Below are 288358 nucleotides of genomic sequence, written 5' to 3' on the forward strand. Positions count from 1 at the left end.
GAGCCGCTTGCCCCTAGATTTGTTTGTTTGCTTTAACAGAACTCTTTTAAAAACAGGTTATGAGAGAAGGAGAATGTTTTCGGCTTGCTAGACATCTGTGGCTCACACCTGTTATCCTAGATACTCAGGAAGCTGATATTTGAGGATTGTGGTTCAAAAACCAGCCCAGGCAGGCAAGTCTATGGTATTCTCCAGTTAACCAACAAAAAGCCAGAACTGCCAGCCTTGAGCACAGAAAGCTCAGGGACAGTGCCCAGGCTGAGCTCAAGCCCCAATTCTGGCATATAGAAATACATACACAAGCACACACACTAATGTTGACCCAACCATGTCAGATGCTTTATTATACTTTAATTTCCCCGGCTGCTGTGTCACACTTGAGGTCCTCCAGTCTCAGCCTCTCTAATGCTGGCTTGGTGGCATATGTCTGATGTCCAGCTAATTAGATTCTTTCACCTGTCAGCAACGGGGCTGTCCAAATTGGAAGAAAATTAGATTGAGGTTGGGAGGAAAAATAAAGATACTTTTTTTTAGAGTCTTTTGCTGTTTAGGGATGGGGGCGGAGTCAGGGTGGGGAGATAATCAACTAAAAAAAAATCAGAGGAATAACTGCATGGCAGAAAATACAGGTGTTGTGGGGTAAGTGTGGAGTGGGGGTTTTCCAGCCACAGTACGGTCATCTTGCTGGCTCAGGATTTCCCAGCATACCCTGGGACACAGGTGATCTTCCAGGTGATGGAGAGACCACTAGCTGTCACTTGGAAATAACTCAAAATCCCAGATTACTGTGTTCCACAGATTTATTGCATGCTCTGGTGCTCTTGTGCGCACAAGATAAATGCAGGTCCGCAGTCCTATCTGGTGAAGCAGATAAAACTAACATCTCCACACACACGATGAGAATAGTAGCCACATGTGTTGTGAAATGTTTTGCAACAGCTGGGGTTCTTTTCATCGAGTATATTCCAGGTGCCTTATTATAAGATTATAAAAATCACCATTTTGATTTGGGAGTAGGAAAAGCTGGCAGTTGTAATGCAGTAGAGTTATATCTCATCTGGTGATATGTAGAATAAAAATTTAGGGCCTAGGAGTTCGGCATAGTGGTAAAGTGCTTGCCTAGCGTGCACGAAGACCTGGATTTGATTCCAGTTTCATGTCCCACATACACAGAAAAAGTGGAAGTGGTGTTGTGGCTCAAGTGGTAGAGCTCGAGCCTTGAAAAAGCCCAAGTATAGTGCTCAGGCCCTGAGTTCAAGCTCAGGACTGCACCCTTCCTCCCAACCTAAAAATATCCAGGACTCCATGAAGTAATCGGTGCTCTAGGACAAGTCTGTTTACATGAACTTGATGTTTTCTGGAACTGAGCCATATCTACATTGCTTTGTGGGGATCACGGAGGAGCCGTTGGAGAACTTGATTGAAATCGTGTTTCCCTCAGAATTATTTTGAAACAAGCACAAGTGCCTTTTCTCCTTGGTTTTCCTTCCACATTCAGGTTTTGCCCCTGGTTTAGATGAGGAGTTACTTTCATTCTTTGCTTCTTCACTAAGATCTCCACTAAGAACTTTCTCAGTATGTTTTTGTTGTTTTTGCTCTACCATTTGAACCATGGCTCCGCCTTCAGCTTTCTTTTACTAATGGTTAATTGGCAATAAGAGCCTCGTGATTTTCCTACCCAGGCCAGCTTGAAACTTTGATTCTCAGATCTCAGTCTGCTGAGTAGCTGGGTATGAGCCACCAACGAGAGTGTTATTTTGCTGAAAATACCTTGTTCTCAGTTCCTGCCTTAGGCATTTCTTTAGAGACTTACATCAAATCTGACCTCTTTCATATACGTTAGATTTCTCTCTGTTATCTTAACCTTGTATTTATTTCAACTAATCCTGTCTTTAGCCTAACCCTTTCTTTATCTAGACTGTTCTGTTTCTAATTTCATTTACTTCTCATTTCTGAAGTTGGCTGTGGCTCTTTTTCAGATTTTCCTGTGCTTTTTTTTTTTTTTAAAGAAAAGTTCCTATTATTTTTAAAAACCAATTTATGGTGGTATGCTATTTTAATCCAGCCAGAGGCATTGTTAAGGCCAGCCCTGAGAAAAGTAGTGGCAGAACCCTGTCTCAGAACACAAATGAAAGGCTTAAGTGGTAGGTTGCTTGCTTGGCATGTGCACTGGCACACATGCACGCGCGTGCGCACACGCGCATACACACACACACACACACACACACAGCCATGTCCAGTCTTCAACATCATGAAGCAGAACCCTTCAATCACTGATTTTATAGTCCTAATATTTGTGTTCATGGGTGATTCCTCTTTGGGCTCTTAGGATTGTGAGCACATCTTTGGCAAGGGTTGTCTGGAGAGAGATTTACACCAGGGGCTTTGGTGGTCTACTCTAGAGTGGGTGTAGTGTCCCCTTCACCATCTTGGTGATGGTGGTGTATTGTTTCCTTGGCTGATGGTATAAGCCTTAAGTATTCTGATTTTCTCGTAAGTGCCAGGCTACCTCAAACCCAGACACTTGGCTTTTGCTCTGGGTTGGAGGCCATATGTGGCGATAGAGGGTTGTGAGAACTCTGGGCTCTTGGGTTTTATCACACTCAGTTCTAGATCTGTCCTCCCTTCCTCGGTCCCAAAGCCATGTTCCTATCCTATCACAGCTTCTGGTGTGAGAGTTCAGTTTTGTTGTTTTTTTTCTTGGGGCTTGAACAAAGGCTCCCGGGAGTTGTCTCAGGTTATTTGCACTCAGCCTTCAGAGCCACAGTCCCACTTCTCTCCTTTTGACCATTAATTGAAAATAAGAGTGTCACTTTGTTTCTGGGGCTGGCTTTGAACCACGATGTTCAGATTTCAGCCTTGCGAGTAGTTAGGATTACAGGCGTGAGCCACTGGCACCTGGCCAGATTTCACATTTTGAGGTTTTTGTGGTGTCTGGAAATTTCTAGGTGTTTCATGTGTGGCTCTATAGTAAAACAAAAGTTATTCTATTAGCATAGTAGAATGAAGGAGATTGTGTGTGTGTGTGTGTGTGTGTGTGTGTGTGTGTTACCCTAAGTCATTTTTCTCTTATTTTCTGTGGCTTCTGCTTGCCTATTCACATCTACCATTATAGAGAAATTTATTTGAAGGCCCTTTTCTTTTTCCCTGACCGAAATACATTTTAAAATGAGAGAGGTTAAAAAAAAAACCAAAAACACCTAGTTTATTCCTTCTGGTTCATTGGCTTGACTTGAAGTAGCAGGATGAGTGAATTTCAAGAAGGGTACGGGATGTGTTGCTAGAGGCCCAACTTTTGAGTCTGAGAGGCCCTGATATCTATGCTTCCATTGCCCAAACCCCACTTTCTGAAGTTAAAATGCCTCCTCTCTAAAACAAACATGCCTTTAGATAGGCTTTAGAATTCAGTTTCTTTCTGTATGCCTTCCTTAAAGGGACAGTCAGAGCTAAATTGATGATAATGAGGGAAATGTTTAGGACAAGTATAAGAAAAATACACAGAGGCGTATTCGAAGTGGTTGAGAAGAGGAATGTGTGGGTCATGTGTTGAGCTGGAATATTAGTGAGTGGAGAACGGCTGGAAAGAAGCACGGCTGCTTGGCTGCTTGTTTAGCGGCTCACCACGAGGGGGAGATAGAGTCGCAGCCATTTGCCTCACTTTCTGCCTCTAGAATGCTTTTTCCTTCATAGCACCGCAAATTTGTTCTCTGCTGACTTTCTCCAGAGACAAAGCACACCTCTCGATTTACGGAGACAGCCCATTCCGTAGCCTAATTACTTGATAACAATAAAACACATATTCACCCAGATTTATTGTGTGACAGCTTCCTCCAGCAACCTGAGTTGGAATTATTGGTTTACATGGCAGCCAAGTCTACTCGTAGAGATGCTCTCCATTTCCGTTTTTCTTTTTAAACACATTACTGCATTACTCTGCCTGAGCGGCAGCCTCATACCTCATGGATTCTGTTTTGTTTACTGTGCTTGACATCTTTGATTTCAAGTAAATCCTCACCCACTTTTATTGAAGCTGCCATCGTTGTGTCTGACCTCTGTCTTTCTCCATGGTCTGCCCTGGGCAGATGGTGTGTGCACCTGTGCCAGGCCAAAGATCTCTTGATAGGCTTCTATTGGCCTCACTTCTTTTGGCCCGTCTGAATGGGCATTCTCTTCTATCTATTCAAATACACACGCACATCATATTCCTTGGCCTTCTTACAGTCTTAAGTCCCCTGACAAGTTTGGCCACAGTGATAGCCCAGTGTCCAGCAGGAACTCACCGGGAGGCCCAGATGTCTCATTGGGTGGTGACTGGGAACGGGCTTTCCAGCGTCACGGCTGAGCATGGCCTTCTGGCTGACTGCTCATTATCAGCTTTCCCAAGCTGAGAGTGCCAGCTCCCCCTTTTCTTCCTTTCCCCGCAGTCTCCGCAATTGAGTCAAGGAGCCTCTGAGCCGTGGCTGCCTTGTAAAGAACATTACTTTTTGACTTAGACCTTGGCATTCATTCCTTGTCTTTGAGAGGCTGGGGTCAGGCCTTGCCTTCTCTGGCTGCCAACTTCCTGCTCCTTTGTTCTGCTGGGGCCAAGCTTTTCCCAGCGGTCTCATCAGACTGTTGCTCTTTTTTAAGTTTGAGTCCTGTTAAAGAGAGAAATTATTAGGAAATTTGAACCTTGGGGAAAAAAAGGATACAAGAGCTGAAAAACAGTCATTCTTCATAAAAGAAGTATTGGCTGGACTCCACCCCCCCTGGAGAAGCTGCCAGGGCCCACAAAGGAGGGAAGTGGCCATGAGTACAGTCCTGGCAGGAAGAAGGTTTTGGGTGAGGGCTCTGTGTGACTCAAGGTGACCTAATACCATAAATTCCGAAGGAAGATGGAAGCAGGGCCTTGAGTCCTTTGATACAGCTGGGGGAAGCTGAGAACTCAACCAAGAATGAACAGGAGTGGGTTCTGGAAATAGAGCATTGCTCTGATGGAAGTACACACACACACACACACACACACACACACACCAGTTCCCAAGTCTTACACGGAACCCTTATTCTCACAAAGGAAAAATGCAACCATTCATTGTTCACAGTCCAGCTTGCAACATCCAATCTGCTATACGTTAGCTCTCTACACCCCATGAGCGGAGTGCTGGTGGTGTTCATTTGCAGTTGAGAGAAGGGCAGGGCACCACCCATTTAGCAGCCTTGCACTGCAGAATTTCGTTTCGCCAGGCACTGCCCAGCAAGGATGGGAGCATCAAGATGAGAGCAGATCCTTAGCTTGTGGAGCTCTGGCTTCTCACAGTTCCAAGCATGAGGGGCCGCTCTGCCTTTTCCACTGTCCCCAGCATTCATCAGAAAATAATCTTGCCAGTTCACGGATGCAAACAGGGCAGGTTTTGGTGGGAACAATTCCAAACTTTCAGATAATCCCCAAATCCTCATTTGAAATCTGTTGTCGCTAATTTCATCAGACGACTGGCAAACTAACAAGCAAACAATAGCTACGAGAGTCACACAGCAGAGATGTGTGAACTTATCAGCCCGGCAGATGGACCTGGAAATCTGGGAACCGGTTGTGTTTTCCACAGCCTAAGTTTTTCAACATTCATTCATTTTCTGCCATGCAGAAAACAATCCAATGGACACATGTAATCACAACTTGGGTAACTGACCCTAGCCAACCTGGCTGGGTCTCAAGGTAAACAGTTCCTGACACTGGGAGGTAGTTGCTATACGATAAGCTCAGTAGAGGCGTTGGGGTGCCAGCTGGAAGTTGCAAGCCGTTCAGGCCTCAGTGGTGGTTCTAAGTGTGTATCTGGGTTTGTGCAAGAATATCCCAGTTGCCTTTGTGGGCGGAGGGGGTGGAGGGGAAAGGCCATGAATAACAGGAATTATTGGAACTGGTGAGTCAGCTCTGATTAAAAAGGAGGTAAAAATTTTAAATCAAAATTGACCAGTCTTTAAAGCATTCCATAGCCATGCATTATGTACAAAATCTGTACTTTTCCAGGCAGAGCCAACCCCCACAAACTGGATTCAAATAGAATAAGTAGCAGCTTTACCTTTGAACCAGCTCTAAATGGAAACTCACTGTTAGAATAGCAGCTAATGGCACGAAGTTGCTATTGCCTGAAAAAACAACAGCATTATGTGTCTCAAGTTCCCTATGTAAAGTCAGACTGAAAATCCTCTTATAAAGAGCTGACGGGAGAAATCAGATTGCTAGCTCTTGTAAACATATCATACCAATACAATAGGTTGCATGTAAATAGGAATGTGTATGTGTGTGCTGTTACTGGGGCTTGAACTCAGGCCTTGCCTGGCGTTTTTGCTCACAGTTGATACTGTACCATTTGAGCTACAGCACCTCTTCAACTTTTTGCTAGCCCATTGGAGCTAAGAGTCTCAGGGACTGTTCTGTCTGGACTGACTTCACACCTCAATACTCAGATCTCAGCCACCTTTGTAGCTAGGATTATAGGCACGAACCACTGGTGCCCTTTGTAAATAGGAATTTAAGGCTGATTAATTTCAACAGTAGTCAGGGGAGCTACCTTGGGAAGTGGGCTAAGCCTCGTTCATTGCTGCTGGTTTAAAGAAGCAAAGATGCACTTTTGAGTTGGTTCTAGAACATTTCTCCTTTTCTCCTTGAATTAGTCGATTTGAGAGGCTCAACAAGGCAAGACACTGAGACTACTGGATGCACCACATTTTAGTCATTTCCTCAATAAGGAACGAAAGGATTTCATAATCATTCAGTGCCTTGTTGTATTCAAGGCTGCATGGAAATGGCCCTTGGGAGGGATTTGTCCAGCTTGCTGCTCAGGTTTCAAAGCCAGGATTCGGGTGGCCACTCCTTGTCCTTCAGTCCCCAGGCCTGTTTCCCTGGGATGTCATGGCAGTGACAAGTGACTAAACTGCTGGGGTCAAGATTGGTCTGGAAAGCTTCATGGAAGTGGAGCCTGCTCATGTCTGCCAGCTTTGTGGCGTTCAGAACTCTTGGGAAATTGATTCTTCCTGCTCTAGCTGGAAGGTTTTAGGCTAGAACATGGAAGCTGCCCAAAGGTAGGTAATTTTTGCTGGGTGTTGGTGGCTCACACCTGTATAAGTCTAGGAGGCTGAGATTGGAGGACAGAGGTTCAAAACCAGTCTGGGCAGGAAAATCTGTGAGCCTTTTATCTCCAACTAACCATTACTACCAAAGGGGAGAAAAAAATAAAGCTGGAAGTAAGGTGTGGTTCAAGTGGTAAATCACCCACCTTGAGCAGAAAAAACTAAGAGATAGTGCTTAGACCCTGAGTTCAAGCCCCAATACTGACAAAAAAAAAAAAAAAGGATGATCATGTCTGTGATTCACAAAGACAGGGCCTTCCTTACCTCAACAGGAAAATGACCATACTTAACCTAACATCCAAGACGAAAGAGGAAAGCTGTAGTGGTTGTAGAGTAGAGGCTTGGCTTGGCTTGCTGTTGTGCTTTGGCGAGTCCCTGAGAGACTGGCTTTCTTTCCCACTTAGATGCTTTGGAAAGCCCTTTTGGAGTTTGTCATTTTCCAGTCTTCACTCTCCTGAGCTTCAATCACGTTCTAGTGTTGTGAGTTCACTTCTGTGGCTATCGACTTTGGTCATGTGTTTATCTTTATCATTCAGTGTTCCTGTTGGGTTCTTCTGAGTTTCTGGCAGAAGGAGCCATTCTGTACCACTGTCAGTACTTGGGACGGGTCAGTTATACTGATACGTTTACCCCTGTTGGTTCAGGCTGAAGGTGACTGTCTCCAGACCTGTTCCATGTGTGCAGGCTCAAGTGAGAGATGGAGAGTGTCTGGCAGTCACTTCTAGGCTTTCCAGTGAGATGAACACTAAGAAAAATCTAGCTTGGACCATTTGACCATTCTCCTCTTCCCAAGCACTCCAGGCCAAGGCTAGAGTTCTACCACTTAAGCTACAGTGCTACTGCCAGTTGTTTGGGCAGTTAATTGGAGATAAGAGTCTCATGAATTATCCTTCCTATCTGGCTTCCAACCCAGATTCACAGATCTCAGCCTCTTGAGTAGCTAGGATTAGAGTAGCTGGGATTACAGGCATGAGCCACAAACCCAGCTGAGAGCTGGAGTTGAGTTCAGATTTTCACTTGACAGTGGAATCTCTCAGCTGGGACAGGCTTGAACTGTCTCCCGGCACAGCTCTGCAATGACCACATCTGACCCACGAGGGCCTTTCTTGGTACCTCTCATTATTCCCAGGCTGCCAAGGAGAAATGATTGTCTTGGGCAACTGTTTCTCCAAATGTGTAATGGAAGTTGGGAAACACTGAATTATGAAATAAAGAAGGCAACTGCTTTTGTCATCCATGGTACCTGACAGCTCCTTTACGGGCTACCACGAGTCCCTGTGCTTATTTCATCCATAAACCCTGTAGGGAATGCTAGTGGGGGTAAAAAGGCTTTGGATGGATATAATTGGGAGCAAGTGTGGGCTCATAGGTTCTGTCTCAGAAGAGAGGAACTCCTGGGATTCCACAAGGTTGCTGCAGAGAATGGCTCCATGAGCTCTAAGAAGAGAGGAGAAGGTAGGTGCTTCATACCTGTCATTCTCAGTGCTCAGGAAGCTGAGCTCTGAGGATTATAGTTTGAAGCCACCCAAAGTGGAGATCCAGAAGACTCTTCATCTCCAGTTAACCATGGGAAAAGCCAGAAGTGGAGCTGTGGCTCTACTAATGGAATACCATACCAACTTTGAGCAAGAAAGCTAAGGGACAATGCCCAGACCTGCAGTTTAAGCCCTAACGTGAGTATGTGTGTGTTAAAGAACACAGTGTCTGTGTGTGTTGAAGAGCACAGATTACCTGTTCAGTGACTTGTACCACAGTAGATGGTTCCTATCTTGGCCTATGCTCCCTCTGAGGGCTCCAAAGAGCTATCAGGAGGTTGACACACCAATCCTTTCCGCTGCCATCCCTAACTCTTCTCTGGCATGACCGTGGCTGGCTTACTCCAGCAGCCCCCAGCATGCCCCACGTGAGCACATGGGGTGGTTGCGGGGAGGAGGAAGTGGTTTCTGAGGACCTCACATTGAGGCTAACCCATACAGCACATAGGGCTGGCCTGTGCGCTTCTCTGATGTTGTGGGTGTGTCACAGAGGGTCTCAATTTGCATGTGTGTTGGGGGTTGAAGGATCATTTTTCTGTCAGAATATCCTGTTCATAAGTCTTTCCCTAGGAGAGAAGCTCTATTCTCTGTCCTCTGTCTAGATGGTTTTATTTGCTTGGGCCCCAGATGGCTTAGATTCACAAAGCTTTCTCTTTATCCCACGGATGGCAGAGGATGGCTCTGTGCTGAGGCCCACGTGGCACCCCCTTCTCACATCACCCCTCATCCAGGTGCCAGGCTGAGATGAGCACTCGGCTGCTGGCATCAAGCATGAGCCTGGTTATGGGTTTTGGTTTGTAACCAGATGCAGAGAGCTGTGGTCTGGGTTCGGGAGGCTTTGCTTTGTCTCAGCACCTCTCCTACTTCAGTATGAGACCTGTAACACGCTCGTGTGGATCACCCGTGCACGGAGCCCAGTGCACTCTTTCCAGAGTGTGCTGTGGAGACATGCAGGGGGCTTCCCTCAGAAGATGCTCCTGCCTTGTGTCTGGAGAGGGTGGGATAGCTCATCTTACACCCTCTAATCTCAGCAGGACATGCTGGGGGGGGGAGGTGTTGTTGCTGTTTTTGTTTATTTGTTTTGCTGGTACCAGGATTGGAACTCAGGGTCTCGAAGTGTGGCTTGAAGGCTCATGGATGGCCCTCTACGGATGGCGCTCTACTTCTTGAATCACACCTTCAGGCTGCTTTTTGGTTGGTTAGTTGCAGTTCGAGTCTTATAGATTTTCTGTCCTAGCTGGCTTCGAACTGAGATCCTGTAGCTCTTAGCCTCATGAATAGCTTGGACTACAGATGTGAGTGTGGTTCTAGTTTTTCGTTGTTGTTTTGTTTTGTTTTTGCCAATCTTGGGGCTTGTACTCAGGGCCTGAGCACTGCCCTTGTGCTTTTTCTTCAAGGCTAGCACTCTACCACTTGAACTTTTCTATGTATGTGCTACCAAGGAATTGAACCCGGGTCTTCATGCATGCCAGGCAAGCACTCTACCACTAGGCCAATCTCCCAGCCCCAGGTTTTGGTTTTTAACCAGATGCTCTGAGGACTTGTTGGCCTGTCTGTCCATGATCAAAATGCATGACTGGTCTTGGCCAGATACCTGACACTATGATGTCCATGTGCCTTCTCTCAATAATTACCATGAGTGGAGTTTAATGTTGCCTGAACCTCAGTCATGGCCAATGTCAAAAACCAACCCTGGTGCAAACAATATCTAGATGAAATGACCAAGCTTGAGCTTCAGCCCATTCAATCCACCCTTGGTTTCATGTTTTTATAGGAAACTTCTTTGCCTCATTATCCTAGCTACAGACCCCCTCCCCGCCTTCTCAGCTCTGTGGAGTGAAGATGGGGTCGGGGGATGGAACTCAAGGCCTGATGTATGCTAGGCAGGTGGCCTGCCATTGAGCTCCATCCACGATGCCAGTGAGTTCTTCTGGAGAGACCTTATATCTGGCAGCTATGTCGTTTTTATTTGTTTAGTGATGTCATAATGGCAAAGTTGTAACTATATAAAGTAGACCCACTACCCACCTAGCCTCAGCCATTATCTGCACGTGCCCAACCTTGCCTCACCTATTCTGCTGCCCCACTCCTGCTATCACCAAATTGTCTTGAAAGGGAATCTCAAATAGTTCATCACCCCATTACTAGCATTTATGATGCAGTTTTACTCTCTTCACAGCATGCTACCTACAATATACATGGGCCACATGTCAACCTTTTTCTTCCCAGCTTAAAAGAGGTATACTTGATAAAAATAATATATATGTATTTGAGATGTAAAATATATATGTCTATGAGTACATATAGACACACATATGCATTGTGAAATGATTCAATCAAGCTAATTAACACATCCGCTGACATACCCATTGTGAGAAAACGTTTAAGATCTACTTTCAGCAGTTCTCAAGTCCACAGTACATCACACGAACTAGTCTCAGAGCTGTCCATGTGTCCCCAGAAATTCTTCCCATGTAACCCAAACTTTGTACTCTTTGATATATGTCTTCCTATCACTACCTATAGCCTCAAAAATCATTCACAATGCACCTCATAGAGACAAACACCTTTGTTTTTGGAGAGGCTGGGGTTGGAACTCAGGACCTCATTCATATGAATAAGGATCTAATAAGAGTACAGGCTCATGCCTGTAATCCTAGCTACTTAGGGGGCTGAGATCTGAAGATCAAAGTTCAAAGTTAGTCTGGGCACAAAAAGACCTGAGACTCTTATCTCCAATTAGGTTCTAGAAAACAGCAAGTGAGGCTTGGCTCAAGGGTAGGGCAGAAGACTTGAGCTGAAGAGCACAGGGACAGCACCTAGACCAAGCTCAAGTCCCATGACCCTCAGCCCCCACTCCAAAAAAAGAGTACAACCCCAACTGAGATAAGAACTTGAAAAATAATAGGCATCATTCTCTTACACCTAAATAAGATAGCATTCTCTTGCTATTTTCAAATAGCCTATTCAAACTTCCCTGGCAGTTTCATGCTGGGAATACAGCCCTGATCTCTCCTCTTTCAGGAAGTGTGGTGCCAGAGGAGCTGGCTATGGTGGCTCAAGACGGTCATCCTCGTGCTTGGGAGGCCAGCCTGGGCATAAAAGTTTTCCAGGGTCTCTCTCACTCCATCATGACTGGGCACAGTGTGGCATGAGCCTGTCATCTTCATGTATCCTGGGAATCAGAGTAGCAAGGTCACAGCAGAGGCCATAAAACAATCTGGAAAATAGCCAATATTAAAAGGTGCTAGGGCTGTGTGTGGCTCAAGTGTGTAACTCTATGTCTTGAAAGCTCAAGGTCCTCAGATCAATCCCTAGTACCACACATACACACACACACACACACACACACACACACACACACACACACACAGAGTTATAGAAATATTTAATACTATTATCAGATAAAAGAAAACATCAAAAATGACAAAATGAATATTAGATTTTGGTAGGAGGAACAATATATTAAGAAGATAGAATGAGGACCGGGGAGTTTGGCCTAGTGGTAGAGTGCTTGCCTAGCATGCACAAAGACTTGGGTTCGATTCCTCAGTACCACATACATAGAAAAAAGCCAGAAGTGGTGCTGAGGCTCAAGTGGTAGATCTCTAGCCTTGAGAAAGTCCAAGGACAGTGCTCAGACCCTGAGCTCAAGCCCAGGACTGGCAAAATAAATAAATAAATAAGATACAATGATAAAGATAAATTTCTCAATATAGTTCTAAATGTGTACAGCAGTTACTCAAAGGACAAAAAAGAAACAAACAAGTATAATCAGAAATAAACAACCAAAATCAGAACAATTTAAATTTCCCAGACATGAAAAAGCAAGGCAGGAAAGTGTGAACTATAGAATGAATTGTACCTTTGTATAGTCACACTCTTTGCATAGATATGTAACAGAGAGGCATGTATAATAGCAACAACTGACCACTTACGAAGCCACAAACTGTCATAATTTTAAACACTATCATAGAGATCACACGTTGACTATAATGTCATATAATCATAACTGAAACACCAAACCAAAGGGTAATGATTTCTAATCCTACTGACTCCATATATTGGACAAATACTAAAAGCTTCCTATATCAGGGTTCTCAGGTTAAAAAAGAAAAAAAGAGAAATTTCAAAGTGCTTAGAGTTAAATTTAAACAATAAAAAAATTTAAAGAATTGTGGTAGATAAAATAGTACTTAGAAAAAAATTCTACAGCTGTAAACAATTGGTTCTAAAATAAAAAAGACCCCAAGTAAGTGTGAATTGAAATAAGCTCACTGCCACTAGCTTCTGCCTGTAATACTATCTACTCAATAGATTGTGATTCAAAGGATCTGGCAAAAATTCCATGAGACTGTCTCCAATTAACCAGAGAGGGGGCAAAAAGGAATCATGGCTTAAATGGTGCACAGTCAATTCAAGAAGCTGAGTTCAAATGGTGGTACTGGTGAAAAACAAAATCAATGTAAAAGAAAAGAAGAAATTATGAAGATAAGGCCAAAATAAATGAACTAGAGAATGGTGAGATAAAGTTCTAAAGTTGGGGGCCAGTGGCTCATGCTGTAATCCGAGCTATTCAGGAGGCTGAGGTCTGAGGATTGAAGATTGAAGTTAGCTCAAGCAAGAAAGTCTGGAAGACTTATCTCTAAGTAGCCACTAAGAAGAAGTAGAAGAGTAGCTCGAGCAATAAAACTCCAGCCCTGAGGAAAGAAGCTAAGGAATGATACCCATTCCCTGAGTTCAAGCCCCAATACACACACACACACACACACACACACACACACACACACACACACACACTCCCAGCTAAGTAAATGGTGACATGCTCTGATCATTATATGATCATCATAGATTCTTTATATCTGATATCCACAAATACACATTTGCTAGGGGGAAATAGATGGACCTAGAATAAATCATGTTAAGTGAAGTAAGCCAAACACAGAAAGACAAATGGCACGTTTTCTCTTATATGCAAAAATGAGATCTAAAATACAGCAGGATAAGATAAATTTATATAATTTATCCTGTATGTATCCTGTGTGGACTCTAGGCATTCACACACAGTAGAACCAAAGGAGGCTACTTTTAGGAGAGGAACACAATGGCACAATGCCTATGTGCTTCTGATTATATAAAATAATATTTATCAAAATGCACTCCAGCAAATGGCAACAAGAGGTTTTTCCTTTGTTGTTAAAAATGCTAAAAATGCAAAAAAAATCTCTGTTTGGGCCTATTTATTTCTGTGATGGGAAAACTATGACCTCAGTAGGTGAACTATGTGTTCCAAAAAGGAGAGTGTCTCAAAATAAAGCAGGCCTTCTAAATCACCTCCTCCTGTTGCCTTTATGCATAGAAATGGAGCCTCCAAAAATCCCTAGATATATGATTTCCGTGACTGACAATTGCCTCATTGCTAGGAATGCAGACAACGGATGGATTGTGTTTGTTTTTCTCTGTAGTTTAAATCCAGACCTAGCAAATTCATTATCAGCAATGAAGTCTCAATTACTCATAAGCATTTGTGGGAAATGCTAGGGAAAACAAAAATCTACACATAATTCATCATGTCAGTATTTTCAATGTTCAGAATGGTCTCATGCAGTCTCTCCCTCTCCCACCATCCAGTGCTCAATAAACATCTGTTGATTGTTTAAAATTAGCCCCTTTTCAAAAAATATTTAAAGCCATTTATGATTCTTCAGATGGATAATCAAAATTGTTCATTGAGAGTCAGGCTATGCCAAAAACAACCCAGATGGTGACCACAGTGAATGGAAAGGGGACAAGAACACTGCTCTGTCCTTCCTGGAGTACTGGGAGCTAAGCTTCTCAAGTCTTACCAGGACAGTGTGAGGTAGACAGTATCCCCATTTTACAGAGGCTCAGCTGCTTGTCCTACAATGAGCAGCTGGGACGGTGCAGGGTCAAGATTTGAACTCAGGCTGTCTGACCACAGCTGCTTCTGTTTTTCACTCAATTGCATTGAGCAACAGGCAAAATCCCCCAGAACAACCAGAAGAGCGAAGGCGAAGGTTGAACGCCCTCACGCTCACTCCTGGTCACTAAGGCTCTCTCGATGGGCCACTGGCAAGCCAGCAGATCTGCTACAGCCAGCACCAAGGCCCATTCTGGTCTCCACCTTCTCCTCCTCCCTTGTCTGGACTCTTATGCCGTCAGGCAGCCCACAGTCCCATAAATGGGCCATAAATGGGAGACTTCCTGCAAGCTGTGGAGGTGATCTCTAGGCAGCTTCAAGAACATTCTGGGCTGAGGTTGGATTTCATTTGCCAGCTCTATTTCTTCATTCCCCTGTGTGGGCAGCTGGGGACGTTGTGTAGCTGTGGAGAAAGAAGGCTGGTGGCTGGGATCATAGGGCAGGGGTGGTAGCACAGGCACAGATTCACCTTCCTCTTTTTTTTTTCTTCCATTCCTGGGGCTTGAACTCAGGGCCTGAGCACTATCGTTAGGCTTTCTTAAGGCAAGAGCTCTATCACTTCTGGCTTTTTCTACATATGTGATACCAAGGAATGGAACCCCGGTCTTTGTGCATGATAGGCAAGCACTCTACCTCTAGGCCATGCTCCCAGCCTCTCACCTTCCTCTTTTCCTTTGACTCCCATGCCAATAACTACCTGTCCCCAAAGACAGAACTGTGGCTATGGCCCAGCCAGAAAATGGGAGACAAAATAACTGTCAAAGGATTGCTTTTTCATTAATTGGGAAGTGGCCCAGCAGCCTATGGGTTAATTTCCCTTTTTGGCTTCACTGTGTGTCTGGTTACTCATTACTGAAATCATTCCCAAGAAAAATGGAATCCAATCAAAGCAACAAATATCTAGAAACAAGAACCTTGTAAGAAAATCTATGGAAGAGGTCCGAGCCCCAGGATGCTTTAGCTGCCCATGAGCTCGCGCCACCACTTGAGCCACACTTCAATTCTTTTGCTTTCTAGTTTCTCAGATAGAATCTGGTGCTTATGCTCGGCTGGCCTCCGGTCTCAAGCTTCCTACCTCCACTTCCTGAATAGCTGAGATTAAAGATGTGCACTATTACACCATGCTCTTTTTTTTTTTTTTCTTTTGTGGGTCATGGGGCTTGGATTTGGCCTGGGTGCTGTCCCTGAGCTCTTCAGCTCAAGGCTAGCACCGTACCCCTGGAGATACAGCCTCACTTCCCATTTTCTAGTGATTAATTGGGGATAAGAGTCTCACAGACTTTAGTGCCTGGGCTGGTTTTGAACCTTGATCCTCAGGTCTCAGCCTCCTGAGTAGCTAGGATTACAAGCATGAGCCACCGTGTCCGGCCCCCTCTTCATGCTCTTGTTTCACTTTTCCATTCAAGTCTGGCACTCTACCACTTCTACCACTTAAGCCACACTTCTGCTTCCTGCATTGTTGTTGGTTAATTGGAGAAAGTTACTTGGATTTGTCTGTCTGGGTTGGCTTCTGAACGTCTGCCCTCATATCTCAACCTCCTGAGTGGCTGAGATTTCAAGCCTGTGCTGTCTGCCACATTCAACTTCCTTATTCATGACCTTTGAAAAAGAAAGAGCCCAGGTTAGCAAGGCAGGCCATGTGACTGGCATTTCGGTGCCAGTTGGGAATCCCTGCCCTCCATACCTCTCACCTCCTGGGTGTAGCTTTCACAGTGCCAGGTATGGAGCCAGGTGCAGAGTCTAGAGTCGGCTTTTGACTGTCCTATGCTCTCCTGTCTGGACACCCCTGTGCTATGTTACTGTTCCTTACACTGCCCTATCCTGGATAACCTTGGGATCTAGAGCAGATGGCATCACCTCCAAAAGTTTCACGGATCTCAGGTGGACCCCAGTGCTAACTGACACTAGTGCGTTCCACATTCTGGTAGCTTCAGTGCTAGTTGTGGCTGTGGGGAGGGACGTCTTGTCACCCACTCCACCGGGGTGAGGTACAAATCTTAATTGAAGAGGCCTGATGTACACAGTGCTAATGTGCTGTCCATCTCAGCCCAGGAGCTCCAGAGAACTGCTTGGGACTTGCCTGGGGTGTGTGTGTGTGTGTGTGTGTGTGTGTGTGTGTGTGTGTGTGCGTGTGTGTGTGTGTGTTTGCATGTGTGTGTGCATAGGTGATGGTATTTGGGTTTAACTCAGAGCCTTCTGCTTGCCAGGCAGGTGTTTTACCATCTCAACCATGCTTCTTGTCCTTTTTCCTTTTTCCATCAGTTTCTCATCTATGTCCTGGCAAGCTGGGCTCACAGCAGCTGGGAATGACAGATGTACATCACTATTCTTAGGTATTTCATTGGTTGAGATGAATGAAGTCTTGACAACTTTTTGGCACTGATGGGCTTCGGACTCTAATCCTCCTGTTTTCAAAATCTAGAGCAGACAGGAGCCTCCTTTTCTGGCCTTTCACCTACTTTTAATGTTTTAAAAATTAAACTGAAACAAAAGCCATATAATGAATGATTGTTGTCCTTAATGTACTATGTTATCCCTCATCTCCTTTGCTGTCCCTTGTGTTATCTCATATTGGTATAGTATCTCACTTTGTTATCTGATATATTGAATTTATTTGTATTTGGTTATTTGAAATTTGATAGGGAAGGGGGGAAAACCAAGATGGGGGTGGGGGGGGAGGGTGATGGGTACCAAGACATGTGAAAGGGTATCAATGTATGTGAATTAATGCACCTTCTATCTGGCAAATATCATGTAACCGTTTTATTAATTACAATAAAATTATAAATTAAAAAAAATAAAAATTAATCTTTCCTTTTTTTTTGTCAGTCCTGGGGCTTGAACTTAGGGCCTGGGAACTGTTCCTGAGCCTCTCTGTGCTCAAAGCTAGTGCTCTACCACTTGAGCTACAGTACCATTTCTGGCTTTTTCAGTGTATGAGGTATGGAGGAATCAAACCCAGGCTTCATGCATGCTAGGTAAGCACTCTACCACGAGGCCATGCTGCCATATTTCACCTATTTTTTTTTTTTAATAGTATCATTGTATCTCAGCTCACGACCAAGGTTGGAGGAATTTTCTGCACCCAGATTCAGTGGAGATAGATGCTGAAAATGTTTTGTTTCCTCAATTTGTGGAAGAGGTGCAGGGTCTTCTCATAAAGGTCCTGCCATTCTGTTGAGAGGTGTTACCTGACACAGCTCAGGGGCCTAGGCTGGGTGGAGTCATTTATCAAGAATATGACTTCAATTCATAAGCTAGCAAGCTGGGCTCTTGGCTCTGGTTATAGAAAGTGTGAAGCTGCATACAGCTAGTGGCGTGGAGCATTTTCAGAAGGTCAATTAAGAAATGTTAATGGTGGTGTGGTTAATGACAGCCCAGAGGGACAGGGAGGGGGGCAGATGCCTATTACTGGAATTGAAGTGTCTGAGGGAAGAGTGGTGGGAGGAAATCTATTATCACAAGCCATAAAGCCCATGGGAGCTGTGCAGCCCCGTGCAGCTGTTTCCCTTTGTGGCCACGCTGTGAATGGACGGCTGGGCTGACTCCAGACCACCTGCATCCGCTCCACGCATCTGCAGATGAGATGCTAGGTCCTCCTGGAGCCGACCCATCTTCTGTCCTTTGCTCACTCTCCATGTGGCGATCCGGAGCTGTAGGGATCACATGCTACCAATCTGAATTTCCAGCTTCCAGAGCTGAGCCTGCCCTATCTCCACCACATGGGGACAACAGCGGGGCAGCCAAGTTCCTGTTGGTGTTCCCTGCCTGGCTTCAAGAGCCCACGTCAGGCATCACGGCTGCCACGGCTGCCAGGAGGCTCCCAACTCTGACAGACTTGGCTAAAGGTAGAAAAAAGGCCCTGTGGTGATTTCAGACAAAGGGGTCTGACACTAAGCATGGCTATCAGAACAGGGTTTTGTATTGCCTTGTTTTGTTTTGTGTTGGTACTGGAGCCTGAACTCAGAACCTTGTGCTCATACTTGGCTTTTTTATACTGAAGGCTAGCACTCTACCACTTGAGCCACACCTCCAGGGTGACATTTTGCTGGCTAATTGGAGGTGGAGTTTCACACTTTTTTTGCCTGGGTTGGCTTCGAACCTTGATCATCAGATCTCAGTCTTCTATGAGTAGCTATGTTTACAGATATGAGTTTTATTTAATTATGTTTTAGCTACAACCCACTTGTCAAACCAGAAATTTAACAAAGCAATGGGGATGCTAATTGATATGCAAAACCAGTCTAGGGTTCCTAGAAAAGTCTAATGATTCTCCAGTTCATTAGAAATGCAGAATCAAGACAGGCATGAGATGGGTGTGAATACCACCAGCCTTTTTTTTTTTCTTTTAAAACCCTACATTGGGAAACTTCACAGGTTTTATGATTAAGAAAAGAAAATACTGCAATCAGTAAGGTTTGTCTTTCACACACTGGATATTTATTATTAGAAAATAGCTTCTATCAGCTGTCAGTACCAAACAAATTTCAAGGAGTTTGCTTCTCAACATATTGTTTTTCTTTCCTTAATGATTTTTAAATAAACAGCTCACAGGCGCACGGAAAGCTGCCACACCCCCTTTCCCTTTAAAAACTGAATAACTGTATGAAGTTTCATATAAAACATCCTCCCAATATGTCTTGTTCTGTAGTCATTTTGATCTCTTCTTGAGTAAGGGACATGAAAAAGACCACTCAGGCTATCAAATAACCCAAAAGAAGCCACAGTAGAAACGAGAAACAGAAAACTCACCCAAATAAAACCCCATCCAAACCAAGAAACCAGTTTTTACATTGGTTTTTTGATTTTGATTATCTTCTAAGTTTAATATATATATAGTTATATATATTTGAAATAGTAATAAAAAAAGGAAGAATTTAATTGCATCTTTTGAGCGAGACAACCTTTCTTATAGGTTAAAGAGGTGTTCAGAAAATTCCATACAGTATCTGCTAAATAAACACGTTTGGCAGCTTAGCAAATATCATAACAGTGCAGCATCCATGATTTGAAGTCAAAAGCATTTGCTTTCTTCGGACAGACGAGGTTGTTGCTTGGGCAATGTGTTAACATGGCTCCGGTGTTCTTAGACCCTTAGGTTAAGGACGAGCTTCAGGGTGGCTCAGTGCATGGCCCCAATGCAGACTCTTCCAATCTCCAACCAATGAATCAACCCGGCAGTCACACCAAACGTCAAACAATGGTCTCCTTTGAGTTCCTCTTGACTGAGTGGAGGCCCAGCAAGGACTGTTGGTTGGAGGGTATGTTGACAGACTTTGGAATGAGGAGAATCACCCTCTGATTGGTCCGACGCCATTCATTATAGAGTCGACAGTGGTACCTAAATGACACCTGGGGGAGGGAAAGGTAAGAGAAGGTATGTAGGTAGAAGGTAGGTAAAGGTTTAACCAATCCAAGAAATAAGTGCATCATTTTGAACAGCACCATGGCCCAGATGCTGGAAAGCTGCTCCAGCACCAGGCAAGGGAGGCCCAGGTCAAACACGGCAGGGTGAGCCTGCTGGCTTCCTCTGCTCCTCCACATACCGAGAATACTGAGCTTACATTGAATTTCGTGCTGGTGGGGCTCTGGCTTCAGTGGTAGAGCACCAGTTAAGCAAGCGTGAGGTCCTGAGTTCGAACCCAAGCACAAAATCAGTTGTGAAGAAGCATTGCTGGGACAGGGCAGAGGAGATCCATGGGCAGTTCTTGTCCAGCTGTATGACCTGGACAAATGGCTGGCCTGCTCTCCAAGTTCCTCTCAGTAAATGAGACAGATGCTAGGGCTTTGTGTACTTCTCGCAGGCCACCTGCTGCACTACACCATGAGGCATGTCTTTGTGCTGTGTGGAACGAATGTGGTAGCTCCACGTGTGGCACCTGTACAGCACTGTACTTGTTTTTCTCTCTTTAAGCCCTGGAAGCTTCTCAGGAGCAGGGTCGATGCTCCTTGTGTTTATCTTTGTACACCCGTCACCTGGCTCAGCATCAGGCACTAATCGAGCTGCTTTCTTACTGTGTGAATGAATGAAAAAAACTAAAGAACAGGGCGCAAGTGGCTCATACCTATAATTTTAGCTACTGAGGAAGCTGAAATCTGAGTTGAGGGCTGAAGCCAGCCCAGAGAAACAAATCTGGGAGACTTTTATCTCCAATTAACTGCAAAAGCTGTAAGTAGAGGGTGTGGTTCAAGTGGTAGAGCAGCAGCCATGAACGACAAAACTGAACAAGAGCTCGAGGCCCTGAGTTCAGGGCCCCATAAGTCATATGGTTTTCTCATTGCATCACTGTGTCAGACACTTGAAGGCTGGTATAAACGGATGGCTTGCCCAGAAATTTCAGTGTCCAGTTTGGAAGATGAATTGTAAAGGACGGGGGTAGGGCTCACATCTGGAATCCTAGCTACTCAGGATGCTGAGACCTGGAGGATCATTGTCCAAGACGAGCCTAGGTAGAAAAGTCTATTAGACTCTACCTCCAGAATAATGAGCAAATAGCTGGGCTGGAGCCATGGTTTCAGTGACAGAATACCAGCTGAGCGATTGTGAGGCCCTGGATTTGAATCCTAGTACAACCCCTCCTCAAAAAAAAAAAAAAAGAGAAATATGTGTGACTGTTTCTAATTGGAGTGCATCTATCTGGTCAGTGCTAGGAAGTAAGAATGTGAGCTCAAGGTGACAACCCTGCTCTGGGCTGTTTAATTGTCTTGGGGAAGGTGGGTTGTCTAGACTCGAGGAAGAAATCATGGGCTGGCCCCATGTGTTGAACTCAGTGTTTCTGGAAGTAAAGGAAAGTTGGTTGGGCCTTAATCAGAAAGGGATTATTAGCCTCCCTGGCTGGAAGACGAAATTCAAGGCTACTCACTCAAATTTCAGAAGCAAGGGAACAGATGCCACAGGCCAAGTGCCAGAGACATTTGGGTGAAAGTATAAGCTTTTAAACCCCACACAGATGTGCTATCTCTGAAAGGCCCTGACCATGCCAAAATGGATCTGTTTGTTTGGTTTTTGCTTTTTTTTTCCCCAAAGCCTAATTCTCTCCTATCTATTCTGTCCCATGGCTGCTTGATGATGCTGATGAATGTGTGAAAGGCCTGTGGAAGGTCTGTGGTTCAGGCCAGTAGCTGGGAAGAGTTAAACATGGGAGAGTAATGAAGACCTGGCCATGTAAGAAGTCTGCAGTTTCATTCTGCTACAAGAAAGCTGGACTGTAAATCAAGTTTCTTCCACACAGAGCTGAGAAGCTGTGCACATTGAGCTTCAGTAATTCCAGAAGAGGAGGTACCTAAAGGCAGTGGCCTACAGGCTTCAAAGCCAGGTGCTCTGGGCCCGAATCTTCCTCATCCTCCATCTAGTGGCGGCCTGCTTGGAAGGGTCAAAGATACACAGTGATCGTGCAGATTACAACACTATAAAGAACTTAGCCTGGCACCTTGCCTAAGTCAGTATGTCCGGCCAGTTACCTTTTCATATGTTAAATATGAAAAGGAAGAAGAAAAAGAAGATACTTCTGTGACATTCCTGATAAAGAGGAAAATGAGGGGGAGGGGAGCAGTGCTGGGAGAGGGAGCAAGAAATTGCCTTGCTCCAGTACCTCAAAAGACTGAACATAGAGCTCCCCTATGATTCAGCAGTTCACTAACTTAGCATTTACCCAATCATCTAGAAACAAGGACATACTAAACCCACTAGCACAACGATGTTCATTGCAACACTATTTACCATAACAAAGATATGGAACCAACCCAGACGCCCCTCAGCAGATGATTGGATCAAGAAGATGTGGTATTTGTACACAATGGAATTCTATGCTGCCATCAGAAAGAACGACATCGCCCCATTTGTAAGGAAATGAAAAGACTTGGAAAAAATCATATTAAGTGAAGTAAACCAGACCCAAAGGAACATCAGCTCAATGGTTTCCCTCATTTGTCATAATCAGTAGAAACCTTGGACTCTCCTAGAGGAGGATTACAATAGGGCAAAACCTAGATACATAAGGCCATATAGGATGAGGTTAAATGAAGGTACCTCCAGGATATGGAAATAAGAGCGATATAATGTGTGATTGTTGTTCTTAATGTACTGTTATTTCTCATCTCTTTTGTTGTCCCTTGATTATTCTCATATTGTTACAGTATCTTACCTTGTTATCTGGTATATTGTATATATGTTTGTTTGTTTATTTGAAATAGCAAAGGGAAGGGGGGAAACATGTTGAGGGGAGGGGGTGGAGGGAGGGAAATGGGGACAAAAAATGAGAAGGGGTATCAATGTATGTGAAGTAATGCACCTTCTATCTGGCAAATATAACTGTAACCTCTCTCTTTAATTACAATAAAAATATATGAAGAAAAAAAAGAAATTGCCTTGCTCTCAGTGTGGTCGTGAACTGGCTGCACATAGAGTCTCCTGGGAGCTTGTTAGAATATCAAAAATGTTGGGTCCTACCCAGACGTTAGGAATCAGAACACTTTCATAACAAGATCCCCAGGTGCTAGCTAAGAGCGTTCAAGCTGAAGAAGTGCCACTTTCTGGAACATTGGTGTCAAAAGACTTAGCAGCTCTCCCTGTTCCTTGGCCAGGAAATTAAAAATTAAAAAGGAAAAAAAAGGAAAAATAAAGAAAAGACAAACAGATGACATGGCACTAAGCCCTTTCAATTGCTGTTAACCATGACTATCTGCAGACATTCGAAGAAAGCACCTTGTGGAGAGGACTCCTTCACAGGGAAAATAGATGAAAATATAAGAAATGGAGCCACAAGCAGAGACCACAGGTCAGAAGCAGCCCCAGGTCAATGCCTGCCTTGTCTCTAAATGTTCCAAGACAACCCTTCCCTGCAGTCTGTTATCATAGTAAAAAGGAGACTTATTTTAGGGACATAAAGAGAGAGTGCAGAAAAGACAACATAAACCAAAATTATACTGTAGCAATAATGTTAGGAGCCTCGTAACATCAGGACTATTCTTAAATTTTGAAACTTTAATAAAGGCGAGAGGCGAATATAACTGTAACCCCTGTATACATTAAAATAAAATAAAAAATACAGGAGAAGACTGGAAGAAAGGATATCTGCTGGCCATTATTAAAAAAAAGAAATACCTCCCCTCAGTCTGCTCAGTCTGCAATCCCAGCAACTCGGAAAGTGGGTGTCGGGAGTATCATTGTTCAAAGCCAGGTGTGGGGATGGCATGTGTCTGTAATCCCAGCTATGCATGAAACATAGGTAGGGGGGTCATGGCAAAAACCAAAGCAAAAAAGGTCAGGAAGCATGGCTCAACTGGTTGAGTACCATAAACAGCTGTGAAGCCCTGAGTTCCAATTCTAGTATTACAAAGAAACAAAAGCAAAAATACCCTAACCCTTATGGAGTGGATTTTCTGAAGTATATTCATTTATTCACTTAAAGAACATTAACCAACTTTCTATCCTGGGTAAGGTTTGTTTATAATGGATTGTAATCATGCGAACAGGGGAGAGAGGGAGGGGGAGAAGGGGATGAAAGTGTTAGCACCACATCTCCCAATCAGGGAGGTGACCCAGGCTGTGGTGAATAGAATTTTGCTGAGAGTTGAGGCAGACAACTTTCTCTTTGGAAGCCACGGGATGACTTAAGCTCAGAGATGCAGTCTGGACTTGGTTTGCTTAGTCATCTTCCCACCACGAGTCCAGCTCACTCGTCTCTTGTGTAACCCAGAGAAGAGGGCTGTGAAAGGGAAAATGGCTGTGGAGAAATTCTGTCCAACCTCCAGCCTGGCTGGGATAGCATTCTACTGCAGGCTTCTCCTTTACAATAAAGCACTTATTATGACAATTATTATGATTATTATTAGCGCCAATACTGGAGTATGAACTTTGGGTTCTCATCCTCTTGCTTAGCTTTTTCACTCAAGGCTGGCATTCTACCACTTGAGCCAGATTCTACTTGTGGAATTTTGTTGGTTAATTGGAATGAAGAGTCTTGTGGACTTTTCTGCTCAGGTTAGTTTTTTTTTTTGGCCAGTCTTGGGCTTGGGCTCAGGGCCTGAGCACTGTCCTTGGACTTTCTCAAGGCGAGAGCTCTACCACTTAAGCTTCAGCACCACTTCCAGCTTTTTTTTCTATGTATGTGGTATCGAGGAATTGAACCCGGGTATTCATGCATGCTAGGCAAACACTCTACCACTAGGCCAAACTCCCGGCCCCTCAGGTTAGCTTTGAACTGTGATCTTCAGAACTCAGCCTCTTCAGTAGTTAGCATTACAAGTATAAGCCATCAGCACCTGATTTATACCAGAAATCTGTGTGTGTGTGTGCGTGTGTGTGTGTGTATGTGTGTGCGCGCGTGCGTGCGCGCCAGACACTGTCATTGAGCTTTTTTTCCCCCTCAAGGTTAGTGCTCTACTATCGGAGCAACTGCACCACTTCTGGATTTATTTATTTACTTTTGCTAATTGTGGGGCTTGAACTCTGGGCCTGGGCACTATCACAGCTAACACTTAACCTCTTAAGCCACAGCACCACTTCTGACTTTTTTCCTGTGATTCTCTGGGGATAAAGAATCTCATGGACTTTCCTGTCTGGCCTGGCTTCGAGCTGTGCTCCTCAGATCTCGTCTTCTGGTAGCTAGGATTACAGGCATGAGCCATTGGTGATTAGCCCTGTCTGGATTTTTGGTGGCTAATTGCAGATAAGGGTTTCATGGGCTTTCCTGCCTAGGCTGGCTTTGAGCTGCAATTTTCAGATCTCAAATTTCTGAGTAGCTAGGATTATAGGTGTGAGCCAGTGGGACCCAGCTACAACCAGAATTTAAAGGATCAATCCATGTGCCTGGGTGTCCTCTTTCATTGTTACAGTTCTTGGGGAGCACTCGCTATCGCTACAGTGTGCTGACACGGAGCCATGCCAAGTCCACTGTGTACCTTCAGCTAGTGTGATTCACCTCTCAGCCAGCTCTGTCTGCTCCAGATGAGAACTAAGAAGTTTCTGGTATACTTTCCTGTGGGTGACAGCCTGATGTCCTGGATCCCAGGCGTACTTTTGAACATGGCAGGTTAGGGAGCAAGGGGCCCCCAAGTTTGGCCAGGATGGGCCCCGGTGGCCATGTGAACTGGGAGAAGGCTTAAAGGCACTGAGGCCACAGCTTGAGTGCTTGCCTGCCCTCTTCACAGCATGGCTTTGAGGCCTTTCCAGGAAGCTTCTTCTGAGGAGCTGGGCTCAGAGTGAAACAGTATTTGTTTATCTGAGACATTTTCACAGCAAATTCTCCTTAAGTTTGACAGCTTGTTTACAATGGGTTCCTGCCTTAGGGCAGTTTCCAACAGCTGTCAGTCCTGACTTACGGCTCTTGCCATGGCTGCTCAGTGCAGCATTTATCTGAGAAGGAATTATTTTCTGTATTCAATAACCTGTTCCTGAGTGGATGCCACAGCACGTTTCTCAATCAGTTAGAGGGGAGAGATGTCTTTCTTTCCCTCCTGCTACTTTGCATTTTGTGAGGATTGGGGGACCTGATGAGGCTAGAGAGGAGTTGGGAAGCCACAGGGAGACAAATCTGAGCCCACACTGTGCCAGGTTCTGGGATGTATATTCTTCCCGGTAACCACTGACCCAGAATTATCCATGATTTCCTCCAAGTACAAGAGAGAGGTAAAGAATCCCACTGAAGTGAGCCATTGGTAGTAGCTCATGCCTGGAATCCTAGCTAGTCAGGAGGCAGAGATCTAAGGATCACGATTGGTGCTAGCCCAGTCAGATAAAGGCAGGAGGCTCTTATCTCCAATTATTCACCAAAAAGCTAGAAGTGGAACCATGGCTCAAGTGGAAGACTATGAGCCCTGAGCAGAAAAGGCAAGCAAGAGCACAAATATTTGAGTTCAGGCCTTACTACTGGAACAAAGCAAGAAAGAAAGAAAGAAAGAAAGGAAGAAAGAAGAGAGAAAGTAGGAAAGAAAGGAATGAATGATGTGATTGTTCGATGCCAGAGTTTTGGAACACATGTTGCCTTTGGGTTTTCAGTGCTTGCAGTGGCTCCTGCAGTCACGTCAGGAGTAAACAATACTGGCCTGTTACAGCCAAGGCTGGTCTGCTTCCCACCGCAAATTTTCTTTCACCTGAGATGACCATGCAATAGGGGAATCCATTTTACTTTATTTTTCTTTTTTTCGCCAGTCCTGGAACTTGAACTCAGGGCTTGAGCACTGTCCTTGGACATTCTCAAGGCTAGAGCTCTACTACTTGAGCCTCAGCACCACTTCTGGCTTTTTTCTATGTGTGTGGTACTGAGGAATTGAACCTGGGTCTTCCTGCATGCTAGGCAAGCACTCTACCATTAGGCCAAACTCCTGGCTTGAACCCATTTTTCTAATAGTGGCTTTTCTATTTCTGTTCCTTCTCCTCATTACTTATTAGGTAAGTTTATACTTTGTTAAACAGGTTTGCATGAAGACCTTACATTGCATCTGAAAGCCCAATTGTGGGTTTCATCCCAAATCATCCTTCATTGTAAGGACTCTTCGAAGGAAAATAGCAGACTAGAAAATACCTACACATGGTACACAATGATGCTTACTGATAAGTTTCCAAGTGCTTTTCTGTACTTTCTCCACAGTCTCACTGTCCTGGGGGAAATGGACTATGACAGCCATTGCCACTTGGCTTCACCAATAAACCCACTGCGGTCAGAGAGGCCAAATGACTTTCTTCTCTCTCTCTCCTCTCCCTCTCCCCCCCTCTCTCTTTCTTTCTCTCTCTCTCTCTGTCTCTCTGTCTCTGTCTCTGTCTCTGTCTCTCTGTCTCTCTCTCTCTCTCTGTGTCTCTGTCTCTGTCTCTCTCTGTCTCTCTCTGTCTCTCTCTCTCTCTCTGTGTCTCTGACTCTGTCTCTCTCTGTCTCTCTCTCTCTCTCTCTTTCTGCCTGTACTGGAGTTTGAACCCAGTTCCTCAAGCTCTTTCCTTAGTGTTCTTACTGACAGCTTGTTTTCTACCATTTGAGTCATGCCTTTAGTCTAGCATTTTGCTGATAAATTGGAGATGGAATCTTGTGAACTTTTCTGCCCAGTTTGGCTTTGAACTTTGACTTTCTAAGTCTCAGCATCCTGAGTAGCTAGGTGTGATTCACCAGTGCCCAGATAGAATATTTAATTTCTTATTTCTAACCCTCTCATCACAATAGAAACTTGTCAATCAACTTCATTGCTTATTTAACAACGGCAAAGGACACATCGGAAGTACAGACAGTTTTGAAAGGAACCCATGACAGTTGTGTTTGTCTGGGAGCAGAACATCTAAACTGATCACCACATCAGGCAATGCTCTAGCATCAGAACACAGGTTTCTAAAGCTCAAGTCAGGTTCCGTTCCTGAGACCAAAATTTTTGTGCTTCACTATTTGAGCTCTCTCACAAGAGGGAAGGGACAGAGCTGGCAGACTCACATGATGTGTTGTGGGAAAGTAATAGGGAGGGGAGGAAGTGAGACTATCAGAGCAGCTTTTGCATGCTGACACTTGTGCTGTGGGGATGGGAATGGAGACATTTCAGACAGGAAAAACCTACTGCTTAACAACATAACATGCTCAGAGTAGAAATGAGCATGTTAGAAGAATACTGCCAGGAAACAAGGGGCCTGGCTTCTGAATGTATTCTAGAAGACAGTGATGGCTTTCCTTATGGCTCCCACAGGGAAGCATACAGCCAGAGCAGTTTTTTGTACTTTGTGGCTGCTGCCACTAGTGCCACAATAATCATTTTGTTGTATGAAGTTAAAAGGATGAAAAAGAAAAAAAAGGGAGAAATGTTGAGAAAAATCTTCCTGATACAGAAATGGGAAATGTCTTTTCTTTGGTGGCAGCTTCTCTGTTGGATAAATTAGTGCTTTTATGGGCAACCCACTCAATATTCCAACACACTGAATAATCATCAGGCAAAGTGCAGATCCATGTCCACTGAAGACTGTGTGAGATGGAAGTCGAAAATAACCAGCCAAAAGGGTTCTTGATACTTGTTGGCAGTGGCAACAGAGACCAAGTGCGTCATTCACAATATTCTACAGTCCCAGCAAAAGTGAAGAGTGCACACAAGAGATCTTTATGCTTTAGAACAGATGAGCTCTAGTCTAGCAAGGAGAAATGTTGAAGATGTGTGTCTTTGGTGGTGCTTCTTGATCTGTTTTGCCTTACAGTTCAGACAGACAGATACATAGACACATAGACAGACAGACAGACAGACACACACACACACACACACACACACACACACACACACATGCACACCACTCTCCTACTTCCACACCAGCATGTGAAGATCTGTTTCCCGTGGACAGGAGAGAGAGTTGCAGGTAAGAGGGAAGGCCATGTCATGTCATCCTGAGGCCACCACCTGCCGCAGGCCCGAACCCCAGGCCTCAGGCCATACTTACTAGTGTCCAAAAGAGGTAAATGGTGAAGAGTGCGACAGTGAGTGCAATCAGTCCCACGGCTTCGAGCCGACTACTAAAGTGCAGGTGGTCCACGGCGCCCCGCAGGCACAGCCAGCCTGAGATGGTGGCCAGAGGGGTGATAAACAAGAAGCACACCATGTCTCCAAACAGAGTCCGCTTCTCATGCTGGGGGCCAGGATTTCTGAGCCACTGCCAGAAAAGAGACAAAGAAAAGTAAGGGAGAAGGTTCAACACCAATGTGGGGCAGACACTGCTCTAAGGGTGTCTTGGACGTCCGAATCAGCAGAATGGCACATATTCCTGCCTTGATGTGCCACAGTCATTAGAGTCCAGTGGAGCTACTGACTTTGGCCTTGAACTTTCAGAATTGTAAACCTACAGGAAACTTTTCTCTATACGTTCATTGCCTCAGGTACTTTGTTGCTGTCACATGACACTGATTAACTATATGAAAAATATAGTCATGTGACCTTAGGAATGTGTGCAGAGTTTTTTAGCCCGGCAGTTTTGGTTCTCAGATCTGGCATATTCTTGGCTAAGGTCTGTTATTAGGACTGGCTCTGGACTGGCTCTGGTGAAAAGAGGCCTGGGACACTTTCTGAAAAACAAACTAAAATAAAGAAGACTGAGAGGTAGACAAAAATGATCCTAGCAGCTGGGCATGGTGGTTCACGCCTATAATTCTAGCTACTTAGGTGGCTGAGATCTGGGGATTGCGGTTCAAAGCCAGCCCAGGCACTAAAGACTGTGAGACTCTTGACCACCAGAAAACAGGAAGTGGCACTGTGGCTCAAACGGTAGAGTGGTATCCTTGAGCTGAAGACTCAGGGACAATGCTCAGGCCTAGAGTTCAAATCCCACAGCAGACAGGAAAAAAAGAAAATGATCCTAGCAATTGCCATGCTCAGAGTTTAATCCCCACTATCATTTGTCTGTCTGTCTGTCTGTCTGTCTAGCCTGGATACCAAGAAAATGTTTGGTGCGTGTTTCCACAAACTGTTGCCATATCTATGAGGCTGCATTGGGCAAGGATACTGAGAGTCAAAGCAGAGTTAGCTCTGCACCTTTTCCTTTTGCTTTATAGACACAATCACAGTGTAACAGGGCTCCCAAGTCTCTGTGAATCCTTCTCAGGACTCACAAAGCCTGTGGATGGTCTTGGGCACTGTCAACATAGAGTGAGATTCCCGACTTCATAGATTCAGGAGCTCCCTTTTGTTGGCCTTGAAGACCCTGATCTCCTTTACTTAGGGCCACTTGTGAAATTGCAGTGATGCTACCATCTTGACCAAACCCTGAGAGGACCAGGAAAATCCAGGCTTCCTGAAAGATGGAGAATTTATGGTTAAAAGATGAGGATTGGACACAGAGATATTATCCTCCCACTCAATAGCTGCTGAAATATTTCATTTAGGGTATTCTATGAGGGATCCCAATGTGATTCCATGCTTATACACCAGTGCCAGTGTTCACTGTTAAGGGGGCTAGGTGGCTTTTCTTGGCTTAACATTAAAACAGGAGCCCAAGCAAATGACATTCCATCTCGTGGCCCCAAGTAAAAATGGTGGAGGTGAAGTTCCAAGCAAGAGAGAGGCCAAACCTGAATGATGGGATACGGTGGGGTGACCTTGGTAGACTCTGCTATTGTGTGTGTATGCTGATCCTAGGGCTTGAACTCAGGCCCTGAGGACAGGAACTGTCTCTGAACTTCTTTTTGCTCAAGGTTAGTGCTCTGCCACTTGAGCCATAGCTCCCATTCCAGGTCTTTTTTAGTAGCTTGGTGGAAATATGAGTCTCAGCATTTCTTGCTTGGACTAGGTTTGAACCATGATTCATGGATCTTAGCCTCCTGAGTAGCTAGGATTCCAGGTGTGAGCCACTGGCACCTGGCTAGACTCTGCTTTTGTCTTGCCCACCCAACAAGAGTGAAGCATATGCCTTGAAGTGCTGTTCGCTAGTCAGGAGCACGGCGAATGAGGAAGATGACACAGAGGTTCCGAGCAGCATATCTGAGAAGCCACTGGGGGGAAGAAGAGGCCCACGATGGGATGACAAGAATGAGTGAGGATGACCAAACATAGAAGGGAAGAAAGTGTCATGCTTGAGAGTATAGAGAGAAACAGAGGAAGTAGAACAGGTAAGCTAGTTGAACATGTGCCAGAGGCTGAAGATGTGAGCAGAAGAGTTTGTGGAAGGTTTTCTTGGGTGTTGGCCTGCATCCCTAATGCACCAGCTTCTGGGATAAAGACCTTAATGGGCTGAAACAGCCTCTTCAATAATTGGTGTTGAGTAAATGGACATCCATATATAGAAGACTAAAATTGGATTCTTGTCAAAATCAACTCAAAATGGATCAAAGAACACAACATCAGGTCTGAAACTCTGAAACTATTCTACCTCTTTGAGCCACAGCACCTGGTGGTTAATTAGAGATAAGAGTCTCATGTAGACATAATCTATGATTCACTGATATCACTCTTGGGTGTAATACCTGGAGTATTATAAGTCAGGGTACCATAAAGAAAGTTTCACATCCATGGATGTAAAAAACAGAACTTATTGGCATTGGTAGGACTTAATTCCTTCCTTCTTTCCTTCCCTCCTCCCTCCCTCCCTCCCTCCCTGTCTCTCTCTCTCTCTTTCTGTCTCTGTCTTTCTCTGTCTCTGTCTCTCTGTCTCTGTCTCTGTCTCTGTCTCTCTCTTTCTTTGGCTTGAACTCAGGGCCTGAACACTATCCTTGGGCTTTCTCAAGACTAGAGCTCTACCACTTGAGCCACAGCACCACTTCCAGCTTTTTCTATGATGTATGTGGTACCAAGGAATCAAACCCAGGTCTTCGAGCATGCTAGGTAAGCATTCTATAGGTAGGACTTTCTAAAGAGATCCCAGAGGCACAGCAAACATGAGAGAGACTTTGACACTTGAGATTACATCAAACTAAGATATTTCTGCCCAGAAAAGGACACAGTTACTAAACCAAATGGAGAAGATCTTTACCAGAATACATCTGACAAGGGCCTAGTATCTAAAATATACAAGGAACTCAAGAAGCTAAATATCTCCTCTCAAATTAATAACCCAATCCAATGGCAAAAGAGCTAAACAGAGACTTCTTAGAAATAAAAGAATCAGGGGCTGGGAGTTTGGCCTAGTGGTTAAAGTGCTTGCCTAGCATGCACGAAGACCCGGGTTCGATTCCTTGGTAACACATACATAGACAAAAGCCGGAAATGGTGCTGAGGCTCAAGTGGTAGAGTGCTAGCCTTGAGAAAGTCCAAGGACAGGGCTCAGGCCCTGAGCTCAAGCCCAGGACTGGCAAAAAAAAAAAAAAAAAAAGAAATAAAAGAATGAGCAATAAACACATAAGGAAATGCTCAACATCCTTGGCCATAAAGGGAATGCAAATCAAAACAACACTGAGATTCCATCTTACCCAAGTAAGATTGGCCAGCCAGCATTGAGAATTCAAATAACAAATGCTGTCAGGGATGCAGGGAAAAAGCAACTCTATTGCACTGTTGGTTATGTAAACTAGTAAATCACTCTGGAAGGTGGTTTAGAGATTTTCCCCCCAAACAAAACAAAAACAAAACCAAAAAAACAAAAAACACACGCTGGGTGCCGGTGGCTCATGCCTGTAATCCTAGCTACTCAGGAGGCTGAGATCTGAGGATTGAGGTTGGAAGCCAGCCCTGGCAGAAAAGGCAGTGAGACTCTTTTTTCCAATTCGTCACCAGGTGCTGTGGCTCAAAGAGGTAGCGCATTAGTCTTGAGCAAAAAACGCAGGGATAGCCCAGGTCTTGACTTTAAGCCCCATGTCTGACAAAAACAACAACAACAAAACAAAAAAACCCACAAAACACACACACACACACACACACACACACACACACAAACAAAAAAAACAACAACAACAAAAAAAACAAAAAAAACCCCAAAACCCTCTTAACATAGAAGTAAGCTAAGACCTACTGATTCTGCTCTTGGGCATCTACAAGTCAGGATACCATAGAGAAAGTTTCATATCCATGTACATTTTCTGTACTATTCATAATAGCCAAGTTATGGAAACAGCGCCCTATGATCAAGAAAATGTGATACTTATACTCAATGTAATTTCACTCATCCATTCAAAAGAATAACATTTTGTCATGTGCAGGGAAATGGATAGATCTTGAACAAAACTCGGTAAGTGAAGTAAGCTAGGCTAAGAGTGATAAACAGTGCATGTTTTCTCTCTTATGTGGAAGCCAGATCTAAAATACAAATATGCATGACAATATGTATAGGGCTCAATGCACTTACACACAAACAAACAGACTAAAGGATGGTATATAAGGGGAGTGTAACTCCTCTGAACAACTAATATACTGTTTTCCAGAATGAGCATCAGAAGTGGAAGCATGTTTTTGGGGAGGGCAGAGTGGGTGGGGAGCACCAGAATGGAGAGAGGAAGGGTGAGCAAAGGCAGTCATTACATTCTGTATGTAATCTGAGGGTAGAGACAAGAGGAGGTAAATAGGGAACGAATGAAGGAAGCAGTGATATTAACGAAGAACCATTATACTCACAACCTGGCTTACGGAACTGTAACTCTTTTGTTCAAGTACTTAAGATTAATTTTAAAAAATGAGCTGAAGTCAACCTCAGCTCAAAAGTGGATATAAATAAACATTAAGACTCAGGAAAAGGAGAGCTGATTTATTTGTGAATATAAATGCACCATTATAAAACATTTAATATTAATAGCAAAATGATCAAGTACAGCTATATTAGCCTGGCCATTTTAGACCTCTCGACAACCTCAAAGAAGCTCAAAGCATTGTGATTAACATTTTCTTGCCTAAATATTGGGAAGATTACTATGAAATGGAGAACAGAAATAAGTGATTATTATCCCAATTTTGTAGACACCCAGCAAGGTTAAATGCTTCAGGTGATTCAGAGGTTGAACAGAGAAGAGGATCAAGATCTGTGTGTGTGTGTGTGTGTGTGTGTGTGTGTGTGTGTGTGTGTGTGTGTGCAAGCACTTATGTGTGCACCACTACTGGGACTTGAATTTAGGGACAGCAGGGCACTGTACCTCAGCTTTTTTACTTAAAGCTATTACTCTACCATTTTAGTCACACCTCTACTTCTGGCTCTTTGGAGGTTAATAGTAAATAAGAGTCTCATGAAGTGGTGCTGTGGCTCAAGGGATAGGACAGTAGCCTTGAGCCGAAGAGCTCAGGGACAGTGCCCAATCCCAGAGGTCAAGCCCCTGACCAAAAATAAAAACAAACAAACAAACAAAAACCACATTAGTTTTTGGGCAGGGAGTTTAGTAGAGTGCTTGTCTAGCATGCACGAAGACCCGGGTTCAATTCCTCGGTACCACATGCACAGAAAAAAGCCAGAAGTGGTGCTGTGGCTTAAGTGGTAGAGTTCTAGCCTTGAGAAAGTCCAAGGACAGTGCTCAGGCTCTGAGCTCAAGGCCCAGGACTGGCAAAAAAAAAAAAAAAAAGAGTCTCATGGACTTTGTTGCTCAAGCTGGCTTTACCTCTCCTTCCTAAAATCTTGGTCTCCTGAGTCGCTAGGATTACAGGTCTGAAACACTGACACCCTCCAGGATCTCTCTGCTCTTATTTTCATGTGTTCTTAGTAAAATATTTAAAAATTAAAATTATAAGACAACATAATTTGTCTATATAGTTCTATGTGCACAGTTAACTCCTAGACTATAATTTTCCTTTCCTTTGCTTACAAATTCTATACATTTTATTGAAACTAATTTATTACTTTACTTTTCTCTGTAGTTATTGATATTGCCTAATGCAATAATTCAGAGTAGGAAGGAGGTAATTACAAACCAGTATTTACTCTGACGTAAAGCAAATGCACAGGGCGTAGCTCAGTAGTAGACTGCATGCTTTCCATGCATGAGTTCCTGGGTTCAACCCCCAGCATTCCCACTAAAACAAACACGCAAAAGACAAAGTTGAAATTACTTACTTGCTTTCAGTTTCATCTTTTTTTTCCCCCTTATCCTGGGCTTGAACTCAGGGCCTAGGCTCTGAGTTCAAGCCCCAGAACAGGAAAAAAAAAAAAAAGAAAAAGAAAAACAGAGAAAAAAAAGAGTCTCAGACTCTCCTGCCTAGGCTGGCTTTGAACCTCAGGCTTCAGATTTCTGCCTCCTGAGTAGCTAGGATTATAGGCATGAGCCACCAAAATCTGGCCAGTTTTATCTTTTTAAATTCATTATTTGATTTTCTATATTTCTGAAAAATTTCCAGGCTGCGCTATATATCTAAAGTCACCCTCTGCTTATTCTACTTTGTTAACAATATTTTGGGGAGGCTCAGTCACCTGGTATTGTCTGTCTTTAGGTAGGGCTCCCTCTGTACTATTTTTTGACAGTCCTTGGGCTTGAGCTCAGGGCCTGAGCACTGTCCTTGGACTTTCTCAAGGCTAGAGCTCTACCACTTGAGCCTCAGCACCACTTGCAGCTTTTTTTCTATGTATATGGTACCAAGGAATTGAACCCAGGTCTTTGCGAGTGCTAGGCAAGCACTCTACCACTAGGCCAAACTCCCGGCCCCTTCCTTCAGTACTATTATGTAAAGTCTCTCTTCTTTCAAGCCCCAAGGGTTGCTTATCTCTCACACAAACACAGGACTTGAAGTAAGAACATCCCTGGTCATCTACCATGGAAAGACGAACAGTGCCCTGAGTCAATGAAGGTCCACTGCCTAACACATTCAGAAAGGGTGTTTACATAAGTAGAGAAAATGTGATTACAGTTCAAATTTTCTACAATATGGAGCAGTCTAAATTATGCCATTGATTAAAAATAGAATACCATATAGTAATTTCAGATAATCCCGTACATTTTCTATTTATTAACACGATGTATTACTGAACAGCAAAAAGAAATTCTGGACAGAATGTATACTATGGTTTCTGTATAGGTAATCTATATGTACACAGAGAAACTGAAATTTATAAACATTAGCGTATTTACATACACAAAGACTAGATGGATACCTGGCAAAACACTGGCTTGTTTTGGTAGGAAAATTACAAGCGGTTCTTAAAGTATTATTATTTTTTCTAATTCTTTTATTTCAATGTATAGAGGGGTTACAGTTATATTTGCCAGATAGAGGGTGCATTACTTCTCACACATTGATATCCCTTCTTATGTTTTTGTCCCCATTTCCCTCCCGGCACCCCCTTTTAAAAGTATTTTTGTGTGGATCTTTTTGCCTTTCTCAAGTGGGCATGGATCCCTTGTATAAATAAGTGAATAAATACCCTGTGCATACACAGCTTGGAGTTTATTTCACTGAACAATCTCTCTTGGATTCCTTTCAACAATCCTGTGACATGTGATTTCAGCATCCTCATTCCATAGGTTCAGAGACTGGGAAGCAAAGCTTGCTAAAGTAAGGCAGGATAGCGAGTGGGAGCAGTCAGAGGTGAGACTCAATCCACTCATGCTTGCTGTGCCTTTCCTTCCATACTAACCTTTCCCTTTTGCATCAAATGGTGATTGTGAGTGCATGCCCGTGTGTGTGCTGGCTTTCTGCAGTTTCTCATAGCTGCTCTCTTCTTCATCGTAACATCAGGTTGCTGAATGTTTTGTCAGAGGGCTGGGATATTTTCATGGTAATTGCATGACATGTTGCTAGCCTGCTGCTCTACACATGTTAATTCTTTTAACTAAAAACAAGCTCCAATTTCTGGGCATTTAATCTTAGCTACACTATCAAGCATTTTACCCCATAACAGACCAATGTTTACCTCCTCAGTCACTGTTCTATAACATTTCGGACTCATGTATCCTCTGGCTCTGTCATCAGTTACATGCATAACACACTGAGTACTGTATGGATTTGGTGGTGTGCCTCATTCACGTGACCAGTGAAGGTGAGGGGCTAAAGGCTGCCTTGTGTGTGTGTGTGTGTGTGTGTGTGTGTGTGTGTGTGCATTTTCCTGTTGCCTCTCACCTGTAGAGCAGTACTAGTACAGGGCCTGTCATGTATGACAATAGCTGGTCTTTCTCAACTCTTCCTATCTGCCAAGCATTGTCTTTGGTGTGTGTGAAAGAGAGGAGGGACAGTGAGGGGGAGAAAGGGGGGGGAACTGAAAGGAAAAGAGAGAGAGAGAGAGAGAGAGAGAGAGAGAGAGAGAGAGAGAGAGAGAGAGAGAGAGAGAGAGAGAGAGAGAGGGAGAGAGAGGGAGAGAGAGAGAGAGGAGGAAGAAGAAGAAGAAGAAGAAGAAGAAGAAGAGGAGGAGGAGGAGGAGGAAGAGGAGGAGGAGGAGGAGGAGGAGGGGGACTTGAACTCAGGGCCTGGGCACTGTCCCTGAACTTTTTGGATCAAGGCTCATGCTCTACCATTTGAAGCACAGCTCCACTTTCCACTTTTTTGCTGGTTAAGTGGAGTTAAGAGCATGGATTTTCCAGGTTATCTTGAAACTGCAATCCTCAGATCTCAGCCACCTGAGTAGTAGGGTGACAGGTGTGAGCCTCCCGCACCTGGCTCCAAGCATTATCTTGTAGCATGTCAGTATGTCACAATTTATTCATGCTTCCTTTAAAAACGTATGGCTATTATAGAGGTGGTAAAAAAGAGGGGTTACATTTACATGCATCAGATAATAAGTATATTTCCTTTTGTACAGTGTCATCTGTTTCCTCATTCTCTTCCATTCCCTCCCTTCTTTCTCCACCTACGAGTTGTATAGTTCATATCTGTCGATGTATTCATGCTTTCTTAATAGTCACTGAAAGAGCTATCATTATTAGTAATATGATTTTATAGATTGGGAAAAGGCGGCACAGGGAAGGTAAAAGACTGCTCTTGGCTTCAGTCTAGTTAGTATGGCTCTAAAACTTGTATTGCTAACCAATGTTCTTTTTGTCCCCTTCTTCTTTCCTTCCCTTTGTGCCAGTCTTGGAGCTGAAATTCAGGACCTGAGCACACTGTCCCTTAGCTTTTTCACTCCAGACTTGATGCTCTACCACTTGAATCACAGCTCTGTTTCCTACTTTTTGCTATTTAATTGGAGATTAAATAGCGAACCCAGGTCTTTGCACATACTAGGCAAGCATTCTACCATTAGGCCACACTCCTGGCCCCATGGCTGGCTTTATCTTAAAAGCCAAGGCCAGTGCTTGAAAATCACCCCCAGGAAGGCTTCCCGGGTGACTGCCAGGAGTTTAGTGGCAGTTGGAGTACTCTTCCTGCTTTTTGTTCTCTGATTCCATCAAAAAACATGAAGCAGACAAAGAGCATGCTGTTGAAATTTCCAGTAATGGCCTGCCTATGCTTCTGTGACTTGTTCCTAACTATCAGGTTGATCTATTCTTGGAAAAAGGTTCTACCAACAACATGTAATTAGCAGTGTGGGGTGAGACAGAGGAGGGAATGAAGCAGCACTCTACCACCAGTGATACCACATTTACTGGCTGGCTATAAACAGTCAGGGTGAGTATCACTGGTAGCTCCATCTGTGGGTTTGACTGAATAAGAGCATCAATACGTTAAATCCCTAGCTAGAAGTTTAGAAACACCTTCTAGGTGTGGTGCTGCAGGACATTAGATTCTGCCTTCCTGACTCTGAGGCAATGGGCCTAAGTCCAAGTCCAAGGTAGATGGGACACCACCCAGGCCACTGTCCAGATTATACACTTGAGACCTAATCATTCTCCTTGCGTACATTCTTCCCCTCTTCCCCATGAATCTCCTTATTGAGAAACCATTACAAGAATAAAAGAAATGGAAATTACGACAAATTTATGGAACTGGCATTTAAGTTAGGGAAGGCAAGTTCTCACAATATTGACTCCATTGGCTTTCTCTTAGCACCTCTGGTTACACTGACAGCTGGCAGAGTTATTAACCAAGTGTTTACCTTACTTGAGGTGAGTCTTATTCTGGAAGCCTAGACTATTTGACACTGAATTGCGTTACTTGGCCGTGGAGCTGGAATGTGAACAGGGAAGGGCAATGATCAGGGGGTGACAGATCCTTCGTGTAGTGTGTGTGTGTGTGTGTGTGTGTGTGTGTGTGTGTGTGTGTGTGTGTGTGTGTGTACGCAGGCTTGAATCATGGCATGAGTGCTGTCCCTGAGCTTTTTTGGTCAAAGGCAGTACTCTATCACTTGAGTCAAAGCTCCACATTTGGCTTATTAGTGGTTAATTGGAAATAAAGAGTCCCATGATCTTTCCAACCCTGATTTCAGCCTCATGAATAGCTAGGACCTTTGCATGGTTTAAAACTAAAGCGAAACCCATGCTTCTCAGAGAACAAAACCAAAGACACACCTTCCTGCTTTAAAGTGTCTACATTCTGTCAGTGAGTCTGAGTCAGCTGGAGTTGCACGGGAGAGGCTGACTCCAGGGAATGTAAGGGATCATGTTCCAGATGTCTATCCATCCATGCTAGAGGTGAAGCACCTCATATGAAAACTTACCAGAGGTCTGAATCATGTCTTGATGTCTCCCCAAATTTACAGATGTACTATTCACTATCACTACTTAGATGAGAAATAGAAAATTCCAACTTCCTTTGTCTAACACATAACCCCTCCCAATCCTTATTTTCCAATTCTTCTCCAATTCAGTAAATGACAGCATCTCTCTTTCCTTGCTGCTGGGCATCTTGTTTCCTTTCAGTGTTCTCAGCCTTTCAGAAAGCCCTTCTGGTACTGCCTTAACTACACACTTCAGCCCATTTCCACAGACCCTGGTCTGGGTCACCGTCTCTGTTCCCCTGTTCCCACTCTAGTCCTCCTTTAGTCTAGTCTCCAAACAACTGACAGAGTCAACTTGTAGAAATGAAAATCAGATCTTGTTGCTTCTTTGCTCTAAACTCTCCAGTGTACAGAATGAAGCCTGATGCTTTTGGAAAGAAAGGGCCTGACTTCATCCCTTCCATCCTCTGACTGAATCTCCTAATAACTGCCCCTTTGTTTTTAGTTTTTAGGGTTTTTTTTTTGCCAGTCATGGGGCTTGACCTCTAGGCCTGGACACTGTCCCTGAGCTCTTCAGCTCAAGACTATCACTCTACCACTTGAGCTACAGAGCCACTTCCGGTTTTCTGGTGGTTCATTGGAGGTAAGAGGCTCACAGACTTGTGCCAGGGCTAGTTTTGAACTGTGATCTCAGCCTCTTGAGTAGCTAGGATTACAGGTGTCAGCCACTAGCGCCCAGCTATTTTCAGTGTTTATCTGAGGTTGTTCCCATATTGGCACTGCTGTCTCCTTACCATATAAATCTCAGCTCAAAGGCTCCTTTTCCCTGGAAATGTCCCTTACATCTGTGGGCATTCCCCAGCTTCGTTTTCTGCAGAGCATACACTACTCTCGGAAAGGATATCACTTCTGTCTGTTTTTGTGTCCCTGCATTGCTACCCACTTCAGTGAAAGCTGCCTGATGGGAAGGACTTTGTTCTTCATTCTTTTGTGCCTTGACCTAAGCATAAAGCTGGAACACAGTGGATGCTCGATGAAAATAAACACACAACTGAATTGTCAGTAGCCTTGACCACGAACGGTCTTACGGTATTAGTTAGACTAATTAAATTGACTAGGCAGCAGAAATTGTGTAGATGAATGAATACTAGGTTATCAAGTTCATTGTTTTTAGCCTAGACTTAGAGCTAGCACTATGTTTTCCAAGAACTAGATTTACACATGTTTGAAAAAACTACAGCATCTATTTAAGTTTTTTTTCTAAGATAAAAAATGACCATGGAATACTATCTATTCTTCTGTAGGTCATGAAATAACATGAGACAACTAACAGATTATTCAAGGACTTTTGTACTAGTTTAGCTACAATTACTTTTGTTCCTAGAAGAAAACTACCTTGAAATATTTGCAAAGTATACAATCCCATTTTAAAAATCATACAAGTCTGGTTTAATAAAAATTATATATTGAATGCTTATCATGTGCCAGAGAGTTTCACTAAATTGAATAATGCCAGGTCTTGGTTTCTTTACTAGTTTGAAACAGGATGTTAAGGCTCAATGAGGTTAAGTTACTAATTCATGATTATGTGGTGGAGGAGCCAGTATTTGAAATTTTCTGGCTAGTCCTTCTCTCCTCCTTCTTCTCTTCTTTTTTTTTTTTTTTTTTTTAAAAATTAAACTATGTTAAATATTTAAAGGAGTTTCGTCATGGTATCTCACACATGCATATACCAAACTTTTCGTCAGTTTGATCAGAGCTATAAGCATACATACATGTGTATATACACACAACACCATATGTACATATTTTGCATATACAAACATTCACACACACATGCAGTCTAATTTCCATATCAGACTAATATTTCATTTAGCATGCTTTTGCACTAACAGATCCAAAAATATGTGTGCTGATACTAAGGCTTGAATTTAGGGCCTGGCACTGTCCCTTCATTTTTTTCACTTAAATCTGACATTCTACTATTTGAGTCACAACTCCACTTCCAGTTTTTTGCTGTCTAAGTGGCCACAAGAGTCTCATGTGCTTTCTGTTCCAAGCTGGCTTTTTCAGATTTCAGTCTCTTGAGTAGCTAGGATGGATTTAGAGGCACGAACCACTAGTTCTTGGCCATGATCCTGATTTTTAATCTACTCCCATGGTGGATAAAGTTGGAGAAGCAGCACTGAGCAGGGGAAAAGCTCAGGTTTGGAAGCCAGGGATGGGGCACATCCTGTAGTTCTCCCAATCGTAGTATGACTTTCATTTCACTTGGTGAGAGTGATACTGGGAGTCCCCCTCAATGGAGAAAGGAAGGTATAACATTGAACTGAGTGGTGAAGGACTCTAATTGTCAGAGCTGCACTACAGAACCATTAGGTCTCAGCTTTAGTTCAGAACGTCAGCCTCAACTAAAAGTATGAGACCATCCATCAGGCTACCCTGTTCTAAGCTCCAGGCTGTGTGTCTCCAGAGGCTTACGTGATGTCTCTCATGTGGACATCAAACAGCTCAAACTTTACAAGGCCCAAATGGAACACTGCATTCACCATCTGCTACCCCAACTCTTAAATAACCCTAGCCCTCAGCCAGATTGAGACACATAGGCAGGTAGCAATATCAGTATTTTTTTTTCCCTCCAGTCCTTGGGTTTAAACATAGGACCTAGACACCATGCCTGAGCTTCTTTTGCTCAAGGCTAGTGCTCTACCACTTGAGCTACAACACTACTTCTGACCTTTTCAGTTTATGTGGTACTGAGGAAGCAAACCCAGGGTTTCATGCATGCTAGGCAAGCACTTTACCACTAAATCACATTCCAAGCCATATCTGGTTCTTTAAATAAGTGTAGTACCATCTTCATTTCTGTTTCTCTATTTCCCTGTCCTCATATTTAATCTATCAGTAAGTCCTGTCATATTCCAAGATCGCCCCCCTCCTTTCTCTTTCTCTCTCTCCCTCCCTCCTTCCCTCCCTCCCTCTCTCTGACCTAGTCTTACTAAGTAGCTCAGGCTGGTCTGGAACTCTATAGCTCAGGATGGCCTCAGACACACATACTGATATCCCTGGTTGTCTCAGCCTCCCCCCTCCCCCAACCAAGGGCTCAGATTACAGGTGTTTGCCTTATCACTCCCCACTTTTCTTACCATCACTGTTTTCCAAGTCACACACATCTTTCATCTGAGCCATGTAACAGGCTCTTCACTTTTTACTCTTTCATTACTATTATACTAAAAGCCAGTTTCTATAAAGCAGCATGATCACACCACTTTTCTTTCCTAAAACTTCACATTGTCTACAAAGCTCTGCATGATGTAGCCTTGAGTATTTGTACCTTAAAGTTCAGAGATCTAATGGACCCATGGGAAAATTCATAGGATATGTGACTTTGGATGGGGAGATTTTTTTTTTTGCCAGTCCTGGACTTGAGCTCAGGGCATGAACCCTGTCCTTGGACTTTCTCAAGGCTAGAGCTCTACCACTTGAGCCTCAGCACCACTTCCAGCTTTTTTCTATGTATGTGGTACCGAGGAATTGAACCCGTGTCTTCGTGCATGCTAGGCAAGCACTATACCACTAGGCCAAACTCCCAGCCCCGAGTGGAGAGATTTTTTAAAAAATATTTTGAACTGAAGTTATCAGTCCTTTATGATATGTAGGCAATGTAGCTGGCATTAACAGCATCTGTGACGGTCACGAACAGAAAAATAACAGATACTTTATAACATAGTGCAACTGCATATTGCTACTTCAGTGGTACTTCTTAGATCTGCTATAGAATGATGGGCTAGTTACATTTTATATTGCAGTGATGCTTTTTAATTTAATTAATTTCCTTTGTATTCTGATTTTTTTCATAAAATACAATAAAAAACAAGAGGTTTCATGATGGAAAAGTTTAGGCATCTTAAGTCTAGCACCTGGATTCTTAGGCCTTCTGGGCAGTGTTTCTTCCTGTTTCATTAATACCAAACCAGTCCTTGCCTGGGGACTGAGGTGTGACTGACCCTTTGCCCAGATGCATTCGTGCAAGCCTGACTCCTTCTCATGGTTTATACCTCCCCTTACCACCACTCTTCAGTCATCCGGTACCACAAGAGCTTGAAAGCAGCTGTTTTACTTAGTTGTTTACTCTATCCTTCCTCTGAGCAGGTAAGCTCTTTTACAACATGACATTCATCTGGCTTGTCCACAGCTACATCCCATTTCCTAAAATATCTATGCTTTGTAAATATTAGCTGAAGAAGTAAACAAATACTTTCAGACCACAGAATTGCTTTGGGCAGAAATCAGATAAATATAATGGAAATATAGCCATACAGAATATGATGCACCCAGAATCTTCTCATCTAGCTCACTGCAGTATATTTTGCTCTGTGCACATTTGTAGGAGTTGCTCTGCATTCACAGCTGGGATTTGGCTGAAGTCATACTCAAGGACATTTGGGAGATTTGTGATACTCCCCAGAGAATGTAGGCCAATAAGCTAATTAATGGGCTATAAGGTGCCATAAATTTTATATTTGTGTCTGGGACATTATAATTTGGCTCTTTTATTATTTAAATACATGCCACAGTCTCCTTCTACTTTTTTTTTTGATATAGAGCTTTGCTACTTAAGCCAGGCTGGCCTGCAACTTGTGATCCTCTTAACTCTTCCTTCCTCTGGCCTGTATAGGTGAGATCTATTACAACCAGCTGCTACACACATTTATCTTATTGGTTCCAAAATTTCCAAAGATCTGACTGGTAGCACAGCAAGATCAGATGGCAAAAAATTTTTGTGTTCTCTTGAAACTTCAGATATAAGCAAAATAGTAATCATCTCAAATTATTTTAGATCATCTGAAATATAAGAATATACTGTAGAATTACATGGCATACGTGACCAATGTAATGTCAGAAACATAAGAGGAAATAAGCAATCACACAATCAAGAGGAGATGGAGAACAAGAAAATACTTCCAGAAGAAATAGCTAATAAAATATACAGTACTAAAAATTGAAATTATTTACTTTGGAAACAATTGGTTTATACTATGTAAACTTTTTTTTCCTAAAGTTAATAACACAGAGTCTTCCTACGTAGTCCAGGCTAGCCTTGAATTTGTGATCCTCCTTTCTCAGCATCCTGAATGTTAGAATCACAGGTATGATTCATATTAATTCTAACTTGTGTAGTATTTTATTTCTGGCTGACTGAGATTTGAACTCTGGGCCTCATGCTTACCAGGCAGGCACTTGGGCACTGTACTACTTTAGAAACTCAGCCCCTATTTCTCTGCTTTCCCAGTGTCTCCCTGGCCCAATAGATTAGAAGGTTCACAGTACAAATGCCCTCTCTGATTGCCTGTTGTTAGATTCCAGCTGTCCATGCTTTTCTTTTTTGTCAGTCATGGGGCTTGAACTCTGGGCCTTGGCATTGTCTCTGAGCTCTTCAGCTCAAGGCTACTGCCCTACCCCTTGAGCCACAGAGCCTTCCAATTTTCTGGTGGTTAATTGGAGGTAAGAGTCTCATGGACTTTAGTGCCTGGGCTGGCTTTGAACCCTGATCCTCAGATCTCAGCCTCCTGAGTAGCTAGGATTACAGGTGTGAGCTCCCAGCACCTGGCTAACCATGCTTTTGAATAATTACTTCCAACAGAAGCACATATAAAAGGGTGAAGGTATCAGGACAGTATAGCCTAAACTAAATAAGAGTCTAAACTGGAATACAGGAGAAACAGGAGAATGTGAAAACAACACAAATAGTGTATACTTTGAAAGAAATAGGGAGGGAGAAATAAAATTTAAAGGTAGTTCCTTAAGGTGGAGGAACATTAAAAAATATGTGTATCTTATGTATACTGAGATAGAAAACTAAGCAGTGTATGGTAGAGAACCTTTTCTATCATAGAAAAATATGCGAGGTAGAGGATACAACAGAGTTCTCATCCAACATCCCAAAGTAAGTGTGCAATTTGTGCAAGATAGAACAAACATAAGAATAGAGGAAATGTGAGTTTCATGATTTCTACAGTTCAATGCTTTGCTGTCCAAAAATGACACAGATATTTAGGAGGAACTGGCTAGCCTTGTTGGCATCAGAGACATCCTAGCCTACAGTGGAACAGAAATCTCTGGATGGTCCACTTGAGGAGGACAGGGGAGGGGAAGGAGAGGGGAAGGAAAAAGGAAAGAGAAAGAAGCTCATGAATTGCAAGGGTGATGGCACCTCATTTTGTCCTTGAATTTCAAAGAAAGCCTGCCATCATACAAGACATTTGGGATGCGTATGCATTTCATGTTCACATTGTCTAAGTTGCTCATTATTTTTTTTGCCAGTCCAGGGCTTGAGCTCAGGGCCTGAGCACTGTCCTTGGGCTTTCTCAAGGCTAGAGCTCTACCACTTGAGCCACAGCACCACTTCTGGCTTTTTTCTATGTATGTGGTACCAAGGAATCGAACCCAAGTCTTTATGCATGCAAGGCAAGCACTCTACCACTAGGCCAAACTCCTGGCCCCAGTTGCTCATTATTTTTTTTTTTTATTGTAATTAGTAAAAGGGTTACATGATATTTGCCAGATAGAAGGTGTATTAATTCACATACATTGATACCCTTTCACATGTCTTGGTACCCGTTTCCCTCCCCCCCACACCCCCCACCCGTCTTGGTTTTCCCCCCTTCCCTATCAAATTTCAAATATCCAAATACAAATAAATTCAATATATCAGATAACAAAGTGAGATACTATACCAATATGAGATAACCAAGGGACAGCAAAGGAGATGAGAGACAACATAGTACATTAAGGACAACAATCATTCGTTATATGGCTTTTGTTTCACTATCCTGGAGGTCCTTTCAATTAGTTGCTCATTATTTTTAAGATCGCAGGTATACTTTTCATTAGCAGATCTAGATTAAAGAAATTTTCCCTTTGTGTCCTTTACTGCTTCCCTGGACTTCTTAACATCCTTCACAGGTGTGTAAGACTCAGAAAAAGGCAAAAGCATTGTTCAGGAATATTTTCCTACAGTGTCTTAGGATCCTCATTGATGCAGTCTACCTTTCCAAGATTTGATGAAGTTGAGAAGATGTACTTGCCTTCTGAGAACCATCATTTCTCCTTAGTCCTTAATCACCCCCCCCAAATTAAAAAGAATGAATGTAGGGCACAAGATGTGAGCTTTAAGAAATGAAATCCAGGATGAAGTATTGTAGAGTAAGAAAATTACTGAATTACTGGGCTTAAAGGGGGAAAAGGGACTCTTTCTGAGCAAGAATGGCAAGGATTCAGAAAAATATAAAAAAATCAATAAAATCTATAAAAAATCTATAAAATACCAAAGTAAACAGGCTTCTATCACCTGAACTGCAACAGGGAGAAAGCCAAGTTCAGAGAGGGGAGGGAATCGCTGATCTCCAGCACGTTTCCTACTTTTTAAAATGCCTTTTTTTTTTTTAATGAATAGAAAGATACTAAAGTGTTCAGAGCAGTGATACAGCTAAGGCCTCAGGAAATGACAGCCAATAGGAACAGGAAAGGAGGTGGGGTATGTGAAGGCTAATAGAAGGAATCATAAATAAAAACAGCAAGGAAGGCTAAGATAAATATTCTATAAAATCTAGACCTGATCTTGCAAATGTTATGCTCAAAGAACCCAACTGCAAAAAGCCAAGTGTCATAGGATTCCATTTATAGGAAATGCCCTGAAAAAGTAAAATGATAGAGATTGAAAATGGATTAGTACATGCTCAGGCTGAGTGCAGGGCATGGAAGATTACACAATGGAGGTGAGATGTGTGAAGTTTCTTTCTGAGGCGATAAAAATGTTCTAAAGTGGATTTTGGTGATGGTTGTAGAACTCTGTGAATAAACTAAGTGCCAATAAATCAGTTTATACTAAACAGGCAAACCTCACAATCCTTTCAATGCTCACAAACAAAGGAATAAAAATTAGACCAGAAAATTCTTTGGTAAAAATAATAGAAGGGGCCAGGAGTGTCGCCTAGTGGTAGAGTGCTTGCCTAGCATACATGAAGACCAGGGTTCCATTCTTCTGTAACACAAACACAGAAAAAGCTGAAAGTGGTGCTGTAGCTCAGGACAGTACCCAGGTCCTAAGTTCAAGCCTAGAACTGGCAAAAACAAAACAAAACAAAACATCTGAAGTACCTACTACAGATTTCCCTAAAGAAATCTTTCATTTTGTATCAATTCCATTATAGGGGTTAGGGGGATTTTTTTTTTCAGATATAGAACAGGTATATCTGTGTACTTATGTACATTCTGACAAGTGAATGACTTCTGGGATTTGACATTAAAGTCATAAATGTCAAACACAGGAGTTAGTGTTGGGAAGGTACAGGAGTTCTTTCTCTCTTTCCTTCCTTCCTTCCTTCCTTCCTTCCTTCCTTCCTTCCTTCCTTCCTTCCTTCCTTCCTTCCTTCCTTCCTTCCTTCCTTCCTTTCTTTCTTTCTTTCGTCAGTCATGGAGTTTGAACTCTGGGCATCGCTGTCCTTGAGTTCTTCAGCGCAAGTCTAGCGCTCTACCACTTGAGCCACAGCTCCACTTCTGGTTTTCTGGTGGTTAATTGGAGATAAGAGTCTCAGGGACTTTAGTGCTTGGGCTGGGTTTGAACCGTGATCCTCATATCTCAGCCCTCTGAATAGCTAGGATTATAGGTTCGAGCCACGAGCGCCTGACCAGGAGCCATTTCTTATCCCACCCTCAAGGTATGTAATGTACACAGTGAGTGGAAGTGGGCAGACAGTACAGAGGAGCTACATGATTTTTCTAGCACAATTTTTCCTTCATCTCCCAATTTCTGCTTTCCTTGATGGAAGCCTTCCATTTTACAACATTCCTGCTGTGCCTACTAGCCAGCGTTTCATATAAACTCCATTAGTCATTTTCCCTCAGAACCTAAAGAGATTTTGAACCCCACTACTTGTTTCAACTTTCTATTTCTAATAGCATTGCTGGAGATGAAGTCATGACAGAACAGAGGGGAAAATGTTTTTTTTTTCTCTTGATCTGACTTTACTCTTCACAAACAGGTTCTTTTACAAGTTCATAAGTGACATATATAAGAATTAAATTATTTTTTTCAAATTATTTCAAAAGCTTAAAATCCTTTTCCCTCTCTTTTATGATATTCACACAATTCACATTTCTCCTTTAACATATTCATTATAGTTCAAATATATCCTTCTAAAGGTGTGGTAAAGGATAATGAGGAAATTTTTTTTTGTACTGATATTGGGGCTTGAACTCAGGCCTCTCACTCTTGCTTAGCTTTTTAATTCAAAGCTGGTACTCTATCATTTGAGCTATACCTCCCCTTCCAGATTTTTGCTGGTTAAATGGCAGTAAGAGTCTTGTAGACTTGTTTGCCCAGGCTGGCTTTGAACTTTCAGCCTCAGATTTCTGCCTTAAGTGGCCAGGATTAGAGGCCTGAGCCACTTGCACTCAGTAACAGTTTTATCCCTCAATCTCATAGGGACCCATCTCTTCAACAGTACAGGCAGGCAACTGAAGCATGCGTGGAAATACATTTGTAGTGAAAAACAAAAGACAGAGTAGGGTATTGGTGGTTCATGTTCGTAATCCTAGTTACTTAGCAGACTGAGATCTGAGGATCATGGTTCAAAGTCAGCTCCAGCAAAAAAGGTCCTGAGACTCTTACTTCCAATTAACCTCTCAAAAAAACTAGAAGTGGGTGAGAAGAGCAAGGCAGAAATCAGGAAAGCAACTCCTTTTGCAATAGCCTCAAAGACAATTAAATACTTAAGAATTAACTTATAAGGATATAAAGGACCTTTATGAGGAAAACTTTAAAAACCTGAAAAAGGAAATTAAACAGAACTGAGGAAGTGCGAAAACCTCCCGTGTTCCTGGATTGAAAGAATTAACATTGTGAAAATGGCAATCCTGCCAAGGGCTATCTACAAATTCAATGTAATACCCATCAATATTTCAATGTCATTCTTCAAGGAAATAGAGGAAGCAATCCAAAAATTCATATGGAATAATAAAAGACCCAGATAGCAAAAATAATCCTTAGCAGAAAGAACACTGCTGGAGGAATATCAATACCAAACTGTAGACTCTATTACAAAGCTATAGTAATCAAAACAGCTGGGTATGGCACAAGAACAAGCCTGAGGACCAGTGGAATAGAACTGAAGACCCAGAAATCAACCCACAGACCTATGTCTACGTAATCTTTGATAAAGGAGCAATAGGATGGAAGAAAGACAGCCTCTTCAACAAGTGGTGCTGGCAGAAATGGTTAAGCACCTGCAAAAAACTAAAGTTGGATTCTTCTATGTCATCCTGCACCAGGATTTATTCAAAATGGATCAAAGACCCTGAGGTCAAGGAAGATACCCTGAAACCTACAAGAAGGAATAGGAGATGTACTAGGACTCCTTGGCACAGGTAAAAACTTTCTTAATAAAGACCCAGAAACACAACAAATTAAAGAAAGTTTAGACAAATGGGATTGCATTAAACTGCAGAACATCTGTATGGCAAAGGACATAGCTAGCAAGTTAAATAGAAAGCCCACAGAGTGGGAGAAGATCTTTACTAACCATACAACAGACAAAGACCTCATATCTAAAATATACCTACAGCTCAAAAAAATTGAATCTCTCAAAAACAAATCCTCAAAGAAACAACCATCTCATTAAAAGGTGGGCTAAAGACTTAAAGAGAGACTTCTCTGAAGAGGAACTAAAAATGGCCTATAGACATATGAAGAAATGCTCAACATCTTTTTCTGGCCATAAAAGAAATGCAAATCAAAACAACTTTGAGATTCCACCTCACTCCAATTAGAATGGCCATGATCAGGAAATCTAATAAGAACAGATGCTGGCGAGGATGCCTCCAGAGGGGAATGCTACTACACTGTTAGTGGGAGTGTAAACTTGGTCAACCACTATGGAAAGAAGTATGATGATTTCTCAGAAGAATAAACATAGAGCTCTTCTATGACCCAGCAATCCCACTACTTGGCATTTACCAAATCATCCAGAAACCAGGGCATACTAAAGCTACGAGCACAACGATGTTCATTGCAGCATTATTTATCATAGCTAAGATATGGAACCAACTCAGATCCCCCTCAGTGGATGAATGGATCAAGAAGATGTGGTACTTATAAACAAGGGAAGTCTATGCTGCCATCAGAAAAAATGACATCACTCCATTCGTAAAGAAATGGAAAGACTTGGAAAAAAAACCATATTAAATGAAGTAAGCCAGACCCAAAGGAGCATAAGCTCAATGGTTTCCCTCATTTGTAATAATTAGTACATATCTAGGACTCTCATAGAAGAGGATCACAATAGCTATGTACATATGATCATATAGGATGAGAAAAATGAACGCTAATATCTTTGTGATTGTTTTTCTTAATGTACCATGTATAGTTATTTCTTTTGTCTTTTTTCCCTAATGTCAAATCTCATGTGGTTACTGTATCTGACTTTGTTATCTAGTATATTGTATATACATTTATTTGTTTATTTGAAATAGGGAAGGGGGAAAAACAAGATGATTGGGAGGGGGTTGGGGGAAGGAAAGGGGAACAAAAAGATGAGAAGGGATATCAATGTTCTAGAAATAATGCCCCCACTACCTGACAAATGAAACTGTAACTGCTCTATACATTACCCAGACAATTTAAGAAAAAAAAACTGTATGTGGTGCTATGGCACAAGTAGTAGCACTAGCTTTGAGCAAAGAGCTCAGGGACAGAGCACAGGCCAAAAAAGAAACAAAAATAAAATAACAAAGAAATAAGGCCAAGCCTAAAGACCAAAGATCTGATGGGGTGATTTTTTTTTTACCTTGTCTCAATTTGCTGTCAGTATAACTGTAGCAACAAATGGAGACAATTAGAAAAACAATTCAAGGAAAAAAGCCTATCTGAATAATCTCAATGAGTGCTTTTAAAGAAATATACCTCACACGTGTGTTTTTGGAATGACCTACCTACATTCATGAGTAGAGGGACAAGACTCTTAATACTTTTGCATTCACTACACTTGCTAGTGATGTTCTCCTCTGAAAGAAGCCTCAGAAGAAATTGGTCGCACAAGGACTTAGCAAGATGAAGAATCAAATACACAGAACAAAACCAGATGAGTGGACAAAAACTTATGCAAAGTTTCTTTAGAATTAGGAACAATATTTCTGAATTTTCACAGGGTGAGCAGCCTGAAGTTTTGTTTCTAGATTAGTATAGAGTATAAAGAGGCAGAGAAGAAAGGCCACTCTGCTATTGCAATACTCAGTCTGGCATACTGGCATAAAAAATAATAGATCTGTCCGGGAGTTTGGCCTAGTGGTAGAGTGCTTGCCTAGCATGCACGAAGACCCAGGTTCAATTCCTCGGCATCACATACATAGAAAAAAGCCGGAAGTGGTTTTGTGGTTCAACTGGTAGAGTTCTACCAAGGGCAGTGCTTAGAGCTCAAGGCCCAGGACTGGCAAAAAAAAAATAGAAATATATCTTATAGTGAGATATTGATAGCATACGCCTGTAAATCCTAGCTACTCCAGCAGCTGAGAGCTGAGGATCACAGTTTGAAGCCAGTCTGAGCAGGAAAGTCTACAAGACTTAATCACCAAATTAATCACCAAAATTGAAATTGTGGCTCAAGTGGTACAATGCCAATGAGAGCCAGAGCCCTAAATTCAAGTCCCAGTACTTGCTTTCTCTGTTGCTGTTTCTCTCTCCCTCTCTGTCTTTCTCTCTAATGCACAGACACATAATAGTCTCTCTCACATAAATAGACTTTATACTTTGCTGTTTCACAGCAAAATGGAATAAAGAGTAGAGAAGCCCACCTTCAATATCAGTCACCATCAACAGCCTTCACCAGAACGGCACATGTGTTGTAATTGGTGAACCTACACTGACATGTGATGGTTACTTAAGGTCCACAGCTTACACTAGAGTTCAAGCTCAGTGCTTTACATTCTATATCCTTGGACAAATAGATAATGATGTGCCCACCATTACACTATCATAGCAAGTTAGTTTCACTGCTCTAGAAATTGTCCCTGCTCCATCTGTTTATCTTTCTGCATCCCTAACAACTCTGGATTTAACAAATTCAATGTCAAGAGGAAATAAGAGCATCTATCATATTTTATCATGTTCTTCTCTATTTTATTTTGCCAGTCCTGGGCTTGAGCTCAGGGCCTGAGCACTGTCCTTGGGCTTTCTCAAGGCTAGAGCTCTACCACTTGAGCCACAGCACCACTTCCAGCTTTTTTTCTATGTATGTGGTACTGAGGAATCGAATCCGGGTCTTCATGCATGCTAGGCAAGCACTCTACCACTAGGCCAAACTCCTGACCCTCTTTATTTTTATCTTGCCCTTTGCTTTACTAGGATTGAACCTGGGCCTCACACATGCCAGGCAAGCACTCTACTGCTGAGTTACATACTCAGTCCTCACTCTACTCTTTCTGAAGCCTATCTCTTCCTATGGACAGGCTGGTTATTGGAAAGAAGTCCTTACCGCTGAGTGTATACACAACTGCATGTTGATAGGCTAAGGAAGAGTAATGTGGAATGGATAAATCCCGAAGTCCATAGTTTGAAATCCTAAGACTCTTGTTATTTCTTTTTTCCTCTCGTTGGTTTATTCTCTTTTGTCACTGTTTTTGATTTGCATAAGTGCATAAGTTTATCTGACTGGAGAGGGGAGGGGGAAATAACAGAAATGGTGGGATAAAAGTTGACCCAATTCAGCAGTGATTACACGATGTTGTAAATGAACTTTGTAACTTGGAGGGCTAGGGAGGGAAAGCAGGAGAAAACCGTGTGTGCGTGTGTGGGGTAAACACTGTTCAAAAACAAATGTACTCATTATCTGACTTAAGCAACTGCAACCCCTCTGCACATCACCTTTACAATAAAATTAATAAATTAAAACAGAGAGTATTTGGAGCTTGAGTCTTTCAAAATGTGATTAAGTCACCAGAGCGAAGCCCACATGCTTGGGCTTAATGTCCTTATCATGTCCTGTCATGCGAGCACATGGGAAGAAGTTTCAGGTCTGAACTTGGATGAGATCCTTCACCTGAATCTGACCATCGTGACTCCCTGCTCTTGGACTGCCTGGAGAACTGAGAGTTTCTCACAGTTTATCAGCCACTCTGTTCAGAGTATTTCGTTTTGCAGCCCCTTTAAGCAATGAGGACTTTGGAGCCCGAGAGCCTGGATTCTTCTTCTGTCTTCACTGTGGCCCTGAGACTAAGACCCTAGAAGCATGGCCCAATGCCTCTGAGTCATAGCTCTCTAATTTTTAAAATGAGATAATGTCTTGGTTATTGTGATGCTGAAATAAGCTGACTATATAAAGTGCATCATTTTCCTTCTGTGTAGGAATTGGGTAAGCACAATTTAAGAAAAACAAAACAAAGTAGAACTGTAGTTTTGGGACTGACGGTATGGCTCAAGAGGTAGAGTGTCTGTCAAACAAGCACGAGGCCTTGATTTCAAACCCCACTCCCAGAAAGAAAAGAAAAATGCTCTCATGGTTTTGTGTTCTAAAGATAAAAACAGATGGATTGCAAATTAATTGTAAATTAATTAAGGCCACCAGATTGGAGTCAAGATGAGACCTACTCTGGAAAATGAAGCTCTAAGTACTAAAGTGAATAGTGTTTCATTGACATAAGGACCCCACAGACTTCCCATTGCCTGGAAGATATTCTCTACCTTGATCATTGATAGGCTATACAAGTCACCATATTCCTATTGGCAATACTTGTTGCCAATAACAACCATCCTCTAGTCAGCATTTAACTAACCATAATCATGTACCATTCACTATAGTTCCAGGCCTATTTCTTCAAAACTGTGTATTCCTCCTTGGGAGTTAAAAGTCAGTTGTTGACACTTCACACTGAGCAAGCACATGGAGGGCTGGCGGGGCGCACACTGCATATTCTGTATCTCTCTGCCTCAGAAATTGGCCTAATCCTTTTGCAATTTGTGTCTTCTTTTGATTCCACCTGGCACCTTGTACCTTGTACAAAGCAATTCCTGAGAGTTAATTGTGGCTTGTTATTTCAGCAGGATTCAGGAGAATGATGATAATCAGCTGGAGCCATTCAGTGACCTTTCACTGTCCTTGCTTCAGACTTTCCTTTATAAAACTCTTCTCCCAATGGTCCAGGGACCCCTTCACCTCCAGCACCCCGACTCCCATAGAGTGTCTTCTTTCCTTGGCAGCCAATGATTGCTGTGCTACTTGCTCTCTTACATTTGCACATAGTTAAGAGTCCATAATCTTTCGAGATGGTGTCTAATGCTCAGATATGCTAAGCGTTTTCTCCTATCCAAGAATACGTAAGGATGAATTAGTAAAGACAAAGACATTTCCCTTCTGTCATAAAAAGACTGTTCTAGAATAGGTGTGCTGCTCACAAAATGTTAACATTTGTTAATTCTGGGTAATTCCATTCATGTTATTCTTCATCCTCCCATTTCTTGAAACATAGAATAACACAAATGAAGCCACGCACAACAATTCTTTGTAGTTTGTGTCTTTGAGCTTCTGTTTGTAGAAGCGGTCAGATGGGTTCACAAAGGGAGCAGCTACTCATACTGAAACAGGTCCTCTTGAGAATATGGCTTCTAGCAAGAATTTCAGGCCAAGTTCATCACAAGTATCAGTTCAATTTAAATAACAGCATATCTTCCTGTGTCATTCTTTTTAATGCAGGGAATTGGATTTTTCCCTCCAAATTAATCCTTTACCAGCAGTGGATGGGTTGAAAGCACAGGCACTGAGCAGTTAGCTCACTTCCATCTGGCACAGCCATGTGAACACTTCGGTTGGTTTGCTTTTTTAATGAAGTGATTTTTAATGAAGCAAGCTGTGAATTTAATAGATACCTTAAAACAGCTTCTTTGTAGCTAAGCTTTAAGTAACGAAGCAACTGCCAAATTAGCCAGGAAAGCCGAGAGAAACTCAAGGCTGAGCAACTTCAGGATGAGGATTTCTGGGGTTCGAGCATCAGAAATGTCATGTCAACTGTGGAGCAGGTGGTTGGAAGGAAGGTCAAGGAAATACTTAGTGGGCATCAAAGAGTATTCAAGTATAAGGTAGAATAACCTTCGTTTTCTCAACCATTGCCTATGCAGGTACAATGTCTCTTAGAAGTTCACTTCATTTGTGATTTTGTATTAGCCCTTTCAGCTTACTTGCAATGTAGGGACAAGAAGAATGACTAGGTTTAGTCTAGAACACCGTGAAAGAAGGATGTTAGTAAAGAAATTCACAGAGAACTCTTCAGGGCCAGTGAAAGGAATGGGTGAATGTGGTCAAAAAGCAATGTCAGGGGACTGGTAAGTGTGTTTATCCCTGGAAGTCCAGCACTCTAGAATGCTTAGTATTAAAAAAAAGTATCCATCCAGAGAAAAGTATCAATCCAGAGAAAGGAGTTCAATCCAATCAGTACAGAGATTCCCTTCTTGAATACTTATTTGTTAAACATGACATTTGAAATATGATGTAAAAATCAATGTTAATAAATTCTTTAATAAAAAAGTATCAATCCAATAGAACTCAGCAATCACATACTATGTTTAGATACCTTGATCACTGGCTGGAAGGACTAGCTGACTTCCTTTGAGAGATGGTGGCAAGTCAGTTTATGCCCTGCATGTTACACTTCCTACCTACCCCACTGCTATAAGTGTTTGCTGATGAAAGTGAATGCTCTGAAACAAAATACTCATGCTTTTTACTCGAAGGAATGTTAAGAAACCAAATAAAGCCAAAACATACCATACTAAGGGTCCATTATTGTCCCCATCTACTGTATGAGATACATACAGTATATGTCAGAGACAATTTTGGAGCTAAATTCATCTATCAAAGAGCAAGTGCTGAAGTGCTGAGGTACAAAGTGGTTTCTCTGTGTGTGGCTCTCCCTGCTCCGTGTTGTTTCTCCCTGCTGTGTGGATGGAGATTACCTTGAATCCAAGGCACACTTTCAAACCCCTTTCCTTTAATGATTTAAAAGAAAAGGATTTATAGATTAAAAAAAAAGTTTGAAAAAAATCCCTAATCCTCATCTCCCTAGTTTTACATCCTATTATTCTGGGTAACTGATATGTGTGAAAACACTTCTCAGTTTCAGTTTAACTAAACCTCTGCCTCACAGGGAACAGCTTTAAATTGTTCATACGATTCTTAGCAATCAGTTGTGTCTGGGTAAAGGAAATAGGAATACAGAAACCTAATTGCTTCTTCTGTGAAAAATCACCATGTCTCTCTGATCAGAGAGGAGCAGGCCTTAGAAAGTTTTATTCTTGCCACATCCTTACTGTTTCATTTTAATCACAGTGTTGTTGAGCAATCTCTAACTTCATCATGAACTCTTTGGACATGGCAGAGATGTATGTGTGCTAGGGAAGCCTCACCACTAGAAGCCAATGTGTTGGGCTCTCTGCACATAGCGAGGTGGGCTTCACTGGCACATTGATCAATTGGAGCAGCAATCACGGCATATACTGGAGTCCACATACACATTCTGGGCAACCAATCATAGTCCTTTTATTAGCTTGCTGTATTTTACCCTTTGTTATAAAACTATAGTATCAGAGTTCACCTTATAGAGAGAAATGAGGAAAACTAAAAATGAGCAGGAAGGAGACCATAAAACCACCCAGGCCAGTCATTCAGTGAATCCTTTTATGGCTAGTGGATATCTATTTACTATGTGCTAGTGGGTCATTATTCTTGGGAGTAATCCATCTTACAAATTGCCTCTGGGCACATTTTCCATGCAGGCCTCATAAGGGAAGTGCTAGCTATGGAGGTATGCAGTGCTTGTGTGTGAGGATTGTTCCTTTTGCTCTGTACATTGGAATGCTTCACTTTCAAGCTTTGCATGGTTGGTCATGGACCTTATGAGATTTACATCAGCTCCACGATGGCAGGAATTCAGCCACATTTGACTAAACTAGATGACTGTGATGTAGTTCTCTTGGGTTGCAACTGGCCCTGGTGTTGCTGATTCATTTTGCAGCAAGAACATATTTAAGGCATGAAATTTGCAATGCATCCAGGAAGCAAGATTAAAAAGTCTTAAGTCTGACCATGTTCCTAAGTAGGTGAGGCAGATAAATAGGTAGATAGATAGCAGACAAACAGAAACAAATATGCACACAATAAAATTAACTTAATTGAGATATAAGTTACAGACAAATATAATAAACCAATTTTAAGTGTGGAATGAATTTTTTTGGCAGTGCTAGAGACTGAACTAAAAATAAATCTCTCTATTACTGAGCTACTTCTCCAGCCCGTGTGTGTGTGTGTGTGTGTGTGTGTGTGTGTGTGTGTGTGTATGTTGCTTGTACCAGTATCAGAACTCAGGACCTAGTGCTTGTTCAGCTTGCTTGCTCATGGTTGGTACCCTACCACTTATATTAGAACTCCATCCTGCTTTTTGTTGGTGATTTTGAAGGTGGCATCTCATTGTTTTTTTCTGCCTGGTTTGATCTCAGCCTCTGAGTACCTATGATTATAGTAAGAAACTGGTGGCTGGCTAGAGTGAGTATGTGTGTTTTTTACTTTTTTTTTTGTTGGTCATGGGGTTTGAGCTCTGGCCAGGATGCTGTCCCTAAGCTCTTCAGCTCAAGACTAGGGCTCTACCACTTGAGTCTCGGCACCACTTCCGGTTTTCTGGTGGTTAATTGGAGATAAGAGTGTCACAGACTTTAGTGCCCAGGCTGGCTTTGAACTTTGACTCTCAGATCTCAATCTCCTGAGTAGTTAGGATTATAGGTGTGAGCCTCTGGCACCCAGCTGTATGTGTTTTTTAAACGTAAGAACTTTTAGCTTTATAGAGATGGAAAGATGTCATGCAAAACAAAGCTTCTTGCTCACCTTCTTCTGAAGTGAAGTTTAGAAAAACTGAGCCAAGTGACACAGATGGCCACACAGATGGCCAGCGGCAAAGTGGGGAGGTGATTTCCAGTTAGGAGGTCCTTGTAAAAATCAGTGTCTTGCTTTGGCCATTATGAGTAGCTGAAAATCACCCGTGTGGTGAGAGGGAGGGGAGAAAGCCTTCCTATGGCAGCTTGAGCACATGAAACAGCCCTGGATTCTGAACTGGTTGAAACACTGCAGACTGCAGAGGGAGGGAAGGGATGAAGTGCTCTGGGGACACGGAGTACAGGCAGATTGGAGAGTGTGTGGAAGGGAGGACTGAGAGGGGTTACTGAAAAGTGCAAGTCTGAGGTATTGAAGTAATTCCTACCAATGTGAGCTTCTAGATGCTGACAAATAACATTTACAGATGACGTTTGAAACTGCTTCTTCCAGCAATGAGAGCTGTTATTGTCATATTGATTTTAAAATTAAATGCTATGGAATTTTTTTTTTGCTTTAATGAGAAGGCTGAGCCAACTAGTAAATAAAAGTAATGATTAAAGCAATTAAAAGAGTAGAAATGAGAAATAAAGTAGCAAAGTTCCTTAACTCAAACAGGCTGATAGACAAATAAAAAAATGCTTGTTTATCCTAAGGCAATACTATTGAGGAGTATTGCTCACGATGAAAAAGTCAGTCCTTTGCTAAGAGACAAAAAGTCAATTAGTAACGTCATTTGTTAAAAAAAAAAAATCTGCCCACACCTGGTTCTCATTTGTCCTCCAGCTGAGAAACCAAAGACAACTTTTTATTGCTTGTGGTCAAACAGCAAGTTCATTTCGCCCCAGGATGATCAAACAACCAGCCTCTCTCCGCCTGAGAAGAGTTGCCTTTCACTTTCAACTTGTTCAATCATCATTAACTTTGAAAACTGTCACATTCCATTTGTGCAATGAAAATTTCACCAGCGGTGGCTGTTTGGGTGAAGTTTGTGTCACCGAGGCCCTAAATCTTGTACAGCATCTCACACATTCTCAAGGTCATTTGCCCTGTTTCCTGGTTTAATGACAATTGCCCGAGACTCTGGACAGTCTGTGACCGGACATCGGCAACTTTGAAGAAGCCTCTGTGTGTGTAGAAATGTGTTACTGTCTGTATAATCAGAAAGGTTTACCCTGCAATTTGACACATACATGCTATTAGAAAAACCAAGGTGTCTGTACACATGTGTGTATAAGCACTGACATGAACTGTCCTATCCTTTTTGTTACCTATTATGTGTACGTAAAGGGATTTTTACCTAGCTCATATGAAACTTTTCTTGATTCAGAAGATAGCAGTAAAGAAGACTGCTGGATAGAATCTATTCAAGAATTTTCTCACTCTGGGAAGCCAGCTCCCTAAGGGAAGTGGCAATATCAACTTGGAGAGATTCCAAGATGTTTCTGGAAAGAAGTAGGGCTTTTACTTTTGCTATTGAGCTTGAAATTTATCTCTTTTGTTTGTTAGTTCATTATATTTCCCCTTCTCTAGTGGGGTTCTGAAATGTTAAATCCCAGTGACTCTGGCCCAGGGCCACATTCCTGACAGGCACTCTACAAATATGAATTTTTAAAAGTAGATGTCAGTGGCAAGATGGCTAAATTAAGATCACTTGATCCAGAGTCTTAAGGAAAGTGTAGAGTCTGCTGGGATAAGTCAAATAAATTTTGTGTCATTTGGCAAGTAAGGCATAGCTAAAACAAGCCCCAAATTGAAGTCCCAATCAAATCTTCAAGGTCAAAAACCAAAAAAATACACAGAGTGCTCCAGAGCTGTCAACGCCTTGACACAAATACATTTATGAATTGGTCTCCAAGAAGGTTTTTGATTTCCACTTCCAGTTCTAACTGTAGGTGTTCCTGGAGTAGCTGCTGGAATATGGATATAATTTATGAGTCTGGATTGCAGGTACAATGTCTTAGTCCCTTTATAATAGCTCTACTTCATAAAATGTTTAGATATTTATTTGTGTTTATTTTTAAATCAATATCCAGTTTTGAATTGACAAGTAGAATTTGAAGGTAGGAGAAAAGGAAGAGTTTGATATCTCACCCCCATCCCAATTCTTTTGATTAACACCATACCACAGTAGCTTTTTTTTTTTTTTTGCCAGTCCTGGAGTTTGAACTCAGGGCCTGGGCATTGTATCCTCGAGCTTTCTCAAGGCTAATGCTCTATCACTTGAGCCACAGCACCACTTCCAGCTTTTCTGTCTATGTGGTACCAAAGAATGGAATCCAGACCTTCATGCATGCTAGGCAAACACTCTATCATTAGACCATACTCCAATTCTGTGTTGCTTGAAACACAAAAGATGTCTTTACATCTGTCTGTGTGTGTATGCGAGCATACACGTGTGTGTACACACAGGGCTACTGACAGAATGCCTTTCAAGAAAGGAAATTTCAGCCAGATGCCAGTGGCTCACACTTGTAATCCTAGCTACTCAGGAGGCTGAGATCTGAGGACTGAGATTCAAAGACAGCCTGGGCAAGACAGTCCATAAGATTGTTATCTTCAATTAACCATCAGAAAACTGGAAGTGGCTCTGTGGTTCAAAGTGGTAGAATGCTAGCCTTGAGAGAAAAAGCTCAGGGGTAGGGTCCAGGATTTGTGTCCAAGCTCCACAACTGACAAAAAAGAAAAGAAAAAAAAATAGAAAAGAGATTCCTGCCATTTGTCAGTGGCTCATATATAATCCTAGTGGCTCAGATCTGATGATCACAGTTTGAAGCCAGCCTGGGCACAAAATCTATGAGAGTTTCACCTCCAAAATCACCAAAAAGCTAGAAGTGGAGCTGTGGCTCAAGCAGTAGAGTGCTAGCCATGAGCAAAAAGGCTCAGAGATATCCCCCAGGCCCTGTGTTCAAGTCCCAGGACTAGCACCACACACACACACACACACACACACACACACACACACACACACACACACACGCAGATTCTTGAAAAAGGAATTTGAATTTAGAGATTAGCTGGAAAGGGATTGTGAATAATTTCCCAGGAAAGATAGTTTTTATTCAAACACTTGTATATGTGCCCTGAATTATTCTGTTTTATATACAGTAATTTAAAAAGGTAGGTAAGTCACCCATGGTTACGGAACCCAAAAAGTCTGGGTCAAAATTCTATTGTACTATGTAGCTAAATTTTCTTATGGAAACTTCTCTGGAAATGCAACCCATGTATGTCCATTTATCTATTGCTCCAAGTTGGGCAAACAGTGTGCAGAGGGACAATATCTCTAATCTCCAAACTTCCTTGAGCTGGTTTCTTGTCTTAAGTTACCCTCTGCTTCTTTATTCCAAGTGAGCTAGTTGGTGATCTTCCCCCTCCTCTCTCTCTCTCTCTCTCTCTCTCTCTCTCTCTCTCTCTCTCTCTCTCTCTCTCTCTCTCTCACACACACACACACACACACACACACTCACTCACTCACACTATACAGAGCCATTACTGTGCCTCAGTGACACCAAGCAGGGTTTTCAGGGTGTGTGTGACCCAAACACAAAAGCAGACATTATTTGCTTATTACAGCTAAGTTTGCAGAGCATTCCCCATTTACTAACCTCCACTAATGGCCTGGGTTTGCGCTCGACTGCAAACCTGAAGTGGCAGAGTTCACAGTAGCTGGTGTTTGAGGAGGACAACCAATGCTCCAGGCAGCTCCGATGAATTGTCCCCAAGGTCCCAGTACATTCGCATGGAGAAAGCAAGTCCTCTTGGCTGCTGCCCTCATGGCAGATCCTGCACATCGGCCGGTCATTGAAGGGGCTGCAAGAGAAGGAGGGGCATCCTCTTGTCACTGGACTGTGACTCACGACCATGTGAAAGGCCTCTGGCTCTGTGGCCTTTGGGCCCACCCAATGCTGGCTGTTCAGAATAGATACTTGCTTTAAGACTCCTAACATGTTTACACTGGACTTTGGCCATGATACTAGTAGACCCTGGAAATCATCTTGGGCCATTTACTTTATCTGTATAAAGAGATAAGGGGTATCCAGATGTAGCCCAGGGCCAAAAAGGTAAGTAAGAATGAGTGATTTTTATTTTTTGTATTGGTCCTGGGTTTTAAACTCTGTTCTCGAGTGCTGTTGCTGGCTATTATGCTCAAGAGTAACACTGTACTGTTTGAGCCATAGCTCTACTTGGGCTTTTTTTTGTGATTAATTAGAGATAAAAGTCTCACAGATTTTCCTAGCTGGATTGCCTTTGAACCGTGATCTTCAGATCTCAGCCTCCTGAGTAGTTAGGATTATAGGGTCAACAGTGCCTGAAGCAGTGTGTGTATATGTGTGTGTGTGTGTGTGTGTGTGTGTGTGTGTGTGTGTGTGTGTGTGTGTGTGTGTAGATAATCTACAAATAAAAAAGTACTTCTTTACCATTAAGAATAGAAGTTCTAGTTGGTTGCTGGTGACTCATGCCTGTAACTCATGTCTGTAATCCTAGCTACTCAGGAGTCTGGGATCTGAAGATCATGGTTTGAAGCCAGCTGGAGCAGAAAATTTGTGAGACAAATCTCCAATATACTATCCATAAAAGATTGGAAGTGGTACTATGGCTCAAGTGGTAAAGCGCTAGCCTCGAGCCCAAAGAAGCTGAGGGATAGTGCCCAGGCCCTGAGTTCAAAACCTGGACTAGCAAAAAGAAAAACAAAAAAAAAAAGGATACAAGTTCTTTTGAAAGGACACTAATTGTAGTTTCCAGACAAATTGTATCTCTTGAACTAGGCCAGGGCACATAAAGGTTCCTTTCAATACTGTGGAGAACTTGAACTTACCCCTGAAGCCACCATACAGAATTGCAGACTGAGCCAAGGCACAAAGCTGAGACCTTTGGGCTTTTGGAAGTGCTTTCTGTTATACTAAAGAGACTATACTGAAAATGAGAAGTGAGTATGTACTACTCTAGTGTTACTTTATTTAGAGTTCTGATTTTGAAACAAACAAACAAACAATTCCTGTACCTTTCATAAAGGCAGGTAGCATGACTAACAGTGTCTACTGCAGGTTCTGCCACCCACTGCCTGAGCTCACCTCGACACTCTGAAGCTTATCTGCCAGCTAACTTCAGGTAAGCAGCTTACCTCCCTGTACTTTCTGTCTCCTCATCTCTAAAATGAGCACAAGAATGAAGCCTTCACTATTGTGATTGTGAGGATAGGAACAGATAGTTCAGCTCAGAAGTTTAGAGATCATCACATAGCAAACATTTTGTTAATGCTAGCTAGTATCACCTGTGGAAAAACTCAGATCAGGAAAGGTCAAATAACATGACAGTCAGTACAGAAAGCCCACGGCTCATGGAAAGATCAAACTGAGATGATCTCACTTCTCAATGACTGCTGTGTCCTTTTAGAAGACTGTCTTCCTCTTGACTGACATCTTTCTATGTTGCTTGTATTGTCCTTTGCTGAACGTGTGTGTGTGTGTGTGTGTGTGTGTGTTTGTGTACGCGCGCGCGAGCTGATGCTTGGGCCTGGGTATTCTCACTGAGCTTCTTTTGCTGAAGGCTAGCACTCTATCACTTGAACCACAGCTCCACTCTGACTTTATTGGCAGTTTATTGGACATAACAGTCTCATAGTTATTCCTGCCAGGGCTGGCTTCCAACCACAATCCTTGGATCTCCGCCTTCTAAGTCACTAGAAATATGGGCAGGAGCCACTGGTGACCAGCAGAACAATAGATTTTAAAGTATGATCATGACAATCCTAAGACCAGCCTTTTTACACAGCTACCCCCTTTTCTCCTCATCTCCCTTGACCCATCACTTTCTTTAACACTGTCTTTGATCAACATGGAAACACCCATGGAAACACTTATGTTTCCCTCAGGCTATCTAGAATGATCCTGAGATTGAGTGAAAGTTAGAATGGAATTAATATAAAGAATTTCCCTCCCACTTGTCCCCAAAGGGTGGGGGGGGGAGGAGAAATGTGACAGAGTTGACTTTTTTCTTCTGGGCCTTGTTCTTTTGCTTTGAATCATTCATATATATGAGAAAACCTGCAATATTATGTTGGCACATAGGACAGCCAGTAAGAATGTCTGATAGATAGATAGACAAGACATTGACTCACAGGTCTCAATCAGTTCAACCCAGCCTGGCCTCCCTGATCATCCACGGTGCCTGATGGAAGCGAGGGTAACCGGTGCACATCCAGTCTCACAGGGATGCTTACCACGTCATTGTGTTCTAAGTCCTGACTGCGACAAGTTCTCTCATATGTACATCCACATACATATCTCACATTTTTCTATTCTATGGAATCCACATGGATATTAAATAGCAGCTATACAGACAATATTGACAGCATGAGTGAATAGGATTCCATGTTGGAGGGCCATCGTGTACAGTCTGATGTTGCCAGTAGTCTCGCTATGTGGGGAACCTATGGGCCTGTTTTTGCACAAAAGTACCTAACTGACCGCTCACACTTAGGTAAGTGGTCAAGGTGTGGCTGTCTCTTTTTTAAGGCCAGAAGGGTCAACACTGATACTTAGGGTGGTGATACAAATGTTAAATTCATAGGTCAAAAAACTCATTTACTAATTCTGAAAGAAAACTGGAGAAGCCAAGGAATCACTATGAGCTTGGCAGCCCCCAGCTCTCAAGCCTCTCCTGGGCCACAGTGGCAAGAGATGACTCCCAGGTTGGAGTATCTATGTGAAGAGCTACAGACGGGGGCCATGTAAAGTGAAGGAGGGGACAACAAAAGTTGCCTCCTATGAAAGGAGACTTGCCTAGGGAGGAAGTAGCCCCTTCGCTGGGTAATCCACACTACAATGTCACTTCAACACTTCTGCCCCCGGGCTGGGAATGTGGCTTCATGATAGAGTGCTTGCCTAGCATGCATGAAGCCCTGGGTTCGGCTCCTCAGTACTACATAAATAGAATAGGCCAGAAGTGGCACTGTAGCTCAAGTGGTAGAGTGCTAACCTTGAGTACAAAAGAATCTCAGGGACAGTGCCCAGGGACTGAGTTCAAGCCCCAGGACTGGCACAAAAAAAACTTCTGCCACCAATCCAATCACTTTGGCTTAGTTGTCTCAAATCAGGTGCCTTTTCCATTGTCGTCTAACAAAGGGCGACTTTTATTAGCTACTGGAAACAAGAGCGTTACTACCATAGAAATGTCACAATAACAAATGTAAAGTAAGCAACCCCACGTCTTGTGAAATTCATCTCCAATGGTTCTCTGCAAGTGTGACTTCAAGCAAAATACTCTACACTGTGCATTTAGCTTTCTGCCCTATTGCTATGAAAATGGTGATGACAGAACCTATGACCTCTCTCTTCCCCCAGATTCTCCTCTCATCTGACACAAAGACCTGAGTACTAATTGAATTCCCTTTAGCACTTCCACCTGACAAACAGTTCTCTGGCTCAATCACAGCTTTGTTTCAAATGTGGTACTACCTCTGGGTGGCAAGAGTCCGCACTACCGTCGACAGCAACTGCCCGTCCTTGGCTGAAACTTGCATGACATACTGTGGCTGCCCATTCACTAGGCTGCCACAATCCTCCACGGTCTTCACCACGGGCGCAGCTGAGCTGGTGCAGTCTGGCAGGACTTCAGGCAGGTGACTGCAGCGGCTGGTTGTCATGGCAACAGACAGCAATTACTCCGCTAATGGCTTCCACATTCATAGAGGATTTCCATCTGAGAGAGATCAGAAAATAGTTTACTTGGGTGGGGTGGTTAATAGAAAGAGAAGAATAACAGGCCACTAACATCATGATGTTATTACTTAATAAAAATATTGGGGTGGCTTAGATGTATCACATTATCTTGTTATCACTGACTGACAACAAGCATGTATGCATGTGTCTGCCCTACACACGTGCCTGTACTTACACATCCCACAAGAAACAGGGGATGTGATTATGAACAGACAGCAGGCATGAGTGCTTGTAAGCACTGCTTTCCACGAAGGATGGATGAAGGCTATGAAGCCTAAATCTAAAGAGGAGAAGTTCTCTCTTGCGACACCAAAGAAGCAATAAGTCTTTGTTGACACGCTGTGAAAGTTGCTAGGATCATTATTAAAATAGTTTACAACTGTTTTTTCCTTGTAAGCAATTTATTCTCCATGCAGCTCCATTCTGACATTCTAAGATTAAAAACAGGGAGAGAAAAAGCAGTAAAAATACAAGGACTTGGCCAAGTAGCATATTCTAGGGCAAATCTGCCAAACTTGTATCAATTACTGTCCCACTCTTCTGAATTTCGCTCTGTGTTCCATAATGCAATTACCACTGAATATCTCTTGCAAACAAAGTTCTTTGAAAAAGTTAACCCCTGTCTTAAAGTTACTCATGAAATGATTAGTTACTGAGGCTTGAACTCAGGGCTTTGCACTTGTTAGGCACGTGCTCCACACGTGCCTAATAGTAAAACAAATACATTGTCATTGATTTTTCTGTGGGTTTGTATACTTCCTAAAATCCAAGAGTACGCATATTATCATAAGGAAACATGAAAGAAAATGTTAGAAAGTGACAAATGAGATCTCTATTACCAATTACAAATAAGCTATTCTTATTAATCATGACCTTAACAGCCCTGATAAACTCTATCATATAAACTTTAAGGAACTCTTCTTCATCTGTGTGGTACACGGGTAGTTAGTGACCTCAAATGCAAAGCTTGAAGACCTACTAACGTCAGGAGCCCCACTATATCCAAAAGTAGGTAGGTCAGCGTGTGATACATAAGAAGTGAAGGCTTTTGAAGAAACTTGTGTCCAAAGGTGAGATGGGTGAGCCCCCAGATTCTTTCCAGCAGGCTTTTCACTTCAAGTTCCACAGAGCCTGGATAAGGTAGGAGGTGCCAGAATTGGCTGATAGGCTGATGAACTGAGTTCAAGCCAATAAGCAGCCCCAGTCAAACTAAATAATAAAACCTCGTCTTCCCTTACTCCCCACTCCAAGAGGATATTTGGGATTTCTCATTTGTTTCCTCCCATATATTTATCTCTGCTTATTACATGTGACTTGATCTGTAATGGGTCTGGAAAGCCGGACAACATCTGTTACGATGTATACCAAGTGGGCATTCTCAGCTCAGCATGTTTCAAGCCAGTGTTTCCAGGTGAACCTGAGTGTATAGATTCCCCCTTGACAAGCACATTCTGAACTGGCATGGCATCTCCAGACAGGTGAACACGATCACTAGTCCCTCCTGACTGCTGAGACATCTTGCTGAAAAGGTATCTAGCTGGACTGTGTCCAGAAGTCTCTCTTTCCCACATGATTCATGGCCATAAGCCCTGAGTTACTGGGCAAATGTTTCTGCCCAGGAGCCCTCTAGAAGCCACAGTGGGAAGAGACCTGTGCATACATCATGAGACAAGCAGCCCAGGTAGGGGCTGCTCCCATCGCTGCCATTTCACTACTCCAGGACTAGACATTCAAAGAAACACAGCCACAGAGGTAGCTGGTACACAGGATAGGATCTGTTGCTTTATAATACATCACAAGTGTAACAAATGGATATTACAGAAATAAAACAAGACAACTTACTGAGATAATCACAACATATTTTGGGTAAGAGGGTCGATTAAAAATGTTTTTTGGACAGAACTGTCAGGGTGGAGTTTGTAGCTAGGATCAGAATCTTTTTTTTTTAAATTGAGTGATAATAGCTCTCAGGCCAGGAAACAAAAGGATATTAAGAGATGATCCTCTTCCAAAACTGTGTAAGTCCCTCTTCTAGCCTATGCTGACAAAACCCCATTGACATGATTTTAAATTCTCATAAGCCTCCCAGCCACAAAGTGCAGCTTCCTGGCACAGCTCTTTTGCTTTACAAGGCAGCCATAGATAAAGAGCCAGGGGTGTGTTGGCAGGAAAAGCAGACACAGTGACCTTCTTGCCTCATGGAATCATTATGTCTGGATGCACTCTGAAAGTCTATTTTCGGGTTTTGTATAACTCAGCTCCAAGGGCCAGAAGCTTCCTCCCTGCACTAGATGGAACTGCAGGGGGCGGGGAGGGAGAGAGGGTGTGAGCTGGGAGGGGGGCGGTGTGTCAATGGAACCAGGCTCTCAGGGCATTAGGCAACGCCACTTGGGCACATTTGCTCACATTAGGTCCTCATGAAAAAAAAAAAAGTCTAAGTGTGTGATCTAAATCCACAATAAAATTCCCTTAAAACATTTTAAAAGCAGAGGCTTGTTTCATACCTGTAATTCCCTTCTGGATGGTGCATTTCATTTCACAAGCAAAGATCAGCTAGCTACCTGATCTCCCATTCCATTTGCAGAGGGTACTGAGCACTGAGTTAGGCAAAAACTGAATGATACTCCTTCCAATCCAATCCTGGCTGAAGAACATACCAGATATCTTCTAGACACCACACACCAGAATATGAAGACTGGTGTGCCAGCAAGGATTCTCAACAATCCTAAAAGACCATGCTGTGAATTAACAGAGGGAGGGAAGGGAGTAAACAGAGCACTGGCACGTTTAATCAGTGTGAGGATGGCTGAGTGGATCTAGCTCCTCAGGATGGATCTAGTCATCTACTCAAGAAGTAGATGAGGTGCAGGAGCTCCTTAGCTTCCATCTTAGTGAGAAGGAAGGCCAGAGGCTATGATGTAGGAATGGAGCAGGAAGGAGCGGATCTGCAGGCTAGATACACCAATTGGCATGCATATGTTGTGCCCGGGACAGTGACAAATGGCCCATTGCATTTCTCTGTCGCATTCAGAGCCACCTGGGAAAACAGCAGGCTGTTTCCTTGGATGCTACAAGGAGATGGGCTGCTAGTTTGTCCCCAGGTACTGGTCTTCCACTGTTGATTGCTTGCTTATCAATGTCAGTACACTTCAGGTAAAGCAGCTTCCTAGTCTACCCAAGAATTCCTATCCCCCAGATTTCTCAGGACAAAGACAAAGGTTCTGTGTTGACTTTGATACCTTGTATAATTTCTTTCTTAAGCTAAGAATAAATCATGATTTGACACTGGCCAAACTCAGATGCATATAGTGGGAAGAGAAGGTGTAGGTGGATCAGAAGGGGACATTGAAAAGAGAGGAGGTGGCTCAATTAAAGACAGCCTGATTAGAGAACTGTTAACGTAAAAAGGCCTGTCTATCAAATTGTGACCCCTGAAAAAGATAGAATACAGATTTTACAAAAGCAGGAGACCCAACTACTCTGCAGGCAATCATCCTTGGGTTTCTGGGACAGCTGTCCATGGTCAGTGAGTACATGGTTTTCAGAACACAGGGGGATCGATGAAAATGTGTGGGAAAGAACATCTTTTCCACCCCTGCAGCTCCTGCGTCTCAGAAGTATACCAGCTGCCGCCCTTCCAAACCTCCACAAAAATATAAAGCTAGGAAAAGAGCTTGTTTCTTAGTGGCAAAACATGTAAACCTTTGCATTGGCTCAGTAGTTGCTGAAGTTAAAGCATTTAGCCTCTGAGACTGTCCTGATTATCTGAAATTAGGGTATCAATAGTTCTTGAGCCGTATTACTTGGTTGAGTGTAAGGCTTAAAACAATTAAAAAAAATTAAAAACATTTTTTTTTTGCCAGTCCTGGGGCTTGAACTCAGGGCCTGGGCATTGTACTTGGACGTTGTTTGCTCAAGGCAAGGGCCCTGCCACATGAGCCACAGCACCACCTCTGGCTTTTTTTGTGTATGTGATACTGAGGAATCAAACTCAGGGCTTCATGCATGCTAGCTGAGCACTCTACCAACTAGGCTATGCTCCCAGACTAAACCAAAATGTTTTAAGTTAGTTTTTTTTTCCATTCTGTAATATAATGCTCAAGGCTAAGTAACTTAAAAAAAGAGAGAAGTTTAGTTTTGGAGGGTGAAAGTCCAGATAGCGTGGCACTAGTCTCATATGGCATGAGCACATCATAGCAGATGGCATCATGGTGGGAATTTGTGCAGGAAACTGAGGGCACAGAGACAGGAAACCAGAGCTCTTTTAGAAGCTCGCTTTTCTGTAAGAACTAACTCCCAGGAGACTCAACTGGGATCTTATAAGACTTCTTTGAACATACTAAATCCACTAGCACAACAAGGCTCATTGCAGCACTATTTACCATAGCAAAGATATGGAACCAACCCAGATGCTCCTCAGTTGATGAGTGGATCAACAAGATGTGGTATTTATACACAACGGAATTCTACGCTGCCATCAGAAAGAATGACATTGCCCCATTTGTAAGGAAATGGAAAGACTTGGAAAATGTCATAGTAAGTGAAGTAAGCCAGACTCAAGGGAACATAGGCTCAATGGTTTCCCTCATTTGTCATGATTAGCACAAACCTTGGACTCTCCTAGCAGAGGGTTACAATAGGGTGAAACCTACATACATAAGGCCATATAGGATGCTGCTACATGAAAGGATTTCCAGGATATGGAAACAAGAGCCATGTAAGGTGTGACTGTTGTTCTTGACGTACTACGTTATTTCTCATCTCTTTTGTTGTCCCTTGGTTATCTCATATTGTTACTATATCTTATCTTGTTATATGATATATTGTATATATGTTTATTTGTTTGAAATAGGATAGGGAAGGGGGAAAGCAAGATGAGCGGAGGGGGTGAGGGGAGGGAAATGGGGGCCAAGACATGAGAAGGGGTAGCAATGATTGTTAAGTAATGTACCTTCTATCTGGCAAATACAATGTAACAGTTCTATTAATTATAACTAAAAAAACTTCCTTGATATCTCTAGAAGGCAGCATACCCAGTAACCTGATACCTCCCACTAGGATCCCTTTCTTCATCACATTCCTCCTCCTCCTCCTCCTCCTGGTACTAAAGTTTGAATTCAGGACCTTGCATTTGCTGGGCTCTCTACTGTTTGAGCCATGCCAAAGCCCTGTGTTGCTTTAATTATTTTTTCTTGTAGGTCTCCTATTTTTGCTTAGGGCCAACCTTGGATTGTAATCCTCCTATTGACAACTTCTCAAGTAGCTGAGATGACAGGCACTTGCATTCCACCTGATTTATTGATTACACAGTGTCTTGCTAACATTTTTGTTTTCTGCTATTGGCTAGTACCATGATCTTCCAGATCTCTACTTCCCAAGTAGCTAGGATTATAGGCCACATTACTTAAAGGTTTTGAATACCACATTGAATGCCACATTGGAGACCAAGTTTCTGTTAGGGATAAACTACATCCAAACCATAGCACAAAATAATATATATGACCATGCTTTTTAGGTTCAATATGCCATATGCATATTTTTTTTAAAAAAACTGTGTTTTATGTCCTTGTTCTTTTTCTAGTTTAGGCCATATTTCTGATTTTTGAATATGTGTTCTGGTAGTCAGGATTGAACTCAGGGACTTAGGCTCTCTCTTTTGCTTGCTTGCTCACCAGTGATACTTTGTACCACTTGAACAAGGTAGATACAGTGTAGCACTTTGTTGGTTAATTAACAATTTAGCCAGAGTCTTGAAGACTTTTCTGTCTGGTCTGGCTTTGATCTGACAACCTCAGGTCTCAGCCTTCTGAATAGCTTGATTATAGGATTAAGCCACCAGTATCTGTCTCACTTTTGACCTTTAAAATCACTTCCCCAATGGTGGTCAACTTATCCTACACTGCGCCTTTTTTTTTTTTTAATGCTATGCCTTGACCAGTATACATGAAAATATTACCCACTAGGTTTAAGGATGGATTCAAGAGCAGAAGAGTGTGAGTGCTAGCTGGTCCTAACTTGGTCACAGGGGAGCTACCTTGGAAGGTGCACAGAGAAGAAGCCTAGAGCAAGACTGGGACTTATTTAAACTTAATAAATAAATTTAAATTTAATAATAAATTTAATTAAATAAATTTAAACTTAATAGTTTCAGAATTTATGGTAAGTACTAACAAACCATAGTAATAGGCCCTAGAACTAGTAAAGGATTGTTAATCAGTTGGCATGAAGTTTCAGTCAGGCAAGATGAATATACCCTAGAGATCTGCTGATATTATAAACATAATCAACCAAATATTAATAATGTTACTGTCATTGAAAAAAGGTACTGCTGACATTGCAACCATAGTACAAAATAATACACTTAAAAATTGGTTAAGTTGAGAGATCTCAGGTTAAGTGTTCTTTTCTTGCTTGTCTTTTCTTTTTTGGTACTGGGAATTGAACCCAGGATGTTGTATTTAGGTTAAGTGTTCTTGCTACAATAAAACACTAAAAGAAGAAATACTAGATATTTCAGATTCACAAATGTTTCTGAAGGATACCTAATCAGCAAGTCTTTGATTCTTCCTTTTCTCTTCTTTTCTGTTCTTTTCTCTTGTTTTCTTTCTCTTTCCTTCCCTTCCAACCTCAACCTCCCTCCCCCGCTTTTTTTGGTTCAAGACTAGGATTAGAACGCTTTTTTTTTTTTTCTGGTTCTAGGGCTTGAACCCAGGACCTGGGCTCTGTCCCTGAGTCTCTCTCTGCTCACAGATAGCACTCTACCACTTGAGCCACAGTACCACTTTGGCTTTTTCTGTTTATGTGGTTCAGAGGAATTGAACCCAGGGCTTCATGAATGCTAAGCATGCACTTTACCACTAAGCCACATTCCCAGCCTGGGATTACAAGTCTTGAATTTGACACTTTTGTTCACTGTCTGATGCCTGACCACCTGAGGCATGCCTCCAACCCCTCATTCTTCCTTTTAAATACATCTGGTAAAAATGGTTTTGCTTCTATGCCTTTTGTCTACAATTAAGTACATAAAAATGTTTTAAGAATGTGTTAAATATTTTAAAGAAGTTTCTCGCTAGCTCAAAATTCTACTTTATTTCCTAAGAAAAAAATACAAGCCACCAAAGGATCTAGAGGGCTCCCCAGTCCTCATCTGGGGTTACATAGATGGGAAGGCTCATCATCCATGCTTTTGGTAGTTCAGGGTAAGGCTATGGGGGCCCTAAGTTTGTAGGATATCAATGAGAAACCACAGCTCCCACACTGTTCTTCATCATTAACACCAGTTCAGGACCCAGAAACCTGACCTTTACATGAGCCAATCTGTTTGAGACACAAAGTTTTCTTCTAGGGGCTGCATGCTAAGAGAACACAGCCTCCAGCCTTTTCTAATGAGATCAATGAATGGGTAACACAAGCCAGTTAGTGAATGAAATGGGAAAAATAGCAATAATGGCCTGTCCAGGAACTTTCCTCTATCAGTTAGCTTTGCTGACTTTGAATTCTAAAAGCAGTCTGAAAACAGGAGTGCTCTTTGATAGAACATTTTCCTGCCTTTTCAGGCATGTTAAAACCAGGCAGTGCACTGCATGGCTGATGAGCCCAGAGGATCTTGACTGTTTGGAGCACATGAAGAGAGATAGGATATCATACAGTGACCTTTCTTTCCAACGAAAATGGAGAAAATGACTAATTTCAAAGCCATTAGCATGTAAAAGCTGCTTATTTCTTTTGAGAACAGGACACAAAGGTTCTCCAAGGAGATTGCTGAGACATGATTACCAGCAACACTGTAGTTTCCAAAAACACGCCAAGGAGTCTATTCACTAAGAGTGTGTAGTTAAAAAGTAGCTGCTTCATTAAACCTAAATAGCCCTGGCAGGGCTGTCTTATAAACCCACGCTTCCAAATTACACATTTCTTTTCTTTCTTTTTTTTTTTTAGATGCTTCACTGACTTCATTATGTAGAGCACAAAGTTTGTCATTCCAAATCAAGTGACCATCTAGATCTTTGTAAACATGCCTATCAGAAACTTGATGTGTCTGTAGAGGGAAACACTGGCTGACCCAATGAATTAAAAAAACAAAACAAAACAACAAAACACTTCTTTATTTTCTTTTTCTTTTTTTTTTTTTGCCAGTCCTGTGCTTGAGCTCAAGGCCTGAGCACTGTCCTTGGACTTTCTCAAGGCTAGAGCTCTACCACTTGAGCCTCAGCACCACTTCTGGCTTTTTTCTATGCATGTAGTACCGAGGAATCGAACCCGGGTCTTCATGCATGCTAGGCAAGCACTTTAACCACTAGGCCAAACTCCCGGCACTTCTTTATTTTCTGTGATGTAGAAAGCACAGCAAGCAGGTGAAATGTCTGAGCACAAGGGAGTTTTTGATTGGGGGTAGGGAGAGATAACATCATGCCTCTTGACATGTGGAAATACCAAGAAGGAACTACAGGGAAGAAGAAACCAGACTAGTATCAGAGCAGATAGGAACAGTGGGACTTACCTAACACTTTTCTATTTTAAAGTTAGATTCAATTATTTATCTTCTCCTGTCCATGTAATTAATGCTGTTTCTAGCCACAAGAGGTACCCAGAGGCATCAAATAAATTTTTATTTTTTTCTCATTTTAAATCATTATATTTTCTCTTCATCCAGGTAAAAAAATATTCTCATTCTGCTGAAGGCAAATCAAACACCAATTACCATATTTACATATTTTTCTCCCTGAAGAAGTTCTCATGAAATTAATTCAGATTTTGGAGGCTGTCCATTTTTGCCATTTAAATTTAATTAGATAGATGAAAATGGCAATTAAAAATTCCCACAACAATCGAGTGTGTTCAAAGGCACAGAACTAGCTGAATTACACTTGTAAACAACAACTAGTTCTTACACATTGAACCCCACTGGGCTGGTGAAGTGGTGAGGAAGTAGGGTTCATGGATGAATTTTGGGATACAGCTGAAAGCTTAAACATCATCTAAAAAAACAGCAAGGGAAAAATATGTGATAGCGCTTCACGCCTGTAATCTTAGCTATTCAGAGGAGTGACAGCTAATGATCATAGTTCAAAATCGGCACAGGCAGAAAAGCCCACGAGGCTTACCTCTAATTTACCAGCAAAACCCAGAAGAGGTGTGACTCAAGTGACAAGAACAAGAGCATTCATCTAAAAAACCTAAAGAAGAGCATTCTGGCCTTGAGGTCAAGTTCCAGTACCAGCATACACACACACACACACACACACACACACACACATACACACACACACACACACACACACACACACACACACACAGAACAAGATGGTTTACAACTGTAATCCTAGCTACTCAGGAAGATTTTGTGATGTGAATACCCAGGTTTAAAACCAGCCCAAGGAGATAAATCTAAGACTCTTATCTCTAATGAACTGGCAAAATGCCAGAAACAGGTGCATGGGTCAAGGGGTTGAGTGCCAAGCCTCCTATCCCCGCAACCCTCCCTCTCCCGGACTATAGCAAGGGGAGCAGGCTAAATAGAGTAAGATATCCATTGGTCATTAATAAGAGAGGAAAAACAAATGTGTAGGCTTCAAACGATATTTGGAGAGCTCAGTGCTAAGCAGCTCCCTGCGTAACAGGCATGAGGAAAGGCAGACAGAGAATGTCACCATGGATATCTGCTCAAGTAGACACAAGTATCCCAGCTACAGAGCGACACTCTAAACTGGAAGTTTCTAATTTGTTGCTGGGATCATGCATATGTTCTTTTAGCATGTCAACAAATGCCTACTATTAAAGCTGATAGGGAATTTCTTACTAATTTTAACCCTATCTCACTCCATGGATATGCAGACACATGTCTCACTGATACTTGTGAGTCTACAAGCATTTCAGGAAATATTCATGTGTGTGTCGCTAATGCTAACTCTTAACTCCAGCATCTCACAGCCCAAGATAAAGCCAGATACTTGCTTGTTTTAAGCCAGGAATCCTTAGGCCTTCTCTATTCCCTGTTCCCTTGAGGATAGCTGAAAGCATGTCCCTTTGCAGGGCAGTACCTAAGTTCTGCATTCCAGTAGAGGCTGGTGGCTGTGGCCTGGATATTTTCTGAAATGCTTACAGATCCACAAGTATCAGCGAGACATGTGTCTGCATTGCCCTCCATCTACACACAAGGACAACTATGCTAACTCAGCTTGCCAAGGAACATTAAGGCAAGTGCTGAAGGAAGACGTCTTTAGACTTTGCTTTTTAGCTTTGACCTTGGCATTAGAGAAATGGACTTTCCACTATAATGCTTCATAATACTAAAAGTCCTCAAGCACCAGTGTTTTCCTACACAGTTGAAAAATGACAGCCAATCTGAGTCTCTGAGTGTCACCACATTGCCTTTTTAAAGGTCTGGCATTTGACTCAGGCTCTCTAGGAGTCTTTGAGGTAGAGAGGAGACAGAGTCTTGGCTTTGGGCCAGGGATATCAGGCTTTGCCAACTGCCACCCAGTTACTTACAAATTCAAGGAAACTGTGACATGAGCCCATTTCCAGCCTGATCCTAAGGACATGTATGCACACAGAGGGTTCTGGGAAATGGTGATGCTCAGGGCTGTCATCTCACAACAGTGGGAACCAGATCACGGAGAAAGTGGTTTTCCCAGATCTTACCGCTTGGTCCATTCATATAGCCTATTTGCCTCTGTTCTATTACCTTTACTACTCTGCTGAGATCCCAGGCAAACAAATGGTCAGGAGTGTAGATCCAACAACGTCTTTGACTGTCTTATTTTTTGGGGGGTGGGTGGGTGGATTATGGGGCTTGAACCCTGGGCATAGGTGTGGTCCCTGAGCTTTTCAGCTTAAGGCTACCATTCTGCCCCTGGAGCCATAGCCCTACTTCCTGCTTTCTAGTGATTAATTGGAGATAGAGTCTCATGGCTTTGTATTGCCCGGGATGGCTTTGAATCGAGATCCTGAGATTTCAGCCTCCTGAGTAGCTAGGATTACAGGCGTGAGCCACCCCTTTCCGGGCTGCCAATCTTATATAAATAAAAATTTCAGAAATATCCCCAGAGAATCATCATCATCATCATCATCATCATCATCATCATCATCATCATCATATCATCATCATCATCATCATCATATCATCATCATCATCAGCAGCAGCAGCAGCATTGTTTTGCCTTAGGGACTGCTCCCTCTGAAGTATATGCAAAAGCTACAAATTCTTTTTCATTGGTTCCCCCAAATGGGTCCAGTCTTATGAAATAAACAAATGCAAGGATAAAGGAACACACAGCTAAGGACCCAGTTACTTGAGAACACTTTTATCACTAATGAGTTTAGTTTGTTTACTGGATTCTTGTGAACCATGAAATTAGCCAATAGGATCGTTTGACTTGATTTCTAGTTATTTCCTACTCATTTCAATTCAAAGCACTTTGCTAATCTCTTCAAAAGAACATCTAGAATCTTATTTTTCTAACTGGACCATATATAGCACCTGCATGTGCTCCTTGGCCTGTCTTACCTGCACACAATCTTGACCTTAGCACTTGCATCTAAGCACTTGCACCATCAGTGCTGAGTGGCCTCTCTAAGCCTCACCTGTGGAGGGCTGACTCCACCTGTCTCTTTTCAGCATAAAATCAGCCTGCTTTCTCCCTATCTGCCATGAAAGTCAAGCATTGAAGCCTATTAGAATGTCCAAATACATCAATCTATACAGAGGGCTCCTTGCCCATCAGAAGGGCATTCTGAAGTCCCTGAGTGTCCTGAATTAAATATCCAGTCTACTCCTTTCTCTGTATATCCAGGTCTGCCAAAAATAAGAGGTGAGGTTTCTTGACTCAATTTTACATGGACACCAGATTACATAATTATTGAAGACAAACAACTAAGTAACACAGAGAATTACACTTTTCAATATTTATCTGACTTGTTTTTCCTCAGAACAGCCACAAAATTACACTATTAGTGACAACAGTATGAGTATAGTTTTTTTATTTTCATAGCACTGTTCATTTTCCATTTTTAAAGCGCCTAATAAATACAGTAGGTCTTTACTGCCTTATAGGGTGAAAAGAACAGTTTTACACACATTTGCTTTATGGACTTAAAAATCTGTAGCATGTCACAAATTAACACAATGTTCCTGAGGGCAGTGTTTTATTCTGGAGTCTCCAATTTCACTAATAAATGTGAAAAACACATGTAGCCAGACAAGTCCTGAGAGACCGGCCAGTGCACATTGCTGAAGAAAGCAAGTTGTTCCAGCTAAGCTTAGCACTAGCTTTGCCACTGGAGACTGTCTCCCAAATTCTCCTCCAATCACATGATGCAAAGCAACGGACTGGTTCTAGTTACTACCCCCAAAGCCAACAGGATTAGTTTAGCTTAGCTTTTTTTTTTTTTTTTTTTGCCAGTCCTGGGCTTGAGCTCAGGGCCTGAGCACTGGTCTTGGACTTTCTCAAGGCTAGAGCTCTACCACTTGAGGCTCAGCACCACTTCCGGTGTTTTCTATGTATGTGGTACCGAGGAATCGAACCCGGGTCTTCGTGCATGCTAGGCAAGCACACTACCACTAGGCCAAACTCCCGGCCCTAGCTTAGCTTTTTAATGAAGGAAATCTTAAGAAAAATAAGGAAATCAGGTGGTGTAGGGGCATGTGCCTGTTAGTCTGAACTACAGGGAGGCTTATGAGGATTACAATCTAAAGCTGCCCCCGACTGGATAGTCTATCTGAAACAAACAAACTAACACACCAAATTAAGCCAAAATAACAGCAACAGAAAACTAAAACAAAACAGACTGGGGCATGACTCAAGCAGTAGAGTACCTGCCTACTCTTCAAGGTGCTTTGAGATCCTAGTAAAACCAAGAAATTAAAAAAAAAAAAGCCAAAACTTTGAATAATCAGGGAATGACCATTTTAGTCATAGCTCCTATCTTGACTGCAAGCAAGGAGATATCTATTATCATTCTTGACAAAGATTTGCTCCCTTTTCCTTCATATTTTATGGTAAGAATGTTAAATAGAATTTTATAGAAAAATCCACTCATACCACAATCCAATGTAAAAACCGAATCAAGATTTTGTCACCTTTGTTTTAACCTTTCCTCCATCCATTTTTTCTCCTTTCTCTCTTCTTCCTTTTTTCCTTCCAATTACTAATTTTTGAAAAAAATCTCAGGAATTATATTATTTCACCTCTATATAATTCAGTATGAATCTGAAAAATATGGTCAATTCTTATGTCACCACCAAGCTATTATTATTCTACAACAAATTTAATAATGCCTTATCACGAAATACCCACACCCTTAATTGTGTTGAAAAATCTTTTATGATTAGTTCAGTTACATGGCTCAATTGTATATACTACATTTGGATTTATGTATAACACGTACAGCAATTCCTTTCTTCCTATACCTTTTTCCCTTGTCATGTTGAAGTAGTTTTTAACACAGCTCCTCTGGAGTCCTGTTCAATATCTACCTTCTTAATTTGGAGCTTTTCTGTGGTACAATTTACTTGTTCTTCTATCCCCTTTATTTTCTAGAACTAAAAGGATTCGATTAGTTTCAAGTTCACATCTTGGGCAATAACAAATTCACAGATGGTGTTGTGTACTTTATAGCACACCACATATAAGGCAAATAATGTGTAGCTATTCCACTTGTACTGGGCTTGGGGCATTTCTATTTATATATTTCTAAAGGCCTAATGATCGAATCTATGATGACAGCTGCCTGAATTACTTACTTTATTTGTGACTATATAACTATGCTTTCCCAATGCAACTTCCTTGCTCCAGTTAGTGTTAGTGTTAGAATTGTCTTGCAAAGAATATTCCTTTCTCAATTAGACAACTTGGTTGTCCAGAATTAAAACTTACACACAAAGAGCATGATTGCCACTTAATTCTTACCCCTGATTGATAATATTGAGAGGAAGGAATTGAAGCTTTAGCTGCACCCAAAAGTATAGAAAACAGGGGCCAAGACTGTGGCTTAGTGAGAGAGTACCTACTTATTAGCATGCACACAGCCCTGGGTTCAATTCCTGGGTACCACATACACCGACAAAGCAGACAGTGGTACTGTAGCTGAAGTGGAAGTTCAAGTGAGAAAGCCCAAGGACAGTACCCAGGCCCTGAGTTCAAGCCCGAGGACTGGTTAAAAAAAAGTATAGAAAACTGGATTGGTAGATTTCAGGGACTGCAAACTAAGGCGAGGATAATGAGAATATAGTCTCTTCCATCTAAATACTTTCCTTTTTGGCAATATTGGGAGTTGAATCTGGGGTCTTGAAATTGCTTGGCAGATGCTCTAACAGTTGAACTGTACCCTCAGCCCTTTTCAGTAGGTGGAAGACCCTCACCAGCTTGGGTGTCTAAGACACTTGTCCTCATGATGACACAGTCTTCCCTTAGGCTTCACAGTGCTTGTATACAGAGGCCTTTTGTATTTACTGATCACCATGAGAATCATTCTGCAAGATCCATTCTTTTGCTTATTGCTATAGGGCTCAATGATGCTTTTTGTCCCCTGGAAGGTCCCATGTTCACATCATTTATTAGATACCCGAAACAGGTGGAAGGAGTTGGACAGACCGAAGGCCTCTTCAGACTGACTAATAAAAGTTGGAACTTCTTAGACTTTGTTTTTGATCCATTGGGAATTCGTCCTTACCCAATGAAGTCTGCAGGTGCCATCTTTACACACTGGGAAAGCTTCTACCAGGGGAAGAATCTGCATGAATATGAGAAACAGCTTCCTTTTCTTCTCCTCCTCTCTAATAAGGATTAAAACCTTTAGGCCATTCATAGGAATTAGCCACAGATGCATTTATAAGCCTTCTTTATGGATGACAAGTGTCTTTGAGACTGACAGGAATTTCTGTTTTAGCAGGGACATTTTCTGCCCATTATCATCTTGCTTTATTGACAGGCATCTGTCAGGCAAACATTACAATGGAGTGAAAATGGGGAGATAATACGCTGTCTCTGTCCACGTACTTCAAGGGGGAAGCATTAAAAAAAAACACGTGTATTTTGGGAAACCTTAACGTTCTATTTTTATTTCAGTGAGTGTAGCAAAGCAAAGTAGTAAGAGGAGGAAGAACAGAGGGTTAGAATTAGAGGAGATTCCCGAATAGCTCTTTGGATGCCAGTGTGGTGCTGCTGGTCTAAGTAGGGGAGCTGGTGAGGAAACATGCCACGCTGAGGAGGCTGGGCAAGGCTGAAAGAGCTCTCTCTGTTATGTCTTCACTGGAGCACCGTGAAAGCTGCAGAACCAAGAACTGGTAGGAAGCATCTTCATTGACTCTGTAAGTGGAATCCTTGTGCCTATGCTGAAAAAGCACACATTTTTTTCTTTGGAAACAAGTGAAAGAAAAGTTTGAGCTTTTTAAATAAATGAACAAAATGATTCAGTTCTTACTGAGAATCTTTCAACTGAGTGGTTCTGTATTGAAAAAAATAGTATTGTATTGAAAAGTGGCTTTCCAGGTATATTTTCAGTCTTGACTTCTTGAGTAATGTCAACAAAACATTCTCCCTAAACACACACACACACACAGACACACACACACACACGCACACACATTTCTTGGTATGGATAAAGGGAAATGAGATTTGAACTTAGGGACTTGTACTTGCTAGGTAGGTGGTTTACCCTCACTTTTTCTTTGCTTACTTCAGTTAATTTTTGGCTAGGGGCTCTTTTGTTCCCCTGGAGCTTGCCTGGCCTATGATCCTTCAATTTATGCTTCCCAACATAGCTGGAATGGCAGGTGTATACCACCATAATCAGCTATTGCTTGAAATGGGGCTTAGCTACTGTGTTTTGCTAGACTGGCCTTGACCCTCAGTCCTTCTGGTATCTACCTCCCAAGTAGGAGAGATTACACAAGTGAGCTATTATACTAAGTCTAAAGCTATCTTTATGCTAACAATGCACCAGAAATTCTTACCGTCCCAGAAATGTAATCTCTACTGCAAAATTCTAAGGTAAACACAATGAAAAGAAAGTAGGTGTCACTGTATCATGTGGAAATAGTTGACTAGAATTGGAGCAGGATAGCATTAGCCTCACTGAAGTGCTGTAACAGACATTATCTTAAAATATCTACTTGAGAACTGGACATATGAGGGGTTTGCCACTGGTCAATCTTGTATAAGTTATTTAACTTCTCTGCCCAGTTGTGGAAAAAAGGACAGTGACATCCTTATTGTGCAATTATCCCATGAGGATTTAGCTAGTGGTGGTGGCGTTCATGATCCACATGTTACATCCAGCTTAGGACAGGGATAAGATGGTGTGATATTGGGCTGGGAAAGGACCAGAACAAACCTGGAAACACTGAGTAAGACTGAGAAAACACACCCAGGCACAGAGAGAACTTGAAGAAACTAGGTGTTATGAGAAGGTGAAGTGTACAGAGAAAATTAATTAGAACACAGCACAACTACAATGTAAAAGCTATCTCCTTTTGCTTTTGCCTTTGAGCATAAATGGGTTCTGAGATGAGCCAAATGGCTCACCACAGTACTGAGAACTTTCCTTCTATCATTCTGAAGACCAGGTATCATTTTGGACGCAGAGTGACTGTACAGAGGAATAAATGGTTCTATGATGGTTTGCACTGTGATATGACAGCAGAGCCTCATGCATTGAGGACTTGATTCCCAGCTGGTGAGGCTTTTGGAAAGTGATTGCATCCTTAAGGCTTGCAACTAACTTTTACATTAATCACTCACTTGCTGGATTCATAACAGGACTGCAACATTGGGAGGTGGTGAAAAATAGGAGTTAGAGGAAGTAGGTCACTGGGGCGGGGGGGGGGGTCTTTGTGAATATCCTGTCCTTGGCTCCTTCCTGTCTTCCTCTATTTCCTCTCTGTTGTAGTAAGATGAAGCTACTTTGTCAGAAGCTACTAACACCATGATGTTCTTTCCAAGGACATGATGCCAACAAAGCCTCTGAAATAATGAACTAAATACATAATTCCTGCCTTTAACTTTATTCTCTCAGGTTATTTGGTCACAGAGATGCAAAGTCTGACAAATACAGATTGTGCAGCTCTCTGCACTTTCTTTAACAATTACAAGCTAGATTTATACTTCCACTTTCATCAGTTGATCCCAGTGTTCCTAGGAAGCAGGCACTCACTTGCCTTGCTTAGACCATGCTTAGCACAGGGCATGTCTAGATGTTACTAGGTACACCAGGGTGGAATGTATAGCTTTAAAAAAAAACAAAACAGGAATATGTTAAAGGGAAAGAAAACTTACAACTGACAGTTATCTAGGTCATAACAATCTACATGACTGAATGGGGTGGAAATACTATTGAATCATGACTTTCATTAAGTTCTACTTTCATGGTGACATATCCTATACATCCTGTTTGCTAGAGGAGAATGCAACCAAAGCCAATCTGAGATGACAGTGTATATGATGCAAACAAAGGTAGCTGATCTATCCAGCTTGCTCTCTTCATAAACTGGATTCATTTCTTAGATTTACAAATGATGGACATATTACATAATGGAATAATGTGCTGTGAACATGATATTCTATTCAGTATCTTTTAAGAGCTTTTAAGTGGGTTTGATGAATACAAAACTAAAAGCTGAGAGAATTAACAATTACACAAATAGGGGTGGGGAGTTTGGCCTAGTGGTAGAGTGCTTGTTTATCATGCATGAAGACCTGGGTTCGATTCCTCAGTACCACATACACAGAAAAAAGCCGGAAGTGGTGCTGAGGCTCAAGTGGTAGAGCTCCAGCCTTGAGAAAGTCCAAGGACAGTGCTCAGCCCCTGAGCTCAAGCCCAGGACTGGCAAAAAAAAAGAAATACACAAATAATGAAGATGAGTTCCTAGGTGAATTACGCTTTATTATAGAAGTTTGGGGATATTGTCATTAAAAACAGTAAGAAGGCCATCTAAAGATACTTATGTATCTACAAATGATTGTAAAGTCATTGTCTTTATTTCTTTGTAACTCCCATAAGCTTCTTTTATTAGTTTCAAAAAAATAAAATTCCAATCTGCTTCAGTACACTGCATTTTTTAAAAACCCACAGAAACATACACCTTTTTTCTTTCCTTTATCTATTTATTTTTTACATGCCCAATCTTCTTTTTTTGCATTTTTTAATTGTAATTAGTAAAAGGGTTACATGATATTTGCCAGATAGAAGGTGCATTAATTCACGTACATTGATACCCTTTCACATGTCTTGGTACCCATTTCCCTCCCCCCCATACCCCCCACCCGTCTTGGTTTTCCCCCCTTCCCTATCAAATTTCAAATAACCAAATACAAATAAATTCAATATATCAGATAACAACGTGAGATACTATAACAATATGAGATAACCAAGGGACAGCAAATGAGATGAGAGACAACATAGTACATTAAGGACAACACTCATTCGTTATATATGCCCAATCTTCTTTAAGGGCAATGCAGTCATTAGGAAAACTACATTAAAAGCCATACTTCAGGGAGCTTCCCCTTATCTGATCACCACTCTCTACCTTCTTTTCTTACAATATTAGGATCGACTGCTTTTCATGAGGTCCTGTATGTAAGAGTCACTTAAAATATTTTCAGACTCGGGCCAGGAGTTTGGCCTAGTGGTTAAAGTGCTTGCCTAGCATGCATGAAGACCCGGGTTCGATTCCTCGGTACCACATACATAGAAAAAAGCCGGAAGTGGTGCTGTGGCTCAAGTGGTAGAGCTCTAGCCTTGAGAAAGTCCAAAGACAGTGCTCAGGCCCTGAGCTCAAGCCCAGGACTGGCAAAAAAAAATATTTTCAGACTCATTGTATAAATAAGTGAATTCACTTTTTTCTTACAAGACAGGTTCTCACCATGTACTTCCAGGGATGCTCACCTGCCTCTCCTGAACCTCCTGAGCGGAGTGATTACAAGAATGCCGCGATGTTTCACTTTGAACTCATTATGCTTTTTTTCTCATATATGTTTATTGTAATTAATAGAAGGGTTACAGTTATATTTGTCAGATGGAGGGTGCATTACTTCACACACATTGATACCCCTTCTCATGTTTCTGTCCCCATCTCCCTCTCCCCCCCATCTTGTTTTCTTCCCTTCTCTATTCTATTTCAAATAAACAAATGAACGAATATACAATATACCAGATAACAAGGTAAGATACTGTAACAATATGAGAATAACCAAGGGACAACAAAAGAGAAGAGAAATAACATAGTACATTAAGAACAATAGTCACACAAGATAAAGCTCTTATTTCCATATTCTGGAGATCCTTTCATTTAGCCTCATCCTATATGGCCTATGTATCTAGGTTTTGAGCTATTATAATCCTCCACGAGGAGAGTCCAAGGTTTCTACTGATTATGACAAATGAGGGAAACCATTGAGCTGATGTTCCTTTGGGTCTGGCTTACTTCACTTAATATGACTTTTTCCAAGTCTTTCCATTTCCTTCCAAATGGGGCAATGTCTGTTCTTTCTGATGGCAGCATAGAATTCCATTGTGTATAAATACCACATCTTCCCAATCCATTCATCCACTGAGGGGAATCTGGGTTGGTTCCATTTCTTTGCTATGAACTCATTGTGTTTTAAAAAAATTTAAATATTTTGCCAGATGCAGTGGCTCATGCCTGTAATCCTAGCTACTCAGGAGGCTGAGATCTGTGGATCGGAGTTCAAAGTCAGGCCAGGCACTAAAGACTGTGAGATTCTTATCTCCTATTAATCACTAGAAAACAGGAAGTGGGGCTGTGGCTCATAGGGTAGGATGGTAGCCTTGAGCTGAAGAGTTCAGGTACAGTGCCCAGGCCCAGAGTTCATGACCCACAAAGAATTATTATTTTAAAGATTTTATTAACATTGAGTTTTACATCATATTTCAAATATCATGTTTAACAAGTATTCAAGAAGGGATTCTCTATATACAATCACTGGCACATAGATTTTGGAACATACTTAAAATTAAGCTGAGGGTTTTTTATTGTTATTATAAAAGTGATGCCCAGGGGCCGGGAGTTTGGCCTAGTGGTTAAAGTGCTTGCCTAGCATGCATGAAGACCCGGGTTCAATTCCTCGGCACCAGGTACATAGAAAAAAGCCGGAAGTGGTGCGGAGGCTCAAGAGGTAGAGCTCTAGCCTTGAGAAAGTCCAAGGACAGTGCTCAGGCCCTGAGCTCAAGCCCAGGACTGGTAAAAAAAAAAAAAAAAAAAAATGATGCCCAGAGGGGTTACAGCTACGTAAGTCAGGTAATGAGTACATTTCTTTTTTTTACAGTCCTGGGCTTGAACTCAGGGTCTGAGCACTGTCCTTGGACTTTCTCAAGGCTAGAGCTCTACCACTTGAGCCTCAGCACCACTTCTGGCTTTTTTTTTTCTATGTATGTGGTACCAAGGAATTGAACCCAGGTCCTCGTGCATACTAGGCAAGCACTTTAACCACTAGGCCAAACTCCCGGCCCCGAGTACATTTCTTTTTTGAACACTGTCACTCTTTCCCTTCCTCTCTCCCAGTTTTTCCCTCCTATCCCTACCCACAGATACATAGTTCATTTCAACACAGAGTCTAGGACCACTGCCGAATTTTGAGCTCTTCAATAATAAATTTTCTATTCAGATTATCACGCAGACATAAAGCTAACTTTAGACATCCTACTTAGAAATACAATACTTTGATCTAATTTTTTTCTTTATTTTGTTGAAAAGCTAATTTTAGAATTTTTAGAGTATATTTGTTGTATAAAATATTGAGTTTACTGGCATTTTCATTCATTATAAGATAGTTTACTGACATTGTCACACCTGTGTATAAGGTACTCTAGTTGTATTTATCTTCCTTATTACTCTACTTACCTCTCTTTCCTTCCTATTGGAATGTCTTCTATTTCCTAATAGTTCCCCTTCTAATTTCAGGCCCTATATATTTTTTGCCTTCTACTTATGAAAGAAAACATATGACACTTTCTTTTCTGAGACTGGTTTAGTTTATTTTGCATAACATGATAGCCATCTATTTTCTTCAAATGACATTCTTTCTTTCTTGCTTGCTTGCTTGCTTGCTTTCTCTCTTTCTTTCTTTCTTTTTTGCCAGTCCTGGGGCTTCAGCTCAGGGCCTGAACACTGTCCTTGGGCTTTCTCAAGAGTAGAGCCCTACCACTTGAACCACAGCACCATTTCCAGCTTTTTAAAAACTATACAACAGCTTTATTGAGATACAATTTACCTTGCATAAAATACACTAATATTTTTCCAACACCGAGGACTCATCTGGACTTGCACTGGCTAGTCAAGTGCTCTCCCACTGAGATAAATCCTTAACCTCATAAATTAAAATTCTATATGCTTTTTTTTTCTTTTTATTGAGAACCAGTATTTGAATTACTGCTTTTCTTCCCACGCCCTCCTTTCCTGCCCTCCCTCCCCATTCTGGGGCTTAAACTCAAGGCTTGAGCTGTTTTGCTCAAGGTTAGCTCTCTATTACTTGAGCCACAGCTCCACTTCTGGCTTTTGGGTATTTACTTGTAGGTAAGAATCTCAGACTTTCCTGTTCAGGCTGGCTTTGAACCACAACCCTCAGATTGGTGCCTGGCTTGGGTTACTGCTTTTTAAAACAATAAATAAATAAAATTGTATTGTTATTAAGGTGTGGCACACAGGGATTACAATTCCATAAGTCAGATAATGAGTATAATTCTTCTCGGCCAATGTCACCCTTCCTTCACTTTCCCCCAGCTTCCCTCGGGTTACTGCGTTTTAGTCGTTCATCCTGAAATCAGACGCATTTCCAGTTTTTTTGTATGTATGTGGTACCAAGGAATCAAACCTGGATTTCCATACAGGCTAGGCAAGCTCTCTACTGCTAGGTTAAACTCCTGGCCCCATTATTTCATTCTTGATCGGGATAAAGAAGTCCTAAGTATATACCTATTCCATTTTCTTTATCCACTCATCTACTGATAGGCAGCTAGGCTGATTCTATAACTTGGCTATGAGAATAGTGCTGCCATAAATGTGGGTGTGCAAATACCTCCGTTGTATGCAGACTGTGATTTTTTGGACAAATATCTAGGAACCGTATAGTAGGGCTACATGATAGTTCTATTTTTAATGTTTTGTTGAACTATTCATACTGAGTTCCAGGATGGCTGTACTCATTTACATTCCTACCAACAGTAATAAGGCTTCTTCCTCCCATCCCTCTACCCAAATTCTCACCAACATTTGTTTTTGTTTCCTCGATGTTAGCCATCCCAACTAGGGTGAAATGAAATCTCCTTGCTGCTTCGATTTGCGCTTTCCCGAGGTAGCTTAACTTTGAAGCAGTTTAATCACTTTGCTTTTTGATAGTTGCCTTTCTTCCCTTGACTATGAATATTCTTCACGTTCATTTCCAAACTTGAAATCAGATACTCCTATTTAAAGGTCACTTAGGAAAATGAATTGGCAGGTCATGAGTTTGAACAATTAACTAAAAAATGGTTGCAAATATCTCTAAAACAAAACATCTTTTAGTCTGTTCCCACTTCCTGTGGGCACAGAGTCTCTTGATGTTAGTTTAGAGAGTATTGTTAAAAGAAGGAATTGTGTTTCTAGTGCCCTGATTTAACTCATGTATATATTTTCCCACTGGGAATAGACGGGTGGTTAGAGACAGAATGGTACCAATATTTCCATATTCAGAAATACTAATAGTGGTTTGGCTGATTTTAGAATTAAAAAAAAAAGACCACATAGTCCACCCACTTTCTATTTGTTGTAACATATGCTTACAAGTTAATGGAGATCTGTATGTTATTTCAGAATGAAGTAGTAGTATATCCACCACGAATAGCTACTGCTTGTTGTAATTCAGATAGGCAGACAGGCAAAGACATTAGATCCAGCTGTGTAAGCATAATGGACAATTGTAAGTGTTATCTTAATGGAGCTACTAGGTACATACTCATATATGGCTAACCATCATTCTGGGTGCTACTGTGAGAGTGTTTGTAGAGGAGTGTGGTACCCAATACTGCATTGGGTAGACTTAGTAAAGAAAATTACTATGCTCAATATGGGGGTCTTTATCCAATCAGTTGAAGGCCTTAACAGAACAAAAAGGCTGAACTTCTCTGTAGAAGAACGATCTCCTGCCTGCTTCTCTACTTTCCATATGGACCAACAACTGTTAGCTACCTTTGAATTTGAGCCATAATACTGGCTGTTCTTGTGCCTTTGGCCATCTAGTCATTATAATAGAATATGCTATAAGCACATTGACAATCTTTTTTTTTTTTTCCAGTCCTGGGGCTTGAACTCAGAGCCTGAGTACTATTCTTGGGCTTTCCTCAAGGTTCCAGGGTTCGAGCACTTGAGTCACAGCACTGCTTCCAGTCTTTTCTGTGTATGTGGTACCAAGTAATCAACCCCAGGGCATCATGTATACTAGGCAAGCATTTTTATATACATATAAATGTACCTGAATCATGTTGTTCAATGATGATGTTCTTCGAGATATGTGTTGCGAAGTGATTTTTGTCATTGTGTGAACATCAGAGTATATTTATATGAATATGATGGTCACAATGTATAATATAATCTTATGGGAGATACATTCTCATGGGATCACTGCTGACAATTAGTTCACTGTTGACTAAAATATTGTTATGAGATATATAAATGTATAAACATACAGCTTTCTGATTCATATATCTAAGCAGATTCCCAATTACCCATTTGGTTCTACAAAGGGAATGTAAAGATTAATTTACAGGCCGGGAGTTTGGCTTAGTGGTTAAAGTGCTTGCCTAGCATGCATGAAGACCCGGGTTCGATTCCTCGGTACCACATACATAGAAAAAAGCCAGAAGTGGTGCTGAGGCTCAAGCGGTAGAGCTCTAGCCTTGAGAAAGTCCAAGGACAGTGCTCAGGCCCTGAGTTCAAGCCCAAGACTGGCAAAAAAAAGATTAATTTACAAAATCTGATCAAGAGAGTGAGTGACTGGAGTGCCCTGGGTGGAGGTGCCACAGATTCTTCTGAATACAGACAATGAGCAGATGCATGTGTATAGACACACAGTTGGGTGGTATGTATCAATAGCTATAAAACAATCCTGCCTTTTGGGGAACCTAATATTTAGGATGTAGTGTTTGAGGACTTTAAGGAATCCATTTTAGGAACATAATCAGAAATGCAAACAAAGACTAACACACAACCAGTAGTGTGCCACATGATTCAAATGTCTAACAGTTGGAGAAAGGTTTAATAGAGTGTAACTATGCCAGGGATTATTAGTGGGACTACTAACATTACTTTTGTACTAAATGCTCAATGGCATTGGAAAGTAGAGCATGATGTTATAAAATAGGACATACAAGTATTTATATTTTTAGTTTCAACTATAATTTATCAAAGAAAGATGATACATCAATTTGTGAACACAGGTTCTCTTTAGGTAGCAAGTGATTCTTATTTTAGTTTGCTTATGCCTTTTGTATTTTCTAAATTTCCGAAACTAAAATTTATTTTTCTTAAATTTTATTTTATTGTCAGTGTGATATATAAAGGGGTTAGTTACATTCATAAGGCAGTAAGTACATTACTTCTTGAACATTGTTACCCATTCAAAATTTACTTTTATTATACGTAGAAGAAAAGACTGAATATATAACATTTTTATAGTCCTAGAGGAGAAGCATATCAAACTACCTCCAGAGAAAACAAACTGCAGAAATCAAATCTGAACAAGCCCAACCCAAACCCAAAATGTACATACCCTCATCATAAATAAACCAAAAAAAGCAACCAAGGTATAAGAATTTTACAGATCTCCTGGGAGGGAAATTCAACAACTCTCTTCACCTCAGGTTGCTCCAGGAAACAGCTGGTTTAGTGAGGAGACTCTTGCAGGCCCCAGGAACACTCTGTTCTTTGCTTTGCGACCACAATCCTGCCATTCACTCCCCTGTGGTATCAAGACATTTCATTTGGAATATGTGAGAACGAAACCATTCTCTGAGCTATAGCATGTGTTGTCAGAATAAAAGGAAGTGATAAATTCACAAACTCTCCCTAGGACAGCATTCTAACGCATAACAGTAACCAGTGGTTACCACCTGGTCCTCTCATGGCCCTCTCTTCCTCATCTGATGCCAGTCACAGATGTCCAGATAAATTGAACTATTTTTTCTCTTGTATAAACACAAGGAAGCTAAATTAACATTTTGTTGACTTTTTTCTTTTTTAACCAGAAATAGACCAGTACAAGAGTCATATTCTTGCTAGAGAAGACATATTCACAAACAGGAGCTAGCTGCAATAATTTCTCATGCTTTATAAAATACTATTTGTCGGGCTGGGAGTTTGGCCTAGTGGTAGAGGGCTTGCCTAGCATGCATGAAGACCCAGGTTCGATTCCTTGGTACCACATGCATAGAAAAAAGCTGGAAGTGGTGCTGAGGCTCAAGTGGTAGAACTCTAACCTTGAGAAAGTCCAAGGACAGTGCTCAGGCCCTGAGCTCAGGCCCAGGACTGGCAAAAAAAAAATACTATTTGTCCTTCCTGTGTGGAATTGATACACTCCAAGTGCCAGACCAGCAATTGTACATTTAAGCATGTGGACTTATGGGAACTGGTAAAGATGGTCATCTCTGTTTCATTAGGAAAAAATTAAAGCCAAGGGATTTGATGATTTTCCAATCACCCTAAATTTACTGGAAGAATCTGATTAACTTCTTTTAATACTGGTTAAATACCACAGGCCTTGAGTCATTTTTTTGAGGGTGGGGAGATGAGAGTGGGATGAAAAGGAAGAGTAAGGTAAGAGGGATAAAAATAGAACACCTACCCCCAAGTTAGAGTTAACCAAGATGGTAATTTCTCCAAGCAAATATGACAATCATATTTCACCGAATTCCCTGGGTTTCCTAATCTCTCTGAGTAAGACTGTAGGACTAAGGAAAAGGATATGTTCCTTTGATAAAATGAACATTGTGAAACAGTAAAAATTCTAGCATTTAATGCTTGGAAGACAGTGTGTCAAAGTTTCGGAATTTCATGATCAAGTTTTACATCACATCACTGTCACTGACATTGCTGAGCATTCCTTTTTTTTTCCTATCCATCCACATTTTTCTAATTTAGAGATGCATATAACAGAGGTCTCATCTCTGTTGCACTGATTTCATGGAACTTTTTTTTAAGTAGCAATTAACAAGACAGGTGAAAAAAGCAAAGCAAAACTAAGCAATAACAACAAAAAGAGGTAGGAAGAAATAGCAGAAAATAAATACAGTTTTTTTAAAATCTTAGACTAATTTACTCTCTTTAATATTCATCCCCAGAGGTGTGTACTATGGATATAGCTTCTGTATCTGTGAATCATCATACATTTTCTAGGTATCACAACTCATTCTCTTCCCAACTCCCAACAGTGATTTAATTTCTCCTGCACAGCACTACTAAACTGGAAGCAAGAAAGTTTAGGGAGCTGTCCTATTGAATGACAGAAAATTACAAGTAGTTTGAGAGAAAATAACTTCACAAGTGTTTTATAATGAAGAAAATGCAATGTTTCTTCCATTTTGGAGAGGCCAAAATAAATGGTTTTCCTTACTTTTTACACACAACAAGACAAAACATAGGGCAATCTCCTTTGAAAGTCAGTACTTGAAGCAGTGGAAGAAGAACTAGAAGGCTGTCTCTCAACAATACAAATGAATCCTAGGAATATATTGGCCTTTTGAAGATACATATGGAAGTTTTACTTAGAAAACATGACAATAAGTCAGGCACCACTGGCTCCTAACTTCTCAGGAGGCTGAGATATGAGGATTTCAGTGTGAAGCTCGTCTGGGAAGGAAAGCCCAAGGGATTCTGATCTCCAATTAACCACCAGAAAACAGAAGTGATACTGTGGTTCAAAGTGGGAGAGTGCTAGTCTTGAAATAAAAGCTCAGAGATAGTACCCAGGTCCCCAGTTTAAGCCCCACAACCAACAAAACAACAACAAAACAACAACAAAACAACAACAAAACAACAAACAAGAACACATGACAATAGTTTCCAGAGGGTACTCCCTTTTTGGGAGTGCAAATTTTTGCACTTGTGCAAATTCATGCTAACATTGGTTCAAAAACAAACATAATCTCATACTAGGATTGATTCGACTCTCATCTTAAACATTATTATGTATTTGCCATCAGCTCCATCCCTTGGCTATTTCCTTCCTGTATGAAAAGGTTATGGTAGGCATGGTAGCCACATAATCCTTCCCTTCTGCCTTTTCATTTGAAGGATGGCTTCCCCAGGTGATATGAACTATGTGACCAGAGCTGAAGACAGGTCTAGCAGTGGTTAGGATATACTCACCACACCCCTGGTGATGACTCCCTCTTCATGTTTCACCCTGACTCTTCCCACATCACCTGTGCTGGATGATCAACTTTTACCATGACGCCTTTTGGGGCAAGGTATAGTACTAAATATAAAATAGAAATCTGGAATACCTTGGTAGGACAGGAACAAATTTCTGCTAGCACTTTTGAGATAACTTTTTAAAAGGTAACACCAGGGATTTTTTTCTGAACTAAAAATACTTAAACCAAGAAGCTAAAATTAAGTAGAATAGAAATATAAGTGTTGTAGATTCTTGATATTCATGGTAATACTCTATAAACTGCTACAATAAATTAGTGAATCCTGAGTCATTGCTCCTTGAAGAAATGTGGGGTTAGGTTCCAGTGAGCCACTGCCTACATTTTTCCCCATCAATCAACATATTATGAGTCTTTGTTTAAATAGAATTAATTAATATATGTTGTCGATTCATTAACACTGAAATCTTGTCCAACAGCATGATAACATGGCCACATGAGACTTATCAAATGCATATATTTTCTCTGTAAGACTTATCAGTCTTCTTGCATTCAGAAACAAGAGACAGAATTTCAATACTGCTCTAGGAGGCTTCTTAAAATAGTGAGATAACTTATCAAAAGCACAAATACGTGAAAATGGTGGCAGTAACTGATCCTCAGGAAGGCCAATGTTGCCTTGCACAACATCAGTGGAGTAAGTATGTAGGGTGACTGAGGTTTTTTTTTTTTTTTTTTTTTTTTTTTAACCACTCTGTGTATGTATGTGAATTCCTGAAATTACTAGATTACTTTGGGTATTGATTGGGGAAAAGTATAAATATATTTTAATGAATAAGGGAATTCTCAAATACAAAATCCATGAAAAATAAACATTTACCATATTAAGGTCTACATTTTATTTAATAGTGGATCATACTTCATCTTTTTCTCTTAAAATTCCATCCTAATCTCATTTTCTCTTAGTAGCATCAAAAACTTTCATGCTAAGCAGTGAGAAATATATTTGTTAGACAGCTACCACTATTGTATAATAACTATATATTATGTATTTGTTTAAAAACATGGCAGCTGGATCCTGGTGGCCACGTTGATAATCCTAGCTACTCAGGAGGCTAAGAACTGAGGATCTCAGTTTAAAAAGAAAAGTCTGTGAAACACTTATCTCCAATTAACTGCCAAAAAGCCAAAAGTGGACTGTGGCTGAATAAGTTCAGGGACAGTGCCCAGGTTCTGAGTTCAAGCTTTAGGACACACAAAACACATTCACTAAAAGTAAAATAAACATGGGAGCTAGAATATTTTTTTAATAGCTAGAATCTTTTGATTTTCAAAATTAGTAGAATGTGGGTGAGTCATATAAAACCACAGACTCACAAAATGTCTTCCATTTTCTTATTTTATAAGAGAGGGAAAGTCTTGAATCTGACTATTTGAATACAGGAGTTAACTACCAGGTGAAACTACCACTAATACATTTATAAGTTACTCTGGAAAAGATATGGTCAGTGCCTGAGTATGGTACTCAATACTTGCAATCCCAGCCACTTGGAAGGCAGAAACCAGGAGAATCAAGATTTGAGGTCAGCCCAGACTAAAACTTGGTGAAAGTCCACAAAGAAGATATGGAGGTACATGTCTATTGCCCCAAATATGAGGAAGACACAGTCCAAATTATGGCCCAGGGTTGGCCATGGACAAAAATGTGAGACCTTATCTGAAAAGTAAGTAAAGAACAAAAAAGGGTGACTGGAAGGTTGGCTCAAGTTGTACCATATCTGCCTAGCAAAGACAAGGCCCTGCAGCCAAACTCCAGTGTAGAAAAAAAAAAACGAAGAGAAGGAAGAGGAAAAAAGGAGAAGAAAGAAAAGAAAAAAAGAAGAAGAAAGAAGAGGAGGAGGATGAGGAGGAGGAGGAGAAGGAGGAGGAGAGGAGGAACAGGAAAAATTAGAGGAATGTCTAGAGGTTGGAAGAATGGTAATTTATCACTAAGTACCGTAGAAGAGGTAATGAATGGAACATAGGAAAACAATGGGACTTCTCTCCTCTTAAACCTATGGGTACTAAACTGTACTTCAGAGCATGCTGAAACTGTAGTATAGATCAGAAGAGCAAGCTGACTTTTTTTTTTTTTTTTTTTTTTTTTGCCAGTCATGGTACTGAGCACTGTCCTTGGGCTTTCTCAAGGCTAGAGAAAGGCATTTCGATGTATGTGGTACTGAGGAGCTGAATCTGGGTCTTCATGTATTCTAGGCAAGCACTCTACCACTAGGCCAAACTCCCCATCCCTTACTCCTGGGAGCTTACTTTTTAAAGTTATTTTCTTTAAACTGTGGAGGAAAATCTTGACACCATCCAAAAGCGAGGTGTAATAAGTAGAAAAAAATCACACTTGTTCAGTAACAGTTTCCAGAATTGTGCTTGGATTTTCAAAATATGTATTCTATGTATTGCTAATGCCCCACCGAGCAGAATCTAAATAAGGTAAGGTGAAAGACACCTTGTCCAAAACAGCTTTAGACTACTTACATTTGGATCTGATCCCAGGAAATCATTCCATCATTCATTCAGTCTTTCATTCAGTCATTCATGTACTGATTAATTCACTCTTGTAGGAAAGAATATTATAGAATTGGCTGAGAGTCCTTCTACTGCTAGAGCTGTATCAGAACCCTCTTCACATCATCAACATTGTCTCCATTCAAGACAAGCACCCCAGCCCTGGACCATAGAAGAGGCCTTGAAAGGCAATGAGAATTGGTCTTACAAGATGCATGCTCACAAACAACAACTAGATCATCTCAGCTACTATGAGCAGCATATGCAGTGTCACGATTCCCAGTTTACACAGCTGTGGTGCTTCTGATATTCATGGGGCGGGGTTCCTGTCCAACAATGCCGACATGTGAACGTCATAATCCCATCACAGCTGTCATAGCAATGGGAAAAAAGCTTGAGAGCATTTTGAGCTACTTAATCACACGTGACTTAAAAAATGGGATACACACTGTTTCCATCACTGCCTGTGTGGCTTAGGAAGCAATAATAACTTATAAAGCCTCAATACACTGAGGCATTTACTGAGTAGATCTTAACTCTTTAGGGGATCTGTCTAGCAGAATCTAGGCAGGGTCAGTAAAACGCTTCTGTAATGAGTAAGGAAGTAAATATTTTAGGTCTTGCAAACCACATTGTTTCTATCATAATTACTCAACTCTGCCATGGTAGAATGGAAGGGCTATAGGCATTAAACCAATGAGCATGGTTGTATTTCAGTAATACATAATTTTGGACACTGAGATTATCTTTAAATAATTGTAAAAAGGATTTGTTGTTTAATTTAACAAAGCAGCTTATGAATATAATATATATCTTGATCAATGTTATCCCTTCCAACATTCTCACCCATGCTTCCCCTCTCTACCTCTTCACTCATTTTTCTTAATTGTAGGATATACATGGAATTTTTTTTTTTACTGGATCCTTAAGTCAATATCAGTATTTGTTTTAGGGTTGTAAAAAAATTAAGAATGAAAAAGACACTGCGAAGCTGGCCACTGGTGGCTTATATTTGTAATCCTAGCTAATCAGGACACCAAGATACAGAGGATAAAAGTTCAAAGCTAGGCCAGGCAGCAAAGTCTGCAGAAGTTCATCTCCAATTAACTAGCAAATGCAGGCCTAGAGATGTGACTCAAGTGACAGATCACTAGCTAAGCAAGTAAAGCCTTGTACTTATAAGCTCTGAGCTAAAGCCCCAAGATCCACAAAACAATCACAGCAAATGCTGTGAAAAAGCAGATACAATTTCTGTCCAATAGGAATTTACTAACAAAAGCAATAGACATTGAAATAAACATACAAATAAGATCGAGAAATAACTATATACCTAGCAAAGTAAGACATGGCTTAGGATATATCTAACATTTAAAATCTCTGTAAAGTTACTATATTTTTTAAAGAGATCATTTAAACTTACTAATAACTGTACATGAAGAAGTATTCTTTTTTTTCTTTTTTTAATTGTAATTAGTAAAAGGGTTACATGATATTTGCCAGATAGAAGGTGCATTAATTCACATGCATTGATACCCTTTCACATGTCTTGGTACCCATTAAAGAAGTATTCTTTTATTTAATCTTTATAATAAACATCTAAGACAGGGGATATTTTCTTAATTGTAATTACTCTAGCAGTTGGAAACTACAGCTCCATCCCAGAATTTTATTCCTCACAACGGCCTGCTCTTAGTTACTCACAAGCCCACCACAAAATACTAAAGTTTCTCATTAATAACAGTTAATGTCACGCACTCAACATTCAGTTGTGCCCATGTGCCATATGTGCCCAAGGTTCCTTATATACCCATGCAGTTCCACCCTTCCCTACGCTGCTGCTCCCTTAATAATTCTGCATTTCCCATTCAGAACAGCTCTGCTAATATGGAGTGTCAACTGAATAGCAAAGGAGCGTGGGGCTAGAATTTAGAAGATCTTGATCCTAGCTTAGGAGTTAGTTGCATAAAACTGGGCAGATCACCTATAGGAGACATTATTTCTTCATGTCCACAATGCTTGTCCTTTAAGGGCAGGCTCAAATGACATGACGTATGTATGTGGTGGTAATTTATAATGTGTATGGGCTGGGCAATGATTAGTAATTGTTTTTATTACACACAATATTTATCCTTGCATCTCCCATTCTTTCCATGCCCATTCTTTCCATGCTGGAAGCATTATATTAGGAAACTTTTTTTTTTGCCAGCCCTAGGGCTTGAACTCAAGGCCCATGTACTGTCTTTGGGCATTCTCAAGGCTAGAGCTCTACCACATGAGCCACAGCACCACTTTTGGCTTTTTTTCTATGTATGTGGTAAGGAGGACTCGAACCTGGGTGTTTGTGCACGCTAGGCAAGCACTCTACCACTAGTCCAAACTTCTGGCCCTAGGAAATTATTTTTGTAGTTTGTTCAATACTAGATCCTTCAAGATCTTTTTCTTGCCTGACTACTGAGGAGATATATAATTGTTATCCTGAGAAAGATCCCTTCTTCTCACTCCTTCCCCTGTTCCAGCATCAAGGATGACAAAGAAACACACAAGAGTGTGTTACGGTCTGTTTTTCATGTCTCATCCCTTATTCCCAATTCCACATTCAGTAAAACCATATAGATCCCTTGAAATTGGCAGCAGGGAAGGTATTTATGCCAAAGGATAAGCAAAATGCTACAAATTCTCCATCTCTTATTCATCAAGCAAAGACTTAGTTGTTGAATACTTTTCAGCATAGTCCTGGATCTAGAAGCAAAGTAATAAAATACCACAAGTACTAGGTATGAGACCACAGTAATGTGGAAGCAAGTGGGAAGTAACTTACCACAGTTATGAAGTATGAGCAGAGGCCTTCAGAAGCATCCTGGAGGGAATAAAATGTCAGTAAGTAGCCAGGTGAAGCGAGGAAGAAGAGAGCCAAGGTAGGAACAACCACAGGTACAAAAACTAGGAGGTTCAAGCAACTGAAGGCAATTCCTACAGGGTGGTTGCAAAGTGGGAGGGAGGAAAGATGAATGAGGCTGTGGTGGTGACAGGTTCAACTTAGCACTGAGCACAATGGGTGGCTACCTGAGTGCTTTGAACTGGCATAGTAAGGTCCTAACTGCGGAGTTCAGCGAGTCAGCGAGATGGCATTTTAATTCTGGCTCTTCCAGCTGGGTGACCTCAGGGGAGTTTCTTACTTCAAATGACAGCCTCACCTCACCTGAAAGATGGGAGTGATGACTGTACTCACACCTCCCAGGGTGGTGTTGAAAGTGCAGGCGAAGTGCGCAGAACCAATACCTGGCTCATCAGAGGTGTTCCAGAGTGTCTGATCAAGGCACTCATTCTGAGAGAAAGAAGGTCCTGACTGCTGACAAAAAACCCTAATCATCTGCCAGTCTAGGTCAGTGTTTCTCACACTTTGGGAGCCTATTAGTGAGCAATAAAATCAGTTTAAATTATTAAGCAGCATTATAAAAAATGAAATAGAATTAAAGAAGCAACAAATGCCAGACTCCATTCTAAGTTGCAAGGGTAGGTTTTGTTTTGTGTGTGAGCTGGATTGTCATGTAAGAGGTACAAAGTGTGGGAACCCCTGCTCTGGAGGATAAGACAAGCAAGGCCAGTCTGCTTGTCCCCAGCCTCAAGACCTAGAAATGTCTCAGGTAGGGATTCCTTCCTCTGGGTTTCCAAGACTTTGGCCAGGGGAAACAACAGGCTTTATCTGTTTTGATAGAGATAAGGAAGAAATAAGTTTATAGCAATATCCCTAGAGGCCCAAAAGTGAGAGATTCTCCTATATAGTGTGTATACCTGAATTGTACGTGTGCGTGCGCACGTGTGTGTGTGTGTGTGTGTGTGTGTGTGTGTGTAGATGTGTATTTTGTAGGAGAAGGCTGCATCTCCACTCTGTTTTTAGTAAGAAAAGCTGTTTTTCTCACAGCCTCTGACTAGCAGAACACAGAAACTAGAATTATCTAAGGTAAGATGCCCCCCAGTCATGTGGCACATAGGGCCTGAATACATGAAGTTCACTTATACTTTGGTATATCCCAGAAAGAAAGTTTAATAGGGGAACAGATTTTAGAATAATTATTTTCAACCTATATCAAAACATATCCAGTTTGCCCTTTTGAGCTGCAAATACTACTTGGTATTTCTTTTTCCTTTTCAATTTAAAAAAAAATAGAAAGTCAAGGCAGAGGCCTTGGTCAGTATTTGGCCAAAATAAAAAAAAAAAAGTACCTCAGAAATGAGTTAGTTTCCTTGAGTTTTCACAGGGCTCACTCCCCAGGCAAATGCAATTGGCACTAGATTAGCTGCCGACATTTATTGACAAAGGAATTAATCTTCACCAACGATGTTTTTTAAAGCCCATTCTTTATAGGACTCTGGGACTGCCATCAGGGTTCCTTCACCTTCCTTCTTCCCTCCTTTCCCTCCTGTTAATACTGACTAAAAATAACCTCTTAAATCCCGATTCCACTGAGGAGGGTAAGGGAGGAGAAGAGTGAAAGGACCCGGGCAGTAAGAGGCACAGCATGGAGACCCAGGGAAGTGAGTCTCTCCAGATGTCACCACACTGTAGGTAGTTATCATTGCCCACGTGTCAAAACCCATGGACTATGCAGCACCAGAAGGGAACCTACATGTGAGCTATGGGCTGTGGATGATTATGAGTGGTTACCATGACGTGTCCACTGTAACCCATATGCCACTCCAGTGAGGCCTGGGGATAATAGGGCAAGCACATAGCACACATGAAAAATCCCTGTAGCTACTTTAAACCTCTTTAAAAAAAGAAAGTTTTTTTGTGTGCAAGTACTTGAACTCAGAGCCTTTTACTCTATTTACTCTATCTTGCCTTTTTTTTTTTTTTGCCCAAGGCTGGTGCTCTACCACCATTTGAACCATAGCCCTACTTTCAGAGTCTTGCTAATTAGAGATAATTTTTCTGCCTGGTCTGGCTTCTAACCATGACCCTCAGAACTCAGTTGCTAAGGTTATAGGTTTGAGTTAGAGCCCAGCAAAAAGGAAGTTTTTACTGAATAAAATTAACTCAAACAAATTGAATATATACTAATAGAAAATAAAAAGGCCCAAAGCCATATTGTTCCTGATGTAGGGTATTCCACACCAGTTCAGGAAGTTACTGAGCTGCATGTTTTATGAGACCACGTGTTACACAGGGATGGAGTGTGTGCTTCGCGGTGAAGGTGTGAGAACACATTTCTAAACATGACAATTGTGTCCCATTAATGATCCCACATAGGCTCGATTTTTGGCTAACTTGCCATTTCCTGCCATGTTTTTCATGCCTCAGAGGGTCTTTCAGTGAAAGAAAAAGTGATATCCACTCTCAATGAAACAATGCCCACTCTTATTCCCCAGGCATTACTGAGAACCTCTCCAGTCCCAGCCTTGGTGCGTCACTGCCACACAGTCAGGCACCTTAAGCAGGATGATCTGTTTTCCTGGCTGTAATTTCCACTGAGCAGCCACTGTGTGTGCCAGGCCAAGAATTATGCAGAAATATACAAAGATGAAAAAATGTTACTATTGTAACCACTCTATTCCATGAAGTAGTAGTAGAGAAGGAAAGCGGAATGACAAACAACAGTCTCAGGTCTTGGACTTTCTCTGGAGTTTCTTTTGGGGAGGGGTGGCATTAATCCTACGGAATGATTTATTTTCTTTTTTTTTAAGTTTATGTTCTTCTGCTTTTAAAAAAATTTTATTTTATTGTCAGGGTCTCAAACATTGATACTACTTCTCATGTTTTTGTCCCCATTTTCCTCCCTCCACCCACTCCCAATCATCTTTGTTTCCCCTCTTCCCTTCTCTATTTCAAATAAACAAATAAACACATATAAAATACACAAGGTAACAAAGTCAGATATAGTAACCACATGAGATTCACCCTTGGGGGAAAAAAGAGAAAAAAAATAACATAGTACATTAAGAACAATAATCACAAAGGTAAATCTCTTGTTTCCATATCTTAAGTGTTCATTTCATTTAGTCTCATCCTATATGGCCATATGTACATCACTTTTGAGCTATTGTGATCCTCTACTATGAGAGTCCTAGATGTGTACTAATTATTACAAATGAGGGAAACCATCTATGTTCCTTTGTGTCTGGCTTACTTCACTTAATACTATTTTTTCCAAGTTTTTCCATTTCCTTACAAATGGGGCGATGTCATTCTTTCTGATGGCAGCATAGAATTCCATTGTGTATAAGTACCACATCTTCTTTATCCATTCATCCACTGAGGGGGATCTCGGTTGGTTCCATATCTTAGCTATGAAAAATAAGGCTGCAATGAACATTGTTGTGCTAGTAGCTTTAGTATGCCCTGGTTTCTGGACATTTGGGTAAATGCCAAGGAGTGGGATGGCTGGGTCATAGGAGAGCTCTATGTTTACACTCCCACCAATAGTGTAGTAGTGATCCCTCCAGGCCACATCCCAGTCAGCATCTGTTATTAGATTTCTTGATAATGGCCATTCTAACTGGGGTGAGGTAGAATCTCAAAGTTGTTTTGATTTGCATTTCTTTTATGGCCAGAGATGTCCAGTATTTCTCCATGTGTCTATAGGCCATTTTTTTTTTTTGCCAGTCCTGGGCTTGAGCTCAGGGCCTAAGCCCTGTCCTTGGACTTTGTCAAGGCTAGAGCTCTACCACTTGAGCCTCAGCACCACTTGCAGCTTTAAAAAAATTTTTTTTTTAATGTATGTGGTACCAAGGAATCAAACCTGAGTCTTTGTGTATGCTAGGCAAGCACTCTACCAGTAGGCCAAACTCTCAGCCCTAAAAAATTTTAGATTTTTTTCCCCCCTGCTTTTTTTCCCCTAGTCCTGGGCCTTGAACTCAGGGCCTGGGCACTGTCCTTGGACGTTTTTTTGCTCAAGGCTAGTGCTCTGCCACTTCAGCCATGGTACCACTTCCACCTTTTTCTGTGTATGTGGTACCAAGGAATTGAACTCAGGGCTTCATGCATACTAGGCAAGCACTGTACCACTAGGCTAAGCTCCTGGCCCCGATAGGCCATTCTTATTTCCTCTTCAGAGAAGTCTCTCTTTAATTCTTAATGGGATGGTTGTTTCTTTTTTTTTTTTTTTTTTTTGCCAGTCCTGGGCTTGAGCTCAGGGCCTGAGCACTGTCCTTGGACTTTCTCAAGGCTAGCCACTTGAGCCTTTACCACTTCTGGCTTTTTTTTCTATGTATGTGGTACCGAGGAATTGAACCCGGGTCTTCATGCATGCTAGGCAAGCACTTTAACCACTAGGCCAAACTCCCGGCCCAGTTTCTTTTGTTTTTGACAGATTTGATTTTTTTTGAAGTGTAGGTAGATTTTAGATATAAGGCCATTGTCTGTTATATGGTTAGTGAAGATCTTCTCCCAGTTTGTGGGCTTTCTATTTAACTTGCTATGTCCTCTGCCATGTATGGAATTATTATTTTTTTTTATCTTTTTGGCACTTTGCCCCCCCCCCCAAATTGTTGTTAATATATAAACATCTCATTCTCTCAAAAAATTCTACAACTATACAGCCGTTTGCTCCATTATTTGCATAGGAAATGCAGGGAGGGATTTCTTAAGTGCCCATGGACCTCACCACAAATGTGACACAAGTCAGCAGTGTGAAGTCAGGGAAAACTATAGAAAGATTCTGATGTACAAGAGGGCATAAACCCACAAGGCGTGCCCACCATAGGTTGGTTCTAAGGAGATCACTGAAGTGGATGACTTAAACATACACATTTGGTGGGTGTAAACTGAGGAAGGTGTCATGAGGAGGGTAGGTTTCTGCAGCATTTGTGCTTTGGTGAGTGTTTCCATCAGCTGACCACTGTGAAGTAGAAGGGTAGGGGTGGGGGAGGTGAACATGTGGGCAGGTAGAAAGGAGAGAGGGAGGGTTCTTCTCACTTTGTAGGATAATCCCCTTGATAGTCAACAAAGCTTATTATACAAGCATACAATAACTCTTTGGAACAGAATTTTCACTCTATTAAAAGGAAATCCCAGTGGAGGAGATACCTTAGAAGACAGTGCTTAGGAGATAAACACAGTGACAAATGCCTTCAAATTTAAATGCCAACTCTTTCATGAACATATGTTAAAGAAAACAAGGCACTTGCAAGCTAATAAATGATATGAAATCTCAAATTAATCTTCCTGAGGGGATTTAATTATCTTCTGCAACTGATTTCCATTGAAGATCATAACCTGAAGATCATTTAAATCAAGAAAAATAAGAGGGCCACATGACTTGTCTATAAGTAACATTTATAATGGTTCTGATGGAACAGGAACATAGAAAATTTTCTAAGACCAAGAGACAGATGATATTTCATAAGGTGAGAGCCCTCAAAGGTAGAACTAGCTCTTGAAAAAGCTGAATGGTGCTTTGTATTTGCAATTCTGGGCCAGGAAACGAGCCCACACTGTGAGAGGAGATTTCTTCTCTCCTTTCTAGCAACCCTTCACCTAAGCCTAGCCACTAGCAAGAGAGAACCTGAAGGGACAGACACATGGCAAGCGGATAGGTTTCCCCTCACTTTCTTGCCAACGTTCAGGTTGCCAAGGAAATAAAAATCCCCACATTAACTTGAGAATAGATATTATAGAGAGTTGGAATCAGAGAGGAAAAGAGAGAATAGTTAATTCCAGAGAACAGTTACTTTGTGGTAGGTGATCTGAGAAAGAAGGGATTGAATGTTTTGAAAATGTAGAGGAGAAACAGCAATTGCAAGGCAACTGGGGTAGTTAGCACAAGTGATAGAGGGGCTGTCAGTGATCCTACTGTTATCATTTAGAAAAGGGTCCTAAGAGGTCAGGTGAACTTTGTGTATCCATATAATGGAATGCCACATGCGACCATCTCTGAGCAATACCTCTACCTTTCCAGCTCACCGCACCAGTATTCCACCTCAAACTACCTTGGACTAGTGTCTTTAATACACAGATATACTCTCTCTTTTAGCTTCCCCATACCCCTCAATGTCTATTTTCTTCAGATCCACTCTTAACATGTAGTCCCATCATTCGTAAGCAATGCTGTCCTGAGCTATAACTCCTGTCTAATTTTCTGGAAAAAAATCATGATCAAACCCTATACATGCTGGAAAAAATCAGACGAATGAATTGGATGGTCTTACTTTAATTTCATGACCACAAGACTCAGTGAACCTTAAGGCAGCCAACAATCATTCCTCATTTCATCCCTGTGCATATTTTCACTCCTTATAGTTTCACATTTTCTTTTTTCCTCTCAAAGCTCCAAGATCTTCTCTTGTATCCTCATTCAGGTGATGAGCTTGCCCATCAGAGAGAAAATCAAAGCAATCCAGAGAAAACTTCTACAGACTCTCTCCACCCCATCTTCTCACCTGTGGTGTATATGTAGCCTCCAGCTCTCTGAATGTCCTCTTCTAGACTCACCCTTCCACATACCTGTCTATGTTATGGGATTAGGAGCAACTCTCCCTCTACTGAACATTCACTTCTGTCGGAACCATTGTCAATAGCGTACCACATGTAGTTATTTCCCTTGATCTGAAAAAAAAGTCTTTCGTTTGTTATATGCCTTTGGAGCTCATCATCTCATTTCTCTGCTCTCCTCGAGAAAACCCCCTTAAAAGAGAAAATTTCTCCATTCCTCTGTCTTTTTTTAGCTTGGCATACAACTGAATCACAAGTTGAATGTACAATGTGCTCCATTCACATTGTACTTTTCATCATACTGTTTCCTTTGCACCTTCTCCTTCTCTCTGCTGTCCATTACCACTCTGCCTAAACCAGTCTTGCCAAGGTCATAGCTACTTCTACATCAGTGAATCCTCAGTTCTCATCTTATTTGACCTCTACACAACATAAGGCCTATCAATCTGCATTTTCTTCACTTGACTTCCTTTCTCACCAAGGCCACTACCGAAAACAGTCTGGCAAGAAGCTAAACATATAGAGTTACCATGACCTAGCAGTGGGATTCAGAGGTAGAAACCCAAGAGTAAGTAAAAACATAGATGCCTACAAAAACTTGTACATGAATGTATAAAGCAACAGTGTTCACAATTGTCTGAAAATAAGAACGATTAACCGCAGATGAATCAACAGTATGTGGTATAGCCACATGACAGAATTTCATTCAGCCACAAGGAATGAAGTAATGCCACAGGCTACAATATGGATGACCCTTGAAGACATCATGCTAAGTGAGATGTATGAATCTCTTTACATCAATGATCAGAAAAAGCAAAGCTACAAAGATCACATGGATTAACGGCAACCAGGGGCTGAAAGGAAAGGACGTGGAAATGTGACTACTAATGGGTGCAAGGTGTTTTGTTTTTTTTTGTGTTTTTTTTTTTTTGATGGTAGGAGCAAAGCCAAAGATAATGTTTTAGAATAACATAATGGTGATAGTTGCACAGCTTTGTGAATACACTACAAACAACTGAATTTTATACCTTCAGAGAATGAATTTATGGTATGTGAATCACTATCTCAATGTGCTTAAAGCTTTCTCCTCAGATACCTGTCTGTACTGCTCCTCCACCATCTCCTGGCTTTGCTCAAATATCATTTGTTCAATGAATACTGTAATTTCTGTAGTATCCTATATTGCTTGATCCCTCTTAACCTGCTTTTAAGCCATATGTCAAAGACTATTTCCAATACAATATATACTTAATGTCTTATATTTATTGTCTTTTTCATTTCTGAAATGTAAGTTCCAGCAACATAATGATTTTTGTTTTCTTGGTCACTTATATTATGTAGTACATACAGATGATCCAAAATTGGAAAAAAATAGTAATTCATATAGAAAATACACTGAAGGATGAAATTTAACAAAATACATAAAAATCTCTGGGTAGTGGAATTATAGTTATTAATTAATATCTTAAAGTGTGCTCATTGTTTTCTACACTCACATTGTGGAATCAGGCAGACATGGGGTCTAATCTATGCTCCATTCTTATTAGTTATCTAAGTCTAATACACTTTTAGTGTGATGCCTTCAACATTTACCTATATGGTAGCAAGTAGGTTTTATTGACTGTGAGTGAATTTCCTCATCACAATTATTAACCTTTGCTAATACTTCTAGAGACTAATCGAAGTCATATAGGTAAAGTGCCAGAAGAGTAGTTGGATATTGGGTAAGATGTTGGCTATTAGCACCATGACTTCTTTACAATGATCATGGAAGTCACAGTGAATTTATTTTCATAAAATAATTTGAGGTATGCTTTGACTATGGTAACTTTCTCTGAGTGAACAATGAACTTGAACGAGCAGCTTATCTTTGTTATTACACCTCTCTACACTTCCGTTTAAATGATTCTGAATCCATTTAATTTTTTACCTTACTCTTTCAGGATGATTTGGGTTGATGTTTGACAAATCTGGTAAAGATATACACAATAGCTCTGTCTGTAGGGCACTGAATTTTCATATTTCCATTTCATCTCTTTGGAATCTTTTTCTCTATTGTTAACATTCCCTTTGTAGGGTTTTGAGCTTTAGCATTGCTGTAATGTATGCCCCCTACTCTCTCAGAAGGATACAGAAGTTAGCAGGCAAACAACAAGTGCTTCCTTTTTTTCCAGTAAGATTCTTTATTTGGGGCTGGGAGAAGGAAGTAGAATCAGAATTTGCTACAAGAGTAGTACATTCTCCTGGCAATGCAAATGCACTCATAAAGGAGAAGGCATAGCTTTTCCAGTTCCACTCACCAACCATAGTCTCAGTATACTCAAAATCACACTTGCTTTTATTTATTCTGGAGGTGCCTTTATCCCTCTTTTGATTTATCTTTTTTAAGCCAGTATTAAAGGCCTTACATTTGCTCAGCTAGTTCTCTACTATTTGAGCCATGACTCCAGCTTGACTTTTGCTGGTTAGTTGGAATTGAAGTCACATAGATTCTTGAACCATAATTAAAGCAGGTGGGATTATAGGCATGAACCACTGGCACGTAGCTTATCAACATTTTTTTTTGCCAGTCCTGGGGCTTGAACTCAGGGCCTGGGCACTGTCCTTGGGCTTTCTCAAGGCTAGTGGACTACCCTTGAACCACAACACCACTTCCAGCTTTTTCTGTGTATGTGGTACCAAGGAATTAAACCCAAGGCTTTGTGCATGCCAGGCATGCACTCTACCACTAGATCACACGCCCGGCCCTCAACTTTTAAATACTAACATATTAACTCTGAAAAACTTAGCAGAATACCCTCTATACATCACCCCAACAATAAAATACAATAAAAAAAGAAAAACATTAAAAAAAACTTAGCACATTACCTTTGAACACTTTTCTCCTTTTCCCCTCCCTTCCTCCCTCCTTCCCTCTCTTTTTCTTTCCATGCCAGTCCTGGGGCTTGAACTCAGGGCCTGAGCACTGTCCTTGAACTTTCTCAAGGCTAGCACTCTATTCCTCGAGTCACAGTACTACTTCTGGCTTTTTCTGTGTATGTAGTATCAAGGAATTGAACACAGGGCTTCATGCATACTAGGCAAGCACTCTACCATCAGGCCACACTCCTGGCCCCTCTCCTTTTCCTTTAGATTTCATTTTTTACTTTTAAGTTCTTTCCTGTATTTCCATTGCTTCAACAAATCACTGGAGAAAGTCATCCTCAAGGAGAAAAAGTTTAATTAGGCCCATCATTTCATGTTTCAGTCTATGGACTCTTGACCATAATGTTTTGAGTTTGTGGCAAAACAGTTGATTATGATAACCAGAAAGCAAAGAGAGACAGACACAAAGGTTCCAGTATCTCCTAAATGGGTTTGTCTCCAATCACCTAACCTCCTTCCACATTAGACCCCAATGCCTAAACTTTTTACTAGCTGCTAATGGAATCACAAGCTGGCAAATAAGCCTTAAACACATTAGTCTTTGGAGGGCATTTAAAACTCAAACCTCAACAATAACCTAATAACCTTAAATCATATGCCCACCTACAGCTCTCTTAACCAGCGCCGATTGTGCAAGTTGAAGAAACTGACACAATTTCTTTTTCCTCTATTCTTCCTTCTTCCACAACCCAAATTCTCTCAGCTATACCATCACTTTTATATTCTTAAGGTTTATAACTTGAATGTGTCCATAATTCATAATTATCTTATACTAATTATCAAGAAATACATTCTAGAAAGTAAAAACCAAGAAAGAGCATTTCACTATTATAATTCTAAAAATATTAAATTCAGGACAAAGTACTATTTGTATCTGGATCCTGGATCCATTATTATGTTTGAAGGAAATACTTCAATATCAAGGTCAACATTTTAAATTAAATTTCACCAAATGTTCAAAATCAAAACATATTTTCATTTGCATCCTACTTGGAAATGTGTTTCTCAAGGAACTTTTGGATTTTTTTCTGACAGTGTTCATTGCCTTCTTTTTGACTAAACTAACATTATTTCATAGCTACAGCTATTTAATCATTCCATGTTCTTCTTAAAGAAAATTTTTCTACTTTTTTTCCCCTCTGAATTCAATGTTATAACTCAGGCATCATTTTCTTTTTTTTGTGATTAAACAAGACTTATGATTTATTAGTACATATTCTTAGAGGCATATAGAGAGATAATCTATGTAACAATTACACTATTGATATTATGGTATTTATGGTAAATTACATGTATTACCAACAAATACTTGAGAAGTGATAGTTACATTTAGAAATTCCATGAGATATGAAATGAAGAATCAGTATGAGGTAGCAAGGGCAAATAAATCATTATGGATGAAATGGGACTTTTGGATGATGGGGAGGACTGGAAAGAGGTAAAGAATATCAAGAGCAGGAAGCTATGTAGAAGCCAGGGGCATATGTAGAAACAATGAAATCTAGAAAGGCTTTATGATATTGTTCTAGAAACAGTTATAGCCCAAAAGATTATTTAAGGAAGACCCTGATAAAAGAGCTTAGCATAGTTTCGAGAGGTGCGGTTAAAAATGAAAGAGGTAAACAATGGCAAGTTATAAGTTCATATAATTAGGTATATAGGCACGAACCACCAATTCCCTGTTCAATTACCTTTTTTGGGGGGGCTTGAACTCTGGGCCTAGGCACTGTCCTTGAGCTCTTCAGCTCAAGGCTATCACCCTACCCCTGGGCCTGGGCATTGTCCGTGAGCTCTTCAGCTCAAGGCTTTGCCCTATCCTTGAGCCAAGCCCCACTTCACATTTTCTAGAGGTTAATTGGAGATAATAAGAGTCTCAGGTCCTACACTGAAAACTTTACAAGAAGGAATAGGAGATACACGAGACCTCCTTGGCACAGGTAGAAACTTTCTTAATAAGGACCAAGAATCACAACAAATCAGAGAAAGGCTGGATAAGTGGGACTGCATTAAACTGCAGAGCTTTTGTAGGGCAAAGGACATAGCTAGTAAATTAATTAGGAAGCCTACAGAATGGGAGAAGATCTTCACCAACCATACAACGGACAAAAGCCTCATATCTAAAATATATCAACAGCTCCAAAAATTGAATCACCTCAAAACTAATCTCCAAAGAAACAACCATCCCACTAAAAGATGGGCCAAAGACTTAAAGAGAGTCTTCTCTGAAGAAGAAACAAAAATGGCCTATAGACACATGAAGAAATGCTCAACATCTCTGGTCATAAAATAAATGCAAATCAAAACAACTCTAAGATTCCACCTCACTCCAGTTAGAATGGCCAGGATCAAGAAATCTAATAACAACAGATGCTGGAGGGGATGTGGCCAGGAGGGATCACTACTACACTGTTGGTGGGAGTGCAAACTTGTTCAACCACTATGGAAAGCAATATGGCAGTTCCTCAAAAGACTAAACATAGAGCTCCCCTATGACCCAGCAATTCCACTAAGAGGCATTTACCCAATTGTCCAGAAACAAGGACATTCTAAATCCACTAGCACAATGATGTTCATTGCAGTACTATTTATCATAGCAAAGATATGGAACCAACCTAGATGTCCCTCAGTTGATGAGTGGATCAACAAGATGTGGTATTTGTACACAATGGAATTCTATGTTGCTGTCATAAAGAATGACATCGCCCCATTTGTTAGGAAATGGAAAGACTTAGAAAAAATCATATTAAGTGAAGTAAGCCAGACTCAAAGGAACACAGGCTCAATGGTTTCCCTCATTTGTCATAATCAGTAGAAATCTTGGGCTCTCCTAGCAGAGATTTGCAATAGAGCAAAACCTTGATACCAAAGGCCATATAGTAGGACGCTAAATGAAAGGATCTCCAGGATATAGAAACATAAGCCATATAATGAATGATTGTTGTCCTTAAGGTACTATGTTATCTCTCATCTCTTTTGCTGTCCCTTGGTTATCTCATATTGTTACAGTATCTCACTTTGTTACCTGATATATTGGATATATTTGTATTTGGTTATTTGAAACTGGATAGGGAAGGGGGGAAAACAAGATGAGGGATGGGGGTGGGGGGGAGGGAAATGGGGACCAAGACATGTGAAAGGGTATCAATGTATGGGAATTAATGCACCATCTATCTGGCAAATATCATGTAACCCTTCTATTAATTACAATAAAAAAATATGAAAAAAATAAAACATTTTCAATCTTTTTCCCCTAGAAATTATTATTTCAAAGATCTCTATTATTAATGTCTTTATTCTGCCTTTATATTGATTAGTATCTTAATGTTATATAAATTTTAGTTTGAAAATAATTTTCTCTAGAAACTTTGAAGTTATGTTTTTTTAAATTTTAAATTGTTGTCAAATATGTATTCTTTTATTGTCAGTAAAATGCCAGATGTTAGTCTGTAATTCTAGCTATTCAGGAGACTGAGATCTGAGGTTCAACAGTTCAAAGCCAGCTCAGTCAGGAAAGCCTCTTATTTCCATAAAAAAAAAAATCAATTGTGGAGTTGTGGAGCTGTGGTCCAACTGGTAAAGTGTTAGCCTTGAGTAAAAAGGCTCAGAGATAGTGTCCAGGCCCTGTCTTCAAGCCACAGAACTGACATGTGGGTGAGCACACACACACACACACACACACACACACACACACACACACACACACACACACACCCCACACACCCCCCCCACATACCAGTCTAAATTTCTTTTAGGCTTTCCCTTCTCTGCATACTGTTAGCATCTTCCCTGTGTCTTTTATGTTAAAAATTTTATGAAGATCTGCCCTTTTAATCTGAAGACTCTGACCTCCCCAACTCAGGGATAGGTTTGATTGTCTCTAGCAACTTATTTGTTCTTTTGTTTACTCTTACCTCTAAGAGTAAGAGGTGAGAATGCTTATTTAATTTTCCTGTGTCTCTCCTATCTTCTTATCTTTTTGTTCTGTTGTCCAGGAGACTTGACCTTATTTAAAGTCCAATAAGTAAATATACAATTTTATTTATATTTTAAATTTCTCCTGTTGTTTTTTATGGTTACTTCCATTTACATACTAAGAGCGTCTTATTTTATTGAAGCAAAATGTTCTTTTTATTCTGAAAGCTTAGTAGATAGAGAAAATAAGCACTCACGGTTTTACAAAGTAAAATTAAAGTTGCATTTTCTTGCTTCTATCAAAAGAAATAAGGCCTCAAACATAAACTGAAGCTTCTGTTTCTTAATTCCTCCCCTGGCTCTGCTTCTCCCCTTTAGTAATATTTTTCTCTTACTTCTTCAAAGCAACCACCATTATAATTTTGGTTTGTTTGTCCAAGACTATGTTTGAACATTTTTAGTAAATATATAAGTAGCTCTGAATACATGATATTGCTTTGTGTATTAAAATTATACTGCAGACCCGGAGTTTGGCCTAGTGGTAGAGCGGTTGCCTAGCATGCACAAAGACCTGGGTTCGATTCCGCGGTACCACATACATAGAAAAAAGCCAGAAGTGGTGCTATGGCTCAAGTGGTAGAGTTCTAGCCTTAAGAAAGCCCAAGGACAGTGCTCAGGCCCTGAATTCAAGGCCCAGGACTGAAAAAAACAAAATAAAATAAAAGAAAGAAAATTGTATCATAACACAGATATTCTAAAATTCATTTGTTCATCCATTCTTTCTAAAATTTATGTTGAAACTTAAACAAAAATCTGATTTATTCTTTTTATTTGGTGCTGTTTTAGGAATTGAACTCGGCTTGGGCACTCTTCCTGGGCTTTTTGCTTAAGACTAGTGCTCTATTACTTGAGCTACAGCTCCACTTCTGGCTTTTTTGGTGCTTATTTGGAGATAAGAATGTCATGGATAAGAGTCTATTTCCTATCTGTGCTGGCTTTGAATTATGATCCTTAGAGCTCAGCCTCCTGAGTATCTAGGATTACATGTGTAAGCCACCAGTGCCCAGCTAATTTATTCACATTAAACTGCTGTGTTTCACTGTATTTATTCATTCAGCAAAAATGTGTACATTTCAACAGTGATCCAGGACGCATTGTGGTGGCTGGGGACACAGCAATAGAAGAAACAAAAGTTATGAACATACATTAGGATTTTCCATGACAAAGAATTGCTTCTTTTCCAGGATTTCTGCTACAAGCACTTCTTTGGGAGAAATATTTACAGAGGCAAAATGGTTTGGAAATAGAATATGCTTTCAATTTTACCTAGTATGGTATTGTCACCTTGCTTTTCAAAGTGATGTAACCAGACAATAGTCCTGCAAGCTAAGAAAGGTTGCCACTCTCCTCGCCCTGCACATCCGTTGGAGAGTCAACTTGCTTTATTTTGGCTATTCTGAAGGGTGAAGGGTACCTTTTTGTTTCGGTAAGCATTTTTCATCATTAGTAAGGCTCAGAATCTCTTCTTTTATTTATTAATCCTTTCAATCTCCTCCTCTGCGCATCCCTTTAACATATCCTTTGTTACTTATTTTTGTAGTCAGTAGTTTCTTTTTCCATAAGATTTGTAACAATTCTCCATCTATGTAGTCTGGAAACTAGTGTGTTTTCTATTCTATGTGTTAAAAATGTATTAAAAATATCCAAAGTTGTTGTTTAACTTTATTGATAGAGGTTTTTGCATGTGTTTTATTTATTTATATAATTTTTCCTTTATGAACTTTTTGTGTACTGACTGAGAAATAATCTTTTCCCTGAAGTAATAAGGATATTTGCCTGCACTTCCCTTTTAATAATTTTAAAGTTCTATTTTTTACATGCAAGCCCTTTACCCATCTAAAATGTATCCATAGATATATAAGATGAACATTAATCCACTTTTCTTTTTCATAATGAGAGCTAAATCATTAAATAAGCCTTTCTTTTCTCACTGATTTTTTTAATGCTTTATCTATACCATAACAAGTTCCTACATTTATTTTGAGATTATTTCTGGGTGCTTTACACTGTTACAATGAATAGACTTCAGATTGTAGTCAAAATTATGCTTCAAAAATCACATACTGTTCTCCAAATTGCCCTATCATTTTTCCCTATCTTAGGACATGTCTTTTTTTACATTTGCCATATTTTTAAGTGTTTGTTTATAAGGGAGAAATGGAGATACAGCGATTTTGTTCTTTCCATGAAGGTTCATACAACAAGACAATTAAAACGTGCAGACTAGGTTCTCTTTCTCTTTCCCTCCTTCCCTCCCTCCCTCCCTTCCTTCTCTTTATTTATCTTTCTTGTGCAATACTGAGGCTTGCTTCTACTTGGCTTTTTAATTTTATTTTTGCCAGTCCTGAGGCTTGGACTCAGTGCCTGGGCACTGCCTTTGGACACTTTTTGCTTCAAGACTAGTGCTCTGTCACTTGAACCACACCTCCACTTTGGCTTTTTGCTGGTTAATTGGAGATCAGAGTCTCACAGACTATCCTGTCCAAGCTGGTTTTGAACTGTAATTCTCAGGCCTCAACTTCCTAAGAAGTTAGGAGTACCAGGAGTGAGTCACCACACCTAGTGTATAGTAATTTCCTGATACACTTCAGTACATTTTTAGGTTATACATCATTTAACTGTCTATTCTTGTGAAATATCACATTCACAGTCGTAAATACTAACTTTATAATTCATTGTAATAACGAAACAGGAAGACATCTAAACTCACATTTTACTGATTATTTGTTACTGTTTATTATTAGTTTATTAATTTTTGTGCCAGTACTGGAGCTTCAAATCAGGACCTCATTCTCTTGCTCTGCTTGCTTGTGTTGGTTTCTTGCTCATGGCTCATATTCTATCACTTGAATCAACCTTCAGGTCAACTTTTGTGCTGGCTAATGAGAGATCTTATTTCTTCTTCCTCCTCCTCCTTTTACTTCTTTATTATCACTTAAGAATGCTTAAAAGTATAAAGAAATAATTAAATCTTGAGGGCATTTAGTCTTCTCATTCAGAAATAAAGTATATTTTAATATTTTCTTTTATTTTGATCAATAAAGCATTTCAGTTTTCTATATGTAGATTTATTATTGAAAATTTTACACTACCATGAAGCAATCTTTTCCAATATATTTTGGAACTACTCACTGCACAGTTTCAGAAAAGTACTGACTTAATTTGGATTTTATATACATTTTTATTTTCCCTTTACTTATTACCTGACTTTTTTGTTGTTGTTCCTTTTATTATAGGTAAACAGAAATACAACAACAAAATCATAAGTATCATTTTTCCTCCTTTCCCCTGAATTTAATCTTAGTCTGTGGATTCCAGAATGAAGTTGGTTGGTTGGTCATGATGAAAATGAGTTTTGTCTCTGATAGTTCTTTAAATGCCTCTAGTTTATTTTAAGTATACTTCAAGTCATTTCTCTAGTCAAGACATCTATTTACTGTACTGAGATGTTAGTGGGTTTCTGGAATTTTAAATTTTAAAAGAATATTCTTCATTTCCAGAGCACACTGCTCTTTTATTCTGTTTTTGTTTTCATTATCTAATTCTTTATATTCCGTGTCCTTAGTTACTTCTGATCTAATCTGGTCATCATTGCCTTTAGAATAATTATCTTTGAATCTAAAAAGGGTATCTTAATGGTTAGGTTATAAAAGAAAAATCAAGGGCACTGAATAATATCTAACTAATGATAATATGTGATTCATGTTTTTAAATATCACCAGTTCACTTGTAGAAATTGATTAATTCTTGGCAAAATGAAGGAGAAAAGCTGCCAGCTATGATTTAATCGTTTATTTGTATAATGAACAATTAAAGACAATCATACAATACTTCCCCAATCTTACATTAATAAAACTATTTCAAAGGGACATAGTAGCCAAATGAATATTCTGCCAGCAGCTAAGGGTGGAATACTTAGTAATAAAATAACTTATTATTACATTAAGTCCAATGGATAAACAACTACACAGTAGTTTATACTGATTCAAATAAATGGTTAAATAAATAAGGGTTGGGGGGGGGAGCAAATCTCTTATATGGGAGAAATTCAACTGTTTTATAATTTTTTTTTGTCTGTCATTGGGCTTGAACACAGAGCCTAGGCACTCTCCCTAAGCTCTTTTGTTCAAGGCTAGAATACTTTGAGTTTGTTGATGGTTAATTGTAGACAAGAGTCTCAAAGACTTTCCTGCCTGGACTGGCTTTGAACTATGATCCTCAAATCTTACCTTCCTGAGTAGCTAGGATTACAGGTGTGAGCCACCAGCACCTAGCCTGATTTATGCTTCTGTATGACCTCAAATAGATGGAGTACAATGACCTGTTCCTTCAGTGAGGAATGAGCAAATTGACTTCTTCCCAAAGAGGGTAGTACTGGGAGGAGAAAAATAATGGTATCATTAAAAAACCTGGTAAGTGTGACCAGCTAGTGATCCAAGTCAAAAATAAAAGAAAGGACACATTGATAGCGAGTTCACTTGTTAGGATTGTGAAGCAAATATTACTTTATCTTTACTGTCTTCCTTCTTCAAACCGACAACCCCTGTCTGTGTAGAAGAAAAACATCAGAAAAACCTGTTTTTCTACACAGGTTCATACACTGAAAGCTCAGCTCCCAGCAGGTGGCACTGTGTTGGAGGTGGTGAAACCTAGGAGATAAGGCCCAGCCTGGAGAAGTGAGGGCCCTCACCACTTTCCTGTTCCCCTCTTCGCTTCCAGCCATCATGAAATGAGTAGCTTTGCTCTTCCACCATGACATTGTATTTCATTACAGCCCTGAAACAATGCATCCAGCTGACCATGGACTGACACCTCTGAAACCATGAGCCCAAACAAATCACTTCCTCCCTCCTTCCTTTCCTCACTCCTTCTCTCTCTCTCCCTCCTTCTCTCCTTTCCTCCCTCTTTCCTCTCCTCTCCTCGCTTCTTTTTGTTGCCTATCCTGGAGCTTGGATTCAGGGCTTGGGTACTGTCCATGAGCAGCGTCTTTTGCTCAAGGCTAGTGCTCTACCACTTGAGCCACAGCTCCATTTTCTGGTGTTTTACTGGTTAATTGGATATGAGTCTCATAGACTTTCCTGCCTGGGTTAATTTCAAATGGCGATCCTCACATCTTAGCCTCCTGAGTAGAATTACAGGCATGAGCCACTGGTGCCCTGAATGACCAGTAATTTTCAAAATTGCAGTGGACATCAAAAATAAGAGAAGTCAAAGAAGAAGTATTGAAAAGCCTATGGAGAAAATGTAATGTAAGATCCTGGGATGAGTTTCTAGGACAGAAAAACTGTATTACATAACAACTAAGGAAAACTGATTTGACTGGAGAAAATAAATGTTTGGCCTGACTTCAATATTATATATACAATCTATACCTGCCTCAGTACATCACATGGTATCTCATATGTATGATATGATATACCTACATACCAATTTAAAACTAATGATGACATTTAAAAAAACCTGAAAGGAAATCTAAATTACGTATTGATTTAGGGGTGTGGAACCTTTTTTTCTGCCAAGGTCCACTGAGATATTTATAACACCACTCAGGGTCATACAAAATCATCCATAAAAGTATGTGTATCTGTTGTATCATGTGGCAAATGATTTTGTTGGCACGGTACTCCAGGTCAGACATTCCTACCCCTGCATAAAGTCTCAATTTTGGTTCATTAGTTGTAAAAAAATGTAAGAGTTAATAATGAGGGGGATTAATAAAGTTAGTTATGATAACTTCTTATACTATATAGTCTTGAATGTAAATATAAAATTATTAAAACATTTATTTGAACTGAATGCTGATGGCTCTCACTTATCATCCTAGTTACTCAGGAGGTTGAAATCTACAAATTGAGGTTCAAAGCCAGTTCAGGCAGAAAAGTCCACATATTCCATCTCTCAAGTAACCAGCAAAAATTTTGGACTAGAGGCAAGTCTCAAGTGAAAGAGCACCATCTGTAGATTGATAAAGCTCAAAGGGTGTGAGGCCAGTATCAGCATGCATGTGCTGACAGACAGACAGACAGACAGACAGACAGACAGACAGACAAACAGTGGCCCATCCTAAATAATCATGGCCAATAACTCCCATGCATTCTTAAAGCTGTGTTCACTACTGTTTATGGAAAACAACTCAGTAACTAACAGACAGCTAGTCTTTGGTATTCCAACCAGTATTGCTTCCTAGACTAATTACCAATGTACCTTTGTCTCCAAGGTTATTGCTTAGTTATGGTTCCACAGAGGGTAGTCAGTTATGCTGTAAGAGCTCCTCTGAGAAAACAGCAAGAACAAATGGACATAAATTGCAGTTGGTGGGGGGGAGGGGGAAGGCAGTGGAGTAAGAGTTTTGATGTGCTGTGAAATCTAGCTATGTAATACTCGTTAGTTGCCTTTTAAAGGATGAATGTGGCTTGTTTTTAGCCCATGTTGGAGTAAATCTGGGAAGATAATTCATTTCTACAGTTTCTAGGAGGTCCTAAGGATTTTTATATGGTAAGTACAAAATTTCCATAAAGCATGTTGACATAAGTGATTCACCTAAAAATCATTTATCAAGTTGTTTTCAGTCTCCACCATTCTCTCTACTGACACATAATTTATTAATTTTGTTCTAGGGATTTGATTCCAAGCTGTATAAATCATGAATAAAGATTAGTTTAATAGTTCTAATGCCTCCTGGGACAATGCTTCAAGAGAAAAAAGGCATTTTTTTTCAAAATAAAAATAATATGACAGTTGTATCAATATTTGCAAATTGAAATAATATTCAATGCCCTTCCAGAGGCAGAGCATAAATCTTGTTCTTGCTTATTTTATATAAACTCTAAAACTGTCTTTTTTAGTAATATTTCCCCAGTGAAAATGTTTTTAAGAATAAATTTAAGATCTTCTTAGTCTCTAGTTATAGAAAGTACCAGATACTGACCCCTTAATACTGCTCTGATGCCTTAAAATACTTTGCAAAAATAGGTTACCACGTCCTAAGCTATTTACAATAATATCTCACTATTTTTCATAATTAAAAAAAAGAGAGACGTCTGGCATAGTGGCTGTGCCAGTTTTAATATTTGAAGTTATATTTCCTATTTTACTGGCTTATTCCTGCCTGACCCTTAACCTCTATGAAATTCCAATTGTTCATATACTCAAATATGTTAATTGTGATGTACCACCAGACAATAAATACTATGGTTCGAAGCTAAGCACTCATCAGCATGAATGAATAGTAGCTAAGATTAAGGACATATTGCTCTTGTTCAGTTAATTCAATGTTCCTATTATTTATACTACTCTCCTGTCGTTGATGTGGTTAGTACAGAATCTATGAGGATTCGTCTGAGGCAATTTTAGCGATGACTCGTATATTCAATGACATCTCTTGTAATACTGATTTCAAATATCTGGCTTCTGGGAGTTCTGAATGAAGAGTGAAATATAGCAAGCAAAACCAAACAAACCAGTCTTTCACATGAACTTCCCTCTCTACTTCACTAATGACATTTTATTAGAAAGATATCAACATATCTATCCTCTGCAGAAACAATGAACATTGATCTACATGTAGTGTTTGCATTGAGCTTGTCAAGATAAAATTCTAGGGAATCATCGGAGAGCAGACTTTACTGTGTTCAGTCCAGACATGGTCAAAACCCAGAGCCAGACAACTGTCTTTCAAGCCACCAAACATAAGGCTGATGAAGTAGAGTTCATGGGAAGGTCAGAAAAAAGAGCTAAATGCTGTACTGAATGTTATAAAAATATTTATGGTAAGTAATATAATTTATTCCTTTTTTGGCCCTATATTATCCTCTATTCACTTGTAGTTAATTTATTTTATAAGCTAGTGTTTGGGAATGAACAAAACTTGATTAAAATTCAAATTATAACTCTATCATGATATGGTCTGCCCTGATATTCTCTGGATCTAATAAGAAATTATGCCTCATCAAACATATATAATTTTGCTTGAAGAGGTAATAGTAGAAAGCCAAATTTATGGTATACTAAAGTTGTCTAGGCTGGATATTTTCATTTCAGTATGCAATTATATTAGGTAACCTGTCCCCAGGTAATCATTGAGTCACTTGTGCATGCTCTGGGTGGGGTTTGTTTACATCCTGTAATTATACCATTACCAGTCACTGCCAAATATAAACACAAAAAGGAATATTCCCAGTTGCTTCCCAACCCCAGTGATACTACAAACAATTAGATGGACAGGCTGGTGAGTAGTCGACACTGTAGCTACTATAGTTGACTAAGCTAAACTAACCCAATGAAAACCAGCAGGCATCTGCAAAACTTAAATGTAACATAGGTATCCTTGACTGGAAGAGTTAGAAAGGAGGTACTACATGGAGAAATCAGTATAGATCTGTAACATTAATATGATAATTTTTCAATGTGAGAACTCAGAAAAGGAAATTTTGGACAAATTGCCAATGTTCAGTGAACTCATGTTCACAGGAAGCACAAGATAATATTCATCTGCTGATTGATTCTGAAATTCAATTAGCTGGTTATGTCCCTGTGGGTGAATCATTTTACTTCTGTGGTCCTTAATTTCTTCATTTGGAAAATGAGAATATTAGATGTTCCATAGTAGTTCCCTTCCAGTCTAACAATAATTATGTGTGTCGTGTTTATGAATATATATAAAACTACATGCTTTCAACAATAGTAAAGCTAATATGTACTTGTGCTTATGTTATTTGTTACTGAGTCAATTTTATAATTATTATTTTGAATAACAAAGGACTTCTTTCTGCCCATGTAAGCCTTAGTTTTCTTATGTACAAAGTTAATGTAATAGTAGCCCTATCATATAACAAACATGTAGTGAGTACAAACCAGGTTATATATGTAATGTTTAGCCCAGGTGTTGGCACACAGAGAACACTCAATAGATTTTTAAAAATTATTTTCTAGTCTTTATTTTGCTTATTATACAAGCAAGCAAAGACTGAGTAGTCTTGTGGTTGTGTAGTTTTATAGGAAACTTTTATTTTTGTATATATATATGGCAGCCCCAAGTAAAAAAGTCTAATTAGCTGTACATTAAGCATTCTAAAACTAGGGAAAGAAGCCAGCGAGTTTCAAGAGTGAGAGCCTGGGGAATTAAAAGTATAATACAGCATAGGACATGGTTGAAAGAACGACACTGGCTATTATTTCTGTGTGAGTGAATATACATGTAGATGTATGTGTTTCCGTGTGCCAATACTGGGGCTTGAACTCAAGGCTTAGCTAGGCATTGTCCATTAACTTTATGTGCTAGCACTCTAACATTTGGGCCACAGCTCACTTCTAGCTTTTTGCTGGTTAACTGGAGATAAGAATCTCATGGACTTCCCTGCTTGGACTGGTTTTGAATTGAGATTCTCCAGTCTCAGCCTCCTGAATACCTAGGATTATAGGTGTGAGCCATATGGTTATTATTATTATTATTATTATTATTATTATTTATTTCTTTTGGTCCTGCCACTTGAACTTAAGGCCTAGGCTCTGTACCTCATTTCTCTCACTCAAGGCTAGTGCTCTATCATGTTGAGCCACAGCACCACTTCTGGTTATCTGGTGGATAAATGGAGATAAGAGTCTCCTGGACTTTCTTGTCCAGGCTGGCTTTGAACCTCGATCCTCATATCTCAGCCTCCTGAGTAGCAAGGATTATAGGCATGAGCCACTGGCACTCAGCTCACATAGTAAATCTTTGGTATCATAGGAAACAGACAGGAGACCCACCAATCAGGAAGCCAATCAGTTCTCATTATTTCACAAGGCCAAGCTCTCCAATAAGAAAGATCTAACATAAAAGATCAAGGAAGATGGCCAGGATGGCTGATTTGGACTGTCCTCCTATATTATGTCTATGTGTGAGCCATGAGTTTTGACCAACTACTTTTTATGAATTGTTAGAAAAAACATTTTTGGTGAATTGCAGTTAGAGTAGAAAACCTGAACTTTGGCAATATATACTTCCAACAACAACAAAAAGACTCTAATGTAATTCTTTAAAAGGTAAACTGATTATTCATCAGAATTGCTAATTTGTAGGACAGGCCCAGAAAATAGTTATTATAAATTATAATAGAAGATTTGACCAATCTTAAGTCACTTGCCAAAATTCTTAAGGAGACAAAAAAATCCTTAGAAAGTTATTGTTAACTATATAAAATGGCTCCCCCTTGGTCATGGGGCTTGGACTCTGGGCCTGGGTGCACCACCACCACCACCACCACCAAAAAAAAAAGAGTTCCAAAATGAAGAGTTTGATGTCATCAACAGTCTGATTATGCACAGGAACACACATAATGCACACACACATACGCACACACAAAAATACACACTATTTTTTAAAATAAATCTACTTATTGGTAACATTCATTTACTTCCTGACTGATAGACTCTTGATTTTCAGATTCAGTAAGCTGGAGAAAAATATAATACTGGCTAATGCACAAAGGCTGAAAATGCAGGGGCAAGGAGAAGTGTTTATAAAACAGTATTTAAGTGAAAAGCTTAAGATTGGACAATTTCCCTTTCCTATGCTTCATGATTTTTGGAAAATTAAACTTAACAATTTTCTAGAAGTTTAAGATGTCAGTGCATGGAGTCTTTTCCAGTTGTCCCAGTATGGTTATTTATCAAGGGTAAGGAGTAAGAGATTCCACAGCCTAAGCACTCACATAATCAGGTGTATCATAACTCTTCTGCCTAGGTTTTGCTAGCATGTAGAAGGTCAAGGCCAAGTTCTGAAAGGAACAGGATGCTTCAGAGAGATTAGGTGGAACAGTTGCAGGAGAGAGCCACGTGGTGAGCCAGGTATCTCGGCGAATAAATTAGCAGGAACCCAGGTGAGAGGCCACAGCCAGCAAGCAGGTATACAGGAAACAACCTTGAGGAAGGTGGGGTTTGTTGGAAGCTAATGGACTGAGAACATCTGAAGCAGAGAGGGAACATTCTCGACACCCTTTACCTTCCTATGTTTCTTAAAATGACCTTCCTTCAATCACACTGGAACACATCTTTTTTCAAAGCTTCCATTTGTTGAGCAATAAATATTGCCAGGAACATTGCCAAAGTCTTTACATAAATGAGATCATTGTCTTCATAACAATCACATGACATATGGATAATAATGACCGCTACTGCCCAGATTATAGATGAGGAAACCAAGACTCTGTAAGTTACAAAGTAGACCCATGGAAAGACGCCAAGATTCTCACACTGGTTTGACTACTTCTTCAAGCTGGAGATTTTGTTTTTGTTTTTAATCTGTATTGCTCCTTTCTCATGAACAGAGGTGCTGGATTTTCATAGCACTTTAGCACACAAAAGGGCAATTCACAAAAATTGCCAAGAAATGACCAAGCAAGGACTCATATTCACTACGTACTTAAGAAAAAAGGAACCTAAGCACACAAATGCGGTTTAGTAAACATTTCCCTCCCCTTGCTCCCTCCCTCCCTCCGTCTTTTCTCTCCCGCTCCCCCCCCCCCCGCTTTCTTTATTTCCTGTCAGTTCTACTTAGGGCCATGTAATTTTTAGGCTGGTGCTCTATTAGTGAGCTACATATCAAGCCCTGGAAGCCTCTTTTGGCTATCAGTGTTTGGAAAAATCCCAAACTTTAGTTATTAGTAGTATACCATTAATAACACTTTCTGGAAGCTTAGAAGGGTTTAGAATCATAGAACATTTCTATAACTTAAAGGCAAAGGTCTTAAGCAGGAGACAAAACAGTAAATGAATAAGAAAAAAAAATCAAGGCCAGGTGTGGATGTTCATTGCCAGAATTCCAGCTCCTTAGGAGGCAAAGATAGTAGCATCACAGTTAATCCCTTTAGACCCTCTACAAGAAGTTAGCAGACTCTATTTCAAAGAACAAGCCAGAAACAGCAGTACCTGATGATATTTCTACCTACTTGAGGTATGGGAACAGGTAGAAAGATGATGGCCCAGGACTGACTTCAGAGAAAAGTATAAAACCTTACCTAAAAAAATTAATAAGGTAGGGATCATGGCTCAAGTTCAAGAGCTTGAGTTCAAACCTCAATATCACTCCTCCAAACCTCAATATCACTCCTCCAAACACACACACACACACACGTTTTTCCTCACTACATCAAGATTATAGGCTTTAATTAGCCCTTTCTTGCATTGCCAGTGAGAGTGTAAAATGGTGAAACTACTTGGAAACTAGTTGGTTTATTCAAAAGTTAAATAACTAACTACTGAATGTATGACCTAGCATTGGGCATACACCCAAAAGAAACAAAAACCTATGCTCATAGAGAGAAACCTATGCTCATAGAGAGATGAATGCATTTTAAGTCATACAAACACATAATCTGGAAGATGAATGAATAATTTGTGGTATATTCATATGGTGATTGGTTTATCATATGCTGATTGCTATTCAATAATAAAATGGAGTGAACCAATATAGATGCAGGTCATATATAGGTCTTAAGGTCTTAGCCTTAAGACAAAGAAGCTAGACTCAAGAAAATATGTATAATATGTTGGATATGAACTCTACAGTTTGGGGTGGTGAGTGAAAGTGGGAGAAAAACATGGGAGGGGGTAACAATGTCCAACAAGAAATGTACTATCTACTTTACCATGTAACTGTAACCCCTCTGAACATCACTCTGACAATAAAACTAAATTTACAAAAAAGAAAAAGAATATATGTATAGTTTGTGACCATATGCATAAATTCTTGAAGAAAAACTAATCAATGGTGACAGAAATTATACCAATGGTTTCCTCAGAGCAAAATGGAGATGGAGATGGGGTTGGGATAACTGCAAAGAGACTCGAGATGCTGAGGAGGAGGAATTGGTCCATGTGTTGGTTGGTTTGAACAGTGTATACATTTTTTTTCTTTTTTAAAAAATTTTATTTTAATATATAGAGGGGTTACAGTTATATTTGCAAGATAGAAGGTGCATTATTTCTCACACATTGATACCCCTTCTCATGTGCTTGTCCCCATTTCCTTCCCCCCACTCCCTCCCCTAATCTTCCCCCCAGTGTATACATTTGTAAGAAGCACACAAGTGATACATTTAAGACTTTTCAATAAGTACAAATTATAGTCTCAGCAAAGTTGATTTAAAAAAAGATCATGGCTTAGAATAAAGCATATAGTAGAAAACAGAAACAGCTCTCCCATCTCAGTTTGTTTTCCTCAGTTTTCTGTATCAAACTCTTGTTATTTTCGTTTAGTTTAGAAATGTCAAGTGGAAAATTTAGAAGACTTTTCAAATAAAGCTATTAAGGCTTCTAAACCAGACTTCCTAAATATCTGAGGTCTCAGAGTGCAGCATTCTCTTTTTTGTTGTTGTTCTTGGTCCTGTTTATGTGATATTACATTAATGTATCTATATATGTTGAATTGTCTTTCTTTTTTTGTCAGTCTTGGGGCTTCAACTCTGGGCCTGGGCACTGACCCTGAGCTTTTGTAATTATATGGACGGCTAAATCACAGTTTAATACAAGCCCATGCAGAGAAGTTGAGACACCCATCTCAAAAGAACCAAACAGGGTGAGATAGTGGGTTACTGTAATCCTGGCTAGAGCAGGAAGAATAGAAAGAAAGATTGAGGTTCAGGTTTGCCAGGAAAAAAGTGAGACTCTATCTCAAAAATAACCAAGAGCAAAGCTGGGTGTTGATGGTTCAAAGCCGATCCAAGCAGAAAAGTATGTAACATTCCATCTCCAATTAACCAACAAAAAGGTAGATTAAAAGCATAGTTCAATTGATAGAGCCCCAAATGTGAGAAAGTAAGCTAAGCATGAAGTTCTGAGTTCAAACCCTGGTACCAGTATACACACACACACACACACACACACACACACACACACACACACTCACACACAATCACCACTACCATCACTACAACAACAAAACACAAAAACAATCACCAACAGTACAAAAGGACTAGATGCATGGCTCAAATTATAGATTAATTTAACAAGCACAAAACCCCAAGTTCAACCTACTACTACCTAAAAAGAAAAGAAAATGTTTCATGTAACAATCTATATTTAAACTTCAAATTGTAAGGGGACTTCTTAAACATGTTTGGAACTTCGTTGGTAACAAGAGCTAACCACCTAGCTAAATAAACATATACTTTTCAAGAATCAGTTGTGTGTATTTGTGGGTCACTCAGCTATTTGTAATAGAGAAATATAAATAATCCCCCCCCAAAAAAACCCCAGAAGGTAAATCAGAAAGGCCTCTGATCATTCCATATGTATAATCAAAGTTCATGCTTTTTTTTTTTAATTTGGAATTTCCTCCCTTTCTTTTTTCTTTTTTTTTTTTTTTGCCAGTCCTGGGCTTGAGCTCAGGGCCTGAGCACTGTCCTTGGACTTTCGCAAGGCTAGAGCTCTACCACTTGAGCCTCAGCACCACTTCTGGCTTTTTTCTATGTATATGGTACCGAGGAATCAAACCCGGGTCTTCATGCATGCTAGGCAAACACTTTAACCGCTAGGCCAAACTCCCGGCCATCATGCTTTTTTTTTCTAACCTCTTGAAGGCTATCAGAATCTACCCACTCTTAGTTTTCAAAAGCAGGTTTGCCTCACAAGTACATAAGAACCTTTGGAATATTTGCATGCGTAAGACCTAAATAAGAGATAAAAGTCTTAGAAAAAGACAGGCGTACTTAAAATACTAGTAAGATTAAAAAAAAAACTTTATGTTAACCGGGCACAAGTAGTCGCTATTTAAGAAGCTGAGATCTTAGGACTGTGGTTCAAAGTCAGCCTGGGTAGGAAAAATCCATGAGATGCTTGCATCTAATTAATTAAAAAAGTCAGAAGTGGAGATGTGGCTGAAGTAGAAGAATGCCTGGCTTAAAAATAAAAAAAAGCTAAAGGGGGCCGGGAGTTTGGCCTAGTGGTTAAAGTGCTTGCCTAGCATGCATGAAGACCCGGGTTTGATTCCTCGGTACCACATATAGAAAAAAGCCAGAAGTGGTGCTGAGGCTCAAGTGGTAGAGCTCTATCCTTGAGAAAGTCCAAGGACAGTGCTCAGGCCCTGAGCTCAAGCTCAGGACTGGCAAAAAAAAAAAAAAAAAAAAAAAAACTAAAGGATAGAGCCCAGGCTCTGAGTTAAATATTTAGTACTAGCACAAAATAATAATAATAAAAAACCAACAAAATAACCTGTGTGGTTTAAAGGACACTATCAAGACAGAAAGTGAAAACAGTGCTTGTGTTAGAAAAACACATGCGTACATCATTTCTCTAAAAAGAGGGTAGTATCTGGGGGCCAGGAGTTTGGCCTAGTGGTAGAGTGCTTGCCTAGCATGCACGAAGACCCAGGTTCGATTCCTCGGTACCACATACATAGAAAAAAAGCCAGAAATGGTGCTGAGGCTCAAGTGGTAGAGCTCTAGCCTTGAGAAAGTCCAAGGACAGTGCTCAGGCCCTGAGCTCAAGCCCAGGACTGGCAAAAAAAAAAAAAAAGGAGGCTAGTATCTAGAACATATAAAAAAAAACTCTTGAGCTCAACCATGAAAAAATAAATGATCCACTTAAAAAGTAACAAAAGTTTTGGCTAGGCATTTTCCCAAAGTTATACAGCAGTTAATACATGCAAGATGTTCTAACTACATTAGGGAAATGTGAATCAAAACCATGATGAATGCTACTACAGGCCAGTAGGATGGCTACAATAAAAAAGATGAGTAAAAACAAGTGTTGCTGAGAATTTAGAGAAACTGGAATTGGCAAGCATTGGTGAGGACAAATACAAAGGGCCATAACCACTTTTGCAAACAGTTTGGAGTTACTAAAAAATAAGCAATGGTGTCTAAATGGCCATTAAATTCATTCATGTTGGAAATCAGTGAAAGATACTCAATAAAAATAAAACCATATGTTCCTACCAAAAATCATACCAAAATTAATTCAATGGATTTTAATATTTCACACTATTATGTAATGAACACCTCTAAAAAGAATCTCATACTAATTAGCAATTACTTGCCTTCCACTTCCTCCAGACCCTAATGCAGCTAGAATTACAGCTAGGATTATAGTCACTGGTATCAGTCTGTTGTGGTTACTTTGAGAGAAAGTCTTGCTTTTTCCCCAGGAGGCCTGGACCATGGCCCTTCTTGTTTTCCTGCCATACCTGAAATAACAGGCATGAACCACAGTGTCCAGATATTGGTTAAGATGAGGTCTTGACATTTTTTGTCTGAGATGGCCTGAAATCTTAGTGCTTCTGGATCTCTTCCTCATGAGTAGCTAGGCTTACAGGCATGAGCCATTGATGTTTAGTGAAGACACTGTCAGTGAGCAGTGTCCCACAGCTTGAATAGGGGAACACTGTTGTAAAGAAAGGAAGAAAAATCAACAAGTAGGACATAGATTGCATCGAAGGAAGGAAGATATGAATGCTTATACTCCCTCTATCTGAAATATGGCCAGAATCATCAACTGCTGGCTGACTGTTCCAGAGATTCCACTGGCAATTAATACATGAAAATATGTTCAATCTACATTAGGGAAATGGAAATCAAAACCACGATGAATGCTAGTATATACCCGCTAGGATGGCTACAATAAAAAAGATGAGTAATAAGAAGTGAGTTGAATGAGCATCAGAATCAACTTGAGAGTTTGCAGTTGCTCAGATTCCTAGGTTTCACCCCCAGAGATTCTGCTGTGGAAAGTTGAAATAGGCCCATGAATTTGTATTTTCAATGAGCTTTCACATGCTGCTGGTGTTTCTCGTCCTAGAATCATACTTTGAAGCATGGAATGACCATCTTACTCTGGTGTATAGCAATGATCAAGTGACATTAAAGCCAGTGATAGTGTTAAATAGTGTACAAAGTAAGTCAAAAGGCTCTAAGTATATTAAAATGTCTAATTTCTAGTATATTAAAATATCTAATTTCTAGTTTCCTTTCAGATTTTCGTCTCAACTTTTGGTTCTAGACTTGGAGTTATTTTTCAGATGTCATTTGGGCACTTAGGAAAGCATTTTAATTTTAATAAAATTAGCAGGGCTTATCCTTTAGAAAAACCTTCAGTTTTGTGGGATTTTTTTGTGTAATTTTCAACAGATCTGGCTCAAGGCATGTAGACGTCAGCTGTGGGTGAGGAATGCTATGCAGGAACCTCCATGGTGTTTGTGATAATGTGTTTGACCTGTGGCCAAATGGTCCTCAGGAGAGATGTGGCTGTGACTTTGACAGATCGAGCCAAAGTTAAATTCTGATGAATTGTGAAGGAGTTTTATCAGTCCCACGATGGTTGCCAGCTGGGTTGGACAAGAAGTGACTTTCCAAATATGTCTAGAGCAATCTACATTTATTTTCTCACTTCACTTTCTAATTTTCACAAAGATTGGCTCAAAGCTTTATTTTCCTACTTCCTGCCACTTCCAATACCATAAGCTTAAGTATGCAAACCAAGTGGTAGGCCATGTTCCTGCCTCTGATAAATAAGCAAGAACAGTGTTTGGTGAAGAGAAAGGAGTTTATGCTTTGCTGATATCACCAAAGCAGAGTGAGACCTCAACTTGTTTGGCTTGTCAGCAAAGAAATTTAGAAGAAAATGTATTTTTATTGGTATATTGAAGCATTTCAAGAACAGAAAAATCTGGCATGTTGGCCCTAAAAAGACATTCATGCTATGATGTTCTTATAGAAATGAATTAACTTGAAGTTAAATTAATTATATTTGGGGGAAAACCCAGATCATTTGCTTTAAGAATAATTATATATAAGCTCTAAGCCAGCCTTCTCTTCAACTTCTGTGTTTGTACTTTCAGCTTACCTTTGGCTTTATTTGCAGGACTCTCTAGACCTTGGCCTCGCCTCCCTGTGACAGGGCTTCCAGTCTGTTACACGCAAGTCAAAGCAATGCTCCAAAGAGGATGTGAGCATTTTTTTGGTCAGTTGTGGGGCTTGAACTCTGGGCCTGGGTGCTGTCCCTGAGCTCTTCAGGTCAAGGCTGCTTGCTGCCCTACCCCTTGAGCCACAACTCCACTTCCAGTTTTCTAGTGGTTAACTGGAGAAAAAGAGTCTCATGGTCTTTAGTACCAGGGCTGGCTTTGAACCTCGACCCTCAGATTTCAGCCTCCTGAGTAGCTAGGATTATAGGTGTGAGCCCGGCTAGCATTTCTTTCAAACAGTCTGCTACCCAACCCAAAGGAAGCTAGTTATCTCCGTTAGCCACATGTCTAACAGAGGAAAATGTGTGTATACCATTTTAATCTCAGTGAGTGATATTAGTCATTGAGTTTCCAAGAAGTTTGACACTTTATTCCTCCCCCATCTTTCTAAAGTACAATGGCACTAACTGCATTTGTACAAAAATTACCCGGAACTGGCTAGCAACTTCATTAAATTACCATCTGATTCCTATTCTACAAGCACAAAATAGTTGATCTCAGTGAACTGGCAACTTAGAAACTTAGGAGGCAAATTAGAGCAATTACTAATAAATTATACGTGTTCTAACTAACAATTTGTCTATCACAGAAATATGAGGGAAAAGTGCCAGACTCCCTGGCTCTGAAATTCTGAGCAGGTCTTTTCTTTCCTTTTTCCCCTTCCTTTCCCAAACCAAAAGCTTTCATTATCCACATTGGTTATGCCATTACTGTGGCTGCTTTGGTCAACTCCAACATTTATAAGTTAGAAATAGTAAGAGACCAGGATATGTACTCTGTTTGGAACAAAAGGTTTGACTACTCAAAATTAAAGAACTAAAAAAAAATTTGTAAATCTTAAAAAACCCATTCCCTTAAAACAAACAAACAAACAACAACAAAAATATAAGAAGTGAGTTCCACAGCAGCTTTCCTAGGTAAGTTCACAGGGGTAATAATGATAAGAGGGACAGAAGCCAAGTGCCTTTTCCTTCATAATCACCACTGTGCCTTGTTTCTGGGTGAGGCATTTGATGCAATTAAAGGAAGTTAGGTGTTACAAATCCTGCATAGTTACAGGGGAGGAGGTCAATTAAGAAGATAAGATCTTTTTCTCTTTTCTTCCTAAACAGGAAGGCTTGATGTGCCATTCTGACATGAAAGGTGTTGGTGCCACTCATTAATCAAGGGCCAGATTTTTCCATCATCATGTTCCTCCCCTCCCTGAGACTGCCTTACCACCATCCACTTACATCCTCAGCAGATTTCCCTTTATGTGGTTGCTGTCAAAACTTCAGTAGAGGGAGAAGAGGTTGTTATAAACTGTTTGCTTGAGCTCATTCTCATTGATCTCTTGTTTGAATAGAAAATAAAAGTACCTGGATCTTGAGGAAAGGAGATCCTATGTCTAGACTAGATGATGAGACAGAATGTACAAAACCCATCAAAATCAAAACAAAAAAATCACCTGGCATATGTGAAAGAGCTTTGGTACAAATTCTAAATATTCTCTAGCAATGGAAAATTTTTTCTGCATAATTTATGTATGATATTCACTGTCCCCCCTCCATAGCCAAAAAATTATGTATCTAGTTCTTTATATCCACAATATTTTTACCAGTTACTTTAAAAATGTCTCTTTCTCCTTTAGATATAAATGATCCCTTTGCTCAGCTTCATATTTCCACATTTTTCTTATAATTTCAATATTTCCTCCCATGTTTTTTTTTAACCATACAAGCTAGCTACAGGACCAAATTCTATGTCACCACATCTCCCTGGAGAATTATGTGACAGATATCCCCCTTGAGAGGCTCTGAAGTTTTAGAAAATAGAAGTATAATCAACTTTCATTGTTTTCTACTCGAGCAACAAGCATAGTTTAAAAAGAAGCCCATCAACCCATGAATTCTAAATGCCTTTCTAAACAACACGGGTGCTGTTTCAAAATCTGACCTACATAGCTCCTCTGGGTTGTGCCGGAGTCATGCTTATCCCATGCCCACATGTTGTGTGCTGGGTCACAAACATTTTGCAGCAGACTGGGAGTTGTAGAAGTCTGAATACTACTGGTGGGGTTCCACCTCTGGGGCACCAATCAGGTGGAGCAAACCTGACATAAGGCTGGGATGGGGTGGGATAGAGGGAGGAATGCCCTGCAGCTGTTGCTAGTCCCAAGGTCCTGCTATTGATTCAGACCACATCAGAACCTCTCATTTACTTAGATACTACACAAATACTCCCTGGTAGATTATACAGCCAAGAAATGGAAACAAGAGGGCTTTTGTTATCTTTTTTTCCTCCTTTGTTGCTGTTTCTGTTTTCTGTATTTGTTATATGTAAGTTTCTCTGTTTGGGGGAGAAAGGAGCCTAGAAATGGTGGGACAAAGAATGAACAAATGCAGCAGTGATACTTGCTGGAAACTATATTGAAAATGAACTTGACAACTTGTAGGGAGGATAGGGAGGGGAAATTTAGGAGAAAGTGAGGGAAAGGGGTGACACTGTTCCAAAAGAAATGTACTCATTACCTGACTTATGTAACCGTACCCCTCTCTATATATAACTTTTTAAAAAAGATTTTATTAACATTGATTTTTACATCATATTTCAAATGTCTTGTTTAACAATCAATTATTAGAGAAGGGAATCTCTATATACAATCATTGGTACATAGATTTTAGAACATAATTAAAATTAAGCTGAGTCTTTGCATGTCATAGATACATATTAATCTATGTCTCTAGACATAGATTATTTCTGTAGAGTATATAGCACATCATAGATTTTTATGTCTATGTAGTTATGTTTATAACTCCAAGACCATGTCCATAACCTTGAGTACCTAAATATTGAGTCATCACTCTTGTACTGTTTGGATATTAAGGATACCATGCGCCTTTTGTTCCTTTGGTCTTGACTTAGCTCATTCAACATGATTTGCTCTAGTTCCATCCATTTCCCCGTGAATTACATTATTTTATCTTATCTGTTGGCTATGCAGAATTCCATTGTGTATATATATCACATTTTCTGTATTCATTCGTCTGTAGTAGGGCAATTGGATTGTTTCCATCATCTAGTTTTTGTGAATAATGCAGAGATGAACATGGCTGAGCAAGTGTCCTTATTTATATCCTGGGTTATGATGCTCAGGGTAGATGTCCAGGAGTGGTATGGTGGGATCATAGGGAACTATATAACTTTTAATATAATATAAACAATTTTTTAATAAAAAAGAGTATTAGAAGGTAGCAACTCTCCCATCCCTTTTGTTTAAAATGTATTTAATAACTCTCCCTGGTGCTATAGTACTATAGAACACATCTGAGTATGGATTCCTGCATCTGAGAAATTACAAATTAGTAACATATCTGTGTGAGAACATATATAAATATTTTTATAACTCAAAGCTATGCAAAATGCTTAAGATGAGGGCATGAAAAATGAAGAACATTTATTACAATTTGTGGGCTGAAGAAAGTCTTAGAGGATATATTACTTAGCATCCTTTGCTTACAATAAGCAAAGGCTAATTTTCAAGGTGAGGAGCCTATAATGAAGAAAAGATGAATGCAGAACTTCTCTTCCTTAGAAGAACTGGACTGATGGGGATGATGGGCCAGGCACCTGGGTCCCACCTTCCCTTGTCTAAGCTATAGCTAATGAAGGCATATAGAGGGGTGCAGATTGTGGTGAAAACCATCCTAAGAGGGTGAAGCATTCTCAGTGCATTCTACTTCTGACTTCTGTTTGTTAGATTAAAAAAGTCCTCTTGCTCTCCTCCAGATTTTAGCATTGTTCTCGGGCTAATCAGAGGCAGAGGGAAAAATAAATAACCTTTGCATAATACTCCTGCCTGTGTGTTTTGTTCAAAATTCTCTGTTACCAAGGAAATGATTAAGAGACTCAATTGGAGGTTTTGAAATGAAAATCATTACATTGACCAGAGGTAGGACTTCATAGAGCTGTTCATCTGATGCACTGTTTCAAAAGATTTTTAAGGAGTCTCAGCCAATATTTTCAGCTCACCAGGTTACAGTTCTGTAGATTGTGGCTATTTATATAAAAATAGTCTCTTTTTGTAAGATAAGATGCATTTCTCAAGCTTTTACATATTTAATCATTAAGTTCTTAATAAAAGTCATATGTTGCTTGCAACCGATAAATCTATACTGTTCTCAAAGCTATTTAAAGTAGAATATGGTATTTTCCTGTTGAATTTTTTAAAAATAAATTTTCATGTTTTCCAAGTAAGGTTTGAATTATTCCTTTGTTTTTTGATGCCACTACTAGAGTTTGAACTTAGGGCATGAATGCTGTCTTTCAGCTTTTTCACTCAAAACTGATGTCCTATACTTGAGCTACAGCTCTACTTCTGGCTTGTTACAGACTTTTCTACCAAAACTTCCTTCCAGCTTTGATCCTCAGATCTCAGCCTCACGAGTAGCTAAGATTATGGGTAGTAAAACAGTGCCCAGTGAAATTAAAATTATTCTTTAACTAATGTATCTTTGGGGAAAACAGCCTTTGTTGGGATCCAGTATCCTCACCAGGAAGTCAGAGGCCCTGAGAAACTCACATTCAACCTCCTAGAAAGAGGCAGAATATGAAGATGAAGAAGCTGCTCTCCAGATCTAGCCAAGCAGAATCTATTAGTCCACTGATGTGAAGAGCAGTAAGTTTTTGGAGTAGTGGACCAAGGAGGCTAAAACTCATCATGGTCAAACTCATGATTCATTTGGATAAACCCAAAAGAATCACGGAAAAGCTAAATACACCAATCTTCTCTAACCGAAAAGAGTACCTTTTCTCCCTTTGCCATGTTCTATCCTCAGTATGCCTGTGCCAATGTCACCTTTAGTTTCTTATACTCCTTTTGTAGCTGCCTGCTATTCTTTTGAGTCTGTCTCTCCTGTGGATCCCTAGGGCAATACTCAGAAAAAGAGCTTCTTCAATCAGATGAGCTTTCCACTGTCTTTTTTCCTCCTTTGGGCTAACGTTCTACTAGCACCCCTACCCCCAGGGAATGAGAAAAGGGAGATATTTCTCCTTCTATTCTCATGGAGCTTATTAGTTTCCAGGTCTCTGTTGAGCCCTCTTTCTGTAACTCTGAGGTTCAGTCTCCAGTTCCACAGCCTCTGCTTTGGGTTGACTGGCTTCCTAATAGAATTACCTGACCCTCTACCAGGGCACTCAGCTGTGAATCTGAGTCCTTTTCTATTTCATCCTATTTGTATAGGTCTCCTTACCTCTTCTACCTGCCTCCTGTTCACCCTACACCAAGGGCTATGGATTAGCTCAGTTGCCTCACCTAGCTAGGTCACTCTGGGCTTTTCCTGTCTCCAGCTCTGAGGTCAGTTCAGGGGTTAAAATGTGCCTAGCTCCTTCCGGAGCTCCATTTTTGACATCAGCTCCTCACTCCTCTGGGATCCTTGGGCAGCAAGGATCTGGCACTCTGTTCACTCATCTGGCCCACACCGCCTGCTTGGGAAAAGCTATTCTGACCTGGTTTCCATTTACTGAGCTGAAGTTTGCTTCTGGTCCCACCCTCCAAAGACAATTCCTAGAAGCCTTAAAGAAAGAGGAAGGTCTGCATATTTGAGTGATGAAGCCTTCACACTGTCAGGCTATCTGGACATGCTGGGTGGCAGGGGTTGGCTTATCAGTCTAGGCCAGGTGTTCCCCACCCAACACAACCAGCATGTACATGACAGGAGAAAGAGCTGTGCTTCCAGATGTGTTCTGAGGACCAGGCAAATGGGCACACTTAGGGGTGTGGTGGGATCACATAAGGTTATATGGCTGAAGATACTGATACTGCGCTGTAGCCTTTTTAGGAAGCTCCAAGCCTGTGTTTTTAGCAGTAGATTCTATAATTAATCTGGCTCACTTTTAAACAGCTGCCAGAAAGCTTATTTGAAGTTGGCCTACAGCACAGAATGAACCTGAATGAATTTTAAGAATAATTTTAATCTTTAGTCCATTTTATGTCCTTACTTTTATCTTCTGTTTTTTTCTTCTCATCTACCTTTCATTTGTCAGCCACCTCAATCTCTTCCAGAGTTAAGGAAGGACATGAATAAACAAACCTATAAAAGTAGGTAACTTCTGAGAACTGAGTCTTTTACACATAGTTGATTAGAGCAATATCTACTAAATGTTACAGTGTACATATTCATGACACAGAAATACCAATTCTAGAAATTGACCCTCTAGTCATGGTTGCTGCACTGTCTGAAACAGGAGAATAAAAGTAACATAAATGTACAGGAATGGTTAAACATATCATGGTTATGTAGCCACTCAATGTCCTAAGGTATAGGTTGCCTTTAATGTATTTAGTGAAGAACAAAGAAGTTTGTGGCTGGGAGAGGAGAGTGGCTTTGTGTTATTTAAATCTTCTTCCACCCCTATCACAATTATTGTAAATACTGAGAGGGGCCTGAAGAATGTAGAATACTAATGAAATCGTTACCCTCAGCAGAGATTTTATTTTCATAATTAAAAGTGATTTCAAATAACAAGAATAAGCAAGCAGAATGGAGGAAGCTGAGGGAGCTACCTTCTCTGAATTAAGAGAACACAAGCTGCAGAATGAAGCTGTGGGAGAGCAGTGGGAGAAGCCAAAGGTGAGTGGCTGCCCTTTGAAGAGAAAGGCTTTGGCAGTCTAGGGCTTGTGTAATGGAAATTCTGTGATGTCTCTGTGGTGTGCGGGGAGTTTTTTCACTTTATTTCCCAAATCTACCTAATTTCCTAATACTTTTCAGTTGGGTTTGTTTTGAAGGGAGTTTGATAATGTGCTGCATTTGACTTAAAAGATCAGAGATGGTATAGTATAGAGGCTGCACAGAGAGACTGGTCCTATCCAGTCACCAAGATAACCAGGTTTCATATAGAATTAGCTTCCTGCATATTGGGAACTGAGAGTAGAAGACCAGGGAAAAATTGAAAAGGAGAGTGATAAGGAGGAGGGGAGAGCAATAATCCACACCAACCCTATGTAAAAGCAATGGACGGGCTTCATACATGTTTGGATTTCTATTCAGATGGAGATGACAAACATTGATTTAAGAAATGGGTAGAAGGAATGCACCTACTATCTGGCAAATGTAACTGTAACCCCTCTATACATTATCCCAACAATAAAAAATAAAATAAAATAAAAAGAAATAGGTGGAAGGGTCACAAGAGAAAATAATTTCAGAACTTAACATGCCAGAGTAGCTACAATTACATAGGACAAAGAAATGAAGCATTAACACTGTTGAGCTTAGTCATTCTAGAAACAAATGCTTTACCTGAATAAGGACATACAAAAATCCTTTCATGTCATTAAAAATACTTTTTACATTCCCTCTTACTCTGTCCCTTACTGGTACACAGAACTGGCCACTTTGTGTGCCTTTTCTTTGTACCTGACCCTCTCTCCCAAACCATGCTTCTATCTATTCTAAGATGAGCCCAATGAAAATCTAAACAGAGCAGGTTGCTTGTTTGGGCTTCTGGGCACTCCAAATCCGTGGAACATTACCTCCAAGCTATTGTGCATGCATATTTTTCTAGGGAGAAGGCTTCAATTCAATTACTATGACGATTCTCCAAATGTCAATAACCTTCCACTGAAAAACAAGGTAGAAAGTTTTCTAGAAAGAACCTCATTGTTGAAAGCTGTCATATTTAGATCCACATATACATACATCTAAAGGTTGCATGTGAAACACCCTATAATTTTTTTAATATGTTGTTGCTGTGGTCCCATCAGCCTATTTGTATTTCAAAACAGTACCATTATTCTGAGAAGCTTTGCTTTAGGCTACTGACCCTACTTGTTAGCTTTGTTTCAACCAGACAGGGACCACATGTTTTTGTGCTTTTGTATTTGTAAGTCTTAGCACAGACCTTGACAAACAGTTGGGATTTTATAAATAATAAAAGGATCTAGTGATTGAATATTCAGAATACACCAAACAGTGAGGTGTTTATTAACATGATCATGTTTTACATAGGACAAAGTCCTAAATGTAGACCCACACTTGGAAGAAGTTAAGAGTTTCGATGCCAGTCTTTCTGTATAAATTTGGTTGAATGAATGAGATGGAGGTGATGGCATTTGTACTTTTAATCATGTAGGTAAAGAAACTAGTACTCAGTACGAGGAAGGGCATTGATTCAGAAACTCAGGTTAGTTGTCTTCCAGTTATATATTCTTTTTCCTTATCTTTTCCACCTTTATTCCTTATTGTAAATTAAAGGGAAATCTGGTATCCTAAATTGAATAAGCTGAATCAATTTCATTCCTAGGATTCTTGTGTATAAGATTCCCTTTCATCAGTGGATACTATTGAAGCATGATTGATTGATAGGGAGACTGTCACCAGAGACATCTGTTAAAAAAAAAAGCAAATCTTTCCTCTTTTGGGCTCCTTTTCTGGTTGAAGGACTCAGACTGAAATGCTACAAAGTTGGAGGTAATGGAAGTGACACATACAGGCCGGGTAGAAACTGATAGCCACAGGGGAGCTCAGTCTCCTCCGGAAGAATTACCAGTCCTTGGTTTTACCACATCATTATCACTTGAGAATCATGGGCCTGGGGAGACTGGATCCTCAGAACTATAAGAGAAAGTAGAATCATAGATCGGCCAAAGAATCCCTTGAATTGTAGATTGTTGACAACTCAATGTGTGTGTGTGTGTGTGTGTGTGTGTGTGTGTGTGTGTGTGTGTGTGTGTATTTTTTAAAGTAGCACACATCATCTATGACAGGGTGGGCATATACACCATCAGTTTGCAGTAGGCTTCATCTGGGTACACCCGGAGCCACTTTTGCCAGATCTGGAAATGAAAGAAGCAGAGGAAAGGTGAAAACAATATTTTCAGTTTTGCTGCTTGTCAGCATCCTCAGTCAAACTTTTGGTGAGGAATGTGGTTGAAAGACAGGCTATCATTGCTTGCCTTTGGACAAGAAATATATTGTTATTGGTTTCAGACTCAGAGTCAAGAATGGGTAGTAATTGCTGTAGTGACTTTCTCCCATAAGCTACAGTCAAGTTTTCATCTGTACAAGGAACTGGCCTGGTGTGCACTGACACATGACTTCAGCATTCTTCAAGCTAATTGTTGGAGTGCAGCACTTTGCTGACCTAGCAAAAAAAATCCACAACCACTGCATGTCTTCTGACATTGCATGCACTTCTAAGGGGCAGCAAATCAGCCTCTCCCAGTGAACAATGGCTGCTTGCAGGGCATCTCTGGGTAGTCAACATCCTATGAGGAAGGAAAGCTTACAAGAAGAATGGCATCTCATCTAGCAGAGACCCCTTACTACCGCTTCTACTCAAGCCAGACGGTGCAAAGCACCAAACAGATTTGCATCCATTCTGGGCTGTACTATCCAGATCTATAGGCCTGACCCTTCACAGCATAATGTCAGAGGATTTGAGGAAGGAAATCATGCAAAAGCATAACTTAGCATGATGTGGCTTCTGAGGTCTTTAAGAATGAGTTCCTGCTGGAGATACAAGGACTGTCTTTGGAGAATGCTTCCTCGAGTCTTACTTTCTTTAAGTACATTCGTGAAAATGTATGCAGGATATTAATAGACTTGGCAGGGTTTGAGGGAAATAACAGTTTTTCTTCAAACTGGAGGTGTTATGTACATGTTTAGTGGAGAAAGATTTCTGTTTGTGCATGCACAAAATTTTCCTTTCAACATACAATACTAGCAAGTTGAGAATTTTCCAACTTTTTTTCTTAAAAAAAGACAAAAGTACCTCATCATTTATTTAAGCCAACAGTGACAAAGTATGGAAGTGTGGACAATATGAAAAAGTATGTTTGGAATGAAATATGGCTCTTCACGGGTTGCTGGCCATTCCAGGGGAATATATTAATTGACTGCTTTGTTATTTAGAAACCTTATACTAGAGTATTCTCAAAGTTTTTGGTGAAATCTCTATAGTTATTTCCAAATAACACTTTCTACTTTTGTTAACACCTCCCTTTCCTTTTATGTTAATTTGGTATATTGTATTTTTCCAAATTTCAGGTTACCTTAGACTTTTCCATGCCCAGTTTCAATAAACAATGAGGATAAGTAAGCAACTGTAAAAGCTGGTTCTACTATGTAACTGCTTTCACTCTGCAGGTTAAACAATTGCAAATCACTATTTCAGTGTACCTTTTCCTGCACAAAAGAAAAATTGTGTTCAATCGTTCTTTCTTTTTTTTCTGGGCATGAGTGATTGAACTCATAACCCTGTATTTTTCTAGGTAAGCATTCTACCATTTGTACATTCTACCATTTGAATTATCGCACAGATTTCTGTTTCTACCAGGATGACAGTCAGGAACTGCTATCCACGTCCTAACCTTTCATTTTCTATCCTACTTTTTCCATCTTTAACATATAAGAACCTATATATTAAGCAGAGTCCAAGTAAGAATTGATTCTCATAAGGATTAAGCAATATAACAAGTTTTTTTTTCTTTTTTGCAAACAAATGTGGTCTTTTTTCATATATTCTTTATTGTAATTAATAGAAGGGTTACATTATATTTGCCCAAATGTGGTCTTTAATTGAGAAATTTAAATATTCCTTAAATTGCTCTTCTACCATTTGCAGGTTTTTGCTTTTTACACTAAGAGGAGCTGAATAAATGTATATTTTCTCTGTGTAACAAGTACACATATACTCAAGAACTAAAGGCTGGATATGATTTGAAGTTAGTTTGTTCACATTTTTCAGTCAAATCAATAATAATGATTTGAACATGATTTATGTATATACTCTTATTTGTAAATTGAGATTTATATAGTATACAACTCACTCACAGTAAATCAGTAAATTTTAATATGTTCATAAAATTGTACAACCACCACTATAATCAATTTTAAACATTTTCATCACTCTAAAGAGGTCTCCTCACTCATTTGTTTCGTATCTCTGACAAGCATTAATCTACTTCTGTCTCTATAAATTTGCTTATTTTGGACATTACACTTTGCGGGTATTTTTTTTCTAAGTTTATGTTTTCAACTTTCAGCCATGTTCATATATTTAAACTAAGTATCACAGACACAAAGCACTTTGTCTGAAAGTTCCTTAAGGATCTGAATCAGCATAGTTCTTGGTCTTATGTTCTCATCTTTCAACAGTTCACAGCATACTTTGTTTCTCATCTTTTTAAATTTTTTGATCTTGGTAGTGCTGAGGATTGAACTCAGGGATCCATGCTTGCTAGGCAGGCACTTTACCATTTGAGCCATGTCTCCAGCCCATTTTGGAGTTAGTTTGGGGCAGGCTCCCACTGTCTGCCCAGACCAGCGTGGTTTGCAGTTCTCTCATTTGTATTTCCCCTTGTTGCTGGGGATGACAGGCACCATGCACATCCATTGGCTAAGATGGGATTTCACTTGTACTTTTGCCTGAGCTCACCTGGCACTGTGACTGCCCTCTGCCAAAACCAAAACCAAAACCACAACAACAAAACACAACAAAACCTTCTGTCTTCCAAGTAGGCAGGATTATAGGCAGAATCTGACTCTCTTCTTAAATTTTTACTTACCAGTGGTCATCTCCATGCTAACTAGAATTAAATCAAACTTACATGGATAAAATAACTCAGCATATTTCCTCTCCAAACACAACCCTCTTCTTTAATTACCTACTTTTATTAATGACAAAACTATCTTCCCAATCTAACTTTAAAACCTAGTCCTGTTTTTCATTCCAGTCTCAGTCACTCATTACTGTGCTAGAATAGTTTTTATTCTGCCACTACAGTTTCTCTATCTGTCTCACCCTATTCTCCTTGGCCCAGTCTCTCTGCATGGCTGCACATCTCCTCCCACTTCAATCTTCCCTCTTCCAAGGCAGTGGATGAATTGCAGTAAATGGCTTTCTTTAGGGCAGGGCTGGGAAGGAACAACAGGGCAGCCAGAGTAGACCCACTTAGGCCTTTAAATCACTGATAGTAAGCAGTTGTCCTATCAACACTATTGGAATAAGAGGCTAGTAATGCAGCTGTTTTTGTGATGGCCTGGGCCCTACCTGCAGTGGTTAGGACTTATTTTCAGACTCTGCCTTTTTTCAATTCTACATACGAGGGTCTCTCCAACCACCAAAGTAGCATGATACAGCAAGACAAGCAAGAGTTCCTGAATATCAAATTTGGGTTCTTCAAAGATTCGATGTGGCAATAAGGAGCACATTATTCTTGATTTCATCATTTGTAACATTTCATCATTTGTAGTGTGCCTTCACAGAAACACCTACTTGACGCATTTAGGGAGTACAAAGTAGAGTGTCTGACAACTACAAGGCACTGAGATGAGAGTGGAGTGGGGGGTAAAGACACTTTGTGCTGAGTTGTCTCTGTCATACCACTGATACAACTTGGCGACAATCTGAACTTTGCTATCTGTCTCCTACAAGTCTCAGATTAAGGTAACTCCTTTGATAAAACGTAAGTGTCCCAGCTGAAGACCTGACAACTAATCCTGACACAGGCACATAACCATGTGTCAATTCTGTTCGAGTGTTTAGTCTCTTCAAAGGTGGGTATAAGCTGGGCATGGTAGCACATACCTCTACTGAGCTAACCAGCTAGGTGGGGAGTGGAAGTACAATGACTACACTGAGGCTGGCTCTGGGCAAAAGCATGAGATTCTACCTGAAAAAACTAAAGAAACAAAAGGGACTTAGGTGGTGGAGTAGTTGCCAAATAAGGAGGAGGCCTTGAGTTCAACCCCTAGTACCACCACCACACCCCCAGCTCAACACATAGACACACACACACACACACACACACACACACACACAGCAAGAAAAAAGAAAAAAAAAGAGGTGGAGCAGGAACAGTGGCACATGAAGGTAAATGTGGACTCAGCTGTCCACTTCTTCATTGTGCTGGGTCAGAAAAGGGAGTTGGCTTTTGCTGCTTATTAGTAACCGAGGATTCAGATGATCTCTTCTGAAAAGTCTGCTTCAGGAGGGAAGAGAAAAGAGGAGGAAAGGAAAGGGATGAGGAGAGCAAAACGAAGGGAGCATGGAGAGAAGAGAATTTGCTAGTGTTATAGAATCTAGGCTCTCAGAAGAGGACAGGAAGTAGCTAGCTAGCTCTCTGCTCGATGCTAGGCTTTGCTGCGTGAGGCCTACAGCCTGGTCACCTCCTCAGTTCAGGATTGTATATCATACAGCTCAGAACTCTGACTTAGGGAATGGATCTAAATACGGCAGGGCTCAAATTCTCTCCTTTGGGTATCCACAAAGGCTATCAGAAGTGTCTGCAGGCTCAGAATGCAGACCTCATGGGGAACTAACTTGGGACTAGAACAGCAGTTTACTTGGGGCCCCAAAACTACTCTCACTAACAGCACATAAGTTATATGGCTGGGCTTATTACCTGGAGACTCACAGGTCTCAGAAGCATAGATTCTTCAACTTTACTTTCCAAATGGGCTCCCTTTGTTTTTTTGTTTTATTTTTGAGACTGAAACTTTTTTTTATGGTTGGGATAATGTGTAGAGGGGTTACAGTTACATTCTTCAGGTAGTGGGTACAGTACTTCTCAATCCCTTTGTTCTTATATGTTTGTGGAAAGCTAACTAGAAGTAGTAGAGGATACAAAGAATTACCTTAAAAGAAGCCCAAAGCCCAGACACTCAAACTAGTGGGAAGCACTGGAGCTGATCACCCGGCACCGGTGAGTGTGTCATAGATCATAGCCTGTCAGGACACTGGGATCTTGATAATCAAGATTTGGAGCCAGCCTGAGCAGACTCTTTTCCCCAATTAACTGCCAAAAGAATAGAAGTGAAGGCATGGCTCAGAGGGTAAAGCATAAGCCATCAGTGCAAAAGCTGAGCAAGACCATCACCCCTTGAGTTCAATGCACACAGCACTGGAAATCTGTATTCCTTTATCCTTCATTTCTATCCAGCTTCTTTGATCTTTTTCCTGTTTAAACAGTGTTGTCTATAATTTTTCAAAGTATGCCTCTCCTTGAGAATGGCACCATGAGGCCCCTAAGGACCAGCTCTGAAGTGGGGCAAGTGTCTTGAAGAAGGGGAAGGGGATACAGTCCTGAAATCTGGTAAAGAGGTCTACAGGGAAGTCGGTGGGAAACAGGCAGCAGGGCCAGGCCCTGAAGGAGCAATGCCAGACCCCAAGCTAGGCCTCAAGTAGATACAGAAAGACCTGACTGTCCTGGGCTGCAGGGCAGGGCCCGGGAGAGCCAGCCATGCATCTTCAACAATGCTGGCCATCTATCTCTTTTAGCATCTGAGGAATACTAACTACAGAGCCACTCCCTAAGGAAATGCACTGGCGTTTACATAATTCCACTTTTTACTTCTGGGACAGAGGTTCTGAAAAGCCAAGGCCCAGACTCAAGGTTATGAACTCCAGGGCTAGAGGATGTGCTAGTGCCTGAAAGAAGAGGAGGGATAACAGGAAATATTTGAAGGACTGTTTAATCGTTTAAACCTTTGGCAAACTAAGTGGGATAATTTGAAGCCTGGTCAGAAACCCACTGAATAATAGATACTTTGCAGTAAAGACTACATATTCAAGCTGACAGTATTGGTTCTGACTCCAAGGGGAAGGGAAGGAAACAGAGAGGTCTCAGAGGCAGATCTGAACAAAATGAATAGGAAATATCAGAAAGCCAAAGATGGGTGGGGTGTTTGGTAAGAAAACTAATTTCTATTAATTGAGGTGGTGAAAATTACTTCAGATCAGTGCTTGATGATTCTAGACCATGGGATTTTGCTTTAGGAAACTTTGCTTTTGCAGGCTAAATCTCGGTATCTGAAGTAAAAAAATAACACATATATGTAGATATAGATGTGAATATGGATGTGACTATAGATGTAGGTGTAAATATAGATATAGCTTGTGCTTATATTGAAATAATGTCTTTTTCCACATTTGGGCTCAGGCACTCTTACTTTTTATGTAGATATTTAGTTAAACCACAACCTGATTTTTTAAAATATGCATCTTGGGAGGCATGGGTCAGGGAGGGCTTGAGCTCTATTTGCTATTAGTGAATTATATAATGGGTTTATTTTGATATTTTTAATTAACAAGGCATAACAGTTTTTTTGTATGGACAAATTTTTAGTAGTGTTTGATAGACTCTGGTTCTGATTTTTATAGGGTCTGGTTCTGGATTTCTATTCTTAAGTGCACTTTTGTTGGAAAACTGACCTCGGGAGCATTTTTCGTACATGACTCAATTTGGTCCCTGGGAATACAACATGCAAGGGACACAGTGGGGCAGATCAATTGTGCAAGGAAATTTAGATTTTTGCAAAGGAGACAGTTGAAATTATTAGCAGAATATGCCCTGTGTGAGTCTACTGCAAGCAGATCTAATAATACAACATTTACAGAAATATGTTTATTGTCAAATGTTCCCTAAGGATGTATACAGTGTATTGTAACATATGCAAAAGGAAAAGCACAGTTAGGAGCCGGGAAACCTAGAAATTGCAACAGGCTTCAAATGAATGGATGCATATGACCTCAGACAAGTTATTAAACACTTTAGATGGAGCTCAAAGTGTCCTACCAATAAGATACCATTAAATATGCCTGCCACCACCCTACTTTACATCAAATGTGAACAGAAAATAAAATATCAGAAATTATAACATTCAAAATATCTAAAGTATCATATAGAGTTCAGCCACTATGACACAACGCTAAAGAAACATAGAAAACAAATATATTTAAAATATTTCACGCCTTTATTTAGACAAGGCATGGCTCTAGATTGTGAATTACATGAGGGAAGAAGTCCTTCAATGATTATTTATTTATTTATTTATTTATTTATTTATTTATTTATTTCTCTATTGCCAGTCCTGGTGCTTGAACTCAGGGCCTGAGCACTGTCCTTGGGCTTTTTCCTGAAGGCTAACGCTCTACCACTTGAGCCACAGCACCACTTCTGGCTTTTCTATGTATGTGGCACCAAGGAATCAAACCCAGGTCTTTGTGCATGCTAGGTAAGCACTCTACCACTAGGCCAAACTCCCGGCCCCATTATTTATTTTTATTCAACATCTCTGACCATAGAAGAATTGGAAGTCAAAAACTACATTGAGATTCCATCTTACTGCAGTTATTAGAATGGCCAATATCAAGAAAACAATAACACATGCTGGCATGGATGTGGCCAAGGGAACTCTGTAACACTGTTGGTGGGAATGTAAACCAGTTCAACCACTCTGGAAAGCAATATAGAGGTTCCACAAAAGACTAAACATGGGGTTTCCCTATGACTCAGCAATTCCACTACTGGGCATTTATCCAATAGAAACCAAAGAAGGCCACACTAAAGCTACCAGCACAACCACATTCACTGCAGCATCACTTACTAGAGCCAAGATATGGAATCAGCCCAGCTGCCGCTCAGTGAAGGAATGGGCCAAGAATGGAATTCTACTCATCCATCAGAAAGAATGATATTGTACCATTCATAAATAAATGGAAAGATTCGGAAAAAATTATATTAAGTGAAGTAAGCCAGAAGCAAAAAAACATAGATAGCATTGTTTCCCTCATTTCTGGTACCTAGAATGTGCCTATAAATCAAATGGCTAACACATTGGATGTTAAAAAAAATACACTGTGCCATGGTAAATTGTAGAGGTCTCTCAGCATTCAGAGTGAGTCCATGGGAATGAGTATGAGCATTTGTCTCCCTAACATCTTGAGATGTTACTAAAAGGGAAAGCATATAAAATTAAAGAAGCTTGGAAAGGAAAGAAAAAAAGTTTAAAATGTTTTGGAGGTCAGAAAGGGAACACAGATTAGCGGTAATGAAGCGTTAGTTTGATGTGTCAACTTGGCTGAGCTGTGGTGTCCAGTTGTTTGGTCCAATACCAAATGTACTCTATTTCTGTGAAGGTATCTGTGATTAATATTTATAATCACTTGACGTTAAGTCAATCAGATTACCCTTTAAAGCACTGGTAGAACCAATCCAATTAAATGAGGGTATTAAGGACCAAAATGAAGATTTCTCAGAGAAGGAATTTTGCAGAAGGAATCAGCAGAAAAAAGTTTCAATCAAACAAAATGAACACTGAAAATACCCTAGAGACCTACAGTACAAGGTTGTAACTATAGTTAATAGTAATGTAGGTATACTTAAACAATTCCTAGGCAGGTAGGTCTCATGTTATGTTTTTTTTTTAGCACACTACACATAGTAATGAAACTTGATACAGAAATCTTGTCGAGTTTAAGCCTGGTCTGCTATATGGTTTTGGAACATAAGATTATAACATCAACTCAATATGAGTCTGCCTACTCCGTGAATTTTAAACTTTCAAATGCCCACAACTGGTAACCCAGAAAGAAATACCATGTCTCTCACTGTACTCCACTTTCCCTCTCTTTCTGCTTCTCTAGATTTGGTTCTATTTTGATAAAGTGGACTGATAACACAATGGGAGAATATTACAGTCTAGAAGCTAAAATAAAAACAAAAAATCTTGGGCTGGTGGGAGCGAGCTGCCTTGCCACGCTTCCATGAGACTCGAAGTTCACTGGACAGCTTGTAACAGAGACTGGAATGTTGAATTAGGATGGAAAAGAGAAGGAGAGGTAAGGCTCCCTAAAGTTTACTGGGCCTGTGGACACCCCTCACTCTCTTTCCCTGTCCCCTGTCTTAGTAGTTGAACTAGAATCACTCAATTGTGCTTGTGAAGAAAAAATACAGCACTCTTGAAAGGAATTTTTTTAAAAGCTATCTACATATGGCCACATAGGATGAGGCTAAGTGAAATGAAAGGATATGGAAACTAGAGGTTTATCTTTGTGATTATTGTTCTTAATGTACTAGGTGGAGTTATTTCTTTTCTCTTTTTTTCCCTTTATGGTTTATGTCATGTTGTTACTATATATGACTTTGGTACCTGGTATATTGTACATATGTTTATTTGTTTATTGGAAATAAGGAAGAGAAGGGGAAAAACAAGATGATTGGGAGGGGGTGGAGGGAGAAAAAGTGGGAGAAAAACATGGGAAGGGGTAATAATGTTTAAGAAGTAATGTGCCCATTACCTAATGAGTGTAACTGTAATCCCTCTATATACCACACCTAGACAATAAAATACAATTTTTTAAAAAGTTTGTAGAAATTGCAGTATAGTTAAGAAATTAACCTTAGATGAAGCTGGGTGAGGCATATACAGAAACACTTAATGTTGTTACTTGCTTCTAAGTCTAAAATTGAACCAAATGAAAAAGTTAAAACATCTAGAAATGTGAAAGGGTATCAATGTATGTGAATTAATGCACCTTCTATCTGGCAAATATCATGTAACCCTTTTACTAATTACAATAAAAAAATTAAAAAAAAACATCTAGAAGAAGTAGGTGGGCCGGAGTATCCCATCCCTGGTATCTGGAACCCTTCATATCCACATAAATTTCTGACTAAAATTCCAACTCAGTCTTGGATGATCCTAAAGTGAAACTGCCAGGAGACAGATCCCTCTCCCTGGTATCAACGTTCCATGCAGACTTCGTATTCAAGGCAGCAATGACAGCATGAAATCAGATCTACAAACAAGCAGCAGGAGATTGTATACCATCTATGGAGAAAATGAAGACCTAGCCCCTTGTTCTTAACTATGGTAGGATAAACAAATCTCATTACTCATGTCTGAAAATCAAATGCAAGCATCAAAAGAAACCTTAGTAATTAAACATGATACTCTGGGTCCACAGAAACAGAACAATTCAGGAAATGGGGGAAGTTTAAAGAGATTCAAAGTTCATTTCCATAAAGATGATCAATATTTTCATCTACCAAGACTACAGAGTCAAGATGTACTATATAAATTGACAAGATAAGAAGCTGTGCACTAAAACTATTCTTTGAAGATACAAGATTGTTATTAGAATGATTCAAATAATAACTATCAACTTAGGAAGGGATATGAGTAATCTTGATGAACAAACACAAAAAAGATGACAGTGTAAGCTTAATGTTATTATCATTATCACTACTACTATATTAAGACAGTATCCATTTAACCATATCTTTCACCTTGAGGGAAACATTATTCTGGGAAAAGTGACCATGGATTCTCTTTTCTTTTCTTTTTTCCTTCCTTCCTTCCTTTGCCCCTCCCTCCCTCCTTCCCTCCTTCCTTCCCTCCCTTTTTCTTTCTTTCTTTCTTTTTTTGCCAGTCCTGGGCCTTGAACTCAGGGCCCACGAGCTGTCCTTGGGAGGTCTTAAGACTAGAGCTCTACCACTTGAGCCTCAGCACTATTTCCACCTTTTTTTCTATATATGTGGTACCAAGGAATCGAACCCGGGTCTTCGTGCATGCTAGGCAAGCACTTTACCACTAGGCCAAACTCCCGGCCTCCTCCCTCCCTCTCTTCCTTTTCTTTTTGTATTGGCAGTGAGAATTGAACTCAGGGACTTGTGCTTTTGCTTGGCTTTTTTTAATTCAAGGCTGGCGCTCTATGGTTTGAGCCACAGCTCCACTTCCCACCATGGCTTTCCATTATAATCATTTCTGTGTTATTTTAATTGTTATACTTATCAACAAAACATAAAAGGACAAAAAGAAAAAATTCTTCAAAAATATGTTCTCAGGGATGAAATTTACAATATGTTATTTTTGCTGGTCCTGAGGCTTCAACTTTGAGCCTGGGCACTGTCCTTGAGTTTCTTTGCTCAAGGCTAGTGCACTATCACTTTGAACCATAGCTCTTTTTCTTTTTTGGTGATTGATTAGAGATATGTCTCACTTTTCTGCCTGGACTAGCTTTGAGAAGAGATCCTCAGATCCTAGCTTCCTAAGTAGTTAGGATTACAGGTGTGAGCCACCGGCACCCAGCAAGAAAAGATCTTTAAATGCAGATAATTGACATTATCAATACACCAAATGGAGGGAAAATGTATATGGGGACAGAAATAAGGGGGAGTAATGGTTCACATTTAGATTCTGAGGCTCAAACAGCAAGACAAATTGAACATTTCTATATAGACTTCTTTGTCAAAAAGCAAGGGAAAGTTTTGTTGTTTGTTTTTGGTGTGTGTGTGTGTGTGTGTGTGTGTGTGTGTGTGTTAGTACTAGGGCTTGAACTCAGGCCTTAGAGCCTGGGCCTTCTCCCTCAGCCTTTTCAGCTCAAAGCTGGCACTCTACCACTTGAGCCACAGCTCTACTTCAAGCTTTTTGGTGGTTAAAGAGTTTCATGGACTTTCTCGCTGGACTGGCTTTAAACTTGGATCTGCGGGTCTCAGCCTTTTGAATAGCTAGGATTACAAGTCTGACACCAGTGACTGGCTTAAAGAAAGAAATAATGTCTGTGCTATTTTAATTGTTATACTATGTATGTATACTTACCAGCAAAACATAAAAGGACAAAAAGAAAAAAAAACATTTCTTCAAAAATATGCTCTCAGGGATGAAAAAAAATATTATTAGTCTGCATGGAACTTTGATACCAGGGTGAAGGATCTGTCTCCTGGCAGTTTCACTTTAGGATCACCCAAGAAATGAAGAAGAAATTTAATTAATAGTGCTCTGCTGAAAGGAAAGTGTTTTTTCTTTTAAAGAATTTTTAACAATTTAGTTGATCTCTCTCTCCTTGCAATAATGTGGATCTCAACAGAGTATGAGCACCAATGCATTGGAAATTTAATAGAAAAAACAGGCAGAGCTGGGATGTAGCTCAGTGGCAAAAGCATTTTGGACTGGGTTTGATCCCCAGTTAAAAAAAAAAAAAGGAAAAAAGTACCAATAACTTCCGGAGCTGGGGCACAGATTCATCACCATGCTCTCACGTGGCTAAGGAGTAAGGCTCATGGAATGTTCAGCAGTTGCATGACCTAGCAAGCCACAGCTGTAACACATGTAACACAGAAGGAAACCTTTCAGTGATCATAGCCATATGAATGTATTAATTGCAATGATTAAAAGCACAGTGGTGATCATTATGAGCAGCTTCCTATTGCATTATGCTTGCATCCTTGATGTCATCTGCAGTCCTCTCAACCCGCCTTTATTAAAAACGAAGCAGCAACACACTAGCTTCTTTCAGCACTGTTTCTCCTCCCTGCAACCATTATCACTGCATACTTTTCCTTGGCAAATGCATTTCCTGGCCAGATAAAAATAAATGTCTGGCTTTGTGAAGTCTCCATATGCCTAGTGAAAGGGCTCAAAGATATTTCTATTCCTTGGCTGCCTTTCTGAATTGACCTGCAGGGCCTGCCAATTGGGTCTTTTTCAGACCACGTGAAATACACAAAGTTGAACAATTCACTTGGGCTACAAAGGCTAGCAGTCTGGGAAAACAATTTATTGGATGATAAAAGGAAGAGGCATCCTGTGGATTTAGTTAATGCAGAATGAACAGTTACAAAACTGCTAGGTGCCCCCAGGGTTTCAATACAATCAAAACCCACGATTGTTTCCCCCCCTCCCATCCTCCAGCTTTGCTTTGCTCTCACATTTTGACAGCTCAGCTCTAAAAAGTTCCCCTGTAGTCAGGGCTGTAGTTGGAAACAAACTCCATTCTTCTACTCCAAAGTGACATTCATAAGAAGAATGTCAAATCAACTAGCTGCACAAACACCTGCCTAGCGATGCTCCGGACTCCTCCCAGGACACCTTGGGAGAAGCAAGCCCAGGGAACCGGAGATTTGGAGCACAGTGATTGATAGGCAGTTGTCTGAATGGACCTCCTTCGGAAGAAAATCCTTTTCCTTGTTTCCTTTCTATTCTGCTAAAGTGGAGTTGGGCGTGAAATACAGAAACTCCACTGGGTTTTATGCTCTTGACTGAACAAAGTTTCCCTTAGTCAGGATCTTTAAACTAATTCCTGTGTAAGTGCTGCATGACACCAACTCCCGGAGGAGCTGCCTGGATTTCCAGGTCAGAGTGCTAATATGGTTACCATGGAACTCTGAAGGTTGCTCAAGGAACATCAGAGGTCCAGAAGGCACAGGTTCTTCTTTCTTCCTATTTTTGACAACCATCAGATTGATTCCACAGCAGATTATCATGATTCACAATAGACTACAAGACTTTCAACCCAAATAGCATCAGAGAAGGTTCTTCTGTTCAGTACAAGGACGCTGACTGCAGCTATAGCAGAAACAACACAGACACATTATTTTGGAATTAGGACCAAAGTTCTAAGACCAGGTGTAGAGGCCAAGTCTACAATGTCCCGTTTCAACCATACAAAACCTACACAGTAAGGAGCCTTACAGGCGAAGTGTCTCCAATGGTCTCAGCTTCTGAAAACTCAGAAGAGAAGTTACAAAGAAATAGGCTATTTTATAATTGAAATTCTGAATAAAATCTGGAAACACCTTCATGTAAAGAAATGCTCATTAGGTTCCAAATACAGAACATTCTCTGATGCCTTCAACAACCCAACGCAGGTGATCACCTAAGGGCCTGGGAAATCACTATATGGCCCAGTGGATTTTCTGAGCTTATCTAAAAAAACTGTTTTAATCTCCTCTGTATAGCAGGACATTCTGGCCAAGCACCAAAACACTCACTTTAATCAATTTCAGCCAGGTAGAAAAAGGTTCTATCTGTAAATAAAAGACTTAACCCATTGAGATATTGAAATGAGATTTACATTCCTATTCTACATTTCTCTCTCCCTCCCAAAACACCTGCTATTGAAGCAAAACAACCCAACTGAAACCTCTAAAAGCCTTTCAATCTGTCTAAAACATGTGATCTCATTACAAATGGTCTAAAATGAAGTAGATGTAACCTTAATTCTTGACCTGAATACTATAGGAATGCAAAATGGTTTGACTGCTCTCGGTATTTGCTGTCTAAAAGGTGAGCATAGTTGGATGCATGGTTCAAATGGTAGAGCAATAGGCATGAGCAAGCAAGCTAAGTGAGTATAAGATCTTGAGTTAAAACCCCATTAATGGGAAAAAATTCAAGACCTGAACATAGCTGTCAATGGTGGCCTATACTTAGTGGTGGCTTATTCCCACCAGAGGGATTACTAGTTCAAAACCAGTCTCAGAAATTTTGCAAGATCACACCATGTCTTAAAATTGAAAAAAAAATGGCTGCAGGTATAACTAACTGGTAGAGCCCTGGCTTCAATCCTCAGCACTGTGAGGACAGGGAAGAGTTCAAGATTTATCTGTCCTCTCCCCAGTGATCTCAATCCTCAATGTACAATGTGTAGATATAAGAAATAAAAACATATGTTCACACACAAATGTTATGTGAATGTTTTCAGTGGATTTCTTCATGGTGACTCAAATCTGAAAACATTCTAAATATCTATTAGCTGGTGACTGGATAAAGTGCACATCCACAGAATAGGATTCTAGTCAGCAAGGTAAGATGTAACTACTAATGACCCAATAATAAAGACAGGTCTCAAATGTGAAATATTTTGGGGAAAAAGCCAGGCTCAAAGTCAGGCACATAAGATTGAATCTATACAAAATTCTGGAAGGTCGGAAATTAGACCAGAGGCTGAGTTTGGAGGACAAGGTGACTATCAAAGGTAATGACAGAATTTGGAGAAAGGAGTGGCACTGTAACTATCCAGTTCTATGTACCTGTCAAAATGCACAGGGTAACAAAGGTTGGATTTTACAGTAGTTAAGTCGTACCTCAATAAATGTAGCTTAAAAACCAAATGTCAATGCAAACTGTTGAATGTAAAAAATGCAGACTTCACAAGAAAAGATTAACTTCTAATAGCAGAGATTTACAATAGGGCAAAACCTAGATACATAAAGCCATATAGGATGAGGCTAAATGAAAGGACCTCCAGGATATAGAAACAAGAGTCATATAATGTGTGATTGCTGTTCTTAACGTACTATGTTATTTCTCATCTCTTTTGCTGACCCTTGGTTATCTCATATTGTTACAGTATCTTACCCTGTTATCTGATATATTGTATATATGTTTGTTTATTTGAAATAGGATAAGGAAGGGGGAAAACAAGATGAGAGGAGGGGGTGGAGGGAGGGAAATGGGGACAAAAACATGAGAAGGGGAAGCAATATTTGTGAAGTAGTACACCTTTTATCTGGCGAATGTAATGTAATCTATTAATTACAATAAAAATATATTTAAAAAAGAATAGATTAACTTCCTGCTAACAATAACATCTGGCACCTGCTCCTGAGCCTGGCCTGGTAGAATTCAACAGATAGCCCATAGTGCCCCCCCCCCCGCCCTTCAGAGTGCAGTCATTTAGCTTTTTCACTTAAGGCTGGTCCTTCACATGAGCAGGAGCTCTACATCCAGATATTCTGTGGTTAACTGGAGATAAAGTCTCATTGACTTTCCTACCTAGGCTGGCTTCAAACTTCAGTACTCTGCTCTCATCTTCGGAGTGACTAGGATTACAAGAGCGAGCCGCTAGAGTCCTGGCTTAGATATCACTCAAAATACTAAAATGTAAATCACACTGTGCATGGCACCGGACAGTATCAAGCCTTTTCTTCATGAAGGCTTGTGATATTGTGGTATTATGATGCTGTATGTTTTATAGGTTGTTGTACTTGTTCCTACTTTACTCTGCCTAAAGTGCTAACTGCCTGACTGCCACTTCTTTCATAATCACTGAAGTCAAGAAATAATTTCAGAGAATTTAAACCTACCCTTTATGTTTGTCATGATAGATCAAGTTAATCTTTATTATTCTGACTATACTTAACACAGGGAAAAAGACTTGCCCAATTCAATGATAATCTGATAGATTACTTCTACAGAATAATTTCTGGCAGAAAAACATTCAAGCTGTACACATTTAAAGGTTGTTGTTTAATTTCCCAGTGGATGCCAAGACTATAATATACTAGCTCTAATTTGAATGGTTGTGACTTGACACTAAAGCTATCTTTTCCCCTGTCCTTTTCCTAATAAATAAATCAGCCAAACATTAATGAAAATCCACTATTTATAAAAAAAAATAGGAAACAGAATGAGTGACTCAGACTCAGCACTTTGGTGACTCTAGAACTACTGAGATACCTCCAATGGAAGGCAGACTGTGATGAATGACAATAGAGGTATTCATATACTGTGAAGGCACCAAGAAGGAGGGTTAACTAAAACAACGTTGGAAGGTAGGATATAAACTGAGTCCTTAAAGGATGAGTTAAGATGAGAGACTTCAGTTATTCCAGGGGAAAGGACTGACTACTTCGAGTTCAGACTTATTTAATCATTTATTATCTGTTGGCATGGTCTAGCCAGAAAGTCACAGATACTTCACATGTGTGTGGGGTGGGATGGGGTGGGGAGAGGACTGATTGTCTTCAGACCTCAGGCCTCTCCATCTTCCATGAATCTCAATGACCCTACAATTATCTGGGAAAGGGAAATAGTTCTAAACATTGCAGCATGGTCAAAATGCCTGCAGAATATAACCAAGCATCTGACTTTGTAATTAAGAACTCATCAAACCAATTTTCTAGTAAAAATTGTAGCAGACAGTGGGCAAAGAATCTTCATGCTACCTGGCTGGTGAGTTACACATACTTGCTACTGCTTCATATATTCGAATCACTCACTTGGTCTGCTGAGCATTCTAGGAGGGACCCTGGTTACTGCTCTGGAGGGTTATGGAAAGCCAAATAAAGAAAGGTAAGAGAGGGAGAGAGCACATGGGTAGTAGACGTGAGGATAAGAGAAGCCTTGCTATTGTCAATGGAATGCTGATAGTAGGACCTTCTATCTTCCTAGGAGATAGGCACTATTTTATCCCCTTAAGACAATGCACTATTATCATTACTAATAAAAAAGAACTAGAAGTCACCTCCTTGTTCATCAAAACAGAACGGCTTAAGTCAACATCAACTGTTAGACTGTTAGCCTGTGGCTCATGGCTGTTACCCTAGCTATATGAGATTCATCTCTAACTAATCAGCAAGAGGCCAGAAGTGGAGCTGTGGTTCAAGTGAGAGAACCCTAGACTTGAACGAATAAGCAAAGGAACAGTGCCTAGGCTCTGAGTTCAAGCCCTAGTATCATCACACACACACACACACACACACACACACACACACACACACACACACACACACACACCAATTGTTTATACAATGGTTTATAACAGAGCCAATAGGAAAATAAGTATTAGGAGAAAGAAAGGGTGAACCATTTTAGCAAGGATACTCACTAGACACTATGTTGCAACTGAGCTATACAACTTGGAGTGAAGGCGATAACTAGGAAAACATGAGGGAGGGAGGTAACACTGTTTAAAAGGAAATGTAATAATGACCTGACTTAGATAATTACAACCCCTCTGTATATCATCTTTACAATAAAATTTAAAAATTAAATGAAGATCTGTAGGAAAAATATTTTTAAAACACAGTGCAAAAGATATAATGGATTCCAACTGCACATATGTACAAACATGGGTGGCACATAAAAATCAACATTGCTTCAATTTGGGGAGTGAAAAATAAGGGTAAATTTTTAAGAGGAAATTTTACTGTTCAATTCAAACCCCTCCGCTCTGTTTATTGTTTTTAAATAAAACAATTCCACAGCATTTTCTTGTTATCTGGCAATAACATGGAGTAATCAAAACAATACGAGCAAATGTTTTAGAACTATACTCCCAACTAAGGGCATCTAAAAAAAAAAACACCTGTATTGCCTTCTTAACAATTTCTCACTTCATTGAGCATTTCTAGTTGGAGTCACTTGATAGCAGAGTAATATCACCTTTGTCGTTTTCTTGGTTTTATTCTAGAATGAATTTCTCTGCATCATCTAATATGAAGTTCATGTACTTATCAACCAGTAATACAGTCATCTCTCTGCATATTTCCCTGCTGACAGAACCACACCTGCATCAATGATGGATTTACAAATATCTAACAATGAAGTTGATGAGATGTAACGTTACCGTCCACAGTTTTCTGGCTCTGACAGCAATGTGCCAATGAAGACTCTATTGACCAGTGCTTCGTTTGAGTTTGTATAGAGATATTTGAACAGATAACGATAGATGATAATCACTTTACACATTAAAAGATATTTAGAGCATGTTCTATGTCTAACTTGAAAAATAGCATGAAAACCAATGAATGCTACTGTAAAAAGCCCCCCCAAAATTGGAAGTCATACTTTACAAGTATCTAATATATAATTAATGGGTATGATATTGTCCAGTCTTGAGCAGCTAACAATAGCATACAACACCAAGTTTAGACAGAGAAAGGTAACAATCATGTTACCATGCTAAAAATGCATGCAGAAACCAGGCATGGTAGAGCTGAGGACAAGGTTTAGACAACTGCATCAGAAAACACACAAAAGGAAGCAGAATGAGAAGACTAAAGAGAAACATGATAAATCTTCCAGTTGACAAGAAGAGGGAAACAATGTGGTAAGAGTTCACTCAGAGGGGTGTGCACTGCTACCCAGAGGAAGCTGACCTCATTGTGCTCTTGGCTTGCTCCAGATAGCCTTGGCACTGGTATGCTGGGAGCCACTGAGCCAGAAAGGAATTTAGTGTCTGGAAAACTGGATGGTTCAGTGTTGAGGAGTGTGGAGCAATATCAAATTGGTGACAGGCTTCTGAGTGTACAAGCACTACCTAGAGTCAGAAAAAATAAAATAAAACATCCACACTGGAAAATAGAAGAAGTACACAAGATTAGGTGTTCACTGGGTGATATCAGTTGACATTTTGTTTTTCATTTGGGTTTTGTTTTTGTGAGCAGTGAGTCTTGCTATGTAGCCTTGGCTGGATTCTGACTCAATGTCTTTTGGCCTCTGCCTTCTGAGTACTGGGATTACTGGTATCCTCTGTTATGCCCAAGATTTAGATTTCTAAAATTATATTCTTATCTTTAAGTAATTGTACAAAGGGGTTATCAACTTAACATGTTTTTGAAAAAAAAAGATATAAAGAAAGAGCAGATAACCTATTCCTTGAGTTTGGGGATTAAGACATGTATCCTTCCCAGTGAGTTGATCAGTGTCTAGGAACCTGATGACATGATCTTGAGAAATAGTCTAGAGATCTTGATTCCTTTCCATCTTGTCTCTGAGGCTATGATTCTAAATATATAGATATTTACCTTTTCTCAATTCTGTTTCCCATACAATTAGTACTAGAAGAACAAATCTCCAAATTTGATCACCACAACTCCTCTCAGTCGTAATGCAGATGTCTTTCCACTAACGACTTTAAAGACTGCAACAATGTGAACCAAAATTCATGAACTAGACTTCATAATGAGAAAACTCAGGATTTACCTTCCCTCCTCCAGGCAGTCCTGAATATGCATATGTATATTTCAAACAAATTTTGATCTCTTTCTCTGTTAGAGGTAAAATCTTTACCACATATTTGCAATAATAATTGGCTAGTTTTATAAGTGGCAGAATGAGAAGAAATTTACAGATTAAGAAGTTCCACCTAATCAATACACGTCACATCTCTCAGCATCACTGGTATCACAAGATCAAAGGGTCCTAAGAGTACTATGTACTGGCTTTAATTTTGGGGGGGGGGCAGGTAGTAGAAATAGTAGAATAATCTATTCAGCTTATATATATATATATATGGTTATTATCTCTTTTTCAAACCTCTCCTTTGTCTCTTGAGAAATTATGCTAGATCAGCAATAATTCTTTGTCCATTTGACATATCTAGCTGACTTAGGCTTGACTGTTACACTCTTGGGGAATTAACTATTGGCACCACAATATCAATATTACAAAGAAACACAGCCAGCTGGTTTAGAAAATGATCATAATAAAAAATCTGCTGATTCTTTATCACTAGAATGAAAATACTGAAGCACTTTATTACAGAAAACCATTGAAGAATGCCATACTAAGAAGGGCAGTATAAGAACAACCGAAGAAAACAATTCCTTCCTTTTTTTTTGCCAGTCCTGGGCTTGAGCTCAGGGCCTGAGCACTGTCCTTGGTCTTTCTCAAGGCTAGAACTCTACCACTTGAGCCTCAGCACCACTTCTGGCTTTTTTCTATGTATGTGGTACTGAGGAATTGAACCCGGGTCTTCATGCATGCTAGGCAAGCACTCTACCACTAGGCCAAACTCCCGGCCCAATTCCTTCCTTTTTTAAGCAGAAAAAAAAGGAATTTTACCATATGCCTAAAACCTCTCCTGACTAGAATCATAAAGGCAACTTCTGCAACTAACAGAAAATAATACATCTCACAATATGGGGAATCTTAGGTCTTGGTGGATTTTCGCCTTTCATTCTGTATAGGTCACAAAGTAAATTAGAAAACTCTCTGCACAAGGGCCAGGAGGGACTGGGGAGTGCAAAGCAGCAGCTTCCAAGCAGTTCCTGTGGCAGCCAGTGAGCCCCCAGGCCAGGGATCAAGCAGGTCTGTCTGCTGATCAGAAAACAGAAAGTGTTGACTTACAGTGGGCCAGAATTCTGCTCTAGTGTCTAAGAATAAAGTTCCTGGTCCATTTTCAAACCACATCTTGGCTTTCTCCAACTTGGAGACTGCATCCTAGCTTGAATCAAGAGCTTGAAACCAGAGAAGCTACACTAGAAGGGCACTTGGCCACTCCCTAACATGCTTGCTTCTTGACTTGGTTCCCAGCAAACCCTATGCAAACATTCCACAGCTGAGGCCACACAGAAGCTAGCAGGTGGAGAAGGCCACACTGGGGAAAGCAGGCAAGGAGAGAGGTTAGAACAAAGTCAAGAACAAGATGAGGAGTAGGGATCCTCATGAATGCTTTAAAACTCATGTGGAAGTGAAACTCAAGTGGTAGGATTCCAGCCTTGAGCAAAAATGTCCAAGGGAGAATGCAAGGCCCCCCCCCCACACACAACACACACACACACACACACACTCTTATGCACACACAAATGAAAAATGCAGATTAGGAGAAGGATAACTCACATTTATTTCCATAGATGTCAACTTGAGAGAAATGACAGCTCATTCTCTCCCCAATTATATTCCTTCCCTCTCAATCCCCAGGTCATGCCACAACAAACTGGGAAGCTATGAACATTCATAGATAAAAGAAAAAGCTCCCAAATGTATCATCTATGGGTGTTACTTAGAGAGGCTCTAAAATGATGATATGAAATGAAAAACTGTGGTTAAAAAGTGGGAAATATTAACATCTACCAGCCATCAGGAGGAAAGTCTACATGCCAAAATTCTAGAAAGGCTCTGAGAAAGTTCCTTCTCAGCAACCTCACTGAAGGAGAACCAACACATTGTACTTTTCACAAAATTGCTTTTCAGGTCTGCCTCCCAAATAATCCCTCAGTGTATACTTAAGTCAGCAAAACCAGGAATTTTTATATTGATCCTGTAATGCTGGCAGATCTGTGAACTACAGACCTCGGTTGGGGGAAAACACAAATATTGCCAATCTGCATTAGAAATTTTTATTTAATGTAGATGATGCAAAATATGTATCTATTTACTTCCTTTCTTCTTATACAATGCCCATTTGTATGGCAGGGATGCCCCCAATCCGTTTCAATGAATCCATTAGAGCTAGATAGCCTAGCACAACTTTCTGGGAAGTCTTCCCCCTTGGGTACATGAAGTCTGTTTGGAGGGCAAAGTCCAGGCCAGTCTGCATTTGAACCTCTAAGTTTCAGACTTCATCTTGGTTCTCTCAGAGTATTCTTGGCCTGATGTTCAGATTTGGCCCCCTCAGATCTATTCCTGGGAATATGTTTACCTTTGCTTTATCTCAGTTTCCCAGCCCATCCAGTCACCTCTCCCAGATGACAAGCTTCATGGCCACTTTAGAATAAAGCAGACTTAATTTCAAAACAAGCTATTTATTTCCAGACAGCTAACTGTTCTTTTCTTTTTGCCAGTCCTGGGGCTTAAACTCAGGGCCTGAGCACTGTCCTTGGGCTTTCTCAAGGCTAAGCTCTGCTACTTGAGCCACAGGGCCACTTCTGGCTTATTCTGTATATGTGGTACAGAGGAATTGAACCCAGGGCTTCATGCATGCTAGGCAAGCACTTTACCACTAGGCCAAACTCCCGGCTGCAGACAGTTAACTTTTCTATAGACCAATTCTTTGGCATGATTTATTTATTCAACAAACATATATTAAATACTTATTCTAAGACTTGCAGCTTTGAAGGTATAACAAATAAGGCACTGTTCTCTTCAGAACACTAATCTGATAAAAACCAGTCCACCCATCAAAGCTGTAACACAGACCCAAAGCAGAAGAATACCTTAGGATCATTCTAAACTTTATAGTTTACAAAGAGCCTTTACGTATGTTTAATATCAATGATCGTAAGTTACATGTTCACAAGAGAGTTTAAATAGATCCTTAAATTAACATAACTTGATGTTCCCTACATCCTCAGATAATCTTACCAGCCCCAAGTAGATAGACTACCCACTGGATAGACTAACAGGTGAAACCGAGGAGAAATAGATGCTGCAGAAAGAATTCACCCCACAGGCTCATTAAAGTTCACAAAGGACCTTGCACAGTGTATCCAGTGTTATATCACCCACAGGGCAGAATAAAAGGAATTTTTTAACCTTCTTGGAGCCAAGGAGGTGATGATTTGTGACTCTCAAGTTTTTATTTTTCTAAAAGTTCTGTTGGTAGAACAACAGAGGCTTTTGGCTAGAAATTTTGGTAGAAATTTCACAATTCAATCTTATTCCAGCCATTTAAAAATAGGTCAGAAAGATTATACTTCTATTATTCAGATACCCTAGTCTAAATCTTCTGACCTAAATTTCACATTAGATAGAACTTCACTGTTGTTTATAAATGCTGCAACTTAACGAAGCCAATACAGCTACAAAATCTGCCTCTCTCCCACACTGCCACAAGTAACCACAATACCAACTGCTCAGGTACAAAACTTGGGGGCTATCTTTACTTTCTCATCTCTTGTATCCAACTCAAAGCCAAATTTTGCTTGTTCTACTACTTTGAAATCACTTCTGTCCATCCCTACTCCTATCAGCTTATCCAAACCATCTTCAGATCTTACCTGAATTACTGCAATGGTCTTTTACTTGGTTTTCTTGCTTTTACTTTTGTCAGCAGCCAGTGATCAGATTGCCCATAACCCACAAGGAGACATAGTGAATTTTGTCCCAGCAAATATGAGTAATGGGCAGGGAGATAAATATCATGCAGGAGGATGAGGGATAAAGTGGATATGTTAGAACTAGTGATCTCACAGCATCATTACACTTGGAAAAGGCAAGAATAAATTCCTTTGTACAGGGCTTAGGGAAGACAGCTGTAATCATTTGGATATATGCCATTGAGAAACACTACAGAATGGACACCACACATAGTGACACATTCCAGAGGCTATGGAATGAGAAATGGAAAAAGACTGAGGATGAACTGAATAGACTAGTGAAGAATGACATGGTACAAAAAGATTTAAAGAATGAATCTGGGAAATCAACACTATCCAGCTACCAGGAAGATGTTAACCCTATTACGAGTGATGAAACCAGTGAAGAATTTCAGTCACACAGTAAGGCCTTTAAGGGAAAAGACCTTGTATTAAGTCAGCCCCAATGCCAGTTGTCTGGTGATTATCAGAAAACTGAGCAATAAAGATGGAGGTTATATTTAAATGCTTGTTAAGTTTTAAGTTCCTTCCCCACCACTTAAGCCTGGCCTATATACAACTGGCATAGTTTTGTGACTGTGAAAGATGTACCTGCTTGTCTATTCTTGGCTCTCTTACTGGAAAAAAAAAGAACAAAACCCCAAACCTGATGCCTGCTGTATTATGTGGGCAAAGAAACACATACAGAAGACCTAAAGGGAAGGTATGTGATATGTGTACAGAGATGAAAAGTAATTTCCCAAGCCTCAAACAGAAGTAAGCAGTCACTACAATTAAACAAGATTGGTTTGTTTTCTGTACTAATTTTAGTCATGTTAGCACTCCAGTGTTGTTCTGGTACTAAGATGATCGTAACGGAAGACAACTGTCAAGAAGGTATTTGCCAAAGTCTGGATGACTTTGCCATCAGATGAAGCAGCATCACTGTAGGTGTTTAGAGATGTCTGAGCCTATTATCTGCCTTTCAACAATTTAAACTTACACAGAATTCAATTCTTTGTTGACCACTTTTTGGCTTAGTTCCTTTCATAGATCAGATGTTACTAGGAGTTTAAGATGGAATTCATTTCCACGGGGCCAATGCTCTGCTGTTGTTACAATGAAGAGTTCTGGCAGAAACTCTGCCTGGAGGGAGCAATCGATAAGCAGAGTAGAGAAGACAGCTGAGCAATGACCGTTCATCCCACTAGACTGAGCATCTAGGGGACAGTGATTCCTTTCTTATTTATCTCTTTAGCCCTAGAACCTATAGCAGGTGCTCAGCCTTCAGAAAATATTGTTAAACTGAGCTGACAACTACAATAAAAGAAAAAAAGTCTCAGAGGTGGAGGACTGGTACACAGGGTCAGGTAAAAACTAGAAAAAAAAGGGCTCAGAATACTGGAGGAGTGAACAATTTTATTAGCACAAGGGTGAAGGGAAAAGAAGTATAAAAATTATCAAAAAATAGAGAATTAAATATCAAAAGATGATGGCTGATTACGTTTTGTTCAGGTTCGCACAAATGTAATATTATATACACATTTGCACACACATATACACAACATCATGGTAAATGCCAATGGGGAACTGGAATGCACTAGAAAAATGAAAGCAGAGTGCTCTGGAAATGTGCTCTGGTTGATGTTAGCTACTTTCCTAGGTCAAGGTAGCTGAGGGAAGCTAGGGGCAGTCAGTCAGGGCAAGTGCCAGATGGAGATGGCACACATCCAGTGGGGCTGGGGTGGAAAAGGCACTCATCTTTAGACTCTTTGTTCTACAGAAACCCCTCATGATGAAGCCCCTCTTATTGATTCCATAGAAGAACCCTTCTAGTCCTATTACTTGAGACAATCTCAAATTTACCTGACAATTCACTTTTAAAATCACCTATATATAGCAAAAATGATCTGCTATCTATAAATAGGTTGCAAAACTGTGTTGGGGCCTTTTGCAAAGATTAAAGTAGAAATAGCCCTGACACTAATCGATAAAGCTTGCCCATCTCCCCATGCTTCTCTGTTTATTTTTAGCCCTACACAGAGCTCAACATTTGTAGGGAAAACTCCTTATCACCATCAGGAATACCATCTAAAGACCAAGACAGAAACAAAAGAAAGTTACTTTATTCCTATCAATTTTTCTTAAAAAATTGATAGGAATAAATCCAGCTTCTGTAGACATTTGTTCTGTTATCTCATTATATAGATTCAGGCCTTTGGGGAAGATCATGAAGCTTATAAAATTCCACATATCCTTTATTGCTCCCTGTTTTCTTCCATTTGCTAATCTATCTAAGAATTCAGAGTTTTATCCTACAGGCAGGAACAAAAGCACATGTTAATGCATAGTAGTGCAAAAGAAAGAGCTTTTGGCTGCTCAGATATAGTAAGGAATGTGACCCTCAGCCTTACCTTCCATTACTTGTACATCATTTAGCACACATGAGGGAATTGGCGCTGCAAAATGCTAGTGAGGAGTGCCATAAGGCTGAGTAATATAATGTGGATTAGAAAAGGCACTACATATTGAAGCAAATAATTGGGACCTGATTCTCTCTTGGGGTGCCTTAACTATGTCTGTGCTTCCCATGGAGGTCAGCATAATCATCTTCATTCATTGATACTGGTCAAGTAAAAGATACAAATCATCTTATCATTATTTGTTGAATGCTAGAGTTGCCAGGAGGCTTGCAAAATTAGGGGGAGAGGAGTCCAGAGAATTCCATTTTCTTGTTTGCATCCTTGGTTACCAGACCATAGTCTGCCCACTCAGGAAGTGTTGGTTGGCGGATCAGGTTTTGTCACTTTCTAAGCCTGGAGAAATTGTACATATAATATTTTGTTTTGTTTTGTTTTCTGAGAGGAGGGTGTATATCTTTTATTGTCCCAAAGGGGTCTATCTATGAATGTTCCTTGTTCCCACGAATTAGAGAATATTTGACCTAAAGCAATAGTATGCAAAAGGATTAGATGATTCATGAATCCCTACACTAAAATCAAATCTTTTTTTCCATATTTTTTTTTTGCCAATCCTGGGCTTAAGCTCAGGGCCTGAGCACTGTCCTTGGGTTTTTCTCAAGGCTAGAGCTCTACCACTTGAGCCTCAGCACCACTTCCGGCTTTTTTCTAAGTATGTGGTACCAAGGAATCGAACCCGGGTCTTCATGCATGCTAGGCAAGCACTCTACCACTAGGCCAAACTACTGGCCCATTTTTTCCATATATTTTTTCAAACCCTTTTTTTTTTAATGGTATGAGGGATTAAACTCAAGACCTTATATTTGCTCAGCAAATGATCTGCCACTAAAAGCAGACCTATTAACATCTACCACAACTGTGGGCATGTCCAATATTCATCAAATTTTATCAGCTCTAATTTACACACATTTTTTTGCAATGCTGAGGGTCAAACACAGGGCATTAAAATTATTTAAGTATGTACATCCTGTCTGTGCTATAGTAGGTAAATTATATAACAAATACCCCAATTTCAAAAGCATAATACTCTAAATACTTCCTTTTAGTATACCTTATAGTACAAATCTTTTTATCTTATTAATCATTTTTTTTTTTGCCTGGAGCTTAAACTTAGGGCCTGGACACTGTCCTTGGGCTTTCTCAAGGCTAGTGCTGTACCACTTGAGCCATAGTACCCCTTTTCGACTTTTTCTATTTATGTGGTACTGAGGAATCAAACCCAGGGCTTTGTGAATGCTAGGCAAGCACTCTATCACTAGGCCAAGCTACAGCCCACACGCCTTTTTTTTTGCCTTTTTTCTTTTAACAAAAAGAATATTCCAGAATGTGCTCCATGATGTTTGAGAATCCAAGTTTCATTATATTTCATAGTAATATGGAAGTCTAGTTCTAAACTTACCTTATAGTAGGTAAATTTTTAAAGTTGTCACAGTTTTAAGCAATAAATTTACACAGAAAGGCTATTTTTATAGATATTTCTAAAATATGCATTTCTTTACAGATTTTTTTTATTCTTTAGAATGACATGTTTATCTTGAAAGGACAGTTCCATTATGTTTAGTTTTTTTCCCTATTAGTTAATATACTACAAAAGTTTCTTATTATGACAGAAATGATTAACAAAATATTTCATACTTCAAGTTTTATAAAAAGAAAAATTAATATAACTTATTTGTAAGCTTGATATCTCTTAGGTATTTTCAACAAGAGAACCAACAAGATTTTCCCTGTGTTCTTAACACATGTCATTCTGGCTTCTACTACACAGTATATGAAAGGTTTGCTTTTATAAAATTAACCTCATTGGTAACACCCTGCAATGTCTTGTGCACTCCTGGTATCACATCTTGGCTGCAATGATTCGCTCCTTGATGATGTAGTGAATAAATTTACCTCTTGTAACTTCACCCTAGATTCCTTCAAAACAGCTGTTTTCTTAAGAGAAAACACTACTCAAGTTTTCTTTTTGCAAAACATTTTTTTTGTCAGTCCTGGGCTTGAGCTCAGGGCCTGAGCACTGTCCTTGAACTTTCTCAAGGGTAGAGTTCTACCGCTTGACCCACAGCACCACTTCCGGCTTTTTTCCATGTATGTGGTACCGATAGAATCCAAGCCGGGTCTTCGTGCATGCTAGGCAAGCACTCTACCACTAGGCCAAACTCTTGGCCCTTTTTGAAAAACATTTTCATAAATACAGAACAAATTTCCCTTGTTAGTTCATCATAAAGAAGCTTTTAGTATATTTCACTACTGAAACAAAAACTAACAAGTGATGGTTTTGATCTAAAATCTTGCTATCTGCCCTTCACTATCTAGTACTTGTTTCTTCAATTTTTTTAATATTGCTCTAATCCTTTCAGCAATGTTTTTTGATAAAGAAACTTATTTTGATAATATTTTCAGCTTATTATCTTGTTTTAGGTCAGGAACAAGGAGGAAGAACAAGAAATGGGAGGTAGAACAAGTGTTTCTAAAAGATATATCACTCCTTTTACATAAAAGTAAACACTGAAGAGAAAAGTCAAAACATTTATCCTTTTATAAAGATTGCTTAATAATGGTCAGGATGCATGTAGTTCAGTGGTAGAACACGTGCTTCACAAATGTAAGGTTCTGTGTTCAAATTGGTACACCAACCATAAAAAAAGGCACATTAAGCATTGATTAAAAAATATGTCAAAGAGAGTTCATGTTTTTCTAATCATGAAACTTTCTTATTACCATTAGGAAATATCTCAAGTATTTACTTCATTCAAATATGTGTATGCTTAATAATAGCAGATATAAATCTGTATTTCAATTAGTAATCTCAGTTTTGAGATTTGAGGACCAATTTATAAGATCTGATTGGATTAGTTTTTGTTTTTGTGTCTGTCCTGGGGCTTGAAATCATGGCCTGGGCACTGTCCTTTAGTTTTTATACTGAAAGATAGTGCCCTATCACATGAGCCACAGAATCACTTCTGGCTTTTATTACTGCTTAAGTTGGGATAAATCTCATAGACCTGCCTGAGCTGGCTTAGAACCATGATCCTCAGATGTCAGCCTTTTGAGTAGCTAGGATTACATGTGTGAGCCACCAAGAACTGGCCTAAGATCTGATTGTTTTCAACACTAACACGGAACTCATCTTGCCAACTTTCTTGCATTTTTCACTCATTTGTGCTTGCTCACACAAAGAATAATACCTTTAATCATATTTATTTATTTTTATTTTTGGAAGAACTCTTTTTAAACTACTTAACTTCTTGTTACCTATTTTTTTTTTGTTGGCCATGGCTCAAACTCGGAGCCTGAGCACTGTCCCTGAGCTCTTGGGCCACACTACTACTTCTAGTTTTCTGGTTAATTTGAGATAAGAGTCTCGCAGACTTTCCTGCCCAATATGGCTTTGAACAGATCTCAGCCTCCTGAGTAGCTAGGATTATATACTGAGGCATCAACACCCGGCTCTTGACTTTTTGATTAGTATAACTAAAGGTAATATTTAGTAAATTAACATATATATGCATATATATACAGTATATATATATGCAGTGTAACACTTTACAAGTGAATGAGAAAACAACTATTTAGCTCTGCATATTCAGGAAAATCCTTCTTCCTTATATGTATTATATCTCATTGGACGTGAAGAATACAGAGGGCAAACGTGTTAATTTTTTATATATTTTTTTTCTTTTTTAAATATTTTTATTGTAACTAATAAAAGGGTTACATGATATTTGCCAGATAGAAGGTGCATTAATTCACATACATTGATACCCTTTCACATGTCTTGGTCCCCATTACCCTCCCCCCGACCCCCACCCCCACCTTGGTTTTCCCCCCTTCCCTATCCAATTTCAAATAACCAAATACAAATATATCCAATATATCAGATAACAAAGTGAGATACTGTAACAATATGATATAACCAAGGGACAGCAAAAGAGATGAGAGATAACATAGTACTTTAAGGACAACAATCATTCATTATACGGCTTTTGTTTCAATATCCTGGAGGTCCTTTCAATTAGCTTCATACTATATGGCCTTATGTATCAAGGTTTTGCTCTATTGCAAATCTCTGCCAGTAGAATCCAAGGTTTCTACTGATTAGGATGAATGAGGGAAACCATTGAGCCTAAGTTCCTTTGAGTCTGGCTTACTTCACTTAATATGATTTTTTCTAAGTCTTTCCATTTCCTAACAAATAGGGGGATGTTATTCTTTCTGACAGCAGCATAGAATTCCATTGTGTACAAATACCACATCTTGTGGATCCATTCATTAACTGAGGGACATCTAGGTTGGTTCCATATCTTTGCTATGGTGAATAATGCTGCAATGAACATTGTTGTGCTAGTGGAATTAGTATGCCCTAGTTTCTGGATGGTTAGGTAAATGCCAAGTAGTGGAATTGCTGGGTCATAGGGAAGCTCTATGTTTAGTCTTTTGAGGCACTGCCATACTGCTTTCCATAGTGGTTGAATGAGTTTGCACTCCCACCAACACTGTAGTAGTGATCCCTCCTGGTCACATCCCCTCCAGCATCTGTTGTTATTAGTTTTCTTGATCTTGGCCATTCTAACTGGACTGAGGTGGAATCTTAGAGTTGTTTTGATTTGCATTTCTTTTATGACCAGAGATGTTGAGCATTTCTTCATGTGTCTATAGGCCATTTTTGTTTCTTCTTCAGAGAAGACTCTCTTTAAGTCTTTGGCCCATTTTTTAATGGGATGGTTGTTACTTTGGAGGTTAGTTTTGGAGTGATTCAATTTTTTGAGTTGATATATTTTAGATATGAGGCCTTTGTCCGTTGTTTGGTTGGTGAAGATCTTCTCCCACTCTGTAGGCTTCCTGATTAGTTTACTAGCTATGTCCTTTGCCATACAAAAGCTCTGCAGTTTAATGCAGTCCCACTTATCCAGCCTTTCTCTGATTTGTTGTGATTCTTGGTCCTTACTAAGAAAGTTTTGACCTGTGCCAAGGAGGCCTAGTGTATCTCCTATTCCTTCTTGTAAAATTTTCAGTGTGTCAGCTTTTACCTCCAGGTCTTTGATCCATTTGGAGTTAATTCTAGTGCAGGGTGACAAAGAAGGATCCAACTTTAGTTTTCTGCAGGTGCTTAACCAGTTCTGCCAGCACAACTTGTTGAAGAGGCTGTCTTTCTTCCATTCTATTTTTTTGGCTCCCTTGTCAAAGATTAGGTGGCCATAGGTCTGTGGTTTAATATCTGGGTCCTCAGTTCTATTCCATTGGTCTTCAGGCCTGTTCTTGTGCCAATACCAAGCTGTTTTGATAATTATAGCTCTGTAATAGAGTCTAAAGTTGGTATTGAAATTCCTCCTGTGCTATTCTTTCTGCTAAGTGTTCTTGCTATACGGGGTCTTTTATTATTCCATATGAAATTTTGGGTTGCCTCTTCTATTTCTTTAAAGAATGACATTGGGATATTGATGGGTATTGCATTGAATTTGTAGATAGCCCTTGGCAAGATTGTCATTTTCACAATACTGATTCTTCCAATCCAGGCGCATGGGAGGTTTTTCCATTTCCTTAGTTCTGCTTTAATTTCATTTTTCAGGGTTTTAAAGTTTTCATCAAAAAGGTCCTTTACATTCTCAGTTAAGATAATTCCTAGGTACTTTATTTTCTTTGAGGCTATTGTGAAAGGAGTTTCTTTCCTGATTGTTGCCTCATTCCTCTCACTGTTGGCACAGAGGAAGGCAGGTGAATTTTGAGGGTTAATTTTATACCCTGCTACCATTCCAAAGTTTTGAATCAGCTCAAGGAGCTTGGGAGTAAAGTCTATAGGATTCTTTAAATACAGAATCATGTCATCTGCAAAGAGGGATAGTTTTACTTCTTCTTTCCCTACTTGGATCCCCTTTATGCTTGCTTCTTGCCTTATTGCACTGGCTAGGAATTCTAATGCTATGTTACAGAGGAGTGGAGAGAGTGGGCATCCTTGTCTCGTTCCTGATTTTAGAGGGAATGGCTTCAGCTTTTCGCCATTAAGTATAATACTAGCTGTGGGTTTGTCATACACAGCCTTTATTATATTGAGGAATGTTCCATGGATTCCTACTTTCTCCAGAGCTTTTAACATAAAGGAGTGTTGGATCTTGTCAAATGCCTTTTCCACATCTATTGAGACAATCATGTAATTTTTGTCCTTGCTCCTGTTGATGTGTTGAATTACATTAATTGATTTGCGTATGTTGAACCAGCTTTGCCTCCCTGTGATGAATCCTGTTTGATCATAGTGTATAATTTTTTTGATGAGTTGTTGTAGACGGTTGGCCAGTATTTTGTTGAGAACTTTTGCATCGATGTTCATCAAAGATATAGGTCTATAGTTCTCTTTCTTTGATGAATCTCTGTCTAGTTTGGGGTTGAGGGTTATACTGGCTTCATAGAATGAGTTTGGTAAAGAACTTTCAATTTCGTTGAAGAGCTTGAGGAGTATTGGTGTGAGCTTTGCTTTGAAGACCTTATAGAATTCAGCTGTGAATCCATCTGGCCCTGGGCTTTTCTTATTGCCATTTCTATTTCAGTGCTTGATAGTTGGGATAGTTCTTCTTGGTTCAGTGTGGGTATGTTAATATTGAAATTTTTTATATATTAATAAAGCTTTTTTTCTTACTTTTGGAATGTAAATGTGAATTAAAGTTCTAGTATTTTTTTTCTAACCCCTCTCGCTCCCACCCCTAAGAATTAATCCTGAAAACTCCACTTTGGAAACTCATGTCAAGATAATCCCTGTTGCAATTTCCTACTCAGAAATGAAAAGTTAATGTAGGAAGAGTACTGGATCCTTTTTTTTTTTCTTTACCACTTTAGGAACTTGGAGGTAGCCCTCCATTCAGAAACCCACTGAGTGAAGAATCACAAAGGGTACTAGTTGAATCTTTTCCTGTAGTTATTTAGAGTGAGTCCACTTTGGAAGTGTAGGTGAATGCTCTCAATGTTGGAAGAAAAGCTGTTTCAAAGCAAAATTATTCAGCACACACAAATTGTATTTGGAGGCCTTAACAGCTGCAAGTGGGAGGTATAGGATCAGGTCATGCATTTTTATTGCTGCTCATCTGGACAGATCTTTGTGTGGGAAGAAGAAATAAACTGAATTCTATTATGTAGAAAGTAAAAGTGTCCTAAATTTAGAGTCTTTATCACCTAGGTTATTTGCTTCTGAACATGGATTTCTACACGTGCCAGGAAATTCAGCATGTATTACTGCTGGCATTGGTAACAAACTCATATGCCAGGCAAAAGACCAAACGACCTGGTTCAGTGACCAAAGTTGCTATCAAGGAGGGACAGTCATAAACATTTAGGAGACCTTGTTTCTACAACAGCAGACCCTGCTTACCCATAAAGTCTCTTAAAGTAATAACTTAGGTGGATTTAAAAATAAGGGTAGCTTTTAAAATAAAGACAGCTCCTGAATTCCTCTGGTCAGATTTCCTCCATGAAATCCACCTTATTCCTTATTCTTAGAAAACTTTCAGAGATTCCAAAGCTCTTATTTGTAGAAAGACTGTAGATGCTATTGAATATTTCTTTCAAGAAAGTTTTATTAACAAGAAAAAAATGATAAGAAACATAGAATATAGAGTTTTTTTCTTATTTTAGAGACTCTATCATCATAGAGACCAAGAAATGGAGTTGTGTATCAAATTTAAAGTTAGATTGCCCTTTCCATTAGTCCTTTTTAGAAAATAACAAGATGGCTCTTATAAAATGACATTTTTATTTGCTCTACTTCTTTGCACTAGGTTTCTACGCACTGGTATTATATTTCCTACATGAAGGGACAGAGGTTATTAATGATGTGAATCATTGCTGGGTTTCTGTTACATGTTTGCATATTAGATTTCCCTTCTTTATCTTCCCATGAAACTAGATGCTGCCAACCCTGCCAACCCCAACCAGTCCACTCAGCCCCCAAAAAGGTATGGCTTTTTCTTGCATTAAAGTATGAAACTTCCTGGTTACTCTTGCTTAGAATTTGTGATCAGACACATCTGAGCAATTTCATGCCATGTAGGTTAAGGAAAAAAGTCAAAATAAGTAACCAGTTAACAACACTGTTATATAATTAAAAATTATTAACAAGATAATAACGCTACATCTATCTAACTACAGAAAAGAAAAATCAGCCAATAAGGCCTCAGAGATGAATTGACTTGTTCAGTGCTAGTACCAGAGTAAGTCTATAGAAATGAACCAGTTTTCTGTGTCTTTCCAATAAGGGAATGTCAGACCCTGGGAGGAGTTGGTGACTGTCAACATTCATTCCCAGTTAGAGTTAGAGGCAAGGCCAGGATTCAGGGTTCAGGCTCAGAATGAAACTGGATGAGGAATTAACATTGGCATTAACGTTAACATTGTCTTAACATTGACTTCAGAAAGAAATATCATAGCAGCAACCAAAAATAGGTAACCAATTCCATAAGGTAGTAACAGGTTATAAAAGGGCCATAACAATTTAAATATCTACTAGCTATTCATACATATTTGAAACTCAAACAGGTAAATAAAATCTAAATTTTCATTTGAATGAAAAATACTCCCAGACATATTCTAGAATATTTCCACCAAATTTCCATCAGTTCATGTTCTCTGAAAGCCTAGTCAATAAATAAATACTATAGCTTACAACCAGCTTTCTCTGGGAAGCTAAGAACCAGGCATACAATGGCACAACCAGACCCAATTGTCATACAAATTGTGGTACCTTCTGTATTTTTTCCAGCCAAAAGATCAATGACCCTCTTGCTTGCTATCAATAAGAAACTATTCCTAAGATTATCATTCTGAAGGGATGGATGTCTGTGAGGACCAAGTTTCCAACCTCTTTCCCAATATACTATTCTGGATAAACCATGAAACTAGATTCTGTGTTTGAGTTGGAGAAGAAATACAGACCAAAAACACTGTCAGAATACTTTTTCCACTGAAGAAAATTATTTTGTCTCAATAAGGAAGGAAATTCTGACCTATATTATTACCTGTACAATGAACATTATGCGAAGCAAAATAAGTCACATAAAGGCAAATATTATATGATTCTTCTCAGGAGACAATATCTAAAATTATAGACAGAAAGGGGTATAGTTTTTACCAGAAGGTGAGAGAAGAGTCTAAAATAGGCAATGACTATTTAATGAGTTTTAGTTCTGCAAGATGAAAAGCTAATTCTGGAGGTAGATAGTATTGGTTGCCTACTGTTGGGAATATATTCAGTACTACTAAACTACACATTTTTAAATGGCTAAGATAGTAAATTATACGTAATGTACTTTACTGTAATAAGAATAATAAAATTGTTGTTTTTAGTTTTTAAAATTCAAATTTCCATTGAGTCTTCATACCATTTATTTCCCCTCTTAAAAGTTATAAATCAGTATGGAAGTAGAGTGTTATAAACCTGTTAAAAGTGGAGTGTTTTAATCTGCATTAATTGTCTTTGAAGACAGAAACTTAGGAAGGCCTCTGAGACTCAAGCAATAAAGCTATCTAATCAAAGTACACTGAATCCATAAGCTAGGGTACTTCTCTGAAGGATACTGCTGGAGTGAATGAATCTCTACTAACAGACCCAATTGCAATTATGGTATGCATCTATCTACTTCATCCAAATAACCTCAGGCTTTTTGGATATGTGTTGATCTGCTTAATCTAGCATGAGGGGATAGCTATGCTCAAAAATGTGGTATTATATCTCATTAAGACAGAGGCAGGAGAGCATGGCTTGTTTTTCTAGTTTTTGCAAAAAATATTACAATATGCAAATATCCTTGCCATAGTCAGATGTGTTCTGTGGTGAAAATTCTCACATGCAAATAATGTCTATCTTGGATTTCTCTATTTTTGTCACATTTTCTCTGATATGTTGGATCTAGATTTTTATTAAACTGGCATGAAAGCAAAGGACATCAGTTTTGATGGGAAAGGGGAATAGTGAGAGACTGATTGATAAGAGGGTATAAGGAGAGATGAGGTTGGTACAGATGTTATATGTATATATATATATATATATAATGTTTGGTAACATACATAATCCATTATTTTGGGTTTAATATGCATTCTAACAAAATATAACCTTATAAAATAAGCCAAAGAAAAATAAGTATAAGTAAAAAAAAAAAACTCACAAAAATAAAACATTCTCTTCCAGGCTGGGAGTTTGGCCTAGTGGAAGAGTGCTTGCCTGGTATGCATGAAGACCCAGATTCAATTCTTCGGTACCACATACACAGAAAAAACCAGAAGTGGTACAGTGGCTCAACCGGTAGAGCTCTAGTCCTGAGAAAGCCCAAGGACAGTGCTCAGGCCCCTGAGGTCAAGTCCCAGGACTGGCAAAAAAAAATATTCTCCCCCCAAAGTCATCATGGTGCACTGTGAAGAGAAATAAGTGTGGGGAGCAACTGTGGGGCTGCTCAAGCAGGTCACCACAGAGCAGACTCAAACCATTTTCCTGCTTTATCAACTTGAGTAGCTAGAACTAGTGCACCACAAAACACAGAGAGATTGCATTTGACTTTGTCTTTACTATTTATTGAAGCCCAGGTTCTATAACATTAGGTGTAAGATTATTGATAAATTGATGATAATCTGTATCTTATGGTTTAGAGCTCCATAAAGATAACATTCAATTTCGAATTTATTACCCCCACAGCAAATTAATGTTTCTGTCATCATTATCATCATCATCATCACCATCACTATCATCATCATCATATTATTATTATTATTATAACTTTTATGTTTACAAAAAGAAGGAAAGGTCATTGGGATCTTTAAAGGTGTACTTTTTCTCACTGGACTAATACTACCTCATTTTTGAATAGGAAAAAAGTAAAATTTTAAGACATTTTCTTTTTAATTAGTTGGTTATTTCTCATTAACAATTTGAAATACCAAATTCATACACCTAAATGTACATGGTTGATTGTTGCTTCCCATGGATACTTTCAAAATGTAAAGGCTGCCATTTTAATTGGCATTCAGAGATCTGTCAATGTGCAGACCCCAGCAGCTCAATTATTTTGCTCAACTGGAGAAGTGAGTTATGTAGAAATAATTGCAAATGACAGATTTAAAGTCTGTCCTTGCTAATACTTTCAAATTGGGCTAAAGTTAGTTTATATCCTGTTGAGGGTTTGTACCTCTTTGGACAACCAATGTAGTGAGCATGGCAAGACACAACACACTTAGACCTCTAATCTTAGCTGTGACATTTCCTGTCTCATGTTTTACCATTAATAGTGACCTACTTGCTACACCATGTGATTTTCCAACTGGGACTTTTAATGCTCACACATGGGAAATACAATTATTTTTATATTTAGCACAAAATGTAGCTGTGAAATATTTTTATTTTAAGGTATCTACACAAATCTTTTTATGGTAATTTTTGTTTTGTCATTCACAATAGTTGTGATCCATTAAAAGTAAAGCATACACTTTTTTTTAAAGCAACTGGCAAAAATACCAAAGTATCTAAGTATCTAATAAATTAAAATCTAACTCGGAAAAAGTAAATTATGTCCTAGTTACTTACCTATATTATTTACAGAACTGGTAATAAATGATTTTTGTTGTGAATCATAGAAAACAATATTGCTTAGTATAATTCCAGTCCAAAATGCTTAAAACCGTGAACATAACATCATAATTATATTTAAAAAGAAGAAAAAGACTAATGCCAGAAATAGAATAGAAATGTACAAATAATAAAAGCCACAGGCTTAATGGAAGTAAAACTATGGGTAAAACCTAGAAAACAATCACTAAGAAAGATAAAATAATGTACAAATAATAAGATACAATAATAAGATACAAATATCTAACAAAATAATTTGTTTGTTAGTATGTATGTATGTATGCATGTGTATATGTATATATATATATATGTTACGCATGTATACTGCTTTATCACAGTAAATGACCATTCAAAATTTTGTCTTTTCTTGTTAACTTTGATCTACAAAGCCCTAAAGAAATGAACATAGGGTCCTATACTCTAATGAAAAATACTTGTTCTATGTTACTTGTGCAAATTCTCCACACTCAATAAAATCTCCAAACCATATGTCAGAAGTCTGCAATATGTCTATTTAAGTCCATTTCCAAAGCTCTGGCTATATCAGGCTTGACAGTTGCTGCTTTTGTGAATCATTAAAGGATCTTTCAAATCACAGTGCTCACACATGGAAAAGCCCATGTCCCACTTTGCCTCTGCCAAAGAAGCTCATGGCCACCCCTACCCCACAAAGTTCTTGGGAACATTCCAGCAATGTTTGTGTACCCATTACCGATTCTTTCTTATTGTTATTACTTTTGCTATACATTTCTTGTAGCCTCGTGCTGTTTTTCACCCAGTCTTGAAAGAAGAGAGATAGAAAGGAAGAAGGAAGGAAGAGAAATTTTCGATTGATCCATAAAAACACCAATGTACTGTATACAATACTGTGTGGAAAGTAGGCTCTCCAGAACTTCCATACACTATACACACATTGAATTTAAATAATAATGATACATTGATCCAGCTCTTTAATTACTGATGTCAATTTCAGGTGGATTCTGATAAACTCTCATAAAATTATATATACAACTCTTCAGGTTATAAAATGAGGATAAAGAAGGAAGAAAGGGGGGGTCCACCAGGATACCCAGAGAAGAACAAAATACGGAAACATCAAAACCTCTTCCTCCCTTTTCTTTCTGTTTTATTTTTCTCACTTATTTCTGAGGCATAACATAAAAACAATCTGCCCAAACTAGATTAAAATCTACTCTCAAATACAGACGTATTTTACTCATCATAAAATTTAGGTTTGTTTCTGGATATAAGATAGAAAGAATTTAGCTTGGAAGTGTATTTCATAGTAAGTGACTCAGAGTGAGAACAGCAAGAGTGAAATAATGTCAAGTGGATATAGACTAATACTATGTGCTAAGGCACTCATAGCTTTTGAGGTCACCTGGCCTACAGAAGATGAACAGGGAATTTGATGTTCTTGTCAAAGTTGACTGACAATTTATTTGATCGAGTGATAGTATCAGGCTATGTCTCAGTAACTAATGCCTTACAACATACATAGCAAATGATCCAGCGACCCACAGAATAACAGCAGAAGAAAAAAAAAACATTCAAAACACCTACTTCAGTAGAGAAGGTGAAATCAGAGGAAAAAGACTTTGGAGAGAAGCACTTCGCTTTGTTTTTGTCAATTCCTCCCAAATTAATATGTGCGAGAAAACTATGTCTCAATTTGCACCTTTATAATTACTTGAGAATAATTAAGAATGTGGTTCTGAGAAGAAATCATTTGAACAGATACATGGGTTCAAGGGAAAAATTATGAATAGGTAGAGAAAACAATTTTATTTTATTTAAATGAATTTGCCATCACAAATGATCATGCAATTTTAATTATCCTAGTTTACTTCTCTGTCCTATAAATAACTTTACTTTAAATGCTTATGCAAATTAAAAGTGTTGGTCACCTTAAAGTTATAATAAAAAATTTAGAGCCCTAGAAAATATTACTCAAATTTCCCTCTAGTAACATTTACTACACATTTTCTTCAAAAAACTCTTATATTCATATCATTTTTCATCCTCAAATAGAATTTAAAAAATGACTTTGTGAGTTTCCAAATTTTATAGAAAAAAACCTGAGCTGGACATATTCATATTCAATAGACAATTTCCATCTTATTCCCATGGCAGGAGACAAAGACTGACTATGGATTATTAGTGATAAATTTAAATATTCATTCATTCACTAACTTATTCATTTCTCTGTTCATCCATTATGAAATGTAGCTAGTGTTTCTGCTCTTGTGGAATTTATATTCCAGTGGAGGAGAAACACACAGACAAATTCTATGAGATTGTGAAAAGTATCATAAAAGAAATAAAAGTGGGGCAGGAACAATCAAGATGTGGGGGAAGGTTCCTAAGCAGATAAGATGGGGTATTCATGGGAGATATTTATGAAGAAGAGACAGTTAAAGGTCTGGATGGAAAGGATGTAAGGATGTAGCCATAGGAACCAAGGATGTGTGATCTAAACAGAGGGAAGTGAAAATGCAAAGGATCACAGGTGGGAATAATTATTAGAGTAACAACAAGGAAGCCATATGGTTTGAAAATTGAACTAGGCAACAGTGTAGGTGAAGAAGTCACATTTATGGACCTGGCGGCCATGCTAGTCCTCAGACTGTCTTCCTACTCAGAGAGTAGGAAGGGGCATGAACAGATGGACTCAAGTCCAAATCCGCACCCCCTGCCCCCACCCAGCCGAACTCAGGGCCTGCCACTTGCCAGGCAAGTGCTCTCCCATTGAGCTAAATCCCCAACCCCGCAAGTCCAAATCTTATCTTAGCCAAGAATCAGTTGTGTGACTTAAATAAATTACTAGCTCCTATTGGATGCTAAAGCCCTAAGATACAAAAGGGAAATCAATAAAAAATACTTACAATTCTGAGTAAAATCAGTCCTGTTAACACTATACTAGCAAAATAAAATTAATAAAATTTTATATAAAGCTGTACTGCAAAATAAGCTCAAAATGTAGAATTATTGGGAAATAAGCAAATTATTTTAACCTTTCCTATTCTGTGAAAATCATACACTTATTGGGTACAGACAGATATAAATTAGTACATTCAAATTCATTAGGGTTTATTGTGGTTCTAGTCAGAATAATTATTGATCTTGGGCTCATTTCATTGTGCTTAATTAGTCTGCATTGTGGCTTTTTTTTCTCTCTTTCTTTTACTAGGGCTTGCCAATTGAAGCCAGAAATGTGTAGCAGTTTAGCAGTAGCTCCCAACTATCCAGCAGTCATGGGGAGAGTTTTGTAATCATTTTCCAAGTCACAACATGTTGCAGACATTTAAAATTGCCAACATCTATCTTTCACTCTGCCTTTCCAGACACACACACACAAAGACACACACACACAAAGACACACACACACACACACACACACACACACACACACACACACATACTTTTTTTTTTTGCTAACAGAATCCTGATTTTGTTCAAGTTCACTCATCTCTCTCAGGCAAGAATTCCTGTTAGTCAATGATGAGAGACAGGACTGTAAATCAATTCGGATCAATAAGTGATTATTCCTCAAGGGAGTATTAGTAATATTTTAGTACTCTTTCAAAGGAAAGCTTAAAATAGGAGACGTGATTTTATTTTCTGTGTGCAAGTGATATCTGAACTGCTGTAGCCATCTTGAAAGTATGAAAAGAACTAGCCTTAGAGTAAGTGAAGCTTTTGAGGCCAACAGAGATGAGAGGATTCCACAGTGCTGGAGGTGTCCACTGTGCCACTGCTATTATACTTCCTATTTGTCACATCAGACAATACATTTCCTTGCTGTGTACTCAATTTGACTTAGGATCTTTTGTTTTGTGTGCAGAATATCTCCTAGCATGTGTAACACATCCTCTTCATGTAAACATTACCATTCTGATAAGTCATTCATTTCTTTTTCTCTGAGATAGTCCAGGACTAGAGCTAACTCAGTTAAAGTTAAGAATCCAGGAAAAAGAATAATCTAGCATTGTAATTCGCAATACTGGGATAGTCATCAAGAAAAACTCATGGGAAACACCCTAAAAATTTCAAGAGGAGGGAGGCACTTTGACATGGATAGCCAGTACTAGATGCTCTCTGTGCATTCTCTACCTATCTAAAAACTTTTGTTTACCATCCACCTGTCTTAAACATCTGCACTCTTGAGACCTAAATGAAGCATACTTTTCCTGTTCCACCCCCCCCACCAAGACTGCCAACTCAGCTTTTACCTTATTACAAGAGTTTCAGTAGAGATCATATAATACTATCATAAATCTGAGGCACAGGACAGATCTTAAAAGGAATAAAAGTAGCTTCATATTGAACTGGAGGAAGAGTATTAAGTAGGAAAAAGCTCTAGGGAGGATGTACAGTCATGGAGTTTCTAGTCAAAAGGAAAAATGGAAAAAAATACCATTTACTATGGTCTGAATGCTTGAATTACCTCTGTACATGGAAACCTAATCCCCAGTGGGACAAAATTAGAAAGTGGGAATTTTGAGAAGTGACAAGAGGACTCTTTCTTCATGAATGGAATTGGTGCTTTTATATAAAGACATCTTAGCCAGCTAGCCAGCCTCTTCTGTCGTAGACACTACAGTGAAAAGGCCTCTTCTATTAGGAAGAAAAAGAACCTCACCACACAGCAAATCTGCTAGCATACTGATCTTGGACTTTTAAGCTCCATAATTGTGAACAATACATTCCATTTGTTATAAATTAATCTATTTTACTATGGCAGTCCAAACAAACTAAAACACTATCAATGTATATTGGCTTTTATCCTCTATATAGTCACTTTTTAAAGTGAAATTTTAGAGATCAGTAATTAGAAAGTATTCATTTTACAAAGAAAAAAGATCATAGATGGAAGAGGTAGAATAGGACTATTGCTTGGGGAACTGATGGAGGGAATTGGAAACGAAGTCCAATAAAGGATTATGTAAATGTCTAATGGTTCACAATAATAAAAAAATATGGCTCGAAACCAAATTAACCATTCCAGTCTAATATGCATTTTCCTACAAGAAAATTACAGAATTATAAATTTAGCTCATAATGGAGAGCAGAGTGTAACGCATACAGATTTCATAATTTCATACAGTATTTGAGACACGTTACTTAAAAAAATGGAATGAACATTCTATCTAGTGAAAATTTGCTAAGAGATTCTAATTAAAACAGAATAGTAAACGGTGCCTTCGCTCCTGAAAGGGTCACTATCAGGATGTTACTTAATGTCTTCATTAGCAATCTGCAGCAAAAATGGAGATTCATCCAATGTGAGGATGCTATCTAACAATGGGATGTTGCCAGGGAGAAGGAAATAGTAGGGGAAAAAATATATGAAAAGGTTAGGAGAAAAATAAAACTTTATTAGATGGTTCAGGAAAAACAATTTAAAACATAAAACATAAGAATTAAGTGAAACAAATGAAGAAAAAACTGAAATTTGCTGGCAATAATTCTGAAGAGAACTCAGCCTCAAAAGAACAATAGACTGTGGCTAGTGAGGATGAAAATAAACAAAAGATGCATCAGTTTATGTCTTTTTTTTTTTTGCCAGTTATGGGGCTTGAAGTCAGCGCTGTCCTTGAGCTTTTTTTTTTCCTCAAGGCTAGGACTCTACCACTTGAACCACAGCACCACTTCCAGCTTTTTCTGTGTATGTGATACTGAGGAATTGAACCCAGGGCTTCATGCATAGTAGGCAAGCACTCTACCAGTAGGCCAAACTCCCAGTCCAAGTCTATGTCCTATTTTTAAAAAGAAATCAAGACCACTACCCTTCTCCTTATTCTCTGTGTACCTGCCTTGGTCTTTGTGGAAAGCTTTGCCTCTCTGGCTGCAATAAATATGTCTGTTGCCAGTAGAGCCTTCTGATCTTGTTCCTTAATCATAGGACAAGAAGGAGGCAGTGGGGGTGGTGGGGGTTGTTATACAGCATTGGCAAGTATGGCTAAGGTTGGTGAAAATTGAGGTTTTGTGAGGCTAATTACTTTTTCACTGCATAAGGCTGTCAAAGCATGTAATATCTATCAGGAAAACAAATCTCATTGGAGTACTCAAAGACAGTCCTTTGAGAACGGTCAAGAATGCACTTACTTTTTCAGGGAAAAGATCAATGGTGACAGTGACTGCAATAGTGTCTGCAATTCTTAGAAAGTGAGAAGAAAAGGTAATGGAATAAAGAAAACATTCGAAGGTGGGGACTGAGTTGAGAAAAACTGAAATTAGGGACACTTGAAAGGTGAAGGGAAAACAATGATGTGACTGAGAGCCTCTACTGTGGGGTTTGGGGAAGAACATTCACTGGTTGCAGGAAAGAGGATGAGTGGAGTTGAACCCACAGATACTTGCTTTTGAACCCTTGCCTGCCTCTCTTGAGTGGATCCATGCCTCTGGATCCAAAATAAAGAGAACACCTTGGGATATGCCCTGAAAACAAATGATCATTGTCTATAAAATTCAATTGAAATCAGTGCTTGGACTCATGACTTAATCCATGCATGTTCGTCTTCTCTGTGGCCTTCTCTTTTAGGCTGAATTGCAGAATGTTCTATTATATCTTTTTCATAAATACGAGAAGAAAACTGGAGTCCTTAATCTCCTGTACCCTTGGAAGCCCCACAAGACCTAATACCCTAATGCCCTTTATTGCAAACAGTCATGCTTAGCTCAAGTGAACTGGATACATGGTACATAACTTGTCATGTAGTTCCCTGGGATGAGTGTTTCTATTAGTTACCAGCCATGTGGAAAAACATGAGCAGGTTGAAAAGGCTACCTAGAAAATAGATTTATAGATATAGCCCATGTCTATAATCCTTGCTACCTGGGAGGCTGAGATCTGAGCATCATTGTTAGAAGACAGTACAGGCAAAAAAAAGTTTGTGAAACCAGTCAAATGCCTAAGGCAGAAGTGTTACTCAAGTGGTAGAGTACCAGCCTTGAGTCGAAAAAGCCAAGTGAGAGAACAAAAGGCTCTAATTTCAAGTCGTAGTACTAGCACATGCGCACACGCGCGCGCGTGCACACACACACACACACACACACACACGGACACACACACACAAAAATACAACAAAAGCCCAATTTTAAAGGTGTGAATTTACTAAAGTTCACTGTGTGCATATTATGGAAATATTACATGATCAAATTGTTTCATATTCAAACATATGCTAGTTCAAAAATAAAGTAATTTTTAAAAGATAATATAAAAGGAGGCATACAAAAGACTTTAACAGTTTCTAAACTAAATATCTATTGTAATTATTTTTGTAGAAAATTAAGTTTAGGGCCAGGAGTTTGGCCTAGTGGTAGAGTGCTTGCCTAGCATGCACAAAGACTCGGGTTTGATTCCTTGCTACCATATACATAGAAAAAAGCCGGGAGTGGTGCTAAGGCTCAAGTGGTAGAGCTCTAACCTTGAGCAAAAAATGTCCAACGACAGTGCCCAGGCCCTGAGTTCAAGCCCCAGGACTGGCAAAATAAAATAAAGTTTTCCCAACCTACTGGGTTTTAGACATCAACAGCTTCTAGGCCCAACACCATGTTACTCCTCAATTGCTCCCTGATCCCACACTACTACAGCAGCTGGTCACCTGTACTGCATGGTGAAGGGAACCAAACCATTTGTACTTAAGATGATACAAGAAAGAGGCTGTCCCAAGCCTCAAAGTGGAGCCCTTGAACCAGCTATCTTTCAGAATATAACAAGGAGAAGGTGAACAAAAGAGCAGCCTAGCAAGAGAGCCTAGACAGAGAGGGAATTAAAGGCATCCTTGAAAAAGGATGCAGAGGAAGGGAACAGAAAGAGAAGGCAAGACAGGAACGAATCTAAAGGACTTGAAATAGGGGCGGGACAGGAATAGATGATTGTTTTAGAAGAGCTGGCATTGACTGTAATGTCAAAAGTGTAGCCCTGGGGGCTGGGACTTTGGCCTAGTGGTAAAGTGCTTGCCTAGCATGCATGAAGGCACATGCACCACATACAGAGAAAAAAGCCAGAAGTGGTCCTGTGGCTCAAGTGGTAGAGCTTTAGCCTTGAGAAACCCCAAGGACAGTGCTCAGGCCCTGAGCTCAAGGCCCAGGACTGGAAAAAAAAAGTGTAGCCCTACAATTTAGATACTGCTACCATTTAGACTTTGGTGGATATCTTCATGTGTGTGCTCTGATGTTCCATTGTGATTCTCTGTAGCCTCTAGTGAAACTAATATCTGTTTCTTGAGTGACCTTTCTCTTGAGGAACTATGAGATGAACAATGTGATCTCCACCCTCCAGGGTTCCTAGTCTGGAAAGGAGAATAGAGGAGGTAAAAGTTCTCCGTGAGAGGCTATCGAGCCAAAGGGGAACCTGGAAAAGCTCCTTAAAGCTGCTAGTGCTAGTGAAGTTTTTGAGTTAGCTGAGTAGAGAAAAGCTGCTATTTATGATAGGGACTCAATTAATACTGGTTAACTAATTCTGCTTTGCATAGAAGACTGTTTAGGGACTGGGAACTAGCTCTCATCACTTTTGTTTTTGTTACTGTCAACTGAAAAGATAAATCTATTCACTTTAACATTCACGAATATAATCTTGAAAAGTACTGTATTTTACCTATGACTAGATTGGGGAAGCATACTCATAATTTTTTCTAGTTACAAGGCATTTTCTTGTTCTATTTATTTTCTAGCAAAAAGTTTTAAAAGCCTTCAAAAAGAGCACATTTTGCTCACTTGAAATATGTGTGTATATTTTAGCATAAAATACACTTGGCAGCTCCTAACATAATTGGATGGTTATGCCTTGCAAAAACTTGATTTTTTAAATCAAATTTTTAGAACCATACTGGGTTTCTTGCCAGTGCTGCAATAGTAAGCAATAAATATATCATTAGATCAATGGTGGTGTGATGATGGATTACTGAAAAGATAGCTCTAGCCAAGAAGAATAAGACCAGAAGTCTCATTGTGCAAAGATTAATAAAATATTGTTTAAAACATGGATATTAAGTTAATACAACAGGGAAGAAAACACTGCAAAATAGAAGGGAACAGCCATGGGTTTATGATGTAGTGATATTGATCACAGATTTTTCCGAAGTACTCAAGAGCAGCTACACTATTATATATGCCTCTGATTAGACCCAGAGAGAAAGAAAAAGTTATAAAAAAAAAAGAAAGAAAGAAAGAAACCAACCAGGGGAAGGCCTGCTATAATAAATTATTTAAAGCAAGCAGGGTGAGTGGGTTGTGAAGACAATATAAAACAGAATCGATGCCCCCAAGAAGCCCCAAATCATCCACACCTCTATAAATTTCTTACCATCATATCTGGCTTTTTACTGGAGGTATTCCATCCCACCCCCACCGCCCCCTCTGACCCCTCACTTTGGGCCCAGTTCTTTTCTCAGAGCTTAACATTTGTTTTTCTTGTGTAACCCAGGATTTGCTGCATACAGTTATGTTTTCAGCTTGTACTAGGATTGTCTGTTAAGCCACAGATGAATGCATCTGTTACTTATTCATCTGGATCTTAAATTTCCCACTGACACTATAAGCCAGGAATAGTTCATATGATACACCTATCAATATGACTTCAATACCATCCTTCACCTTTTTCTTTTTTCTTACTACAGTTATTTATCATTAAATCTACAAAGCTAAGGCAGAGGGAAACTTTTCTAGCTCAAAACTGTTCTCTATGAGAAGATATTTCTGGATGCTAGTAACTACAGTGCAGATCAATAGTTAAAATGGCTATAATGTTAATTCTTCTTAATAGATCAGATTGACTTGACAAATATTTTTTTACAAATAGACTTTTCTATTGGAACAAGGGAAAGAAAGGAAGTGTGTCTAAACATTGAAAAGAATTTGCCAAATGAAAGTCAAGATATCAGAAATATGCCATGGCCAAAGAAAAGTTATAATTGTTGCATAGAAGCTTGCAATAACCTATGACCTAGTTTCAAGAAAAGCAGCAAGCTACTGTAGTTATTTTAAACCATGCACAAATCAGTGCCCATTGTATGATCAGGGTTGTGGTATACCTCAGGTCTTTCAAATGCTCCACATCTATCAAATCCTACAGAAGCTGGGCAAATGAAACGTAACTATTTTGCCAGTGTAAAACTATTATTAGCAGCACAACATGACAATGAAGAGAATAATACAGAGTTAAAATGTAAGTCCAAGAAATTCTTCATTATAGGCTTTTGCTAAAGTTGTACACTGTGACCTTTAGTTAATTATTTGCCTCTTTAGGTCAAGCTTGGCTGTTTAAGGTCTGGGTCATTGAACCGACTATCATATATGTTGGTTAACTTTATCAAGAAAACTGCCACATCCTATATCAGAAAACACTGAAAGGATAAAACAAAAACTGTAGATCATATGAATGACTAAGCATAACTCTATCATATCACCACAAGGCTAAAAAAACAATTCAAACTGTAAGGTCAATGTAATGTACTGGTGTCATCTTTGAAGATAAAAGACAAAAATCTAAATATTTGGGTTTTGTGGCTGCTGTTTACTCCAATGAAACAACATAGAGGGGGAAAAGGCACGGTCCCCAAAGGATTGTTGAAATAAGTAATCTATGAAAATTCTTGCCAAGAAATTTGCTCTGTAAAAATCCCAGTGATGATCCAATGGTCTGGAACAATCTATGTGCAGTGTTTCAGCATATCTAAGTCCTTTTACCATTAGAGAAGCAAATCTCTGGACAATTCTGTCCTCTGAGAAGTCACTGGCTGTTGTTTAGGAACTTGAATGGTAGCAAGAAGGACAATTGCTGGTAGATCCCTTCTTTTTCAAGTCTTTTATAAGAATCTTATATGGAAAATTACACCAGTCTAAAATAGGAAAACTAGAGTCTTGATGTCAGTATCAAAAGATACATGAAAAAACAAATTGGCAATAATGAATAAATCACACTTCATAATGATTTCACTGAGAGAAATAGCAATAAGAAAATCTGCTCAGTTACCCTCCTGAGTAGCTAGGATTACAAGTGTGAGCCACCAGCGCCTGGCTTCAAAATTCATTTTAAGGTTACTTTCGGAAGATTATCTATGAGTTCATGAGTGGACAGCCTGATACAGTCTGCTGACCAGCAGCAGAGCTACTTCAGCTAGGACTAGTTCTCTTAGAACTTTGTAAGTCTATCCCAGCTGAAATGTATATTTTGGTTCTTGCCCCTAAACGGCAACAGTTGTTTGTTTGTTCTGCCTCTTCTCCTATCCTCCAGGGAGATATACCCAACAATGTGTGTTAGGCTTGACCAGTCATCTCAGAGCATCTTGGGAACCCATCCAACCCATCCCAGGATTAAAAACTGGCGGTGGGGGGAGGAGGAGATGGAGGAGTAGAGGGATCAAGATGAGGGAGGAGTATTAAATTATTTAGCTTCTCCAAAGACACTTTTGGAATTAGGACAAACGTGAAACTGGAATAGATGCAGCTTCCCAACACAGGACAAAAGGAGCCCGTTTGTGTGTGTGTGTGTGTGTGTGTGTGTGTGTGTGTGTGTGTGTGTGTGTGTGTGAGAGAGAGAGAGAGAGAGAGAGAGAGAGAGAGAGAGAGAGAGAGAGAGAGAGAGAGAGAATATATGGGTTTGATGCATTACCTATAAATTTCACAAAGCCAGTAAATGCCACTTGGAAATTTCTGAACAATTATTTGTTAGATCAGCTCACAGACCATGTTCTTTTCTATCAAAACAACGTTGCAGTGTTTCTTGAAATATGATGAGGGGATATCTGATATCAAGATTCATTTGACGTGTTCAAAATGCAGGCTCTTAAGTGCCACCCCTGGCCCAAGAACTGAATGTCCAGGACTGGAATCCAACCCAAGAATTGAAATCATCTAAGAAGCAACCAACCTAGTTGATTTGGATGAATCATAGCAACGCAGGAGAATTACTATGTTTAGCTTGATCTTGTATATACTAAAGATTTATCTATTTCCCCCCCAAATATTTTATGTTGTAAAAGTATAAATAATACATTTTAAGATAAGTTCTTAAAACCACACTAGCTTATTCTTTCCATGTATAATCAACGCTATTATTAAAATGTCATTGTGAGCATTGTGAGCATATGGCCTACTGGTAGAGTGCCTGCCTAGCATGCATAAAGCCCTGGATTCGATTCTGCAGTACCACACACACACAGGAAAGGCTGGAAGTGGTGCTATAGCTCAAGTGGTAGAGTGCTAGGCTTGAGAAATCCCAAGGACTGTACCTAGGCCCTGAGTTCAAGCCCCAGGATGGCAAAAAAAGTAATTGTGAACATAAAGTTATTGTGAAAATATCAACTAAGCTTCTCAAAAGTACTGCCTTCATTGTCACTAAAAGTAACTATGTTATTACATGCCTTTGTACTAAAGTATGTTACTTGGCTGCAGGAATTTATTGTTATACTCCTCCCATGCCTTTTTAGCCATCAAAAGTTTTGTGATAAAGCACTATTATTATTACTATTACTGGTCCTGGGGCTTGAACTCAGGGTCTGGGCACTGTCCATGGGCCTCTTTGTACTCAAGGCTAGCACTCTACCACTTGAGCCTTAAGTCTACTTCTTTGAGTAACTGGAGATAACAGTCTCATGGGGACTTTTCTGCCCAAGGTGGTGCAGAACTATGATCCTCAGAACTCAGGCTCCTGAGTTGTGAGGATTACAGGCGTGAGTCAGCGGTGCCTGGCTTCATTTTTATTATTTTAAAACTATATTGTGAACCACTTCTACCAGTGATTAGGCTAAATATAAATTCATGCTCAACTTGTAAATTCCTAAAAGCATGCTTCATTAGAATTACTGAGACAGCCTTAACTCTCATCTCTGTAATAAAGCTCTATTTGCTTCTACTGAAATGTGGGGCTTTTGGGTGCAAAACAATTCAGTTTTAATACACTCTGCTAAGAAGCAAAAATAAGACCAGTTTCTGATATACATGCTACTGCAAAGCAGTAAACCGTGCTGCAGGGTGATGTGACAAACACCACATTTCTTTTTCTAGAAGGATTGTATTTTTTTTTCTCCAAGAAGCTTCCCCTCCTCTCCAATCATAGCTACACTTATTTCACGAAATACAGTGTGTCCTTTCTAGAGACATTTTTTTTTCTCTTTTTCCTTGCCAAATGCAAGATCAGGCCAGATAGTAAAGGAAAATAGAACTTGAGACAGGCTTTGTTTGTAACGTGTTATTTCTGCGCAGCGTTGTCCTCTACCCGTGCTCCACCCCAGTGCTTTGGCTGAAGTGTCCATGTTATGTTTTAACAGATGGGCTGGCTGGCGGCTGCGGGGCTGTAAAACGGGAACGCGGAATCCGCACCGAGAGGTATTGAACGGAAAGCTCTTAAAGTTCATGAACATACGCTGACCCAGACAGGCCAGACGGACGTAGCCACGCTTAAATATACACCCTCGCCATACACGGCCACCGCTCAGGGTGTCCATCCGGTGCCAAGGGGAAGTTCAAGGCTACTTTCCCCTATCAATTTTACACATACAAAAACACCCCCCCACACACACACACAGACACACACAACACCTAAACATTTCAAAGACCTAAACATTCCCAAATTCCGGACCCAAGCTCCTCTCCGGAGTACTCGATCAACTCCCACTGGTGTCAAACCAGAATGGACGCGGACATACTATCCTGAATGATACTTGGTCCGCGTCGAGGGAGGGAAACATCCGTTCTGACTAATCGAGTGGGGCGGGGATACGAATGAATGAGCATCTAACCCACGCCAACTCACAACGCGCCACTACGCCACCACCTGAACACAGGTGCTCGGGCGATCAGCCCTCCGCCAGGCCGACGGTCCCCTTCCCGGACTGGACACGGTCGGGGGACCCAGCCTCGCCGGAGCGAGCCGGGTTTTCCGGAGATGCCTCCGGGTAGGGCTGGTGAGGTCCGCGCACCTCCAGAGGGGCGCGGTTCCCGGCGCGGTGGGAACCGCAGGCGGCCAGGACTTCGCAAAGTTTCGGGTGGCCGTCCGTTCCACGCCGCGCGCCACGGCGTGGCCCGGGCCGCCCGCCGCCCCCGGTCCCCCCGCGCCCTCCAGCCGCGGGAGGGTCCTCCTGACCGAGCCCGCGCCCCGCCTCGCTCCGCCCGCCGATCCCCGCGGCCGCGGCGGCGGCTCGGGGCGGGTCAGGTCTGTGGGAGCCGCGGGGCACGCCGTCTAGGAACCGCCGCCCGCACCCGGACGGGCACCGCCGCCCCCCCCTCCCCGAGCGCCGGCCGGACCTCCGCCGTCCCCGGGCGCGTCCCGCCTGAAGCGGAGGTCTGCGAACGCCGAGCCGAGTTGGGGTGCTCTGGAGACAAGAAGTTGGGGAGTGGACAACCTGGTCCGGAGAACATCCCACCCGGCCTGGCCGCCCGCAGCGGCCGCGCTCCGACGGGAGGACAGGCGAGCGGGGCCCCGGACGCGCCCGGTCCCCGCCGCCCGCCGAACGGCGCCGGCTCGCACCGCGCGAGACCACTCACCCTCCCGGCCGAGTCCCCGCCGCGGACCGATGTCCCTGCCGCAGGTCCTCAATCCCAAGTTGTCTCCCACCGGTGGCTGCTCGCGTCCTAGAGGACCCGGGCACGCTGGCTCCGGGGGTGCAGCTCCGGGGACGCACCGGGAAGCCCGGCGGCCGCCCGACTCAGCAGTGGCCGGAGCGCGCTGACAATTCAAGGACCTGCTCAGCAAATGAGGCGGATCGCCGGGCTGAAGAAGACTGGGCTCGGGAGGGGGGCGGAGCCGAGGCGGGAGGGGGCGGGGCCACGTTCGGGGGCGGAGCCAGCCTCCGGCCGGCCCCGCAGGGCGTGGCGTCCATCAGCCTGTGATTGGCGAGGTCCACAGCCAACCGTGAGGTCGCCCAAGCCTCAGGCTGCCGTAGGCGGTGCCCAGCTCTGGGTCCTGCCCCGCAGCCACCGTCCAATCGCCTGCGGCCGAGGGCTGACCTGGGCGCGAGCCGCGGGCCTGCGGGCTGTCTTTGGCTTCGAAGTGTGGCAGCCGCTGGCTGGCACCCCCAGGCCCATAGCTGTGGGTTCTGGACGCCGCGGGAGCGAGGCGGCGGCCACGGAGGTCAGGACCTCCTCCCCGCCCGGAGTCGTAGCTCATCGGCGCGCCCTGGAGCTAGGATCCTAGTAGTAGACGATGGAACTTGGCGCCCCCGAAGGAGCCCGGGCGTCGAAAGGGCCTGGGGCCCCTAAGCGGGCGTGCCCCAGCCGTGCCACGGGGCTGCTGGAGGAGCGCTGCGCCCAGAGTCCAGGAGCTCCTGGCTCCCTGGAAAAGGTGCTGATCTCGATCGGAAGGCCGTCTCCAAAATAAACCTTCCCCGACGTACAAGGCCTGTCCCACCCTCGCCCTTTCCCTGGGCTTAGGACACCGCTCTGGGTCATCGCTGGGGACTTGCCCAGGGTTGGGTCTTCCCCACCGCAGGGCGCCTTGAGTCCTTGCCCTGGGCAAGGGACGAGGGAGGCTCCAGGGCGCCGAGCCGCCAGAAGCCGCGTGGATCCCCGTCTCCAGCGGAGTGCCTGTCTATCGGGATGGCTTCTGCCGCTGTGTTCTTGATCCGCTAATATTCTGGAGGAGCCGGGATCACCGTCCATCTTCGCGGCGGATGGGAAGTTGCAGGGCAAGCCACATCTATTTTACGCTTCTTCCTTCTCTCCCTAGGGAGGTTCCTGGCTGAGATGGGTACCTACCTCAAAAATCTAGGTCGAAGGAAGGCATGGGGAGCCTGAGTTTCAAGGTTCTCTGGAAAATAACTTCCTGCACAAGGCCCACCCAAGTTACAACCGGTGCTGATCTTGTGAAAGGATGGTCTTTTTAGTCAGTTTTTTTCTTACCCTGGCAGGAACACACACACACACACACACACACACACACACACACACACACACACACACACACACACACACACCTGTTGGTGAGAGGGGAGAAGAGGAGAGAGAACGAGAAGTGGCAGATTGAGTGCTCTTTTTTTACTTTACCTAGAATGTAAGTGAACTTAGATTGCTAAGGTGGATAGAGTCTGTGCCGGGAACTGCGCCTGCCAAATGCCTATTGGTGGGACTAAAGGAATGGACAACAGGAAAGGAGCCAAACTTCGTGGTGTCCTGACATTCACCCGCATACTTCTCACACTGCCAGCTTCCAATCATTGTCTCTCTCAGATCCCAGAAGTCCTAAAAGGGCTGTAAGTGTAGCAAGCGTGCACGAGTGCGAGAGCTACCAGTATTCAGTAGCCATCTAGCCTCCAAAAGATCTTACACTGCTGGATGCTGGTGGCTCATGTCTGTAATCCTAGCTGTTCAGGGAGCTGAGAAGTCTGAAGATCCCAGATCAAAACCAGCCTGGACAGGAAAGTCTGTGATGCCCTTATCTCCAATAAAACTACCACCAACAACAAAAACCAAAACAAAACACAAACGAAGTGGGGTGTGGCCCAAGTACTAGAACACTTACTATGAGCACAGAAAAGCTCAGAGACAGCATTTGGGCTGAGTCCAAGCCCCATGGTAGTAAACAGAAAGAAAGGAGGGAAGAAAGGAAAAAAGAAAGATGAAGTCACCAGGGAGAAGGTAAAGGGCCAGCTTATGACTGGAAAGGAATGAAGTGATCTTGTAGTAGGGGAGGCTGAACCTCTTAGCTGAGCTCTGAGCTCACCTAAGGTTGCAGAGGCTGCTTATATTTCTGAACAGAATGTTGAGGTATCCATGTTAGGATATGGAGTGGGATTAGGCAAGAGACGGGACTATGAGTGCCAAACAAGAGAGAGTCTTGGAGTACTCTGTTACCCTGACATACCGCGTGTCAGTCAGCTTTCTACTGCTATGACATAATACCTATAAGGAGGACATTTCGGTTTGAGCTGTTTCAGAGGTCTCAGTTGCTTGACTTCTTTGGACCTGTGGCAACAGTACATCTCGGTGGGAGCTCTGGGTAGAGCTAAGCTCCTCACCTCACTTGTTGCCAAGAATTAAAGAGACAGGGAGAGATGACTTTCCCAGTATCTCCTTCAAAGCATACCCCTACTGACCTTCTTCTGGGCCCCACAGTCTGTGGTACCACAGACTGCAGAAACAGAGATAGCTAAGGGACATTCAAAAGCCTAACGATGGCAAGTATGAAAACTTCACTGTCATATGTTCCAAAAAATACATTCTTCTGTTTTCTTCCATGAACTTCTGCGAGCTTCTGCACTGAAGACGCCAAGAAACATCATCTTTGTCGAGAATTACTAGGAAATGATGGAAGAAAATTATTTTTTTTTCATTTTTTTCCTCCCACATTCCTGAGTAGTAACGAGAACTTGCCAACAGTGTTTATTCACACCCGGTGAAGGTTTTACACAGATGCTAATGATTATTTTTTGAGTCATATTGGAAGGGTTGAAGGTGTTAACTTAGTGATAGAAAATTTTCGTATCAGTAGCAAGCTCCTGGTTTTGATCACCAGCACTGCAAAAATGAAAGAAAACAACTTTTAAAATCACCCCAGTAACAGAAACTAAGATCTGCCCGATGGCTGTACTGATGATAGTGTTTACATTAGATGCAGGAAATAAATGTCTTTTGTGAAAAGTTAGAATTAAACAGGTGACTTTCATGGCCTGATTTCTCATTTGTTTCATATCTGCACATTTTTTCTTATAGAATGAATGTCGTGGAAAATATAGCACATATGGATTATATTAGCATAATATCTTTTATTGTAATTCATTTTCTATGGGACTTTATCATCTGGAAACAAGACAACACACCTAAGCATTTGGAGGCACAGTAAAGTGGACTATTTGGCTTCCATTTCCTATAACATTCTCTGATTTTGAGCCATCCTGATCATCTCCAAAAGAAAATTAGATCTGTTCCTAGACCAAGGAATAATATCTGTATAAATAAACAGAAAACCATGGTTGTCCACATGTGGAAGTCACATGTAGCTGTAACCCATTTCATATTTCATTAAAAGGGATAAAGAAGTTTGTGAAATGGCCGATAAATGAGAAGAGTCAGGTAGAAACATGGGTGCAGGGTTTGTCCCTTTGTGAAGAAGCAGTGAATTTCCCTACAGGCACTGACATCTCTGTCTCTCTCTCTCTTGACTCTAAATATTTTAGAGCTCTCTAAATTTCAATTGAATGTTGAGTGGTAGGAGTCATGAGTTCTAATTTGAGTGGCTGTAGTGGTGACTGCTTCTGGCAGTCACTTAACCTCTGTTTACCCTCACTTCCTTGGCCATCAAACAGCTGGCAAAATAGCAGCTCAAGGAGGACCCTGTGATAATGTTTACAAAGTACTCCAGATACATTGCATTTAGAATAGTGCTAACTGCCAAAAAGGAAAAGAAAACGAGGTTGAGATAGGAAAGTAGTGTACTTTGAACAAGTCCTTACACATGCAATTTCCATCTACTCCAATTTCATTGCATTCTTATCCCTCTATAAATGGAAATAGTAAAAAGTGCCCTTCATCACCCTCGTTTGATTATTAATGTATAGGAAGCTGTTAAAGGGGAATGCACCACCTAAATAAGAAAAGTTATAGAAGTAGATCTAGAGGGAAATTTTAAGTGAATAGTGGTTTTCCTTTTCTTCACTCCCCAATGGGAATAGGTTTTCAACATAGGTTTGCTTTTAAAATTGTGCAAAATTTAAAGATGACTGTGAAATATCTCAGCAAAGAAATACAAAATTTTCTAAGTTCTCATGAAGAGCACAGAATGTAATACTCTGCTGTGGATTCATTCTGAGACCTTGGGAAAATCATGAACCTTTCATATCTGAATTTCCCATCATTGACACTGTGGTGACGCGTCTAAGAGATCCCTATCTCAATAAAGAAAGCTGAGTTTGGAAGTGTATGTCTGTCCCAGTTATGGCAGGAAACCTAAGGGGCAATGGCCTAGGTCAGCCTGAGTAAAACGTGAGATCCTGTCAAAAATAACCAGAGCATAAAAAGGGACTGGATGCTTGCCTATTAAGTACAAAGCCCTGAGTTCAAATCTCAGTATTCATATAAATAAATACATATCAATGAGAAAAGGCCTGATGGAAAACTATAGGGATCTTGGAAAATGATGGTATAGTATAAAACTAGACAAATGAATCAGGAATCTACCAGAAGAGATTTCAAAACTTTGTGACAAAATGAGCAGTCCTGAAGGAGCAACTTGAAGTAACAGGAGCTTCTCTCTATAGTCTACTATCTGTTAATAAGAGACACAAGAAAATCATTGGCTTAACTTCAGTCCTGTTCTGAAGCCTTAAAAAACCAGGCATTCCAAGGACAACAAATGACTTATGTCCCCTGCTCAAGCAGACAAAACTAAAGCAAGAGGTTGAATTTGCCCATCCCTTTTTCCAATTTAATTGTCAGTAGTGAGTACATTACTTGTTGGACAATTGTCCAATAGCCATGTACCACGACCATATAAGATGTTGCTAAATGAAATGAACTCCAGGACATAGAATCAAGAGGTTTTCCTTTGTGGTTGTTGTTTTGAATGTACTATGTGAAGTTATTTCTTTTTCTTTTTCTTTTTTTTTTAAATTTTTCCCCTTTGGTTTATTCTCTGTTGTCACTGAATCTGATTTTGGTACCTGGTGAACTGCAAATACATTTATTTGAATTAGGGAAGGCAAGGGAAGTAACAAAATGGTCAGACAAAGGACAAAGTGTGAACCAATGTAACATAGTGTTGGAATTGTTTTTATTCACTTCCAATGCTAAGGACAATCTACATAGGGGAAATCTACTGAGTTTTCCTATTCAAATGCTAATCTCATCTAGAAACATCCACACACACACGTCCAGAAATAATATTGCATTCTATGGCATAGTCAAGTTGACACATAATCTTGACAAATGGCATAAAAATAGGAAAACGTTTGTAGTATGCAAATAGTATGGGTTTGGGGAATCTTAGAGGAAGAAGGTTGAATTTTCTCTCCACTTCTTAGTGTGACACTTTGGACAAATGGATTAGCTTTTCTGAACCAAATAGAGTGGGCCTAAAGATGATTGAGCTTGTCTCATTAGCTTGCTATGAAGTTCAAATGAGAAGACAGGCTTATAGAAGGCACTCACTCTATGGTTAACACTCCCACCCCCTAATTTACTCATTGACAGATGGGTTGATGGATTTATTGATGGCACTGTAAATTAGGACCTTGCACTTGCTACGCAAGCACTTGAGCTGTAGCTTAGTTTTTATTCTTTTAGGCAGAACTTTGTGCTTTTGCCTGACTGATATCTAATGCTCTTACCTCCACTGGCCAAGTAACTGCGATAACGGTGTATGCCATCATGCCTGGCCCCTATTTTTTGAGTACTTACCACCTTGTGTCATGGTCCATTTTAACACCTTTACATCTAACAAATCACTTGATGTTCATGACATAAGCCTGTGATGTTACTGCTGTTTCTTCTTCCTCAGCTTCCAACTTCAAATACTATTCTAGAGAAAATATTCTGCTACATATTAAAAGTCAAAAGCCTCTTTATAGGAACTGGAACTGGAGGTGATCTAGGAAAATCTATTGTTTCCATTGGCAACCCCTTTCTTGAATACATTAGGAAACAAAATATCGTCTTGGGCTAGCGTTTCCTTGCTTTCATGTGGAAAGAGTTAATCCACATCTTTCCTGATAATGAGGAAGGTAGGTTGCAACAGGCATTTCCTAGCACATACATCACAATAAAGGAAAGATTTGGAGTTTCATATAAGGCCACAGAAAACAAGCAGTGCTTCAAAATGCCAATCTATTTTCTAGGTCTTATTGTAAGCCTCTAAAAGATCTGGGCAGCTGAACCATATGCTTATCATCTAGATGTAAGACACAATGTGAGCTGGTTCCCTTAAGACAGTTCTAGAATAGTAACTAGCTAGCCAAAGAGTAAAAAAGAATGGCTTATCCTTTAGAAATGAGCTGTATCATTAGTTAGTATGAATACCTCAAATTATGACAGATTCACATGTAAGCGTGCCAGGGAAAAGTAGCCATGAGGTATAATACACAAAATTGTTTATTACCCAAGAGAATCTAGGTACTAACATGGATGCTATTGCATCTGTGAAATCCTGAAACTCACAAAGGATTTGAAGATATAAAGCCAAATAAAACATAATACAGAGGGAATGATTTTGATTATGTAACGTTTATATATAGCATTTCATTTTACATTTTCAAATTGCTTTTCAGTCATTGGCTTATTCTTCACAGCACACCTGGGGAGTACCTTCATGCCATTATATTCTGTTCATAGCTGAGGCAACTGAGACTGCCAGGAGAGGTGTTTTATCTAAGCGCACAATAGGGACAGGGTGAGAAATCACTCATCCATTCAATCAGCAAGCTATTCAGTATTACTGTTGGCGAGGCACCAAGGTCTGTGTGGTGGTTGTACACAGAGATAGGTGTCTACATGGTCCCTGCCTTGTGTAAGCTTGATGTTTGCTGGAGCAACAGTAAGTGGTTTATCAATCAGGAGGGCTTCAAGTAGCAAGGACCAAAGTTTAGAGAAAATGAGTTTTCAAAAATTTCTAGAGCCAGTGAAATTCAAGGCCCTTGAAAGATGGGAGGAATTTTGAGAATGGAGTTTATGAGTAGTGGAAATGACACTGAAAATAGACAAATTCAAGAAACAATGGAGAATGACTACTGCAGAGAAGCTATAGAAAAAAGATTGAAGAGTAGAAGGCAACTTTTTTAGGTTACTAAGTGTTCCAGCATGCAGATATTTAGTATGTCATTCTAATGTGTACCATACTAACATATGCATAACAATATGTGATATTAACATAGCTCAGTTTACAAGCACTTACAAACATACACATGTATTTTTCAAATATTTTTTTCTTTAATTGTCAGGATAAGGTTTACAGGGGTTACAGTTACATTCTGCAGGTAGTAAGTGCATTACTTTTCAAGCATTGACACCCCCTCTCATGAAACATTTTTTCTAAACAAGCACTTGCAAACATTATTTTTCTAAACAAGTATTTATAAACAAACATTTACAAATATTTTTTAAACATTCTAAAAAGATACTTTTAAAATAAGAAATTAAGTTTAATTATGAAAAACATTAAAATGTTTAATTATAAGTTTTAAAAAATAGGATTTCACTTTATTCATGAGTACCCAAGGGGAGAGCTCTTCTTACTCTTGTAGGGAATTTTCCAAACTTGTCAATGATAAATAGGTTTATCCAGTCAGAGAATCAAAATGCAAAAATGGATCATCTAAGTTAAAAACCCCAACTTTTGCCAGTAGGAAGTGGAAGGAAGGAAGAAGAGGAAGAAGAAATAAAAGAAGAAAGGGACGAATACTGGTTTACTTTTTTAACTGCCAAGTTGGTAGCTCTGATTTTTACAGTGATTTTCTAATAACACTGAAGGCTGGAAGAAACTTGGCCTCACATTATTTGGAGATTGCAGATCGACAATGTTGTCCAACTCCCTTCCAAAATAATGGTCTCATTCAGAGCGAAGCATAGAATTTTTGGAGAAGATGTGTTCTTTCCCTGAATCTAAGGAAGTAAAAATGAATTCCCAGGAGTCATCTGAAACTGTTTTGTATTTGCTGGAGGATGAAGTTTGTGTCACAGCAGGCAGAGCAGGGAACAGAAGGTAGCAGAGTTCTTGGTGACATTGTGAAGCCACTGAACAAGCCAAACCCATGGTTTACAGTCTCTCTCTGGATCGTATGACAGTTGAAAAATCTTGTGGTAATCAGCTTTCCATCTCTGTGACAAAATACTTTGAAAAATCAGCTTTTAAAGAACAATGCTTTAGCTTGGTTCAGCTTCACATGTTTTATGCATGATCGCTTGGTCTAATTGCTTTGGGACTGTGGTAAGGTAGGCTGTCATTAGAGGCGCATGTGGTACAGCAGAACTGTTCACCTCATACTGGCTGGTAATTGCAGTGAAAGAGTAAAGGAGCAGGGTCCCATTATTTATTTCAAGGACTTACTTCCAAGGATTGAACTCCCTTTCACTTTGCCAAACTCTTAAAGGTCCTGTTAGCAAGTAATAATGCCACAGGTTGGTAACCAAGATTTCTAAAGAGTCCTTAAGAGACATTTAGGATCTAAACTGTAGTAATATCTTTCCTTCAATCCCTGACACTCTTTCCTATGCCCATTCCATTCTTGGTGTTTCCTTAAACATTCAGGCAAGAAGAAAAAGAAGCTTGTTGAGATTCGACTTACATTTTGAGTATCCAATAGAAGTGTATTCTGTGAAGGTAGGCATTTTGGCTCACTTAATTCTCATTTAATGCTGAATAAATATTGGATATTGAATGAATGCCCATCTTAAATTTTATTACCAATGCTCTCTTTTTTCTGTGTACATGGTACTGAGGAATTGAACCCAGGGCTTTGTGCATGGTAGGCAGGCACTCTATCACTAATCCACATTCCCAGCCCTATCAATGCTCTCTTAAATTAAGAAATCAGAGGTAAACTTTGTCCTGACATTCACTGCTCTCTTCTCACCATAAAAAGATGCTTATTATAATGCCTATTTTAATAGATGAACTAAAACGATGCATGGAGGTTGAGACCAAACATGAGGTTGTATAGGCAATAATGAAAAAGCAGGGGATTCAAAAGCAGGACTCCTTGAAGGAAACGACTAAGATCCAATTTGGGAGGTATAAGCATGTCATTCTTAGTAATGTGATTTCAGAAGATCAGTGATATTCTCCCACCTCTTCCATTTCCCTTGTCTTTATGAAAGTTCAGCAAACCTGAGAAGAGAGAGGAATGGATTAATGGATTAGGAATGTGATCCCAGTAAAGCTACAGTATTCACTTGTAAAAGGCAGGCAGTCCTTTGATTTTGAGTGATCTCTTGAAATGATTACTATCCCACAATGGGGTCAGACGCTCAGGACATTGTTTTATTTAAAAACTAAATGGCTATCAAATGGAAAAAATTGATAAACCAAATACCCTATGGAATGGTGGAAACAAAAACTGGTAACTCACTGGAGTAAAATGACTAATCTCGCAATTTTAAAAGCTTATGGAAAACTTAACTTGAAGTGGTTCAAAACTGTCAAGTATTATCAGCTGGTATTTGTGATGCTTGTAAATGCGTTTTACTTTTGTAAAATAAAGATTTCTTTTGAGCTCCCCTCCCACCCCCCAAAAAAGAGTAGTAATCCTGATTTACACATGGAATCAAATGAGAACAGGATCAGATTCTGTTTTGTAAATTCAGAATTCCCAGTCAATAATGCGTACCTTACCTTAGCGCAATATCTTTCTAGAAATAAGAAGTTCATAGGAATAAACTAAATTCTTTTACATGTCTGTTATTTTATGTCAAAAGTCAACTCTAGTAGTATCCCTTACTTTTCTGCCCTACAATTGTAACTGATATCTGATCTTGATGATCAGTTGTGAGTTTTGGGGTTTTTGCAATGATGGAATCTAACTCAGAACATATTAGGCAAGCGTTCTATGACTCAGTTAGCCCTACTATGAATATCTTTGCTATATTTGGTTTTTCACTTTCTTCTTAGCTAGCTCCTCTCCATCTCTGCTTATTTCCTTTATCCCTTGCTGCCCTCCACTCATTAAGCAATTCAGTCTGAAGTCCCCCTTAGTATTACAGTCTAATCTATATATTTACCACCCAATGAAAGGGGTCTCCATATTAGTTTGAGGCTTTACTCATCAACAGTTTATTTTCACATGAAGTGGTGCTGCAAATAATTTCAGGATTTAGCAGGTAGAGTCAGGAGTATGGTGAGTTCAAGTTTAGCCAAAGCTACAAAGTTCAGCCTGGGCTACAAGAAAGACTTTTTTTTCCCACCCCTCCCACCCCAACACACAGATACAGGCTACTAATCAGTATTTTTGCTGCTTAATATCATCCAAACGAAATCAAGTGAGAGAAATACTATCGTTAATCCCCAAATATTTAGAATGGAAATGGAAATGCATTGCTTATTTAAATCAAATGTCACATTTAACAAATATTCAAGAAGGGAATCTCTGTATACAATCACAAGATTTTTTTTTTTAAAGAAAAGCTACTGTGCATGACTGGTGAGAAAAGTCTATTTCTAGAACAAGCATCTACCACAAATGACTGGCCAGTGTTGCCACTCTGCACGAAGGCAACTCAGAAACCACCAAAATGGAGGCATTTTGAAATCTAAAATTCAATACATAGAGTTCTCCATGTACCTTCCAGTACCTTATTTAATCTTAGCCTGGTCTGTATTTTAGAGAGCCAGAGAGACTTATGAGTAATTGTGGGTGTCTCTCCCCTTTTTTTTGTTTGCTTAGGAAGTTGAAAGTGAAAAAAATAACAAATGTGATGTGTAAGGATTATTAAGTTTAAGTAAGAGGTCAGATGTTACCATGACTCTTTCTTCCAGTTTTAAGATCAATGGGGTGAGACAAAATGAAACGTTAGCCTCAGTGGCTACCCTTTGTAGCTTTCTCTCCTGATATACTCAGCACAAGTGCCAAGATTCCCATAGATTACTGAGGTAGAAACATGCTGGCATTCACCTTATTAAAAAAAAAACATGTACAATAGATAATATCCCCAACAATAAGGCTCACTGAAACTTTTCACTCTTCACTGGAGAGGGTGAATTTTAATTAGGGTCTACTAGCTGCCATAGGCAGGGAAAGTGTGAAATGTATTTCAACTTGTTAGTTGCTGAAGACTAGTCTAAGATACCGGCATTTCAGCTATATAAACCTTGTGTGTCTTTGTAGGCAGGTTGATGATTTTTTTTTGACTCCAGGGCCCAAGGTCATTGAGTTACATCTACAGTGTGGGTATCTCAAAGAGCACTAGGCAGCCTTCCCAGCAAGGTCCATAGTATTATCTACAGAGGCTGGAACTCAAAGAGATAGGCAAAATGGAATTTGTTAGCTATTACTAGGAAATACAACCTAAATTCTCAGGGATGCAAACAAGAAAGATCATGGTCAAGGTCAAGGTCCAGATGGTTCTGCTTGCTTAGAGTTCATGTTCACGTGAACTATGCAGAGGAGGAGGGCTGTTGCTTATAAACGGGGGAGAGCACACAGTATGGAGCACTAATGGTTGTTCAGAGTCACACATACCATTTTAATTGTAAATGAACTAATGGGTAAAATGAATCAGACCCTTTTAATTATTTGAACTTTTCAAAGCAGAATGGATAAGAATGAAAGCTATGCTTGTTTTCTGCTTCCCTTTTCTATGTAACTGAAGGTGCATTTAAAAAAGCCCTGATCATGGGTTAATGCCTTCATACTATCCTATCGTGGTTTCCAAATTCCATGGTTCCCCATTTTTATCTATGCCAGTGTGAAACAGATGTGAAGATCTTGTTTTGGCCACATATTCTTTTAGTCATGAGAGAAATAAGAAGAGGCTAAATATGGCTGTGAAAACTTACCAGTAAACCAGAACACTATTCTAGGCATCACACCAACCCTGATTAATGTCAGCTGAAAGACTTGTGTAACATGCACAAATGTTTTCTAAGAATATTTTTCAGATGAGTGCATTTATAAGTATACCCTCTAATTGTATCATAAACGAAAGATAAGAGGTCAGCAAACATGCTTCAGGGATGTATTATGTACTTATTTCCTGCCATCATTGTTCCTGTCTTCCATGACTGAAGATTGTGTCTGCTTATTAGTGTTGGTGACGAGAGGGGATTTCATGTCTAATAAGCATGCAGGTAACATTTTTTTTAACGTGTGCTGTGTGTTTTATGGATCCCTATTAGTCTGCATAATACTCCTTGAGGGTGGGTTACTATTACCACCTAGAGTTTACCTGTGAGGAAATTTAAGATACAAAGAGATTATGTAATTTGTACAAAGTCATCCAGCATGCAAGCCTAGCTACTAAAAGATACTGAAAAGCTCTTTCCAAATAAAATGTGCATATAAATGGCCAGTAGCATTAGTGAACATGATTCCAGAATGAGGACTTTCCAGGAGTAAAGTACTTATATGTACTCTACAAGGTTAATATAAAAAATTGAGACTGGCTTTTGAAATAGTTATTGTCAAACCTGGATACTCACCAGAGATATCTAAAGTTTTTGGATTAGGCAAATATTTAGATGCCTATCTTGCAGAAACATAATCTATCTAGCTATCTAGATCATTTTTACAATGCAAAAATACCAGGGTGGATTTTTATGCTTAAGCCAGAATCAAGAATGACTACTCTAGACTACAGTAATAAAAGGTCAGGATGAAAGCACACAGAATTCCATGGATTCATTTCAGAAGAGAAGGGCATCTTTTGATCTCTGTCCCCTATGTAGCTCACTTCACAATTATTATTAGCAAAGGAAGCAAGTCATGAAATAATAACCAGCTTTGAATTCTAGGAAATCATGAACAGATTAAAGTTCATTTAAGAAATAAATTCATCAGTCCTTGAAATTTCTAACATAATGGATGATTTTGCTAGTTCAGTCTTGGGTTATTGCCTCTGTCAACTTTAATATTATCCTAAGTACCTTCTGTGTTTCTTTATAACTCATACAGTAATAACGTATGATACCTGTTCGTTCATTTGTGCATCTCTCAAAAACATATTGAACAATTGCTCTGTGGAGATTTCAGAATATTCTTTGCCTACAAGAAGTTTGTAATCAGGTGTTTAAAAAACATATAGGCAGGGGCCGGGAGTTTGGCCTAGTGGTAGAGTGCTTGCCTAGCATGCACGAAGACCAGGGTTTGATTCCTTGGTACCACATACGTAGCAAAAAGCCAGAAGTGGTGCTGTGGCTCAAGTGGTAGAGCCCTAGCCTTGAGAAAATCAAGGGACAGTGCTCAGGCCCTGAGCCCAAGCCCAGGACTGGCAAAAAAAAAAAAACCAAAACATATAGACAAAATCAAGCAAGGAATCAACCAAGCATCCAAACACCGTAGGGTTCTAAGCCACACATACCTAAACGATAATTAAAAATATAGTTTCAGGGCCAGGAGTTTGGCCTAGTGGTAGAGTGCTTGCCTAGCATGCACAAAGACCCAGGTTTGATTCCTTGGCACCACATACGTGGAAAAAAAGCCAGAAGTGGTTCTGTGGCTCAAGTGGTAGAGCTCTATCCTTGAAAAAGCCCAAGGACAGTGCTCAGGCCCTGAGCCCAAGCCCAGAACTGGCAAAAAAAATATATAGTTTCACACAGTAGTTTATGACTATAATCCTGGCTTCTTGGGTGTCTGAAATCAGGATTAGGATTTGAGGACAGCTTGGGCAAAATGATAATGAGACTTCATTCAACAAGAAAGAAGCTTGGGTATGGTGGTGGGTGCCTGTAATTCCAGCTATGGAAAATATAGGAGGACTGTAGTCCAGTTCTTGGGCAAAAAGCAAGTCTCTATTTTTTCCTTTTTAAAAATTTTATTGTTGGGGTAATGTATAGAGGGGTTACACTTACAGTTACATTGGTTAGATAGCAGGTGCATTACTTCTCGCACATTGATACCCCTTCTCATGTTTTTGCCTCCGCTTTCCTTCTCCTCCCCCCTCCCAATCATTTTGCTTCTCCCTTCCCTTCCTTATTTCAAGTAAAGAAATAAACAGATGTAATCAGGGCAAATAGGGACAGAAAAATGATGGCCCAAGAGGGAAGCATATGCTTGGTAAGCATGGGGTCCTATGTTCAAATCCCAATACTGTTTAAAAAAGAGGGATGTTAGGCATTACTTATCCTTGCTAAAGACAGGAAACAATTCAAATGTTTATAGTAAGTGGATAAAGAAAGTTCAGTGAAACCATGTATTAAACTATATGGTTCCTGTAGCTCCTTAGTAGAGTGCTTGTCTATTATGCATGAAACCTAAGTTTGATACCCAAAGTGAAAAAAGAAAACATTAGAATGAAATGCAATAAAGTACTCTTATATGCTACACCATGGCTGGAGCTTGAAAACATGCTAAGTGAAGGAAGTCAGACATAAAGGACCATGTAGTATATAATTTCATTTATTTAAAATGTTCTGTATAGGCAAATCTATAGAGACAGAAAATAGATTAGTGATTGTCAAAAGTTGGAGAGCAATGGAAAGAAATGAGGAAATGAGAAATGGCTACAGAATTTTGAGGGCGATGAAAATGTTCAAAAATTAATTATGGTGGCAGTTACACAAAGCAGTTAACTATAATAAATTCATTTGAATTTTATGCTTGTAATGGGCAAATTATGTGGCATGAAGAAGATAGCTTGCTAGCTAGACAGAACTATATGAACTTAGAGAAAAGAAACGGAACCTGAGTTGAGTGAGCCAAAGGGTGATTTTTTTTTTATAAGGCACAATGGGTGGAGGGAGAGAAAGCATGCCCAAAGGTACGAAATGTTTTGCTTTCAGACAAAGGCAAATCATCTGGAAGAGATGCGGTTCAACATACAGTAGATAGGGGTCCAATGCAGACCTACCACTGCCACACTCACTTCCATAGTTTGCTTTTTCTGTCTCAGCAATGGAAAGCTGTGATGCTCATGATTGGTGTATTCCAGTCTCCTTCCTGGTTTTGAAGGATAGCTGGAGACCAGCATGAGGTGGAAAGAGGGTAAGGTAGGATATGTGATCCACGCAGCCCATTTAGAAGCCAGGCTACAGAAATAGACAAGAAATGGTGAAGCCCCAAATTGAGGTGACAACAGTGAAGACTGAAACAGAGAAAGATTTGAGGAAACAGTTCAGAAACATAAAATGTGTTGGCCCAGGGAGGAGGCACTATATACAGGGGAGTATCTTAAAAAGGACTGGGTCCTTTGGATGCTTGTTTGGAAACATAATACACAAATTATTATGGCTCTTTAGCTAGTATGTCTTGGAGACATAGTAGGATTTCATTACAGACTCTTAAATTTCTTAACGAAGGGTCGACTAAGGAGAAAAATACTATCCTACCACTCCTGAGCATTTTAAAAGCAGTCATTTATGCCTATTCTGAATGACTAAGTAGTTCCCTCTTGCTCAGATAGCATTCCTAAAAACACTTCTTCAGTGTGAGTAACTGGGATTTACTACTAGAGCAATACCTCTCATCTAACACGCACATTTCTTCTTAGCTCTTTTGTTACTAGCAGGTGTTCACAGATAGCATTTTGTTTTGTTCCTAATAAGAGGGTTACAATGTACCCTACATTGTAAACTTCACTTCCAAGTGTCTCGATAGGGAAGATGTGAAACTGGGGTCTCACTCTGGAGTGAAGCGGACAAAGACAGCCTTTTCCTTTAATCGTGCAAGGCCACATGGATGCTTTCCCTTAAGTGGGACAGTGGGATTCTGGGCAAGGTCAGAGGAGAAACAGTGTCTCCCAGTGCAAGTCTGTTTACTCTCTGGGGACCTGTGAAGACTTCTGTGAGCTTTGAAGGTGTTGAAATGATATTGTCTGCTCCTAGCAGAATTTGAAAGTGCCCCTGACAAGTGAGTACCTGGTAGGAACTGACCAAGAGGTGACACCACTGAGAACACCACTCACTGCTTATCTGTGCCTGTCATTGAACAATGATTACAAATGGTGTTCATGAGAAGGGGTATCACTGTGTGTGAAGTAATGCACCTTCTATCTATCTGGTGAATATAATTGCAACCCTCTTATTAATTACAAAAAATAAAAATAAGTGGTATTTGATCTCAGTTGTTAGCAAAGATAATTATAGCCATCTCAGGTGGAAAGCATACTGGGCGCCATCTCTAAGGAACTTGCATCACAGGGTCAAAAGTAAGCAGTTTTTTTCCTCTCTTTTTTCTTTTCCAGTCCTGGGCTTGGGCTCAGGGCCCGAGCACTGTCCTTGGGTTTTTTCTCAAGCTCTAGCTCTACCGCTTGAGCCACAACACCACTTCTGGCATTTTTCTTTTCTATGTATGTGATACTGAGGACTTGAACTAGAGCTTCCGAGGATGCCTCTAGAACCAGTTAAAAAAGAATCCGTAACCAGGTGTGCTGAATGTACCTTATTCTGGGTCTTGAACTATATTGCTGTTCCTGCTGAATATTATACATTAGTACATTTCTAAGCAAGCAAGCAAGCAAGCAAGCAAGCAAGCAAGCAAGCAAGCAAGTAAGCAAGCAAGCAAAGCACAGCCAGTTATCCTATGATGCCATCAGTGATAGGAAAGGATCTTGTTATGAATTTGGCAGGAAGAATATAGGAGATTTATTTCCAAGGTATGAAGTTTTTTTTTTCAGATTTTTCTTTACCAGATAAGAAAATCTAAAAACCAGTAGGAACATTAAAAATTGATGAAAAGTGATCTTATTTTGTGTGTTCTGTGAACAAAGGAACCAATCTGTGTGTAGTATCTCGGTGTGTGTGTGTGCATGTACACATACACGTGCTGCTGGGGTTTGAACTCAAGGCCAGTACCACCTACACTTTTAGTTTTTTCAGTCAAGGCTGGCACTCTACCCATTAAGCCACAGCGCGCGCTCTCTCTCTCTCTCTCTCTCTCTCTCTCTCTCTCTCTCTCTCTCTCTCTCTCTGTGTGTGTGTGGTTAATTGGGAATAAGACTTTCCTGGAATAAGACTTGCTTGCCTTAGTTGGCTCCTGAGTAGCTAGTATTATATGCATGAGCCACTGGTGCCTGGCTGAAGAACTATTCTTGACTTCAAAAAAAAGAATGCAACTTTATAAGAATCTCAAATCCATGGTATAAAAAAGATGATTTGATAATAGTATATGAGCGGGACCATAAAATCTTTAACTTCCCTCTTATGGTAAGGCAATAGCTCTATTTCAATGAACATCTTATGTTGACTGTTTAAATTTTCCCTATTCTCCTTTGTCTTTCCAATCATTTAGCTTTTTTTTCAATGTTCAGCATAACTAGAAAGTCTAAGTAGGGAACTGTACATAATTATAGGCTCTGTACCAGTGATGAACTCATTTGTTTCTTCCCTATGCACTTGTAATCATCTGCTCTACTCTTCAGTCTTCTGTGGACAATTTAGTTAGAATGATAGCAGTACCCTTCATTTTTCTTTCTGTCTCTCGTCAGTTATTGGTCTTAAATTTAGGGCCTGGGCACTATTCCTAAGCTTTTTTTGCTCAAGGCTAGTGCTCTATCACTTTGAGCCACAGTTCTATTTTCAGCTTTTAGCTGGTTAATTGAAGATATGAATCTCATGGCCTTTCTGGCCTGAGCTGGCTTTGAACAATGATCCTCAGAGCTTAGCTTCCTGAGTTGCTAGGATTACACACATGAGCCATCAGCTCTCAGCCCCTTTATTTCTCTTTAGACATTTTTGACCTCACAGATTGTAAAACATAAAAAAATGCAACAGCAGGTTTTATATGTATTTTATGCATTTATAAATAGAAAACATATGAATGGGGCAAGGGGGAGAAAGATTTAAATTGAATTTTATCTATTAAAGTTCTTTGGGAAAGTGAGAAGATTTGATAGCTATCTAACTAGAAGGCTGTGACCTCCCTAGCCAGGCGTCAGCCTGAACCTGCCAGCTGAGAGGTTATCTTGAACCTTTAAGTAAGAAGTCAGTGGCACCCTTTGCCTGCTTTCTTCATTACTGGCTTAGCAAAATCTGGCATTGCTAAAAGCTGAAATTTGAAAATGCTTCAGCTAGCAGGATTCTTGCCAAATTCAAGATCTTGCTAGTTTGTAAGTTAAAAGATGTCATGCAAAACAAAAGGCTGATACTAGAAGCAGGACATCACAATAGAAGCTGGACAACCACAATCTGTAGTTTCTGAATATCTTGATCTCCTCTAACCTTAAAAAGATGATTGGTCTTGAGAATAATATTCGAAGAAAATATAGGGTGAATTGAAGATAAATAGGAAAACTTAGCTCCTCCAGCATTTCTCAATCTCAGTACCTAGATTACGAATTCCCTCTTCAGTACCTAGATTACAAATCACTGCGCACGTACTGCTCTTAGGATTGAATTTGTTACAGAGGACATTCAGCATGGTTTTACTTACTTCATCACAGAACACATTGTTGAATAGGGAAGTTTCTTAGCTGTACTTTCCACACTTAACTCGGTGCCATGATACAACTGTACATTATTGTACATTTTTTATCTGTCTTTGAGGAAACTTCTGTGGAATTCCTGTCTCACTTGCCAAGGCACAGGCTGGCCTTGTCATGAAGACTTGGAAAGGTTACTTAGGTCTCCCCTACAATGCAGTCCTGCAAGAAGGTTGTCAACATCCCTGTGGACTGAGTCAGGTCATGTTGCTGCCTTGAAAGTAGCACAACATGGCCACAGACGCAACTTGCCTTTAGCTTGTATCATCTTCACTTCTTCACACTCCCTGATTCATAAGAATAATTTTGTGAAGTGTATATAGTCTACCCTGTTTCTAAGGGTAGGAAGTATTTCAGCTGAAATGGTTCGTATACAGTAGTTCAACATAAAGGACTCTTTAACTCTTATTATGGGCCTATAGTTGGTTTCTTCTTATTTCTCCTAATGTATTGCCTGGTAATGTCTTCTACATACTGTTTTTCTCCATCTTATATATAATATTTCCTCCTGGAAAGTTTATGCCCTTCTAGATTCTGGAATTCAGGATTTTAATTTTGGTAATCCTTTTTGCAAGTCCTGGGCGTGAAGTGAGGGCCTGGGCACTGACTGTCCCTGGAGCCTCTTTGAGCCAGAGGCTAACACTACCACTTGAGCCACAGGGCCACTTCCAGCTTTTTCTGAGTACTGTAGTTTATTGGAGATAATAATTTCATGGACTTTTCTACTCTGGTTGGCTTCAATCTTCAGATCTTAGCCTCCTGGGTAATATGTCTTTTTGAAGCCAAGAGTGGTAGTAAAATGCAAAACTGGTAGTAAAATGCAAAGTGCTTAAACGGGATTGCATTTTACATAGGCTCTGCTACCATAGTTGGCAAGTATAGGACTTATGCAGTACAAAGTGCCTTGTTTTCTGTTGTACCAGTTATGTCCCTGTCAGTGAACCAAAAAGGGCTGTCATAATTTACTCTTCAGTGTCAGGATCACCTAAACTCTGCTTCTCAGGCACTTACCTCTGCTAAGATGGGGTGAAGGTTATGGCTGCTCTGGAATGGCCCAAATCATGGGGGTAATCAATTTTTTCCCCAGTCCAGGGCTTGGGCACTGTCCCTGAGCTTCTTTTACTCAAGGCTAGCACTCTACCACTTGAGCCACAGCGCCACTTCCAGCCTTTTCTGTTTATGTGGTACTGAGGAATTGAACCCAAGACTTCATGTATGATAGGCAAGCACTGTACCAAGAAGCCACATTCTAGCCTACTAATCAATCCTTCAGCTCTTGATCTGGATTCTTTTTCTTATAGAATCAAATTATATATATATATATATATACACACTATATATTATATGTAATTTGTATATATTATATATATTTCCTAAGGGATGAATACTCCGAACACTTCACTTACCATCCTAATGTAATTCCTTTTAGTTCTATCTCTTCTTCCTGCCTCCACCAAAACTGTTCTTAATAAGGTAAACATTATATCAGTTGCCTATTGCTATTGCTGTAGAAAAGAAAAGTCACCACAATCTAGGCTAGAAGTCAGAAATAACTTTCATTGCTTTTCTGTTGAGGTATTCACAGGACTTGTTCCTTCTGGAGGTTGTATGACAGAATGCTTTGTTTTGCTCTTCCTAACTTCTGGAGGCCTCTAGAATCACTAAATGCTTTATTCTATTTATATGTGACTCGAACCTCTTGCTTCCATTGCCATATCTCCTACTTTCTCTTTAGCCAGTTCTCTTCGTGTTCCATGTGAGACTATATTTGGGATCCACCTGGTTAGTTTAACATCTGCCAGGTTCTTTTGAAGATGAAAACATTAACAAGTTCTAGGGATTAGGCCTATATAATATCACTGGGGATGATTATTCAGACTTAGCACTGTTTGCCTCATTTCAAATCCCAAGTCTTCTTTACAGTCCTTATCCTAATTCTCTTGGTGTTAAGGCTGTCAATTACTCCAGAAAAAGCTCTTCTGGTTTTTAAAGTATTATTTTCCACTGATGTGGTCTTTATTGTCTGGTCCTTCTAGAATGCAAGCCTCTGAGAGCAGAAATTCTGATTTGTTTGTTACACTAGCTTCAATGCTTAGAATACTGCCTTGTATTATCAAATTACCAAAATCATCATACAATATACATTGGATGAGCTTCTTCCATTTCTGATTGTCATCTTTCATTCTCATTTTCCTTCACTGGCAGCTTTTTGTATTCCCCTGGATACAGGTGAATATTCCTTTTGTTTAGTATTTGCTTTCCTTTTTCCTTGGTATGCCAACTATTTGCAGTTCCAACCATACACTGTGGGCTTTCAAATCTGCATCCTAAACCTCTATTTTGTACTTCCAATCTTATCTTTATCTGGGTGTTCCATAGCATGGTAAATACCCTATCTTACCTTTCCCATCCTCCAAACACAACCCTACCCAAACTTTCTCTTATACTCTGTCTCAGGAAATAACTACCAACTTTTAATCAATAGCAAAAGAAAGAAGTCTCAGAGTCATTCTAGACCTTATTTATTTTTTATTTCTTTTTACATGTCTACCACAGTCCTTCCCATAGTCTAGTCAGCCATGGACTTCTGCCACCTCAGTCTTAGATATTCCTAACTTCTTGGTTCACATCCTCTTTACTCCCATGGATTTACCACACCATTCCTCTTGATTTCTCTTAAATGTTAGACTGCCACTCTCTTAAAATTTTGGATTTGTATCAAAAGTATTGCCCTGTTCTGTCTCTGATGGGCAAATTTATTCGCATAGTACAGGACCTCGGCCCCCACACAGCCAAAGGGACCAGGGATTGGCATCTGTCCCAAAGGCACTTCTTCCCATAGATTTGGGCAACCAATTTATAAGTGGAGCGGCTGTTTGCAATTTTAGAATAGAGGAACTGAGAGAAGCCCATCTGAAGCTTGTCAGAGCTCTGTATTGCTGAACAGAAACCTCACAAGGAATTATGGGCATGAGCAGGCTGCAGTTGGGAGATGCAGATACTGAGTGTGAGCAGAGGAGCTGGTAAACATGGGAAAGAGAAAGAAAGCTCGGTGAGAACAGTGCAGGCTGGGTTTCTAATGGTTTTTTAGTTGTACTTACTGAAACCCTACCTATACGGGAACTCTTGATCTTAACAAACAAAACAAAGTAAAACTCCGGTGAAAGTTTGGTTCCATTATTCCCTTATAATGTCATGAGTTGTGGAAGAAATGGAGTGACTACTCTGGGGAAGCCCCAGATGCAACGCTCATTCAGTTCTTCTTAAGGCAAGCCTGAGGAGGCAGAAAAACAAAAGATTGTATCACTTTTTCTTTTGTGGGTCAATGATAGGCTTCTGGTGACAATCTTTACAGAAGAACAGATTGATCTGTGCAAACATAACTTACAGGAAAAGTACATGCTGCTAAAATAACTATAATAAGTGACATGACATTTTCTGATACTTGTCAACAGTGGCATAATAAAACTAATTTTTAGATGTTATGTTTCTAGGCATCTGCCTGTCACTTTGCCAGTTATTGGGACCCAAGGGATTGCTAAACATCTCTAGGATCTCAGTCACATGGCCACTGCTCACTCAAGTAAGAGTTAAGCACATTTATTGAAGATTTGGTGGTTAACAAAATTAAGCATAAGCAACGAAAATGGAGTATATGAGATATTTTCAAAGGGCATCTTTATTTAAGTACTCTACTACCCTATCAAATTTTTTCAGTGGGTAAATTTTCTTACTCTTGTTTATGGAGGGAAAAAAACAAAGAGGACCCTTCAGCATTCTCAGGCAACAGAAGTTTCGAAAGTCCCGTTCAGTCATAGTTTGTACATTAGATCCAAGTCACAGTCAAAACATAGGAGCAGGTTTAAAGTTAAGTCTTACCTGTCCAGCCACTGAAAAGTAGGTACAGGTATAAAACCAGTGCAGCTTTTGATCCTTCTTAAGTAGGGGTAGGAGAAGGCAGAAGGAGTAGGTGTGGGTAGGAACGTTCTCATTTGAATTCTGTAGCTGTAAGATGTCCTGGTAACCATTCAAGGCAGAATACATTTTGCAGAGGCTCTTGGGAGGTTGTGGTCATTGCTAGCAATGTCCTGCCTAACATCTTCTTCAGGCAAATGTCCTTGTCACTAGTGTTGCCTCCTAACCCATAGGAACCCAGAGCTGTCCTGATTGCTCCTCTTCTGAGGACTGCCTACATGGAAATTTCATCAAGCTTTGTTTACATCTAGTCCATGCACACACACACTTCTCCTTCCATGGTGTGATGGATTGGCTAGATAGCCAGTCTCTCTTAAGATTGCCCTGAGCAGGGACAGCTGTTTTTCCTGCCTAAAGGACATGTAACCATGCCTCCCGTTTCCTGATGAATCTCATCTACGTCCTTCTCTGTAGATTACCAGTGATTGCCAGTTCAGTAAGGCTTGAACTCAGGGCCTGGGTGCTATCCTTGCCCTTCTTTTGCTCAAGGCTAGCACTCACTTTAGTCACAGTTTCACATCTGGCTCTTTTTTTTGGGGGGGGGGGTAGTTTAGTGGAGATAAGAGTCTCACAGACCTTCTTGCCTGGACTGGTTTCAATCTGCAATCCTTTGAATTATGATCCTTCCTTCAAACAAATTAAAAACCTTCTAAATATCTTCTCAATTTCTATCACTTCAGGAAGTAACCTCATAGTTCCCAGCAGTAAGTCTGAGTAACTTCTGAGTACATCATGGGTTTGGGTTTGTTTTTGATGTGGGTCCTGGGGCTTGAACTCAGTGCCTGGGCTCTGCTCCTGAGCTGTTTTGCTCAAGGCTAGTACCCTACCACTTGAGTCACAGTTATACTTCTGGATTTTATTTAAGGGTGTTTAATTGGATATGAGTTTCACAGACCTTCGTTCCTGGATGGGCGTTGAACCAGTCCTTAGCTTTTAGCTTCTGGAGTAGCTAGGATTATAGCATGAGCCACCAACACTGGCAAGCTTTTTTTTTTAATTCTAATGTTATAACCTCATTGTTTGTGTAAGGACTGTTTTACCTTTAGTCTCTGTACTTCCTGTACTTCCTGTTACAGTTAAGAGAGCAGTGCTGCAGAATAAACCTGGAAACTGTCTGGCTATTCTTCCTAAATGGACAAGGAAAGAAATACTTGGAACTCTTCAAAACTAGTGGCCCTAAAGAAGTGTCAACCACACTAAGCCCTAGGGGTCACCTGCCTTTCACCTGCCATGGAGAAGGCTGTGAAGAGCACAAAGCACCCAGACACCTGCTAGTGGATCTTGCCTATGATATCCTTGGTGGTACTGAGGGGTTAGAGTCCTGCAGGGCCACTAGAGGGACAGGAAGGACATTGACAGGCAGGGATAGGAAGGTCGGATGTCCCTGAGGAATCAGGAGTCTGAAACGGTAACTCTGGGTGAAGGCAGGAAGCAAGGGAGAGTACAACCACTGGGTAAAGGCACACTAGCTGAGCTCTTCCAGTGTGGAGCCCTTCTGTTTTCCAGTCTCTTCCTGTTCTGTCCTTTTCCCTTTAGTCTCAACACAAAGCCACCTGACATTTTCTCACTTTGACTTGATGTTCCTAATCCTCTTCTCTTAAAGTGGCATGCCTCCTTCCCCAGCCCCTCCACTGCTTCTGTTCAGTCACTGAGACCTAACTTAAGTCTAATTTTCTGTGATGCCTTCTTGCTGCTTTCTTGATCCAGCTACTCTACCATTTTCCACATCCTGGCCCCAGCTCTCCCCACATTAAAATGGTGTGCTCTATCACCTAGTCCCCAAAAGACCATGTTTCAAAGACTAGGGAGATTCCTTTCTTATTTTTGTACTCCTACCACCTACTAATGCATCTCAGTGCTGCAAGGACTTACACTACCTTCCTACAGTTGTGTCACAGATTACCACACATGTATTATCTATAGAGAGGATCAGAGTTGTAGGAATGGTAGAGCTGGATTCTCTCCACACTGAGAGAAAAAATGAAGACATTGGCTAAGGCAGCAGTTCTCATCCAGGGCTCAAGATCCTCTTTTGAGCAGATTATTGGTAGGATATGCTGTAGGACTGATGGTCCCATTTTCCTGTTGGAAGTAGAAGGCATCTGGTTTCTTGCTATGTGGCCCTACAAGTCCCTTCTCAAAATGGATACTTGCTTGCTTTCAGGCCAGTTGGGACACACTTCTCTACTGTTCACTCTCTGCTTCTAAATGGTTCCTAAAAGTAATTAGATCAGGCCCATCTAGGATAATCTTCCTTTTGATACATAATGGGATCACATAACGGATATTTCCATCTGCATTCAAAGAGGAGGGGATTTTAAAAGAGAGAAGGTCATGGGGATGGGAATATGGATTAGTGGTACTGTGCTTGCCTTGCATGCATGAAGCCCTGGGTTCAATTCCTAAGTACACATGCATAGAAAAAGGCAGAAGTGGTGCTGTGGCTCACGTGGTCAAGTGCTAGCCCTGAGTTCAAGCCCCAGTACTGGCAAAGAGAAAGAAAGAAAGGAAGGAAGGAAGAAAGAAAGGGAGAAAGGGAGAAAAGGAGTGAAGGTCACTGAGATAATTCTACAGTCTTGCCTACATCAGAGTTCAATGTATATTTCTATCAAATAAGATGTATTTCAGAAATACACTGCTAATTTATAGTCAGTTTAGAGGGTTTTAGTTGAAAAGTTATGTTAGAGCCAGGATGGATGACGATGCTACATTTCAGATGGATAATGAAGCCCTTTTATTTAGTCCACTGGGAACTGGGCGTTGGGGACAAAGCTGGCCTGTCAGTTGGCTGGGGTACCTTGGGATAAGTCTCCAATACTCTGAATTTTAGACTTTTCTTCTTGTGTAAAATGAGGATAATGTTTAAGGTTGACTAGCTCTTGTATTCTATAATTTTAAAGGCTAAATGATAGTGATCAAATTAAATTCTAATGGCTCACAATATCCAAAGACATTAGTTCATAAAAAAATTTCATTATAGATGGGATTACAGTGATGTGATTTTAAGAGAGAAAGTGAATCTATTCTTAAGTTGGTTGAATCTACCCAATTTTGAATACTTAAATTTTGAATCTACCCCATTTTTAATACTTAAAAAATAAAATGGTGAAGAATATTTCATCTTTAGATATCTGTTCAGTTATGATTCAGTTAATATCCTACTAGGTAAAATGGCTGTCTTATAGTAAGTTGAATTAACTTAATTAATGATAATTGAAAAACTATCATAGGCATCCCTCAATATTACAAATCAATTCACTATGTGTAAAGCATGTTGAGATTCTGAAATACATTTTTTAGGGCTTAAGTCTTTCTTTTGTCTTTCTGAAACGAAGCTTCTTTGACTAGGATAATTATTCTCTTTTACCCAGCGAAAATGAACTCTAATTTTAAACAGGTATTATTAAATCCCAATGAAACAGGTTTCATACAGATGTATTCGTTAAAACATCGCTTTATTGACTGTGCAGTTATTAACAATTCACATTTTACTTTATCTACTGAGTGGAAAAGCATTTGTTCTCTCATTAAAATGTTAAGTCCGCAGAGTAGCTGAGGGAACACAGAGCCTTTTTATAAACAGCCCTGTCTAGAGCATGTGCAACACTTCCACATTAGTACAAAAGGGAAGAATAAATACAACGAATGGACATCTCCTGTTCTCCATCATCTCCCCTCTGCCAATACATTCCTTTTATTCTAAAAAGCCCATAATAAACAGTTCCCACGCGGGTACTTCCATCAATCAGAAGAGGAATGTAGCACTTACAGGGTACCACACTGAGTTCAGAATATCCTAGGGCTCGGCAAAGAAGATACCATAATGACAGAGAGGGTAAAAAACCATGAGGGAAACAGTCAGTCCTGGGCACCTTGCTGCTCAAATTTCCGAAGCTGTTTTTCAAGTTTGGAGGTGTTTACACGATGCATCATCAGAAACTGGCCATTGAAATGAAAGACGGGGATGTGCAATCGATACCTTTCATACCAAGTGGAGTTTTCTGGAAGTGTGATATCCACTTCCTGAAAAATAAACTGAAATATGGAGACGCTAAGGCTTTATATTTTAGAGGCCAGGGAATGATCAACAACTGCAGTGATTTGTTGATCCTCAGACAGTTTCTAAGGCTGAGAGGTTTTGTTGTCTTTTTTCCTAGGTCCTCATTTCCAAAACCTGACTGATTTCACTCCACTGTATTTCCTACCTCCCCATCCTGCCATTCTTCCCTTATCCCTGTTACATTTGCCAGTAGGGCTCCTGGTGAAATAAAAAAAAATGTGCTAGGTGGGAAGCTGTGGCAAACCAGGATACAAGCATTTTGGTTATAAGAATGGCAAAGGTGGGATGGTTTGCTATGTGAAAATACTTCATAGAAGTTATAAAATAAGACTCAAAGGGATGGGAACAGAGCACGAGCCTGGGCAGGAAAGCTGTGAAATTCTTACCTACAATTAACCACAGAACAAGCCAGAAGTGGTGCTGTGGCACAAGTGGCAGAGTGCTAACCTTGAGCAAAGGAGCCCAAGAGCAGTGTCCAGGTCCAGAGTTCAAACCCCAGCACTGGCAAAAAGGGGGAGGAGAAAAGAATTTAAAGAAAACAAAAATACTGTATTGGCTAGTTCACTTCGACTCATATTAAAAGTCAGAGTAAGAAAATGAGTGCTGTTCAGAAGAAAGCACTTAGAAGTAATGAGTTTTATGGAAATCAGCACTAAAATCTTTCTCTGAAGAATAGAAAGAAAATCTAAATGAAAAATCATTTAATCTCTTTTCCTAAAGAAAGGATCCAAGCACGTACTTTATACCATATATAGTACCCATCCTAGATACATAAGAGCTACAGTATATTAGATTACCCTATTTTTATAAGGCTCGAGAACTTCCTTGGCTTCTTCACAAAGCGGGCATGGATCCTATAGGGAAGAAGAAGAAAAAAATAAAGCTGTTAAACCCAAAGAATAGTATCTAGCATAAAAAAGGACCACAAAAAAACATATTATATTTACTTTGAAGGACAGTTTTCTATCAAGTTAATTACATTGCTTTATTTCCAAGCAAAATACTATCACAAAACCAGCTAGTATTTCATAATAGACGGAGTCTATTATGCTTTGATTTTTCTCATATATATCCACAAACATACATATCTTTGTGTGTTGAACAGATTCAAGTATTTAATATTTTTCACTGATCTAAGGGCTTTTCCCTTCCTAAGTTCAACTTTGGTCTCATAGAGTCAGCACCAGTTGACACTAACAGGATGTTTTATAATCTAGCGGGAAAATGCTGAGCCTCGACAGCCAAATTTCCCCAAATATTTCATAGGAATAAACTATCTATGTAGAGTTAAACTCTGATTGTCTCATAGAGAAAAAAAATCACTGTTCACTGCAGATGATGATAGTATCTGTCATAACGTTGCCTCTCTTCCACATGTCCACACAGGTATACTGGAGTAGTACTCTATTTGAAAAGCCAAGTTTTAGGGTTCGTTGTTGGTACTCTTAAACCACCTTGTGTAGAATATAGACGGGGAATATAAATTGGCAGGTTTTAAAGTATTCTCAGTCACTGAGAAAAAGGACTAGCTATGTGTTCTCTTGCATGAGCTCAAAATAGTTAAGCATTACTGATGCTCAACTAAAATCAGTTTTTAGCATATCAGAAAGAGAAGAGCTATTACATAAAATAGAGGGCTCTTCCTTCACACACACTTGGACTGTGTTTGGAAGTAAGGCAGGAGATTTTTCTGGGTCTTATTGGCCATAATTTTCTAGATAGAGAATGAGGTTCTTCAAATTGTTATTAGCATCAAAACAAAACAGATTAAGAAGTTTGTGATAATGTAAAATAATCATGACGCAATTTTCTGTGAAACTTCAAAAGCTCAACATAGGATCTTAAAAGCAAATGCTAAACTACAGAAATACCACATTGACGAAAACTTGCTTTTATATTAAATGCATTTGAAGTGTCTAGAACCCAGTGTGTGGCTCTTTTAAAATGAGGAAAGTTTGTACAAATAATATGGAAATATTTGAGTGTATATATTTCATTAGAAAGGAATAAGACAGAGTACGACTCTGTCAAACATCTTTGTTCACAATTTCCATGCACTTATTTACTCCATCCTTGAGTAACAATCATTTGTTGGACTGGCTGTCCATTACCCACTACCCTTTCTTATAGCAAGAATGTTATAATTTTATAACTACACTCTGCATCCGCCTAATTCCATTTGTGAATAATAAAGATGGAACACTTGACAAAATAGGCTCAAACTAGGGCACTTTATTCTCCTTTGTATGATCAGCTTAGGGTTAGTCCAGTCAGAACCAACAAATGGTCAGGAGAATTTTCTGGAGTTCCTATAAAGTGTCAGACTTGAGATCCTCAGCTGTCATCCATGAGAAAAGCTCGAGTGGAAATGGATTTAATCAGACTATCCTGACAGAAGTACATTCTATTATTATGACTGGTAGAGAACAGATAGAATACTTTAAGAACCTCGTTCAGTGGACTGTGAATTACTGAAGGAGGAGTGAGGCCTTAGGTAATCATGAGGTTTAGTACACACATGAAATGAATGGACATTTTTCCTTTCTATTATTAATTAATTTTTGGTGTCAGTCCTGCAACTTGCTCTCGGGGCCTGGGTTCTGTCTGAGCTTTGTGCTCAGGGGTTGAACACTACCACTTGATCCACAGCTGTCCTTCCAGCTCTTTTCACTGGTTAATTGGAGATAAGAGTCGGAAGGACTTTCTTGCTCAGGTTGGATCTGGACCATGATCCTAAGGTCTCAGCCTCGTGAGTAGCTAGGATTATAGGCATGAACCACTGCTAGCTATCTCATCTGCTGCCAAGACTGAAAGACAGGGCAGAGCAGTAGGACAAGTGAGCCCTAAGAGATTATTTTAATTTTCGGATTAATTCTCATACATATTTTCTGTCAGGCTTTGGTTTCATATTCTATAAAAGTGAAATATGTATTCATGAATATGAAACACATTTTAGATTGAAAATTTAAAATAAGTAATTAAAAATATTTAAAACTTTTTATTAGAAAAATTAAATTTAAAAAATGCTTAAAATGCCCAAATACTGAAAAAAATGATTGAAGAGATCTTTTTGTTTATATTAGCAACTCAAATTCATTTTTCTTATAAATCAAGACAGTGAAGTTAGCTAGTAAAACATATACTCAATTATAATTTAAACTAATGTTTCTATTATCAATGCCAGACAGGAGAAGCTCTTAAATTGTGTGTGTGTGTGTGTGTGTGTGTGTTTGTGTGTGTGTCCTGGGACTTGAACTGAGGGCCTGGGTACTGTCCCTGAACTTTTGCACAAGGCTAGCACTCTATCCTTTTTTTTTTTGCTTCTTTTTTTATGTTTATTTTTTATTGTAATTAATAAAAGGGTTACATGATATTTGCCAGATAGAAGGTGCATTAATTCACATACATTGGTACCCTTTCACATGTCTTGGTACCCATTACCCTCCCCCCCACACCCCCCACCCGTCTTGGTTTTCTCCCCTTCCCTATCAAATTTCAAATAACCAAATACAAATAAATTCACTATATCAGATAACAAAGTGAGATACTGTAACAATATGAGATACCCAAGGGACAGCAAAGGAGATGAGAGATAACATAGTACATTAAGAACAACAATCATTCATTATATGGCTTTTGTTTCAATATCCTGGAGGTCCTTTCAATTAGCTTCATAGTATATGGCTTTATGTATCAAGGTTTTGCTCTGTTGCAGATCTCTGCAGGTAGAGCCCAAGGTTTCTACTGATTATGACAAATGAGGGAAACCATTGAGCCTGGCTTACTTCACTTAATATGATTTTTTCTAAGTCTTTCCATTTCCTAACAAATGGGTCGATGTCGTTTTTTCTGACAGCAGCATAGAATTCCATTGTAGCATTCTATCCTTTGAGCCACAGTTCCACTTTCAGTTTTTTGGTGGCTAACTGGAAATAAAAGTCTCATGGAATAATGAATGATTGTTGTCCTTAAGGTACTATGTTATCTCTCATCTCTTTTGCTGTCCCTTGGTTATATCATATTGTTACAGTATCTCACTTTGTTATCTGATATATTGGATATTTTTGTATTTGGTTATTTGAAATAGGATAGGGAAGAGGGAAAACAAGATGAGGGGTGGGGGTCGGGGGAGGGAAATGGGGACCAAGACATGTGAAAGGGCATCAATGTATGTGAAGTAATGCACCTTCTATGTGGCAAATATCATGTAACCCTTCTATTAATTACAATAAAAAATATATGAAAAAAAAGCCTCATGGATTTTCCTGCCTGGGCTGGTTTTCAATCACAATTCTCAGATCTCAGCTTCATCAGTAGCTAGGATTAGAGCCATGAGCTACTACCACCTGGTTTCTTAAACATTTTTAAGGTCATTTTATGGCTTAAAAATAGTGGTAGAGCTAAGCAAATAAGTATTGTCAATCCTCATTATTTATAGGTTCTGTACCTTGGTGTGTTGTGCTACTTATCTGTAACCCCCAAATCAATACCCACAACTAATGCTTCTATTGGTTACCCGCAGACACAAAAACATACTGAGGTGAACATTTCAGTTTTCTGAAGCCCTAATTCTAAATGGAAACTCACAAGGCAATGCTTTGCCTTTTTGCTTCAGCTCCCTTGCTGTAACCATAGTGAAGATTCTCATGGCTACCGATACATGAGTGGTGCTATGCTTTTTGCATTTGTGTTTTCTGTTTGTGATTTTTATAAATTGACCGTAAGCACAGTTCTAGAATGTTTCCTGGTGTTCCTAAACATAAGAAAGTTGTGAAGTATCTTAAAGAGAAAATATGTATGTTAGTTAAACTTCATTTGGGCAGGGATTATTCTGTTGCACATTAATGGATTAACAATACACATTAAGACATTTTAAATAGAAACACATAAAATGAGGGTATGCATTTGACTGGTTATCAAAACTATTAGGATGAAAGGCTCCCAGAAACCTAACCTAACATCTTCCACAGGAGCAATGGCTTAGTGTGAGCTAAATCCATGGTCATAGTGGTTTTATATAACATAACTATTGTGGATAAGAATTGATTTATTTATAAGTGGCTCATTTCAAAACAGCATGTTATAATCTATATATTTTTTATTGTAGGGGCGAACACTGGTTATATCAATTTACTCTCTGGTAACTAGGAGACCATGAGGTTTCTCAAGAGGAAACAGTTACTACTACTGTGCTGACATAGATGCTGAAGAGTTGTAATACCCATCAAATTGATCCTCTTTCGTGTATGTACAAAAGGCACTGGAGTTTGAACTCAGGGCCTTGAGATTGCTAGTCAAGTGCTCTACCACTTAAAGCCATCCACCCATCTCTTCTTTTGTATTAATTACACTTTCAGATAAGGTCCCATGCTTTTCTCCCCAAGGCTGGCTTAGACCAGAATCCACTGACGGATTCCTCACCCAGCTGGGTTTACCAATGTCTAGTACCACTCCCAGGTGGTTTATTTTTTTATTCTTTGTTGGTTGTGGGGCTTGAACTCAGGGCTTACACAGTCCCTGAGCTTTTTTGGTTAAGGATGCTGATCTACCTCTTTGAGCCACAGCTGCACTTACAGTTTCCTGGTGCTTAACTGGAGATAAGAGTCTCACAGATTTTCCTGCCTGGGCTAGCTTCAACCATGATCTTCAGATCTTAGCCTACTGAGTGCTGGGATTATAGGAGTGAGTCACTGGTGCCCAGTCTTTTAATTATTTTGGTAGTTCACCTGCTGCCCACCCTGAAAGACAGTGTGAAGAAGTAGTTCAAATTTGTTCCCCCCCCCAGTGGGAAACTTGGCTGTACTTGAATAAATAATGACTCTCCTGATCTTTGCCTCCTGCTTCCAGCAATACTTTCTTGCTTCAAATAGCATTTATTTTTTCACTCTGTACCTTTTTAAATAAGGTCAGCACAGGCAGAGTTGTATTAGAGGCAGAGAGGTTTCGCAAGAAAAGTCCAATGGATTTGGCAAGTTGCACGCTATTTCCTTGAAACGAGAGCATCTTTATTCTGCCAAAAAAAAAAATAAACCAGTAAATGTATGCACCATAGACTTTGTTATTTACAATATCCACAAACAGTTAAATCTTTTATGGTAGTCTGAGACTCCAGAATTGCATCTTGGCACATAAGAGAGTCAGAGAGGCCTAGATGTTTGGCAAGTTTCCACAGTTCCTCAAGACTCACTGTATTTCAAGCAAAGCAGAATTTAAAATGGAAAGAACATCCGTATTTATGGATCACTTGGTTCCTATAAGTAAAAACTGCACAGGTTCAGTAATCTGAAAACAAAATTAAATTTTACCTGCAGATTTTGTCAATGTTCCCATGATCATCTGAAAATAGTGGGATCCTGAGATGGAGTTTAGTCACTGTTATAGGCAAGCCTCTAACAACACACACCTCCACACCACAGGAAAAGAAATAATTAAGTCCCTAGCACAAGACCTGGGCTATGGATTAGGACATCTTTTTTTTAATGTAATGTTATTATAAAGGTGATGTATAGAGGAATTACAATTTCATAAGCCGGATAATGAGCACATTTATTTTGGAATAATGTCACCCCTTTCTTTGCCCTCCCCCAGTTTTTCTCATTCATCCCATCTCTACTCATAAGTTGCACAGTTCATTTTCAACATGGTGTCTAGTGAGAGTGAGTATCGTTGCTGCATTTGTTCACTCTTTGTCCCTTCATTTCTGTGACCCCCTTCCCCTTCCAGAGACAGAATGAACAAACTACACAAAAAGAAAACAACAAAACCCTACTGTTTCCATTTCCTGGAGTTCATTTCTATATATATTATTTTATATGATTAGAAGCACACAGGCATTGTGTCTTTGTGTTCCTTCTCTAAGAATGTCCTCCTTTGGTCTCACAGTGTATAAATGCCTAGAGTCCTGTATAATTTATCATGTCCTGGTATATTTTATATCTAGCTTTTGCATATGAGAGAAAACATGCACCATTTGTCTCTTAACACAATTTGTCACTTAACACAATTCATACTAGGTCCATCTATTTCCTTGAAAATGTCATTATATTATTCTCTATAATGGTTGTCTAAAGCTTCGTTATGTCTAGGTACCATATTTTTTGGATCTACATATCTAGTGTAAGGTATCTAGGCTTTCCATAACTTGGCTATTGTGAATAGCACGATATCTTTTATAGAGGAACTGGAGGGGATACTCAGGTTGAACTGATGCATCAAGGGAAAAAACAAACCACCTCATCTTAAAAGGAAACTGTCATGATTTAAAAAAAAACTTCACATGTTCTCATGTTTCTACTGGAGAGGTTCCAATAAGAACAGCTTAATAGCAACATGTCAAACACTATGCTTGAAACTCCCTCATCCTACTACTTTACTTGACATGACTCCTTATTATTACAATACTACAGAGCCCCCAGCTTTGTCTTTAAAATATTACAATTACAAATATTACGATTTCATGGTTAAAATACACGTGCACTGTTGGCTTTGCCAGTTATTAATATTCCTAAGATGAACATATCTCTAGGATAATCATCATTTTTTACTTCAACTCTCCAACTTCCTCTATCACTTTCTCCTCCCTCACCTATTGTAGCTGCAGAAAATTCACCTTTTAGCCCTTGAATGCGGGGATGTCAGTTCTACATCAGAATGCGTTTACCTCTGGCTTTTCTCCTAGCATGAGAAGCACCGGACTAGGTCTCCTCATTTGCCTGGGAGTCATGTCACCAACTTGAATATGCCTCTGTAACCACATTGCCCATTCTTGCCAGCCCATGAGTTTCCATCCTCCTCATGCCTTGTGATAGTTTTCTTTTGCTGTTTCCTACTTAAAATTGTTATGTCCCCTCTAATACAAGGTAAGTTCTGTAAGGGCAGGTATATGTTCACCTTGTTTCTATAAGTATCCACAACTAACCTGGCATGAAATAAGTGCTTTAATATGTATTTGAATGTTAAAAGTATTGAAAGGGGTCCTTCTTTCCTTCTGCAAGCTCAACTCTCACCCTGAGTGAATGCACTCAGCATGTACAGCAGTGACTGTTGAGGCCTATTTTTTATCATTAATGGTTAGTACCCCTTTGAGTATCTACACATTCTGGGCTGGGGTGCTGCAGTCAGTTCTAATCTCATCACTGCCACTACCTCACATCATTCCCTGCTATGTTCCACAGAGCATGACTATATTAATTAAGTGCTAATCTTCGCTGGCAACTAGGCTCCTCAGTGTAAGATTAGCTTTAAACTAATTTCAAACAGGATATTATGACTTTATAGAGAAAATCAGCAACCCATACCAAATTACAGTAAAGGCCACAGAACAAAAAGATCAGATACTGATCCATGGAAACACTGATCTGTTCTTTATTCTTAAGCCCTTACTCTTCCACTTCTACCCAAATCTCCTTGCTAACTAAGGGATTCTGATAATACAGTCAAAATTCCACAAGCTCAGGGTACAGGTGGCTCACACCTGTTATCTTAGTTACTCAACAGGCTAAGATCTGAGAATGGAGGTTTGAAGCCAACGTGGGTAGGAAACGCCATGAGACACTTATTTCCAATTCACCTGTAAATGCCAGAGTGGGACTCTGCACTCAAGTGATAGACTGCCAGTTTTGAGACAAAAACCGAGCTCTGGGTTCGAGCTCCAGTATTGGCATATGTATGTGTGGCTTGCACACGCACACACGCGCGCGTGCACACACACACACACACACACACGCACATCAATTCCCAAATTATTTATTATTCAGTTACTCCAAGGTAGAAAGTGGATGTGAACAATTCTACAATATTCTGTGCTGCTCTCAACTAACCTACATTTTGTCTGAATATTAGCAGAGTCATGTCCTAAAGGTGAGTGGGGCTGGAGGCAGTTTCTAAAGTTTTTGTCTATAACAAAAGAGAAAAACAGTGTTAAGGTATCTACTTACTTTGTATCTCAAAGCACCCACAATTAACCTGGCATAAAAATTTCTGCATCCCTGTATTTGGAAAGGCTCTTTGCTACCAGGGCCCACACTCACAAGATTTGGGAGCAAAAAAGTTGTACTATATACATGGAGAGAAAAGAAAATAAGACTTTGGCTTTATTAAAGGCAAAAATAGAGCCCTTGGAAATGAGAAGGATTCTAACACTAGGATGGCAAACACATTTTTGTAGGAAGGATACAAGGTTTATCAATGTCTGGCAGGCAAAGAAAGGAAAACTTACTGCTTTTACCTGACTGAGCTGAGACTGAGGTGTTAAGACTTAAAAAAATTTCACATTCACAATGGAAATCTGCTTCAGTATTTCTAACATGACAAAACACAGCATGCAGTCTTAGTTGTACCCAAGACAAATAAAACCTGTCATAGTAAACAGAGTTGCTATTCATTCCAGATTTGCTGGAATATTTGTTCAACCAACCCAGGTAGCTACTTAAAGCCTGTAACGATTCAAACGTTACAACTATTCTGTTTATAACTCATTCTCTTCCTTCTGTGGATCTCCATGTCTTCTTCACACATTCTTAATTACTCAAAAGGTGGCACATTGGTTTATGGAAGAAGGCATCAATGCTATGTCATTTTACAACCTGCATATTTTCTAAATGCCCTGAGGTATGTGCATTTTACCATACTGTTCAATTAACTTATTTCTTTGTAAGTAATATGTTATAATATTAGAATCTGATATAAAGAACATGCTCCCTCCCTATTCCTAATAGGCAGATAATTAAATAATTAAGACTAATATTCTTCAATTCCTGGAGTCTACTTATTACCAGAAAAGAAAAAAAAAGATATACTCCAAGGGGAACTCTGTAATCTTCATCTTAGAATATTTTATTAACTCTATAAAGTCTAACACCATTGCTTTCAAAGTCACATTCACCAAGTCATGCCTTCTTGAAGTAAAATCTTAATGTGGGCTACTCTGTCAATATGACATTTTCATCAGTTCTATTATTTTTGAACAGTATCTTAGCACTATAAGAAAATGTCTCAAAAGGTGGTCTCTGCTTATTAACTCACTGCTGTGAGAAGACAACACTTTTGATTATGTCATTGAATTTAGTTATGAAGAATGTGTTGACTACACACAGACACAATTTTATCTTTTGTATTTTGTTACATGCCTCTGTGATATGAGCCCAAGAGATGTGTTCATAATATCAAAGTAGTACAATTGGGTCACCTCTGTCATCAACTTAAAAAGAACAAAAAGCAAAAGACTGGATTTGAAGTGTACTTAAAGCCTAACAACAGGGATAGTGACTCCTGCTGTTTCAAGTCCAGGGCCACTCTCAAACACACTGCTCTCCCTGAAAGAGAACATTGCTTGTCAACAAAACAGAGACTAATTGACTCCAGTGGTTTTTATGACAGACTCAAGTACATTTGGGATGAGAGCTTGGCCTGATCAGACCAATTCAGCTCTCTTTGAAACTAGGTAGAATAGGGAAGATAACGTTATGGCATTTTTCCTGAGAAGCACTGAAGGGTGTATCATTAAAACAACTGATTACAGTACAGAAGGAAGCCAGGTTTGTTTGAACCTTTATTAAGGATTATTCATTTCTTGCATGAGAAGCTGCCAGGCTATGGCAGTCCATCATTCATGTGGGGCTCCTGGATTTTTCAAACACTGACTGCATCTGATTAGGAGGGAAACGAACATTGTTCTTGCTTGAGCAGAAAAACTGACCTTTACTGACCAGAATCAGATCCATATAAAGAGTCCTCTACCAAAGCTAAGCTGCAGTTCATGTCAAAATCACAAAGTATACACATACATACATACATACATACATACATACATACATACATACACACACACACACACACACACACATAAACTCAGGTACTGCTCTGGTTATTAACAGATAATGTTAGTGTCTTCACAAGACTATAATGTAAATTTAATGCTGAGCTGACATTAGCCCAACACTATTACTACCACTCTTTCTGAACCCTTTTTCCATAAAGAAAGCTCAGTCATTTGTGCCATGTGAGAAGTTAAGTGCTCCATTTCACATTCATTACTATCTAAGTATAACGTTCCTATTTTTACCCAAATGAAACACACACACACACACACACACACACACACACACACACACACACACACCTTTTTCAGGAACAAATTCCATTAGATTAATGCAAGTTTATGTAACAAGGTACAGTTCCTGTTAGAGTCACTGGTCCTTTCACTCCCTAGGTTCTTCCTAATGTGAAGGAACAGGGACAAAGGAAGCCTCCCTAGTGTCCCTGTTGTTTTGGTCAGTCAGTCAGCCATGTTTGAATCTCATTCCTTTCTAAACAAGTTAGAGCTTGACCTGGGATTTTGGAATCCAGGGCAATAGAGAGTCCTTAATAGGGAAAGACTCCCTGGTGCCTAATGACAAAACAACAACACCCCTGAAAACTCAATGTATTATGTCATTGAAGCATCAGTTTCAAAGGGCTGAGAAAAGCCAGGAATGGAGTTATGTAACAGAAAGCAGGGAATGGGAGGTTGGGATGGAAGTAGGAGGCTGAATGGAGAATCCTAACTCCTTGACATGATAGAATCTCAGGTGCTTACTTAGTGCTTTAACCCCAGCAGAGTAGTTGGCCTAGGGAAACACTTAACAGAGGTGGTGCCAACTCAGACAAGATATAGTAATGAAGATCCCTAATAACTGCCTACCTGTAGGCCACTTGTACAAGGAATTTTGCTCAGCTTTATTCTATACAGTTTAGACTGCTTATTTCCTTCCACATTCTAGAGTAGGCCTGTATTGTGCCCTACCCAGGGGATAAGAAGCAGCTTGTGCCATATGACCTCCCTGCAACTTCTACTTCTGGATTTCAGTGCCAACAGGTTCACTACACAGGAGACAGGAGAAGCCAGGAGACAATTAGCATCCATGAGTGACTGGTCAACTGATTGGTCCAGAACTTACCAGTCATGTGAGTACCTAGACAAAACCCTTTTAAACCATTCAAATGATTACCATGACCATGGGATTTCCAAGTATCTAGATGTCTCTCTCTACTGTACTGTCTGGACTCAATGGGTACTATATTCCTTTGCATTCACATACTTTCAGTTTGCAAGAGCTTTGTGAAAAAGTGTTTTAGCTGTTTAAGGGTGGACCTTGCTTATCCAATAAGATCACAACTTTATTCACAGAGCTACCACTTAATTCATTACATTTGTTTCTTATCTGGATTGGTGTTTTGTCCATATCTTTCTCTTCAAATAAGGTACTCACATGTAAAGCAATCAACTTCACACACTAGATATAAGCAATAAGAATCTAGATGTATTTTAGCAGACACATGAGGTGAAAAAAATCTTAAAAATTCTATTAGTATTCACAGTATCAGTCAACTAAAGGTATTATTTGTGGTACCATAGAGAAAGAAACTGAAGAGATGACATCTACCCATGAAAAGCTAAAAACAAAATCTGATCAAAAGACAAGACACAGGCAAACAGGACATCTAAAAAGTGACTTCCAAAGCTATAAGAGAAAGGGAAAGAAGAGTACTGTGAGATGATACTTTATATGATTTCACAAAAGAAAAATATTGATTTATTAAGGATTTCGATATACACAACAGAAAATCATTCCAAATTTTGGGGCCAGACATGAAGTTGTTTAGCAATGCAATGGTTAGTTGATGAGGATTCTGAACAGATAATGTGATAATCAAGTGCTCCAGAAGATTAATCCAGCAGAAATACACAGAAAGGATTGCATAGTAAAGGAGAATGATGGTAGGTGTTGGGCATTCACTCATTCAATAATTAGCTACTGTTGTCCATGTACCAGATGCCATTTGAAAATACTGAGGTGAAGTAGTGAAGAAAAAAGTCATTTTGCCCTGTTGGGTCCACCTTCTAGTAAGCAGATTCTTTAGAAAGAGAATAAATGTGATGGTGACTAAGGGAGATACTCTATGAGTAAGAGTTGCTTGAATTAAAGGATTAGAAGGTATAAAGATCTGAAGAAAAAGTGTTTTAGGCAAAAGCCCTAAGTCTAGGACTAAGGACCTAATGGGGTAAAAAAAAAAAGAATACAAGCAGCATATAAGGCTAGATGATGTCAAGTAAGGGTCAAATCACATAGGCTTTGTGAGCCACTGAAATATTATTCTAAGTACAATTAGGTATAGAGGAGACAAGTATCTCGTATACACCTTGCAAAGATGTTAGCCAAAATGTGAGGAATGGATTATTGAGGGGCAGAAGTGGAAAGAGAGATCGAATTAGGAGGTAACTGCGGGGATGAGAGTAGAAATGTAGCCAGTAAGGCTTCCCAGTAATCTGGATATGGGAAATTAAAGATAGCAATCCTCTGGTTGAGTGGCAGCACCATTTACTAAAACAAGGAAAACCAAGCAATGGTTTGAGATATGGCGCATTTGGTCAAGAGCTCAGTTAGGGATGTATTAGAGCCAAGAAGACTATCACATATACAAGTCTAATCCTGAGGACAGGAGTTATGACTGAGGATAAAAATTGAGTTCTCATTCATGTAAGGTTTATATCTGTGGCTATGGTGCTTGATGAAGTACTATAAATAGTAGAAGAAAAAAACAGTCCAGAAGAGATAGGAGGCAGTACAGCTTTTAGAGGTTAAGAAGAGAGGAACCAGTAGTAGAGGCAGAAAGAACTGTTGGGGAGGAAAGCCAGGAAGTCTGTCATCATTTAAGTAACAGAAGAAGGCATAGTCCATTGCTGAACATCAGGGAGGCTTGCCTAGAACAGGGACAATGCACCTACAAAAACCAGAAAACATACTGCAGCCCTGTTTACCATAGCATAGATATGGAACCATCCAAATGCCTCTCAGTAGATGATTGGATCAAGATGTGATACTTATACACAATGGAATTCTATGCTACTATCAGAAGGAAATGGAAAGACTTGGAAAAAAATCATATTAAGTAAGCCATACTCAAAGGAACACGGGCTCAATGGTTTCCCTCATTTGTAATAATTAGTACACATCTAGGATTCTCCTAGCAGAGGATTACAATAGCTCAAAACCTAGGTACAGAAGGTCTTATAGGATGAGACTAAATGAAAGGAACTCTAGGATAAGGAAACGAGCTTTATCTTGTGTGACTAGTTCTTAATGTACTATGTTATTTCTCTTCTCTTTTTTTTGCCCTTTGGTTAATCTCATATTGTTATTGTATCTGACTTTGTTACCTCGCATATTGTATATATGTTTATTTGAAATAGGAAAGGGAAAGGGGGAAAGCAAAATGATTGGGAGGGTGTTGGGGGAGGGAAATAGGGACAAAAACCATGAGAAGGGGTATCAATGTGTGAGAAGTAATGCACCTGCTACCTTGCGAATGTAATGTAACTCATCTATACATTGCCCTGACAATTCAAAAAAAAAAACAAAAACAGAAAACATGAGTCTCATGTTGTTCAAAAATAATTAATTCTTCCAATTAGTGTCTAGCCCTAAAATGCAAGATCCTAACTGGTTCTTGCCTAATTTAACATCTTAACTAGAAAGATATAAGTAGGAATTGGAAAGAAGAGTAAAAGCAAGTTGGCTAAGTAAACAAAAAAGAGTATAAATGTAAAAAAATATATAAAGGGTAAAAAAGATGTATAAAGGAGGATAAAGAAGTGAGGCTTACTAAAAGAAATGCAAATCAAAGAATGGCCATGATCAAGAAATCTAATAACCACAGATGGTGGAGAGGATGAGGCCAGGAGGGATCACTACTACACTGTTGGTGGGAGTGAAAACTTTTTCAACCACTATGGAAAGCAGTATGGCAGTTCCTCAAAAGACTAAACACAGAACTCTCCTATGACCCAGCAATTCCACTACTTGGCATTTACCCAATCGTCCAGAAACAAGGACATACTAAATCCACTAGCAGAACGATGTTCATTGCAGCACTATTTACCATAGCAAAGATATGGAACCAACCCAGATGCCCCAGAGTTGATGAGTGGATCAACAACATGTGGTATTTGTACACAATGGAATTCTATGCTGCTGTCAGAAAGAATGACTTTGCCACATTTGTAAGGAAATGGAAAGACTTAGAAAACATCATATTGAGTGAAGTAAGCCAGACTCAAAGAAACACAGGCTCAATGGTTTCCCTTATTTGTCATAAGCAGTAGAAACTTGGGCTCTCCTAGCAGAGATTTACAATAGAACAAAACCTAGATATGTAAGGCCATATAGAATGACGCTAAATGAAAGGACCTCCAGGATATAGAAACAAAAGCCATATAATGAGTGATTCTTGTCCTTCATGTACTATGCTATCTCTCATCTCTTTTGCTGTCCCTTGGCTATCTCATATTTTTATAGTATTTCACCTTGTTATCTGATAAATGTGTATTTGGTTATTTGAAATCGGATAGGAAAGGGGGGAAAACAACATGAGGGGTGGGGGAGGGGGAAGGAAATGGGGACCAAAACATGAGAAACGGTATCAATGTATGTGAAGTAATGCACACTCTATCTGGTGAATATAATGTAACCCTTCTATTAATTACAGTAAAGACTATATGGAAAAAAAGAAGGGAGGCTTTCATGTTATTAATGATGATGACAACTACAACTACTAATTTTATTGATCAAAATGGGCTTTTACTGGCCCCAAATAGATGGCGTAAGTTTTTAGTACAATTATCTTAGAAATGAGGAAATGCAAAACTAAAAAAATAGTTCAAACAGAATTATTACAATGTGAACATTTTTCCCCTTATTTTTTGTCCAAGACTGGGACTAGAATTTGGTACTGGATACTTTTACTCATTGGCTGGCCCTCTACCAACTGAGCCATGTCTCTAACCCCTTGTGAACATTTCTTAAATAGTAATTCCTAAGATGTGATATCTCCTATCAACATATTTATCTGCTAATAAGGAAGTTACTAAGTCTAGATAAGACTAACCAGCAAATACACTGGCTTAGTTTAAATACCACAAAATTACAAAAAACACACTGAAATTGCACTTTGGGAGGATTCTAAGTTTCCTTTTGATAGGTTTTAAACAAGGGCCTGTTACCTTCCAGTTGCTCTTTTTCAGTGCTTGCCTGAGTAGTACTTTAACAATGATATCTTCAATATATGCATATTAACACAAAAGCTGCTTAAGTAATGGCAAAGTTGGACTTTATTGACAGTCTATTTGAAAGTGCGTGTGTGTGTGAGACAGAGAGAGAGGAAGGGAGAGAGAGAGGGAGAGAGAGGGAGAGAGAGGGAGAGAGAGGGAAGGAGGGAGGGAAGGAGGGAGAGAGAGAGAGAGAGAGAGAGAGAGAGAGAGAGAGAGAGAGAGAGAGAGAGAGAGAGAGAGAGAGAGAGGGGGGGGGAGAGAGAGAATGTTACTGAAGATTAAATCCACTGCCTTTTGAATGCTAGGCAAGCACTCTATCACAAGCCACATCTCCAACCCTTACTTATAACTTATAAAGACAAAAGTTGTTCCAAAAAATTCAGAATAAACTTCCTTTCATCAGTCAGAGGAATTAGGTACAATTCATTAGAACTTAAATGAGGATTTTATAACTATACATCCCAAAGGAATATATATTTATAACTGCCACCAATTAGTTGTGAGATTGGGCAAATCCTTGTCTCTTTGAGCTTTAGCTTTGTCAACTTGAAATGGAAATTCTACTACTTGTACTGTTATTTCTACCGACTTAGAGGAGCTATGTTCCCGGCTTGAGCGTCAATTGTCCTGGTCTGAGAAGGAATAGCTTATGGCCACATAAGGCCTTGGACAAGAATATGAAGCATATTTTTACCTTTAGGAGCCTCAAATATCTGACTCTTTAAAGAGAACCCCAGTTCACTTAAAGCGAAGTATAAATGTCTTTTCTCTCACTCTTCAACCTTAACTAAACAGGCTTAGTGTCACAAAGGACTGAGGTGGGAAATGGGGTTGAGGAGGAGGGTGTGACAGAGTGGTGGGTCACTTTACTGTCTAAAAACATCTGAGCTGAAAAAATTCCAAAAGGAAGAATAATGTATTTTCCTCTTTTTATCATACAGATAAAAAGATTCTCTTTGCCTTAGCATTCTCCTCTATGTTCAGAGCACAGCTGTCTTTGCCATGGCCTGTAACAAGCAAACATGAAGTAGTTAAAGAGAAATTTCAGTATAAGCAAGTGTTTGTTTTAAAGTCTTTAGACCTTAGCTGTCACTCTTTCCAGATCATTATTTCAGAGTTTACTCAGTAATGGGGTTGGCACACATGACAATGTCAGGAAGGGTTTCCAGGAAAAGATTCAGCTGAAAAAACAAAATAATGTTAATAAAGAACAGCAACACATTCACATAACACATTCCCTTCAGTACCCAGGAGTCTAAAGGGAATTCTAAGCCAATTCCACTGAACACAATGAGGTCTCCATATACTCACTCCTTCCCTCTGTCCTCAACCCCAAAGACACTGACTCAGCAACTGGACAAGTGCCAGAAGAACATATTCTAAATTCAGAGTGTGCAACAATGTTCAGTTCAATTATGACATAATGGCTGTAAAGCTGTTCCTGAAAGCCAAAAAAGCCTTAATAATGTGGTTAGGCTATATCATACATGACGGCCTAATAGAGTTTAAAAACAAATTTGAAAATTCCTTCATTTCATAAAGACAACATTAAGACAAAGGCAAAATTATCTGGTTCAAGGAATGGGTGCACACTGAATCCTACAGATTCTCCCTCCCTCCTCCAAGCACAGGAACTATGTTTTCAAGGCAGCTGCTCTATTACTTGAACCACACTCCTGGCTCTCACATTATCAATCTTAACCAGTCTGACCCCTTCTTAACTAGTGTGATGGTATCCTTGATAGCTAATACTGGCCTAGAAAGAAGGCAATTTCATTAAAACATCTTAGTCTCATTTTTCTAGCTAGTAATACCAGTTTTTGTTTGCCAGTCCTGGGCTTGGGCTCAGGGCCTGAGCACTGTTCTTGGACTTTCTCAAGGCTAGAGTTCTACCACTTGAGCCTCAGCATCACTTCTGGCTTTTTTCTACGTATGTGGTACCGAAGAATCGAACCCGGGTTTCTGTGCATGCTAGGCAAGAACTCTACCACTAGGCCAAACTCACGTTCCCATAATACCAGTTCTGATTGTATTTAACAAGCACCCAAGCCCATTTCCAACAACAATAGCTTGGAATTCAAAATCCCAGTGCCCAGGCAATGTTTTCAATTTGTCAGTAAGGCTGCCGATTTCCAGCTCATCTAGCCAGAGAAATGAATTTATCTTCATAACCAAGAGACCTGACTTTCATTAATTTCTAGCTATTTGGTAGCAAATCGCTTTAGATATCTGAGTTGCACATAAAACATTCCACTGGACTTACAGATGAACAGGATTCATGCCTGTAGAAGCACAGTGCTCCATTTGAACATGAGAAACCATCTACTCTTGAAGCGAGGCCTTAGCAACTCTGAGTTCCATAGTCTTCTATGTTCTGTTCTATTCTTATCAAAGATGGAATATTTTGACTTTGGATAAGGAAAGTATTGTCTTCATAGTATAGTCTTTGTTCATTTCTATATAGTTTCAAATATCTTTATGCAATATTTGTGTATATAATGTATACAGTGAGACCAATATAGAATTTCAGGACTAGAAAGATATCTTTAACTTTAATGACTTTTCTTCCAAACCCCTCCACAAAAACATCTCAAAGTTTTTCAGACTAATTCACAGTGTATACCCAATACAAAGACAACATGCTTTGCTTAAGAATTATTGTAAGACTGGAGTGAAAATAAGAAAGAGTAAGTTTCAGATGGAAAAATTCTTTTAACACAAAATGAGGTTCTTATCTCTAAGAAGATTCACATTCATTTCATTTTTTGAACCCCAAGACGCAGTTGAATTTAGCTCTCTTTTTCCCAGGCATATGTGTCAAATTGCCACAGCTGATTGAGTTTCTATTAAACAATGGTATCCTTTTTCTTGGCTAACTGGAAGGACTTTAAGTAGTAAGAAATTAAAAGAAAAAAATCAAATAATTCAATGTCATGTCCTTCCCTCCTGACTAAACTAGAAATCATTTCCCCTTTATTTCATTATTAATTTGAAAAAGCTCGGGAACAATAAAAGGAAGCTCCTTTGTTTATAATTGTAACATTCTGGTTTCTGCTGCAGTCCCAGACAAGGAAGCAGCATGTGCCTATGGCGGCCCTGTTACAAAATAAAATGCTGTCGATTCTGAACTCCTTGGAAATGCTATAGTAAAATAGAAAAAAACAGGTGAGGCTTTTCTTCATTATTTGAGCAACCTACTTAAAACAGTGGCTAGACACAGAGCCTCTCTCCTTGAAATAGCACCAAGCCCAGATACAGGGGGTTTAAGTAATTCAGGGCGCCTTCAAGGATTCTCTCTGAATGTTTGCTAAACAGGTGTCTGAGTGATGGGGCTTGGAGGTAGGTGTGGGGTCAGGGATGCTATGACTTTCAGACTGCTCATTCAACTCAATACAACAAAGACCCTATAAGCAATCATGCCAGATCTCCTCAGAAGGCAGTTTAGTGACTTATCTATGGGTTTTCAAATATTCCCTGGTAATCAAAGCATTACTTCTAACTGTATCTAGTAACACCTAAAAGGTAATTGGGAATCTATATTCTTTGCTTTATCTGGGGGCATTCCTGGTGGTAGTCATATTTTCACTAGATTCAGTCTATAGTCAGAGACACTGCTTTTTCATCTTTTCTTTTCCTGGCTGCATTGGGATTTGAATTTAGCCTTCTCTCACTTGAATCACACCCTTAGCCCATTCTGCTACTGTCATTTTTCAAAAGGGCTTCAGTTCTGCTAAGGCTGACCTGGACTATGATCCTCCTACCTGTTCTTCTGGGATGATAAGCACGGACAACTCTACCTGGCTTTATTTTTGTAGGTTCGGACAGTGTTTCACACATTGCCCAGGCCAACTTTGAACTATGATCCTCCTGATCTGAGCCTTCCAAGCAGTAGAATTATAATGCCTTTTCATTTCTGTAACATGCACTGAGTGTTGACTATGTGTAAAGTGCCAGAAATGTAAAAGTGATTAAAACACTGTTCCTACCATTACAAACCTCACAACTTGGGGGGACGACTGACAACATAGTACCCAGTAACAAAGACTAGCAATAAAATGTCTGTTACCAGATACTGTTGACTGCTATGGACTGGATTCAGTTTGAGTGTATTTCTCAAAGATTCATTTCTTGGTTGCTTGGTCCCGAATTTGGATACACTATATGGTTAATACCTTTAAAAGGTGAGACCTAGAGGAAGATGATCATGCCATAGGGAAATCACTGGGCTCCGAAGAGATTAATGCTGGTCTCTCAGAGCACAGTCATTCCCTCAAGCGTACGTGTTACAAAGCAAGGTCACTCCACAGTTGGCCCCTCTGGACATAGCTGGCTGATGTGACATAGTCAGGGACCCTTTCTAGGACTCCCATGACATTGTGTTTAGATCCACCAGAATTATGAGACAAATAAACCACTTCTATAAGTTACCTGCCCCATGGTATTTCATTATGACAATAGGAGAACTAAGGTACCAGTAAAAACGTTCTGAATCTTTTCAGAATATTTCTAAAAAAACAGTAGATACTTTTGATTTTGCCTCCATCTCTGAAAAGTTAATTCTGAGGTAGGAAATAGAATAAACATAATGTTTTTAATCTTCCTGATCCCTATAGTTTAATGGGATGGGAAATTAGGGATGTGGAATTATATATCTATGCTGATATTGGCCATAACTTTTTCTTTTGCATATTCTTGCTCAAATGATTTTTCTCCCTAGAAGCTGCTATGGGATACAAAGGTAAGGATAATAGAAGTTTACTCTGCCTTGCTACCTGAGTAGCTACACATACCTGATCTAGATGGTTTTTCTTAGTCACAATAATTGCAAACAAGATGAAAATCACATTCAGGAGCTATTCCAGCTGGCTTTTGGCTTCCTCTGGTGCATACTTCTTAAATAAAGCAGTGCAAAAATTAGATTTAAAATAAAGAAATGTTTAAAAAAAACTATTTGTACTAAGATCTTGCTGTATTTGAAACCCTAAACTCTTAATATTAGAGTAACTGAATATATTAACCTGCTAGAATATGTACAAGTTATCTACCTATCCTTTAATTTAAACCAACAAACTAGTTTGAAGGCATCTTTCCTTAGTGCCTCTGGATATATAAAGGAAACTGGAACAAAACTGAAACAACACAATTCAATTAACTCTCAAATTGGAAAAAAAGTAATTATTTCTATTACAATAGTTCATCTAAATAAAACTATATAGTCACATATTCTGCTGCTGAAGGAGACAAAAAAAACCCACTGATCTTTTCTTGCCAGGTGACTACTAAGGGACCACACACAGCAAGCAAGGAAAAAGGAAAGTCTAGGGCCTATCTAAAGCGCTCTACAAATCTTAATTTTCACAACTAAGCCTTGTTCCAGGCAATTCCTCAGCAAAGTAGGACCTGGGATATTAGGCTACAATGTTTCACACAGAACCATGATTAGTTCTGGCTTGTTGCAGTGTTACAGTAATCAATTTTTTTCCCCATGATATACTTCTTTTCCCTCAGGTTTTCAGTTTCCATAATCATTTCTATTACCTTTATTTGACAATAGTCCACTTGTACTATACTGCAGTATATGGTTTTAAATACTGGCAGAGAACTTCATGTGCATTTGTATAGTTATTTCACAAAATATTACTAAAGGAGAAGACAGTGGCCTCTAATAGTCACCTCAAGTTGCTCAGTGTAATGTACAGAGAGCTGGAGTGACTAAATAACCAAAGCAACATATAGTTACAGAAGCTCAGCTCAGGCTAGGAAAATGTGCTAGAATTGCTGGAACATTAACATAACATATTCTAGACAGTACCTCTACATTCTTTGGGGGCATCCTGGGCCATAATGTGGATTTTTTTTTTAAAGGGATACTAACATAGAAATTCCAAATAAGCACTTTTTATTAAGAAAAAGTAAAAAAAAAAAAGAACATTCAGGCAAAAAAAAATTCTTGCTAAAGACATACTTAGAAATAATCTCATATCTACTCATGTTAGGGAAAATTTGGGGGTAACTTTAAGAAGTGGTGGTTAAGTATCTGCTGAGAACTCCTTGATTTGGTCTCTCATTGCTCAGTGCCAGAGGCCGCTTCTGGCCAAGAAACCCAGGACGAAGGCCCTCACCATTTCCTCCAGTACCTTTCAACCTTATCACCCCACTTAGAGGTCAACGTGGATGCTCAAAAATACTTATTCTTAAAAGGCCTTCAAGTGAGATGATCCTGACACTTCGTTGCATTCGATTAAACCCGGGACCTAGAGCCTGTGAGAATTACTGGGGGAGGCAGAAAGTTCAGATGTTTTCCTGCTTTCCTTTAAGAAGCTACCTCTCCCCACTCATTCATTCAGTACGCAGGGCGCCCTCCCCTCCCCCCACCCCGCCCGCACCGTGAGGCGCATGCGCAGGCGTGCTTCTCCTCCCCTCCCCCCCCACGCCCGGGGGTGGGTGAAGGATTTACAGCTCCCAGTAGAATTAAATCCCTTTAACGACGACTGGCGAAGTGCGGCACAGCAGAGGGCTCACAGCCCTCGCTCTCCCCAAAGCCCCGAGAACCCACAACCCACCTCAAGCCTCACGCCGGCCGCCCAGGACCCCGCTTCCGCCCGCGCGGGCACTTCCGCCCGCGGCCCGCACTTCCGCCCGCGCCCGCCGCCCTGCCGGCTGGCCTGGGTCCCGCGGGCTCTGTGTAATCCCGGCTGGGGATGGACCTGTGGCGCACACACTCGCGCACGCGCACACACGCTCCCACTCACACACGCTTGTGTATGGGCGGTAACTCTTTAGGCATCTGGGCTGTTTGAACCTCGCCCTCCCTGCATGCTTCCATTCCTCGAGGATGAGCAAGATCGCAGCTCTGTCTCCCGAGACGTAAAACCTTGTAGGCAACACAGGCATTGGAATTATTCCTGCAGTGTCTGCAGTTATTATTACAGCTGTCTTTTGAATACACTGCTGTAAGCATTTAGTGAGCTGGGCTCTTTGAAGAGAAGCAAAGTGAAAGGACAGGAGTGAGATGGGGTTAGGAGAGAACTTTGGGGCTGAGGGATGAAGGATCTGGAGCGGGGCTCAGCATCCCAGGCTTTAGGGAGCATAGCCAGGGGCATGCGCAGGGGACTGACCATAGTGGCTGGAGCACAGAGGATCTGTGGTGAAGACGTGACAGCAGTCTGGGATTCAGAAAAGGATAGCCAGAGCTAGGCTGACTTTAGGTTTGTGCCGAAGGCAACGTGAGGCCTTCCCTGTGTGGAGAAGACTTGGATCGGTCATTTTTCTATTCTGAAAACATCCTTCAGCTCAGCTCAGGTGGGGAAATGTGCAAGAAGTGTTGGAGCATTAACATAACGTTATGTTAAGGAGATGAGAAGAGTTTAGAATGCACAAGAGTGGGCCAGTTAGGGGAGTCAAGCAACTGAGTAAGTAGTCCAGAGTGTGTGGTGATACTATAGATAGAAAAGGATGGGAGGTAATAAATATAGTAATACTCAGAGCTAATATGTCTCATTGCATGTCCAGAGCTTTACATTTACTAACTTGCTCAATCCTATTAAGTATTGTTATTACCATCTGACAGATTAGGAAATGGAGGCATAATAGTTTCTCCAAATACAGCTAGAACATGACAGACTTGGAATTTCACCTCATGCATGCCATTATACGCTTTATGTGTGATTTTTTTTAAAAGACATAAATTTAGAAAACAGATCAGAACCGAATCCCTTAAACAAACCTCAGCAATTATGTGATACGGCTGGAGGAAATTTCTGGAAGTAGATTGGTTTTTGGGGGGTCGATTGTGGGGCTTGAACTCTGGGTTTGGGCATTGTCCCTGAGCCCTTCAGCTCAAGACTAGAGCTCTTTGATCCACAACACCACTTCTGGTTTTCTGGTGGTTAAGTGGAGATGAGAGACTCATAGACTTGTGTCTGGGCTGGCTTTGAACTGTGAACTTCAGATCTCAGCCTTCTGAGTAGCTAGGAGTACCACCGCCCCGCTGGAAGTAGAAAATTTTAAATTTGCAATTTGTTACTCCAGCATTTTCTGGTAGCTAAAAGAGGGAATTTGATGACTGAATGGACTGTCTGTGATTATTTTTGAGGTGATACACTCACATAAGACCTAATTTTAGGGTATGGTGGGGTGGGAACTAGTCACTTCATTTAATAGATGCTAATAAAGTCTAGTTATTGTAAACACATAGGTAGAAAATGCATAATTTACATTTTGTGGAGTAATAGGAAAACTTCCTAAAAATATAAATTTAGATCAGCTTGATTGAAGACTAATGTTTATGAAGTAAATCAGATTTATGAAACACAGTTTTACAAATCCTCAAAGCATCCTCAAAGCAACAAAGGCTTTTTAGCACTGGTTATAGGTAAATTTCTCTAAGAAGTCAAAGTTCATTCCCTTCCAGAACATCATTTCTTGGGTTGTTAAGTGATGGCACAAGATTTAGAATCTCAACCATATCATTTTGAGGAGAATCATGTTGATGACTGGAAATCCCTGAAAACTCTCTGTGACCTGTCTAGGGTTAATTCGGCAGAGCCTGGCTCAATGACATGATCCCGGAAGAGGAGTTTGGCCTCCAGGTCCAGGGCTAGATCAAGTGCTGGGCCTAAGATCTGTGTTTGGGAAAACCAGAAAAGATGATTGCCTTGAAGAGAAAAATAGAATAATAAACTTTTATTTAATGGCCACAGCACAGAGCACTGTGTCAGTTTCATAAATAAGCAGATGTGGCAACTGTAACACCTTCATTACATCTGAAGATAGTTTTCAGATGAGGTGTTTTCACCAAATTAAAGTTCCTAAAGTATGAGTATTGAGAAGTTCTTATGTATTTTTAGAGTAGTATAATATTTTAAGTTCCTTGTATATTAATAATGAGGGTTTTAGGTTCCATTGAAGAACAGTCCCAAAAGAAAATCACATTTTTAAAAACTAATGCTGTGGTCAGTATGCATTTCTGCTCATTCTTTGAAGAACTCAAACATTCCCTGTTAATTCCAACATATTTAGCTAAATAATTTCAGAAGCAGTATTATTTGTTAGAAATATTTATATAATTAAAAATACCTTTATGACTCAAAGGAACATAGGCCCAATAGTCTCCCTCATTTGTCATAATCAGTAGAAACCTTGGGCTCTCCTAGCAGAGATTTACAATAGAACAAAATCTAGAGACATAAGGCCAAATAGTATGACACTAAATGTAAGGACCTCCAGGATAAGGAAACAAAAGCCATATAATGAGTGACTGTTGTCCTTAATGTACTATGTTATCTCCCATTTCTTGCTATCCCTTGGTTATCTCATATTGTTACAATATTTTACCTTGTTATCTGATATATTTTATATGTGCTTAATTGATTATTTGAACTTGGATAGGGAAGGGGGAAATCAAGATGAGCGGGGGGAGGAGGGAGGGAAATGGGGACCATGTCATGAGAAAAGGTATCAATGTATGTGAAGTAATGCACCTTCTATCTGGTGAATAGAATATAACCCTTCTATTAATTACAATAAAAAAAGAAAAAGAAAAAAATACCTTTATGTAGAATAAGGGGATTTCAATGGCTGTGTACAGTTTCTAGAATATTTAAAGGGATGTGAAAGGGAATATGAAGGCAAGTATTAAGATAGCATTAGGTCTTGTATAGTTTTGTTCATTTAAGCAGTACTTGTCATAAACATTTGTTTCTTGTTTTATCCTATAAGTCCAAGCTCTAATTCCAGGCTATTTCCTGGGAATCTGAATAAGAATGGATCAGAGATCTATGCATTCTGGACTGCTAGTTGGGAATTCACATGGGCTAAGTTTCCTTAGATCTCAAAGCTCAGTCATCTCTATGGTTTCACTCTGAGGCTGGTTTACTGTACAATGTATTGTAAAGAAAGCCTGCTGATAAAGTCCGGCCTGCAACTCCTGAGGTAGCTCAAGGGAACTTTAGAGAATACACTATCTATTCTTCTGGACATGACTTAGGGCCAGCTTTTCCTCTGTAGACCTCCTAAGAGCTGCACTGGGATTGTGGGGGTACAGCATGCTTTCCTTCTGGGAAAGAAATGGCCTTCAGTGACAAGGCTTTTTCTTTATATTGTCTTAGAAAAAAAATGTGGTTTGGCAGGTAGTAACTGTCATGCCACCTCTATTTTACAGTGCCCTGTTTCTATGCTGGCACACAAAACACACAACCTGGACTTTGACTAGAAGGACAATACCAATGATTGCCACAATTGGGTTTTGTAATGGTGATGGGAGAGGCATTCAGAAGCCTGGTAGATTTTCTTCCCTGTTTTTCTGATCTTTAGAGTTGAGCATATTTGTTTATCTCCTAAGTCTCTCCTCCATGTTACAAATTGCAGGAAACAATCTGTAAGGGCCAGATACTGTGTTATATTTAAGGTCATGAGGAAAACAGTGGCAACTTCCCAAAGAAAAGATGTGCTTCTGAGCTGGGGATGTGTCGGGGCGTTGGGGCACTGCAGGCTTCCTACCGCAGGCCAACCTTTAAGAAACAGAATTAGTAGCCTGTTCCATCAGGAGACTATGGACCTCGGGAATCTGACTTCTATATCCACTTTGACATTTTAAAAATTCTTCTTCTGTGCCAGACATTTACAGGAGAATGGAGAAAAAAAAACAGAGGAGAAAAATGTTTATTTGTTTTAAGGCTTGCTCAGTAATCCACTTATGCCATTTACATTAGTGAAACAACCTTTCTGTGTAAACACCATTAATTATGTAGTATAAGAGCCAAATAAAAATGCTAAAAACTAAAAGTAATTGTAGAATAAATTAGTATAGCTTGAGTGCCCATACATTATAAAGAGACTGTAGACTTTCACAAAGGTGGATGTGTGATTTTTCTATTGTTTAAGCTACTAGAATGGAACCAGCAGAAATGACATTTTACAGATGGATACCAAGGCTGTTAAAGTTTAAAGCCATACCAGCAATGAAATTACAGCTTTCATAGAGGTCTTGATTCCCACCTCTCTCTTCATTTATCTCTAGAAGACTTGGGGCACCAGACAGGGTTTGAATATCCTGTAGATCTGGAGCAAGGCTATTGTCTACTGGCAAATCTGTAGCCTCCAACCTTCTTTCCCTTGTGGTAATAGAAGATTGCTGTGTCTGCACTAAAAGAAATGAATCAACATTCAATCTACCAGGCACAAAAGAGGATGACAGAAAATAAAGGAATATGACATAGGAGACCCTAGTAAGAAGAACAGTATTCACCCTTTGTCATAGTTCCAGAGTTCTATAAGCATTCATTCATTTGATCCTTCACAGTTCTATTATAAGATAGGTAGGGCATATGTTTCTTTTGGTAACACCATTTTATAGATCAAGAAATTGAAGCTTAGAGAAAGAAGCCACAATGAAGCATTGCTTAACTCCTATCTGTATTTTTTCCCACTCCCTTATTCATGTTTCTTTTAAAATGCGAATGGAAAGAAGTATGGTTTACTTCACAGCAATATTTTGTGCTGCATAGGACCTTGAAAGAATATTTGGGCACATCTACATCATTTCCTCAGGGAGAATTTTGTTTTACCTAGGGAGGCAGGAAATGGATTTGAAATGGGAAAAGTTTCTCATTTTTACAGATTAAGCCCATCTGTTATGTTCACTAAGGCTGGATCATGGAAGAGCATAGATTTCTCACAGCATGAGAATAGAGGAGAGTAAAAAGCCCCTTTCCGTTCCCTGGTGTACATCCACTACATCAGGGCTCCCTATTCAGACAAACAGGCAGCCAGCTATCAGGCAGGAAAGAAGATACACTGTCTGCAAACCCACCCAAGACACTAAACAGCCTTCCATTAAGTTGAAATTTAACGTTTGCTTGTTCAGAAGAATTTTAAGGGGAGATTTTGTATTGTTGCAGATTTTCTCTTTCAGGGAAATATCCTCAAATATCTAACTATCTTCTGTTATGTCTGCACAACACAGAATTATCTATCTACCTATCTCTCTATCTAGGATAATTTCAACAGAATTGGTTCTAAGCATTGTAACTACAGGGTTGAAATAAATACGCATGGCTCAAAAGTAGAATTTACAGGTGAATAAGGCAAATTAATGTTAATAAATCAATAATTGCCTGAAATCTTAGTATCAAGGAAGGCTGAGTCAGGAGGTTGCAGAGTCTGAACCTCTTGGGTTACATGGTAAGACTCAAATGAATGACAATACAAAACAAAACAAAAGATGACTAGTTAATGTATAAGTTCTCTTATCCAATGCTAATGGGACCAGTAGATAGTTAAATGTAAAGTAGAAATCACATATATCTATAAACCTTTCATTTTACATATAAAGAAACATTCTCTTGCCAAATTTGATGGAGCAAAGATGCCTTCTTTGGGGGTATCAATGTGCAAGAAGTAATGCACCTACTACCCGACAAATGTAACTGTAATCGCTCTATACATTATCGACAATAAATTTTTTTTAAAGATGCCTTCTTTGAGGACTGGTCCACTGACTGAAGCTTTATGTCACTTTCTTTGTACACAGCTCACCAGAAATGATATGATACGAATATTAGGTATAATTTTCAGTTATTTTTATTACACATATTTATTGGTTAACATGTGTATTTTAATATTATGTGTGCATTATATAACTAAAGCCTGTTCCAACTTCCTGGTATTCATTTTGGTTGTTCAAAGGAGTTATACCATTGGAATCCTCCCCTGCATATACTGTACTTTAGTTAGTATGTTTCTGTGTATTTACATATGATCATGATAGGTTTACCTATGTATTTATTACTTACAAATAATTCCACAGATGAGAGAAAACATGAGTCCTTTGTTTCTTTGAGCCAGTTTAAGGTATCTTAGAGAATTTAGAGAATTTGGTGAAGTATTTGACTGTTCCCCTGTTCTTTTACACTTTTCTTGCCTACAACTAATTTAAGAACAATATCTGAACTTCCCCCCCTTCACACACACACACTTTTTCCCAGCCTTTTCAGATCATTCCAAAACTATTTTAACTTAGCTTTCATAGGAATAACAACTCTCTTTTTGTGGTCATATTTGAACCATTTACATGCTATTTCATTAAACTTGTAATTATAGTAATAAAAAAAACATCTGCCACAGACAGGTTTAGGAAGAAAAACAACCCCTTTTTAGTAAGCATGGAACCAGCATTGTGGGAGAAGGGAAGAGGAGATGAGGTGGCCAAGGCCACAAGCATTTATGGAGCCCTGGGCAGTCCATCAATCCATCTTACAAAGGGATTTGAAAACATCAGTTGAGTCCCCAAGAAGCTCAATTAGAAGAGCTTCTATTGTAATTAAAAACTAATAAACATTCTGGAAGAACAGAAGTGGGCCATAAAGGTCTATGGTAGAGAATTCTGATTCTGCCCTGGGAAGTCAGGCAAGGCACCTCAAAGGTTGTTTCACTGTGAAGGTGAGATCAGAAGGTTCATGTGAATTCAGAGACAGCTGAAACAAGAGTCAAGAGACCCAGTTCTCCTCCAGGCAGCCAGAATATCAAGCCAATGGTGTGAGGAGTATGTGTTGATAAAGAGTTACAGAAAGAAGCTGGGGCAGCAAGCACGAGAGGTGGGATGGTCCAAGATGAGGTTGGGGAAAAGTTGAGCTTTTAAAATTTCAAGCCAGTTTTAGGGCTCTGACTGTGGCCCTCTTCAACCCTGTTGACTATGGGAAGCTACCAGTGCAAGCTAACCCAAGGTCTGTTGATCTGATCAAGCAGAGCAACCTATGTGTAAAAGCCTTCAAATCTAATTTGGGGACTTGTCTTCCCTTCCTAATCTAAATACACTGTAGGTGGTGGAGGAAAAAATTTTTTTCTTAATCTTTGGCCTTTGGATTTGTCTTAAGGGGAAAACTGACCTCAAGAATTTACATTTATCAGCTGGTAGATCAGAGAGTGAATCTTGGGTGTAAGTACAGTAAAAAGGGTGCTAGATATCTCTGATGAGAAAAAATAAGATGAAAAGAGACAGAAGGAGATGGGATGTTGTGATTAATTTCCTGGAACTGCCATAACAAAGCACCACAAACTGGGTGGCTTGATAGAGTAGAAATTTATTTTTTGTTTTGGAGGTGAGAAGTTTGAAATCCCAGCATCAGCGGGGCCAGGCTCTGAATGGAATCTCTCTCGTGGCTTCTGCTGAAGGCCAGTAATCCTGATGTCCCTTGGCTTGCAGTACACCCAGGACACTCCGCCTCTGTCCTCACATGACATCCTCCCATGCATTTGTATCTTTTTCTTACAGTCATGTTTGATTAGTGTTCACCCAAAGGACTTTATCTTAATGTCTTTATATCTGCAAAGACTTTCTAAACAAAATCACTGTTACATATACAGAGGGGGAAAGTCGGGACTTCTGCATACCCTTTAGAGGAAAAGCATTTAACCTTTAACAGTTGTGAAAAGACAGATGAAGGAAGGATGAAAAAGTCACAGGAGATTACATTACGAGGGTGGTAGCCCGTAAGAGGTTGCCAGTGTTAAGATGGCCGAAAGAAGTTATAAAAGGTTTTGAAGTGCTTTTTCTTACATTATAAAATAGAATAATCTGTATGATGCTTTCCATTGTAACTTCTCAGCCACACATGTTAGCTCATGTTGCAGTGGGAGAGGTGAGGGGTCTAAGTAGAGTCATCAAGTTCTTGGGAACTATGCCTGTCCAGGTTCCCTGGCACGAAGGGGGAAATCATAGGGATTTCCAGATAGCAATTCATTAGAGACTGGAATGCTGAATAAAAGATAATTCTGGCCATGCTCTGGTGGCAATACAGGAGGCTGAGATCTGAGGATCATAGTTCAAAGGCAGCTTGGACAGAAAGTCCATGAGACTGTTACCTATAGATAACCATCAAAAAGCCAGAAGTGGAGTTGTAGCTCAAGTTGTAGAGCATCAGCCTTGGAAAATAAAAAAGCTAAGCGATAGCATCCACATCCTGAGTTCACATCTCAGTACTGGCATGCTCACATGCAAAAGATCATTTTGAGTTGATGACAGCTTCTTATTCCCACATATTCATATACATAATGAATCTCCCTGATCTCTAGCATAGACCTTGATAACCTCTTCTCCATCCTGTTGGACTGGGAGAAGGAGTTCCTGTATGGTATGAAAAAAGAAAAAAACTCCCTTCATTTGGTACAGTCAGCCTTTTTAAGGTTCAGTATGAGATTTCAACTGTATTAGGAATGTATCTGAGTCAATTTCAAAACAAACATACAAACAAAACTCTTCTGTTCTATCTCCCTTGTCCTGCCATTTTCTTAGTATAAAATTTACAAAGAGGAGCCAGGAGTGTGACCTAGTGGTAGAGTGCTTGCCTAGCATGCACGAAGACCCTGGCTCTATTCCTTGGTACCACACACACAGAAAAAGCCAGAAGTGGTGCTATGGCTCCAGTGGTAGAGCTCTAGCCTTGAGAAAGCCCAAGGGTAGTGCTCAGGCCCTAAGTTCAAGCCCCAGGACTGGCAAAAAAAATTACAAAGAGACATGGCTTTCATTGTATGGGAAAGCTCTTCTCTTCAGTTTTCATTTCTTGCCAGGTTCTCTTTACAATACACATGGCAGTTCTTCCATGCCTTTCACTCAGGTGGGCACCCCAACTTACAACACAGACAGTGATTTCCAGTGGGGAGTCCAGTTGTTGGTATACAGCATTGTTACTCTCAGGTATCAAGCCTAAGTTGTACACAATCCATCCTTGAGGCCCAAAGAGAAGACTATTTAACAGAGGTTTATGTCCCTGAATGAAATAGCCATCTCCATGAGCTACAGTTTAAACGACAGTGTTTCTACTCATTTCTGTGCTTCATTTACGTTAGCATTTAACACAAATGTGGTTTTAAAGCACATAAAAGCCTCCTTAAAACCTAAGGAACTGTCAAACAGTTAGCATAATTAATAAAGCAGAGTTCTTCCTCCCCCTACCCAATACAGCTCAAGGAAAATCAGAAAATTTGTAGTCAGCAAATATATTTGTGGCTAATACATCATGCCTTTGTGGGAACTTATACACCATTGTGCTTCATGAGCTCTGAGTCTGCTCACAAAAACTGAGGCATAATTCAGGGCAATTACCTGAAGCCTATCAACGGAGACTATGTTTGGGTATTTTGCAAGCATCTTTTAGAGTCTTCCTTCTAGTTTGTGAGTCCTACACAGATTATTGGTTAGAATACATGGCTAATGCTTTTCCTTAGTGTTGAAGGAACTGGCTGATCTACCATCTACCCACTCCCTGAATTGTATTACATCAGACAATTCATGTGTTCCTGCTGAGAGACCAGTTTCTTTTCTTGTTTTCTTTTTCTTTATGTATTTATTTTATTTTGTTTTGTTTTTTGTTTTTTATTGTAATTAATAGAAGGGTTACAGTACATTTGCCAGATAGAAGGTGCATTACTTCACAAACATTGCTACCCTTTCTCATGTTTTTGTCCCGATTTCCCTCTCCCACCCCCTCCCCTCATCTGTTTTCCCTCCTTACCTATCCTATTTCAAATAAACATATATACAATATATCAGATAACAAGGTAAGATAACATAGTACATTAAGAACAACAGTCACACCTTATATGGCTCTTGTTTCTATATCCTGGAGGTCCTTTCATTTAAACTCATCCTATATGGTCTTATGTATCTAGGTTTCACCTTCTTGTAAACCTCTGCTAGGAGAATGAGAGAAACCATTGAGCCTATGTTCCTTTGAGTCTGGCTTTTTCCTTTTTCCCATTTTGGTCATGGAGCTTGAACTCAGGGCCTGGGTGCTGTTGCTGAGTTTTTCTACTCAAGACTAGTGCTCTAGCACTTTGAGTCACAGTATCACTTCTGGGTTTCTGGTGGTTAATTGGAGATAAGAGTCTGATGAATGTTCCTGTCCAGGCTTTTTTGAGATCTTTGGAGCTCAGCCTCCTGAGTAGCTAGGACTACAGGCTTTAAGGACCAGTGATCCAGGTCATACTTTGCACAACTCCAAGGAGAAGTTCTCATGTCAGGTCCAGAACTCCTGGAGGAATGGAGTTGAGAAGTCCCTGTCAATCCATGAACCAGAATCTCTAACTTACAGTTCCTTCTTCAAGTTCCTGTGTCACCATTATCAGTCCTTACAATCACCCTTCAAAGACAGTTATTATGCCAATGTAGAAGGTGCCAGGCATCTAGGATACATATATTTTGTTCACTTCACAAGATTAAGATAATCTTTTCCTAGGCTGTACAGACTCTCAGTGCATACCACGCATGAAAAATACTGAGGCAGAAGAAAAGAAATCTCTGAATTTGCCCTAGCCATAGAACTGTCCGTGGGTGCTCATTATCTTGCAGAGATAAAGAATTTTTGCATTTTAAACAGTCCATTCCTTCCACCCCCAGCAAATCAAACTGTGTGAAACTCAGAAGAATTCTCTGAAAGAGCAGGATGTTTTAAAAGGTTCTTTATAAAGCCCAGAGAGGCAACAACTTTCTGGGCAAAAGCAATAAAACTGAAAGATAACTTTGGCAGATCTAGGTGTTAGTAAGAAAAGAGGATTAGTTATTCTCATCAGTCAAGGAGATAAGTCAGGCAGAAGTGGCATAAACTTTCTGAAGTAAAAGGTATTTAATGTTATATTAAATTGAGCTATGAATTAATGAGGTGATTGGGCTTCTCTATGGTCTGAGAAAAGAGTTTCAGGGAGAGGGAACGTGGAAGGGAAGGGGAAGGTATAAAGTCAATTCACCTTATGCACTGTGTTCCTGGAGGTGATTTACACATCACATGAGCTCCACTGTCTGTGTGCTACAACTCAGTACCTCCATGGTAGCTTGGTCTTTAATGATAGCTGCTGAGCCTCAAAGCAGGATCATTATAACAAAGCAGGGCCATTATAACAAGGAAATGGCACGTGACTTCCCAGAGTGAATGAAATGCATATGTTGTTACTAGATGAACACATATTAGTGAATTTTGCAAAAATGAAGATCGGCCACTTGGCAAATACTCACCTTGGCTGAGTACAAAGAGCAGCAAACAAGGTGAGATCCTTGTGCTCATTTGTTTACCTGGCAAGTCCACATGTGCTGCATGGATTAGAGGTTTCTACAACCTGTTGTGAGAAGAAAGCTGGGAGAGTCCTACATTTCTAAAGAAGACTGTCTTGCATAATGACTGCACATTTATTTCATACCAGTAAGTCTTTTTTGAGTAGTTGCACTAACATTATTCTAACAAAATTGCAGTGCTTTATTATTGGAAAGGAATTTGCTCGTCACAAAGTATGAGTCTCTACAAATACCATGAAGATCTTTCTTCCCTTCCTGGAATGTGCACTATGTATACAGTTTCTCACAGCAAGATGTAAGGTATTTGATGTTTCTATTTTATATTAATTTTTTTAGTAGACAACCATGGACACGATCTTACTGATTGGGAAAATAGAGCCAGAGGTGTTAAGTGATTTCCCAAGGGACGTTGTTAGTGGCAGTGCCTGGGAGCCATTGCTTCATTGCGTTCTGATTCTGAGTTCATTTTTATTACACACTTGTCTAGATGTGACTTTAGTATTATAATGCCAGTAACAGTGATGACCCAATGAAGTGAATATTTAAAATGCTGTTCTTGCTTCCGTTCAAGCTCATTAGGGACATAGTTCCAATGCTGGCTAGTTCTTGTCCATATTATTTCTCTTGGCTTTAATAGCTTCCCCCTGCTCTGCCCAAATAGCTCTTCATCTTTTCATTTTGAGTTTGATGTGTCCCCCCACCTCCTGTGTTCTGTATTGCAGAGGATGGAATAGACTCCCTTGCAGCAAGAGCCAGATGTGACTTGGGATTCTGTCAATCAGATGTATTCAGAGAAGACTGCAGTTCAGACTTAAGTAGTGAGAACAGTGGTTAATCTTCTTCCCTTTCCCAGTCAGGAAGGAACTAGAACTAAGAATTCTGATCTATGGAAGGTGTTTCCTTGGAACCAATGGCTGCACTGGCAAGTCTGTCTCTTCTCAGGCTTCCTGATATGTCACAAGAGGTAACTGTCTTTTCACAAGAGTACAGAGTGGTTCTAGGACTCATTTCTTCAGTTTTCTTACAGCCTTTGCCTCATGACCTTCCAATGATGCTGTTAGCATCTAATTCCAAGTATGGAATCTCCATCTACCTAAACTTGACGCAGTTGTCTCTTTGAGGTGTCACTGCACCCTCAGTGATCTGCCTGCCTGCTATCACATCATACTGCAGTTCCATCCCATTTCCCCTGCTCATCTCTGTATTCCACATCCAGACTACAAGGTCCTTCATCGTTCAGTACTAATCTATCTGGGATAAAGCCTAGCGCATAATAGTTACTCAAGAGATGTTTATTGGAATAAATGGATGAATGACTAAGTACATAGGAGCCCATATCCTGTGATGTTTATTTCATGGGAGAATAGAAAACTTGTTGAAAATGCTGTTTTATGCCATGCACATGCCATTAGTGTATTTTTTACATAACGAAATGCAGAAAGGCGCATACTTTGAGCTTGATATTAATTATCCCTTCTTAGTTAAACAGTCAAACGGGATTTGTTGCTGTGTAGTTAAATATTTTTGTTGTCCCTAGAAGACTAGGGATGTGTGTTGATGAATGTGAACTCTTGCTTCATACCCATTATATTTCTTCCTGGGTAAATCCTGAACAGGTGCGATTAGATGCCTCATTAACTGCATGAAGCTATGGAAACCATGAGTGAGGTGATTCCTTGCTAGAAAGTTAGCCATGCATTCTGGCAACACTGTACTGGACCAAAAGCACTGTGATTTGTTCTGTGTTGCCATCAGCGACAGGATCTAGCTTAAGGTGTCAAGAGTATGAATTGATGTTCTTTCTGTCTTTTCTTCCCTCTCATCCTCCTTTTGTGTCATTAGTCAATCTACTCCCAGTTGTCTGTTTGTTTCGTTTCCCTACTAATATTGATGAAATGCCCACAGGCTCATAAGAATAATAACGACAAAGATAATAACATATGCCATTTTTAAAAGATGTTCACAATTATAACTCATTTAATCCTCACTAAAATTGAGCTGAAGAACATAAGGTTCTTAGTTCAAGCCCACTTCACACATCACAGTGGGGCCTTCATGTCATCAGGTGACCTGAACCTTGTAGTCTGTGTTTTGCTGCCATATTTTTTATGGCAGGTGTTGGGACTAAGATAAAGACACAAAGATAACATATTCTTAGGACTCGGTGTTGGGAAGCAGTACATATATTTTGGCATAGCGGGACAGAGAGTTTGAAAGTCCTTCAACTCTATCATGAAAGATATTTCTGCATAAGGCACCAGAGTGGCTAGAGCAGGTGACTCTCAGCTGATGATAATGACTCCCTTTGGCATTAAGAAAGAGTAGTAGTCACACACCTATGGTCTTCTGACCTGGCCTAATGACACAGGAGATATAAACAGCATTTCCAAGTAGCAGAGCAGCCGGAAGAGGAATCTGTATTGGTAAAACATTCCAAAAGCCAAATCAAATGGGGATTGATTTAAGGGAGGAGACAGTGAGAGATGGGATGGTAACATAAGGTTTTCTGTGTGACACCAGAGAGTAAAATACTGCAGCAGTGGGTAAAATTATGGAGTCATAGAGGAACATGTTTTCTGATAACCACAGGAATCTGAAAAATGAGATGGACCACACTGACAGATAATAAGGGCTTTCTCATTAGGAATGTTTAAAAAGATAGTCACCTGTCTAGGGAACAATCAGGGAGCTGCCATGCACAGGGGTTAGATAATCATCAACTGTTCAGACTGACACAGACTGGGAGCTGGCAGTGTGACAGGCCATACTCAGGCCTGACTTAAGTAGCTACAGTGGGACCTATAAAGTCTTTCTTAGGCAGCTGCTGGACCAGTGCACTCCAAGGTGGAGAGCAGAAGAGAAAAGAAATATCCTTTGTATTTGTTTATGTTTTATCTAAAGATAAAGAAAGAAAGCTTACTAGTATGTGAGGTAGTGAATCAGCCAGTCTATAATAGCACAGCCAAGGCCCTAAATAGTACCTCTATCCCTTAATTTACATGAGCAATTATGCCATGCTGAAGAGATTTATGGAACATATTGTCTTAAATAGCAGATTTTTCAAATAGCTGAATCTTTGTCATCATTTGAATGAAATAAGGAAGAGCATTATTTCACAACAATGTTGTGTCACAAAGAGCTTTGTGAGTCATATTAGAGAAGTAATTAAAACATCAAGTTGTAATTTCTAATTAAAAAAACTTTTTTACACAAAGTTATGTGCAGTTAGGTTATCCTCCTGGAAGTGGATCTCTTAGAAATTATGAAAAAAATAAAGTAGATATACTTAACAGATGCCTTTTGTAGATGCAGGCCAGGAAGTGTTCTGCTTTCAATAGATTAAGCCACTGATTCATCCCACAGCTCAAGAGATAGGACTGACTAATGTCATCTTACAGATGAGGAAGTTGAGATCCCAAAAAGTGAAGTTACTTCCCCATGACTACTCAGTTAATTCAGACAAGAGTGGACATTTTATGAAGGTGGTTTTTTTTTTTCCTGGTATATGTGCCAGTACTGGGGCTTGAACTCAGATCATCAAGCACCGGACGACTTTTCACACATATTTTACTACTTGAGTATTACTTGGTATTTTACTACTTGAACTACATCTTCCATCTGCCATTTTGCTACTTGGTGTGAGATGGAGTTGCACAATACTTTTCTGCCCAGCCTGGCTTTGGACCACAATCCTTAGATCTCAGCCTCTTAAGCAGCAAGAATTATAGGCATGAGCTACTAGTAACTGGCTAAAAAAGAGGGTATTTAGTAGATCAAAATTGAACAAAAGTAACATTTCTTCTTGAGAAGTTAGTTCTTTCTTGGAAGCAAAACTAAAACTTTGTGCTATAGGGAAAGCATTTTGGAAATAATAGTTAAAAATGTTTTCATCAAGTTATGTTATTTTTGTGGTCAAAGCTATGGTCTAAGTGTGTAACTTTTAATAATACTTTATAACAATAATAATACTGAAAACTTAGAAAATGCAGCATTAGAATTTCAAAACACACTTAGTAATAGTTTCAGTATAAGAAAACAGTCAGTTCTAATTTCTATTGGCAAGGAATGATAAAGAAGGAAGAATGAAATTTACCGGCAATCTTCAATAAAACATTCTACACAATTAATGGATAGAATTAAAAATAATTTTTGTGATTTCAGAAGTCTATATCTGCCTATACATTTTTTCTAATATTTGTATATATAGATATAGATATATACTTTCTTTTTCCAGTTCTGGAGCTTGAAATGAGGGCCTGCATGGTGTCTGTGAGCCCCACTGTGCTCAAAGCTAGTGCTCTACCACTTGAGCCACAGCCCCCTTCTGATTTGTTTCTGAGTAGTTTATTGGAGATAAGAGTCTCACAGATTTTCCTGCCTGGGCTGGCTTTAAATTGTGATCCTCAGATCTCAGTCCCCTGAGGAGGAAGGATTGTAGGCATGCATCACTGTTGCCGAGAGAGAGAGAGAGAGAGAGAGAGAGAGAGAGAGAGAGAGAGAGAGAGAGAGAGAGAGAGAGAGAGAGAGAGAGAGAGCAAGAGAGAGCAAGAGAGAGAGAGAGAGAGATCTTTCTCAGCAACAATAGGCATTGAACTTGTGTAAAGCATGCAAATCCCTGTATCACAAAATACCTAAAACAAGGTTTAAAAATACAAATTATTATTATTGAAATCCAAATTGAATTATTATTGTTCTTGTGTCAATCCTGGGGCTTGAACTCAAGGCCTATGCACTGTCCCTGAGCTTTTTTTTTTTTGTCAAGGCTAGCACTCTGCCACTTGAGCCATAGCACCACTTAAATTTTTGTGGTTGACTGGACAGAAAAATCTCATTGACTTTTCTGCTTGGGCTGGCTTTGAACTCTTTGAAGGGTAAGATCTGAGTATCTTACCCTTTTGGGTAGCTAGGATTACAGGTGTATCCAGTGGCCATTGATTTCTTTTTCTTTCTTTAAAAAATGTGTTTTAGTATAGAAATGTTATGAACAGTACCATCTTTCTAGTGAGAGTCAGCATTCTTTGTTTCTATTAATAAAATGCAGTGAAGTAAAATTATTCTAAACATTTTATCTTCATGCTACCTTTAAGATTTTTCTAATTTGTATGTTTCATAATGATCAGGATATATCAGTATAGTACAGTATGCATGAAACTTGCAGTTAACTATGTAAAGTTAAAAGTCAGTTCAAGTATTTTACTAAGATCACAGTATAGTCAGCTGAATTTGGAAATCTTAAGATGTAGCATTTTTCATTTGGACTCTGACTCTCAGGTAAATGTTTGTTCTGACTGGGTTATGGGGGTGATAAAAGCCAAGTGTTAGGAAGACACATCCCCCACGGCAGGGAGCATCTCATGATTTAACTTATTGCTTAAGAACCCATCCGAAAAAGGAAAGAAAGATGCTCAAAACAAGAAAAAAAACTAGCAATCTACATTTCGAAGAGAATCACCTTGATTTAAGATTTGGAGCTATCTGTGTTTTGTCTAACATCTAATGTACCACTGATGCTCAATAAATAACAAATCATGATATTAATGATTAAGAATTGATGTTACTGCTCCTGGGAAATGGTTTTCAGAAGAATTAGTCCCCTTTCTCTCATAAAGAAAAATGAGACAAAGAGACAGGGCAATAGCTTTTAAGGAAATTTAGTCTTGGATACTTTGTGTGTAGAAGGGTTTTTTTTCTCCCTCCTTGGCAAATGTAATGAATAACTGAACAAGACAAGGGCCAGAGCCAACCCAAGCTACCCCTCGCCCCCACCAACTCTTTGTCTTCCTATCTGTAGGTGGGGATGTCTAGAATGTTGAATTATATGATTTTAAAGTGCTTGACAAACACTAATTAACTGGGGGTCGTTCTTTGTTTGAAGAGCGTAAGTCTAATTGTGACTATGTCTCCAATTATGTGCTCCTCTTTTCCAACTGTGTTATTATGTGAAATGTGCAGTACCTGATTTGCCTGTACACTTAATTTAGGATGCTTTTTAAATAGGTGGCAACCATGAACAGAGCATACAGCCACCTTATAAGAAAAATTGTCATTGTACTAGATTTATATTCATGCTCAAGTATATGTATATTACATGTATCTATAACCACATGCACATTTTGCAGCTCTGCACATTCATGTCCTTCCTTGTAATTGTAACTGAACTTTTTTTAAAGCTATAGATTTTGACACTTTTGATCACTCTGCACTCAATTCTTTCTGAGCTTGGGGGATTGTTGAGTTGGCTTTTTAATAGCAGAAAATCAGAAAAGCTCTCCTGAAAAGTGAATTAGTACTCCTGCAAAATAAATAAATAAGAATGTAATTAATCATGAGAAAAAACTGGCTATGCATGTCAACAGAGTCCAGGAAACTGGCTGAGTATTATTGATCCATTAACTCCATGGACTCCTCCTCCCACCCCAAGAAGGAGAAGAAATTGTGCAGGATGGCAGCCATATTTGACATTGATACAAGCCTGGGGAACAAATGGATTACAGACTGTGAGATGCTGGGTTTATATGTTGGCGTATGCAGTGCACACGGTTAATTAGGGTCATAGCTTTGAACAATGTCTTAAATAATTACCCAGGGCAGGTATGTGCCAGTGCAGGGTAGATTACAGATTTTTCTGTTGCTTAGAGAAATTTTCTATAGTAACAAAGAAATAATATGCAAATGAATCTGCAATGGCTGAACTAATACAGGCTTTTAAGTAAACTCTCCACCCAGACCAAGACCTGTTGATAGCCTATAAATACAGGTGGGTAAGTTGCTCTTACCTCAGGTAGCTGGACTTTCCATCAGCTTTTAGAGGCAGGTAGAGGCAACAGACTTTCATGCCAAAGAGAACTCTGTTCAAATCCTGCCTCCACCATTTACTAGCTCTGCTATATTCAAATACCTACCCTTAGTGCAAGGTGCATTAAGCTTAAGCTGAAGTAGGAGCCATTTGTAAGCTGTTTTGCTGTAAAAGGTTCTTTAGGAAAGGAAGTCAGAAGTATTCTCTAAAACTGTTGTTGACGGCATCATGCACGTATTCATTAGTTTGACCAATATTTATTGTATGCCTACCAAATACAAATCACTGTAATGCTCTCTGAGGAGCAAAATAGTAATTAATGTTTTATTATATCAAAGGCACCAGTCTATATCATAGTTGATCTTACTGATCCCAGTCAGTGAATGTGTGTTATGTACCTGGAACTGTGCCAAGCAGTTTGCAGGTACTTTAGTTTTGCAATAAGGGAGGCATTCTTACCGTCATTCCACAAATGGGAGCACGGAGGTTCAGACAATACTCATTGTGGCAAAGCTGGTGCATACTTAAGTTGTTACACTCGTAAATATTCCCTCTCATTTACTTGCCTAAGATAAAATTGAAAAACAAATGCTGTGTGTTAATCAAGGCCCCTGAGTTCTACACTTGAAAACCCCTCTGAAGAAGAATGCTCTCATGAACAACATGAGCTTAATTCATCGATCCTGTTGGATTACAGCTGGGCCCCATGGGAGGAAATATTTACTGTGTGACACCAGCTGACCTTGGTGCGAATGTCTGTGTCATGACACAATCCCATGGATGCTGAACAGGGTGAGCAGGGAGGATGAGGAGAACCAGGGCTACAAGGTGTGTGAGAGGTGTGAATTGTAGGCTCTGTGTAGGCTTTGGCAGAGGCCCGACATTTGAAATAATATTCCCCCTCTCCCCCCAACCCCACTCCCTACCAGTCAGCCATGGGACTTGAGCTCTGGGCCTGGGTGCTGTCCCTGAGCTCTTCAGCTCAAGGCTAGTGCACTACCACTTTGAACCACAGTGCCACTTCTGATTTTTCTGGTGGTTAACTGGAGATACAAGTCTCACAGACTTTCCTGTCCTGGTTGGCGTCAAACTGCAATCCTCAGTTCTTAGCCTCCTGAGTAGCTAAGATGACAGGTGTGAGCCAGCAGCACCTGGCTAAGGACAGGCATTTGGAAGGAGTAGCTGCTTTGTTTCATTGGGAACTGGGATTTCCTGATGCCCAAGCCTGTTCTCTATCCAAATCCATCTAGTCTGGCTAGTGATATTGGGGAACAGGCAGAGCCAAGCTTCTTGTAAGTTAAAAAAGGTCCATTTCCCTGAAGTGCATATCTAACAAATGCGGATCCTGTGAACGGAAACATGATTCTTCCTGTGCAATCTAACGACAACCACATGCTTCTAGCAACTTAGCTACATCATGCTGATCATCTGCAAGCACATTCACAGACACCATCTTGTTTGGTTATTCTAGCCAACCTGGAGTGGTTAATTTTCTTCCAAGGGACCTGAGGCCCACAAGACAAAATGATTTACCAGAGCCACAGAGCCAGGCTGAAGTGGAAGTGAGAGGAAGCATGCCACATTTTAAGATTGAAAAGGCTGAGCTGGTTTGGCTGCACCAAACTGCCTCCTTGACAACATTCATTCATCCTATGGAAGCCTGAAAATGCACGTCTCCCAAATCACAGCTGGGTTTCAATGAACGAAAATCTATCATTCCACTTTTCCTGGGTATACATAGTCAGTCTGAAGCCCCAGTCCTGGAAGTGCTCTCTAATTCTGCCCCAACCAGGAATGGCTCTCAAGGAATGCAGTTGGTTGTGAGCCAGTTCTGCTATTGAATAGGCATAGTAGATAATGTCAGTGTGCTGCCCAGATGGCTCAGGTTTTTTTTTTCTTTTTAACTCTTTGCGTATGTGCCAGTGGGTTTGATGTGAGTTGTGGCCTTGTTTCCTCAAGGAACAGCCCTGATGAACAGGTACCAGAGGGCTTTTTGTTGGACAGCTCTGTGACATGGCTTATTCCTGAGTGCTCCTCCTGAGTCAGGCAGAAGAAGGCCCCCAGTCTTATCAGAGATTCTACCCTGAGATTGGCTGCCTGAGTCCCAGTCCTGCACCAGTCTTCCTTTATGATGTTCCCTAGAAGGATTCCCTCATTAAAATCACTTCCTCCACAAATCCTCATCTCACATTCTGCTTTAAGATCTTGGCTGAAGGAAAATGGTATCATTTATGGGAAATGGTATATCCCACCATCTTTTGGTTGCCTCAGTTTAATATTTAGTCATTTTTATATCTCTATGAGATAAAGGACATCTGTCTTTTAGAGCAGTGGGGATTTTACAGGATGCAGTATGTAAGGCTCTTACTGCTTATAGGAAATGTTTACTTTGTGTGTACGTGTGTGTGTGTGTGCGTGTGCGTGTGTGTGTGTGTGTGTGTGTGTGCATGCGCACACGTGCCAGGCTTGAACTCAGCAAGCACCTCATTTTCTTACCTAGCCTTTTCTGCTGTGAACTGGCCTCTACCATTTATCTATACTTTCACATTTGGATTTTTGCTGGTTAATTAGAAATATGAGCGTTACAGGTTTGTCTGCTTTGAATGGCTTTGAACTGAGATTCTTTAATCTCAGCCACCTGACTTGCTAAGATTATAGGCATAAACCACTGGTGCCTGGGTGCCTATTCTTATTTATTCTTCTTCTAACATTTTCTGTGGAAAATTCTTTGGTAGCATTCTGGAAAGCATTAGCAGAACGTGCATAGCCACACAGAATAATTCTAGTGGTGCAGCCTTGTATCACTATAGATTTCATGGACTTAGATACAAAAGCTGTTTATCGTCATGTAATCCAAGTGTCTCAGGACTTAGCAGCTGCTGACTGTAGACAGTCATCATATTAAACCTCAAATGTCAACGGCTTTGAGCAAACCCTTATTTAACTGGCTTCTTGTGGATTCAAAGAAGCTTGTTCCCCTCCTGGGGCAGGGGGGCTCACATATGCTCACAGTTATTTCTCAGTACTGTTGCTGAACTCAGATATGCAGCTGTTTGTCCCTTGGCTTCAGAGTTGCTGAATCCTGGTTGCCATGTTGTTCCTAGCCCTGCTGCTGTTGCTACTCCTGTTAATGAAGATGGACAATCGGACACCTGATGTCGTTTTTTAAAATAGAGCAAACCACATTGCCTTTTGAGGCTTAAGATCCTCTCTGTTGCTGTTGTGAGGAGAGAGGATCTTTCTTTTTTATTATTATTTTGCACACAGCTGGGGAAGCTCTGACAAGGTTGCTTTCAGCTCCCTTGGTAGTTGCTGATAAGAATTCTTTGACTTCCAGGTGGCTGAGCCCAGATCAACCGTTCCAACAGATGTGTGGTGCCTTTGTTACATATGCTTAGATGCTTGTAATGCTGGAATTCTGCTGGCCTTCTGATGAATCAGGACTCCATTGTGCCTTCATGTCAGAGAGCATCTCATGGCCACTAAATGGAGAATGTAATCCTGTGTGTGTGTGTGTGTGTGTGTGTGTGTGTGTGTGTGTGTGTGTGTGTGTGTGTGTGTGTGTGTGCCTGATGTGCAGGTAGGGGGTGCCGGCAGAGGGGGGGCAAGTTGTAGGAAAAGTCAATAGGACCCATAATGAGTTTATCAGAACCAAAAGCAATTCAGAATTTTAACATAATTTCAATCAATACACAGACCCCACAGAGAACCCTTTCCTCTTAGGACAGATGTTTGCCACCAGTCTCCTGAGGCATCAGGAATTCTGAAACTACCTTGTAACCACAATAACTACTCTCCTCCAAATCAAGTCCTGTGGCTGGGTCTTGTGATAGAGATAAAGCAATTACTATTTAAAACCACAAGTGACTGTGGCAGCTTCAGCCTGAAAGGAAGTAACATAATTTCTCTCTGGAGTAAATAGCCTTTTATTTAGCAAAGATGAGGCCTTCAGGGCACGATTTGGAAGGAATATTGAAACAAAGCTATAGCTAAACCAATTCGCATAAAAAGTAAACAATAATTGGGGGGAGGTCAAGTGCGGGAGAGTAGAGCAGGGAAATGGAAGTTGATAAATGAAGCGATCAGGCCACATGATGAGAGGATGACAGTCTGTGGGTAACACCAGCAGTGACACATCACCAGTCCACAGAAGGTCAAAGACAAGGGTGTTGATGTGCATTTTAAGCTGCTTGCTTCCACTAAAAGGGAACCACTTGCTGTGAGAGCTTGTAAGTGGTGCTTCAGGGAAATGGAAGGAGGGGATCTTGGTTCCAAATGTCAGTATCTAGAATGCAGAGCAAATGTAACAGCTGTGGGATGGGCTATGGGCCCTTGGGGATTTGCAGAACTATTTAGGAGGAGACTGTCAGCTAATTTTCTGTACATTTCAGAGGACCATATGACCATAAATGACAGCTGATGACAATCTCTTCCCAAGCCTTCTGACTACATGCACATCCCACAAGGCTGTGCGAGTCTGAATGCCAATGCCTATATCAGCTTTCTCTTATACGGATGCTCCTCAGATTCATCTTAATCCCTGCATGCAAATGGGTAGATGAGTGGACAAGTGGATGCAATTGACATTAGACAGGTTGGCCCAATGGGGTGTGTCTAGCCCATAATGTCAACACGCCAAAGGTGATTTAAAATCAAATCTCTTCTCCTTCAGTGAAGCCTCACTGTGGGTGAGGAGAGCCAACAAGGGGGAGGAACAGAATCAGAGGCATCTCCTCCTTTGCTAGAGTCTACTTCTGATTCTTTTCCCAGGGTTGGATTAGAGTAGGAGAATGAAAGTTAAAAGGGAAATAGAAAAAGTCTTACTGGACTGAAATCACTTTATAATGGATTTGAGGACTGTGAGTGGGCGGCACAGGGGTGAGACTATCTCTGATGAAGCAGATTGCTTACTCCAGTAGCCCTCAGATACCTGGCAATCTTCTTAGCTCCTTTCCAGTAAGGTCTGTTTGTCCCACTGGGAAATCTGATTGGACAGGACTGAAAATGACCCACATAATTCTTTGTTATATGACCTATTTCTGCCTGTGAGAAACACTTTTAGCACTCTTGACAGATTCTAAAAGTATAGCCCGCACAACGTAGCTATGCATTCTTTGACTTATTCGTTAACTCATTTTATTTTTTAAACAATGGTCAAAGAGTAGCCCATAAAGTTTTCCAACAGTAGTACACTGAGATTCTGGTAATTAGGATTAAAATGAAGGGCAGAGGTCACCACCCTGCCATCGTGGGTGTTCTTCATATAGGCCAATTAAAGGCAAGAAAGACTCCAAGTCCAGATGTTTTATACTTCTATATAAATGAGAAAACTAAGTGTTGTCTCACCAATTGTTGCCACTAACTCCAAAGTTTCTGCCCAAGAGTGCAAATCAGGTAGATTTTAACATGACAGGTTTATGCTATAGCTGAAATGTTTCCTCAGAAACATTTCCATCCCTTCCCTCCTCTCCCCTCCCTTCCCTCCCTTCCCTTCCCTCCCTTCCCCTTCCCTTCCCTTCCCTCCCTTCCCCTTTCTTTTCCTTTTCCTTCTTTTCCCTTGCATTCCTTTCCCTTATGTGTCTAATTGACATTAAACAGGTTGGACCAATCAGGTGTGATCATAAAGCAACTTTATTACTATCTCCGTCCACACTTACATAGCAGTTTTAAGTTGCCACAAATCATCTTTTAAATTCCCTTCCCTTCCCTTCTCTTCCCCTCCTTTCTTCTCTCCTCTAGTTTCCTTTCTCTCTCCTTTCTTTTCTGAGAATCAAATCCAGGGTCTTGTGGCCCCAGCTCTCTACTTCTCTTTATTATGTTACTTTTGCTGTGGTCACCCACTCATAAGATATAATAAACACTGTCTGAATTGTGATAGTATGATGGCTCAAGGATTTTTTTTGGAGGGGTGGTTTATCTTGGGAAATTCTGTATTTCCAATTACCATAAGTAGGTATTAGTAGTAAAGGAAGACAATTTCCTCCTTAGATCAGAACCATCTAAGACTAAGTGCCTGCCTCCCTAAGACTGAAAGATAGAACTGAAGCAAAGCTTCAGTAAGATAGCTTGTCTTGAGCTGTTCTTAAAAAATCTGATCTGAAGGATGAACCTCACATGTTATCATGAAGCAGAATTTGGAGAAATACTGTAAATGTAGTGAGCACAGCCGTAGATAGAAATGGCAACAGTCACTTGCTCTTCTTAGCATCCTTTCTGGAAAATAAAATCCTCATACTCATTTGGACTGATTTTTAAAAAGATACAACATAGTAGTCTTTATTTTGAATTTTGGAATTCAATATGATGGTTGGCTTAGAAGTGCTATTTCAAAGGATTTGAAAGTGACATCAAATTTCAGATTTATCCTGTGTGCAGTGATACATGGAGATGTGAAATCAGTTACCTAGAGAGAGAGAGAGAATTATAAAAAGTGTGCTTAGAAACAGGGTGTATGGTTTGACAATAGAATTCTTGGGAATATAGTTTTGTAAGTTGACCTACTAGGTATATTACAGTGAAGAAGGTGTGTGTGTGTGTGTGTGTGTGTGTGTATGTGAGAGAAACAGAGAGAGAGAGAGAGAGAGAGACAGAGAGACAGAGATACATGCATGTACAGCCTACTCATCCTATTAGTTCCAGTGAGAAAACACAGAGAACACAAAAGGAATGTCATAGGAAAAAGAAATGGTCTAACAGCGTGCATCATCTCCAACTCTATTCAGCTGTGTTAACTAGAGATATGCATAACATTTTTCATTCTCTTTCTTTCTTTCTTTCTTTCTTCCTTTCTTTCTTTCTTTTTGCCAGTCCTGGGCTTGAGCTCCTTGGACTTTCTCAAGGCTAGAGCTCTATCACTTGAGCCTCAGCACCACTTCTGGCTTTTTTTTTTCTATGTATATGGTACTGAGAAATCAAACCCGGATCTTCGTGCATGTTAGGCAAGCACTCTACCACTAGGCCACACTCCCAGCCCCTTTTTTTCTTTATTTTAAGAAACAAAAAGTCAAGTGTTAGCAGTGTAGTTTAGTAACACACACACACACACACACACACACACACAACACACCATACAGACACATATCTTTTTATCATTTACTGAGTCTAAATTATTAGCTGTTACCTATGCCTCTACCTCAATTTGAAACTTCTCTGAACCTCAGTTTGTTTGCATTTACGTCTATAAAATGGAAGTCAACATGGCTGTTATGTTAGTCTCTTGTCTAAAGAGTGCAATTGCTCTGAAAAGTATAACATGTTACATAGGAATCAAATATTATGGGGCCAAAGGATAGTTGAGATTCCTGGAGGCATAGAAATTTGGCAATGATACTTCAGGAATTTGAATTGGGCTTTCAATTTCTATATACTCATACACCCACTGGCTCTATATTGACATAAAGCTGAGGGCAGATTTCCCAGTGTTGTGGTGAATTGATTGATGCGGACTGTAAAACTGGGCAATTCTGTCTGCAAAATATCTAGACTGTAATGATCTGATATTGGATATCTACATTCATCAAGTGAAGTGGATAATTAACAAAACACCACGTGACTTTGTGATATATAAATAGTAATTGTGGCTCTTTCTCAATTAAAAATCTCATTCAAAATTGTGACTTTGGGTGTCACATCTGTCTGGATGATTTAAACATTTGTTTGTACCTTTGGCTTTAAATTTTCTCTAAAAAAGTGGACATTACTTTTCCAATAGTCTCTAGGCATTTTTCACAGCCTCTCTCATCCACATTTTTACTCCAAACACTTCCTCCTATAATCCTCATTTCTCATCTGAATCAGCCAGTCTCAGACTCTCAGGGTCAGCTCTGACTGTTTTCTTTTCCACAGCCCATCAGTTTCCAGCCCTACCAATTCGACATCTTTGTAGTCTTCTTCGTCTAATTCTACTGCTCCTCTGCCTTACCACTCCATCAAGGCCCAGCCTATGATTAAAAAAGCAAAACAAAACCCTGTATTTGGCTTTGGTTTTCCAGTATTGCCTCATTCCAACCCATCCTACACAGTAATCTTATCTTGCTTTTTCTCTGCTGAAACATTCCTCTGAAGGATTCATATAGCCATATTCGTCTTTTCTTCCTGGCATTCTCAGTATTGTGAGGCCCATCTTCATTTTATCTCTTCTCTTTATGCATCCTTCCAAACCATCTCTTCTTGGTACACTGTGTGGACTCATCCTCTCCCCCCAACCATCATGTCTCTCATTCACACAGACCTTCCTCTTGCAATTCCATTCTCTTCATTGTAATCTTCAACCACACCCTCACCTCCATTCCAAGCCTATTACACAGACTTTTGCATCACTGTCATCAAAAACTGAGACGAGTGTCCTCAGGGAGGAAAGACTTATTGGGTTCCTGGTTTCCAAGGATTCAGTCCACCATGGCAGGAAAGATGTGGAAGATCAGAGCAGTTTATATCATTGTAATTGAAACAGAGAGAAAGACGAAACTCAGGAAGCAATCAGGGCAAGATCCTACCTCATGAACATGCCTCCAGTGACCTACTTTCTACAAACAGCCTCCTCCCAATAATACCATTAGATTATGAATCCAGCAAGAGGTTAATGTATTCATTGAGTCAGAGCCACCAGGATCTAATTATCTCTTGAAATGGCATCATTGATACCTTATCAGAAGTATGCTTTGGTAATCTAGATGTGTCTTAATCCAATCAACTTGATAAAGTTAAGTATCAAAAGCACTACCTATTCTTCAAGAACATTAGCTATGAACTTCTTGTGTTCTACTTTGGGTTGTTGCTTGGAATCTCTTTCTAATCTGAATTTCACTGCACCCTAATGAGATCTGTACTGCTTCCTCTTCTTTAGATTGCAAGTTCCTTAGGGTAGGATTTGAGGAGGCAACTCTACATTCTACAGGGTCCATAGATTTTTACACTTACTAAGTGTTCTCTAAATAAGTGTAAAATAAATGAATACCTGTAAAGAAAGTAAGCTTCTACTATACCAAGTTCTTGTTTTCCTATGTGAGATACAACTTCTGATATGATTATATAACCTCATGTAACAGAATATTTTCCTTCAAGAAGATGCAATGTACCCTTATGACTTTCTTCTCTCTGGTAATGTCGGTCTTTACCAGTGTTTGTGGCACTAATTATAGGGAGAAGGAAAGTAAGTCCTGGAAACTAGACCATTGAAGAGGAAATGAACATGAAAATTTTGTCTATAAATGGAAAATAATAGGTTTGCCAGGAAGGACATTATGAAAGGTAATATTCCACTAGGGTAGTGCTGCTTTTGGGACAATAAGGGGAAGAAAGAGCAACATCTTAGACTTTTTAGTAGAAGCTGGGCTTGTAAAACTATCAAATGATAAAGTCATTGTGAAATCAGCTTAGAGTTTTCTTAGAATCTTGTAGCCTACTGGATTAGACAAAAGAAGTTAAAATGACTATTGGACTGGAGAAAATGAGTAATGGACACAAAGGGACAAGAATGGTAATTGTGTCACTCCAAAACCAGATGGATGGAATGCTGTCCCACAAAAGATGGCTGATCTCTCCCCATCTACCAAGTGCATTCAAAAAACAAGGACAAGACAAGGGAGTGCATTCTGAATCACATGATAGAATGAGGAATGAGTTAAAACTAAAAAAAAATAGAGTATTCTATTTGGACACATTTCATTAATGACATTAAATGGCTATTTAATGACTTATTGTAAATGTTACTAAGACAGCCCAAAGCCAAAAAAATGTCTCATAACAAGATTTCTCCATGAGCCTTGATTAGCGTTTTCTTGTGGTACAGAAGGTAATACAGGAAAATCCCGATCAAGAACAATACTCAATATATTTCATTAACACTGCTACTGGAATAAATACTGCTAGGATAATGACCAGCATTAACTCGTGTAGGTTCAGATATAATTCTATCTAAAGATGCTAGAATAGATACTCCATGTTATTATTATATGCCTTAGCTTTGTCTGAACACTCGTGATTTTAAGTAACTATACTTTCAACACACATGTAAATGTAAAAGTTTTACAACAAATTTCATCTAATTTATGTTTTAGAAAATATAGAGTGTGGAATTAATTCTGTCAACATTGATTTTATTGTCTCACAGAGAATCTTTGTAAACTAACAGTTGGGCTTTTGTCTTTAATAGGGGAAAACTTCCTTTCAGGGTCTTCTCTTTCAGTTTTGTGTGCCTTGTACTAATTCAATGTATGAGCCTGGGTTAAAATTAAAATCAAGCCAGGTGCTAGTGGCTCATGCCTCTACTGCTAGCCACTCAGGAGGCTGAGATCTTAGGACAGAGGTCCAAACCCTGCTTGAGTAAGAAAATCCACAACTCTCTTATCTCCAATTCATCAGTAAGAAAGCCAGAAGCAGAGCTGTGGTTCAAGTGGTAGATTGCTAGCCTTGAGTAAATGCCTATGGACAATATCTATGCCCTGAATTCAAGCACCAGGACTGACACAAATAAGACAACCTAAATAAAATAAAATAAAATAAGAAGGTTGAGGGGCCGGGAGTTTGGCCTAGTGGTAGAGTGTTTGCCTAGCATACACGAAGACCCAGGTTCGATTCCTCGGTACCACATACATAGAAAAAAGCCGGAAGTGGTGCAGAGGCTTAAGTGGTAGAGCTCTAGCCTTGAGAAAGTCCAAGGACAGTGCTCAGGCCCTGAGCTCAATGCCAGGACTGGCAAAAAAAAAAAAAAGAAGGTTGAATGTATTTGATTTTCAAAGAAACCTATGAGTTGTTTACCCAGATTAGTTGTAACATCTTACATGTCCTTCAGATCACTAATATACAAATTGTCCTGTTTAAAAAAAATTATTAGTCATCGCTCTTGTACTGTTTGCATTCCCTTCTTAAATACTTGTTTGTTAAACATGTCATTTGAAATATGATATAAAAATCAATGTCAATAAATTATTTAATAAAAAAATAAGAATGTTGAAGGGGCAATAATAGAAGAAAATTACATGCTTATCAGGGGACTTTCAACATCTATCCCTACTTTCAGCTAATGCTCAATCCATTGAAATTGCTGTCCAGGTTCTAGTGACCTCTAAAATGAAAACTCCAGTTGCATTTTCTATTCATTCCTTTTAATATATATTTTTATTGTAATGAATAGAAGGGTTACATTATATTCGCTAGATAGAAGGAGCATTACTTAAACATTGCTACCCCTTCTCATGCCTTTGTCCCCTTTTCCCTCCCCTACTCCCTCCCCTCATCTTGTTTTCTCCCCTTCTCTATCCCATTTCAAATAAACAAATAAACATATATACAATATACCAGATAACAAGGTAAGATACTGTAACAATAGGAGATAACCAAGGGACAACAAAAGAGATGAGAAATAACATAGTACATTAAGAACAACAATCACACATTATATGGCTCTTGTTTCCCTATCCTGGAGGTCCTTTCATTTAGCCTCATCCTAAATAGCCTTATGTATCTAGGTTTAGCCCTATTGTAAACCTCTGTTAGGAGAGTCCAAGGTTTATACTAATTATGACATATGAGGGAAACCATTGAGCCTATGTTCCTCTGAGTCTGGCTTACTTCACTTAATATGATTTTTTCTAAGTCTTTCCATTTCCTTACAAATGGGGCAATGTCTGTGCTGCCATCAGAAAGAATGACATTTTCTATTCATTCTATAGTATGCTTGCTTTAATGGAAATATTTTCTCACAACTGACATGGCCTTCTTCTTGGACTAGTTAACTCGTGTCTTTTGGGACACTTGCTTCCTTCCTATTTCACTGGCTAGTCTTCCTCATTTTCCTTTGCTGGGTCATTCTCTTCTTTATGGCTGTATAATATAGGTGGCTCCCAAAGCTCAGAGACTAGACTTGGTTTCTCTCTATGCCCGTTCCCATTTCTATCATTCCAAGTCACGTACTGACTGATAATTCCAAAATATCTATCTTTAGCCCCCATCATCTTCCCAAAGCACTAGAAAAAAAGATTCACAGTGTACTTGGATTAAATAATATGTCCAAAGCACTACTTCAAATTCTCCTTCCTTCAACTGCTCTCCTATGGAGTTCTCCATGTCACTCAATGGCAACTGTAATATTCTCTTTGACCGGGGAAAATTGCCCACATTTGGCCCTCCTTCCCGGGACCACCCTGTATCCTACCAATTTTATCTACTTTTTCTTTAAAGTATTTGTTTTACTCTCCCTTCCTTCCCAACGCCTGCTTTTGCTCCTCTTGCAAATTTTTCTTCACACAATCTATGGCTAACCTTTTTAAAGAGAATTGTATCATGTCACTCCTACACTTTTCTAATAACCTTTACCTCACTAAGCATAAAAGCCAAGGCCTTACAAGCGCTCCAGTAGAGTCTAGAGTCCTCTTATTCTTCTGGCTTAATCTCCACTGCCCTCCTTTATCATATGGGCTTTCTTCCTGCTTCTTCAGAACCCCAGGCATGCTCCATTTTGGGGGTTAATGCTTTTCCCTCACTGTCCAGTACATTCTTCCTAAGGTATTTTCATAGCTTGTTCCTAGCTTGGCTAAATCTTTGCCCATTACTTTCTTTGACCAATCTAGGAAAAGTCCAACTCTCTCACACCCAGCTGCCTTAGCTTCTTTTGTTTGTCCTCTTCATTTCTACGTATCTGTACTGCAGTATATATATATACATATATATATATATTTTTTCATTTATGAGCTTTCTTGCTGCCTATCTACCTTACCAGAATAAAAGTCCTAAGAGGACAGGGATTTCTGTCAGTTCAGTTCATCCAGGTTGGCTCTCAGAGCCTAACCCAGTACCAGATACCTATAGGGTATTTAGTAAATCAGTCAAACCTTTTAGTAAAAAGAAAGGGATGATTCTTCCAGAGTCTTTATGTCTTCATTCCCAGGACACTTTGGGCCTACTTACTATAAATTCCCATCACATTGAACATTCTTTTATTTATTTTTTAAAAATTCAGCAAACAAATTAATATGTCTTGGTTCTCTATCTAGATTATTAGAGTTGTTATGTCTGATAGGTGTGATTAGAGAAGATGAAACATTACAGTATTGATGGACTGGCTGAAGAAGAGACACACAAATACACCAATTATAGATACTCAATCTGTGCTAGCACCTATGTTTACTACTGGTGCTAGAAAAGAAGGGTAAGATTTCTTTCCAATGATATGGCCATGTGTTTTTCAGTAGAGAAACCGTGGAGAACTGTGTTTATTCTATATCTAAAAAGGCCTTTTTGTATCCCAAGAACAGTTTTGAATTATGGATTTAAACTCTTATTGTTGTTGTACTAGGGATTGAGCCAAAAGCCTCTTGCTTGCTAGCCTTCTACCATATGAGCCCTGCCTGAGCCTTTGTTTACAGATTCGACTTACCATTTAAATGGTGAGTTCCTCAATTTCAGGTCCCTTTAATTTTTTTTTTAATATTTGATTCCTGTTATCTACCTAAAGGTTGTAGGACTATTGCTAGCACAAATTATAATTAAAACAAGTGTATGCATGTTGAATGAAAGTTATGGACATCAAGTTCTCAAGGACTTTAAAAAGGAGACAACAACGTGGAACAAGTAAAAACAGCTCCACTGAGGCAAATTATGTGCTGTATTAATCACAATGAAATTCTCCTACTCTAGATATTTTCACTTAGAAAAAACAACTCAAGCTCTTGGAGGCTTGCCTGTGTGCAATATCAATCAGGCATAATGGATAACTCTTTCCACTTCAGAATGTTACAATGTAGCTACTGTCTTCACATCACTCCTATAATTATTTTTTACCCAGAACTGCTTCAAGATTCAAGGAAGCTGTTAGATAGGAAAGAGTGATATTTATGAGGAGGCTAAATGGCAGTCCAAAGCCTTGTGTGTTTAATGTACTTTTAATGAATTGCCGTCTCATGCTCCTTTTACAATACCTGCTTTGGAGTAAATAGAATACAAATTTAGCATAGCAACTGTGGATAATGTCTGAAAACATTAGGGAAAATGTGTATGTTTGCAATTCTCTTATGTTTGGCCTGAACTGTTTTCTGCAGATTTATTGATGATTGGTGTCTAACTCTTTCATCAGAAAAAAGGCATCAGGCTATCAGAATCACCTTTCTTAATGACTCTTAACAATAGCTACAGCCTGGTGTAACATATATTATTCTGGAAAACAATACATTATTAGTCAATCATTTGTACCTTCCCTGTTGTATGGAATGTCCAGTGACCAAGATGGACTTTACTTCCGATGGCAATTCATATGAATTCTGTGAGGCGTGAATGGAGTCTCTTGCGTGGCTGCGTTTTGTGGCTAGTGTGTTGTGCTGTGGAGGAGCTCTGCTCGGCCGGTCCCTTTGGGAGACCTTGCCGTGGGAATGGCTGACCGCAGCCTGCAGCAGACGCTGCAGTGATCACGCCACAGGGCTTGTGATGAAGACATGAGCTACTGAGCTGCTAACAGCCAGTGATGGGAGCCAGGTAGATGGCTGACTTTCTTCACAGGGAGCCTCAATACAAGGTCTGCACACACAGTCTGGTTAATCTCAGTTAGAAGCTATTTATACCTCACTTTTCCTTCACCGAATGGCTTGCTAACTGAAGGTTCCCCTGCACATGTCTGCTCTTTGCTAGGTTATCCATCACAGGCACAATCTTCAATACATCTCTCACACTTCCAATCCCGCCATGGTGTCTGCCTCTTGGGGGACTGGAATTCACTTAGGTGGTATTAGCAGTAGTCCAAAAACAAACTAACAAACCATCCCAGTCATAAGGTAGGATTGTTGTCTGGCTGGCAAGAATATAATCCTGAAAGAAATGTGGAGTATTGGCAAGTGCAGGAGGAAAGGTATACCTTCACAAAAATGATGTTGTAATATTGGAAAGATATGGGGGAATGTTTATAAGAACTGCAGCGCTGGCTGCAGTAGGTAGTAGGTAGTACCAGTAGGTAGTGACTCATGCCTGTAATCCTAGCTACTCACGAGGCTGAGATCTGAGGACCAAGGTTCAACGCCAGCCTGGGCACTAAAGGACCTAAGATTCTTATCTCCAATTAATCTCTAGAAAAGGAAAGTGGGGCTGGGCTCAAGTGTAGGGCCATAGCCTTGAGCTGAAGAGCTCAGGGACAGCGCCCAGGCTGAGTTCAAGCCCCATGATCCAAAAAAAAAAAAAAAAAAAAAAAAAGTAGGTAAAGGCTAAATGTGAGAGACAGGACAGGAGATTCAGGAATTTTATGAAGAGGCCCTTATTCCCCGCAGTGGGATATCAGATACAGCTGGGAGGCAGACTCAGAATATAGTGAAATTTCAGCGTTCAGGGAAAATCGTATAGTTATCAAAAGTAAATGTGTTATGTTGAGCTTACAGCTATGCGTGGTAAAACCTGGGGCTAGAATATGGCTAGAAACGTCTTCATGATATTTCTAAACACTCTAGCTCTGCAGAAACCTTTTAGAAGGTTTGCTCCACGGGCATGAATTCCTATACAACACAGCATCTACCCAGGGAACACCTTCACAGCGAAAGAAATGTAGGAAAGAACCCAGGACCATCGGCTCCAATAGTCATGTGAGACACTATACATCCTGAAGAACTTGTGTCTATACTCCTGGAAGCTGAAAGTCTACCTGAAGGGATGGCTGAGAGATATTTTACAAGGAAAAAATGCCATTCTGTCCACTAACTATGACACCAAGAAATGGAAGCAAGAAGCTTTTTCTTACCCTTGTGTCAGTGACTCACTTAGAGAAGTGTTTCTTTCTTTTGCCACCCTGTGTTAGGGGAACACTGTTAAGATTCCCCTTGAATTGCAAGCTGTTGTTGCTTGTTGCTCTGTGGACTCCTTAGGTTTAGAAAGTAGGAAGATACCATCTTGACAGAGGCATGGGTGCACATAAAGAAATGGAAGGGTAGGCTGTGTCATGTGCTTATGGTTGACGTGGGGAAGGAATTTGAGTGCAGCAGATGGGAAAAGAAATACCTGTGAGACCCAAACCACTTACTAAGCCATTTCTTGGTATTTCCTTGCTTGATTATGATCATAAACAGTCACACAGCAATTTTGGTCTGAAAAGAGTATGCTGGGCAGCAGTTAAGACCCCTCAGGAACAAGTTTGGCTCAGAGAGTCAAGTAAACCATCAGGTCCAGAAGAAATGAGAGCTTAGACAAAGGGGTGGAATCAGAATGGGAGGAAGGATGTGGTAGCATACCATGTAACCTCAAGCTCAAATGTAGCCAAATAGTTTTTCACATTAACCTTTTTCCACGTTTTGCCTCAAGGAAAAAAGACCCATGAGTCATGAAAGAACTGCTCCAGGACTGAGAATTAAAAGAGATTTATTTTAGTCTGTTGTAACCAAGTTATATTTCTATGTTAGAGTTTCTAGCATTTCCCCACATTTTTTTCAGTGTTATAACATGTCCTTCAGCCATTTTTGTATTTGCCATGCAACTTAAGCCTTTATGCATGTAAATGTTCAAAATTACACATGATTATACTACTTTAATATAGACTATTAAGTTCAGGAGAGGTGTTTTGTTTAACTTCATACACTGTATAAATGTGAAGCCTAGTTTGAAAATGATGAAGCAAATAATCAGAAACTAATATCATTCTTAAAAATAGTAACTACATGCCACTCACTGTCAATATTGAGACATAACTAATAGGTGACTTTTGAGTGATAATTCATTAGTTACAGAGATTACGTGAAACTCAAATCTGAAATCAGATGAAGTTTGTTACATATGGTTGACAATAAATGTTTGTATAGGTTTTTACATTTTAGCTCATATGAGTTATAAGGGGCTGGGGCTTGAAGGTGAGGCTGGATTTTTTTTATAAATACCTTTATAATTACTTCACCCCCGATCAATCTTTTTGTGCAATTTTTAAAAACTATTTTTTCTTAGTCATTTGAAGTGCACTGAAAACTCAGAGTTAGTTAAGGTAGGTCTAGTTTTAATTCCCTAATGAATGCTGAAGCTCAGATACCTTTGGCGATCATTGTTTTAGTCAAGTGCTATATAAATGTGAAGTAGAATTGGCTTTTGGACCTTGGGTCATCCTATCCAACATTCTGTTCTCATCCCAGTCCTTTAATTGGCATCCTCTTCAAAGTAACACCCAGGAAGGTTTTCAGGAAAAACACAGTAAAACCACAACAAGAATGTCAGTTCTTTTGTTTATAATTTTTAATGATTCTATATACCTTTGAGAAAACTGTATCATAATGCCCTTGACTTTTTCTAGTATCTTGCATCAGATATGCTACCATGTAAATGTGTCCTGCTTTTAATAGTTATCCTTAATTATCTCAAAGAGAAATAAGATGTGAACTAGGAAAAGCAACAGCTAGCATTAACTTTCAAACCCACGCTGCAAATGAAATGATTTTTCCCACACGTTGGACTTACATTCTATGATAGGCCACAGCCTTTCCTTCAGCTTCCTGCTATTTTTCTGAAGACCCTTTATTTATTTTTCATTAATCTGTCTCCCTTGTGTGCCAGGCGCTCAGTAATCTGCTCATCTCTAGCATGATCTATACTATAATCCATTGCTTCTTCTTCCATGCATTTTAATGAAGCAATTTTTACCTCCTTTACATAACTGCTGTCCTGATTTCATATGACACCACAACCATTTATTGTCATGTCATTGAAAGCAAATCTTTAGAGAATACCTCAAAACAGGACAGATACATATTTTTTAAATTCTTTCTTTTAAAGGGCTTTGTGAACTCAGCAGTATTTTCATCATTTAATTTTCAGGACAGGCTCGGGCTTAGAAACGGATGTCTTTTGGATGCCAACCCAACCGGGAATAAACATTGGCAGTCAGAATCCTTTGTCCCCTTCCTGCCCCATGTCTTGGCTGGATTTTCTAAATGGCTGTCCCCACCCACTGCTCTTCTGGGATGGGTGACAAAGCACTGCACAGGAATCATGGAGGAAGCACTTGGCCTGGTTGCTGTTTTGTTTCTGCCTTCCTGCTAATGTTGTTTTGCTCTTGTGTTTCCTGACCATTGGCTTGGACTTGGACCTTTCCTGCTCTGTCTACCAGCATTTGCACAGTCCAGGCCCACATTTGTCTGTCTGGCTTCTGACCCTTGCTCTTGGTGTGATATACAACCTTGTGTCCTGGATAAGGTCTTCCTTCTGGCTGCTCTCAGGGAACCTTGATCCACTTCCTCACCTCCCATTGCCAACACTATTTGTGGTATTTTTATTCCTTTCCAAGCTTATGTTAGATGTTTGAGTCATCTATCTATCCCCTTGTCTCCTCAACAATCAATTATTAAGTACCCAAAAAGTGTGGTTCGCACAAATATTAAAAAATAAAGACGTCAATTCTCCCCTTACAGAATTCATCAACTAGAAGATTCGCAGATCTAAGAAGGCTCTGATGGAAACTTGGGGCTTCTGCACCTTTGAGAAGTCCACATGAAGAAAATGCATCATGTGTTGACGTTTCCTACTGTTAAAGTCATCTTTAATTATCTAGAGGATAAAAATGTAAAATATATAATTAAGCAAATGACACTAACTTTCCTATCAACATTCCAAATGAAAGGATTCTCCCACTGTTTGGGCATATGTGAGTAAGAATGCATACGTAGGAAACAGCCTCAGAAAAGATCAATTAGACAGAGGCCTTGAAGCTCCATGAGTTTTGTAGTGAATTCATCTGTGTGACATGGAGTTTTAAGAAAGCGTTGTGGGGTGAAACTATGCAGGGCGTATTCTGAGGGCCTTTAACAATGGCAGCCCACCACCTTCATGTCAGGGCTATCTCCTTACTGCTAGATGTCCCCGATCAACTGTATAGCCAGACTGTTATCTGACTAGATGAAGGAGATGGGAGAGGAGGAGGAGACAGGCAGAACATTCCAAACAAAGGGCCCCGCTTGCAGGCATCACCTGCAACAGTAAGTCCTGGGAGCTGCCAGCAGCTCTATTCTGTTGCAATATAAAAGATACGGCTTATGGAAGTGAGCAGTGAGCTGAATGAATCAGAATCTTCATCCTAACGAAGGACCTTGAATGCTCTGCTGCTGCTTAGATCTTTATCTCAAACAGACCACCTCGGCAGGAAAATATGCAAGTGTGGAGATCACTTAGACGATGTGGTAGTTATTGAAGGAGGAGGTGACAGAGAGATGAACTGAAGTCCTAACAACAGAGTAGAGAAGAGAAATGAGCTGAGAAATAGGGGGTAATGTCAGTGAAGAGTGGAGAGAAACCCTTGGCTTTCTGACGAGGGTGAGTGAGAATGGCTGGAGCATCAGATGAAAAACCAGGTAGGGGAGGAGGATGAGTTGAAGGGAAAGCATGTGATTGGTTGTTTAAGGCAGCTTAGTGGAGATGTTCTTTTAGAACAATGGTTTTTAAGTATGAAGCTAGAGGAGAAGTCTGGGTACTCAGAGCAAAGATCAGCCTAGGGGAAGGAACTGAAAGGAAATGGGGGAAGGTGTGGAGAAAAAGAAGAGTAAAGAACAGGCAAAAAAAGAGCTTCACGGGGGCTTAGAATAAACCACAAGGAGGGAGCCTGGGAGGTTCAATACTAGAAGTCAACACAGTTTAAAAATCTGACTTGCCCAAATCTCTAATACCGCACTAAAAAGAGTGAAAAAATGTGATCCTTTGGAGTTTAGGATGAAACACTATGAAGATCCGACGAGGGATGAGGGTTAAGCTTGCTTCCATGGGTTGAGGATTGGATGGGAGGTGAGCGAGTAGACATGCTCTAGTCAGAGCAGACATGATAAGGATAGTTTTCAATAAAAATGTCCTGAAAGGCACTGAATGTGAGGGGGGTGATAAGAAACTAAAGAATCATTTATCTTGGTTCTTGTATTTTAGGTAGAAGATACTTGAGTTTATTTATTTATTTGGGGGGGGGGGCTGGGGCTTGAACTCAGGACTTGAGTGCTGTCCCTAAGCTGTTTTGCTCAAGCCTAGTGCTCTAACACTTGAGCTACAGCTTCATTTCTAGCTTTTTTTTTGGTAGTTGATGGAGATAAGAGTCTCAGGCTTTCCTGACTGGGCTGGCTTTGCACTGTGATTCTCAGATCTCAGCCTCTTGTGTAGCTTACAGTACCTGGCCTTGACTAGTTTTTATAGACAGAGAAGGTACACATTCAAAAGATGGAATGAGAGTGTGTTAGAACCAAGTCCTGTGACATTGTATTATGGTTTGATCTGAAATCTTTCTCAGAGGCTCATGTGTACAGGGGATGGACCTTTTAGGGGGCAGGGCCTAGTGGAGATAAGTTGAGTCACTGAGGGGGATGTCTTTGAAGCGATATTGGGATACAGACTCTTCCTCTGGAGAACAGCTTTGCTCCATGTTGTACTTCCTGCCTTTACTTTCTGCTTAGCCAAAAGCAATGGGAAAGAGAGATAATGGATGAAACTTAAGAAATCATAAACAACTTCATTTTTAGTTGATTTTCCTGGTTTTTTTTTATCACAATGACAGAAAACTGACTAGCATACCTAGGTTGCTAATTATTTCTGGAAACCCAAAGTTCTGACTTTTTTCAAACATTACATTTGTTTCTTTCTAAGTTAGCTACTATAGTCCACCTGGCTGGTCTTGATAATCTTCAGGGTTGGTTTTTTGTTGTTGTTTTGTTTTGCTTTTAACAACTCTGAGGGTCAGTGAATATGGTCCAAAGAAGCACACGTGGTTTGTTGATCTACAGTGATTTCTTAAGGCAGTCTGCCCCGGAAGCAGAACTGGAGAAGGATCAAAGAGGGTAGAATGAGATTATCCTTCTTTCCAACTTACCGTTCCATCCTGCAGTCCCCTTACTGACTTGCCCTGGCACAGAGCTATTTGCTTCAAAGGGAGTAGTATTATTCGGGGGGTAGAAAAAAATCATGATGCAGGCAGTTTGTTCTTGCTTCTGCTAGGTAACATTTAGGTTATTATTAAAACTGCCCGAATCTATTCTGGAGACAGATGAGATCAAAAGCTATATGTCCCAGAGGCCATCTCAGAGCTCTGAAACTGAGATCTCTGCTTTCTAGCAGTCCAGGACAGAGAAGTCAGGCACTCACAATAAGTGAGAAAAAGCTTTTTATAACAGAACATGCTTGACAAATGCCAGTTATCACCATTATTCCTGAAAAACAGTTGGCAGAGATATTTGCCTGAAGACCTCATAGTGCACTAAATAAAGACACAGTAATGCAAAGGCAAGTAGATTCCTTTTTAACAGCATATGTGTTCTTGGGAGAGCTAAACCTCATTTTCAGCTTAATGCCCACTTGACAGACTTGGTGGATATAAAGTTACCACCATCTCTCACGTACAGCCTAAATGGGAGCCAGAAGCAGGTTTGTTCTTGAGTCACCACAGCTGAAAAATACTTTGCCACCATGCCTTTCCAACAGCTGTGTGAATAATAAATATCTAGTAAAAACTCTGGGCACTGAATCCTAATTAGTATTAGCATTTAAGAGATTTTCACCTACTTAAAGGAGGGAAAAAATACTATATTACATAGCTGTGATCAGGGAGAAGGATGAGTTGTGCACAAATAAAAAGGAACATAATTAGGATGCAAGGTGGGTACTCAGTGCTGAAATTAAATAGAGACATTTCATAAAAGCAGCAGTTTAGGAATACTGCGTTGTACTATCTGATCTTTAGGAAGAAGAGAAACACCTTCTCCCCAAATCCAGTTATGTGTCTTACTTATTGTTGTCTAATTTCTGATGTCTAGATACCTAAATGCAGATGATGAGGACTTTATCTCTCTAGCTCAAGGCTTTACTTATCATTAAAACACAAATACATGGGCAAAGTGACCTTTAATATTTTTCATCACTTGTTGATAAATGTGAGCAAGTATCTAACTCAGGTCCTATAAGGGACAAGAGCCAAAGAGCAGCCTCTGGCTCTCTTTGAGGTTTCCTTAAGGCTAGGGAAGCCTGAGGTGTTGTGGCAGTGGTGAATGGAAACTTTTAACCAACCATTATCTTTTTCATTGTTACCAGTCCCCACTTTATTTCTAGCTAAGTATGGACCCATTGGAAGACTTCATGCCTACATCTGCTGCCCATTGTAACCCTCTTCTCATGCCTTGCAGCTAGCACTGAAAGAAAGAGGCAGAATTAATGAAGCAGAACATCAGGAATATCCTTAAGAAAGGGGCTGGATAAAAATCCTGTCTGTCTGCCTGCCTGCCTGCCTATGCATCCTGCTACTCTCTGCTGCTCACAGTTAATCTCAATTCCTAACTGATGCAAATGAATGCAGATTTTGTTGTAAAAACATACAAACACCTGGACACACAAATAAAATCAAACAAAAAATTAAAGCTCTAGGAAGAGTTCTGCATTTGCCTCAGGATTCACAACTTGAGATGGATTTGGATTTTCAAACTCCTTCACCAGCTCTTCCTCACATGCCTCCCCACCAAGCCCCAGATCCCTGATTTTTGGGGGGTAGGGGAAAGGTTTGGAGGAAATCCCTCTCTTAGTGTTTACCAGAGATGTTCTCTCTCTTCTAAACACAGACTTTAAAAATAGACTTCAGGGGGCCGGGAGTTTGGCCTAGTGGTAGAGTGCTCGCCTAGCATGCATGAAGACCCACGTTCGATTCCTCGGTACCACATACCGAGAAGTGGTGCTGAGACTCAAGTGGTAGAACGCTACCCTTGAGAAAAGTCCAAGGACAGTGCTCAAGTCCAGGACTGGCAAAAAAAAAATAGACTTCAGGGCCAGGAGTTTGGCCTTGTGGTAGAGTGCTTGCTTAGCATGCACTAAGACCTGGGTTCGATTTCTCAGTACCACATACATAGAAAAAAGCTAGATATGGTGCTCTGGCTCAAGTGGTGGAGCTCTACCCTTGAGAAAGCCCACGGACAGTGCCCAGGCCCTGAGTTCAAGGCCAAGGACTGGCAAAAAAAAATAAAAAGAGACTTCAATGGCTCCTTGAAAGTTAGCCCTGTTATCACCATCAGCTAAAAGTCCTTACCAGGATGGCAGCATAGCCTATTAATATAATTCTTCTCAGGAATTAAAAAGAAACGTTTATATTCTATCCCTTGAAAATAGCAAAGAAAGGGAAGAAGAAATGCCACAGATGCCGCCAGGGTTGACTTACTAGATTAAATAACTTCACTTGTTTAATTCCCATCATAAATGATGAGAATTAAAAGAATTTGGGGCAGTAGCACTGTGGCTCAGTGGTAGAGCACTAGCCGTGAGCTGAATTGCTTAGGGACAGAGCCCAGGACCAGAGTTCAAGACCCTGACAGACAAAAAATAAAATAAAATAAAACAAAACAAAAAAGAATTTGGGAAGTAGAAATAGACTTAGAGATGTTCTAGTCAGCCTCCACCACTTTACAGATGAATTAAGGGAAATAAAATAACACTGCTGTAGACCTTTGTAGACCTCTTCCAGCAGTGAGGAACATCTAGTCCTCTGTGTAAAGCCCACAGAATCATCTGATCTAGTCCCATCAAGGCAACTGCAGCCCAGACATGAAATCATTAAACCTAGGAGCTGTAGGTAACATTATAAATATCCACATGGTCCCTGGTGGAAAAAAAGTTCCCCACCCAGACCTTGTTCAGTGTGATTTGCCTCCATGTTAGGCAGGTGATATGTGTTGAAATTTCAGGCAGAATTCCAGTTTTTTGTCAGTTGTGGGGCTTGAACTCTGAGCCTGGGGCTCTCCCTGAACTCTTCAGCTCAAGGCTAGTGCTCTTCCACTTGAACTACAGAGCCACTTCTGATTTTCTTAGGTAGAATTCTTAAATATCCTATTAACACTATCTTTGTGTGTGTGTGTGTGTGTGTGTGTGTGTGTGTGTGTGTGTGTGTGTGTGCATGTAAGTACGGGATCCTGAACTCTAGCCCTGAATTTTCTCTTATTTGGCTTCTTTTATATTGGTTATTTGAAGATAACAAGTTTCTCAGATTTGTCTGCCCTAACTGGCTTCAAACTGTAACCCTCAGATCTCAGTCTCTTGAATAGCTAGGATTATAGGCATAAGTCACAGGTGCCCAGCTGTTTAGTTGAATTTTTCTTATTTATTTGAGTTGATTTTGCTAACTCCTACTTGAAGGTATCAGGAAAGGCTAGACAAACTTTAAAGGTGCTTTTGTAACTGGATACATGTCCACAGGCTCAGCTTTAGGGTTTCTAACATGTGAGTTCTGGCCCACTCGTTCCAATATCCCAAATAAAAGAGATCAATCATGTGAAGGGTAGAAAAAGGAGATTTATTCTTCTGTATAAGAATGCTATGGAATAGACATTGCAGAGTATAGATATGAGCTTTAGACTGAAATAGAGGAAGGATTGGGACAAAGATATGAATAATTAAATGGTCCCAGGCCAAGTGCAGCCTGGTTGGTTGTCTCAATTCTAGTTCTGTGAGGGGCTCCAGATAAGTATTATTCTGTGAGAATAATTCTGTGGGTTGACCTCTCATTACAGGTATTTGTTCTCACTTGATGGAGAGCTTTTTACAAGGCTGTCCTTAGAGGTACTTTGTATCTGTCATAAAGATGTTATTGATTGATCCTGTATTGCCTGGAACCCAAAATGATGTGTGTGTGTGTGTGTGTGTGTGTGTGTGTGTGTGTGTGTGTGTATGAGAGAAAGAGAGAGACAGAGAGAGAGAGAGAGAGAGAGAGAGAGAGAGAGACAGAGAGAGACAGAGAGAGACAGAGAGAGACAGAGAGAGAGACAGAGAGAGAGACAGAGAGAGAGACAGAGATTGAGAGAGAGAGAGAGACCAACAGAGACAGACAGAGACAGAAAGAGACAAAGGGACTGAAAGTCAGGAGTAGAGACAGAAATATATTCAGATGAAAGGAGACAGATGAAAACTGGAGGTACGAAGGTCTCCAATGTTTCTTCTTCCTATAAGAGCCAGATGAATTGTCTGTGTTTTTATATTTGTCTTTCTTGGTTGCTGTTTTGTTTTGTTTTGTTTGTTCCCAAAGGAAAAGCAGTTTCTAAGTATCTGTTATGCTTTTAGCTTTGAAAGTACCTAATTTGTTTTTATCTATCCTCTTTTGGTGTTTATTGGTGTATCTTATTTAAGCAGAGCAATTGTGTTTGCCACACACAATGAAATAATGGGATCTATAGACAATGGAATCAGGGGGCGTGGGCCCTTGACAACTTACTATCCAGTTGGGAGCAAACCCTGCCTCCACAATATACAAATACACACATAATTAACCATAGCACACAGTCCCAGAGGTTATCAATGTGACCATCTAGAGAAGTGAGTGACATTATGTAAGTCTTGTGTCAGCAAAAATGCTCATTAGAACAGATTCTTTTCCCCAAATGGAGAGTTGCATCAGCATTGTTTTGCAGATATCTGAAAGTCATAAACCATTATTTCAAGTATTTTGGAGATAGGACCTTCTCCCCATCTCCATGTGTATGCAGGTTGTAGTGGGTAGTAATGATCTACTTAATTAGGCAAGGCCTACAAAACAGGGGAGTTAGCTAGACAGGATGGGTCATGAGGATGCCAGTGCTGGAGTTCAGAAAACAAAGTGGTGTAAGGTCGAGTCCAAATGCATTCTTTTCTCTGCATTTTTTTTATTGTACTATAAGTGTGATGTACGGGGAGTTAGTTATATAAGTCAGGTAATGAGTATTTGGTGAATGTCACCTCTTCACTCTCTTCCAGTTTTTCCCTCTCATCCCTACCCACAAGCTGTACAGTTCATTTTCAACACAGTGCTAGTGAGTACCACTGCTGCATTTATTCACCCCTTGTCTCTCCATTTCTGTGCCTCCTTAACCTCCCAAAGGCAAACAAGCAGGACAAAAAGAAAAGAAAACTAAAACAGTAATAGAGAAAAAAATACCTCTCGTTTGCATTGCCTGGAGTTCATCTCGATGCATATTATGATCAAATGCATATAGGTATCAAATGCATAGGAATATCCTTCCTTGGCCTCATTGTGTGTGTATACCTAGAGATTTGAATAATCTATCACGTTCCAGGGTGTATTAGATCTAGTTTCCATATATGAGAGAAAATATGCATCATTTATCTCTCGAAGCTTGACTTACCTCATGTAACATGATCTGTTCTAGGTCAATCCATTTCCCTGAAAATGATATATCATTATTATTACCATTATTAATGGCTGTGTAAGTATCATGTTTTTTGGACCCACTTATTTATTGTAGGGTACCTAGGCTGTTTTCATGGCTTGGCTGTGGTGAATAAGTGCAGCAATGAACATGGATTTACAAGTGTCTTTATCAAGTGCATTTTTTGATTGTAAAGGTGATATACAGAGGGGTTATAGTTACATAAGTCAGGTAGTAAGTGCATTTCTTTTTGAAGAGTATCACCCTCAAGTGTGTTCTTAGCTCAGGATTTTCCCATCACTTTCGTAGGAGATTGAAAGAGTAGGACAGTAGCATGCAATAGTATGCCGTTCTAGACTGCAATCTTCAAAGAAACAAAATGAAAAATACTTTTTAAATGTATGCTAATTTCCCTCCACTCCTCCTTACCCTTTTCTGGTTAAAGTGTCTAGATAATTCTGGGGTCTCTACTAGTAGGTTTTCTTTAGCTGGGCATGGGGGTGTAAACCTGGGGACAGGATATGAATGGAAAGAGATAATAAAGGGAAGTTGATGTGAGAAGAGGGCTTGGTGCATTCCAGAAACAGGATACACACTGCTTCCTCAGCAGAGTCCCAGTGAGGTTGAGAAGCCAGAGAAAGAGAATGTTTATACAAAATCTAGATTTCCAGAGAATGGCTAGCTTTGTAGGCTCCCCATAGGCCCCCATATTCTGACTGAGCAAACAATCAGCAAAGTGATTACGACACTTGCATGGAAATAGGAGATGGAACTGAGCAGAGGGCTGGCAGTTGTCTTAGTCATGTCTGCATGGACTGCAATAAGAACCACAGCTTCCATTACAGAGACATAGCTTAGCCATGATATTCTGGAACTTAGGAATAACTCTGAGACAAGGGTCAAAATGTCCAGCTTAGAAGAGAAACTTCCTATCATCTATGGAAGGAGGTTTTCTAAATCCAAGTAGTTATGTTTTACCATGAAAGAAGCAAATTTTATTTCTGGCATTTCTGAATTTTTTTCACCGTGTTTCACCTCTCACTAAACTAATTTACTTTCCTTCCCAAAATGTGTCCAAAACAATTACTTTTGTCATTGTTTAAATGGTCAGTGTTTCACAGCTAGAGTTTAAATGAAATCCACACATGCTTCCTAAACTCCATGTGGCTTCTTGTGGTTTCCAACCAATATTTGGGTATCTGCATGTGTTTCAGAAACTTCAGTCTAAAAAATGTGTCCCATTTGGAAGAAATAAAGCTTTTAGCAAAACCCACTAGAGAGCAGTCAGATGAGTCTCTGTTGGAAATACTCTGACATGCTGCTCAACAGTCTACATGTTGGGACTCTGCTGGAATCCACAAACTGTAAAATTGGAACTTAGCTTATGCATCAAAACCAACATCATCTTATATGAAGGTAAAAAAAATGTGGAGTAGGATATGCTCTTAGCCAAAACAACTCAGCTGTCCCTTTGCTAGAGGCAGAGAAAGCAAGGGAATTGGGGAGATGAATGACCACAGGAAAAGGTTTATAACACTACCTTGTTCTAGCTGGGTACTGATGGCTCATGCCTGTAGTCCTAGCTACTCAGGAGGCTGAGATCTGAGGATTGTGGTTTGAAAGCCAGCCTGGAAAGGAAAGCATGTGAGACATTTATCTCCAGTTAGTCACCAGAAAACCAAAGTAGTTCTGTAGCTCAAAAGTGGTAGAGTGTTAGACATTAGAGCTCAGGGACAGCACCCCATCATAGACAAAAAAATTAACCAAAACTACTTTATCCATACATTTCTAGATGACTGGCTTTAGCAGAGAATTCACTTCCTTCCTTCACATGTATATATTGATGGTTTCACGAAGAGGTGACAAAAAAAAATATTGAATCTCTATCAGTACTTAAGCAGGTGGTCAAAAGCCTAGGGTTTCTACCCAGTAAAGGTTTAGCATAATGACCAAAGACTTTTTTTTTTTTTGGTCGGTTATGGGGCTTGGATTCTGGGACTGGGCACTGTCCCTGAGCTAGTCAGCTCCAGGCTACCACCCTACCCCTTGAGACTCAGCGCCACTTCCAGTTTTCTAGTGGTTAATTGGACATAAGAGTATCACTGTCTTTAGTACCCGGGCTGGCTTTGAACGGAGATCCTCAGATCTCAGCCTCCTGAGTAGCTGGGATTACAGGCGTAAGCCACTGGCCCAGTTCCAGAGACTTTTTTTTTATCGAGGTAAAATTTACCTGACATAACAATCACTTAAAAATGTGTATTTTAGTTCATTCACAAGGCATCCTTTCCCTAGTGTCAAGTTCTAAAATACAAGTTTTTTAAGTTCCAAAAATTTCCCTTATCACCTCTCCAATAAAAAATTTTGTTCCAACTAAGTGGTCCTTATATCTTTTCCTTTTATCTTTATCCCTAATGGCCACTAGCCTGCTTTCTCTCACCATACAGTTCCTTTTTCTGGTACTTATATATATAGAATCCATTTGGTATAATGTGGCTCATCCACATTGCAGCGGAGAGTAGTTATTTGATATACTGCTTTTGATAGACTACAGAAAAAGCAAAAATGATGTGCTTTTATCATAGCTCTGGAACCAAAAGAATTAAGATCCAGTTTGTTTCTCCAAAAACACTCTTCTGTATCCTCATCTGGATACTTCATTCTCATTTAAAATGGATATTAGTTATTTATTCCTACCAAGTTGCTGAGCACATTTTTTTGTCTTTTTTAAAATTGAATTTTATTGTAAAGGTGTTGTACAGAGGGGTTACAGTTACATAAGCAATGAGTACCTTATTGTTAAACATTGTTATCCCTCTCTTGTTTTTCTTCTAATTTCCCTCTCTCAGCCTTCCTCCTCCAATTTGTAAAGTGCATTTCCAATATGCTATCTTATTTTGCTGTTGTATTGGTTCAATCTTTGTCCTTTGTCTCACAATTTGATTGTTCCTCTTCCCTTCCCCAAATCAGATAAACATATATACAAGACCAAGGTGCCAAAATCAAATACAGTGATAGCAGCGGATAAACCAAAGGAAAATAGATGAAAGAAAAGAAGGACTTCACATGGTACATTCAAACAACAAGAAAACTATTTCTAGGAGTTCCATATCTAGGAGTTGGTTTCAATTAGCATCATCTAATATGGCCATATGTATACAGCTATTGAGTTATTGTGCTCCTCTAGACATATCCTAGACATATACTAATTATTACAAATGAGGGAAAACATGAAGCCTATGCTTCTTTGGGTCTGGCTTACTTCACTTAATATGATTTTTTCCCCAAGTCTTTCCATTTCTGATGAGAGCATAGAGTTCCATTGCGTATATATACCACATCTTGTTGATCCAATCATCTACTGATGAGCATTTGGATTGGTTCCATATCTTAGCTATGGTAAATGATACTGCAATGAACATAGTTGTGCTATTAGCTTTAGTATGGCTTTGTGTTTGAGTAAATGCCCAGGAGTGGGGTTGCAGGATCATAGTTTAGTCTTTTGAGGAATCTCCATACTGCATTCCAGAGTGGTTGAACCAGTTCACATTCCCACCAACAGTGTAGTAGTGTTCACTTTTGATCACATCCCCACCAGCAGCTACTATTATTTGTTTCCTTGATAATGACCATTCCAACTGGGACAGTGTGGAATCTCAGTGTAAGTTTTGATTTGCATTTATGCCCAGAGATGTTGAACATTTCTTCACGTGTCTATTGGATATCTATTCTTATATCCTCTTCAAAGAAGTCTCTTTCTAATTCTTTAGCCCACTTATTAATGGGCTAATTAATTTCTTTGAGGATTTGTTATGGGAGGATTAAGTTTTTGAACTCCAGTTATAGTTTTGATTTGAGGCCCTTGTCATATAGCTAGGGAAGCT

At 39.9% G+C, this 288358-nt stretch overlaps 2 protein-coding genes across 7 annotated transcripts; both read right to left on the bottom strand.

Moving 5' to 3' along the window:
• Positions 1–4139: 4139 nt before the first annotated feature.
• Marchf3 (membrane associated ring-CH-type finger 3) lies at positions 4140–191099 on the bottom strand. 3 transcript variants are annotated; one of them, XM_090339688.1, is made up of 5 exons: positions 190908–191099; positions 65823–66066; positions 61971–62175; positions 28979–29188; positions 19012–19935 (listed from the first exon to the last, which is right to left on the bottom strand). In XM_090339688.1, exons 2-5 carry the CDS (start codon positions 66008–66010, stop codon positions 19777–19779), a joined length of 762 nt encoding a protein of 253 aa, XP_090195814.1. In that variant the 5' UTR covers positions 66011–66066; positions 190908–191099; the 3' UTR covers positions 19012–19776. The 3 variants fall into 3 exon arrangements, with proteins under 3 accessions (XP_090195815.1, XP_090195814.1, XP_090195816.1); XM_090339689.1 differs by lacking the exons at positions 19012–19935; positions 28979–29188 and adding an exon at positions 4140–4637; XM_090339690.1 differs by lacking the exon at positions 28979–29188.
• A 25725-nt stretch (positions 191100–216824) lies between these two features.
• Positions 216825–240225, bottom strand: C10H5orf63 (chromosome 10 C5orf63 homolog). Of its 4 annotated transcripts, none has more exons than XM_090340109.1 (5): positions 240097–240225; positions 238324–238422; positions 223339–223456; positions 218244–218300; positions 216825–217421 (listed from the first exon to the last, which is right to left on the bottom strand). In XM_090340109.1, exons 3-5 carry the CDS (start codon positions 223447–223449, stop codon positions 217245–217247), a joined length of 345 nt encoding a protein of 114 aa, XP_090196235.1. In that variant the 5' UTR covers positions 223450–223456; positions 238324–238422; positions 240097–240225; the 3' UTR covers positions 216825–217244. The 4 variants fall into 4 exon arrangements, with proteins under 4 accessions (XP_090196235.1, XP_090196234.1, XP_090196236.1 ...); XM_090340108.1 differs by having other exon boundaries at positions 238324–238425; XM_090340110.1 differs by lacking the exon at positions 238324–238422.
• Between the last annotated feature and the right edge of the window lie 48133 nt (positions 240226–288358).

The sequence above is a fragment of the Megascapheus bottae genome, chromosome 10 (assembly GCF_031878675.1).
Source record: "Megascapheus bottae isolate mThoBot1 chromosome 10, mThoBot2.hap1, whole genome shotgun sequence".
Lineage (NCBI taxonomy): Eukaryota > Metazoa > Chordata > Mammalia > Rodentia > Geomyidae > Megascapheus > Megascapheus bottae.

What these genes read in the sequence shown, in the direction of transcription:
- Marchf3 (XM_090339688.1), bottom strand. Translation starts at nt 66,010, where the DNA reads ATGACAACCAGCCGCTGCAGTCACCTGCCTGAAGTCCTGCCAGACTGC. An exon ending in CGGACTCTTGCCACCCAGAG is followed by an intron (nt 62,176 to 65,822) that starts GTAGTACCACAT and finishes CTTCTCTTGCAG; the next exon opens with CCCCTTCAATGACCGGCCGA. An exon ending in AACCCAGGCCATTAGTGGAG is followed by an intron (nt 29,189 to 61,970) that starts GTTAGTAAATGG and finishes CTTTTCTGGCAG; the next exon opens with TGGCTCAGAAATCCTGGCCC.
- C10H5orf63 (XM_090340110.1), bottom strand. Translation starts at nt 223,449, where the DNA reads ATGCTCTCGTTTCAAGGAAATAGCGTGCAACTTGCCAAATCCATTGGA. An exon ending in TGCTGACCTTATTTAAAAAG is followed by an intron (nt 218,301 to 223,338) that starts GTACAGAGTGAA and finishes TCTTCCCTATAG; the next exon opens with GATCCATGCCCGCTTTGTGA. An exon ending in TCGAGCCTTATAAAAATAGG is followed by an intron (nt 217,422 to 218,243) that starts GTAATCTAATAT and finishes TCCATATTTCAG; the next exon opens with TTTATTTTTCAGGAAGTGGA.